Below are 288,358 nucleotides of genomic sequence, written 5' to 3'. Positions count from 1 at the left end.
ACCAGGCCACATAGGAACTGGCCCTGCTCCCACTGCCCCCATTCCCTGCCCTCCCTCCTTTTTCCACTCAGCTCCAGCGACATGGGCCTCCTCAACTTTCTTCTCCCTTGCCTGTCTGTCCAGGGCCACCTGGCAGGGGACTGTTCCCAGTTTCTTTTGGCGGGGAATGAAAATGTTCAAAAATTGATTGTGGTGATGGTCGTACAACTCTGTGAATATACGAAGAGCCACTGGTGAAATGGAGGCTATACGAATTACATCCCATAAAGCCATTTAAAGAGAAGCACCAGAGGAGGCATAAGGTGGGAACAGGGATGCCTGGGTGCTTGCAGAAGAGACAGGGTGGTCTTGAGAGGTATCTGAATTGGGATGTAGGCTGGTGGGGGGAGTCACCACAGCGGCACATCAGCTGGGGGGCCTCAGTTAGCTGCCCGCCACTTGGAAAGCCAGCAGGATCTCTGAAAAGACCCCAGTGTGGTGACTTTGTCAACTTTACAGAACACACCTACTGCAAATAACAAGAATGGACTCACATGTTGTGAGAAAATGTTCACAACACATATATCAGACCAGGACATATATTCAGAAATACTACAACACAATAAGACCAACAACCCAATTTAAAAATGAGCGAAAGGAGACCTACAAATGGCGCATAAGCCAATGAGATATTCGACATCTTTAGTCATGAGGGAAATTTCAATTAAGACCATAGTGACACCACTACATACCCATTTGAAAATTTATGAGACTGATAACAGCAAGTGGTGGTGAGGATGTGGAGCAACTGGAACTCTTATGCACGGCTGGGGGTGATGTTAAATGTTCCGGGCACTTTGGAAAATGGCTTGACAGTTTCTAATAAAGTTAAACGTATCCTCATCCAACCCAGCCATTCCACGCCTAGGTATTTACCCAAGAGAAAGGATGGCACATGTCACACAATGATTAGTACCCGAATGTTCACAGCAGCTTCATGTGTGATGGCCAAACACTGGCAACAGCCCAAAGGTGCACCCACAGCCGAAAGGATAAACACATCGCAATGTATTATATCTGCACAATGGAATTACTGCACAGCAACAAAAAGGAACGAACCACTAAGATGTGCAATATAGATGAACCTCAAAATCACTGTGCTGGGTGGCAGGAGCCAGACACCAAAGAATACAGGCTGTGTGATTCTACTTACATCAAACGATAGAAAATGTTCTGTGCCTTGACTGGGAAGGCAGTTACACAATAGTACTGATTTGTCAAAATGCATCCAATAAGTACCCTTAAAATGGATGCATCACTTGGGGGGAGGGATAAATTAGGAATTTGGGATTAACAGATACACACTACTATATATAAAATAGATACACAAGAAGGACCTACCGTATAGCACAGGGAACTACACTCAATATCTTGTAAGAATCTATAATGGAAAAGAATCTGAAAAAGAATATATATATATATGGGGCTTCCCTGGTGGCGCAGTGGTTAAGAATCCGCCTGCCAATGCAGGGGACACAGGTCGAGCCCTGGTCTGGGAAGATCCCACATGCCACGAAGCAACTAAGCCTGTGTGGCACAACTTCTGAACCTGTGGTCTAGAGCCCACGAGGCACAACTACTGAAGCCAGTGAGCCACAACTACTGAAGCCCGCGTGCCTAGAGCCTGTGCTCCGCAACAAGAGAAGTCGCCACAATGAGAAGCCCGCGCGCAGCAACGAAGACCCAATGCGGCCAAAAATAAATAAATAAATGAATGAATGAATGAATAAATAAATAAAAGAATATACATATGTATAACTGAATCACTTTGCTGTACACCTGAAACATGGTAAATCAACTACACTTCAATTTGAAAAATTAAATTAAAAACATTTTTAAATGGATGTATCACATTAAATATAAATTATATCTTAATGAAGTTCATTACAAAACAAAAACAAAAACAGACTCCAACTCCAGACTGCCTGGTTCAAACTGTGGCTCCACAAGTTACCAGCTGTGAATTGGGGCAAGTACCTTCACTTCCCTGCCTCAGGACCTTTGCACTTGCTGTTCTCTGTCAGGAACACCCTTCCTGCAGATAGCTACGGGGCTTCCAGCTTACCTTCTTCAGGTCTTTGCTCAAATGTCACATTTTCAGTGAGGGCAGGTTAAAATGACCACTCGCACCACCAGCCCTCTCCACCCACTTTCCCTTTTGCTCCACTGCATTCAGTACCTTCTGATGAGTCCTATCATGGGTCTCCCCCACCAGCCAGCCAGTCCCCAGACAGTGGGGATTTTTGTCCTGTTCATGCTATATCCCCCCTCCTAGAATAGTGCCTGGCACACAATAGGCACTTAGTAAATAACTGCTGAATAAGTGAGCTAAGGGATACATGTTACTCCCATTGGGGGATGTGAACTGCAAAATGCTCAATAAGTATCTAGTCAAGGAAAGAAGGAGAAAGCACAAGGGAAGATGGAAAGAAATGGGCTTCACCACTAACCTCAAGGATCTGAAGCTCAGAGAGGCAAAGGCACTGGCCCCAAGTCACACAGCAAGGAAGGGGTGGAGCTTGGGTCCCCACTGGGCAGGCTGACACCACCAACTACCTACACTGCACACTGCACGCTGCCCCAGAGAAGGGCATGAGCCCAGACCACCATGAAGCCCAGATTTCCTCCCCTGAATGACAGGCAGCAAGAACGATTGGCGGTCTCTGTACACAAAGACTACTCAGTCAAGACAGAGAAAGCAGGGGCAGAGAAAACAGGCAGGGAAGAGGGAAGGAGAGTGTTTCAGGGAAAATTAAAGACAAGCCAGTGAAAACCAGTGGTCCCATCCGCCAAGTGGAAACAGAGATGAGAATTTAGATGCACACCCCCACCCCATTTAAAGATGTTCAACATCATTAGCCATTAGAGAAATGCAAGTCAAAACCATAATGGGGGGTTCCCTGGTGGCGCACTGGTTAAGAATCCACCTGCCAATGCAGGGGACACGGGCTCGAGCCCTGGTCCAGGAAGATCCCACATACCGCGGAGCTGCCGAGCCCGTGCGCCACAACTACTGAGTTTGCACTCTAGAGCCCACGTGCCACAACTACTGAAGCCCACGTACCTAGAGCCCGTGCTCCGCAATAAGAGAAGCCACCGCAGTGAGAAGACTGCGCACCGCGACGAAGAGTAGCCCCCGCTCACCGCAACTAGAGAAAGCCCATGCGCAGCGACAAAGACCCAATGCAGCCAAAAATAAACAAAAAAATTTATAAAAAACAAAACATAATGGGATACCACCTCACACCCAGTAGGATGGTTATGTTAGAAAAGAGAAATTGGAATCCTCATGCATTACTGGTGGGAAAGTAAACTGGTGCAGCCGCTGGGGGAAAAAGTCTGGCAGTACCTCAATAACTGAACACAGAGCTATCATTTAACCCAGGAATTCCACTCCTAGGTATAGACCCAAGAGAATTAACATACATCCACACAAAGACTTGTGCACAAATGCCCATACCAGCATATTCACAAGACACAAAAAAGTGGCAACAACCCAAATGTCTATCAATGGATAAATAAAACCTGGTATATTCACATAATTGAACATTAATCAGCCAGAAAAAAGAATGAAGCACCGATCCATGCTACGACATGGACGAACCTTGAAAACATTATACTCAGTGAAAGATGCCAAGGACAAAAGACCACACACATACTGGATGATTCCATTCATGTGAAATGTCCAGACAGGCAAATCTATGGAAACAGAAAGTAGATTAATGGTGATCACGGGCTTGTAGTGGGGAAGGAGGGCTGGGGGAAATGAGGAGATTTCTCATGGAAATGGGATTTCTTTTGAGGGTGATGAAAATATTCTAGAATCAGATAACGGTGACGGTTGTACAACCTTGTAAATATACTAAAAACCACTGAACTGTATACTTTCAAACAGTGAATTTTATGGTATGTGAATTACATCTCCATAAAAAAAAGTAATTAAAAAAAGCACATCCCTTGATGATACCAAATGACCGTAATTTTTACTAGGTTTGACAATGTCATTGTGGCTATGTAAGAAAATGCTTAGTTTTGCTTTTTAAATACACACTTGAGTTTGTAGAATTAAAATGACAGGAGATCTGGGATTTGCTTTAAAATATTGATACTTCAACAGCAACAAAAAAGATATCGATACAAGCAAGTGTGGCCAGATCTCGATCTATGGAACCTGGGGATAAGTAAGGAGGGTTCATTATGCAGTTCTCTCTAATTTTGTATACAGTTGGAATTTTTCATTAATAAATTTTATTTTCTTCTGCACACCCTTTGCCCCAGCAATTCCACCTCTGGGCTTTTAACTTACACGGTACTCACATTGCTTGCATTCATGCAAATCAACAGTGGTACACACGGTACCTCACTGTAGTCTTGTTTGTGATAGCCTAGAACTAACCTAAGTGTCCAGCAGATGGGGACTGCTTCAGCAAGCTAGGGCCCTCCAATGGAATAAACACCATGCAGCTGAGAAAGACACAGAACTTGACAAGTTAGAACCTCCAGGATATATCATTAAAAGCTAAAGGCAAAGGGCAGAACAGTGTTAGAATAACTTGTCATTAGTGCCTTAAAAAATGGGGGGAGGTGGGGCATGAAGAGAGACGGAGGGAGGGAAGGAGGGGGAAGGAGAGAGAGAGAGAGAGAGGGAGAGATGCTTACACATGCACAGAATGTCTGTTTGAAAAGAGGCCCCCAAACAATAACCATTTACCTCTGGGAAGAGGATATGGGTACAGATAGCTGGGAGGTGGGAGAGGGAGGGAGACTTTTGACTAGAAATCTCTGATATTATTCGAGTTTTCTACTTGGGTGCGTTGTTCCTATTTAAAAAAAAGAAAAAAAAATTTTTTTAAGCCCCAAAGAAAAGCTGTTTCCTACATGTGGCCCTGTCCCCACACATCTCCCCTGGGGCTGGATTAGAAGGATCAGGTTGTCCCCTCTGTTCCCTCCCAGGGGTGGGAGGCCAGGCAGGGCTGAGGCTTCCCTGCTGGGAGAGCAGAACCGCCCTGTGGGACTGCCCAGGGCTCCCTGGAAAAGATTTCCAGACTCCTAAGCCCTGGGCTGAGGCTGGGGGAGGAGGAGATACAATACAAGAAGAACAGGAAGACTAGGAAGAGAAAGGAAAAGAGGAAGGGGAGGCGGGGAGGGAGAGAGGGAAAGGGAAGCCTGTGTACCTGTAAGCACACAAAGGAAGAACAGGCCTGGGCAGGGGGTGGCTGGAAATGCCATCTTCCACCTCAACTGAAGAAACAGCCACCAAGTAGCTTTATTCATAGTTGACAAAAAGTGGAAACAACCCAAATGTCCACCAATTGACAAGCGGATAAACCAGATGCGGTACATTTGTACAACAGAATATTATTCAGCCATAAAAAGGAATGAAGCACTGATCCATGCTACAACATGGATGAACCTTGGAAACAATACATGAAATGAAAGCAGCCAGAAACAAAAGACCACATCTTGCACGATTCCATTTGTACGAATGTTCAGAAAAGGCAAATCCCCAAAGACAAAGTAAATTAATCGTTGCCAGGGATTAGGGGAAAATGCACAGGGTTTCCTTTTGAGTGAAATTGTTCTAGAACTAGATTGTGAGGATGGTTGCACAACTCTGTAAATGTACTAAAACCCACTGAATTGTACGCTTAAAGGGGAGAAATTAATGGCATGCAAATATCTCAATGTTTAAAAAGAAAAAAAAGAAAGGAATGAAGCTCTGACACATGCTACAACATGGATGAACCTTGAAAACACACTGCATGAAAGCCAGACCCAAAAGGCCGCATAGTGTAGGGTTCTATTTATAGAAAATGTCCACAACAGGCAAATTCATGGGACAGAAAGCAGGTTAGGGGTTGCCAGGGGCTGGATGGAAGGGGGAATGGGAAGCAACTGTTAAGGAGACGGGGTTTCCATTTTGGGGGATGAAAATGTTCTGGAACTAGATTGTGGGGATGGCTGCACAACTCTGTGAATGTACCAGGAAACCACTGAACTGTATGCTTTAAATGGGGGAATTTTATGGTATGTGAATTATATCTCAATAAAGCTGCTCAAAATTTTAAGCAAGCAAAGATGGAAGGAAGGGAGGAAGGGAGGGAGGGAGAGAGGGAGGGAGGGAGGGAGGAAGGAACTGGTCACATGGCCCATCCCCACCCCCACCCCCACCCCCACCTGGACCATGACTCCCAACCTGCACTTACCAGGCTGCACATCCTCCCAGAACCTGGACCATGACTCCCAACCTGCACTTACCAGGCTGCACATCCTCCCAGAACATGTTCCCTCAGCACGGCCCCCGCCCCTCAAACGCGTGGGGCAGCGCCGGGACCCCCGCTTCCAGCCCTGGATGAATTTCCTGGGTGCCCTCCATGACCCAGGTGGGACACCCCCAGCACGTCCCTGGGTCACTTCCCTCTGTACCCACTACTGGCCCTGGGATGGGGGCGCCACGTGTGAGAGGTGAGTGTGAAGCTTTAGCCTCTCATTCCATCCACCACATCCCGCCCCCCAACCCCACCAAAGCCAAAAATGGGCAAGAAAACACAGAAACCACAGAGGCATGTGAAATGTGCTGGGTTTGTAGAATTTTCTAAGCGTGTAAAGTGCTGATTTCGGAGGCAGAAATACCTTTATACTTCAAAACACAAAACCAAGCAAACATAGAAACCTTTAGACTTCAACAAAAAGTGAAAACACACACACACATAGCAAATCAGGCCAGAGGGACCTGAGGGAACCCCCCCTCTGCCCCGCCACGCTCTACGGTGCCTTGGGAGATTAAGTTGGTTAGGAGGTGAGATTTAGCACTGTTATTTCAGCAGGGGGGACAGAAAAACCCACACAGTTCCTAAGCGATTCTTTTTTTTTTTTTTCCTAAGCGATTCTTTTATGAAATAATAATCTATAGCCATATGTTCTCACATCAAGCAACCAAGCTATTGATTCCACAGAATTCCTGGGAACAGCTTTCGCAGCTCGGTTCTCTCCCTCCCACCCGACCCCCACCCAGACCCTCTCTTACAACACCCGGTGGACAATTCACCTTCCCAAAATGCTGGTGAGCGGAAGCTGCTTTCCCACTGGGCAGGGAGAAAAAAACCACAAAACCAAAACATTTGCATTCATTCACTCAACAAATATTCAGTGAACACCCACTATGCCCCAGGCCCTGGGAGACCCCTCATAGAGCTAAATTCTCCTGGAAGAAGCAAACCATAAATTGGTAAACAAAGTCATCTACGACGTGATATTGGCTAGTGGCAAGTGGCCAGAAGGAGCTCAAAAAGCAGGATAAGGGAATGATGGGGAAGGGGAGGCTTTACTTTTAAAACAGGGTGGTCAATACATGTGACACTGAAGCAGAGACTGAAATGAAGGGAGCCGTGCAAATAGATGCGGGAAAAGCATCCCAGGCTGAGGGAACAGTGAGTGCAAAGGCCCTAAGGCAGGAATGTGCCTGACAGGCACCAAGAACAACTAGATCACTGTGAGGTGGGGGGAGGGCGCTGGGAAGGACATCAGAGAAGTAGCTGGGAGGGGGGGGGCAGTAAGCACGGGAAGCCAGTAGATTTTGTCCTAAGTGTTCTAACCTTCCAGAGTTGCCCCAATGCCTCCAACGCGTTTCTGGAACTGGGCTTGGGACACATGGGGAACTGAGGTGGTACTCTCTCAGGAGCGTAGAAGTTGCCCATAGGGTTCCTCACATTTCTACTTTCATTTTCAGTGCTTTTCAAATTGTGAGTTGGAAAATTTGAGCAGTGATGAAATCAGTATAGTGAGTCTCAACCATCACTGAAACAAATGAAGGAAAAAGAACAGAGTAAAATTGAAAAAACAGATTGAATGACTCAAAGGTGGTTTAGCTAAGTATTCCACAAAACTTTGTTTCAGGTGTGTGTGTGTGTGTATCTCTCCTGGATCATGGTGTGAAATATATATGTCTTATCAGAGACTGCAGGTCCAAAGGTCAGGAAAACAGCTAATCCAGATGCCTCCTCCCATAGATCTGAGACCTTCCCACTCATTCCACTGGCCACCCAGGGCATCTACAAATACACACCCACTATGGTGAAGACTGCTGTATGTTTCTCCCAACCATTTTCTTTCCCTGGACTACATTTCCCAGCATCCCCTGTAGCTGGGTGTGGTCACATGACTGAATTCTGGCCAACAGAATGTACTTGGAAGTGACATTCACATTCCTACTTTCCAGGCCTGGCACAAAAGACATCCCTCCACACTTCTTCATCTAAAGTGGACTCCACAGACTTAGGGAGGGCAAAGACACTCTAGGGAAGGAGTCTGGTTCTCTCAATGAGTTCACATGAGGCTGCCCCACCAGAAACACCCTCACTGGTCTATAACACGTGTGAGAAAAATGCTTTGAAGCCATTTAGTACACTGAAGCCACTCAGAAGAAAGGGCTTATTTGTTACAGCAGCTAGCATGATCTGTGCTAACTTACACACCCCCCCAAACGAAGGTTGGTTAACTCAGCAGCCTGCTGAACGAAGAATCTTTTGCTGAAGTTCCAGAGAGGAGAGGAGAGGAAACTGAGTCTCTGGACGCCTCACAGTACAACAGGTGTGCCCAACTCAGAAAAGCCTAGTGAAGCATCAGGGTCACGTCCAAGGCCAGAGATTTAGCATGCACAAAATACGTTCTAAGCCACGCCAAGTTCATATTTTGAAAAGAAACATAAGCTCCATGGGAATTCCCTGGCGGTCCAGTGGTTAGGACTCAGCGCTTTCACTGCCTGGGGGGGCCCAGGTTCAATCCCTGGTCGGGGAACTAAAATCCCGCAAGCTGTGTGGCGTGGTCCAGAAAAAAAAAGAAAAGAAAAGAAACATAAGCTCAATGAGGAAGGATCCAAGTTGCATCTCGAGCCCAAGACCACACCAATAACAAAGCCCTCATTTAGAAATCGCCATTACCATACACGGGGTACCGGGCTTCCATGACAACCACGCACGGTGGGTACCTCTATCCCTACCTTACCGATGAGGAAAGCTGAAGCCTACAGCTAACCTGACGACAGGAACTGCGGTTCACCACAGGCCACCACAGTGCTTAATTCTACATGACCCTGGAAGTGGGGGCCTGGAATAGATCAATGAGGGTGAGGACGCTGCCTGCCTCATCTACCACAGTGCCCGGCACATGGCAGGAATGCAGGAAATATGTACGTTCATGTCGCATTCATGAACGAACAGCTGCTCTTCTCCCCTTTTACAGATGAGGCAATGAGGCCCAGAGAAGACAAGTCACTGACTCAAGGTTACCCAGCAAATGAGGGAGCCACATTTCAGGCAAAGCTCAGACCTCCACCACTCCCAAAGCATACACTGTGTCTCTTCTGCCAGCCTGTTCCCTAGTGTCCCTCACACTCACCCAGGGCCTGATCACACCAGCTTTTAAGCCTCGGGGCCCTTTTTCTGCTCTTCCCAACTTCCTCTCCTCTCCCCGATTAACACACTTTCTTTTGGCTCATTCACATCCTCCCGGGTTCCTCATTCACGAAATATCCAGCCATTCAGCAATTAAGGCTTGGGATATGTGCTGCGTGCCAGGCTCTGTTCTAGACGCTGGAGGGATGGCTGTGAACAAAACAAAGATACCTGTTCACGTGGAGCTTACATTTTTGAGGAGAGTAAGGAGGGAAACAAAGAAAGAACAATATAACAGATTATACTAAGTATTTACAAATATTTAATTTACATGTATTTAGCTTTTATTTATTGAATAAATATTTAATAGATATTAGAATATATGTCATGTATAGAATTATTTATCATATTTAAAATACAAATGTTATAAAAGATTTGGACATGTAAAATCAATATAAATGTAAAATAAATATTATGTCAGAAGTTGCTAAGTGCTGTGGAGGAAAAGCAACGAAAAAGAAGGACAAGGTATTTGTAATTTTAACTAGAGTAATAAAGGCAGGCTTGATTGAGGAGGGGAGGGAGGGAATCATGGAGCAGAGGAATAGCAAGTGCAAAGGCCCTGAGGTGGATACGTGTCTGAGTCAAGGAAGGAGGCCAGTGAGGCTGAAGCGGAGTGAGTAAGGGGGAGAGTAGTTAGTGGGAGATGAGGTTAGATAGATAGATAGAAAGCCAGGGGTCAGATCATGAACTAAAAATAATATCAGTTAAAAGGCAGAAACGACCCACGTGCCCATCACCTGAGGGGTGTAGAAACAAAATGCGGTACAGCCACACACTGGATGTATTATTCAGTCTTGGAAAGGAATGAAATTCTGATACATGCTACATTAGCAATGAACCTTGGCAACATTATGCTAATTGAAATAACTCAGACTCAAAAGGACAAATATGGTATGATTCCATTTACATGAGACCATACGGGACCTCCCTGGAGGTCCAGTGGCTAAGACTCTGTGCTTCCACTGCAGGGGGTACGGGTTCCATCCCTGGCCGGGAAGCTAAGATCCCACATGCCGCAGGGTGCAGCCAAAAGATTAAAAAAATTTAAAAAATTTTTAAATGAGGTGCATAGAATAGGCAAATTCATGGAAACAGAAAGTAGATGAGAGGTTACGAGGGGCTGATGGGCGGGGAGAACAGGGAGTTATTGTTTCATGGGTACTGAGTTTCTGTTTGGAATGACGAAAAAGTTCTGGAAATGGATACAGATGATGGCTGCACAACACCATAAACGTACTTAGTGCCACTGAACTGGACACTTAAAAATGGTGAAAATGGTCAATGTTATGGTATGCACATTTTCCCACAATTAAAAAGCAATAACAGGACTTCCCTAGTGGCGCAGTGGTTAAGAATCCGCCTGCCAATGCAGGGGACATGGGTTTGAGCCCTGGTCCAGCAAGATCCCACATGCCGCGGAGCAACTAAGCCCATGTGCCACAACTACTGAGCCTGTGCTCTAGAGCCCGTAAGCCACAACTACTGAGCCCGTGTGCCGCAACTACTGAAGCCCGTGCGCCTAGAGCCCGTGCTCCACAACAGAAGCCACCGCAATGAGAAGCCTGTGCACCGCAACAAAGAGTGGCCCCCGCTCGCTGCAACTAGTGAAAGCCCACACGCAGCAACAAAGACCCAACACAGCCAAAAATAAATGAATAAAATAAAAAAAAATAATAAAATAGCCTAGCAGTTAAATATCTATTAAAAAAAAAAAGCAACAGCTAACATGTTGCATTAGACGTATCAGGCACTGTCCTCAAAGCTTTACGTATGTTCATTCCTTCACCCCTCCGACAACCCAATAGGGGAGGTGCCTTCTAAACCAGTGCTGCCCCCCAGAAAGGCAATGCAAGCCACATATGTCATTCGAAATTTTCTAGTGGAAAGAAGAGGTGAATTTAACGTATGTTAATTTCAAGAATACATTTTATGTAATATGATATATACAAACACGATCATTTCAACGTGTCATCAACATAAAAATAGTATTAATGGGGAACTGACTTTTTCCCCCTTCCTTCGAAGTCTTTGAAATCCAGTGTGTTTGTTTTTTTTTTTTAACACTTACACTCACCCAGTGGTTAGTGCATTGGTGAGCGGAGTTCTTGGGCGAGCACGGGAGGGCTCTGAGCAGAGAAGGGCCCTGAGCTGACTCAGGTTACAACAGGGTCTGGTTGGCTGAGTGAGGGAAACAGCCGGTGGGGGGCAGGGGATGGAGGGAGCCCCAGGAGGAGGAGACTGAGATGGTCCAGGCAGGAGGTGATGGTGGCTGGACCGGGGTGGGTGCAGCCGGGGTGGGGAGACAGGCCAGACGGTGGAGATCTTCCACAAGCAGAGCTCACAGGCTACACTGCTGGACTGACGGGGTGCAGAAGACAGAAGGATAAGGGGCATCCACACAGCAGTGTGACTAAAAAGGGCTTAAGATGGTAAGTTTTATGTCATGCGTTGTTTATCACAATAAGAAAAATTAAAATCGGGAGTTCCCTGGCGGTCCAGTGCTTAGGACTTGGCGTTTTCACTGCTGCAGCCTGGGTCTGATCCCAGGTTGGGGAACTAAGATCCCGCAAGCTGAGCAGCACCCATAAATAAATAAATAAATAAATAAAATTTAAAAAGAGAGAGGAAAAAAAAGAGTCAAGGATGATGCCAAAGTACCTGACCCAGGCCACTGGGAGGATGAACCGAGATGGTGACAAACTGGAGGGGGCAGGCTTTACTTTTGTTTGTTTGCTTGGGGGGTGGGGGTGAGGGGTCCGATGTGTTAAGTTTGAGGTGCCTCTGAGACAACCCAGTGGAGGGCTCGGCAGAGCGGGACGGGCTGGAGACAAAAGTGAATAAAATCTGCCCTTAATTCCACTCCTGCCCATTTCCAGGGCCTGGCTTCTCTCTTGGTTCCCTTGACACAGTGTCCAGCTGCGCAGGAGCATCCTGTCACAGGGCAGGCCCCAGTCTGGCCCATCATCACGTTCCCCCTTCCTCCCTCATCACCAGTCACAGCGCAACACAGCCTCCAGGCTCCCAGCTTTCAGGGAACAGGCTTCCAGAAGCCTCCCTGCCCACTCCTACCACCCACCCGGCTTCCTCGCCTTTGGAGCCCATGAAGGCCCGATGCGGCTGCTCGTTCTGCATCGTCTAGCAAGGAGCGCGGAATCTGAATAGTAAACACCATCCAACGTCGCCAAACAGTACAGGCAACACGCACCCTGGGGGGTGGGCAAGCGCGAGGCAGAATATATATTCTAAGGGGTCCAAGAGCCTTTATTCGAAACCTTTGAGGGGAGATGCTTTCCGAAAAGCAGATTCTTTTCCAGACTTTGCCAGGTGCTGGGATGCGCACCTGTCTATGGCGGAACACCCACAACCAGCTCTGAGACGCCACCCAGTAATCAAACACTAATATTTCTGCAGCCAAATGTATGAATATTCACATGGAGAGCAAAGACAGACTACGAATAGCTTGGCTTTGGGTCAGGTCCTGCTGCCTGTTGAGTCACAGCGGGCGAGCTGCCCTTATCATCACTGATGGAGGTGGTGTCACTGTGATAGCACGCCTTGCTCGCTGGTTGATCTAAGAAGGGAAGAGTCTTTGTGCTAAGCCCAAGGCTCCCCCAAGGCCTGGAAGCAGGGAGCCCCTGAGCTCAGGTCAGACACACCTGGCTTCAAATCCCTGCTCTGCGATTTCCTGACCCTGAGCAACTGACCTCACTTCTCCAGGGGTCTCAGTCCTGGGGGGGCAGGTCTGGAAGGATCTGGCTGGTGCCTATAAGCCTTAAATCAACAACAATGACAACAGCAGCAGCAGCAATAATAATAATAGTGGCTAACCTTCATGGAACCCTACTCTGGTCCAGGAGGCCCCTGCGCTCCATGTGGTGACCGTCTCATTGCCTGACCCTCATCACTCTCCTGAGAAGCAGCTTCTACTGTTATGTATCCTCTTTTAACAGAGGCCTGGCGCAGCTGGCCTGAAGAAGGAGACAGCTGGGGCTCCAAGTCCAAGTCTATCTGCCACAGGGCCTAAACATGTCCAAAGCATGGATCATGCCTGTCCCTAGGTCAGGCCGCCCGGTCCCTGATACTGATCCCCTCCCAGGGGGGATAAGTTAGCCAAACAACAACCGTGTGCTGTCTGCTTCCTGCTGAATGAACCCTCCCAGACAAGCCCCAAGGGGGAGGTGCTATTATTTTACTCCTTAGCTGTACCTCGATATGTCCCACGTGGATGGGGGGCCCACACACGCAGTCTCCAGGCCAATACACTCCACTTCTTGGTCCAGCCAGAGCTCACACCAGGGCTGTGCCAGGCCTCCTTCTGCCACCTAGAATAGCCTCTGGCCTCTCCTTTTTTGGTTCCTCCGAAAGCTTCACCTTCCTTTGAGCTCAGAGGCCACTCCAGAGACTGCCCTGCGTTTCCAGGACCAAGAGTTATTTAAGTAGCAGGACTTGGGCTGATTCTCACCAGCATCTCTAGGGCCTGGCACCAAGCAGTCACTCGGTAAATTCTGGCTGCTCTTTGCAAGGGATGAGAACAGTGAGGCCTTTCTCGAATGCCATTTGCCAGGGCCTCCTCAAACCTCAGCACACGCTTCCCTTTGCCTTAGCAAGTCCTCTTCCAGGAATCTGGCCAGTAGAAACGCTCCTGCACAAGCAACTGCAGATGTGGATACAAAACTGCCAGGTCGGGTCACTCCCCTGCTCAAAAGCCTGCCATGGCTCCCATCTCACTCAGGAGCAGAGCCCAGGTCCTGGTCAAAGACGCAGAATGGAAACTCTAGAGTAATAAAGAGGTAGCATGAATCAGCTCCTAATGGAGATAAGATGGAAGGCCAAATTACTCAATTAATCTAAAGGAGGCAGGAAACGAGAGAATAAGGAACAAAGAACACCAGAGATAAACCAAAAATGAACAGTAAGACAGAAGATTTCAATGCAGCCACATCAGTAATGAGGGCAAATACGAACGGTCTAACCCTGCACCGTCCACTCAGAGAGGCCTCGTGTGATTGCCCAGCCCTGGGAACGGAGCTAGTCCAATAAGATGTTCTGAGTGGAAAATACACACTGGATTTCAAAAACTCAGTGCGGGGTGGAAGGCGGAAAACACTGTACAACACGTGTTGTTGCGACGATGTGGAGAAATCGGAACCCTTGTGCATTACTCGTGGCAATGTGAAATGGTGCAGCCACCGTGGACAACAGTGATCCCTCAAAAAGTTAAAAAGAGGGCTTCCCTGGTGGCGCAGTGGTTGAGAGCCGCCTGCCAATGCAGGACACACGGGTTTGTGTCCCGGTCCGGGAAGATCCCACATGCCGCGGGGCGGCTGGGCCCGTGAGCCATGGCCGCTGGGCCTGCGCGTCCGGAGCCTGTGCTCCGCAACCGGAGAGGCCACAACAGTGAGAGGCCCGTGTACCGCAAAACAAACAAACAAAAAAAGTTAAAAAGAGAATTACCAGATGACCAAGAGACTCCATTCCTAGGTGTATATCCAAAAGCACTGAAGGCAGACTCAGATTCTTGTACGCCAATGTTTATAGCAGCGCTATTCACAATATCCAAGAGGTGGAAATAACCCAAGTGTCTGTCTATTATTGGATGGATAAACACAGTGTGGTCTATTCAGACAATGGAATAGTATTCGGCCTTAAAAAGGAAGGAAATTCTGATAGATGCTACAAATGTGATGACTATCCTTGAAGACATTACGGTAAGTGAAATAAGCCAGACACAGAAGGATAAATACTGTATGATTCCACTTATATGAGGAAGAAGTGGTCAAATTCATAGAGAAAGAAAGTAGAATGGAGGTTACCAGTAGGTGGTGGGAGAGGGGGATGGGGAATTATTGTTTAAGGGGCACAGAGTTTCTGTATGGAAGGATGAACAAGTTCTGGAAATGGAGAGTGGTGACGGTTACACAACATTGCAAATATACATAATGCCACTGAATTGTGCACTTAAGAATGGTGAAAATGGGAAATTTTAGGTCACGTGCATTTTACCACAATAAAAAAGACTGTAAAATATCTCATTAGTGACTTCTAGACTGATTACGTGTTGAAATAATAGTATTCTGTATATAACAGGTTGCATAAAATATATTCACATTAATTTTCCCTATTTCTTTCTCCTGTGGCTACTAGAAAATTTTAAGTAATGTATAAGTGGCTAGGATTTTCTTACTGGACAGCACTGGTCTCGACATTCCAATCATCAAAAGGACATAGACTATTTGCCGTCTGCAAGAGACACACTTTAAATGTAAGCACACTTTAAATATAAAGACATATATAGGCTCACAGTAAAAGTTGGAACCAAAAAAAAAAAAATCCATAGAGCAGAGGTTAAATAAATTATGGACTACTACTCCTCCTTTAGTTTGCTAAAAGAACGGGTTCTGGGGGGAGGGGTGGGGGACGGACGAATTGGGAGTTTGGGATTAGCAGATGCAAACTATTATATACAGAATGGATAAACAACAAGGTCCTGGGACTTCCCCAGAGGTCCAGTGGTTAAGACTCTGTGCTTCCAATGCAGGGGATGTGGGTTTGATCCCGGGTTGGGGAACTAAGATCCCACGTGCGGCACAGTGCAGCCACACACACAAAAAAACTTAAAAAACAAATGAACAAACAAACAACAACAACAACAACAAAAAACAAGCTCTTGGGGACTTAACCTAGTGGTCCAGTGGTTAAGAATCTGCTGTCCAGTGCAGAGGACGTGGGTTCGATCCCTGGTCAGGGAGCTAGGATCCCACATGCCTTGGGGCAACTAAGCCCGCACACCACACCTAAGCCCGCGTGTGCCGCAACTACTGAGCCCACGTGCTCTGGAGCCCGCGTGCCACAACTGGAGAGAGAGGCCCATGCACCACAGTGAAGAGCTCATGTGCCACAACTAAGACCCGACAAAGCCAAAAATTAATTAATTAATTAATTAATTATTTAATTATTTAAAAAAAACAAGGTCCTACTGTATAGCACAAGGAACTGTATTCAATATTCTGTAATAAACCACAATGGAAAAGACTATGAAAAAGAATGTAAATATATATGTATAACTGAATCACTTTGCTGTACAGCAGAAATTAACACAACATTGTAAATCAACTATACTTCAATTAAAAAAAAAGAGTGGAGCTCTAGATTGCTGCCATGGAAATAATTCTAAGACACTTGTTCAAGTTAAAAAGCAAGCTGTAGAATAATTCATATGGTACGTGTGAGCAAGAGGAAAAAAATGTATGCACAGAATAGAGGGGTAGAAAGAATGCACCCAAACTCCTCACATAGGGCTCCTCTAGAGAGGGCAGGACAGGGGACAGTGAAAAGACTTTCATAGTGTTATATATGACTTTTTTCCGTGTTGAATTAATTCATACAGATCTGCCCTCAAACTGGCAAACCCCAAAGAGTTAAGGAATCTGATCTTAGCCTCGGCATCCAGTGCAGGGCCCTTGAAGCAACTCGGAAATCGTCCGGAAACCACTCTACCCCTTGCTACTCAAAGGAGCGGCCTCAGTGTCCCCTGGGAGCCTGCTAGAAATGCAGAGTCTCACGCCTGCCACAGACCCGCTGAATCAGACCCCGCATTTGAACAGGCTCCCCAAGGGATTCGTGTGCACGTTCAAGTTTGAGAAACTGTTGATCTGCAACACAGCCCAATCTGTCTGCACAGACTTAGTAGGTACAGACTAAAGGCTGGTCAGTGATAATAATAGCAGCCAGCACTTACAACGGGCTTATTAAGTGCCAGGTGGTACCTTATCTCAATGAAACGCCACAGACATCCCACCATGTCCCAGATCATCTCGATCTACTACCCCATACCTGCAATTCCAACCTCCAAAAATCTCTAAAAACCATCCCTTTGTTTTCCCCTTTACTCACTGTGGGGCAAAAGCTAACCTGCAATGACTATCTTTATGTATCCTTCTTAGTGTAGAACAGCCACAGATATATTAGCAGCAGGAATAGTATTTGCTGCAGAAATCTTTAGCCTATTTGGGGAAGGGGAGCTGCCCTGCCTGGCTGAGGGCTGTTCCACCTCACTGCAGCCTGCGCTGTGGTCTGAAATATTCTGAATGTTGACACACCTCGGAAGCTGCTTACTGCCATAAATTTGCAGCACATCTGTTGACATGTGACGTCATCTATGAAACCTCCGAGAGGAAGGCATCAGGCCCACCCCCCTCGCTGATGGGGAAACTGAGGCTGCGAGAGGTGGTGGGCCCCTGCTCCAAGTCCCACAGCTGCCTCCAGGCCAGATCTGCCTCCGGGGTCCTGACCCCTTCCTTGCAGATCTCCCTGTCAGTCACCCACCGGGGTTCCCTCACAAACTCACAAACACATCCGAGGAAGCTGGGGGCGCCACAGTTATGTTAATGAAGACACCACGGAGGGTAAAAAGGGAAAGAGGAGGGTGGGACGGCACCCTGCTGAGCTGGGGCCTCCACTGGCTAAGCTGAGACCCAAGCTGGATCCCAGGGCAAAAAGCAGAGTGGAGCGGGGCGGGGCAAAGGCAACTTCCTGACTGTGGGCTTTCAGTCCTGGTCCCTGTAACAAGCAAACAGTGAGGCTTTATGGCTAAAAGCCTGGGCTTTGGGGCCAGACTGCGACCCCCAGGGTGGGGTGGGGGATCCCCAGTATACCCTTTAGCAGATGTGTGACTCTGGGCAAGTCACTTAACCGCCCAGTGCCTCAGTTTCCTCATCTGTAAAATGGGGATGCTCACTGCACCTACCTCCTAAGGTCCTAACGTGAGTAACGGAGTCAGGACTTGTGAGGGCCCTAGACTGGTACCAATGGCCGTGTGGGCTGTTATTATTATTGTTGCTACGGTCATGAGCTGTGGAAAGCTCCTAACTGAATCCACAACACCCCTGAAATCCTCCGCCAAAGGTTGCGATGTAGAGTCAAGCATGCGTTTCTCTGGGGGAAAGGTCGGAGGCCGCCGAGCAGGTTCCCCAAAGGACCTCAGCCCTCCTTCCCCCACACTAAGGACCACCTCGTGCTCTTAAGACCTTGTCCTGGAAAAGATAAAAGGCGGCTGCCTCTCCCAGCTGGGGCAGGACGGCCAAAGCTCTCGCCCTCCCAACAGCTGGCAATACCACCGGCCTCCCCCTCTCCCGCCCCCCACCTCCTGCCACCCCCTCCGGTCTCCAAGCAGCTTTGCACTGGCCTCCTGAACTCCTTCCCAACTGCACAAACATCTTTCTTCTGCCTTCACACCCCTCTCTTCCTCATCTCCTGACCTGTAAGGAAGCTTCACTCTTGAGCCCAACCCACCCCCCCCCTCCTCCCTCTTCTTCTAGAATCTTCCTTTGCTCCTTTCCTTTTCTCTAAGCCTGCTCAGATCCTAAAACTCTCTAAGCCTGGTCCCTCACTCATGCAGTGAATACTGAGTCTGGACGCATTCCCAAGTCAGGTCCGGGGGATGAATCCTCACACAGAAGCAAACCGCATGACATGGAGAAAGTTGGACAGGGTCGTCAAGGAAGGCTTCCCAGAGGAGGCGGTATTTAAGCAGAGGCCTGCAGGACAGGACGAGGAGCCCAGAGACAGGAAGGAATGGGAGAAGGTCATGGCAAGTAGAGGCAAGGGCAAAGGTGGGGAGGCAGGAACAAGCTGGGTGTGGGAAGAAAGCAAGGTGAAAGGGCAGGAGATGAGGTCAGGGAGATAAGCCCAGGCCAGACTAATGGGGCTCTGTGGGGGGAGGTGAGATTAGACTTTCACCTGAGGGCACTAGGGAGCCATAAAGGGTAGCAGGATTTTTTTTTCCAATCTCTGGCTGCCAAGAGCTCCATCTGCCTGCCTTCCGTCCGTCCATCCGTCCATCCATCCATCCATCCATCCATCCACGAAGCCATCCTTCTCTCATGACTCCTCACCATATTCTAATCTGGCTTCCGCCCCTACATACCCATCAAACCCAGGAAACCTTTGCTTCCACAACAGCCTCATCCAACCCAGGAAGCCTGTCCTCAGGTCCATGGAAGTTAAACCTTTCTAAAAACTCTCCCACTTTGTTCCTGAGAAGCTGATCCTGCCTTATCCTGCTCCTCCTCCTTTTCTGTTTTGGCCAAAGAAGCTCCCACCCCTCCCTACACGTGGGTGGCTGCCAAAGTTGACTCTCCACCCTCTCCTGTCCTCTCCCTGGGGAATCATCCCCATCCCTGGGACTTCAGTGATCACTCCATGTCACCGTCTCTCACGCATGATGTCTCCAGTTCATTCATTCATTCCGTCTGCACCTCACCACCAGCCGAGAGGGTGCTGGAGCTTTACTCTCTGGGGTTTGTGTTCCCCAAACTATAGACACCACTACAGCATCTCAAGAAAGGGCACCTGCATCCACTCAGTTGCTCAGGCCAGTGACTTTGGATCATCCTGGACTCCCTCCTTCCCTTACCTCCCATCAACAAAACCAAAGCACCCCAGATCTCAGCCCCAGTGTCCTGGGTCCTCTTTCCCTGTGAAGCTTCAACTGGCCTTTGTGCAAAGCATCCCAGGTTTCTCTCTGCTAGAAATGGCATGGAGCCCAAAGCCTGCCCCAGAAGCCCTCTCCTCCAGGAAGCCTGCCCTGATGCACCAACATACCCCACAAGCAATGCCTCCTCCTGGCCTTCACCAGCCCAGCTGACACTCCTGAGACACTGAGCTCACCTTGCAGGGAGGATGGGTGTGTTTTGGGTTTACCCCCCTCCCCTGTCCCGAGTGCAGAGCTCTGAGGCCCGGCACAAGGGAGGCCTGCTATGTGGGTCTGAATTAACCAGTACAATGCGCCTGGATTCACATCCCTGCTCTGCCAGCAGCTAGCTGTGTAACCTTGGACAAGGCACTTCACCTCTCACTGTAACTGGGAAAGGAAGGCAACCCGGGGGTCTGGCCCTTGGGAAAATTCTAAGCAAACCATGAAAACTGCACCGCACAGAGTCCCACAGCCAGGAGAAGCAACAGACAAGATGCACAAGTAGCAACACAGGAGGCCTGAGAGTGGGTGTTGGGCGAAAAAGACTCAGAAAGAAAAATACAGCAGGATCCTCTGTAGAAAGCAAAAATCCACCACACAAAGCAAACAATTTGCCAGGGCACAGAACAATTTGCCAGGGCACTGGGCCAGGGAAGGAAATGAGAATACAAGGGAATCTTATACAGATATATATATATAGATATAGATATAGATATATACATTTGCACTTGCATATATGTGTATATAATATATACATTTACTACATGCCTATTATACTGCTAAGTTTAAATTTACCACTAAATTATTACATAAAGTATAATAATATGTAACATATATTAATGTATGTGTGTGGGTATATATTTTTTACTGTTCATTTGCTTAAAGCAGACTTCTGTTAGGAACTCCCTTAAATATATCTCCCTATTCTGCTACAGAGTCTGGCCAGGGGCTCTTCAGGCCCAGAAGTTGGCTCAGTGTCCCCTGTGACCAATGCACACACGACTCCCTGCCCCTTAAAGGTCGCAAAGAAAAAATAGGACTGTGGAAGGGGGACGGGCTCGGGGACGGGCAAGGGCTGGGCAGATGTCAGGGAATTCTGCTGGTCCAGCTAAGGAGACAGAAATCTGACAAAGGAAAACAGCTCCTCACGGAACAGCTTTGAGACTTTAGGTGGCAAAGCACAGGCAGCCCGGAAGGGCCACAGAAACCAGAGGCAAAGACGGAGCAGAAGTTTCCCGGACATTTTTATCAACTTCGAGACCTGAGTCTTTGCCCATTTTAGCATCTCTGTAAAAGGAGGCGTAACTTACAGCAAATGGCTTGTGTGAACACAGCATGTGTGGCTTCCAGTCCTGGCTGAACTGAGGAGGGCAGCACCTGAGCGCCCCCCTCCAGCCTCAGTCTCCCTGATGAGCAGTGGGCAGTCCTGACCTGTCCCATGGGCCCTGATTCACTCCGTCTCTGAAGACACTTAGGGAGCGAGTACTGGGCAGTGGGGAGGTGGCTAGGGCAGGATGGGCAATGTCCATGGACCAAGTGTCAAGTGCAGTTGGGAGACCCATGGCTGCCTGTCCTGGGTGAGGGGCCTGCCGGTGGAGCTTTGCCACTGCAGGCAGAGCCCTGCAGCTTTGAGGGCTGGGCTTCCTGAGCCAGGAAACCACTCAGGGGTCGGGCTTGATAAAAGTGGTGGGGGGATGGGCCCGGGGGGGCGGGCAATGAAGGCAGCTGAGCCTGGCTGGGGGCCTCCCGGGCCCTACCCACCAGGACTCCCAGGAGATGCGTGGCACCCCGAGATTGGCATTTTTGGTGCTTTGGAAGCAGGTGGGTCACACTTTTTAAGAAACAGAATAGCGACCGCAAGCACAGGCTCTCTGCTCCCTTTCTCCATGCCTGTGACATGTCCATCCTTCAGTCAGTCAGTGAGTCAGGCAACAAACATTACAGGATTCCTACTGCACACCAGGAGCTGAGAACACGGGGCACATCATTTCCCTCCTTCTGTAGTTTATAGAATCTAGTGAGAAAGCCAGGCCTGAAGAAAAGCTCACGGGACACCTACATCCCAATGGGGCTACGAGGGGTGGAGCAGTAAAATGGGAGAGCGTCCCTAGGCCGGAGGCTGAGGCTGGGAAGGGCACCCAGGGGAGGGACAAATGGGATGATGAGACTTCAAGGGGGGGAGGGGGGGCAGATTTCTTTCTCCTGAGAGAAAGGAGGTAAAGCCTTCCCAAGGACTCCTGCTCAGTGATAAAAAGGCTAAATCTCAAAACAGTGATGCTGAGCTGAGGTGCTCAACCCAAAGGACCACACACGTCTGCGAGATTCAAGAAGAGGCAAGGCAGATCCACAACAGGATAAACGAGCAGCGGGCCAGTGACCCGCTGCTCTGGGAGGGGGTGTTGATGGTGAAGGGGCACAAAGGAACTTTTTGGCTGCGATGCGAACGCTCTGGATCTCGATGGGGTGTGGATTACACACGCTGCTATGGTTTGGCAAGACTCATGGAGAAGCACCCTTAATCTGTGTAGTTCATTGTATGCCAATTACACTCAATGAGAGGTTGGGGGAGAAATACATACACACATACACACACACACACAAAACTTTCTGTGAAAGGGGATGCATGGGGGCTTCCCTGGTGGCGCAGTGGTTGAGAGTCTGCCTGCCGATGCAGGGGATGCGGGTTCGTGCCTTGGTCCGGGAGGATCCCATGTGCCACGGAGCGGCTGGGCCTGTGAGCCATGGCCGCTGAGCCTGTGCGTCCGGAGCCTGTGCTCCACAACGGGAGAGGCCGCAGCAGTGAGAGGCCCATGTACCGCCAAAAAAAAAACAAAAAAAACGGGGGATGCATGTCCACAAAAACGGGAGGGCACTGGGCATGTTCTGGGGAGAGAAGTGAGGCCACCGTGGCCAGAGCCTGCTAGGCCGAGGGGAGCCTGGCCTGAGAGGGTAAAGAGCTGAGAATTCTTCCGGGGGCCCCCGTCACCTAGCCTGGAGGGCTTGGTGTTCGAAGATGGGTGAGGTGCCTTGAAGGACAGGAGGGAGGTTACAATCTAGCCAACTGCCACAATCATCCCGTGAGCATCTGCGAGCAACAGCCTGCCCAGTACCACATAGTGGACGAGAGGCAGGGCGGCATCCATCCTCTGGAAAGGGGGCTCCAGGCACCTTCGATCTGCAGGTGTCCTGGAGGAATGGACCGCCCTTCACCTCCAAGCTGCGGAGGCCACCGGGGCTCCCTCCACGGCCCCAGGGGTCATTAACGAGGGTCCCACAGCCATAGAGATGGTCCTCCCTCACTCTGCACCCAAGGCTGCCAGGATGGGACATAGGGGACACAGGAGGCTGGGGGGGGGGGTGGTTACCTAGAAGCCAACAGCCCCCTCCAGCCCCTCGAAGGACAAGAAACACTTTGAAGGAGAATTATAGAGGATGGAGTGAGCAAAAGTGGGGGATTAAGGCAGCCAGGCCTGGTCAGGGGCTCCAGGGATATAACCCTTCCTCTGACCCTCTTACCCCTGGAAGGAGCGTTTGGTTACAGCCTCCACGGAAATGATAACTAACTACAGTGACAATGGTGACTGCTACCTTCTGCAGAGCGCTTACTCTGAGCCAGGCACTTGCAAAACACTTTTCCACTCAGGACCTGATTTAACTGATGCAAAAGCTCTTGAAAGAAGCATCGATTTATTATTCCTGTACTTCTGGTTCTCTAATCTGGAATTAGAGAAAGGAAGTAACTTGCCCCCAAGTCACAAGGTTAGAAGGGGCAGAAAGAGGACTCGAACCCGGGCGGCTGACCCAGTAACCCCTCACTGCCGGGGTCATCTGTCCATCCCCCTGCCACTGGCCCACCTTCTCTGACTGTGATTTCTGCACAGAATATCAGAACCCACATCCAGGCATAAATCCCCAAGCCCGTGTGATCAGAAACAGCCACCAAGGTGCAAAGCCTGGGCTGGCCAAGACAGGATGGGAACACAGATCAAGGACAACCTGACCAAAGTTTACTGCCTGCAGCCTCGATTTCCCCAATCTATGAAATGGGCCTAATGTCTCTTCCAGCACAGAACAGGATAGAACCCGGAGGTGATGAAACAGATTCTGGATACCAAAAATAATAACACCATTAGTAATGATAATGATACAATTGAACTGATATGCTATCTGGAATTTGCTTAAATGTACTCCAGCAGAAAAGGGAAAAGAAAGTGCAGGGTGGCGCGGGGGGTGGGGTGGGGGGGCGGGAGGAGGGATCAGCGGAAAATTGGTGAAGCTGGCGATGGGTACACAGGGGTTGATTATTTTATTCTCTCAACTCTTGGTAGGTACTTTAAAATTTCCATGATAAAAAATTAAAATAATAACAAGCAAAGTGAATTTTCACCGCACTCCTGCAAGCCGGGGCCTGTCTTAAAAGCTTTCTACATCTTCACTCATTTAAGCTTCACAAAGACCCCATGAGTTCTGTTACAGATGAGGAAACTGAGGCCCAAAGGGTATTTGATTGCCTTGGAACCTTCCCTCTGATTAAAATGCCAACATTGACTGCCCGGGGTTTTAGGGGAAGGAGGCAAGGACGCAGGTATCTAATTCCACAGGAGATTTCTCTCCATCATCATCATCATCATCATCACCACCATCATGACCATCATCACCACCAACACCATCACCACCACCACCACCACCACCACCACCACCACCATCACAGCCACTGACATTTTCTGAGCACTTGTGATATGTCAGGCACTGTGTTAAGCACTGAACATCCGTGAGCACACAGGTAGGTCTCCCATCACAGCCGTTCTTCCAGATGAGGAAAGCGAGACCCAGAGCAGGACAGCCCTGTCTGTCCCCAGGGCCATGCCGCCGCAGCAGCCTGCCCTGTGCCCTCCGCTGCTGTGCGGTTTAGAATGCCAACAATGTTCCCTATGTGCCTTTCAGGAAGACAATGGAGAGCTTTCAGAGTGGCGAAGTCAGCGTGGGGCCCACAGGAGAACAGTAACCATAGTGAAAATAACAGCAACATCAGATGCTCCTTCCTGAACAGCTACTGCACGCCCGGCTGGGGAGGGCAGTGCCTCCTTCGGCCCTCACAGCCCACCTGCCAGGGAGCCATCATGGGCCCATTTTACAGACAAGGAAATCGAGACCCAGAAAAGGATCGCTTGCCCAAGGTCACGCTGCAGGTAAGTGCAAAAGCCAGCATTCCCTCCCCTGCCTGCCAGTAAGGGGGCTCACAGCCCAGAACTAAGGGGCTCCTCACCCCAGGAGACAGAACTGCCATAGAATGACAGATGACACCTCCACCGAATGACTCAGCTAGGCTACCCATGCACCTTGATGGGTATTATTTAATCCTCACGACAACCTTTCCAAAAGTAGGTACTGAGGTGAACCCATTTAACAGAGGGGACAACTGAGGCCCAGAGCCAGCAAGCCCCCTGCCTGCATCCATTCAGCCAGCAAGCGCCAGAGCCGGGATTCGAATCAACAGCGCCCCCACCCTTGACCTCTACACCAAGTGGCAAGCACAGGGTGCAGGCCACAGGCAGGAAGGAAGGGGCAAGGAGGTCACAAGAGGCAAAGACAATGGATGGATGGGTGGGATGACTTGAACAGGAGGGGAAACGATTTCCTTCAAGATACAGCTCCACAGGTGCCTCCCAAGAGTGACCGAATGACAAACCGCAGGCTCTTGACCCAGCAATCCCGCCTCCAGGAGTTCACCCCGCTGGCATACCCACTTCCCAGTAAGACAAATGGATGCATGCCCTCTGGCTCTGCACGCTGAAACTTTAGGAAACACCTCCATATCCGTGTTGAGTCAAGGAGGATTTGCCCACACTGAGGAATACAATGCAGCTGAGAAAAAGCCAAAGAAACACCTCCATGTATTGTGCACATCTCCCAGGGAGATGAAGTGAAAAAAGCAACGTGCACAACGACGGGAAGAGGGGGCTACCATCTGTGCAAAATAAATATTTTTTAAGACATACACAGGTATATAAATGTGTGTGCACAGAACATCAGGATTGAGGCGGTGCTCTGGGGAGGCGAGTTGGGGGACCAGGGATGCCCCGGAGGGTAAAGGGGGAGACTTACTATGTTTGAGGTTTTGAATTTGTCCCATGTGGATGTATCACTTAGAAAAAAAGAGAAAGAGAGAAAGAAGCTGCTTCCCCCTTGGAGCCTTTGCAAACCACCCAGACAGAAGGCATCAAAGTCCCCCAGCAGCCTTGAAGACAACACTTCTCTCGAGCCTTCTCCCGGATCGGGTCCCAGTATCATAACTGGGCCCCAGGTCCGTGGCACACAGTAGGCCCTCAGGAAGTTTCATCGGGAACAATTACAGACAGACAGGCCCTCTCTCCAGCTTCTCCTGCCAACAGATCCCCCGCCACCATGAATACCTGCAAACTCAGGACACAAAACTGTCGCCAAAGGAGAAATGTCTTAGAAAACCTTCTCTTTTCCCGTTGGGGGATCTTGCATGCCACTGAGACACAAAGGCTTCAGTCAATAGGGATAAAACTCTATTGGTGGTACCCCAGGCAGGGGAGAAGTCTAGGGAAGGAAGGAGGAGGGAATCCTTGGGGACCAGTCAACCAAACATTTCCCATGTGTCTCTAGTGTGACACAGCCTACGCTGGGGAGCCAACTGAGACAGGCCCTCTGCCCTCAGAGAGCGGGGACAAACTTGGATATGACCTGGTGAAAAAGGGGGGCAAGTCATTCTGATTGGTGGGAGAGCATTTTACATCATGGACGTAAAACAGGCAACTTGCTGTTTCCACTAAGAGTCAGGGAGCCTGGTGGGGGAAAGACCCCGAAGAGACAGAGGTGAGAGAACCATGCTCCCCCCGCCACCTCTCCCCTGCAGGGCGGGAGAGGGAGAAAGGCAGCCCCTCACTGCTTTCCAGGCCCAGGCCAGCTAGAAAGGAATGCCATGTTTTCCTGTTTCCAATTAACTTCCCCCCACCAGCAGCCCTCCGCATTCTTGAGACCAGGAATCAAGACAGCCACGGGGGAGAGCTGGGAGAGCGGGCAGGAACTCTGATGGTGGCTGGGCCTGGGGCTCAAAGGTGACCCCCCAGGACCCCGGGGTACCCACACCACACCCAAGGACCCTCCTGCCAGGCCCCCTGGGCTTGGTGCTGACCCCTGGACCCTTTCACAGCCTCTCAGAGGGGAGAGGGGGAAGACCCCACATCCCCAGGGAAGGTTGGGGAAGGCCCCTGAGGCCTCTGGGAAGGAAGCGGGCAAAAAAGGGGGGCGGGGCATAGGCCTGTCACTCTTGGGCCTCACATTTCCCCCCTTTTCCACTGCCACCCTGCCCCCCAAAATCAGTTCCAACTTTCAGGAAGCACTCACCCTAGAGAGACCTACAGCCCCTCCCCTCCTGCCCCCACCCCACAGGAATTATGATTACTTATGATGTCTGTCACCTCAGGAAGGTATTTGCAGGGTGTCCCTCAAAGTGTTAGCTTCTCTCCAATCACACCCCCGTCCCTGAAGTCTGGGCTGGAGTCCCCTCTCAGCCATGGAACAGGTTTCCGCTGGACTCAGTTTCCTCATCTGTAAAATGACAAGATCGCCCGTATTGCCCCCCTCACTGGGTAAGCTGGGCCCTCCCCAGCCCTTCCTCCTCCTCTCCCCACTCCCCGCCACCAAATGTGTATTTGGCACCAGTAAGTGCTGAAGGGGCGGGGTCCCAGAGAGCTGGAGACAGAGGGTCACCAAAGCGGAACTCCTTACTTACTGCCTGCCCTCACCCACCACCACAGGGAACTCCTCCAAGGTAGATGCCTTTTGCCATTCACCCTAAAATACCCAGCACCCAACTTTCCTCCCCACCCTACAGGCCTGCCATATCCCCGTATGCTGAAGGAGAAATAAAAATAACACGCTTGGATAAAACTTTCAGTCACCGCAAGGTCAGTTAAGGAAGCTCTACTGATCCCCACCTGCAGATGAGGAAACTGAGGACTGGTGAGTTGAATCTAGTGCCTGAGGTTACAGAGTGGGACAGGGAGTCTGCCACCCAGGCCGAGGGGAGAACGGACAGGGGAGTTCTCTGCCAGCTACATCACGGCGCCACGGAGGGTCACAGGGCAGAGTGACGACGAAGGTCCCTGGCAGCTCAGATTCCCGCCCAGCGGGGCTGAGTCCCAGCTCAGATGGAAGAGGAAGAGGATGACAGAGGGGCCACCGACCAAGTGCCCCCCAAACCCCAGCCAGCGAGGCCTGGGGCCCCCCTTCTCCTGACTCCACACCTCCAATCCTCAGCTCCTGCAGGCAAACGCTCTGCTCCAGCCACAGGTGAAAGCATCCTGCCCTCAGCCCAGCTTCCAGATGCTCCTTACTCCTTCCCCAAACGATCACTCGGGGGGCTGGGGGGTGGGGGGGATTCGGCGGCTCCTTCCTGGTATTATCTACATTTGAGACTCAACTGAAGTCAAAGGGACAAATTGCCAAAGAGGGGTACAGGAGAACCTAAGAGTTTTGAGCTGAGTTGGAAAAACTTGAGACGGTTACAGATTGGGGCTGTGTGGCCCCGGGCAAGTCACTTAGCTTCTCTGAGCCTCCATTAGCTTGTCTGCAAAATGGGAATCACATAACTGACCCAACTTCCTCCTCGGGTGGCGGCCAGTGGGTAGCGCACCTAACAGTAGCCAATCCCTAATGCTCTCTGGGTAGGAGATGTTATTTCCACCTTCCAGGAGTGGGGGAGCTCTGGGGGAGGGGGGGTGTAGCTAAGCACACCCCTTAAGTCTCACTGGACGCTGGCACATGGGAAGGGGGTGACTCCTCAGCTGTCCTCCTCCCCTCTTCTCCCACCACCCTAGCAGGTCGGCGTTGACTGAGGCCCCCATCCCCACCCCAGGCGAGGGGAGAGGTGTGAGAGCACTTCTCAGAAATCTCAGGCCGTGAAGTCTGGGGGTGTTTCTAAAAACTGTTTCCCTGACAAGCGCCCTGGGAAAGGAGGTGTGAGGGAAAAGCAAACCCTCAATACATCCCCAGATCTAGACTACCGGAGGGCTGTGTGACAAAAGGGGCTGCCTGTCCGGGCAGAAGGCCGAGCACGGGCAGGAGCCCCGGTCCGGGTACACCAGAGGGCTGGGACCTGTCACCCCGGCCTCCGGGGACAGCTGACACAGCGGCCTCTGACTCCACCTCCCGGGAAGTTCAGCTGCTCAGGACCACAAAGCAAAACAAAGGCGTGCGGAGAGGAAGGAGCCGCCGTGCCTCCCAATCACCGCTGCCTCCCGAGCCCGCCCGCGGCTGCTCGCCCCGCTCGCCGCTGGCCTCGGACCAAGGCCTGGGCAGACCGCGGTCCCTGGTCTCCCCGCGGCCGCCCGTGACAGGAGCCGGAGAAGCAGCCGAGGGGCAGCGAGGGATGGGAAAACCAGATGGCTCCATCCCTCCGCCCTCCTGCTCCATCCCTCCCTCCGGGTGCCCGCGGCCCGGCCGCCCTCCGCAGGGACCCGGGGAGGCCTCAGGCCCGGCTCGTCCGGGCTCACCACAGGGAAACGGCTGCCTTTGGCTAAAGCTCACCACCCGAGCGCGGTGCCCGGGCTGGGCCTGGTGCCTCCCATTGCTAGGCCGAGGGGGTGGAGATGGGGGGCCGCCCCAAATCTCGCAGGTGACAGGGGTAAGGCTCACCTCCCTCCTCCCCCCACCCCCCGTAGCGGCCCCCTCCGGCAACAACCAGCTAGCGGGGGCGGGGGTCAACTCCTTTCATTGCTGGGGGGTGGGGGACCAAGTCAACTCCTTTCATTGTTTCGGGGCGGTGGGGAGGTGGAGACCCAGTGGCTTCCTTCCGCATCCATCCCTCCCCAGCAGGCCGGAGGCCCCGTTTCTCTCCGGCACCCCCGGAGGGATCTGAGAAGGGAGCGCAGGGGACGGGCGAGAGGGGGAGAGGAAGGCTCGCCAGCTCCGGCCGGGAAACCACCATCCGCTGCCCCATTGCCCTCTTCTTCCCCAAAAGGCAGGGAGCAGGGCGAGGGGAGGGGAGGGGAGGGGAGGGGGGGCCCCCCGCCCGGGGGAGGGGGTCTCCCCACCCCTCCCCCCATGGGACGTTAGGTCTCGTTTTTCCGCCGCTCCATTGTATCCCCGGCAGCCGGCGGGAGGGCCGGGGAGGCACCGGGCGCCGGGTTTGGGCAGGGGAGCCCGGGGTGGGGGGGGGGTCCCCGCAGAATCGGGGCGGCGGTGATGGAGAGACGCGGGGGGTGAGGGGGGGCTGCCGGGGGTGGTGGGCGCCGAACAGAAAAAGAGGCAGCGGGCGATGCGCCCCGGTTGGGGGGCTAAGTGTGTGAGTGTCGGGGGAGTGGGTTCGGCCCCGGCTCCGGCTCCTCGCCGCCAACCCCCACTCCCCCCTCGCTTTTGCGCCCTGTCACAGCCCCGACTCGCAGATAGAGAGAGTTAAGAGATTTAAAGAGAAATTGCTACATTGTGAGAAACTCACCCTGATGTTTGAGCAGCTGTCGACGCGGGCTCTCCGAGACGGCCCCGCACGGGCTGCAAAGGGAGGACCCAGAAGGGGCCGAACGGCTGGGCCGGTCAGCGCACTGCCTGATCGCATGGCCGCGGCCCGGCAGCCTCCGCCAGGCCCCTGCCGCCGCCCCGCGCCGCGAACCGGGCGCCCCGGACAGGCGCCCGCTCCGGGCGGGACCCCTCGGGTTTGCAAAAATATATATATATATATTTTTTAATTACGTGCAAAAGAAAAAAAAAAAACTTGCAGGTTTTGTGTTCCGCCTCCGCCTCCGCCTCCGCCTCCGCCTCCGCCTCCGCCTCCGCCTCCTCCGCCTCCTCCGCCTCCGCCTCCGCCTTCTCCTCCTCCCTCCGCCCTCGCCGAGGGACGGGCTTGGGGGAGGCCCCGCCCCGCGACTCAGCAAACCAGCTTCGGCTCTGGGCTTCGAGCTGCGGGTCCGCGAACGAATGGGAGGCTACGAACGCCCCGGGAGGGTGACCTCCGCACCGGCACCGCCCCCTCCCCTGCCCTAGTCCCGGGGGTTCAGGGGCGTGCCTTCCCACGCTACTGTGGAGTCTGCCGACTGCATCGAGCGATGCTCCGGATTAGGGGGAAAGGCTAAAGGGATTCGCCCTCCCGTATCCCGGGCGCCCAGCCCGTCTGGGGAGCGGGCGCGGTGCGCCCTGGGCGCGCCCCGACGCGGGGGATGGTCGCCGGGCGGGAGGACGCGACCAGGGGGAGCGCCAAAGGTTCGAAAAGGTAGCGAGAGTCGCGGCTGGAGGAGAGGGGAGGCCCCGCAGGTGGAATCGCGAAGGAGCCGGGAGTCGGAGCCAAAAGGGTGGAAGGCGCGGGGGCGAGGGGTGCTTTGGGGCTACTGGCCGGGACTCCGAACGCGGCTCGCTCACTCACCTCAATCGGTCTTTTGAGCTGCTACGCCCCGGGGAGGGCGCCGGGGACGTGGGTCCGACCTTAGAGCCTCCTCGAGGCCTCTCGGGCCGCGCAGCTGGGACTCCCAGAAGCCCCGGGACGCCTCGGTGGTGTTGGGTCTGTTTCCGCCCCGCGGGGCCGTGTACGTCTTGCGGGCGTGACACTTCGATTAGCGCGTTCGTTCAGGGAACGCTTGCTGAGCGCCTGCTGTGTGCCCTGCGTCTTGCTCGGGGCCCATCGAGCACCCAGACAGCTCGGAGCTACCCTGCTGGGGCGCACAGGCCAAGGGGACTTATATTCTGGTCTCTTCTTACCTTCTGTTTCCCCGGTGCCCTGGAAAAGCCATGTGTATACCGAAGCAGCTCAGTAAATGTGTGTTGAATAAATGAGTGATTGAGATCTATGTGTTTTAAGCTTTAGAATTGATCCTGGCATCTTGGTGGCACTACGCATGTTATTTAAGAGACCACGGAGGTTAAGCGTGCTGACTCAAACCAGTGAGCCTGTGCTTCACATCCTGCCACTTTCTTTGCTGTGTGATCTTGGACAAATTACTTCACCTCTCCATGCCTCCATTTCCAAGAGGAAATAATTAATAGGCCTCATTTCATAAGGTCATTAGGAGAAAATGTTCTCATGGAGAGCAGCATCTGACAGGAAGTGCCAGATAAGTGCTGTTATTATTGACTATTATAGAAAAAGGAAACTTGATCAATTCCAGAAGTGAACACGTGTTGCCCCAAACATAAGACAGTGGTCAGTCTATAACTCATATAGTTATAGTAGTCATCCATGGCCCACTGAGGTATGTGACCCTTCCAGGAACAGCAACATACAAGGACATTATTTTTGTGCAGCTTGCCCTTCCATTTGCTAAGATTGAGCCACTGGGCTACACCTTGGGTATTCATTTACCTGGATGCCATTTTTCCAGTCTTCACCAAGAAGAGACCTCCAGGAACTCCCATCTAGAGACCTTTAGTTATTCCCACCTTGCAGTGTAGAAAACTAAATTGGCTCAGAGAGGGGAAGCGTTTTGCCCAAGGTCACACAACTGGGAAGTGGGACCTGATCTGAGCTGGGTGGCACTGATGTCTGTTATAGCTGCCAACCCTGGGGGACTCGGAACTAGGGAACTGACTGGGGTTCAAAGGTAGCAGACCTGAGGCATTGCGGGGGGGTGACTGTCCAAGTTTATTCATTCATACAGGAAGTATTGTTTATGGGTATCTAGTGTGTGCCAGGAATATAGCAGTGACCAAGAACACCCTGGTTCCTGCCCCATCGCTACCCCCCACCCCCATTCCGCAGCTCACAGTCGATTAGGGGACACAGACAATGAGCAAGTAAGCAAATCAGTTTCCCCTGCCCTCTATAGCAGGTTCCAGGCTTCTTAGGTGCATTATGGTATCTACCCCCCCAACCCCCCCAACACACACCCCAGAACAGTGCTTGGCACTTAATAAGGGCTCAAGAAAGATCTGCTGAGCAATGAGATAACACCCACCTTTCCACAGGCATACCTGACCTCTTAGGAGATGGTCTTGAGGCCAGGCGGCCTGGAATGGGCATGGGTGTGAAAGAAGCCCCCAATCTAGCCATGGCTGGCAAAGGCCTGGGAGGTCAAATGTCCAAGGCCAGAGGAGGGGTCTATATGGGCCCAAATGGGAAGAGACCTGCTATTCTTTAGGGGGTGACACACCCCTGCCCTTTGAAAATCAGATGTAAGTTGTAAGTTCCAGGTTCAGAATCGGGTTGGCAGTGAGACCCAGATAGGTTCAGCAACTTGCCCCAGGGATACCCAGCCAGGGGAGGGACTAATCCCAGATGTTCTGTTACGAGTCACCACATGAACCTGGGGCAAGTCACTTCTCCAGCTCCTCCATTTTCTCATCTGTAAAATGGGACCGTATAGTCAGACACCAAAATTCATCGCCCCCCAACATTTTATTCTGAACATTTTCAAATACGGAAAAGTGGAAGAAATAGGATAAATACCCACCACCTAGATTCAACCATCAGCATCCTACTCTACTAGCTTAATCACACATCTGTGCATCTATCCATCCATCAAATCCATCTCAGTTTTTGATGCATTGCAGCCATCTGTTTATCTCCCCCGAACACATCATTAAGCTGGTAATCCTAACTAACTCTTCGCTTTGATAAACACTCTGACAACTGTTAATACCAACCCCTGGGCCAGCCGCTGACTCTCATTTAAACCTCAATTCTAACTTTTTTGTGTGGAGAAACCGGTACGGGGAGGGTAAGAAACCGGATCAATGTCACACAGCCGGGGAGTCAAACCCAGCTCTGTTTGTCCCGAGTCCAGACGTTATGAAGGCCATGGAAAGGATGAAATGGGACGAGGCACACAGAAGCTCTTATGGGACAGGGACAGAGCAGCATCCAGATGTGAGAAATTAGGACGGGAGAAGATGCACCCACCTTTTCTCATCTACCAAATACGCTACACCTCTGTGCTCAGCTGGGCTCTGGACACAGGGTCCTTGCCTGCCAATATGGAACTTAATCCCATATAGGTCATGATATTTTCTCTCTCCTAACATAGGTCTGGGCAGGAGACAGACACCTCACAAATATTTGCTGAATGAGCTTGGATTTCTGGACCCCTCATCTCAACGTTTAATGGAGTGTTTTACTTATAACCGTGCAGCTGAAAAGGAACAGCAGGAAACCCATTTGCTGTGGAAAGTCCAGGACACTGGAGAATTAACCTGCCCTCTCCCAGGGGCTGTGATGCCTTGTTCCACTTTTAGCCCACCAACTCCAAGTCCCCCTGGTCCTCCCAACCCTCCAGCCCAGAAACCTCCCCTCTCCCACCCCCAGTACCGGCGCATTTTCTAACCCCTCCAATTTCTAGTCCTTCCCCACCCAACCCTCAGCTCTCCCAACCAGATCCTAATACCCTTTATCTCTGACTCCTACACCTCCTACCCGTCCAACAGCCCAGTTCCTACCCTGAGGGAGCCTGACCAGAGCCTGGCCTGATTCCCGGTTCTCTACAGAGGCGTGGTTTTCCTTTTGCTCCCTCCCTCCCTCCCTCCCTCCCTCCCTTTCTTTCTTAACAAGTTGTTTGTGCCTCTGAAAGTCAAAAGAACGGCCATCGCGGCTCCTCCCTCGCACCCGCAACTGCAAAGTCTAAAACTTGGCCAACCCAAGTTCTGTTTCTTGATCTGGCAAGATGTTTCCACGGGTGTTTTTCGTTTTCAGTTGAGCAGCACGCTTAGGATCCGTGCACTTTTCTGGAGGCATGTAACACTTCAATAACAAGAAGGAACAAAGCAAGAAAAAGCCTGGCCCAAAACACCCCTGCTGGTCCCTCCACTTCTCGTTCAATCCGACTTCAGGGGAAAGTTTTCATCAAAGACCTCTCCAGGATCCGAATTCTAGCCGCCAGGAGGGGAAAAAATAGCAGGACTAGGAGAGCACTGCCTCCGGAGCGACCTGCGCCCTCTGACCGCGCCCTTTAAATATGGCTCGTACGGCGGGACAGTGCTACTCCAGCACGCAGCTACGCTGGCTCGCCTGGAGCGCCAAGACCGCGAGCGGCGGCAAATCAGGCAGCTACAAGCCCACCCCGACCTTGGGTCCTCAGAGCGGCAAGTGCAGGGGGGCGGGGCCTAGACTCCCGTTGGCCCACGCAGGGGGCGGGGCCACATCTCCGTCCCGCCCCCATCCCCCGCCTAGCTAAATAGGCTTCGCGCCGGCCCGGGGAATTATTCATCGTGGGGCGGGCCTGGGTTTGTTTACACGCTGCCATTGGCTGGATTTGAATCGGCCCGACTGCGGGCCGGCTGCGGGGCGGGGCGCCAGAGGGCCCCGGTCTGCGCCTGACAGCTTCAGCTAGGCAACCCACATAAGACGCGCCGCCCAAGCACTGGAACCCTGGAGATGGGGATACTCTAAGTGGAGGCTGGCAGTGGGGGCGGGCAGGTTGAGGCTTCCGCAGGTTTCTTGATAAATGCTAACCAAGGGGGTAGGGAACATTGTTTCTGTTTGCATAAAAAAGTGGTAAGGATAAACAAGCCCGAAAACAACCTAGCTGTCCATGGATAGGGGACTCATTAAATAAGCTGTGGTCTGGCCCACAGGGGGACATGAACTAACCGTAAAATGAGGAAGTAATACATGAACCGACGCGGAATAAGCTATGAATTCAGTTAAGGGGGAAAGGCAATGAAGGAAGAAGAGTGTATAATAATTTAAGGGGGAGGTGAGAAAATCTAAGCTGCTGCTTGTTAAATGCACAGAATATCTTCGAAAGCAGAAACAAACTGGTAACTGCAGCGTCTGTGGGGAGGGAGACCGGGGTGCGTGGAGGGTGGATCTATTTGGACCTTTGTAAAGTTAGAAACTTGTAAACAAATACTAAGTTCTGAGAACTCTCCCTTTTCATCCACGTACCTCGAAGCAACGGCCCCTAGGAAAATTCTTGACTTGGCTATAGAGGCCATGGACCCCCGACCTGCGCCCCCTACAACCCACAGTGGTATTTGGGGAATTGAGCTGCTTCACGTACTCAGGACCAACAGAAATCCAGATTCAATGAAGAGTGGCTTTATTTATTAGTAATCACTGCAGGATTTAACATCCCAACGGAGAGGGAGGGGCCGCTTCCTGAGAGATGCTAAGTGGGGGATGAGGAGGAGAAACCAGCCAGGCCCTCTTAGGAGAGAGAAGAGAAAGTCAAAACTAGGAGAGGCCCCTTTAAGAAGGGAAGCCTGCCTCCTCCGGACAACGACGCTGGCGGAATTGACCTGCAGAAGGGAGAGTTGTCCGGGTTTTGACTTTTACTATTCCTCTCTGTTCCGGGAGATCTGGAGCAGAGAATGAGAACGACTTCCTGCAGCTGAGATTTGACCTGTTACGGATCTTACTTGTTAAGACTTCCTGTGTGTAAGTTCGCTACAGGGTTTGTGAAACATTGTTTTTAGATGGCTGGGAAAGTCACCCAGGCCTGGAGTGAAAACTTGACCGGCTACGAGATGTTCTAAGTTAACGCCTACCAGAGCGGGAGCTGCCGACCCAGGTACATAGATAAACTCGGTGAATGCCCAGAAAGATCCTAGCAGCTTCTACCAGCCTCCTGTTTTACGCCTGTGGAAACTGAGGCACAGAGAGTTATAGAATTGCCCACATCAGGCGTCACAGGGATTCGGACCCAGGCAGCCCTTCTCCAAAGTTCATACTTTTTTTTTTTTTTTTTTTGCGGTACGCGGGCCTCTCACTGTTGTGGCCTCTCCCGCCGCGGAGCACAGGCTCCGGACGTGCAGGCTCAGCTGCCATGGCTCACGGGCCTAACCGCTCCGAGGCATGTGGGATCTTCCGAGACCGGGGCACGAACCCGTGTCCCCTGCATCGGGCAGGCAGACTCTCAACCACTGCGCCACCAGGGAAGCCCCAAAGTTCATACTTTTAACCACCATATGACACTTGCCCCTAAAAACTTTTTTGTCTTTTGATGCATTGTTTTAAAAGCTATAAGAAGCTTAATGCAGATTTTTTTGAATCTTTGAATTTTATTTATTTTTTTATACAGCAGGTTCTTATTAGTTATCTATTTTATATATAGTAGTGTGTATATGTTAATCCCAGACTACTAATTTATCCCTACCCCCCTCCCCTTTCTCCTTTGGTAACCATAAATTTGTTTTCTATGTCCGTGAATCTCTTTCTGTTTTGTAAATAAGTTCATTTGTATTTCTTTTTTTCTTTTTAGATTCCACATATAAGCGATATCATATGATATTTGTCTTTGTCTGACTTACTTCACTTAGTATGATAATCTCCTGGTCCATCCATGTTGCTGCAAAAGGCATTATTTCATTCTTTTTTATGGCTGAGTAATATTCTTGTGGGTTTTTTTTTTTTTTTTTTTTTTTTTTTTTTTTTTTCTTTTTGCGGTATGCGGGCCTCTCACTGTTGTGGCCTCTCCCGTTGCGGAGCACAGGCTCCGGACGCGCAGGCTCAGCGGCCATGGCTCACGGGCCCAGCCGCTCCGCGGCATATGGGATCCTCCCAGACCGGGGCACGAACCCGCATCCCCTGCATCGGCAGGCGGACTCTCAACCACTGCGCCACCAGGGAGGCCCGGTTTTTTTTTAATAAAAGAATTTCTGATGGTGTTTCCTAAAATTCTGTATCAGGGCAAGCTTTTAAATTTTATTTTATTTTTTCACCCTCCAGCTTTTTAATTTTTTTAAGTACCTTTCACGAGGAAATGTTCTGCCCTCAGCCCTCCTACTCCTCTCACCATTAAATAATTCCCTGATCGTTACTAGGTAATCATCAGGCACACTTCTAAGCTCATTGAATTGTTACAACAACCAAGAAGTCGAAATAGTTAGCGGTCTCATTTCACAGATGAAAAAACCGAGGCACAGAGAAGTTAAATAACTGGCCCAAGGTCCCACATCTCTCTCCAGAAAAAGAAGAGGAAGACCAAGAATGGGTAGGTCATGGTGGGAGAGAGAGGAAGGCCTCCAGAGTTGCTGAGAGACAGGAAAAAATGGGAATTAAGATAAGCCAGTGGATAAACAACAAGGTCCTACTGTATAGCCAAAGGAACTATATCCAATATTGTGTAATAAGCCATAACGGAAACAAGTATGAAAAAGAGTATATATATATATATATATATATATATATATATATATATATATATATATATATATGAATCACTTTATCACTTTGCTGTACAGCAGAAATTAATACAACATTGTAAATCAACTATTCTTTTTTTTTTTTTTTTTTTTTTTCTTTTTGGCGGTATGCGGGCCTCTCACTGTTGTGGCCTCTCCCGTTGCGGAGCACAGGCTCCGGATGCGCAGGCCCAGCGGCCATGGCTCACGGGCCCAGCCGCTCCGCGGCATATGGGATCCTCCCAGACCGGGGCACGAACCCGTATCCCCTGCATCGGCAGGCGGACTCCCAACCACTGTGCCACCAGGGAGGCCCCAACTATTCTTCAATAAAATAAATTAAAAAAAAAAAATTTTTTTAAAGGGAAGCCAGTGGACTGGTGAATATGGGGAAAATGGCTTTAGCAAGGTGGTAGGAGCTGAGGTCAGTTTGCAAAAGGTAGTGAGAAAATGACCAAGAAGCACATAAAAAGATGTTCAAGGTTATTAGTTATTCGGGAAATGCAAGTCAAAACCATGAGAGGCCACTTCGCCCTTGCTAGAATGGCCATAATCCAAAAAAGGGACAATACCAAGTGTTAGGAAAGATGTGGGGAAACCAGAATCCTCACACACTGCTGGTGGGTAAAGGGGCCACCAATATGGACAACAGTTTGCTGTTTCCTCCATAAGTTGCACCTGGAATTACTACATGGCCACACCTATGTGTATACCCAGAATAGTTGAAAACAGGTGTTCAAACAATAACTTGTACATGAATGTTCCCAGCAGCATTATTCACAATAGCCAGAAGGTGGAAACAACCCAGATGTCCACCAGCAGATGAATGAATCAACAAAATGTGGTCTATCCACACAATGGAATATTATTCAGCCACAAAAAGGAACGGATCCATGCTATGACATGGAACCTCGAAAACATGATGCTAAGTGTAAGAAACTAGATCCAAAAGGCCACATATTGGGTGAGTCCATTATATGAACTGTCCAGAAGAGGCAAATCCATAGAGACAGAAAGCAGAGGTGGCCAGGGCCTGGGGGGAGGGGGGAGTGGCTAGTAACTGCTAGATGGGCATAGGGTTTCCTTTGGGGGTGATGGGAAATTTCGAGAATTAGATAGTGGTGATGGTGGTACAACACTGTGAATGTGCTTAATGCCACTGAATTGTACATTTTAAATGGTGACAACAGTCAATTTCAGGACACAAAAATTGTTTTTAAATTTTAAATGGTGAGAAAGCAGTGGTGTTAAGCACACGATTTTAAAAATAATACACGTGGCAGTGTATACGAGGAGAGGATCCAAATACAGCTAGGGAGGGGCTGGTGGAGGAAAATAATGGAGGGAGATCTGGGGACATGGCAGTGGAGAGGGGTCCAGTCAATGCACCTGCTCTGGAGTGGTTCCTGAGAGCCTAGGGCAGAACTTGTGGAGATCTCACAAGTCTCTGGAGGATACAGACCCACCCCCAGGGTAGACAGGGCTGTGATGGGGGAAGGTGGGGGATTGTGGAAGCCCAGAGCAGGCACCTGACCCAGCCTGCAGTTCAGGAAGGCTTCCTGGAGGAGGAGAAGGGTAAAGAGGAGTCTGATAGGAAAGGTCAGACGGGGAGGAATGTGGATTTTCCGGGTGAAAAGTAGAAAGGGGGCCTGGAATTTGTAAAGCACAGATCAACCTTGACACTCCCCTGATTGAAACCCTCCTAAGGCTCCCTAGTGCCCTTGGGGGTAGTCCACAGTCCGGAACAGCTTGGCCTCAGTTTATTCAGCACACCCTGTCTGAGCACCTGCTCCATGCCCCGCCCTGCGCGGGCAGTGCTAGGGAAACAGCGGGGAAGAGCCAGGCCCAGCCCTGCCTTCATAGGACTCACACCCCAGTGCGGGAGACAGACATAAAACAAATCATTTCGCGGTGTGACAGATATTAGCCTGACGGCTGCTATGGGAGGTCAGGTGGAGTTAACTCAGCCCACCGGGGTTTCCCCACTTCTATTATTCCTAAAGGTCTATTTCACAACTTTTGCCGAGTACTGCCTCTATTGTCTGTACCTTGAAAATGTGTTCTCTCATAAACAACAAGGTCCTCCTGTATAGCACAGGGAACTATATTCAGTATCCTGTGATAAACCATAATGGAAAAGAATATGAAAAAATATATATGTATCACCAAATCACTTTGCTGTACAGTAGAAATCAACACAACATTGTAAATCAACTATACTTCAATAAAATAAAATAAAATTTGTTCCTTCAACCAACTTTTTTTCTTCCTTTGATGGGTTCCCCTGGGGCTACCTTAGGCTGATCCCAGGGAACAATAGTCATGAAGTCACAGGTGTGAAGGGCCAGTTCCTTTTTTCCCCAACGTGCTTTAAAATAAATGCATAACAATTAAAATGTCACCTGGAGGGCTTCCCTGGTGGCACAGTGGTTGAGAGTCTGCCTGCTGATGCAGGGGACATGGGTTCGTGCCCCAGTCTGGGAAGATCCCACATGCCACGGAGCGGCTGGGCCCATGAGCCATGGCCGCTGAGCCTGCACGTCCGGAGCCTGTGCTCCACAATGGGAGAGGCCACAACAGTGAGAGGCCCGTGTACAGCAAAAAAAAAAAAAAAAAAATCACTTGGAAATCATCCCAAATGCTACTTTGGGAACCCGGTGACTTAGACTCTGGGGATTAAGGGACAACATCGTGAAGGAAGTCAGTTGTAAGCTAAGACTTGCAAGATAAATAGAGTTAGTCAGACAAGGTTGGAGGGGAAGGGCAGGTGCAAAGCCCCAGAGGTGGCAGCGGCAGGGAAAGAAGGCAGGTTGGGCTGCTGGAGTCTTGAGAGCTTGGCTGAGAGAGGCTTAGGGACTGGGTGACCTTACACCGGGGATTTGGGGTTTGATCCCAAAAGCCATACACAGTCATTGAAGGGTTTGTTGTCACTGTCGTTATTACTTTTAACTGCTATGCAATTCACATATCATAAAACTTATTCATGTAAAGTGGACCATTCCATGGTTTATTGTGTATTCACAAGGCTGTGCAACCATCACCACTATCTAGTTCCAGAACATCTTCATCACCCCAAGAAGAAATCCTGTACCATTAGCAGTCCTTCCTATGTCCCCCTCCCCACCAACCCTAGGCAACCACGAATCTGCTTTCTATCTCTATGGATTTGTCTATTCCAGACGTTTCATATAAATGGAATCCTACAATATATGGCCTCTGTGTCTGGCTTCTTTCACGTAGCATGATGTTTTCTTTTTGGCCACCCCTCATGGCTTGTGGGATCTTAGTTCCCCAACCAGGGATTGATCCCAGGCCCTTGGCAGTGAAAGCGCAGAGTCCTAACTATTGGACTGCCAGGGAATTCCCAGCACAATGTTTTCAAAGTTCACCCATGCTGTAGCATGAATCAGAACTTCATTCCTTTTTATGGCTGAATAATATTCCCCTGTTGGGTCTCCCAAGGCAATAGAGCTAAAAGCAAAAATAAACAAATGGAACCTAATGAAACTTATGAGCTTTTGCACAGCAAAGGAAACCATAAGCAAAACAAAAAGACAACCTATGGATTGGGAGAAAATATTTGTAAATGATGCAATTGACAAGGGCTTAATTTCCAAAATATACAAATAGCTCATACAACTTGATAACAAAAAAACAAACAACCCAATCAAAAAATGGACAGAAGGCCTAAATAGACATTTCTCCAAAGAAGACATACATATGGCCAATAGGCACATGAAATGATGCTCAACATTGCTCATTATTAGTGAAATACAAATCAAAACTACAGTGAGGTAAGGGACCTTCCTGGCAGTCCAGTGGTTAAGACTCCACACTTCCAATGCAGGGGGCGTAGGTTCGACCCCTGGTTGGGGAACTAAGATCCCACATGCCACATGGTGCAGCCAAAAAAAAAAAAAAAAAAAAAACAACTACGATGAGGTATCACTTCACACTGGTCAGAATGGCTGACATTAAAAAGTCCACAAATAATAAGTGCTGGAGAGGGTGTGGAGAAAAGGGAATCCTTCTACACTCTTGGTGGAAATGTAAATTGGTACAAGCACTATGGAGAACAGTATGGCAGTTCCATAAAAAACTAAAAATAGAGCTACCATATGATCCAGCAATCCCCCTCCTGGGCATATATCCAGAGAAAACTGTTCATTGCAGTGCTGTTTACAATAGCCAGGACATGGAAGCAACCTAAATGTCCATTGACAGAGGAATGAATAAAGAAGATGTGGTACATATATACAATGGAATATTACTCAGCCATAAAAAAGAATGAAATAATGCCATTTGCAGCAATGTGGATAGACCTAGAGATTGTCATACTGAGTGAAGTAAGTCAGACAGAGAAGGACAAATATCGTATGATATTGCTTATACGTGGAATCTAAAAAAATGGTACAAATGAACTTATTCACAAAACACAAATAGGGTCGCAGATGTAGAAAACAATCTTATGGTTACAAGGGGGGAGGTATAAAACGGGAGATTGGGATTGATATATACACACTACTATATATAAAATAGATAACTAATAAAGGCCTACTGTATAGCACAGGGAACTCTACTCAATACTCTGTAATGACCTATATGGGAAAAGAATCTTAAAAAGAGTGGCATATGTATATGTATAACTGGTTCACTTTGCTGTACAGCAGAAAGTAACATAACATTGTAAATCAACTATACAGCAATAAAAAATTTTTAAACATAAAATAGATAAACAACAAGGTCCTACTGTATAGCACAGGGAACTATATTCAATATCTTGTAATAACCTATGATGGAAAAGGTTATATATATATATATATATATATAACTGAATCACTTTGCTGTGCACCTGGAACTGACACAACATTGTAAATCAACTATACTTCAATAAAACAATATTTCTACTGTTGGGATACACCACATTTGGTTTATCCAGTCATCAGTTGATAGACATTTGGGTTGTTTCTGCTTTTTGGTTGCTGTGAATAATGCTGCTTTGAACCTTCGGGTACAAGTGTCTGTGTGGACATAGATTTTCCTTTCTCATGGGTACCTACTGAGGAGCAGAATGAAGAGTGTGTTTTTGCTGATTTGTTTTTCACCTGAAATAAGATCAAACTACAGAACTCTTTGACAGTTTACTCTTCTCAAACAAGAAGAGTAAAAAGAACCCCATCCTCCTAGGTTCATCAGTCAATAATACTTAACCACATGTGTTTTATCTCACTCTTTTCAGAACATTTGAGAGGCAGCGGCAGACATCCTGTCCCTTGATCCCTATAAATACTTCAGCACGGAGCTACAGAACAAAGACATTCTCTTCAAAAACCCCAGGACAGTTATCAAAATCAGGAACTGTAACACTGATACAGTAATACTGTTGTTTAATCCACAAATTCAAATCTCTCGCTTCCCTTCAGTAATGTCCTTTATAGCCATGTTTTCGCCAGTATAGGGTCCAATCTTGGATCATGCATTGGACTGAGTCATGTTGCTGAAAAATCTTAGGAAGGGGGAGACTTGATTAGCTTGACCCCTTCTTTGCCTCCCTTTGGCGGACTGGGGAGCAGAGACTGGGGGGTCAGAGGGGAAGCGGGGAGACAAGGGAGAAGCCGGTGCTCACAGTCAGAAAGAGAAACTTAGGAATCAGATGGATCTCAGTTCAACTCGTGGCCCAGTTATTCAGTAACCGTGACCTTGGGCAACCGTGACCTTGAGGCTCTCTGCGCCTCAGCTGTCTCATCGGGAAAATGGAACTGACCCCTAGGCTCACTGGGAGGACCAGTGACATACTGAGCACAGACCTAGTACATCGGATGGAATTACTCCCCCCACCCCCATCCTATCATCGCCATTTAGCCCTGTCAATTTCCAGGACCAGAAGAGTCCCAAGTGCTTCAGATCTTCAGATGAGGTTGCTTTTCGGATCCTTACAGCAAACCACCTTATGAGCAGATACTATTATCATCACTAATCTGTAGAAGCGAGGTGTCTTATAGAAGAGGTATTTTAGTCTGTTCAGGCTGCTGGAACACAATACCATAGACTGGGTGGCTTGTAAACAACAGAAATTTATTTCTTACTGTTCTAGAGGCTGGGAAGTCCAAGATCAAGGTGCTTCCTGGTTCACAGACAGCCATCTTCTTGCACGTCCTCGCGTGGCAGAAAGGGTGAGGGAGCTCTCTGGGGTCTCTTTTCTAAGGGAACTAATCTCATACATGAGAATGCCACCCTCATGACCTAATCACCTCCTAAAGGCCCCATCTACAAATACCATCACATTGGGGATTAGGTTTCAACATATAGAGTTTGAGGGCTGGGGGGGAAATAAACATTCAGTCTCCAGCAGGAGGAAACTGAAGCACAGAGAGGCAAAGTCAGGTCCCTGAGGTCACCCAGCAGATCAACAGCAGAACCAGGATTAAAAACCAGACACCGGGCTTCCCTGGTGGCGCAGTGGTTGCGAGTCCGCCTGCCGATGCAGGGGACACGGGTTCGTGCCCGGGTCTGGGAAGATCCCACGTGCCGCAGAGCGGCTGGGCCCTTGAGCCATGGCCGCTGAGCCTGCGCATCCGGAGCCTGTGCTCCGCAACGGAAGAGGCCGCAACAGTGATGTTAGTCTAGGGCAAGAGATAATGGTGGGGCCTGGACCGGGATGGAAACGTGGGGATGGAAACAAGAGGACTGACCCACAGGGAGGTAGAAGGGTGACTAACTTGGGGTTGTGGGGGGGGGGAATCTGAGAAAGTGGGAGGAGTCCAGTTTGAACCCCTCCCTCATGAGCATTCAAGAACAAACACCTCCCACAGGAGATGGAAGAAATAAACAAAAGGCAGGGAAGTTGGAATCGGCCTTATCCTGAAGTAGGAGGGGGATTCATCAGCCTCCAGTGATGGGTGGAGGTGGGGTTGGGGGCTTGGAGAGTAAGGAATGGGATAGAGCTGCCCCAAAAGAGACCTAAGGGACTCACAGAAAGAAGTGAAGGTTAAAGTCAGATAACGGGACTGTGGGGCAGATGAGGCAACTGTGGACAATGGGAATCAGACTTTCATTGGCTCATGGGAGAAGCAGAAATAAGAAGGACCACTCTTCCCTGCCTTGAGACTGCCCTTCTCCACCCCTCCCTTTATCCGGGCGCTTTGCGGTGTGCTTTCGCAGCTCCTCCCATCAAGACATGGAGTCTCTTGGGACTCCCCTTGTGGTCCAGTGGGCAGGACTTCGCGCTCCCAATGCAGGGAGCCCAGGTCCGATCCCTGATGGGGGAACTAGATCCCAAATGCATGCCGCAACTAAAGATCCCGCATGCTGCAGCGAAGATCCTGCATGCCGCAATTAAGACCCAGCAGGGCCAAAATAAATAAATAAATATTTTTTAAAAATTAAAAAAAAGAGAGATGGAGTCTTTTCCCATCCCCTAAACTGAAATTTACAACTTGCTTTAGCCGGTAGAATACAGCAGGAGTGCACAAATTCCAAGGCTAAGCCTTAAGAGGCTCAGAGTATTTCTCTTCTCTCTCTTCTTCTCCACCTTTGCCATGAGAACATGCCTGGGCTAGCTTGCTGGAGGGATGTGGGGGAGAGGTAAAGAAGAACTGAGTCATCCCAGCTGAAGTAATTCGAAACCAGCCAGCCTCTAGTTAACCTGCCAGAGGATGATGGCAGGTTCACGAGTGAAACCGGCCAAGGTCAGCCAAGCCTGGCCCAGATTAGCAGAACTGTCTAGACGACCCAAATACACGTGAGAGAAAAAGAAAAAGTTGTTGTGTTAAGCTACTAAATTTCAAGATGGTTTCTTACACAGCTGTAGCTAACTGATACAAAGGAAAGGCTAAGCACTAAGATGAACGTGTGGGCATCCCCAACACCCAGTATTTTAGTATTTATTGAATGACAAAAGAAATCCAAAATTATCTCTCACCTTTCCCTCAACAACTTCCTCTTGAAACTCTTATTCTGATATTCAGCTTGTAGCTTGCTGCTAATAATACAAAATATGTCCCTTCCAGGGATGCTGAATTAACATTTCAAGAGAGAATGGCACGGCCAAAGAATAACAGCTTTGAAACTTGGACCATGTTTTGGTGAGAGCTATTATTATCATTGAAATCAAGGAACAATGGTCTTGATTTCAGAGCAGTTGATGATCTTGCTGAATCTCAGGAAATAAGGTGAGAGGTACTAGTGGAAGGGAGAGAAGCACACTTCCTCCTCAGCCACCCACGTCACCTGCTCAAAGATGGCTTTGGCCAAATTGCCTTTGTTACACCCTTTCCTCTTTTCTGGACCCCACACAGGGAAACTTCAACGACTTTGGTAAGGAAGGGACAGTATCTGTGAATCTGGAGTTTTCTGTTAGGAAAATGAATATCCTGGGTGGCCTCAGACATAGGACACACTTGAATTTTTTTCTTCATGGAAGGAGCTGCACTTTGGAATCTTGGAGCCTTGTGCCCTAAAGGACCTGGCATGGCAGAGCAGGGACCCATCTGCCAGGCTGGCCCAGTGCTACTCGTGCTCAGAAAACGCATTCTGTGAAGGCTGGACGTTTCCCATCATTGAAAAAAAACCCAGCAAATGAGACAAAAGTCCCTCTTTAAAGGATTTGAAGTAGAGGGAGCTGAAATGACCTGGAACACATTTCCCAAACTCTCCACCCCCCATCCTCTCCACACCCTGCAGCGTTAACTCATTCAATAAATTTTTACTGCAGTTTCTTCTGTTATTTGCTTTGTTTTGTTTAAGGAGAATATCTTTATTATTATAGTCTCAAAGGATTTCTTTTTTTTATTGAAGTATAGTTGATTTACAATGTTGTGTTAATTTCTGCTGTACAGCAAAGTGATTCAGTCATATATACATTCTTTTGCACATTCTTTTGTGATAGACTCTCATGGTTTATCACAGGGTATTGACTATAGCTCCCTGTGCTCTACAGTAGGGCCTTGTTGTTTATCCATCCCCTCTATAATAGTTTGTAGATGCTAATTCCAAACTCCCAATCCTTCCGTCCCCCACTCCCCCTCCCCTTTGGTGACCACAAGTCTGTTCTCTATGTCTGTGCATCTGTTTCTGTTTTGTTGATAGGTTCATTTGTGTCATATTTTAGATTCCACACATAAGTGATATCTTATGGTATTTGCCTTTCTCTGTCTGACTTCATTTGGTATGATCACTTTTAGGTCCATCCATGTTGCTGCAAATGGCATTATTTCATTCTTTTTATGGCTGAGTAGTATTCCATCGTGTATATGTATTGATACCACCTCTTCTTTATCCATTCATCTGTCGATGGACATTTAGGTTGCTTCCATGTCTTGGCTATTATAAATAGCGCTGCTATGAACATTGGGGTGCATGTATCTTGTCGATTATGGTTTTCTCCAAATATATGCCCAGGAAAGAGATTGCAGGAACATATGGCAATTCTATTTTTAGTTTTCCGAGGAACCTCCATACTGTTTTCCATAGTGGCACTGCAGCTTCTTTCTTTCTTTCTTTCTTTTTGAATTTATTTATTTTATTTATATTTTTTTGGTTGCATTGGGTCTTTGTTGCTGTGCGCGGGCTTTGTCTAGTTGCAGCGAGCAGGGGCTACTCCTCGTTGTGGTGAACAGGCTTCTCCCTGAGGTGGCTTCTCTTGTTGCAGAGCACGGGCTCTAAGCACGAGGTCTTCAGTAGTTGTGGCTCATGGGCTCTAGAGCGCAGGCCCCGCAGTTGTGGCGCACGGGCTTAGTTGCCCTGTGGTATGTGGGATCTTCCCAGACCAGGGCTCGAACCCGTGTCCTCTGCATTGGCAGGCAGATTCTTAACCACTGCGCCACCAGGGAAGCCCTGCAGCTTCATTCTGAAGCTAGAGAGTATGATATCGAAGAGTGCAGGCTCTGGAATGAGGCTTCCAGGTTCATATCCCAGCTCTGCCACCTACTGGCTCTGTGCCTTGAGCAAGTCAGTCTCCTCTCTGTGCCTCAGTTTCCTCATCTGCACAATGGGCATAGCAGCAACCCTCCTTGCTCAAAGAGGGAGTGGATGTGAAGTGCTAGAACACTACCTGGTGCTTTTATATTATTGTTACTGGAAGGTCCTCTTAGGTACTGGAGACACAGTGACCAAGACCTGCATGGCCCCCATCCTCATGGAATGAGCAAAAGAGATGCGTACTTAGTCATTAGTTACACAGTGAGGGATTGATTTCATTGCAATTAAACCGAGAGTCATCATCTTTGTCCATCTCCATTCTGACTACTTGACTTCAGGCTGCTATCATCTTGGACGTGGTCAACTGCTGGGAAACGTTGTTCCAGGCGAAAGGCAGAATGACATGCCAACATCCCTGGGGAAAGGTTGGTGGGGTGCAGGATGCTCACACGGTCTCAAAGCATCACGTCTCAGATTGCTGTTCGCCAAGGAGAAGAGATTCCTTTACTACGGAGGGAGCTAACGGTCACCACCTAAACACATTTAGACAAGACAGTAGCAGCTAAGTCTGTCCGCAGTACTGTGACCCTTCTTCCCGCCAAGAGGTGGAGGGTCCCCATCTGCCTTTTAGAAAGGATTGCAGCAGCTGGCATGGGGCCAGATTGTACAGGAAGCGGGGAGGAGGAGGAGAGTTAGAAGGAGGAGAAGTAGAAGCAGCAGCAGAAGAGGAAATGGGGAAGGAAGGAAAGAAGGGAAAGAAGAAAGGAAATAACCTCAGTCCTTGAGAAACAGGATGGAACCCAAGGGTTGCGGGACTGGTAACCAACGGGAAAATGAGGGGGCTTGGGCTCTCGGGCTAGGCAATGAGGGGGTTCCCTACTGTGGGGTTCAGTTTGTACAGAGAAGCACGGGACATGGCCATCAGCTGGATGGCAGGGGTGGGTGGGTGGGAGGCCTGGAAGGAAACAGTCTTATTGTGATGGAGTGAAAGCAAGCACCCCAGAGACACAGAGAGAGTGCCCTGTGCCCCCTTGAGGTCTGTGATTTCTGTGATTCAGGTAAAACATGCCAGGCTGGCTGGGTGGTTTCCTTTCGCTGTGTTCAGCTGGCTTGGGGGGCAGATGGCAGAGTTTGGCAACGTGCCTACTGCAGATTGTGAGGGGCATGGGCTTTGAGGATGCTTGAAGGAAGTGACTCAAGGGATGAATGTGAGGAAAGGAAAGCAGGGTGGAGAGCAGAAACCGGTGGCCAGGGCGGACCCCTCATTCCTTCTGGAGAGCATCTTCTTCCTTCGCTTCACCAGGGCTTAATTTTTCATGGTTTTCCTTCCACTTCTCTGGTTCTTCTTTTTCAGTGTCCTCACTGATTGACTTCTCCTCAAATGCCTGCACTTTTCCAAGTGCAAATCCGGGCACCCCACCCTCATCCCCGCCCCGACCCCTTGACTCTCCTTTTCTGCCTAGGCTTCCTAAGCATTCTCACGCCTTCCAAAGTTTCGGTGACCAGATAACCTTCCTGATCCCAGTATCAGAAGCACTGTCATGACCTGTTGAAAAAAGCAGGTGGTCTGCATGCAGGTCAGGCAGTGGTGGGAGGCGGAGAGGACCCCAGGGGCAGCTTTATCCACCAACATGCCAGGGAGAGCATGGTGAGGATTTGACTTCTGAGACAGGCAGGTTTTCCTGCAGCCACAGCAGTGATTCCCAAACCAGGATGCACGCTGGGACCACCTGGGGAAGCTTTCAAACCAAACAATGCCCTTGTCATGGGCTTGTCAATTCATTCACAATCTCCAGGCATGAGATGTGCATTTCCCATCACACCATTCCGTTTAGGGCTGGTTGTGTAAAATCTGGTCACTCCAAGGGGAGAAACCATTGGAAGATGCTGTTTGCCACCCCTAACAAATTTTTTTTTTTGCAATTATGTATGATCAACCTTAGGACAGCTCTAATTGTCACGTGGAATATTATTCATCTTAATATTATTAAGGTGAGATATCTGGACGATGATTGGGAAATCTGAACATGGATTAACATTAGATAAAAGTCACTGAATGAGGGGCTTCCCTGGTGGCGCAGTAGTTGAGAGTCCACCTGCCGATGCAGGGGACACGGGTTCGTGCCCCGGTCCGGGAAGATCCCACATGCCGCGGAGCAGCTGGGCCCGTGAGCCATGGCTGTTGAGCCTGCGCATCCGGAGCCTGTGCTCCGCAACGGGAGAGGCCACAACAGTGAGAGGCCCGCGTACCGAAAACAAATAAAAATAAAAAATCACTGAATGAATCTTAATGTTGTGTGGATTTCTCCTCTGGCCAAGCCTAACCCAGACCATATATGGAAGGGAATTCTGAGAAATGTGGTTCCAGCTTAGCTAAGTTGTCACAGTATGAAGTCCCTCAGGCCCAGAGGGACATTTTTGTAAATGCCCATCAGACTGTGTCTCTCTTCGCATATAGCTCTTCAGTGGATTCTGTTGATTTCACATGCTATCCAAACTCCTTCCCAGGGCCCACCAGGCTCTGGTTGGCCCTCAGCCACTTCTTTAACCACATCAGTATCCTCAACTTGCTTGCCATAGCCACACGGGTCCTCTTTGAGCTCCTCAGACCTCTACATGGTATAATGACCTTTGTACTTGAAGTTCCCTTTGCCTGGAATTCTTGCTCCAGACCTCTGCTTGTCAGCCTGATTCTTAACCTTCAGGTCTCCATTCAAATGCCACCTCCCCTGAAAAGTCTTCGTGGATCATGCGTCTAAGGCAGTTCTTTTCAAAATTCAAGGTACACATGAATCCCATGGGAATGTTGCTAAAATGCAACAATTCCTGCCTTAGGAGGTCTGGGATAGGGCCTGAGCTTCTGCATTTCTAACAAGCTGTTGATGCTGCTGGTCTGGGTACCGTGCTTTGAACAGCCAGGTTCTAAAGCACCCAGACCCTCTCTATCACACTGTCGTGTTCATTTCTTTCATAGCTCTCATCTCATTTTGGAGTTAACTTGTTATCTCTTTCCTTGTTTATTGCTTGTCTTCTGCACAAGAACATAAATTCCATGAGACCAGGGAGATTTTCTGATTGTTTACTGCGGTATTCTGGCACAGAGCAGGTGTTCAATATTTGTTAAATGTTTGACTGCAGGAGACTCAAAGATAAAAAGAGATGGTGTCCATCTAGAAGACACTGAAGGGCAAATGCACTTATAAGATGATGGAGGTGTGGCAGAGTACAGCAAAGACTTGCCTAGTGTTATTTTTAATGATGGCCAATCCTAACCTTGATAATTGTTCTTTATTATTTTATGTGTCTCTTTTTACTTCTCCAACCTTATCTGACAACAATTGTGAAGTTGGAAAGGGTGTGTCTTAGTCCATTCAGGCTGCTATAGCAAATATGCTACAAACTGGTGGCTTATAAACAATAAACATGTATTTCTCATAGTTCTAGAGGCTGGAAAGTCCAAGATCATGGTGCCGGCAGATTCAATGTCTGGTGATATTGCTTCCTCATAGACAGCTGGGTTTTTTTTTTTTTGCTATAACATCGCATGGCGGAAGGGGTGAGGGAGCTCTCTAGGGTCTCTTTTAAAAGGGTACTAATCCCATTCATGAGGGCTCCACCCCCATGATCTAATCGTGTCCAAACATGGATGAGCCTAGAGATTATCATACTAAGTGAAGTAAGCCAGACAGAGAAAGACAAATATACGATACTGCTTATATGTGGAGTCAATAAAAAGATACAAATGAACTTACATACAAAACAGAAAGAGACCCACAGACATAGAAAACAAACTTATGGTTACCAAAGGGGAAAGGAGAGGGATAAATCAGGAGTTTGGGATTAACATGTACACACTACTATATATAAAATAGATAATGAACAAGGACCTACTGTATAGCACAGGGAGCTATACTCAATATTTTGTAATAACCTACGAGGGAAAAGAATCTGAAGAAGATTATATATATATATCTATATATATATCTATATATATATCTGAATCATTTTGTTGTACACCTGAAACTAACACAACATTGTAAATCAACTATACTTCAATAAAAAAATTTTAATAAAAAATAAATTAAAAGGGCACTAATCCCATTCATGAGGGCTCTACCCCCATGATCTAATCATATCTCAAAGGCCCACCTCCTAATACCATCACATTGGGAGTTAGGTTTCAGCATATGAATTTAGGGGGGGACAAAAACATTAAGACCTAACAAGGTGGGACAATTTCTTGGGTCTTTGTCTATAATCTCCTTTGGTGCTTAGCTTACTGGAGATATAGTAGAGACTTAGGAAATACTTGGTTGAATCATTTATTCAGTAAAATGGCTGAATGTCAAACTTAAAAATAATTTAATAGCATGGCGGTTGTTGTTTACTGTCAAGGCAAACACCACCCAATTCTCCTTTAGTGCAATATGGCTGGCAGCTCCCCTCCCCTGCTCCCATCTGTTCAATTCATGTGAATACCCAGATACTCCCATACACAAACCTGGGGGAGAGGAAAAAGCACAGGTCCAGGAGTCAAGATAGCTGCATCGGGCCCTGTTTCTGCCACTGACTTGCTGTGTAACTTTAGGCAAGTCCCTTGCCCTCTCTGGGCCTCAGTCTCCTGATCTGCGTATATTGAAAGGGTTGAACCAGATGACATCTCTGGTCCTTTCCAGTTCTACAACCTATTTCGCTTTCCTAAATTGAGGTGAGTTTTCTCTGGGGGTTTGGGGGGAATTCTGAGGCTCCACCGGAGATAATGGGACATGTCTTCAGGGTGGGAGGCCCTGACTCAAGGAGCTGACCCCCCTCAGAGTCACACTGCCCCCACCCATGGGAACCAGCATTACCAGAAGAGTGCCCTGCCCTGTGGCCACCAAGTGGCACACTCACTAAGCACCAGAAGGAAGAAGGCTGCTCCAGGAGGCATCCAGGATTCAGGCACAAACACACCTCACTCCCCATCTCCTGTAGCAACTTCCACACAGCCATACTGGCCCAGCCTTCAAGGTGAGGCCTCAGTACCTTTGCTCCTGCCTTCTTCCCTGCCAGGACTGCCACCCTCCCTCCTGGCTCTTTAATCATTCACATATGTTCAGCATATGTTAGGATTCAGTGAGGGCTTTCTTCCAAGTATTCCCATTTTCTCTTTGTGACCTCCAACACAGTGGGTCGCTGTCCTCAATCTGTGGGGCAGAAACTGAGGTTCGACTGAGGCCATATAGCTTGTGGGTTAGGCTGGGTTCAAATCCAGGTCTTTGGATCCTGACTCCTCCATTGATTCGATGAGTGTCTCTGTGCCTCAGTTTACTCATCTGGAAAACGGGGATAAGAATACTATCTGCCTCATAGGGTGCTTGTAAGGATTCAAGTGAGTTAATATACGTAAAGGGCTGCAAACAGTGCCTGGCACATGGCAGGGATGCTGCTGCTTCTGATAAATATTTGATTCAGAGCTCATGCTCCTTCCACCATGGCGTGTGGTCTCTGGCAAGAGGTTAGCATCCCCAGCTTCTAAGCCTGAGCTCACGTCCTACCTCGAAACTCACCCATCAGAGCATCTCCCATGCACCAGGCCCTGCGTTTGGTACCTTCACACACATGTTGCATGAATTCCTTTCATTGTAGAATTAAAATTGTAAAACATCATCTGCAGAAAATGTAATTTTATAATTTAAAATTTAATTTTAATTCACTGTTTACTTTTATTTACTACATTTTAATCAAAATTTAGTAAAAAAGTATAATCTAATCACTAACATTTAAGTTTAATGTGACTACCGAATTTTAGTTTAACTTTCATCAATAATTTAATTTTTTTTCTTTTTTGCCTGCGTTGAGTCTTCGTCGCTGCACGCGGACTTTTCTCTAGCGGTAGCGAGCAGGGGCTACTCTTGGTTGCGGCGCGCAGGCTTCTCATTGCGGCGGCTTCTCTTGTTGCAGAGCACAGTCTCTAGGTGTGTGGGCTTCAGTAGTTGTGGCACGTGGGCTCAGTAGTTGTGGCTCGCGGGCTCTAGAGCTCAGGCTCAGTAGTTGTGGCACACGGGCTTAGTTGCTCCGCGGCATGTGGCATCCTCCCAGACCAGGGCTCAAACCCGTGTCCCCTGCATTGTATTTCAGTCTTTAAGATTCCACTAGTTTTTCCACTAATGTCCTTTTTCTGTTCCAGAATCATCCAATCCAAGTTGGTTTTTTTGTTTGTTTTTATTACAAACCTTGCTGCTTATGACTATTCTTGTGCACATCTCCTAGTGCATATGAGCAAGTTTCTCTACCGTCAATCCCTGGATTGCTGGGGCATGGGACACATCACATCTTTTATTTTATTCAATATCTTCAATTTGTACTCCACTGTGATTGTACCAAGTTTACCCATGACCAGTACTGTGAGTTCCCCTTGCTCTGCGTGATAGAAAAAATGTAAAAATTTGCCAAACTGGTGGGTGTGACCTAATATCTGTGGTTTTAATTTGCATTAAAATCTTGCTACAATTAGGCCCTTTTTCCTATGTTTCCGCTTGTATGAAGTGCCTCTTCATATCTTTTATTTGTTCATGGGGCTGTCGCATTAACTTGTAGTCTTCTAAAATAATTTCTGAATGCTACTTTGTGTTATGTGTTGCAAGGATCTTGTCTCTGTCCATAAAGTGATCAATGTTTGTCAAAGGACAGGAAAATGTCAGTTTCCTTCAGGAGCTTAAGTCCTGTTCTTTAAACTCTCATCTACCCATTGGCCAGGGTCCTCATTTCTTCCACCAAGAGATCACACTGCTGAAACTCAGTATTTTTTAGTGTTTGCTATATAAATGAAGAATCCCTCCTAAAACGAAGGCAGGTTTTTAATCCCTGTCTTTGCATAACCTACAAGGCCCTACATAATATGCCCCTAGTTTACGCTTTCCTTTGCTCACATCGTTCTAACCACACTGGTCACTGCTGTTCAAATGGATCCCACCTCTTCCTGCCTCAGGGCCTTTGCACTTGCTCCTTCCCCAGATATTTTTATAGCTCCCTTCCTCATGGCTTTCCAGTCTCTGCTCAGTGTAACTTTGCCAGAGAGGCTTTTATTGACCTATATAAAATAGAATCCTCGGACAGTCTCTACCTTCTTTCCTTACATTTTTCAAAAAGGATAAGCACATTGCATTCTAAATGTATTTGCCTGTCCCCCACTAAAGGTATGCTTGCTCTTCAGTACCAAAGCCGTTAGCCGCATTGGGCTATGGAGCCTTTGAAATGTGCCTGGTCTGAACTGACATGCCCTGTAAATGTAAAATATACACCAGATTGTAAAGTCTTCCCCAAAGTAAATTATCTCATCAAAAATTTTTGTATTGATTACCTGTTGAAATAACATTTAGGGTTAAATTGTATTATTAAAGTTAATTTCACTTTTTTTTAACCTTTAAAAAATATGCCTACCAGGAAATGTAAAACTTTGTGACTGGCACTTGGGGCTTGTATTCTATTTCTACCAGACAGCGTTGCTCTAGAACATAAACCAGAGCAGGGATGTTTGACTCGTATACTGCGGTATTTCAGAACAAAACGGAAACTCCATAAACAATATTTGTTGAATGAAGGAATCCAAAAGTGGAATGCCAGTCCTTTTCCTCTCCTCTCTGCTCTACCTACCCCAGGGATCAATTTTTTAAAACATCAAAGCTTTATTGGGATAGAAGTTCCATGGAAGTCACCCATTTGAAGTGTAAAATACAAGGATTTTTAGTAAAGTCACCACGTTGTGCGGCCATTGCTACAACCCACTTTCAGAATATGTCCATCACCCCAATCAGATCCCCTCGAGTTTGTTTACTAGTCGATACCCATTCCCGCCCCCAGGCAACCACAAATCTGCTGTCTCCATAGGTTTTCAGTGCGCAATTTCTAAGGAATGAATTCCCCTTCTAAGTCGTTCCACGGTTCAGACTTCTTGGCCGATCAGCACGCCCCCACCTTCCACCCCGGGCCATTGCTCTTCCCGGTTTCCTTCTGTCCGGCAGCACAGCTCAGGACATAGCCGGACCCACAGGTGGTTCAGGGAGGGTTTGCTTAAAGAAAGGCGGAGCAGATGGCGTCCCGCTTTGTGCTTCTGCAGCCCCACATCTTCCCAACCCACTGCCAGGAAGGCCTCGGTGGCCCCTCGGGAGCACGGGGGACTGCCTCGCTAGGCCCCACGACAATGCGAGGGCGGCCCCTACTCTCAACCCCCTCCCCTGCATCGCGGGAGGCTGCAGCTCAGAGCGGCCCGCGGGGAGCCGCAGCTCCCCATGCTGCGTCCGAACGACGCTCTCAAGGAACAATGGCCCGAGCTGCCCGACTCTCCGCCTCGGTGTGTGGGTCGTGGGGGGCCGGCCCCTCCCCCCGCAGCTCCTTTCCCGCTGCCCCTTCACACTCTCCCGCCTTCAACCGCCCTCCTTCCAAAATGGCGACCAACCGCCTCCTTTCCCGCCCGCCACTGGTCACCTGACCACGCCAAGACCCGCCCCCCGCGGGGCCCCGCCCCTCGGCGGCGGCCTAATAGCCTCAGAGCATGCGCGGCCGGGCGCCACGCGCCGGAAGCTCGGGCGCTGCGAGGCGGCCAGAGGCCACGCACGCGCGCCTGCGCTGCGGGTGAGCGGGCAGCCCCAGGAGCGGGCCCGGCTGCGCGTGCGCGCCCGGCCGGCCGCCCGGCGGGCGGCGAAAGGGAGGCGGCGGCTGCCGGCAGGCCCGCAAGGCACGAGGCCCGGCGCGCGAGACCCCAGGGTCAGGTAAAACCCGGTTGCTGCTGCCCGTGCCCCCCTCCCCTTCCTCCCTACCCCGTCCTTTCCCGCCCCTTCCTCATTCTTCAACCCCTCCCCCCTTTTAAAATCGAATTCGTTTCTATTTCTTCTTCAGGGGGGCCCAATCTCCCTTTCGAGGGGCGCAGCAGGCGCGGCGGGTGCCCCTCGCACCGCGTCACGCACCTTCTGCATCCCCGCAGCCCCTTCCCCCTTGGAGAAGACTCTCCTTAGAGGCCCGGGCCGACTTTTCTTTCCTATCCCGCCCCGCCCCCGAGGCCCCAACTGCCCCCTCACAGCTCCCCAGCTCGCGCCGCGGGCCCTACCCGACCTCCGCACTTTCTGCATGTCGGCCTTGCATTCGCCCTCTGCTTTCTAGGCCCCTGGTGCTAAAATCTCCTTTCCTTCTGAAGAGACCCCCTCCCTTTAGGGGACGCAGATTTGTTTCCTTTTAGGATCTTGCAGCAAAACCAAAAAGCCCTCCCAGACTCCTTGATTACGCCCCTCCCGCTCCTTTTAGGAGCTTCCTCTAGCAAAGAAATTATTTTTTCTTTCCCAGATTTCTCCTGCATTGAGGATCACTTTCCAGCAAAAATTCTTTCTTCCCACCAAGAGTCCCCCTGTTTGGAAGATCGTTCCACTGATAACCAACCAGCTCAGTCCTTCCATTTTCTCTCTCGTCTAATATTTATTTTTCCAGCCGCCTTCCCCAACTCTCCATCGAAAACCCCTTTTCCTCACCAGTTCCACCCCTATTAGGCTTCTCCCAGCAAAGCTCTCCAGGTTCCTTCCCAAGGGAGGAAAAATACGGAAAGAAAGAAGATAACTCCTCTAACAACAAAATCCCTTTTCCTACCTAGGTCTCCCCAGTTCAGTACTGCTTTCTTCTTTCTTCCCAAAATTGCCAATCTCCCCCAGTTTTACACCTGTGCCCTTGCTTTGGCGACCCAAGTTCTGATTGCCCCTGCCTTTCCACCACCTGCTTTCAGGGCAAAAGAAGTTGGATGAGTGTCCCGAATTGATTATCCAGCATTCCAGGAGGAAATATCTAATGGTCTGTCACCTGAACCCCCTTCACTGTGCGACCTAAACTGGGCCCTCCTGTTCCCTCGAGGTTCTTTCATTCACTCGCACTTCTCCTGGTGAGTTTCCTCCCTTTGCATTTGTCTGAGGACATCCACTTTGTCAGATGGATTCCTTTCTTTCGCAGAAGGGTTTCTCATCAATGCAAGGGTCTCTGTACCAATGGTGAAACCATTAGAAGTTGCTGCTTTGGGAGGTCAGATGAGGGAAAGGGTTATTTATCGTACACGTTGACTGCTCTGTAGGAATGCAGACATTTATTAGATTGGTGTATGTTTTATCATTTATTGCAAAGAAACCCTTTTTTTCCCTCTAGCTCAGCAACTTAGATACTTGCAGGGGATGGGCAGGTAAAGGCCCAGACTGGCAAACCTAAGATTGTGTTCCCCATCTAAGCGATGCCAGCCAGTGGAAATGGCCAAGTGGAAATGTCGGGGCAGTGTTGCCAGAACTTTTACTTTCTTTTTTTTTTTTTTTCCAGAAGAAACCAGAACACTATCTTTATGTGAAGCTTTTTGATCTTTAAATGTTGACAACCAATTTAATAAGTATTTAAAGACCTTTATTTAAATATTTAATATATTTATTAAAATTATTAAATTTTAAATTATTAAAGTATTTAAATATAAGTATTTAAAGACCTTATTAAAGACCACACCAAGGTGTGGGAGCTTGCAAAACACGTTACTGGCCACCAGTTTGGAATTTTGGGTTTAGGTTAGACACATATACACACCTATTTGGGCCCATGCGTCCGTGCTGGACTTTTTCTCTTCTCAGACTTTTTTATCTTAGGACCCCTTTACACTTAAAAATTAATGAAGACCTCAGGGTATTTTTGTGCATGTGAACTGTATCTGCTGATACTTGCTGTATTAAAAGTTTAAACATAAATTTTTAAAAATTAATTCATTTAAAAATAGCAATAGTAAACCCATTATATATTAACATAATTGACATTTAATTAAAAAACTATATTTCAGAAGATAAAAAATTTAGCAAGAATAGTGGCATGGTTTTGGGGGGTGCTGCGTTCGGTCTTTGTTGCTGTGCGCAGGCTTTTCTCTAGTTATGGTGAGCGGGGGCTGCTCTTCATTGCAGTGAACAGGCTTCTCATTGCAGTGGCTTCTCTTGTTGCAGAGCACGGGCTCTAGGCACATGGGCTTCAGTAGTTGTGGTTCACGGGTTTAGTTGCTCTGCGGCATGTGAGATCTTCCCGTACCAGGGCTCGAACCTGTGTCCCCTGCATTGTTAGGCGGATTCTTAACCAGTGTGCCACCAGGGAAGTCCCGTTTTACATTTTTAGAGTGATCTGGAGTCTTATATCTGCTTCTGCATTCAGCCTTTTGAGATAAGTCCTGTAGCCCCTGGAAAGTTTCACTGAATGGGAAGGGCAGATAACATCTAAATATTGTTATGAAAATAATTTTGACCTCAGAGACTCTGTGAAAGACTCTCGAGGACCCCGGGGGTCCTCTCATTGTCCTCACTACGAAAATGTCTATTCTAGATTTTAACGATTGTCTGCATTTTCTGGTAGGAAGAGCTTGTGGAGTGAGAAACTTTGATGTCTCTTTTCCTCGTTTAGTTAATTCTATGTAAGAAGTCTCTCTGGCAAGTGCAATCATAGCCTTCTGATTCCTCTATGTCGTTCTGTTTTCCAGCATAAGCTTTATATCTGCTTTTTAAATGAGCGATCAAAGGAAATGAGTGAAACTTACGGTTAAAATTATATATTGGTTCCATGGCTAGAGGAGGAGTTTTCCTTGGTTGTTCAACTGAAGAATGTAAGTGCAGAGTATAGGGCAGGAATCCCAGCGTCAAGCGTGGAATCACAGCACAGTGAGTGGTTAAGGGTGAGGGCTTTGAAGTCAGACTTCCCAGGGTTGAATGCTAAGCTTGATTTGGGACAAGTTACTTAACTTGTGTGGACTTTATTCACCTCATCCATAAAATAGGGTCAATAATACAGTTTATGCCTCAAAGGGATGTTGTGGGAATTAAATGAAGTGATATATAAGTGATTGCAGTGATGCTTGAAACATGATAACGCTTTGGTAAATGTGTGCTGCTATTCTTAGTATTATGATGGTGGTTATTATGGGGGCCAGGCCGGAAGGTAAGTGGGGACTGTGGGACCTGGAGGCCATTGCCCCATCCAGAGATGGCCGTTGTCCCTCACTCTATCCTATTATTTATTACCTATCCGGGAATATCAAATCTAATCATTTTCAAGAGAAGCCAGAAAGTCATATCTCTAGGTGTAATCTCCCCATTAAAAAAAATGTTGGTGGCTGATCCAATTTTTATTTATTTTTTATTTTTGGGGTATTCAGGCAATCTGATCCAATTTTTTTTTCTTTTCTTTTTTTTTTTTTGATCCAATTTTTAAAAACACTGTGTAGGTTAAACAAAAGAAGCCTGTAGTTTACAACAATGTTTGGAGTGGGAAAATAAGGAAAGAATTGGCATCGGCGGGGTAAAAGCTGCAAGTCTCTCCTACCTCCCAGCTCCCAACAACCTGATGTTACTGAGACATGATCACTGTCTCCCTGGTAACACTGATGCACAGAGAGGAAGAGAAGGTGGCTCTTGGTGGGGAGGGGGAGGTGGCAAAGCTGACACACCAGCAGGTTAGGGCTGCTCAAAGAGGAAGAGAGGTGGCCCAATGGAATCCTGTCACTCATAAGGAAAGGGATGCTGAGAGCCTTCTTTGATCAGAGTTCTGTGACCAGCAAGATGCTATAAGAAGTATAGACACATAAGGTAGAGTCAAAGTCATCCTAGAGCTTATAGTCCGGGGGAAAATAGAAGAACCTGAAAGATAATTAAATTTTGAAGCCATTCAGGATGAGTGTTACATGGATTTTCAGACAAGTGCTTATCAGAGTTCAGAGGAGGGGGAAATAATCTCAGACTTAGTTATGTTGGGAGTATTCTCTGCAGTAGAGGGGGCGTTTCGGTCTTATTTGGAAGCGTTTCATTTGGTAAAGCCGAGTGAAGAGAAGGTGGTCAAGGGCAACGGCACAAATCAGTGTCATAAATTCAGATGTCTCGAGGGGCTGGGCAGGGCATATAGATGAGCGGTATGGCCAGGTGTGAGAGGTTAGGGAGTGGTGAGGACTGTGGCAAACTGGAGAGTGCATGCTGTGTCTAAAGGCAGCTGTGGCTTCTCAGCTCCAGCCAGTTGTTGCTTTGTGGACTCAGTGTTGACAGAGCATCAGATATTTTTCCCCAGGTTTTTAACTAGAATTTGGATAACCTTATTTTCAATGCAGTGTCCCAGGTGGTAGCCACAAGCCATTTGTAGCTAACTTAATTAAAATTAAATAAAATAAAGAACTTAGTTTGTCAGTTGCACTAGCTGCATTTCTAGCTGCTCATTAACTGCATGTGCTGAGTGGCTGTCATTGGACAATGCAGATTTAGAACATTTCCAGCAGCTCAGAAAGTTCTTTTGGACAGTGATACTCTGTCCAAAGAAACTCTGACAGATTTTTCAACTTGGTAACTAATTGAAAAATATTGAAATTTACTGCAGGCTGAGTAAAACATTTTTATAGAACAGGTAGATATTGAAATTGTTCTCTCCCTTCCCTCCAAACAAGGCCTCAGTAAATATTATTTACCTAATTGTGGATTTATGGCTGCGGTCTAGAATCTATGGTGGGTTACTTTCCCACGAGGTTGTAGCATTTCACAGGAGAATCTCTTTCTCCTCCTACCCCACCAGTCGTGGAATGATAGGCCTTTTTATTATTTTTATTTTTATTTATTTTATTTTATTATTTTGCAGTACGCAGGCCTCTCACCGCTGTGGCCTCTTCCGTTGCGGAGCACAGGCTCGGGACGCACAGGCTCAGCGGCCATGGCTCATGTGCCCAGCCGCTCCGTGGCATGTGGGATCCTCCCGGACTGGGGCACGAACCCGTGTCCCCTGCCTCGGCAGGCGGACTGTCAACCACTGTGCCACCAGGGAAGCCTCGATAGGCCTTCTTCAAAAGAAAAAAAAAATAAAATTGCTTTGGATCCTCAGTGTTGACTTAAACTGTTTTTAAAACTATTAAACAAGGCCTAAATGATGCTAAAATGAGGCACAAGTTCCTAAAGCTTACAGCTCTCGTGCCACCATAAAGCCAAAGTCAATTTGCCAATCAAATAGAAACAAAGCAACCAAACTAATGTAACTCAAATTACAAACATTAATTTAATGAGAGGGCTGCTATTTTGCTGGAATTTAACGGCTTCCTTGAAACAAATACTTTGCAGACTGCCACACCGGGCCCTTTTGGGTTTAACAGGCCCTGTGGTATCTCAGATCTCCCATCCCTTTTTCAGTTTGAACTGCAGCAAAACCTCCACTTGTACCATGATGTCCACTGGCTTTAGTTGAGCCCAAAAGCATTATCATGAGCTCAATCCACCTCTATCCTCTTCTCATTAGCCTGCAGCAATTAAAGTAGTCCTAGTCAGCGTTAGTGGCATTAGTGCAATCACAAACAAACCCCGGGCATTGAAACCAAATGGTAGTATTACTGGGTTATAAAGTGGTAATCCAATAATCCAGATATACAGATTTTCTTGTTTAGATTGTTCTCAAAACGAAAGCACAAAATTACAAAATTCTTGTAAAGAGTAGTTGGACGCTTGGGAATGTCTCCAGGGGACCAGAAACCCTGCCCTACAGGGACTAGCGGGGAGCTCTGTGCATAGAAGGTGCTAAAACTTGTTGAATTGAATTTATCTGTTGACAGAACAAGAGCAAGTTCAGTACTGGTTGAGCGGGGGGTGGGGGGGTTGCTTTACTATCTGGAAAAGGATGTAAATGTCAAAGCCCAGCCTTTGGACTTCTGGCGTGCCTGCCTGAGGTTGTAAGCGGACCAGTTTGTTCTATGGACTGTAGGAGTATGTTGGAAGGAAGGCGATTTCGGCATTGGGGAAATCCCGAGACATAATCCTGTGTTCCACCCCGCCCCCACTGGCACCTTTTGTGTTTTCTAGTATAATTGGTGCAGTGCAGTCTACAGATTAATTTATAGGGAATCAGTATTGTGCAGTGGGTAAGAACACAAGCTCTAAAGTCAAGATATCTGGGTTTGGGCTTCCCTGGTGGCGCAGTGGTTGAGCGTCCGCCTGCCGATGCAGGGGACACGGGTTCGTGCCCCTGTCCGGGAAGATCCCACATGCCGTGGAGTGTCTGGGCCCGTGAGCCGTGGCCGCTGAGCCTGTGCGTCCCGAGCCTGTGCTCCGCAACGGGAGAGGCCACAACAGTGAGAGGCCCGCGTACCGCCAAAATATATATATACAAAAAAAAATAATAATCTGGGTTTAAGATCTGGTTCAACTACCTGTTAGTTGTGTGACTGTGGACAAATGATTTACCCTCTCAGAGTCCCTTTTCTTCTCTGCAAAGTGGGAGTAATGATAGAACCGACCTCGGGGTCGTTGTGAGGGGTGAGTGAATTAAGGCCCGAAGAGCACTTGGTGTGCTACCTGACAAGGAGAAAACGCTTACAGTTTTACTTTATAAGATGTTGCTTTATGTTCCTTTTAAGTAATGCTTTATGTTTTTTATTATGTGCTTGTTTTTATAGTCGGGAGGTGAAGGAGATGGGTTCTTTTCCCCTTGGAGTGCTGGGAACACTTTAGAGCAGCACTGTAGAAGAAACTTTGGAATTGGCAGAGAGAAATTCACTTTGCCTTAAAATATAAACTTCTGTCATCCACATTCCCTTGTCTGCAATTTAGAATTCCCAGAAGCTCTGAAAATGCTGAGGTGGCTCAGACCTCTTTGTGGCCACACCTGAGCTCACATATTGCTCGTTCCTGTCTTTATTTATTCTGTTTACTCTGAGCTGTCAGGGTTTCAATGCAGAAAGAATGATTTGGTCACCAGGTGCTGCCCTGGACCCACTGGCGGTTACTTACAGTGTGGCGTATGCATTGATTTACCTTTCTGAATCCCTCAGATTGTGAATTCTGAAACTCACTTGGGTCCCGGAGTTCTGGTACAGGATTTCAGACCTGCACTGAACTTTAATTTGAGCCCCCTCAGTAGGCTACTTAACACAGACACACAGGTGGACACATAATGTGACACTCAGACGTTACACTTGCAGCTAGTCTATTCCATTGCAACATGAAAGGTTTAAAAACAGTCGAAACCTATGGCCTAGGAAACTAGCCCAAACTCCAGTTATTCTAGGATCCACTCGATTTATCAGTGAGTCGTCAAGCGTTTATTAAATGTCTCGCTATGGACAGAATTACGCGTGATAGCCCAGAATGGAAACAACCCGAATACTCATCAGCAGATGAATGGATGAAGAAAATGTGTTCTATCCACACAGTGGAATAGTGTTCATCCATAAAAGGGAATAAAGTGATGATATGTGCCCCAAGGGGGGGATCAAACTCGAAAATGCTATGCTTAGTGAAAGCAGCCAGACAGAAAAGGCTGCATATTGTTTGATGCCATTTATGTGAAATGGATGGCCCTCTCCATACTTTGCATACGTCATAACTTTTTGTTGAAAAACTGGACGTTTTGAATATTATAATATGGTACCTCTGGGAATCAGATTCTCCCCCGCACCTCCACCCCAGGCTTTGCTGTTGTCCAGTGTGGGTTCTAATTGTTTGTTCGTTTAGTGACTTCTCTAGGCTATTTTTAGAAAGACTGTATTTTTTGTCACGCGTGGTCAGTGAAGTCTCTCTTCTGAGATTTGACAGAGATTTCCTTAAGTGTCCAAAGAGACATTTGACAGAGATTTCCTTAAACGTTCAAAGCAAAACAAACAAACCCCACATCAGACAACTCACAGTCTCTGCAGTTGACTTCTGGGTGAGTGTTGGGACAGGCCTTCAACATTCAGCAGGCAGCTTACAGCTTACATCGGGTCTTCATTGCTGTGCGCAGGCTTTCTCTAGTTGCGGCGAGCGGGGGCTACTCTTCATTGCGGTGCACAGGCTTCTCATTGCGGTGGCTTCTCTTGTTGCGGAGCGTGGGCTCCAGGCACGCGGGCTTCAGTAGTTGTGGCACGTGGGCTCAGTAGTTGTGGCGCACGGGCTTAGTTGCTCCGCGACATGTGAGATCTTCCCGGACCAGGGATCGAACCCGTGTCCCCTGCAGCGGCAGGCGGACTCCTAACCACTGCGCCACCAGGGAAGTCCAATAGCTCTTTGCTTTTTATTGCTGGATAATATCCCATTATATGATGTACCACAGTTCGTTTATCCATTCTTCTGTTGAGAGACATCTTGGTTGCTTCCAGTTTTTGGCAGTTATGAATAAAGCTGCTATAAACATTTGTATGGACATAAGTTTTCAGCTTATTGGGGTGGATACCTAGAAGTGCGATGGCTGGATGGTATGGTAAGGCCCTGTTTATGTTTAGCTTTGTAAGAAACTGCCAGTGTGGAGCCCTTTCAGAGCCCTTGTTCCCCAAAGCATCTCACTCTCCAGCTTTTCTCCCTGGCTTTCAGTGCTGTCTGTTGTCAGCCTCAGTTAATATCCTTTGCCCCAGGCTGCAGTGACTGGTTGACTGCCTTGAATGTTTTTGACAAATGCCTTCTCCATGGCCACTCTCTGCTCTGAGCAAATTCTGAGTTAGACACAACTCAGAAGGCAACTCCCAAAGGCAACACCTTTTCATTAGACCTTCAGAAGCTATTTGACAGGTCAGGACAGACAGCCTCAGTTCTTTGAGAACAAGGTTCTGTCTGCTCCCTCCCACACCAGGAACCCACAAGAGAAGGGGGGTGCTGTCTTCAGAATCACTGCTGAGTTGGAGAGTGGGGGAGCGGGAGTGGTTCATTCACCTTTCTCTTGATAAGTGTTTGCTTGGTTGCTGTAAACCTTACTATTTTCCACAGTTCAGACAAGGTAGATTGTTTTCACTGTTTCTATGCTGGCATGGGTGGGAAGTTTTTAAATTAGTAATTCAAGCTTTTTACCCTTATAGGTCTTTTCAGATAGTCTGTTTCCTCGAGTCAGTTTTGGTAATTTATATCTTTCTAGAAATCTGTCCGTTTTTCTCTGAGTTGCCTAATTTGTTGGCATGCAGTTGTTTATAGTATTCCTTTACAATCCTTTTAATTTTGTAAGATCATGAGTGATGTCCCTTCTTTAATTTCTGATTTTAATATTTTGACTCTTTTCTCTCTTTTTCTTTTTAGGATCAATTCTACTAGTTTACATGTTACATAGTTTATTCCTTTTGTCTGGCGGTTACGGTTAGATTCTTTGAGTGTGAATACTTAAAGTATGAAGTTAATCTTCATCTTTCTTTTTGTTTTTACTAAATGATTCAAAACCTGTGGTAGTGTTTGAGCCAAAGTCTACAAGGTACAGTCTTATGCCTTGTCTGGAGAAGTCTGTGTAGACTCTTGAATACTGGTTTTCCTGTGCATTGAGTTCTGCGCTGACTCCTGCCTTTCCTCAGTCTGCAGGTGGTGGTAGTCCTTGTCTTCTAGCCTCGTTTCTGTCGAGAAGTTGTAAATGATCTGCCTGGTCTTTCTGGTAGTCTTTAGGGTTTTCTCTTGGTCTTTAGGGTTCTGCAGTTCTGCTTGTGTGTCGAGGAGTGAATTCAATTTTTTTTTGTCCTGCTCTGGCCTTGCAGTGCTTGTTCATGATTAACCATATACCTTCAAGAATCATATCTTTAAGTCTGGAGCCCTGTGTTTCCGCAGTTCTGGAAATCCCTCCGCCATCCTGAGGTACCATGTCTTCTCCATCCTCTCCTCTTCCCTTTCAGGACCCCGTTTAGGCATATGTTGGGCTTTTGCATTTGCTTCTTCATTTGTATTTTCCATTTGTTTCTCTCTCTGCACTGAATTCTGGGGGAGAATTATCTTCAGATTGCTCTGCCCGTTCGTTATTTGTCTCTTCAGCACTGTTTATCTGCTGTTTAACCCTCCCAGTGAGTTTTAAATTTAAAAGTCTTTCATTTCTAGAAGTTTCATTTGTTTCTTTTAAAAAAGTCCTTGCCCCTTGTGTCTTCTTCTTTTCTCTGCTAGGTTTTGTTGTCTCTCGTCCTGTTTTTAACTAGTTCTTGTGATGCTTTTCAAGGCTTGTGTGCGGTGTTTTTCTTTCATTTATTTAGTTTTCCTGTGGATGGCTTGGCTCTTCCAGGGTCCCAGGTCTCCCTTGCCTGTGAACTCAAGTCCCTGTTTCCTTTTCCATGTGTTTGTTACAACCTCAGGTCCCAGCCTCCAGGGTAGTGCCCTTTAAGAGAAATATAATATGAGCCATGTATATAATTTAAAATTTGCAAATAGCCACATTAAAAAATAAAGAGGTAGATGAAATTAATTTCAACAAGATATTACATTTAAGCCAGTAGATCTGAAATATTATCATTCAACATGTAATCAATATGAAAATGAATTATTTGGGGTACTGAGTCTTCCAAATCCAGTGTATTTGACACTCACAGCAGGTCTCAATTCGGGGCCACATTTCAAGTGTGTCATCACCACATGTGACTGGTGGCCACCATATTGGATGACAGTTCCAGGCCCTGTATTGGAGTCTGACTTTCCCCTTGGGCCAACTTGTGCTCGCACCTGTGGCTTTGAGTTTCCTCATTGTTGCTGGCACTTGGGGTCTTACCTGTCTCTTGAGCTTGACTCTGTATTAAAAATGGTCTTTTCTCATATCTCTATGTGTTTATAGTTGGAGAAAGAGGTCAGTTTAGTCCACCATGTTGCCAAAATCCTTTCATTTATTCCTTACAACAATCTTTTTTTTTCTTCTTCTTTTTTTAAAAAAATTTTTATAGGGGTATAGTTGATTTACAATGTTGTGTTAGTTTCAGGTGTACAGCAAAGTGAATCAGTTATACATATACATATATCAACTCTTTTTTGAGATTCGTTTCCCATATAGGCCATTACAGAGTATTGAGTAGAGTTACCTGTACTATACAGTAGGTTCTTATTAGTTATCTGTTTTATATATAGTAGTGTGTATGTGAATCCCAATCTCACAATTTATCCCTTCCCCCCACCATCCCCTGGTAAACATAAATTTGTTTTCTACATCCATGACTCTACTTCCGTTTTATAAATAAGTTCATTTGTATCCCCCTTTTTTTAGATTCCACATATAAGTGATATCATATGATATTTGTCTTTCTGTGTCTGACTTACTTCACTCAGTATGACAATCTCTAGGTCCATCCATGTTGCTGCAAATGGCATTAGTTTGTTCTCTTTTATTGCTGAGCAATATTGCATTGTATATATGTACCACATCTTCTTTATCCATTCCTCTGTTGATGGACATTTCGGTTGCTTTTTCCTTACAACACTCTTATGATGGAGGTACTCTTACGCTCAGTTTACAGATGAGGAAACTAGGGCTCATGGACCTTAAGTGACTTGCCCAAGGTCATGTGGCTGTTAAGTGGCCGAGAACAAACCCCCATACAGGTCTGTTTGAATTCCAAGTCCACGCTCTATCCACCACGTGTGTTGCCATCTCATAATTGTGATTCCTCCTCGTTCATTCTCAGGAAATAAACACCACCAAGAGCTCTCTCCTCCCTGACTCCTTACACAGCCTTGCTTGTCTAGAGAGTAGCTGTTGGCTGAGACCTGGTAGTGGAGAGCCATGGACCAGTGCAGCCTGGGGGACAAGGGCACCCTTCCATCCGAGATGCACCTCCCTTCGTTTCCCGAGAGCCAGGCGCTCAAATGCGGCGACACCCTCAACCGGGGTCTGGGGCCTGGCTCACGAGACCTGCTGTACGACGGCCTGAGCCACTTGGACCTGGACCCCAGGCTCCTGATGCCTGACGCGCCCAGCGAGATGCTGGAGGACAACTTGGATGCCCTGTCCGTGTATTCAGGGAAGGACAGTGACTCCATGAAGCCGCTGGTGGAGTATGCAGATCCGGAATCTCAGACTGCCTTACAATAATACCCACTCTGCTTTCCCCCCAGAGTGCCAGCAGGAAGAAGCAAAAGAAGAAATGAAAGTAAAAGCACTTTGCAGGCTGGGAAGCACTGGACAGATGGTAGTGATTTTTACCAATACTGTTAGAATACCTTCCCACAGCCCATTGATGCAGTTCTAAGTCTTTCTCTTCCGCAGCGGAGGAGCAAAGGGAGAACTAGTGGAACAGTCAGAGACGTTGGTTACATCACCTTTTGGTTTACCTTCAGACTTCCGCCATAGGATAAATTTGATTTTTGTTTTTAACCCACTTCGTGGGTTCTTGGGTAAGTTGCTTAGAGCTCCTTCGTATTTATAATCACACCACACGCATGGAAGGCCACATCCGGAACAGCCCTGCAGAACAAATGTCAATGTTAATTGGGATCAGCAGCTCAAGAACTGTCCTGCATACTCGCTAGAATGAAAGACTGCCGAGGCCCGCACTCCACACAATGTAGACAAGCCGTTAGCCTTGTCCCCGTGTTGGAACCATGGCTAAATGTGAAATCCTAGAAACCAAGGCCATCCTTGGTATTGCAGGTGCTGGGCCAGGCCTGGTTACAGTAATTAAGGTTCTCAACCTGAACCACAGAAATTACCTAAAAATGCTGCTAGGGTGAGTACGTGTGCGTTTTGCTGGGCAGAGAAACTGTGATATTTCACCAGATTTTCATATGGGTCTGTGCCCCCCAGTGAATGTTACAAAGCATTAATCTAGTTCAATTTTTCCTCATTTGTTTTAAACTTGAGGATTTTTTTTTTTGGTTACCTTATTAAAAAAAATCCACTGAACGTTAAATTTTAACTCTTTACACTTCTCTAACTTAAATTCAGATTCATACAAATGGATATGCTTATATATTTTAATTAGAAAGTGATATATATTTATATAGAAAAGTTAGAAAATAAAGAAAAGTAATAACAATTAAAATCCCCACCATGGCTCCCACACGTGGATTTTTTAAAAACGTAGGTGAGGCCACTAGGGTACACATGGTTTTGCAGAGATGTATTAAGTGTCTAATTCATTTGAAGTTTCTAAAACTTAGTGAGTCTGCTTTCTTACATGAAGGTAGACTATTCGGTGGTCATTGTAATGGTTATTCCATTGTATTGTCGGACCATATTCTTGCCTGATAGACTGTTAGAGTGGATCTGTGAATAACTTTTCCATTGACTTTTCTCTTGGATGAGTTCTTCGCACATATTCCTCCCTGTAGGCTTGCTGGTCGGAGAACACACACAGTTTTAGAGCTTGTGCACATGCTTTCTGGGAAGAGCAAGTGGCTTCCTGGGCCAGTGACTCTGTGCCTGTTTTTCAGTGTCCCTGCCAATTGTTTTGAAACCACATTTTGTTCTCTAGTTTAACAGTTGCTTTAATAAGCATTTAATTAATTAATTTATTTTTAGAGAAAAACTTCTGTTTGTTTATTTAGGCTGCGTTGGGTCTTCGTTGCTGCACGCGGGCTTTCTCTCTTTGTGGCGAGCGGGGGCTACTCTTCTTTGCGGTGTACGGGCTCTTCATCGCGGTGGCTTCTCGTTGCAGAGCACGGGCTCTAGGTGCACGGGCTTCAGTAATTGTGGCAGGTGGGCTCAGTAGTTGTGGCTTGCGGGCTGTAGAGTGCAGGCTCAGTAGTTGTGGCGCACGGGCTTAGTTGCTCCGCGGCATGTGGGATCTTCCCGGACCAGGGCTCGAACCCGTGTCCCCTGCATTGGCAGGCGGATTCTTAACCACTGTGCCACCGGGGAGGTCCTAATGAGCATTTGATGTGATTTGATTTGATTTTTATTTATTTATTTTAAATACTCATCTTTTTTAAAAAAAATTATTATTATTTATTTATTTGGTTGCACCAGGTGTTAGTTGTGGCAGGCGGGCTCCCCAGTTGTGGTATGCGAACTCTTAGTTGCCACATGCATATGGGATCTAGTTCCCTGACCAGGGATCGAACGCGGGCCCCCTGCATTGGGAGCGCGGAGTCTTATCCACTGTGCCACCAGGGAAGTCCTCTAATGAACATTTTAAAAGTTATCAAGGCAAGGACTTTCCCACATGGGAGTCCTATTTTCCCTCATTTAAACTGTTAGAATCATTCGACCACTCAACACAGCAGCTTTTCGTATGAAGAAGATGTAGACCAGACAGGTTAAGTGACAAATGGCCAGAGACAGAGTTGGGATGAGAGTCGAGGTTCCTTTCTGCTGTGTCTCTCAAGCTACATATCAGCCACAGAGAATTAGCATTTGGGGTCCTTTAGTGCAGTATGCACGCCCTGACCTGTTGGATTCTTGGGTCCAGCCTCTGCTGCATCCTAGATGAAGGGCAGTTTTTAAACTTGCTATCACGTGAGGCAGTCTAATCCATCTTAAGGGGTAGAAAAATCTTCCATGATTCATCCATCCAACAGTTACTGTGTGCCTACGAGTACAGGAATGGGAATCCCAGGAGCTAGGAACACAGCAGCAAGCCTGCAGAGTTCTTAGGTCTTGTATCCACTGTCCTTACGTCTCTAGTGATTTAAAATCAGCTTCCCTATACTTTTTTTACACATCTTTTTAATATAAATTTATTTATTTATTTTTGGCTGCATTGGGTCTTCGTTGCTGCATGTGGGCTTTCCCTAGTTGCAGCAAGCGGGGGCTACTTTTCGTTGCGGTTCACGGGCTTCTCATTGAGGTGTCTTCTCTTGTTGCGGAGCACGGGCTCTGGGCGCGTGGGCTTCAGTAGTTGTGGCTCGTGGGCTCTAGAGCGCAGGCTCAGTAGTTGTGGCGCACGGGCTTTGCTGCTCCGCAGCATGTGGGATCTTCCTGGACCAGGGCTCGACCCCATGTCCCTTGCATGGCAGGCGGATTCTTAATCACTGCGCCACCAGGGAAGTCCCTCTCTTTACCTTTTATTCATCAAATGTAGCTCTGCCCCTTGTAGCAAGACAGAAGCAGTGTGCTCCCTCCTCCACATCCTGGCCCTTCAGCTACTTGAAGACATCTCCCTCTCCCACATGGACATTCCCAGCCTCTTCACCTGTTCCTCTGATGAGGTGATTCGTGGAAATGCCTTTTATCATTTACCCAAGAAGTACATAAACATGGAAAATTCAGATATACAGGAAAAGGAAAATTAAGTTGATCCATGATGCTACCAATCAATCCCATTCTGTTTGTTTGTATTCAAATTTATTTGTCCCTTCTAAAGACTAGATCATTCGGTTTTTCAGCAATCCTCTTGTTAGTGGCACAGCACTTAGTGGTATGGCATGAACATCCGTTCACGTCATCGGATATTTTCCTACAGTTGTATCTTAAATGCCTGCGCCATAGACCATTGAGACCAGAATGCAGTCACCCACCTGCCCTCGTGTCAGTTATTAGGTGGTTTCTCACATTTCACCAGGAAAAACAATGCTGCAGTTAACTCGCTTGCAGTTCACTGCAAGATCTCCGTTAATTTGTACAGATCTGCCTTAATTTCCTTAATTAAAAAACCCAGAGTGGAATTGGCTGGGAGAAAGGACTTAAACTTTTCTAAGATTTTGCATTGTGCATTTCTGGATTGCACTTGCAAGTGTGCTGTTGATGTTACTGTCATGAAGCCCTGCCTGTCCAGTCACTGTGTCCTGGAAACACTCAGACTGTTGCTGTCCCCTCCCTTACCCCCCAAGTGTGGCTTAAAGATTGGGTGCTGCCCTGGAGGGGTGGCCTGACCAGGGTCCCTTCTCCCCCTCACCTGGTGCTAAGCCTGGTCTTCTCTGCGAGTGCGGCTGCTGAAGTTGGGGTTCTCGGTCAACTCCCTGAGTTGGACTCAGCTGCTGAAGTTGGTCCGAGGGTGGTAGAGTGCTTGCGCCCGGGCTCCGATGTCCCCGGATGTCATAACCTATGCTTTCTCCCTCTGTCTAGACCTGGGGCTACGCGTGCTCAAGGTGCCCAAAGAGGCTAACGAAGGAGGCAGGGCCACGTCTGGGAGCACAAGGAAAGGAAAGCGGCAGCACAGGTCCCCTCAGAACCCACTCCTGGACTGCAGCCTCTGCGGGAAGGTGTTCAGCAGCGCCAGTTCTCTCAGCAAGCACTACCTGACGCACAGCCAGGAGAGGAGACACGTGTGCAAAATCTTCAGCAAGGCCTTTAAGCATCAGGACCACCTGTATGTAGGAGTCTGGTCGGGATGTCTGTTCAGGGGGCTGCTGGGGGCTGGGCGTGTTCCCGGTTCTTTTGCATCCCCTCCCGTCCACCTGCAACGCCCCCCACCGTCGGGTGTCCCAGGTGTGTGCAACCTGTTCTCCTTCCACGGCCAGTGTTTGTGGGGGGCAGGGCCTACACTGCCCTGGACAGCCCGCCCTCCCCAGCCTCCAGATTCACTCCAGTGAGGAGAATGCCGCTGCGATTTGCAGACAGGACCCTTGTGCTTTAAAAAAACACTCCAGAGGCTATTTTGTCATGGAGGGAGTTGGGCTAACTCTGTAGAGAAATTTTCAGAGTCCCTGGTAGGTGTCTGAGCAGAACAGATATGCACTCCATGAGGAATATACGTTGGGATAACACCAGGGCGTAAGGGGTTCTGCGATGCCTGTTTCTATAACATGGCAATGGAGTGTTCACTCTTTTTTTTTCCTTTTTAAATTACCCCTTTTATTAACTGTTTTTGTTTAAACTTGACTTTAAAAAGCAAGGTCAGTGTAAGAGGAGCAGAATTCCATTTGTTCTTCATGTCTTAGAAATGATAAGCTTTTCTTGCTGCCGAGGGAGGAGAGACAGACTTTCAAACTGAGAGACTGGTACGTGGGAGAGGACGATCCCTTGCATGTTTACAGCGCGCCCAGCCTTTACTGACGCTTTGATGGATTCCGCTTTCATTGTATCCTCTCCCCTCTCGCCATTAAGGATGGGAAATGATTTACTCCTGTCACAAGCTGGTAATTGTTAGCGGTAGAAAGTGGGTCTCCGGATGCCCTCACTGCTGCTTCCGTCAGATGGAGGCCAAGGGTCCACGTTTGGGAAAGGGTTTCATTATTTACTGGGTCCCATTGATTAGAACCATCCGGAGTAGGATTGTCGGGAACCCAGAGGGTGATTTACCCATTTGTTTATATTTATAATATGTTAATGCAGGTATAAGTATGATGTAAATATAATACATACTTGCATTCTTTTATATTTGCAGAAATTATAGGCAGATTTGCCTTTTTCTTTTTCTTTTTTTTTTTCTTTTGCTGTGGGGCTCCCAGGTCACTGTCTAGAGGACTCCTGTGGGAAGGCAAAGACTCCTTTGTTCAAGGAAGGATCATCCTCAAGTTAGCATGTCCTCAAGTGCGTTCCCAGAACTCTGGTTGTCTGGTTCTCGGGGATGCTAAACGGGTCTATTTAAAAAAAGGGTTTTGTGGGCAAATAAGTTTGAGAGACATGGAAAGTTCAACAGATATCTCTTTATCTGCTCTGTGGCTTTTCAGTTTGCTCCTAGGAACCTCCAAGAAGTAAAGAGTGTTTTTCCCAAACTTATTTGCCAGCTGAGCCCAAGTCCTCAGGGAGCAACTCTGGAGACTGGTGTTCCTTAGGAACCCACTTTGGGGAACTCTGACTTGACTCCCACTGATTTTTTAAATCTCAGATTAGGGGTTTGCTTAGGGGTGAGGGCAAGAGCTCCCCCTTCCAGAGGGCTTTGGCCGTAGCAGGGGTCTTTCCTCATAGGGTCTGAGCACAGTTTCTGAGTTGCGATGCTGCTGCCCCCTGGGGACACGCCTGGGTTCCTGCAGTGGGTGACCCACGCCGAGACACCCACTAACTTTCTCCTCACGTGATTCCAGGACCGGGCACATGCTCACCCACCAGAAGTCCAAGCCTTTTGTGTGCATCGAGCAGGGCTGCAGCCAGAGCTACTGCGACTACCGCTCCGTGCGCCGGCACTATGAGGTCCAGCACGGCCTGTGCATCCTCAAGTAGGCCCCCCCGGAGGAGGAGCCCTGCGGGAACTCACCCCACGCGCACGAGTTTGCCAACCAGCCCGCACCCGCGAGCCTGTGGTCCCTGGTGCCCCCGGAAGCCCCATCCCCCAGCTCCCTCTTGCCCAACCAAGACCTCCTGCGCTGTATCATGAACAGCATCGTCTGCCAGAAGATCCCTTCTCCCAGGCCAGCCCCGGGAGGGCCTTCAGACAGCGGCGAAGGGAGGATCACGGCCTGTTCCTCCCTGCCCTCGTCAGGGTCCTCCTTCTGGGGCCCAGCCGGCACCCCGGCGGCCCCAGGAGCCCTGGGCACTGAGGTTCCCGAGGAGCCCTGGCCCCCATGGAAGGAGCCTGCCACGGACGTGTTCACGGCTGTCCACTCGCATGCAGCGGAGAACAGCGGCCCCTACCCAGCCGAGCCGGAGCTGCCGCTGCTCCAGCCCCCATCATCCCTGGAGGGCTGGCCCGAGGGCGCTCCCCTGCCCGCCTGCCTGCCTCTGTTCCGTGGCCAGACTGTCCCCGCCAGTTCCCAGCCATCAGACCACAGTTTCCAGTGGCTCCGAAACCTGTCGGGCTGCCCTAAGAGCTAAGGAAACAGTATGTTTGTCGTCCACAAGCCCTCTGCAGTGCCGTCCCAGGGGGGCTCCGGGCCTGCCCCGGGCTCAGCAGCGACTCCCCTGCGGGGGAGCCCTCACCCAGCCGGGGCACCGGTGTGGAGGACACGCCGCCTTTCCCTCCCACGCTCCTGAAGGCACCGGGGGAAGCCTCGGGTGACCCCAGATATGCCAGCACCAGCCGGGAAGAGGACTCCTGGGCTTCCAAGAAGAGCAAGTTCGACTGCGACTCCTTCTCGTGGCAGAACCCTGGTGAGCCTGGACCCCAGAACGGCCCAGAGTCCAGCGGCCTCCCGTCGGATGCCCCGCCGCTCTTCCGGCAGCTGTTCCCGAGGTCTCAGGAGTCTCTGGTGAGCCACGAGCAGATGCAGGGGTTCCAGATGATGACCAAGTCCCAGCGGATCTTCTCCCACACCCCGGTGGCTGCCGCCTCCTCCCAGCTTCCCACACCCGACGGCAAGCAAGTTGCCCTGAAGTCACTGCAGGGGCCGTGGCCACAGCAGCCCCCACCTATGGCGCCCACTGTTGACTCTCTGCATGCTGGCCCCATGAACCCTGAGCCAGAGGGATCCCTAGCCCGCAGGAGAAAATCCACACCCTCTTTCCCCACAGAGGCCTCCCCCAGCAGCGTGAGGCAGGACACAAAGGGAAGACCAAAAGTGGCTGCTGCTCCACCTGCCCTCACAGCGTCGTCCCTGGACCCTCCTGGGAAGCCAGACATCTCCTCTCTGGCCAAGCAGTTGAGATCCTCGAAAGGGACCTTGGGCCTGGGGGACATCTCCCCCGGGAGCCTGCGTCAGACCCCGTTAGGAGGGGAGGAGCCATCCAGAGCCCACCTCCCAGGGAAGCAGGCCCAGGCTGAGAATGGCACGGCTTCCGGGGCCACAAAAGGTGGAGAGGGCCCGGCCTGCTCCTGGGGCGGAGGCTACAGGCTCTTCTCTGGCAACTCCAGGGCCCAGCGCTTTCCAGGCTTCCGGAAGGAGAAAGTGAAAATGGATATGTGCTGTGCGGCTTCTCCAAGCCAGGTAGCCATGGCCTCCTTCTCGTCGTTGGCCGGGCCTCCAGCGGATCCCCCCTGGGACTCCAAGTCCAGGCTGATGATACTCAACAGGATCCAGGTACCAGGGTCCTCTCACGGGACCTGACCATGCGGGAGGCAGAGTCTCGTCCTTACCTGTGTCCGTGTTTCTGACTTGTCCAGGCACTGTATTTAACCTCAGCAAATCCTCAGATGCAGTTTGTTTACAGAGGGGGGAATGAAGGTCCAGAGAAGTGATGGTTCCTCCCATCACCCTCCGCCCTGCAACACACACACACAAAACAGAACAGGGCTTTAGAGTTGTCAGAGACACTTTGCATCATGTTTCTTCACTAAACTTTTGCTATTTGCTTTCTTTCTGCCTTTCGCTTCCTTTTGGATTTGCCTCCTTCACTTCTTCAGAGCATGTAAAGGCAGAGCTCCTTTGCCCTTGATATTTGTACGTGAAATGCTGTGTCTATTCTGGTTGTGAATCACAGGTCCACAAGTCCGACTTGGCCCCTACTGCAGGCCTGGCACTGGTCCGCCCTTTTGGAGCAGCTTGGGTCCTCCCACATCGTGCCCATGAGGTCCTGGGTGCAGAGAGCTTGGCCACGTCTCTTCGTGATGTTCCGAGGTCCAGCATCCTTCCTGTCACACCACAGCTACCTCCTCCTCTTTTTTTTTCTCACAGCTTTAATATTCATGTGCCATCTAATTCACCATCTTGAAGTGCACCATCCAGTAGTTTTTAGTTTGTTTACGAGGTCGTGCACGCATCGCCACTCTTTGCCAAAACACTTTCATCACCGCAAAAAGACACCCCACACCGTTGGTTGTCACCCGCAATCTCTCCATCCCTCCCAGCCCCTGGCAACCATGCATCTCCCTTCTGTCTCCATGGATTTGCCTATTCTGGACACTTCATGTGATTGGAATCCTAACGCTGCGTGGCCTTTTGTGTCTTTTGCTTCTTTCACTTAACCTGATGTTCTCAGAGTTCCTCTGTGCTGTAGCACGGGTCAGAACTTCACTCCTTTTTATCGCTGGTAACTTGTCCATTGTATGGATACACCATATTTTATTTATCCATTCATCAGCTGATAGATATTTGGGTTGTTTACCCTTCTTGGCCATTGTGATAACGGTGCTATGAACATTTGCGTACAGATTATTGTTTAGACATATGTTTTCATTTCTCTTGGGAAATACCTTGGAGGGGAATTGCTGGGCTCTAGGGTAATTTTATTGGAGTAAGTGCCAGACTTTTCCAAAATGCTGTGCTGTTTTATATCCCTACCCAGAGTGTATGAGGCCTCCAGTTTCTCTGCATCCTCACCAACACTTGTTATTGTCCAGTTGGTTCACCTTAGTGGGTGGGAAGTGATAATCTCATTATAGTTTAATTTGCATTTCCCCGATGGCTAATAATCCTGAGCATCTTTTAATGGCCACTTGTATATCCTCTTTGGGTAAGTGTCTATTCAGACCCTTTGCCCATTTTTAAATTGGGCTGTGATTTTACTTTTGAGCTGTGAGAGTTCATTATGTATCACAGATACATAAATCTACATAGTCCCTTATCAGATACATGATTTGCAACTTTTTTCTCTTCTGTCTTTTCACTTCTTGATGATGTCCTTTGAAGCACAGAAGTTGTAAGTTTTGATGAAGTCCAATACATCTGTCTTTTGTTTGGTTATGGAGTCATCCATGAAACCACTGCTTACTCCAGGGTCACCAAGAATTATACCTGTGTTTTCTTCCAAGACTTAGAGTTTTCACTCTTGCATCTCATTTCTGATATGTTGGCTCAGATGTATTTTCGTCTTCAGGGTGGAAATATCTACCGGCTCCCCCACCCGATGAAGGAGGAGAACATGGCGGGTGGCTGGTAAGTTCAGAAGCCCCTCGGGAGTCCTGTGGTGGCTTTGATGTGCTGGCCCTGGGTGAGCGAGCTCTGGATGCTTCACTCCTGAAGCGGCGAGCACCAGGCCACGGAGAATCGGGGGCATCATGTCCATTTCTTTAGGGTTCGTCCAAAGCTGTCTGTCAGAGGAACAGTGTTTGGGGACGGAGTCCCATTCTCCCTTTCTTCCCCACAGTAACCAGCACAATGGTGGTCCCACAGACTGGGCAGAGCCAAGGAGCACTTACGTCTGCAAGAATTGCAGCCAGATGTTTTATACAGAGAGAGGGCTGAGCAGCCACATGTGTTTTCACAGCGACCAGTGGCCGTCACCTCGAGGGAAGCAGGAGCCGCAGGTGAAGGGGCTCGAAGCTGCCATTCATCTAAGGATGGAGCCGTCCTCCTGCGGGGAGCCTGGCTGGGGGCCGGGAGTCCGGGCTGTGCTGCTCTGGAGGGGCCCCTTGCTCCCTACGTACTGTGTCTCTTAAAGGGCTGGCTCTGCTCTGTGTGTAGGTGTGTGGCATGGAGTTTTGCAAGCCACCAAGACAGGTGCTGAGGCCAGAGGGGGACAGGCAGAGTTCCCGGGGAGCAAGGTGGGTGCACTTCCTTCCAGCTGCTTTCCAGCTTCCAGTGGGAGCTGTGAGAAAAGCGCCCAAATCCTGACTCCAGAAGAGCTTGATTTGCATGTTCCTTCATCCCTTCAACCTCCAGTGAACTTCCTTTGTGTCTGGCCCTGTGCTGGGCAGGGCTGGGGACACTGCAGCGACCACAACAGGCCTGCCCCCGTCTCCTGGGGCTCCCAGCCCAGCGGAGTAGATAGACCCATCCCCGGACACTGAGGACCCAGAACGGGCCGGGCTGGGAGAGTGAGCTGTGGGAGCCCCGAGGGCACGAGAGACCCTGCCTGAGGAAGGGGGCGTTGCAGCTGAGAGCTGGAGGATGAGGAGGGGTAAGATGGGCAGAGAGGAGGGGAGATTGCGTGGAGGTAAGAGAGAGTGTAGCAAGGTCAAGCCGTCATCTCTTCAGCCTGTGCCGGAAGACCCCACCTGGAGAAGTCCATGCTGGACTCGGGTACGGGGTGCACGGAGCCCACTGTTTGTCTCCCAGGAGCTGCTGTCATTTTGAGGGCAACAGGTTTTCCTTTTGTCATGCTGTTGCATCTGTCTGGCCCCCACACTTTAAGTGCCAGTCACTTTAACAACGGACATGAGTTTCCAAAATGGTCTGAGTGAGGGCCCTCCTTGGGGGGTGTGGGTGCCTGAGAAGGCCCCAGCGTCACATGTCGCCCGGCTTAGGGTCTGGAGTCTGGCTCAGGCGTGGTGGCCCTGCCCGGCTTCCTGCGCTGAGGACTCTGGGCACGGCCATGCTGGGTGTGCATCTGGCTGGTCAGTACCCTTTCCCACTCTCAGGCCATCTTGAGGTCTGAGGTTTGGGGCCGGTGGCCTCAGGTGACCCCCGTGGTTCTGAAGTCTCTTCTTCTCCAGGGTCAGGAGAAGGACGGGGAAGAGAGAGACAGCAAGGAGAGCAGCCAACACAGGAAGCGGAAGAAGCTCCTCCGGCCCAAGGGCACTGCTCATCCCTCCTCCGCCCTCCATGTCTGGGGAGCCGGGCCCGGGAGGATGCCGCCAGAGCTGCCTGCGCTCGCCCATGTTCCTGATGGACCACCTCCTGAAGGGACTGTCCCGGTGACCTCCCTACACACCGCCCCCGATGCTCAGCCCCATCCGGGAGGGCTCTGGGCTGTATTTCAACACTCTCTGTTCCACATCTGCCCGGGCCCGTCCCGACAGGCTCATCAGCGCCATGCTTGGTGAGTGAGCTTGATCAGCCCATGATGGGCCTGCGGGGGGCCAGACCCCCGCCCCCTGTAGAATTTGGTCCAGCCACTCTCTCTGGCCTACGCCTGGGTCTGCTCTGGGGGTCCCGTTGCTGTTCAGAACAATCCCAGGACCATCTGGGACCAGCAGCCTTCTAGGTGCTTATAACTTTGTAGCCAGAAAGAAAATAGACGCCATTTAGCCTAACCACCCTTCTGCCTGCCCTTTCGAGTAATTGTTTAAACAGCTTTATTGAGGTATAATTCACATGCCATATGAATCACCCATTTAAAGTGTACAGTGATTCTTTTAGTGTCTTCTTAGGATTGTACACCCATCCCACAATCTAATTCTAGAGCATTTTCATCACCCCAGAAGATTATATCCACGAGCGGTGACACACAGGCCCTGTAGCCCCCAAGTCCTCAGCCCTGGGCAACCACCAGTCTACCAACCTACTTTTTCTATGGGTCTCCCTATTCTGGACTTTTCATGTAATTGGAATCATAAATTACGGGACATTCTGTGTCTAGTTTGTTCACTTAGAATAATGTTGTCAAGGTTCATGTTGTAGTATGCATCAGTGCTTCACTTCTTTTTATGGATGAATGATATTGAATTCTCTGGATAGACAACATTTTATTTATCCACTCATTAGTTGACGAGCATTTGGGTTGTTTGTGTCCTTTGGCTATTGCAAACAGTGCCGTTAAGAACATTTATGTGTAAGTTTTTGTTGGACATAAGTCCTCATTTCTCTTGGGTATATAACTCAGAGTGGAATTGCTGGGTCAAAGGGTAACTATGTCTAACCATTTAAGGAACTGCCAGACTGCTTTCCAAAATGGCTGGGTCACATTAAATTTCCACCAGCATTGTATGAAAGTTCCAGTTTCTCCACATCCTTGCTAACACTTCTTAGCTGTCTTTTTTATTACACCCATCCTAGTGGGTGTAAAGTGGTAGCTCATTGTGAGGTGTTTGTTTGTTTGTTTTGCGGTACGTGGGCCTCTCACCGTTTGTGGCCTCACCCGTTGTGGAGCACAGGCTCCGGATACTCAGGCTCAGCAGCCATGGCTCACGGGCCCAGCCGCTCCGCGGCACGCGGGATCCTCCCGGACCAGGGCACGAACCTGCGGCCCCTGCATCGGCAGGCGGACTCTCAACCACTGCGCCACCAGGGAAGCCCCCTCATTGTGGTTTTGATTTACATTTCCCTGATGGCTAATGATGTTGAGCATCTTTGCATGTGCTTATTATCCATTTGTATATCTTCTCGGGAGAAATGTCTATTCGGATCCTTTGCCCATTTTTTCAATTGAATTCTTATCCTTTTATTATTGAGTTGTCTCAGTTCCTTATATAGTCTGCATGCAAGCCCCTTATCAGATATATGATTTGCAAATTCTCTCCCGTTTTGTGGGTTGTCTTTTCATTTTATTTGTGATATGGTTTGCAGTACACAAGTTTTTAATTGTGATGAAGTCCAACTTATTCTTAGGCCTGCGATCAATCTTTAGTTAACTTTTATATACTGTATGAGGTAGGAGTCCAAATTCACTCTTTTGCATGTATGTATCAGTTCTTCTAGCACTAGAAAATACTCTTCTTTTCTCATTGAATTGTCCTCGTACCATGTTTTGTTTTGTTTTGTTTTGCTGTACGTGGGCCTCTCACCGTTGTGGCCTCTCCCGTTGCGGAGCACAGGCTCCGGACGCGCAGGCTCAGTGGCCATGGCTCACGGGCCCAGCCGCTCCGCGGCATGTGGGATCTTCCCAGACCGGGGCACGAACCCATGTCCCCTGCATCGGCAGGCAGACTCTCAACCACTGCGCCACCAGGGAAGCCCTGTCTTGCTACCTTTGTGGAAAGTCAGTTGACCATAAATGATTTGAGATGTTTCTTCTTTTTTAATACAGACATTTTACAGCTATAGATTTCCTTCTGAACATTGCTTTAGCTACATTTTGTAAGTTTTAGTATGTTGTGTTTTTATATTCATTCAGCTAAAGTATTTTCTAATTTATCATTCCACTTCTTGTTTAATACACTGACTATTAAAGAGTGTGTTGCTTAATTTTCACAGATTTGTGAATTTTCCAAATTGCTGCCTTTTATTGATTTGTAATCTAATTCTCTTGTGGTCAGAGTACATACTTTGTTTCTTTTTCAATTTAATTTATTTAATTAATTTATTTATTTTTTTGGCTGTGCTGTGCGGTTTGCAGGATCTTAGTTCCCCCACCAGGGGTCGAACCCATGCCCCCTGCAGCGGAAGCGTGGAGTCCTAATGACTGGACCGCCAGGGAATTCCCTTAAATTTATTTTAAAATTTAAAATTTATTGAGGCATGTTATATGGGCTAGAATCCGGTCTGTCTTGAAGAATGTTCCATGTGAATTTGAGAAGAATGTATTCTACTGATGTTTGGTGGAATGCTGTATTTTGTCTGTTTTGTCTAGTTAGTTTCAATTTCCTTGTTGATCTTCTGCCTAGTTGCCCTATCCACTGTTGAAAGTATTGAAATCTCCAACTATTCTTTTTTAATGGTTTATTTCATCCTTCAGTTCTGTCGTTTGTTGCTTCGTGTATTTTGGGGGTCTGTTTTTAGGTGTGTATATGTCTGTAATTGTCACATCTTCCTCACGGCTTGACCTTTGACCATTAGGATGTGATTGTGACATCATTTGTCATTATTACAATAATTTTATCATTATCTCTAGTAATATTTTTGGTTTTAAAGTCTAATGTGCCTGACATTAGTATAGCCATTCCATTCTCTTTTTTGGTTGTTGTTTGCGTGGTATATATATATTTTTCTCTTCTTTTACTTTCAGCCTATTTGTGTCTTTGAAAATAAAGCATGTTACCTCTAGACACCATTAGTTGGATCATGTGTTTTTTATCCAGTCTTACAAACTCTGCCTTTTGCTTGGTTTGTTTAATCCCTTCTTGTTTAATGTTAGATTGATATGGTTGGATTTACATCTGCCATTTTGCTTTTTATTTTCTATACTTTACACGTCTTTTTCTCCCTCTGTTCCTCCTTTCCTGCTTTCTTTTGTATTAAGTGAGTACTTTCTAGTGTGGCATTTTAATTCTGTTAATTTTTCACTTTTTCTTAGTCATTTCTTAGTGGTTGCTCTAGGACTTAAAATATATGTCTTATCAGAATCTGTTAGGATGTGTAATAACTCATTAACAGTGAAATATAGAAACACTGCTCCTATCTAGCTCTCTTCCTTCTAACTCTTTTGCGATTACATGTGAGAGACCCAGTAATACCTTACTGGTCATGTTTCTTGCTTTATATACTTTTATTTCGTGTAAAAACACTGAGAGAATAAAGGAAAGCAAGCATGATTTATAGAGGTTGTTATATTAACCTTCTTCTTTACCATTTCTGATCTCTTCATTTATTCTTGTGGATTTGAGTTACTGTCTGAGGTGATACTCCTTTACTCCAATGCAGCTGTGCTCCTTGTGCAGTTACTGTCACACATATTATATTTCTGTATGTTACAGGCCCACAATACATATTGTTTTATGCAGTTATATTTAAGGCCATTAAGAAACGAAAAGAAATATGTAATCATAGTGATTTTTATAGTTACCCATATTTACTAGCGCTTCGCTTCTTTTTTTTTTTTTTTGGTTTGGATTCAACTCACCATCTGATGTCATTTGGTTTCAATCTGAAGGACTTTCTTCAGTATCTATTTTTATTAGGGATATATAATTCACATACCATACAATTCATCCCTTTCAAGTATAGAATTCAATGGTTTTTAGTATATTCACAGAGCTGTGCAACCATCACTACCATCAGTTTTCAGAAATTTTCATCATCCCCAAAAGAAGCCCTGTACTTATTAGCAGTCCCTCCTTTCCATCCTCCCCATCGGCAGCCATGGGTAACGACTAATCTACTTTGTCTCTATCGCTTTGGCTATTCTGCATATTTCATATGGGTGGAATCATACAGTATGTGGTCCTTTAGGAACGCCTTCTTTTAGTTAGCATGATGTTTTTGGGTTTCATCCACGTTGCACTATGTATCAGTACTTTGTTCCTTTTTGCGGGCTGAATAATATTTCACCTTCAATATTTCTTGTAAGACAGGTCTGCCAGCAACAGTTATCCTCAGTTTTTATTTATCTGGGAGTGTCTTTATTTTACCTTCATTTTTGCAAGATAATTTGCTGAATATAAGATACTTGGTTAACACTCTTTTACTTTCAGTAATTTGAATATATTATGCCATTGCCTTGTAACCTACATCGTTTCTCTGAAGAAGTTAGCTGTTAATTTTACTGTAGTGCCCTTGTGTGTAACAAATTGTTTTTCCCTTTTTGCTTTCAAGATCTTATCTTTATTTTTGCTCTCCACATTTTGCCTATGTTATGTCTGGATGTAGAGCTCTTTGTGTTTAATCTTTCTTGGAGTTTGTAGAGTTTGCTGGATATACATATTGTTTTTCATCAGCGTTGGGAAATTTTCAGCCATTAATACTTTAAATATTCTGTCCCTTTCTCCCCTCTTTCTGGTACTCCCACTACATATATATTGTTGCATTTAATGACATCTCACATTTCTCTGAGGCTCTCTTCAGTTTCCTGCATTTTTTTTCTCTCTCTTCTTCAGATTTCATAGTCTCCATTGTTCTATCTTCAGGTTTGCTGATCATTTCTTCTGCGAGCTCAGATCTACTGTTGAGCCTTATTTTGGTTATTGTACTTTTTTAACCCCTGAATTATTTCCATTTGGTTCTTCTTCTTCTTCTTTTTTTTTTTTTTTTTTTGTTTTGGCTGCATCGCACAGCATGCAGGATCTTAGTTCCTCGACTAGGTATCAAACCCGTGCCCCCTGCAGTGGAAGCGTGGAATCTTAACCACTGGACCGCCAGTGAAGTCCACATTTGTTTCTTTTTAAAAAATAATTTCCATCTCTTGATGGCATTTTCTCTTTGATGAGAAATTTTTATTTTATCTTACTTTAATTCTTTAAGCATGGGAGCCAGGGGAAGAAGAAGTCCCCATCTCCTTGGCTGCACCTACCTGGGTAGAGCTTCCATTACAAAGAGCTGGGGGCTAGGTGGGTAAGGGAGTGGGCCATGGCTCCAGTGCCACAGACTCTCACTGTTCTTCCCACGATTTAGTAGATTTTCTTGAATGAGTATTTCTTAAAATGCTGTATGCCTTTAGGACAACTTGCAGAGACTTTAGCTTACTGTTCTTCTTTTTTTAATGATTTTTGTCAGTAAATTTGTTGTTTTGCCCAGTTCCTTACTCTACTTTTTCAGAAGTCTTATCCCCCTTCCATGCAATCTTTTTATTTTATTTTATTGTGATGTGAACAGTTAATCTGTGATCTGCCCTTTTAACAAATATTGAAGTGTGCAATACAGTATTGTTGACTATAGGTACAATGTTCTACAGCAGATTTCTAGAGCTTGATTAATTGAAACTTTATGCCCATTGATTAGTAACCTCCCATTTCCCACTGCCCCAACCCCTGGTAACCCCTATTCCACTCTTTGATTCTATCAATATGAAGTCAACTACTTTAGATATGTTATATAAGTGGAGTCATGCAGTATTTCTCTTTCTGTGACTGGCTTATGTCACTTAGTATAATGTCCTCAATGGTCATCCATGTTGTTGCATATTGCAGAATTTCCTTTTAAGGCTAAATGGTATTTCATTGTATGTTTATGGCACATTTCCTTTATGTGCTCATCTGTCAGTGGACATTTAGGTTGTTTCCACATCTTGGCTATTATGAATGGTGCTGGAGTGAACATGGGAGTTCAGATATCTTTTTGAGGTCTTGACTGCAGTTCTTTTGGATGAGTACCCAGAAGTGGGTTTGCTGCATGATATGGTAGTTCTACTTTTAATTTTTGAGGAAACTCCATACCCTGCAATCTTTTTTTTTTGTCATTTTCAATTTTACATTGGATTAGAGTTGATTTACAATGTGTTAGTTTCAGGTATACAGCAAAGTGATTTCGTTATACATATTCACATATCTATTCTTTTTGAGATTCTTTTCCCATAGAGGTTATTACAGAGCATTGAGTATAGTTCCCTGTGCTATACAGTAGGTCCTTGTTGATTATCTATTTTATATACAGTAGTGTGTGTATACCATGCAATCTTGAAGAGCCTGCTTTTAGCTGCTCTGGAAAGTCAGGCAAAACGGGCCTCATGGGTCAGTTGTAGCCAGTCTTCTTGAAGCTCTTCTTTGGGTGTTTTCCAGATCACATGGACGGCTCTTTTGGCATCAGTGTGGTGAAGGACAACAGCAAGATCAGCACTGAACCGTGAGTTGGAACAGACTTAGAACCTGAGGGTCCTTGCAATGTGGGGATGCTTTTACCCTCCTTGCATTCCAGTGTCGGTTTTTCCCAAGGGAGCCTTCATCACGGGAAAGTCAGGTCTAGATCCAGAGCCTCCCTAGGAGAGAAGTGGTGGATTTTTCCAGGCGTTTCCCCAATATTCCTTCTGTCCAGACATACCATAGTTGGATCTCTGGGGACAGAATGCCCAGCACCCTGGGGTTCTAGATAGAATTGATGATGGCACAATGAGATACTCTTTTGTAGCTTGGATGTTACCTTGGATACAGAAGAATGCCAGGTATCAGCACATACCTCCCCTGTCCTAGACCCCAAACGCCTGAAGCCAGAAATCTGGCGATAAAGCAAATTGCAGGAAGGAAGGAAGTATCCCTCAAGAGGTCTCTGGAATACCTGCGCGTGTCTGCTGGGCTGATGAGCACTCCCTGTGTCTGAGAGATGGCCAAAAGGTGGGTTCCACAGCCCTGGTGAGCAGGGCTCACCGCACATCTCTCTTGTATTTCCCATCTTGGTCACACACATATGTCTCTATGTCCGTGTGTGTGGCCTCATTTCAGACACATCAACATAGGAAGCCAGTTTCAGGCTGAGATCCCAGAGCTCCAGGACAGATCACTGGCTGGAAGTGACGAGCATGTAGCAACTCTGGTCTGGAAGCCATGGGGAGATGTGATGACCAACCCGAAAACACAGGATAGAGGTGGCTGAGACTTTGGGGCCAGGTTCCCGAGGGCCCTCCTCCATCCCCAAGGGTTTTCTCCTCCCAGTTCTCACCTTGACCAAGAAGCAGTGATCCCCAGGCGGGGGTGGGGTGGGCAGAGCTGGCCTTCAGCGCAGGACTGCTTTGCTGTGCTGCAGTCCCTTGGCCCACCTCTCCTCTCACCCAGTAGCTGGGCAGGCCATCCAGAGCGGGTGCCAGGAGCAGGGTTTCTGCCCATCCTCCTTGTCCCTCCCTTCCCTCAGCCTGCTTTTAGCAGAGAGATGAGGGAGATGGTGACAGGAGCCCCCCGCCCCATCTGTGCTGTTGGGGAGGTTTCCTCTCTGGCACTTGCTGACCCTCTGTGTCTCCTCTCCTTCCCGCTGCCGGGCTGCCTGCTGGAAACAGTGACGGAGCTCTTCGACGTGGCCTGCTCCAGCGTGATGCCGGGCGGGGGCACCAACCTGGAGCTCGCTCTGCACTGCCTGCATGAAGCCCAGGGCAACATCCAGGTGCGGTGCAGGCGAGGGGGGGCTCAGAGGAGCTGTGGGAAGCTCCCTGCTCTCTTAGGGCCAGGGGCTCTAGGTGCAAGACACGTGCCTTCTACTTGGGGCTTTGCAGCTCACGAGAACCAAAGGCTGGCCACCCACCCTTCTCCCTGGTCGCTTTGGGACTGGTGGTGTCCTTTTGAACGTAGGGGAAATGCACACATATGGGCCCAATCAGTTATTTATCTGGGGTGACAGCAGAGCACCAGGGTTCCTCCAGCGTTACCTCATGTCAGCGCGGCACTGGGGAGGCGGTGCCTAGCAGGACCAACTCAGGGCCTGCATTAATCTGGTTTATTTACTGAACATTAACTTTTGGATTAAAAATGGTGTATGAAAACCTCTGATGCAACAGAAATGCCTCTGGCTCCTCCAAGGACCCTCCTCACAATCCTGAAGTTTAGAAAATGAAGAAGTCCAACTGTGTGTAGTGGGAGAGGAAGTCACGTCACCCGAGTTGGAGACCCAAGAGTCAGGGCTACACGGTGCTTTTTCTCAAGCTGAGAGGGAGTGGCTGGCACGTGGTGGGTGCTCAGCAGAGTAATCAGCACACGTTTACTGGGTCCTCCCGATACCTGGTGATGTCATGGTATCAGGCTGGGGCCAGCTCAGGGGCCCATTCTTGGTTTAATGCTCTGCTGCCACCATCTTGAAATTCTTAATAGTTTCTGAGCACAGGGCCCCGTGTTTCCATTTTGCGCTGGGTCCTGCAAACTGCATAGCGAGTCCTGACCGGGGTTACGCTGTTGAGCAAGACAAATGCCCTCTCTTTGCAGGGCTTACATTTTAGGAGAGTGAGCACATGAAATACATTTTTTAAAAGTGATAGATAATGGTTAGTGCTATGAGGACCATAACATGGGTTAGGGCGGGGGCAGTGCCACTCCAAATGCTGCTCCCTGAAGAAATAAGGAGCTTGTGCCAGAATAAGTCCACACACTGTTTGGTCATCAAGTAAATCTTGCTATGAAAAAGGTAACGTCAGCTGCACTCCACAGTCCGCTTAGTGCTGTAGGCAATGTGTCCCAAGTGGTTCACAGCTGGTGGCCGGTCCACAGACCGACCACACTTTGAGTCGCCCTGGGGTAGGGGTGGCTTTAGGGAGGGCTGCACATATTTTCTGAATGAATGAAAGAATGAAGGCGGGCCTCTACCTCACCTTCCCTCCCTCAGAGAGTTGCCCACCACCCCTGTCGTTCCAGGTTGCCCTGGAGACCCTCTTACTGAGAGGACCCCAGAAGCCACGGACTCACCCTCTCGCCAACTATCACTACACAGGTAACGAGCGTGGCTGCCCGCGTGGTTTGGGCCTGGCTGAGGCCCCTGCGAGCCAGTCAGTTTCCATGGCAAGCTCTGCACGTGCCTCCCGGAGTTCTCTTGGGGCCTACACCTGCCCTCCCAGAAGGGCCCGTCCTCTCTGGGGGACTCAGTGGGTGCTGTTCTCTAGTTGGATCCAACCTTCCCCTTTCCACTGGTTCCCTCGTGGGCTCTTCCTGGCCAGAAGGGGGGTGCCAGGTTGGGGTGGGCTCAGGTTTCCCAGTTGAGCACTCCAGCGTTGGAGTCAGGCAACCAGGGGCCCACGGCTGCCCTTGGCAAGTCTCTTAACCAGAGGAAGCCTCAAGTTGCTGCACCTGTCAAGCGGGGATGGTAATAGCCCCTACCTGCTAAGGTTTTTGTGAGGATTGTGTGAGATAAAGCAAGTAAGGGGCTTAGCAGAAATCTTGGCATATAAGTGGCGCTCGGTGGCCTGAAAAAGGAGGGGAGTCTGCACTTCAGCCGTGGCTGTGGTCCCAGAAGGAGAAACAGCCTTCCTCCTCTTGGCTGTTTCTCCAATAGGTTCGGACATCTGGACCTCCATGGAGAAGAGGCTCTTTAAGAAGGCGTTCTGTGCCTACAAGAAGGACTTCTACTTGATACACAAGATGGTAAGGCGAACATGGCAGGCTGGTGTAGACAAGGCTCCTTCACAGGGCCGAGGCGCTAGAACTGCAGGGCTTGTCAGGGGCGATACTCTGCTCATGCTGTGAACAGTTGACAACTACAATGCCATTGCTTGGAACAACCTGAAATGGTACAGAAATGAATCCTGTGTTCAGAGTTTGGCCTCCAGGCCCCTCCCCACAATCCTACTTCTGATTGATAACCTGACAGGTATTTACTGCCCATACGGATTTTACACACCTATATGCACTTTCTCAAAAAAGGATGACATCATATACTTAATATCCTGCTGATTAGTTTGCTCTTTTTTTAACTTGATGTACGCAAAATTGCACGTAATCAAAGTGTAAGATTTAATGTTTTTGACATATTTATACACTTGTAAGACCACCACCATGATCAAGATAATGAGAATATCTGTCACCCCCAAAAGTTCCCTCCTGCCCCTTTGCAACCCTTCCTTCCTACCACCCGGGTCCCTAGTCAACTCTTGTCTACTTTCTGTCACTCTAAATGAGTTTGTATTTTCTAGAGGTTTATATAAATGGAATAATCATACAGCATGTGATCTGCTTTGTCTGGCTTCTTACACTCAACCTAATGATTTTGAGATTCATCTATGTTGTCGTGTGTACCCATAGTTCATCCCTTTACTGTTGAGGAGTATACCACTGTGTGGACGGACCACCGTTCATTTAATCATCCACCTGTTGGTGGTTTCCAGTTACTGATGACTACAGATAAAGCTGCTCTGCACATTTACATACAAGTCTTTGTACGGACATGTACTGGTTTTTTTTTTTTTTTTTTTTTTTGCGGACACGGGGTTGGGATTATAAATACCTAGGAGGGGAATGAGGGTAACTTACAGTAGATGTATGTTTAACTTTTTAAGAAACTGCCAAACTGTTTTCCAAAGTGGCTCTACCACTTCCCATTCCCACCAGCAGGTTATGAAAGGTCCAGTTGCTCCACACCCTCGTCGACACTTGGTATGCTAAGTCTCTTTAATTTTAGCCATTCTAATGAGTGTACAGTAGCCTCTGACTCCATTTTCCTAATGACTAATGATGCTGAGCATCTTTGTGTTTTTTTGCTATATGTGCACCTTCTCTGGTGAGCTGTCTGTTCATATCTTTGGCCTCTGTTTTTATTGGAGTGTCTGTGTTTTTATTGAGCTGTAGGAGTTCTTATTTTGTTCTGAACACCAGTCCTTTATCCAGATATATGCTTTGGAAATATTTTCTTCCATTATGCCATTTGTCAGTCTTCTAACAGTGTCTTTTGAAGAAAAGTTTTAAATTTTGCTTAAGCATAACTTACTAGTTTCTCTTTTATAGACTGTGCTTTTCGTGTTGTATCTAAGACATCTTTGCCTAACCCAAAGTCACAAAGATTTTCCCCTGTGTTTTCTTCTGGAGGTTTTATAGTTTTAGGTTTTATTTCTAGATTTATGATCCATTGTAAGTTTATTTTTGTATGGGGTGCGAGGTGAGTTCATTTTTGCATATGGATATTTATTCCAATACCTTTTGTTGGAAAGACCATACTTGCTCCACTCAGTTGCTTTTGTACCTTTGTTAAATATCAGTTGGCCATATATATATGCATCTACTTCTGGACCCTGTATTCTGTTCCATTGATCTGTTTGTCTTTTATTAAGCTATTCCCATACTGTCTTTATTACTGTAGCTTTATTCTAAGTCTTGAAATTAGAAAATGTTAGTCCTTCAACTTTGTTATTCTTTTTCAAAGTTATTTTTTGTATTCTAGATCCTTTTTAATTCCCTATGAATTTTAGAAATAACTTGTCAATTTCAAAATAAAAATTCCTGCTAGGAACTTGATTGGTACTGTTTTTGACTCTCTACGTCAACTGGGGAGAGTTGTTACCTTAACAATATTGAGTCTTCTGACTCGTGAACAGGGTATATCTCTCGATTTCAATCTTTAATTTTTCAGCACTGTTTTGAAGTTTTTAGTGTACAGTTGTTGCATACTTTTTGTCAGATTTATTCCTAAGCGCTTGGTTTTTTTCTGTTTTGTTTTTGGTTTTTTTTTTTTTGCGGTATGCGGGCCTCTCACCATTGTGGCCTCTCCCGCCGCGGAGCACAGGCTCCGGACGCGCAGGCCCAGCGGCCATGGCTCACGGGCCCCACCGCTCCATGGCACGTGGGATCCCTCCAGGACCATTGCACGAACTCGTGTCCCTTGTATCGGCAGGCGGACTCTCAACCACTGCGCCACCAGGGAAGCCCAGTACTTGTGTTTTTTATGATGTTATAGAGTTGTTTTTTATTTCAGTTTCCAATGGTTTGTTGCTAGTATGTATAGAGATAAAATTGATTTTTATATTGATCTTGTGTTCTGAAATGTTGCCAAACTAACTTACTAGTTTTGGTAACGTTTTTGTGGATTCCACTGAATCTTCTACATAGACAGTCATATCATCTGTAAATAAAGACACTTTTATTTCTTCCTTTCCAACCTGGATGCCTTTACTTTTTTTCTTGCCTTTTTGCACTCTAGAACCACCAGTACAGTATTGAGTAGAAGTGGTGAGAGTGGAAATCCTTGTGTTGTTCATGATATTTGAGGGGAAACCACTCCACCGTTAGCTGTAGGGATATTGTAGGTATCATTGATCAGGTTGAAGAGAAGTTCCTTCTATTCCTATTGTGCTGAGAGTTTCCATCAGGAATGGACATTGGATTGTATCAAATGCTTTTTCTGCACCTATCAAGATGCTCATATGATTTCTCTTTTTTAAGTTTAATACGATGAATTACATTGATTTTCGATTGTTAAACCAACCTCACGTTTCTGGGATGAGCTCCACTTAGTCATGGTATATTGTCCTTTATATATATATATATATATATATATATATAGTTGGGTTCTGTTCGTTAAAGTTTTGTTTAAAATTTTTCATCTATGTTCATGAGGGACATTGGTCTGTAGCCTTCTTTCCTTGTAATATCTTTGTCTGGCTTTGGTATCAGAGAAATGTTGAACTTACGGACTGAGTTGGGAAGTATTCCTTCCTCTTCAGTTTTTTGGAGGGCTCTGCCTAGCTGTCGCATAAGGCTATGAGGTATCCACCACGTAAGGACACTCTGCTTTAATTAGTCCCAGTCGGTAGACATGTGGCTCCACGTGATGTCACAGTGAGCGTCCTCGTGTGTACCTTTGTGTGCGTTTTCCTGGAGAGAAGCCTTCCTGGGCCAGCCTTGTTGCTCAGAGCGTGCAGAGCTTAGATGGTGTTGACTCTGGTGGCTTCTCTCTGAACTCCTTCATCCCCAGGAGGACTTTGTGATTCTCTGTCCCCCGTAGCAGAGGAGCATACCAAGCCGTAGGGGAGAGACGTTTCAGGAGGGCTTTCAAAAAGTGACGGCTGGCCCCATGGGGAGGGGATTTAGGGCGTCAAGGCCATCCTCACTGCTGCTCCTGAGGCACTGTCCTTAGCCGGCTTCTGTCTTCCTCCACTAGGTCCAGACAAAAACAGTAGCCCAGTGTGTCGAGTACTACTACACGCAGAAAATAATGATCAATTTTGACTGCGGCCGAGCCCCAGTGCCAGAAAAGAGGGTCAAGAGAGAGCTGGATGAAGCAGACAGGATAGAAGCGAAGGTAAAGGGTCTCGGGGTAGGGCTTCAGGTGTTCAGCACGGATCTGGATGCCCGGTGCCCATCCAAGCTGGGTGGCGGTGTGGGGATGCACCCCGCGACGTCTGGACGCTCTGGACACCTGCTTCTCCCTTAGAAGGGCGGCTGGGCGGTCAGCACCCTTTCATCACCTCTGCCCCCTGTGCAGGTCACTCGTAGCCCTCGGAGGAAACCCAGCCACCTTCCAACCCCCGAATTACAGAGGACTACTGAGAGTTACAGGAGGGAGTCCATCCCCAACTCCAGCCCAAACACCAGCTCGAAGCGAACCCCTGAGCTGCCGGGGAGCAGCAAGGGCCAGGGCTTCTTTCCCTGCCAGAAGTGTGAGAGGTACCGCCCTTTCCCTGGATGCTCCCACACCGCCTGCCCTCAGCCCTCTGGGGTGCCCCCCTCAGGGCTACCCGCCTCCCCCTGCTCTGACCCCTGTGTCCTCTGGTGCCTCCTCAGGGTGTTTGGCAAGATCAAGGGTCGGAATGCCCACATGAAGTGGCACCGGCTTCAGGACCACGTGGATCCCACCGTCAGGGCAAGGTGGCCCGTGGAGCCCTTCCAAGTGTAGGAGGAGGAGGGCGAGCTAGGGGCTGGCATCGGCCCTCTGGGTGGGCAGCAAGTTGGGAGGGGCACCTCCAGCCCTGTTGCGTCTCCTTTGTTAGGTTGTTTTTGTACATTTTGAGTTGTATGTCTTATTAAATTGGGTTGTTAAGCAGCTGTCTTCTGGCTTCCCTTGCCTGTTGATCCAGCGAAGGCTTTTGAGCCCCTGCTGCTCCCAGAAGCCACAGTGACTGAGTCCCTGCCCTGGAGGAGCCTCATACATGAATGCAGCCAGCATTTATCAAGCACCTGCTGTAGCTGTGCCAGACAATGCCCAGTCCACGTGATGGGGACATAGTGATGGAGGGACAGGCCCCTCCGCTCACAGAGCTTACATTTTAGGAGCGGGAAGGTAGGAGTGATAAAGCAGCAAAAAGGTCAGTTTAGATATCTATAGTGCATATGCATTTGGCCGTAATAACAGAGGAGTCAGCGTAGGTTTAAGCTCTCAGGACACGTGGTGGTGCCAGTGGCTCCACAGTGAAGTCAAGGCCTGCCAGCAGTGGCCAGCGTCTGCAAGTCGGCTGCAGCAGCAGCAGCAGCAAGAATCCCCTCTTGTACGTGGAGCACCCAAACCTTCGGAGGGTGCAGGGCAGAGAGCAGCTCCCTCCCTTCCTTGTTCCCCTTTTTAAAAGTGAGGAAAGCTTGTAGTAGCGCCCAACAGAATGCCCCTCACATCTCCTCGGCCAGAACTGTAGCCCGTGCTCTTTCTAAACTGATCCGTGGCAGTGGAAAGGGAAGTGGCCACCGTTATCCCAGACCCTCAAGATTTCTCTCCAGGACAGAAGCATAAGTTGTGTTCCCCCCAGTTCCAGGAGTGGGGAGAACCAGTGTGCTCCCTCAAATTTGTTGTCACCCGATCCAAACTGGAATCCCATTTGCCAGGAAAAGAAGAGGAAGCAGAAATGGCCACTGGGGAGTCAGACCTTGTGTCCACCACAAAGAGACATGAGGAAAGTACAGCAGGGGGCCAAGTCCGAGGGAGTGACGGAGTGGCAGACGCTGGCAGGTGGATGGCGCGGGGGTGGGAAACCACACTGAGGAGGCTGCTGAGGCTGAGACCCACTTCCAGGCCCCGGTGAAGCAAAGCACAGACTCTGCCGTGGGAACCAGGGGAGGCTGTGCAAAGCTCTAGCTGCTGTGTGGGGGCCGTGGGCGGCAAGACGGGAATCCTGGAGAGTAGCTGGAAGGCTCTCAGCGGAGATGGTGGCCTGGGCTGGAGTAGCAGTGAAGAGGCCAGAAACGCAAGGATTAGGGATCACGTTAGAAGTAGATTCAGACGTGCTGATGGGTCACACGTCACAGGGAGAGCTGGTAAGGAAAAGGACAGATGGAGGTTGGCAGGGCAGGTTGGGGTTTGAGCAACTGCGTAGATGCTATTAACTGAGATGAGGAAGAGGGACACCTCAGAGGATTGATGGCTTAAAGGCGTGATTGTGTCTGTAACTGTGTGCTGCCTTCGGAGGGACTGGCTAGGGGAGCAGGGCAAACGGTGGTGTCAGGAGGCTTCACAGAAGGGCCAGGTTTCAGCTCAGTCCATCTGAAAAGACGGGGAGGGAGGAGGAGCAGAGGAGGAAGTTGAGTTGGAGGCGGTGCGGTCACTGTGGTTGGGGAAAGGACTCTGGCATCAGATGAACCAGAATTTACAGCCTGGCTCTTCTTCCTTCTTTGCCACCTTGAGCAAGTCATTTTCCCTGTTTGAGTCTCAGTTTTCTCATTCTGTAACTGGGATGGAAAATGCCTACCCCCATGTATCTGGTTTGTTTGTTTGTTTTGAATACCCTTTAACTTTTTGTTGTTGTTTTTTTGCTGTGTTGGGTCTTGGTTTCTGTGCGAGGGCTTTCTCTAGTTGCGGCGAGCGGGGGCCACTCTTCATCGCGGTGCGCGGGCCTCTCACCGTCACGGCCTCTCGTTGCGGAGCACAAGCTCCAGACACGCAGGGTCAGTAGTTGTGGCCCACGCGCCCAGTTGGTCCGTGGCATGTGGGATCTTCCAAGACCAGGGCTCGAACCCATGTCCCCTGCATTGGCAGGCAGATTCTCAACCACTGCGCCACCAGGGAAGCCTTGATGAGAAAAACGTAAATCGCATATTGGCAGGTGCCCCGTATGACCTGAGCACTCATGCTGTTGCTGTCACCGTGTGGGTCCCACCCTCCATAACAAGTCAAGCCTGATGACACTGGAAATGAAAGTCTCTGGCTTCATGGTCGGGTGGTATATTCGTTATCTATTGCTGTGTAAGAAATTAAGCTGAAACTTAACCGCTTTAAACTATTGGAAGCTTTTACAATAGTGCTGCTTAGAGGGGCAGGGAACCCAAACTGTTTGTGGTTATCCAAACTCACCCCCATCTTATCTGCTGTCAGAATACAGTGGCAAGCACAAGTGTGTGGTCCAGAAGAATTTCTGAATGTAAGAAGAGAGTTGGGCAAAGGTTTCTTATGAATGACCTCCCCCCAGCCAAACTCCACCCCCAGAAAACAGTGTTTTCTCAACCCCAAATTATCTGCATTGTAATCATCTAGGGGCCCTGTGAAAAATGCAAATTCCTGTACCCCACCACAGACTTTCCTAATCTGAATCATTGCAGGTAGGGCCCTGGAACTTAAATTTTTTAAAGAAACTTTCTTAGAAGACTAGTTTTTAGAAATGCATAAAAATTGGGAAGATGGTATAGAGAATTTCCATATACCCCACACTCAGTTTCCCCTATTCTTATCTTACATGAGTATGGTACGTTTGTTACCATTAATGAACCAATATTGCTATATTATTATTAACTAAAGTCCATGCTTCATTCAGATTTCATTAGTTTTTACCTCATGTCCCTCTTCTGTGCCAGGATCCTCCCAGGACGCCACATCACATTTAGTTGTCACATCTCCTTAGGCTCCTCATGGCTGTGACAGTTTCCCAGACTTTCCTTGTTTTTGATGACAGTCATGAGAAGCCGTGGTCAGGTATTTTGGAGAATGTGCCTCAGCTGGGGTTTGTCTTATGTTTCTTATGATCCGAGGGGGAGGAAGACCACAGAAGTGAAGTGCCACTGTCCTCACATGGTATTCAGGGTGCACGGTGTCAGTGTGACTTGTCACTGTTGACGTGAACCTCCACCACCTGGCTGACAATGTTTGTCATGTTTCTACGCTGTAAACTTAGTCCCCGCCCCCAATACTGTCATCTGTGGAAGGAAGTCACTGTGCACAGTTCATGCGTAAGGTGTGAAGAGTCATGCTTCAACTTCTTGAGGGCAGAATAGCCACACAAATTATTTGGAATCATGCACGGCCATTTACTTATTTGTTCAGTCATTCATTTATATCAGCATGGGCTCACGGAGAGTTTATAGACTGGGTTATTATCCAGTGCTACTTTGTTACTCAAGTTGTTCCAGCTTTGACTATTGGGAGCTCTTTCAGTTGGCTCCTGTGTCTCTTTGACATACCCCATGTGTGTGTGTGTGTCTATGAAGGAGAGAGACAACGAGATGGAGGCTGAGAGACTTCTGTTCTGGAACTACAAGATACTCTAAGGACATCCTGTATAATTTCCTGCCCAGTCTTCGAACCAGCCCTTTATCCAAGGAGCCCTGGTTACTTTTACTGGAGAACAGTGTTAAAAACTAAGATATGGGCACTAGGTGTGTTTGAACTTGAATTCTCAACACAGTCTCACCAGGTATTTCTTAATGAAACCAGAGTTAGAGAACCTAACTCCCGTCGCTCAAGTATCAGCATACCTCAGAGGTACTGCAGGTCCGGTTCCAGACCACCACCATAAGGCCAATCATAGGAGTTTTGTTTGTTTCTTTCCCAGTGCACATAAGTTATGTTTACACTATACTATAGTCTATTCAGTGTGGAGTAGCATTATGTGTTTAAAAAAAAAATAGTGGGGCTTCCCTGGTGGCGAGCTGGTTGAGACTCCGCCTGCCAATGCAGGTGCCATGGGTCCATGCCCCAGTCAGGGAGGATCCCACATGCCGCGGAGCAGCTGGGACCGTGAGCCATGGCTGCTGGACCTGCGCTTCCGGAGCTTGTGCTCCTCAGCAGGAGAGGCCACAACAGTGAGAGGCACCCGTACCACACACACACACACACAAAATTACATATCTTAATTTAAGAATGCTTAATTGCAGACTTCCCTGGTGGCGCAGCGATTAAGAATCCCCCTGCAATGCAGGGGACACTGGTTCAAGCCCTGGTCCAGGAAGCTCCCACATGCCGCCGAGCAACTAAGCTCATGCGCCCTAAGTATTGAGCCTGCGCTCTAGAGCCCGCAAGCCACAATTACTGAGCCCGCGTGCCACAACTACTGAAGCCCACGAGCCTAGAGCCCATGCTCCGCAATAAGAGAAGCCACTGCAATGAGAAGCCCATGCACCGCAACAAAGAGTAGCCCCCACTCGCCACAACTAGAGAAAGCTCGCGCAGCAATGAAGACCCAATGCAGCCAAAAATAAATAAAGAAATAAAAGAAATAAGAGAAAAAATCTTCAAGTATTTGGAAACTAAATAACACTCTTCTAAAATAACTCATGGGTCAAAGAATAAAACCGAAAATGAAATTATAAAAACAAAACTGCTACTCATTTACCCAAGGAGAACAGAAACATGGAAAATTCAGATATATAGGAAAAGGAAAATTAAGTTGATCCATGATGCTACCAATCAATCCCATTCTGTTTGTTTCTATTCAAATTTATTTTTCCCTTTTAAAGACTAGATCATTCCGTTTTTCAACAATCCTCTTGTTAGTGGCACAGCACTTAGTGGTACAGCATGAACATCCTTTCACGTCAATGGATATTTTCCTACAGTTGTATCTTAAATGCCTGCGCCATAGACCATTGAGACCAGAATGCAGTCACCCACCTGCCCTCGTGTCAGTTATTAGGTGGTTTCTCACATTTCACCAGGAAAAATAATGCTGCAGTTAACTCGCTTGCAGTTTACTGCAAGATCTCCGTTTATTTGTACAGATCTGCCTTAATTTCCTTAATTAAAAAACCCAGAGTGGAATTGGCTGGGAGAAAGAACTTAAGCATTTCTAAGATTTTGCATTGTGCATTTCTGGATTGCACTTGCAAGTGTGCTGTTGATGTTACCGTCATGAAGTCCTGCCTGTCCAGTCACTGTGTCCTGGAAGCTCTCAGACTGTTGCTGTCCCCTCACTTAACCTCCAAGTGTGGCTACAAGATTGGGTGCCACCCTGGAGGGGTGGCCTGACCAGGGTCCCTTCTCTCCCTCACCTGGTGCTAAGCCTGGTTTTCTGTGCGAGTGAAGCTGCTGAAGTTGGGGTTCTCAGCCAACTCCCTGAGTTGGACTCAGCTGCTGAAGTTGGTCCGAGGGTGGTAGAGTGCTTTTGCCCGGGCTCCAATGTCCCCAGATGTCATAAGATGTGCTTTCTCCCTCTGTGTAGACCTGAGACTAGGCGTGCTCAAGTTGCCCAAAGAGGCTAACAGAGGAGGCAGGGCCACGTCTGGGAAAGGAAAGCGGCAGCACAGTTCCCCTCAGAACCCACTCCTGGACTGCAGCCTCTGTGGGAAGGTGTTCAGCAGTGCCAGTTCTCTCAGCAAGCACTACCTGACGCACAGCCAGGAGAGGAGACAGGTGTACAAACTCTGCAGCAAGGCCTTTAAGCGTCAGGACCACCTGTATGTAAGAGTCTTGTCGGGACATCTGTTCAAGGGGCTGCTGGGGGCTGGGCATGTTCCTGATTCTTTTGCATTCCCTCCCATCCAACTGCACCACCTCCCACCATCGGGTGTCCCAGGTGTGTGCGACCTGTGCTCCTCCAACGGCCAGTGTTTGTGGGGGGCAGGGCCTACACTGCCCCGGACAGCCCGCCCTCCCCAGCCTCCAGATTCACTCCAGTGAGGAGAGCGCCACTGTGATTTGCAGACAGGACCCTTGTGCTTTAAAAACACACTCCAAAGGACATTTTGTCATGGAGGGAGTTGGGCTAACTCTGTAGAGAAAGTTTCAGAGTCCCTGGCAGGTGTCTGAGCAGAACAGATATGCACTCCATGAGGAATATATGTTGGGATAACACCAGGGCGTGAGGGGTTCTGAAATGCCTGTTTCTAGAACATGGCAATGGAGTGTTCACTCTGTTTTTTCCTTTTTTAATTCCCCCTTTTATTAACTCGATTTTTTTTAAAACTTGACTTTAAAAATCAAGCTCAGTGTAAGAGTAGCAGAATTCCGTTTGTTCTTCATGTCTTAGAAATGATAAGCTTTTCTTGCTGCCGAGGGAGGAGAGACAGACTTTCAAACTGAGAGACTCGTAAGTGGGAGAGGACGATCCCTTGCATGTTTACAGCTCGCCCAGCCTTTACTGAGGCTTCGATGAATCCCACTTTCATTGTATCCTCTCCCCTCTCACCATTAAGGATGGGAAATGATTTACTCCTGTCACAAGCTGGTAAGAGTTAGGGCTAGAAAGTGGGTCTCCAGATGCCCTCTCTGCTGCTTCCCTCAGATGGAGGCCAAGGGTCCACGTTTGGGAAAGGGTTTCATTATTTACTGGGTCCCATTGATTAGAACCATCCGGAGTAGGATTGTTGGGAACCCAGAGGGTGATTTACCCATTTGTTTATATTTATAATATATTAATGCAAGTATAAGTATGATGTAAATATAATACATACTTGTATTCTTTTATATTTGCAGAAATTCTAGGAAAATTTGGCTTTTTTTTTTTTTTTTTTTGCTGTGGGGCTCCCAGGTAGCTGTCTAGAGTACTTCTGTTGGAAGGCAAAGACTCCTTTGTTCAAGGAAGGATCATCTCCAAGATAGCATTTCCTCAAGTGCGTTCTCAGAACTCTGGTCCCCTGGTTCTCGGGGATTCTAAAAGGGTCTATTTTAAAAAATGGTTTTGTTGGCAAATAAGTTTGAGAGACATGGAAAGTTCAACAGATATCTCTTTATCTGCTCTATGGCTTTTCAGTTTGCTACTAGGAACCTCTAAGAAGTAAACAGTGTTTTTTCAAAACTTATTTGCCAGTTGAGCCCAAGTCATCAGGGAGCAACTCTGGAGATTGGTGTTCCTTAGGAACCCACTTTGGGGAACTCTGACTTGGCTCTCACTGATTTTTTTTAATCTCAGAAGGGGAAATCAAAAAATGCCTTGGGACAAATGACAGTGAAAGCACGTCAATCTAAAACCTATATGATTCAGCAAAAGCAGTTGTAAGAGGGAAGTTCATAGCAATACCAGCTTACTTCAAGAAACAAGAAAAATCTCAAAAAACCGAAACAATGAAACTTTACACCTAATGTAACTAGAGAAAGAAGAACAAAAAGACCCAAACTTATTAAAATAGAAGGAAAGAAATCATAAAGATCAGAGCAGAATTAAATGAAATAGAGATGAAGAAAACAACAGAAAAGATTGATGAAACTAACTGATGGTTCTTTGTGAAGAAAAACAAAATTGATAAACCTTTAACAAGACTCATCAAGAAAAAATGGGAGAGGACTGAAATCAATAAAATTTGAAATGAAAAAGGAGAAGTTACAACAGACACCACAGAAATAGAAAGGATAAGAGACTACTACAAGCAACTATACACCAATAAAATGGACAACCTAGAAGAAATGGGAAAATTCCTAGAAAGGTAAAACCTTCCAAGACTGAACGAGAAAGAAATAGAAAATATAAACAGACCAACCACAAGGAATGAAATTGAAACTGTGGTTAAAAAACTTCCAAAAAAGAAATGTCCAGGACCAGGTGCTTCACAGGTGAATTCTATCAAACATTTTGAGAAAATGTAACACCTACCTTTCAGAAACTCTTCCAAAAAAATTGCATTGGAAGGAGTACCCCCATGCTCATTCTATGAGGCAACCATCACCCTGATAGCAAACCAGACTAAGATATCACAAAAAAAGGAATTTACAGGCCAATATCACTGATGAACATAGACGCAAATATCCTCAACAAAATACTAACAAACTGAACCCAATAACACATTAAAATGTTCATACACTGTGATCAAGCAGTATTTATCCCAGGGAATCAAGGATTCTTCAATATATACAAATCAATCAATGTGACACACATCATTAACAAATTGGAGAATAAAAAACATATAATCTGGTCCCATCTGTTTGTTTTTATTATCCTTACTCTAGGAGTGTGTCAAAAAAGGTCTTGCTGTGATTTATGTGAAAGAGTGTTTTTCCTATGTTTTCCTATTAGAGTTTTATGGTGTCTGGCCTCATATTTAGGTCTTTAATCCGTTTTGAGTTTATTATTTTGTATGGTGTTAGGTAGTGTTCCAATTTCATTCTTTTACAAGAGTTGTCTAGTTTTTCCAGCACCAATTATTGAAGAGACTGTCTTTTTTTCCATTGTATATTCTTGCCTCCGTTTTCATGTTTTAGGTGACCATAGTTGTGTGGGTTTATCTCTGGGCTTTCTATCCTGTACGATTGATCTATAATTAAAAGGTTTTGCACAGCAAAGGAAACGATAAACAAGACGGAAAGACAACCCTCAGTTGGAAGAAAATATTTGCAAACGAAGCAATGGACAAAGGATTAATCTCTAAAATATACAAACAGCTCATGCAGCTCAATTAAAAAAAAAAACCCCACACAACAAAACAATCCTGTAAAAAAATGGGTGGAAGACCTAAATAGACATTTCTCCAAAGAAGACATACAGATGGCCAAGAGGCACATGAAAAGATGTGCAAGGTCACTAATTGTTAGAGAAATGCAAATCAAAACTACAATGATGTATCATCTCACACTGGTCAAAATGGCCATCAACAAAAAATTTACAAACAATAAATACTGGAGAGGGTGTGGAGAAAAGGGAACCCTCCAACACTGTTGGTGGGAATGTAAATTGATACAGCCACTATGGAGAAGAGTATGGGGGTTCCTTTAAAAAAATAAAAATAGAACTAACATATGACCCAGCAAACCCTCTACTGGGCATATACCATGAGAAAACCATAATTCAAAAAGACACATGTGCCCCAGTGTTCACTGCAGCACTATTTACAATAGCCAGGACATGGAAGCAACCTATATGTCCATTGACAGAAAAATGGATAAAGATGTGGTACATATATACAATGGAATATTACTCAGCCATAAAAAGGAATGAAACGGGGTCATTTGTAGAGATGTGAATGGACCTACAGTCTGTCATACAGGGTGAAGTAAGTCAGAAAGAGAAAAACAAATATCATATATTAAGGTATATATGTAGAATCTAGAAAAATGGTACAGATGATCTTATTTGCAGGGAAGGAACAGAGGTCAGTTGTAGAGGATGGACATGTGGACATGGGGGTTTTGGGGAAGGGAAGTGTGGGATGAATTGGGAAATTAGGATTGACATATATACACTACCATGTGTAAAATTGATAGCTAGTGGGAACATGCAGTATAGTACAGGGAGCTCAGCTTGGTGCTCTGTGATGACCTAGATGGGTGGGGAGTGGGAGGGAGGTCCAAGAGGGAGGATATATATGCATACATATAGCTATTTCACTTCGCTGTACTACAGAAACTAACACAAAAGTGTAAAGCAACTATACTCCAATAAATATACATATATATTATTGTAAAAAAATACAATCATCTCAATAGATGCAGAAAAAGCTTTTGACAAAATTCAACACTGAGAGAGGAGGGGAAGATGGTGGAAGAGTAAGACACGGAGATCACCTTCTTCCCCACAGATACATCAGAAATACATCTACACGTGGAACAACTCCTACAGAACACCTAACGAACGCTGGCAGAAGACCTCAGACCTCCCAAAAGGCAAGAAACTCCCCACGTACCTGGGTAGGGCAAAAGAAAAAAGAATAAACAGAGACAAAAGAAGAGGGACAGTACCTGCACTAGTGAGAGGGAGCTGTGAAGGAGGAAAGGTTTCCACACACTAGGAAGCCCCTTCGTGGGTGGAGACTGTGGGTGGCAGAGGGGGAAAGCTTTGGAGCCATGGAGGAGAGCACAGCAACAGGGGTGCAGAGGGCAAAGCGGAAAGATTCCCGCACAGAGGATCGGTGCCAGCCCGAGAGGCTTGTCTGCTCACCTGCTGGGGTGGGCGGGGCTGGGAGCTGAGGCCCAAGCTTCGGTCGGAGCACAGGGAGAGGACTGGGTTTGGCAGCGTGAATACAGCATGCAGGGGGTTACTATACCACAGCTACCCGGGAGGGAGTCCAGGGAAAAGTCTGGACCTGCCGAAGAGGCAAGAGACTTTTTCTTCCCTCTTTGTTTCCTGGTGCGCGAGGAGAGGGGATTAAGAACGCTGCTTAAAGGAGCTCCAGAGACAGGTGCGAGCCATGGCTAAAAGGACGGACAACAGAGACAGGCATAAGACGCTAAGGCTGCTGCTGCCGCCATCAAGAATCGTGTGTGCAAGCACAGGTCACTCTCCACACCTCCCTTCCGGGGAGCCTGTGCAGCCCGCCACTGCCAGGGTCCCGGGATCCAGGGACAACTTCCCCAGGAGAACGCACGGCATGCCTCAGGCTGGTGCAACGTCACGCCGGCCTCTGCAGCTGCAGGCTCGCCCCACACTCTGTATCACTCCCTGCCCCCGGCCTGAGTGAGCCAGAGCCCCTGAATCAGCAGCTCCTTTAACCCCGTCCTGTCTGAGTGAAGAACAGACACCCTCCTGAGACCTACACACACAGGCGGGGTCAAATCCAAAGCTGAGCTCCGGGAGCTGTGAGAACAAACAAGAGAAAGGGAAATCTCTCCCAGCACCTCAGAAGCAGCGGATGAAAGCTCCACAATCAACTTGATGTACCCTGCATCTGTGGAATACATGAATAGACAACAAATCATCCCAAATTGAGGAGGTGGACTTTGAGAGCAAGATTTATGATTTTTCCCCTTTTCCTCTATTTCTGAGTGTGTATGTGTATGCTTCTGTGTGAGATTTTGTCTGTATAGCTTTGCTTCCACCATTTGTCCTAGAGTCCTATCCATCCATTGTTTATTTTGTTTTTCCTTTGTTTTTAATTTTTTTTCTTAAAAATTATTTTTTATTTTAATAACTTTATTTTATTTTATCTTTATTTTATTTTATCTTCTTTCTTTCTTTCCCTCCCTCCTTTCTTTCTTTCTTTCTACTTCTATTAATTCTCTCTTTCCACTTTTTCTCCCTTTTATTCTGAGCTGTGTGGAGGAAAGGTTTTGGTGCTGCAGCCAGGAGCCAGTGCTGTGCCTCTGAGGTGGGAGAGCCAACTTCATGACACTGGCCCACAAGAGACCTCCCAGCTCCACATAATAACAAATGGGGAAAATCTCCCAGAGATCTCCATCTCAACACCAACACCCAGCTTCACTCAATAGCCAGCAAGCTACAGTGCTGGTCACCCTATGCCAAACAACTAGCAAGACAGGAACATAACCCCACCCATTAGCAGAGAGACTGCCTAAAATCATAATAAGTCCACAGACACCACCAAACACACCACCAGACCTGGACATGCCCACCAGAAAGACAAGATCCAGCCTCATCCACCAGAACACAGGCACTAGTTCCCTCCACCAGGAAGCTTACACAACCCACTGAAATAAATTTAGCCACTGGGGACAGACACCAAAAACAATGGGAACTACGAATCTGCAGCCTGCAAGAAGGAAACCCCAAACACAGTAAGATAAGCAAAATGAGAAGACAGAAAAACACACAGCAGATGAAGGAGCAAGACAAAAACCCACCAGACCTAAAAAATGAAGAGGAAATAGGCAGTCTACCTGAGAAAGAATTCAGAATAATGATAGTAAAGATGATCAAAAGTCTTGGAAATAGAATAGACAAATTGCAAGAAACATTTAAAAAGGACCTAGAAGAAATAAAGATGAAACAAGCAATAATGAACAACACAATAAATGAAATTAAAAACAGTCTAGATGGGATCAATAGCAGAATGACTGAGGCAGAAAAACGGACAAGGGACCTGGGAGACAAAATAGTGGAAATAACTACTGCAGAGCAGAATAAAGAAAAAAGAATGAAAAGAACTGAGGACAGTCTCAGAGACCTCTGGGAAAACATTAAACGCACCAACATTCGAATTATAGGTGTTCCAGAAGAAGAAGAGAAAAAGAAAGGGACTGAGAAAATATTTGAATAGATTATAGTTGAAAACTTCCCTAATATGGGAAAGGAAGTAGTTAATCAAGTCCAGGAAACACAGAGAGTTCCATACACGATAAATCCAAGGATAAATACACCAAAACACATATTAATCAAACTGTCAAAAATTAAATACAAAGAAAACATTAAAAGCAGCAAGTGAAAAACAACAAATAACACACAAGGGAATCCCCATTAGGTTAACAGCTGATTTTTCAGCAGAAACTCTGCAAGCCAGAAGTGACTGGCCAGACATAATTAAAGTGATGAAGGAGAAAAACCTGCAACCAAGACTACTCTACCCAGCAAGGATCTCATTCAGATTGGATGGAGAAATTAAAACGTTTACAGACAAGCAAAAGCTGAGAGAGTTCAGCACCACCAAACCAGCTTTACAACAAATGCTAAAGGAACTTCTCTAGGCAAGAAACACAACAGAAGGAAAAGACCTACAATAACGAACCCAAAACAATTAAGAAAATGGGAATAGGAACATACATATCGATAATTACCTTAAATGTGAATGGACTAAATGCTCCCACCAAAAGACACAGATTGGCTGAATGGATACAAAAACAAGACCCATATATATGCTGTCTACAAGAGACCCACTTCAGACCTAGAGACACATACAGATTGAAAGTAAGGGGATGGAAAAAGTTATTCCATGCAAATGTAAATGAAAAAAAGCTGGAGTAGCAATTCTCATATCAGACAGAATAAACTTTAAAATAAAGACTATGAGAAGAGACAAAGAAGGGCACTACATAATGATCAAGGGATCAATCCAAGAAGAAGATATAACAATTGTAAATATTTATGCACCTAACATAGGAGCACCTCAATACATAAGGCAAATAGTAACAGCCATAAAAGGGGAAATCAACAGTAATACATTCATATTAGGGGATTTTAACACCCCACTTTCACCAATGGACAGATCATCCAAAATGAAAATAAATAAGGAAACACAAGCTTTAAATGATACATTAATCAAGATGGACTTAATTGATATTTATAGGACATTCCATCCAAAAACAACAGAATACACATTTTTCTCAAGTGCTCATGGAACATTCTCCAGGATAGATCATACCTTGGGTCACAAATCAAGCCTTGGTAAATTTAAGAAATTTGAAATTGTATCAAGTATCTTTTCCGACCACAATGCCATGAGACTAGATATCAATTACAGGAAAAGATCTGTAAAAAAAACCAACACATGGAGGTTAAACAATACTCTACTTATTAACAAAGTGATCACTGAAGAAATCAAAGAGGAAATAAAAAAATACCTAAAAACAAATGACAATGGAGACACGACGACCCAAAACCTATGGGATACAGCAAAAGCAGTTCTAAGAGGAAAGTTTATAGCAATACAATCCTACTTTAAGAAACAGGAAACATCTCGAATAAACAACCTAACCTTGCACCTAAAGCAATTAGAGAAACAAGAACAAAAACACCCCAAAGTTAGCAGAAGGAAAGAAATCATAAAGATCAGATCAGAAATAAATGAAAAAGAAATGAAAGAAATGATAGCAAAGATCAATAAAACTAAAATCTGGTTCTTTGAGAAGGTAAACAAAATTGATAGACCATTAGCCAGACTCATCAAGAAAAAAAGGGACAAGACTCAAATCAACAGAATTTGAAATGAAAAAAGAGAAGTAACAAATGACACTGCAGAAATACAAAAGATCATGAGAGATTACTACAAGCAACTCTATGCCAATAAAACGGACAACCTGGAAGAAATGGACAAATCCTTAGAAATGCACAACATGCCAAGACTGAATCAGGAAGAAATAGAAAATACAAACAGGCCAATCACAAGCACTGAAATTGAAACTGTGATTAAAAATCTTCCAACAAACAAATGCCCAGGACCAGATGGCTTCACAGGTGAATTCTATCAAACATTTAGAGAAGACCTAACACCTACCCTTCTCAAACTCTTCCAAAATATAGCAGAGATTGGTACTCTCCCAAACTCATTCTACAAGGCCACCATCACCCTGATACCAAAACCAGACAAGGATGTCACAAAGAAAGAAAACTACAGGCCAATATCACTGATGAACATAGATGCAAAAATCCTCAACAAAATACTAGCAAACAGAATCCAACAGCACATTAAAAGGATCATACACCGTGATCAATGGGGTTTATTCCAGAAATGCAAGGATTCTTCAATATATGCAAATCAATCAATGTGATACACCGTGTTAACAAACAGAAGGAGAAAAACCATATGTCATGTCAATAGATGCAGAGAAATCTTTCGACAAAATTCAACACCCATTTATGACAAAAACCGTGCAGAAAGTAGGCATAGAGGGAATTTTCCTCAACATAATAAAGGCCATGTATGACAAACCCACAGCCAACATCGTTCTCAATGGTGAAAAACTGAAAGCATTTCCACTAAGATCAGGAACAAGACAAGGTTGCCCACTCTCACCACTCTTATTCAACGTAGTTTTGGAAGTTTTAGCCACAGCAAACAGAGAAGAAAAGGAAATAAAAGGAATCCAAATTGGAAAAGAAGTAACTCTGTCACTGTTTGCAGATGACATGATACTAAGCATGGAGAATCCTAAAGATGCTCCAGAAAACTACTAGAATTAATCAATGAATTTGTTAAAGTAGCAATATACACAATTAATGCACAGAACTCTCTGGTATTCCTATACACTAAAGATGAAAAATCTGAAAGTGAAATCAAGAAAACACATCCATTTACCATTGCAACAAAAAGAATAAAATATCTAGGTAGGAATAAACCTACCTAAGGAGACAAAAGACCTGTATGCAGAAAATTATAAGACACTGATGAAAGAAATTAAAGATGATACAAATAGATGGAGAGACATGCCATGTTCTTGAATTGGAAGAATCAACATTGTGAAAATGACTCTACTACCCAAAGCAATCTACAGATTCAATGCAATCCCTATCAAACTACCACTGGCATTTTTCACAGAACTAGAACAAAAAATTTCACAATTTGTATGAAAACAGAAAATACCCCGAATAGCCAAAGCAATCTTCAGAACAAAAAACGGAGGTGCAGGAATCAGGCTCCCTGACTTCAGAGTATACTACAAAGCTACAGTAATCAAGACAGTATGGTACTGGCTCAAAAACAGAAATATAGATCAAGAGAACAGGATAGAGAGCCCAGAGATAAACCCACACACATATGGTCACCTTTTCTTTGATAAAAGGCAGGAATGTACAGTGGAGAAAGGACAGCTTCTTCAATAAGTGGTGCTGGGAAAAATGGACAGGGACATGTAAAAGTATTAGATTAGGTCACTCCCTAACACCATACACAAAAATAAGCACAAACTGGATTAAAGACCTAAATGTAAGGCCAGAAACTATCAAACTCTTAGAGGAAAACATAGGCAGAACACTCTATGACTGAAATCGCAACAAGATCCTTTTTGACCCATCTTCTAGAGAAATGGAAATAAAAACAGAAATAAACAAATGGGACCTAATGAAACTTCAAAGCTTTTGCACAGCAAAGGATACCATAAACAAGACGAAAAGACAACCCTCAGAATGGGAGAAAATATTTGCAAATGAAGCAACTGACAAAGGATTAATCTCCAATATTTATAAGCAGCTCATGCAGCTCAATAACAAAAAAACAAACAACCCAATCCAAAAATGGGCAGAAGACCTAAATAGACATTTCTCCACAGAAGATATACAGACTGCCAACAAACACATGAAAGGATGCTCAACATCTTTACTCATTAGAGAAATGCAAATCAAAACTACAATGAGATATCATCTCACACCAGTCGGTATGGCCATCATCAAAAAATCTAGAAACAATAAATGCTTGAGTGGGTGTGGAGAAAAGGGAACACTCTTCACTGCTTTTGGGAATGTGAATTGGTACAGCCACTATGCAGGAAAGTATGGAGGTTCCTTAAAAATCTTCAAATAGAACTATCATATGACCCAGCAATCCCACTACTGGACATATACCCTGAGAAAACCATAATTCAAAAAGAGTCATGCACCAAAATGTCCATTGCAGCTCCATTTACAATAACCCAGAGATGGAAACAACCTAAGTGTCCATCATCGGATGAATGGGTAAAGAAGATGTGGGGCTTCCCTGGTGGCGCAGTGGTTGAGAGTCCGCCTGCCGATGCAGGGGACACGGGTTCGTGCCCCTATCCCGGAAGATCCCACATGCCGCGCAGCGGCTGGGCCCGCGAGCCATGGCCGCGGAGCCTGTGTGTCCGGAGCCTGTGCTCCGCAACGGGAGAGGCCACAGCAGTGAGAGGCCCGCGTACAGCAAAAAAAAAAAAAAAAAAAAAAAAAAAAGAAGAAGATGTGGCACATATATACAATGGAATATTACTCAGCCATAAAAATAAACGAAATTGAGCTATTTGTAATGAGGTGGATAGACCTAGAGTCTGTCATACAGAGTGAAGTAAGTCAGAAAGAGAAAGAGAAATACTGTATGCTAAAATATGTCATGAAGAACGTAGGGGTAAGACAGGAATAAAGACACAGACCTACTAGAGAATGGACTTGATGATATGGGGAGGGGGAAGGGTAAGCTGTTACAAAGTAAGAGGGAGGCATGGACATATATACACTACCAACCTTAAGGTAGATAGCTAGTGGGAAGCAGCTGCATAGCACAGGGAGATCAGCTCAGTTCTTTGTGACCACCTGGAGGTGTGGGATAGAGAGGGTGGGAGGGAGGGAGATGCAAGAGGGAAGAGATTTGGGAACATATGTATATGTATAAATGATTCACTTTGTTATAAAGCAGAAACTAACACACCATTGTAAAGCAATTATACTCCAATAAAGATGTAAAAAAAATTTTAACACCGATTTTTGATAATAACTCTCTGGAATGTGTGTTTAGAGGGAACCTACCTCAATATAATAAAGGCCATATATGACAAACCTACAGCTCACATCATACTGAATGGTGAAAAGTTGAAAGCAATTCCTCTAGGGTCAGGATCAAAATAAGGATGTCTACTCTCACCACTTTTATTCAAGATAGTTTTGGAAGTCCTAGCCATGGCAATCAGAAAAGAAAAAGAAACAAAAGGAATCCAAATTGGAAAAGAAGAAGTAAAACTGTCACTGCTTGCAGATGATATGATACTGTACTTAGAAAATCCTAAAGATGCCACCAGAAAATTACTAGAGCTAATCAGTGCATTTGGTAAAGTTGCAGGATACAAAATTAATACACAGTAATCTCTTGCATTCCTATACACTAACAATAAAAGATCAGAAAGAGAAATTAGGGAAATAATCCCATTTACCATTGTAACAAAAAAGAATAAAATACCTTAGAATAAACCTACCTAAGGAAGCAAAAGACCTGTACTCAGAAAACTGTAAGAAACTGATGAAAGAAATCAAAGATGACACAAACAGATAGAGAGATATACCATGTTCTTGGATGGGAAAAATCAACATTGTGAAAATGACTATAGTACCCAAAACAATCTACAGATGCAATGCAATCTCTATCAAATTACCAATGGCGGTTTTCACAGAATTAGAAAAAAAAATTTACAATTTGCGTGGAAACACAAAAGACCCTGAATAGCAAAAGCAATCTTTAGAAAGAGAAACAGAGCTGGAAGAGTCATTCTCCCTGACTTCAGACTCTACCAGAAGTTACAGTAATCGAGACAGTATGGTATTGGCACCAAAATAAAAAGAAAGAAATAAACATAGATCAGTGGAACAAGATAGAAAGTCCAGAGATAAAACCACACACCTATGGCCACCTAATCTATGACAAAGTAGGCAAGAATATACAATGGAAAAAAGACAGTCTCTTCAATAAGTGTTGCTTGGAAAACTGGACAGCTACATGTTAAAGAATGAAATTAGAACACTCCCTAACACCATACACAACAATAAACTCAAAGTGGACTAAAGACCTAAATGTAAGGCTGGATACTATAAAACTCTTACAGGAAAACATAGGCAGAACACTCTTTGAAGTAAATTGCAGCAAGATCTTTTTCTGATCCACCTCCTAGAGTAATGAAAATAAAAACAAAAATTTAAAAATGGGCCTAATTAAACTTAAAAGCTTTTTGCACAGCAAAGGAAACCATAAACAAAATGAAAAGCCAATCCACAGAATGGGAGAAAATATTTGCAAATGAAGAAACTGACAAGGTTTTAATCTTCGATATATACAAACAGCTCATGCAGTTCAATATGAAAAAAAACAAATAACCCAATCGACATATGGACAGAAGATCTAAATAGACATTTCTCCAAAGAAGACATAGAGATGGGCAAAAAGCACATGAAAAGATGCTCATCACCACTATATACTAGAGAAATGCAAATCAAAACTACAAGGAGGTATCACTTTACACCGGTTAAAATGGCCATCATCAAAAAATCTACAAACGATAGGACCTCCGTGGTGGCACAGTGCTTAAGAATCCACCTGACAATGCAAGGGACATGAGTTGAGGCCGTGGTCCAGGAAGGTCCCACATGGTATGGAGCAACTAAGCTCGTGTGCCACAACTACTGAGCCTGCATGCCATATCTACTGAAGCCCACATGCCACAACCACTGAAACCCATGCACCTAGAGCCCATGCTCGGCAACAAGAGAAGCCACCACAATGAGAAACCTGCACTCCAAAACAAAGAGTAGCCCCCAATTGCACAACTAGAGAAAGCCTGCACACAGCAATGAAGACCCAACGTAGTGCTAAATAAATAAATAAATTTATATTAAAAAAATCTTCAAACAATAAATGCTGGAGAGAGTGTGGAGAAAAGAGAACTCCTACACTGTTAGTGGGAATGTAAATTGGTACAGTCACTATGGAGAACAGTATGGAGGTTCCTTTAAAAACTCAAGATAGAGCTACCATATGATACAGCAATCCCACTCCTGGGCATATGTCCGGAGAAAACCATAATTTGAAAGGATGCATGCACCCCAGTGTTCATTACAGCACTATTTACAATAACCAGCACATGGAAGCAACCTAAATGTCCATCAACAGAGGAATGGGTAAAGAAGTGGTACATATATACAATGGAATATTACTCAGCCATAAAAAGGAATGAAATAATGCCATTTGCAGTGACATGGACGGACCTAGACATTGTCGTGCAGAGTGAAGTAAGTCAGAAAGCAAAAGACAATTATTGTATAATATTGCTTATATATGGAATCTAGAAAAATGGTACAGATGAACTTATTTGCAAAGCAGAAATAGAGTCACAGATGTAGAAAACAAACTTATGGTTACCAAGGAGGGAAGGGAGTGGCGGTGGAATGAATTGGGAGACTGGGTTGACATATATGCACTACCTTATATAAAATGGATAACTAATGAGAACCTACTGTATAGGACAGGGAACACTACTCAATTGTCTGTGGTGTCCTAAATGGGAAGGAAATCTAAAAAAGAGTGGATATATGCATATGCATGACTGATTCACTTTGCTTTAGAGCAGAAACTACCACAACATTGTAAAGCAATTATACTCCAATAAAAATTTTTTAAAAATCATACACTCTTTCCATGAATCCACACCTTGGTGGCTTTCCTTCTTCCCCTCTTTAGCCCCTCTGGCTCTAAATCACTCTCTTGAATTTCTTTGATAACCCTATAGATCCTTCCATTACCTGGCTTCCCCTCCTTATCCAAGTTCTGTCTCAAGCATCTGCTCTTTCTCTGCATACTTTTTTTCTCAGGTATCATCCATTCCTATGGCCTCAGTAAATACTTAGTGGCTCTCACATTCGTAGCCCGAGCCCTGATTTTCCTCTTAATTGTGCTTCGGGGTTACTTACCCAACTCTCCATCTCTCCAGCAGTCTCAGCACATCTCAAAAAGAACTCAGCAACTTACACAGAAAATGTGGCATTTCTATCAGTTACTGGGCTGCAGTTCTGCTACTGCCAAGCTTGGAAATTTGAAGTCATCTCTGGGTATCTTCCCATATCCTCTTTTATCTCATCAGTAGACATGGCAGAAATTGTCATTGTCACAGGAAACAGAGAGCTTAGAGAACTTTCTCAAGGTCAGAAAGATAATGAGCAGAAGAGCCAGCACCCCCAGGTTTGGCACTGATGGTGTTTCCCAACCTGTGCTGAGGAAGCCTTATTTAACCACAGTGAATCATCCCTAAAATAGAACGGCTGCCTGATAGGGTTAGGATACATGTCCAACTGCCCCAGCAGTGACAACCTCACTTCCCAAGCTAGAGGACTAGAGCCTAAAAATCTTACAAATGCAATGTATTTTCTTTTCTTGGGTTTATCTCAACTGTTATTCCCAAGAGTACCCCAACAAAAGTTGTGTAAATTGCCAGATCATATCAAACAGGTATGTTTCTCTGTTTAAACCTAATTCATAGAATTTGAGGCTTTCATGTTTGAAGGGAACCCAGAGGCCGCCTAATATAGACCTCTGCACAACACACAATGTCTTGTTATACAGTAGGGTAAATGGCCCTCAGACATCAGCTCCAATGGCTCAGTGATGGGAATTCAAGTACTTGAATGATTTTGTTTGTTAGAAACACTTTCTTATGTTAGGACAGCATGATTTCTGCAGAGCTTCCACCTACTCTTAATTATTCCTCTGCAGCTACATGGCAGCCTTTCCAAAACATGAAGACTGCCCTAGGTATGTCCCAGTGATGTCTCTTTTTTAAAAGAGGCACAGCATCCTTAGTTCTTCAAGTGGCATGATTTTCAGGCCCTTTTCCTCCTGGTCCTTCTCCATCCAGATTGTCAACCACCAACTTAATTGATGCTTTCCTAACTGACTATAACACTTCATCTGGTACCTGAATAGCAACAGGAAAAGTGGGGTTACTCCTTCCTTATTCTGGACTCTCCGTATTTATTGGTACAAAGGTCCCATTAACTACTTTAAAATCCTTAAGATCTTCATGAATTTGGACAGAATCCAAGGCTGCTAATGCAACCTTGTCAGCAAGGACAAAAACTGGTGGCAGCAGCATTCTTTCTTCCACAGGAAGTTTATAAAGGCTCTTTTGAGTGGTGCTTTCAGATAATTAAGCTTCTCTGATGTGACAGACACAAGTCCTAGCCTGTAGCAAGGACATATTTTGAGATTATCAGGACTATCATCAGATCTAGCTCACCATCCTAGATCAAAGAGAAAGACAAATACTGTATGCTAACACATATATATGGAATTTTAAAAAAATGTCATGAAGAACCTAGGGGTAAAACGGGAACAAAGACACAGACCTACTTGAGAATGGACTTGAGGATATGGGGAGGGGGAAGTGTAAGCTGTGACAAAACGAAAGAGAGGCATGGACATATATACACTACCAAACGTAAGGTAGATAGATAGTGGGAAGCAGCTGCAGAGCACAGGGATATCAGCTCGGTGCTTTGTGACCGCCTGGAGGGGTGGGATGGGGAGGGTGGGAGGGAGGGAGATGCATGAGGGAAGGGATGTGGGAACAGATGTATATGTATGACTGCTTCACTTTGTTATAAAGCAGAAACTAATAAAAAATAAATAAAAATAAAAAAATAAAAAATAAAAAAAAAGATACCCACAACCTCAATGTATGGTGTTACTAAGGAACTCTGTTCAGTCTCTGAATTTTAAATCTCTTTACTGACTGATTAAAAACAGAGAGATTGGTTTGCATATTTCAAGTTTATTTTGCTTACTGGCAACAAAAACCACCCCAGTTGGCCTCAGCAAAATGTCTAGAAATATGTTAGAGTATTTCATGAATATGAGAGAAAGGTAGTAAGGGATACACAGATATCTTCCTTTCACATTTTAAATTCTAGGGTATCCTAGTTCATGTTTCCTAAAAGCAAAGACTAAGATGATAATTCTTGTATAAGTGACTTACTGAGGGATATTCTCAAGAAAGATTGTTAGGAAATGAAAGAAGGAGAAGAAGCATAGCAATGATGTGTTTTTAGGAGAAGTCTATCTTTAACCTGGTTCTATGGGGTGCTCTAGAGTGTGAATGCACTAGAGATGTTTGCTAGATCCATTCCTGTGAGGCGTGTTAGGAGGGCAGCACCTAAACCCCCCTAGACATCACCAGGCAAGACAGCGCTTGTCAGCTGAGAATAATCCTCCTGAAAAAGGTGCAGGTGTGAGCCATTTCCATCCAACACCCACAGCAGATGGGAAAATGATGGCCAGATAAAAAGGTTCTGAGAAGGACACCAACAGTGTGGGTTGCAGGAAGAGATCTGTCCCTGAGCTAAGGCAAAAGGGCAGGATCTTCCAGCATAGCCATGGCCCCTGGGAGCCTTCCATTGTGCAACAGGGAGTCTGCATTCCTCCAACATCCAGTCAAAGGCATTAATGAATGTGTACTATGTCCCAGGCACTGCACCAAATTCTGGGGACACAGCAGTAACATGCCCTCATGCAGCTTGCATTGCAGAGAAGTAGAAATTATTGTACAGAGGCAACCACAGTAGGAACTTCAAGACATTGCAGTAGAGCATCATGGTTATGAACATGCATGGTCCCTGGAATCCTGGTTCCTTCTGGTTTCTTATGTATATGACCTCAGGTGGTGACTCAAATTTTTTAATGTCTGTTTCATCGTAGAGGGAAAAAGTGGCTTCATGGACTTCATAGATTGTGTATATAAGGATTAAGCCTGATAATGCATGTAAAGTACTTAGCCTAGGACCTGGCCCAGAGTAGTTTCTCAGTAATGTCAAATAATAATAATAATGTTATCATTATTGTCACAACACTGGTTAAGATTTACAAGAAAATAGCTAATCAATGACTTTCTTATTCATATTTTATTGTATATACATTAAATCATACCTTGTGGCTGGCATTGTGTGGGCCTAGGTTAAGGTGGGGTGGGGGTAGACAGCAGTGATGCTTTGAATCAGGACCAAAGTATCTGACTCCTCTCCTTACTCTAAAATCCTCTTTGAGTATGCCACCATCTAGCTCTCCTTTCCCTGATTTGGCCACCAGCAACTCGGAGACTCTCTAGCAGTTTTCCTTAAACATTAATTTCAGTTTCTAGGAAATGAAGCTGGAATAACAACTCTGATCCGGCACTTCTGGTATATATGTGGAGCCAGAGAGGGGTGCTAGGTGCTCCCAAGTAGGTCTGAAACTGCTCACAGACTGGAGTAGGCAGTTCCCTTCACATCTTCAAAAAGTAATGTGGCTCCTCACCCCACCAAGGAAGTCTCAAGCGCAGTGTTCCCAAGGCACTGCCCCCAGGCTAAGACCACTCCAGAACCAGTCACTCCACTAAGTTGTCCTTGGGTGTAGCACTGTGTGTTTCCAAGTAGGGGACATAAGCCAAAAGTCAAACAAAATAAGGAGACAGAGGAATATATTCCAAATGAAAGACAAAGAAAATCCAGGGGAAAAAAACCCTAATAAAACAGAGATCAGTAATTTACTTGATAAAGAGTTCAAAGAAACGGTCATAAGGTTGCTCACCAAACTCACGAAGAGAATGGAGGAACTTGGTGAGAATTTCAACAGACTTTAAAATATAATAAAAAATCAGTCAGAACCAAAGAATAAAATATCTTAAGTAAAAATTATTCTAGAGGAAATCAACAGCAGATTACATAATACAGAAGAGAAAACTGACCTGGAATAAGAACAGTGGAAATCGTTCCATCAGAACTACAAAAAGAAGAAAGATTTTTTTTCTAATGAGGAACGTTTAAGAGACCTCTGGGATAACATTAAGTGTACTATTTGCATCCATTAACAGCAATGACTTTTTTTTTTTTTTTTTTTTTTGCGGTACATGGGCCTCTCACTGTTGTGGCCTCTCCCGCTGCGGAGCACAGGTTCCGGATGCACAGGCCCAGTGGCCATGGCTCACGGGCCCAGCCGCTCCATGTCACGTGGGATCCTCCCAGACCGGGGCACGAACCCGCGTCCCCTGCATTGGCAGGTGGACTCCCAACAACTGCATCATCAGGGAAGCCCCAGCAATGACATTTTAATGAATGTCAGCATCAAGCAGTAATCCCCAGATTTTCTAGCAAAATGCAGTAGAAAGGTTAATTTACCAAACATCACATTTGTTTCAAAAACTCCTCATAAGAAGAGGAATCTAGATGATCTGTGTGTCTAGAATTTTTAAAATAATTGTCCATATTACTGTTTGCTTCTCTCATAAGATTTCATTGTAGCAGGATGCTTGGAGTCCATTTCCCCCCATCCAAAGGTGGAATATAGTCTATGATTTCTGAATTACAGTGCCTTTAGGAAAAGCTTCCGCAGAGAACACAACCCTCTGTTAAATGCCTCAAGGAGCCTGAGCCTGTAAAATAGACACTGACAAATGGCTACAGAAAAACATGAAACACAAATAAGAAATGAGTATTCCATCAAGCAGCAATACCATGGTCTGGGGATGAATGGCCTCATCCCATCTCGTAAATCCAACAGAAAGTTCATTACTTTGCATGAAAGATCTGTTTGTACAGGCTGATCATTCACATGACCACTTAAGTCCAATTCCAATTCACCACTAGTTTCAAACTGCTATTAAATGTGACAGACAGGTTTGTTTCCAGCTCCTGCTATATGGAACGGTCTGCTTTACAACTGAACAGACAACAAAGGAGATCAGGATTGAGGGACATCAGAGAAATGAAAATACTTTCTACAAGATGGCAGAGAAGGTGGACACAGAGTTTGCATCTCCTCACAACTAGGGCACATACCAGGAACTGCTGGGGGACCTCAGACACCTAAGGGTATGGGAGGAACCCCCGTGTGACTGGGTAGAAGGGGGGGTGAGAGAGGAAGGATAAGTGGAGGCAGGATGGAACCAGCACCCCTGAGGGGCAGCTGGGGGAGGAGGGAGGTTCCCATGCTTGGAGAGGCCCACTCACGGCAAGGGGATCAGCAGGGACAGAGAGATAGCTTCAGGGGAATCAGAGGATTGGAAGAGAATGTGGACAGTGTTTCCCCACCTACTCAGGCCCTGGGGAGTGTGTTGGGGTCCTGGAACTGAACCTCTATCTTCCGAGGCCCCATCTGTCTTTGCAGTCCTAAGGGCATGGCAGGGACGGAAGAGGGGAGGGAAAGAAGGGGTAAGATGGACCAGTGCCCCTAAGGGGTGGCAGGGGAAGGTAAGGGGCTCCCACGCTCTGGAGGGGCCCACTTATGGTGAGGGGATCAGCATAGAAGGTGAGAGACCTTTGTGCAATTGGGGGATCAGAGGGGAATGCAGCCAGCATTTCTCCTGCCCACACGGGCACCAGCAAGCCTTCTGGGGTCCTGGGCCTAAACCTTCACACTCCGAGGGCCCCTATGGTCACACTGAGCCTAAGCCCCATGCCCACCACACACCCAGGACCTTTACCTGACGAGCTGGTCCTGAACTAGGCCCCACCCTCCACAGCCAGACCTTTTCTGGCCCCTTGTGGTTTTTTTGTTGTTGTGGTTCTGTTTTGCCTTCTGTTGTTTTTCATTAATAGTTTTGTTTTTTTTAATATATAATATTTTTTTATTTTTCTAATTTTATTTTATTTTTTATTATTTGTTACTGTTCGGCTTTTTTTTTTTTTTCAGTGCCACTTGGTTTGCAGAATCTTGGTTCCCAAGTTGGGAGTCAGGTCTGAGCTCCTATAGTGAGAGTGCTGAGTCCAAACTACTGGACTAACAGAGAATCTCAGACCCCAGGGAATATTAATCAGAGTGAGGTCTCACAGAGGTTCTCATCTCAGCACCAAGACCTGGTTCTACATACCTGCCTGCAAACTCCACTGCTGGACACCTCAGGTCAAATAATCAGTAAGACGGGAACACAGCTGCACACAATAAAAAAAAAATGAGATGACAAAAAAAATATTACAGATGAAGGAATAAGATAAAAACCTACAAGACCAAATAAATCAAGAGGAAATAGGCAACCTACCTGAAAAAGAATTCAGAGTAATTATAGTAAAGATGATCCAGAATCTCAGAAATGGAATGTAGGCATGGATCGAGAAAATACAAGAAATGTTTAACAAGAACCTAAAAGAACTACAGAACAAAGAGTGATGAACAAAAACATAAGTGAAATGAAAAAATACACAAGAAGGAATCAATAGCAGAATAACTGAAGCAGAAGAATGAATAAGTGAACTGGAAGATAGAATGGTGAAAATAACTGCCAAGAAGCAGAATAAAGAAAAAAGAATGAAAAGTATTGAAGACAGCCTCAGAGACCTGTGGAACAATATTAAACACACCAACATTCGAATTGGAGGGGTCCCAGAAGAAGAAGAGAAAGAGAAGGGCTTGAGAAAAGATTATAGTAGGAAAGTTCCCTAACATGGGAAAGGAAATAGCCACTGAAATACAGAAAATGAAGAGAGTCACATAGAGGATAAACTCAAGGAGAAACACAATAAGACACGTATTAATCAAACTAATAAAAATTAAATACAAAGAAAAAATATTAAAAGAAACAAGGAAACAAATAACATACAAGGGAATCCCCATAACATTATTAGCTGATTTTTCAGCAGAAAATTTGCAGGCCAGAAGGGAATACAGGACATATTTAAAGTGATGAAAGGGAAAAACCTACAGCTAAGATTACTCTACCCAACAAGAATCTCATTCAGATTCGATGGAGAAACAAAAGCTTTACAGACAAGCAAAAGCTAAGAGAATTCAGCACCATCAAACCAGATCTACAACAAATGCTAAAGGAACTTCTCTAAGTGGGAAACACAAGAGAAGAAAAGGACCTACAAAACTAAACCCAAAACAATTAAGAAAATGGTCATAGGAACATACATATCGATAATTACCTTAAACGTGAATGGACTAAATGCTCCAACCAAAATACACAGGCTTGCTTAATGGATACAAAAACAAGACCCATATATGCTGTCTACAAGGGACCCACTTCAGACCTAAGGACACATACAGACTGAAAGTTGGGGGACGGAAAAAGATATTCCATGCAAATGGAAATCAAATGAAAGCTAGAGTAGCAATACTAATATCAGATAAAATAGACTTTAAAATGAAGAATGTTACAAGAGACAAGGAAGGACACTACATAATGATCAAGGGATCAATCCAGAAAGAAGATATAACAATTATAAATATTTATGCACCCAACATAGGAGCACCTCAATACATAAGACAACTGCTAACAGCTATAAAAGGGGCAATCGACAGTAAAACAATAATAGTGGGGGACTTTAACTCCTCACTTATACCAATGGACAGATCATCCAAACAGAAAATTAATAAGGAAACACAAGCTTTAAATGACATAATAGACCAGATAGATTTAATTGATATTTATAGGACGTTCCATCCAAAACCAGCAGATTACACTTTCTTCTGAAGTGTGCATGGAACATTCTCCAGGATAGATCACAACTTGGGTCACAAATCAAGTCTTGGCAAATTTAAGAAAATTGAAATCATATCAAGCATTTTTTCCAACGACAGTGTTATGAGATTAGAAATCAATTACAGGGAAAAAACGTATAAAACACAAACACAGGCGAAACAGTACGTTATTAAATAACCAAAAGATCACTGAAGAAACCAAAGATGAAATAAAAAAATACCTAGAGACAACTTACAATGCAAACACGATGATACAAAACCTATGGGATGCAGCAAAAGCAGTTCTAAGAGGGAAGTTTATAGCAATACAAGCCTGCCTCAAGAAACAAGAAAAATCTAAAATAAACTATCTAACATTATACCTGAAGGAACTAGAGAAAGAAGAACAAACAAAACCCAAAGTTGGTAGAAGGAAAGAAATCATAAAGATTAGAACTGAAATAAATGAAATAGAAATGAAGAAAACAATAGCAAAAATCAAAAAAGTAAAAGTTGATTCTTTGAGAACATAAACAAAATTGAAAACCCTTTAGCCAGAATCATCAAGGAAAAAGGTGAAGACTCAAATCAATAAAATTAGAAATGAAAAAGGACAAATTACAACTGACACCACAGAAATATAAAGGATCATAAGAGACTACTACAAGCAACTATATGACAATAAAATGGACAACCTGGAAGAAATGGACAAACTCTTGGAAAGATAAAACTTTCCAAGACTGAACCAGGAAGAATTAGAAAATAGAAACAGACAAATAACAAGTAATGAAATTGAAACTGTAATTTAAAATCTTCCAACAAAAAAGTCTAGGACCAGATACCTTCACAAGTGAATTCTATCAAACATTTACAGGAGAACTAACACCCATCCTTCTCAAATTCTTCCAAAAAATTGCAGAAGGAGGAAAACTCCCATACTCATTCTACAAAGCCACCATCACCCTTATACCCAACCAGACAAAGAGATCACAAAAAAAGGAAGTTACAGACCAATATCACTGAGGAAGATAGATGCAAAAATCCTCAACAAAATACTAGCAAACAGAATCCAACAACACATTAAAAGGATCATACATCATGATAAAGTAGGATTTATCCCAGGGAAGCAAGGATTCTTCAATGTATGCAAATAAATCAATGTGATACACTATATTAAAAAATTAAAGAATAAAAAACATATGATCATCTCAGTAGATGTAGAAAACGTTTTTGACAAAATTCAACACACATTTATGATAAAAACTCTCCAGATTGGGCTCAGAGGGAACCTAGCTCAGCATAATAAAGGTCATATAAGATTAACCCACAGCAAACTCATTCTCAATGGGGAAAACCTAAAAGCGTATCCTCTAGGATCAGGAACAAGACAAGGATGTCCAGTCTCACCGCTGTTATTCAGCATAGTTTTAGAATTCCTAGTCATGGCAATCAGAGAAGAAAAAGAAATAAAAAATCCAAATTGGAAAAGAAGAAGTAAAACTGTCATGGTTTGCAGATGACATGATACTATACATAGAAAATCTTAAAGATGTCACCAGATAAATACTAGATCTCATCAGTGAATTTGGTAAAGTGGCACAATGCACAGTTAATGCACAGAAATCTCTTGCATTCCTATACATTAACAATGAAAGATCAGAAAGAGAAATTCAGGAAACAATCCCCTTTACCATCACAACAAAAAGAATAAAATACCTAAGAAGACGAAATACCTGTTCTCAGAAAACTGTAAAACACTGATGAAGGACATCAAAGGTGACACAAACAGAGATATACCATGGAGAGATATACCATGTTCTTGGATTGGGAGAATCAATTTTGTCAAAAGGACTATATTACTGAAAGCAATCTATAGATTCAATGCAATCCCTATCAAATTACCAATGATATTTTTTCACAGAATTTGAACAAAAGATTTTACAATTTGTATGGAAGCACAAAATACCTGAAAAACTAAAGCATTCTTGAGAAAGAAAAACTGATCTGGAGTCAGTCTTCCTGACTTCATACTATACTACAAAGCTACAGTAATCAAGACAGTATGGCATTTGTACAAAAACAAAAATATAGATCAATGATACAGGATAGAAAGCACAGAGATAAACCCACACAACTATAGTCACCTAATCTATGACAAAGGAGGCAAGAAAATACAATGTAGAAAAGACAGTCTCTTTAATAACTGGTGCTGAGAAAACTGGACAGGTACATGTAAAAGAATGAAATTAGAACACTACTTAACACCATTAAGAAAAATAAACACAAATTGGATTAAAGACCTAAATGTAAGACTGGACACTATAAAACTGGTAGAGGAAAACATAGGAAAAACACTCTTTGACATAAATCACAGCAAGTTCTTTTTTGACCCACCTCCTAGAATAATGAAAATAAAAACAAAAATAAACAAATGGGACCTAATTAAGCTTAAAAGATTTTGCACAACAAAGGAAACCATAAACAAGATGAAAAGACAACCTTCAGAATGGGAGGAAGTATTTGCACATGAAGCAATGGACAGAGGATTAATCTCCAAAATATATAAACAGCTCATGCAGCTCAATAATAAAAAAAAGGAAAAAACCCAATCAAAAAATGGGCAGAAGACGTAAATAGACATTTCCCCAAAGAGGACATACAGATGGCCAAAAGGCACATGAAAATGTGCTCAACATCACTAATTATTAGAGAAACACAAATCAAAACTCCAGTGAGGTATCACCTCACACCAGTCAGAATGGCCATCATCAAAAAATCTACAAACAATAAATGCTGGAGAGGGTGTGGTGAAAAGGGAACACTCTTGTACTGTTGGTGGGATTGTAAATTGATACAGCCACTATGAAGAACAGTATGGACGTTCCTTAAAGAACAAAAAATAGAACTACCATATGACCCAGCAATCCCACTACTAGGCATATACCCTGAGAAAACCATAATTCAAAAAGACTCATGTACCACATTGTTCATTGCAGCATTATTTACAATAGCCAGGACATGCAAGCAACCTAAGTGTCCATTGACAAATGAATGGATAAAGAAGATTTGGTACATATGTACAATGGAATATTATTCAGCCATAAAAGGAAACGAAAATGAGTTATTTGTAGTGAGGTGGATGGACCTACAGTCTGTCATACAGAGTGAAGTAAATCAGAAAGAGAAAAACAAATACTGTATGCTAACACATATATATGAAATCTAAAAAATGGATCTGATGAACCTAGTGGAGGACAGGAATAAAGATGCAGACGTAGAAAATGGACTTGAGGACACAGGGAAGGGGAAGCGTAAGCTGGGACGAAGTGAGAGAGTAACATCGACATAAGAAAAATAAACCAAGGGAAGTAAGTCAGAAATAGAAAAAAATTCAAATATTAACACATGTATGTGGAATGTAGAAAAATGTTACAGATGAACTTAGTTCCAGGGCAGGAATAGAGACATAGATGTAGATAATGGATGTGTGGACACATGGGGGGAAGGAGAGCATGGGATCAATTGGGAAATTACGATCGACATATATACACTACCATAGTAAAATAAATAGCTAGTGGGAACCTGCGGTATAGCACAAGGAGCTCAGCACGGTGCTCTCTGATGACCTAGATGGGTGGGAAGGGTGGGGTAGGAGGGAGGTTCAAGAGGGAAGGTATATATGTATACATATAGTGCATTCACTTCGTTGTACAGCAGAATCTAACACAACATTGTAAGGCAATTATGCTCTAAGAAAAAATAATAAAGAACATGCTTTCTAACTTCCAAATGACCAAGCTAAACTTTTGCCCCTCTGTCAGTTTACTCCTCAATTAAACCTGTGAAAGCAGAAACGCTAGCTCACAGCCACACCTAACCATGCTGGATTTGTGCATTTCACACCAGTTTCATAGCCAGCCCTAGAGGTTCCAGAAATCCCTATTCAACATCCTCCCATGCAGGTCTGGGCAGGGATTTCATTTCAGAAATTCTTAATAAATTACTAGAAATATACTTTCAATTCTAGAAATAGCAAGGGAATCCTTCATCAGGTCCTTTACACCATCATTCTTTCTTTCCACCTGGAAATTTTAATCTTTTATAGAAAAAGTCAATCTGCCTAGAATTCCCACCACACATTTATTCTGACTGACACTAAGCACATTACCAAGGATACCTAGCTTTGTCTGAAATCCCCATCTGTTTTCAAGCAGTGACAATCTCTACATCTTTAAGAGACTTGAAGTTAAAATATGAATTATAGCTTCCCGCTTAGGTGCACAAAAGAACTAATATATAACATATTCAAAACTGATGCTCTTCAAACTCTCTTCTCTTGAAACAGTATAAGTGATCCTAGGCATCCCTCCAGTGTTAGGGCAGGTGTAATGGGGTAGAGATAGCTGGCATTGTACAATGTCAATATAAATTTAAACCACCTGTTATTTCTTATTTACTATTATCATTGATTCCACAAAGTTTTGCTCATACCATGAAGTTAAATTCTTTCTAATATGACAAGTCCCTAAGGATTTACATACAGTTTTTCATGATATAACAAATTACTATTCTTGCTAGGGTTCTGGAAACAACCCCCAGTGGAAAATGGTACAAAAAAAAAAATGAAGATACTATCAGAGTGATCCCTGGCTGCTGAGATGGAAATGCACATGAGTTTTTTTTTTTTTTTTTTTTTTGCGCTATGCGGGCCTCTCACTGTTGTGGCCTCTCCCACTGCGGAGCACAGTCTCCAGAGGCACAGGCTCAGCGGCCATGGCTCACGGGCCCAGCCGCTCCGTGGCATGTGGGATCTTCCCAGACCAGGGCACGAACCCGTGTCCCCTGCATTGGCAGGTTGACTATCAACCACTGCACCACTGGGGAAGTCCCACATGAGTTATTTTTATTTAAGTCAGAATGAAAAAGTTAAGTTGCACCCACATCTCAGACTATAAGATAAAAACAAATCTAAGTTCCCTTCTATGCTGTCAGCGCTGAAAGATTAAATCTTGGGGGGGAAAGGGGAGCAAATAGAAATGTGAATGTGTTTGTACTATGTGCTCTGTACACATTTCTGTGATCAATGCATGGACTGAGTTATTTCTCAATAAGTCTGCACCCCTTTCCTGGTCACTATATTGGACCTCAATTTTTACTTTAATATTAATATTCATATGTTGACAAACATACAGATGCTCTTCTACAGACTTAGGATCTGGGAGAGTTGGCTGAAACCATCTTTCTTTTCTTCCAGATGTTCCCAGGCCCTTTGGACTTAGGTATTGCCGTGCCAGATGCAAGAAATAAATGTTTTCAGGAGTTAATAACAGGATTTAAAGGAGAAACACATGTTTTCCATCATCACCATCACCCAGCCCTACTCGCACTCTTGCTCTTCTTTCAAGAACCAGTTCACAGTTCACTCTCTCCAGCAGGCTCTCCCAGATTGCCCCAGACAAGGTTAGCTTCTCTGCCACTATTATTGCTGAGCTTGGCCATGGGCCTTCTCCTGGTTGGCCGTAAACAGGGCTGTTTCTGGAGGGAAAAGTCCAGGTCTGATTCAGCCTTGTTTCTTCCCATGTCACCCTAGTCCAATAGGGCAAAGTCAGCTCTTAGTTGTTTTATTTTGGTCTTTTTTTTTAAATAGTAAATTAATTAATTAAATCTTTATTGAAGTATAGTTGATGTACAATATTATATAAGTTGCAGGTGCACAATATAGTGATTCACAATTTTTAAGTTTATACTCCATTTATAATTATTATAAAATATTTTCTATATTCCCTGTGTGGTACAATATGTCTTTGTACTTTATTTTATATATAATACTTTGTACCTCCTAATCTCCTACCCTTATATTTTCCCTCCCCCCTTCTCTCTCCCCACTGCTAACCACTAGTTTGTGCTCTATATCTGTGAGTTGGCTTCTTTTTTATATATTCACTAGTTTGTTTTATTTTTTAGATTCCACATATAAGTGATGTCATACAGTATTTGTCTTCCTCTGTCTGACTTATTTCACTTGACATAATACTCTCCAAATCCATCCATGTTGTTACAAATGGCAAAATTCCATTGTTTATAGCTGAGTAGTATTCCATTGTGCATCTCACATCTTCTTCATCCATGCATCCGTTGATGGACACTTAGGTTGCTTCCATATCTTGGCAACTGTAAATAATGCTGCTATGTACACTGAGGTACATGTATCTTTTCAAATTATTGTTTTTGGTTTTTTTGAACATATACCCACCGAGGAGTGGAATTGCACAACTATATGTCAATAAAATGGACAAACTAGAAGAAATGGACAAATTCTTAGAAATGGACAATCTCCCAAGTCTGAACCAGGAAAAAATAGAAATTAACAGACCAATTACCATAATGAAATTGAATCAGTAATTTAAAAAGTAACAAACAAATGTCCAGGACCAGATAGTTTCACAAATTCTACCAAACATTTAGAGAAGAGTTAACACCTACCCTTCTCAAACTATTCCAAAAAATTGCAGAGGAAGGAACATTCACAAACCCATTCTATGAAGACACCACCACCCTGATACCAAAACTAGACAAAGATACCAAAAAACAAAAAGCAAAAAGAAAGAAAGAGAGAAAATTACAGGCCAATATCACTGATGAACATAGATACAAAAATTCTCAACAAAGTACTAGAAAACTGACTCCAAAAATACATTAAAAGAATCATACACCATGATCAAGTGAGATTTATCCCAGGGATGCAAAGATTTTTCAATATCTGCAAATCAATCAGTGTGATACACCACATTAACAAATTGAAGAATAAAAACGATAGGACCATCTCAATAGATGCAGAAAAAGCTTTTGACAAAATTCAATATCCATTTATGATAAAAAAAAAAACCTCTCCAGAATGGACTTGAGGATATGGGGAGGGGGAAGGGTAAGCTGTGACAAAGTGAAAGAGCGGCATGGACATATATACACTACCAAACGTAAGGTAGATAGCTAGTGGGAAGCAGCCACATAGCACAGGGAGATCAGCTCGGTGCTTTGTGACCGCCTGGAGGGGTGGGATAGGGAGGGTGGGAGGGAGACACAAAAGGGAGGGGATATGGAAACATATGTATATGTATAACTGATTAAATTTGTTATAAAGCAAAAAATTTAAAAATAAATAAATAAATAAATAAAACTTTAATAAAAAAAAAATAAAAATAAAAAAAATAAAGTATAAAAAATAAAAACCTCTCCAGAAAATGAACATATTGGGAACATACCTCAACATAATAAAGGCCATATATGAAAAACCCACATAATACTCAATGGTGAAAAGCTGAAAACATTTCCTCTAAGATCAAGAACAAGACAAGGATGCCCACTCTCATCACTTTTACTCAACATAGTATTGGAAGTACTAGCCACAGCATCAGACAAGGAAAAGAAATAACAGGAATCCAAGTTGGAAAGGAAGAAGTAAAACTGTCACTGTTTGTAAGTGGCATGACACTATACATAGAAAATCTTAAAGATGCCACCAGAAAACTACCAGAGTTCATCAATGGATTCAGTAAAGTTGCAGGATACAAAATTAATAGTTTTTGTTTTAATATTCATTGTGCTATAGACTAAAGGTTTGTGTTCCCCCAAATTCATAAGTTGGAATCCTAACTCCCAGTGTGATGGTATTAGGAAGTGGTGATCTTTGGGAAATGATTAGGCCATGAAGGTGGACTCCTCATAAATGGGATTAGTGCCCTTGTGAAAGAGGCCCCAGAGGGGTCACTTACCCTTTCCACCATGTGAGGGTATAGCAAGAGGATGACCACTATGAAACAGGAATTGAGTTCTCACTAGTCAATAAATTGGCCAGGCTCTAGAACTGTAAAAGATAAATATATATTATTTAAAAGACACACAGTTTGTCATATTCTGTTATAGCAACCTAAACAGACTAAAACAAGTTGGAATCATATGCTATTGCCAATATTCTGTCACCTTTTACTTACAGAAATGACAATTTTATATCATTTGTTCTAATAGATGAAACAAAACCGGCAACACTGTCATCCATTTCTTTGAATGCTGACATTCTCCCTCACCCAGAGTCGAATTTCTTTTAGGATCCATGGAATTTTATACATATTCTGAGATTACACACACTCTTATTTATTTGCTTGAATAATAAGTTGCCAGTAACCAAAGATTGTCAGGTTGCCAACCAGAATGCTGTAAACACACTGCAGTGGCAAAAGTCTATATCAGGCTCCCATGTCAGTTGTACCTGCTCAATAAATTATTTTGCTTGTTAATAGCAAAGGGTCAAACCCCCCACTCTGTTGCTGTTGCAAAAAACAAAAACAAAAAACACAATTTCCTTAATAAACTTTTTTACTTTCTTCTCACTTCCTATCTTCCTTCCATTCTTGGGGCCAAAATGAATTTTTTTTAAAAAAGCCCTTCTGATTGAAGGCAATTTTCTTCATTATGAAAACAATTTAAGTTTTCTTCAATATTTTTATTATGTAAAAATAATAGGTTGTTGTGGCTTTTAATGTTGCCATTGCTAATCTGTGACCTTAAACATAACACTTACAACACTTTCAAATACAGCATCTCATTTGATTGCCAAATAACTAAGAGTTGACTCTCTTCATTTTATAATTAAGGCAACTGAGGAATTGAGAGTTTAAGTGACTTTCTGAAAGCCACACCAGCCCTTAAATGTGAAAACAAACCTTCTGTTTCCAAGGTCAGTGCCATCTTAGCTGGGTTGCATTGCTGTTTTGGGGAGAAGAGAGAACACACTAGAAATAGGCTTTTCATGAGCATGGACCTATATTCACAAACTCAAATGCTCACAGGGGATCAGCAGGTACAGATTTGAGAAAGTGATACGGAGCAGAGAGCACTGAGGTGAATTGGGAAGCACATGAGCACAGGTGCTCCTTAACTTCTACAACTTCTCTCACGAGGCCATATAGGATCAATCACACCAGGTCTTCTAAATTTCAATAGAAATTTAGAAAGAAGCCAGGAATCTAGGTTTTTTAAATGTAAACCTATGAGGTTTAAGTGCTGGCAATACCTTTTTTGTTTTTTATTTATTTATTTATTTATTTATTTATTTATTTATTTATTTATGCAGTATGTGGGCCTCTCACTGTTGTGGCCTCCCTCGTTGTGGAGCACAGGCTCTGGATGCACAGGCCCAGTGGCCATGGCTCACGGGCTTAGCCACTTCACAGCATGTGGGATCTTCCCAGACTGGGACATGAACCCATGTCCCCTGCATCAGCAGGCGGACTCCCAACCACTGTGCCACCAGGGAAGCCCGACAATACCTTTTTTAAACACATGCACATTGTGGGCTAGTAGTGTCCTAGCTAAATATAGCACTATTGTGTATCAGATGCTGCCCACAGTGTGCCACCTCTGTCTGTAGCACAAATGACAAGTGTGCAGTGAGTAACCACACCTCCAACCATAGAAGACATGAGCAATCAATCTCTTCATTTGCTTACTGAGCTCAGATGCAACTTAATATGTTTCACACTTCTGACCTATTGGAGGTGGCCTACCTGGCCTGTGAAACAAATGATATGTGAAGAACCAAAGAAAAAATATTGGCCATTCTTGAGGGTCACGAGATATACACCTGATCACTTACATGCCTAAGCACAAAGAAGACACTTGACAAGTATGATGAAAAAGAAAAAGGAGTCAAGATGGCAGAGGAATAGGAGGACGTGGAGTTCGTCTCTCCCCACAAATGCATCAAGAATACATCCACAAATGGAACAATTCTCACAGAGCACCAGCTGAACACTAACAGAGGACCTTGGACACCTAAAAGGACAAGGAAGGTCCCTGTGTAACCAGGTAGGATGAAAGAAAGAAGAAGGGAAAAGGAAGAAGAGAAGAAACGGGATGGAACCTGTGCCCCTGGTGGGGAGCTGAAGGAGAAGAGAAGTTCCTACATCTGGGAAGCCCCCTCACCAGCAGATAGATCAGTCAGGACAGAAGGGGACCTTTGGGGGCTATCAGAGGAGAACACAGCAACTGGTCTGTGGCAGGCAGGGCAGAGTGAGACCACAAAGATGGTCTGTGCTACAGCCCTGCAGGCCCCAGACTGAGACATGTGTCTGCCAGTGTGAACAAGAGCTGGGTGCTTGAACATGGTGTTTAGAGAGCAAACGAGTGGAGAGGACTGCTGTGGGCTGTGAGGAGAAAGCCTGAGGGGATGGGAGTGAGAAAATTTGCAAGCAGTAATGCTCCTAGAGGAAGCCCAGACTGCCATAGAAGTAAAGCACAACTGTTGAATCATGCAGAATGGGTGGAGCCACTATGGCAGCCTCTCTCCCCACATGATGACCCCTGCCTCCCTGGGCACTAGGAAGGGCTCTCACTGGGACTGGCTCTCTCACACCCATGGCTGCCAGCTTCCCTGCATGACACATCCCCGCTGGGGCTCACACGATCCCAGCTGATGCTGCTTCCGCACTGGGGTGGACTCGTGTGCTCCTGGCAACCTCAGGATCATACTTCTGTGGATGGTGCACATGTAGAGGTGGGGCTGAAACTACAGTTGAGACCCAGGGGCCTTGCAACTAAGGAAGAAAAGCTAAAATCTTTCCTCATTGCTGTGCAAACTGAGAATTCACATTCCTGTGACCAGCTTCGTAAACTCAGTGCCTACAGAACATCTGAACAGGCAACGAGTGCTCCAGCAGTCAAGACAGGTCTAGTTTTAGCAGTTGTAGACTGTGTGGGCACATACATGTGGGGGTTGAGCCAAGCCAGAGTCCCAGCTGCCCCAGTAGTGACCACAGCAGGTCCAGATCCATGATTACTGCAATGCTAGGACCTGACTTCAGTGCATGTATGCTGATAGCCTGGTGAAAACAATGTCTGAGACACACCAGGGCCAATTGCCAGCATGCCCACAGTTAAGGTGGGACTTAGAACACTGCCAACAACAGTGTAACCTGAGAGCTCACACAATGGGTGAAAGGTGACACAACAGGACACACCCACAGGTGAACAGCTCCAGACGAGGAATAGTCAGTGGCTTCCCTCCAAGTGGGAGTGCTTCAATCCCATCTACCTTGCACTGCAGATCAGACACACAGCTAAGAAACAGATCTGGGGCCTTCTACTCCAACAACTAGGGAGCAGACCCCAAATCTGACAGGGCAGTGACAACCAAAGAGTAAAGGGGAGGCCCTGCTCAATATCCAGTGCAGGCTCTGATCACTACACAATCAGTCACACCTGCTATCATGGGGATAATGACCAGCATACACTGAGGAAAGAGGTGGTGACATTTATACTAAAAACAGGCCTTGTACCAAAAAATATTAAACTACTCAGGCTACACAGGGACTTTCCCACATAAAAATAGCACTCCAAGACAGTCTGAGGGTCTGGCATCAGGAGGAAGAACCCCAAGAACATTTAGCCTTGAAGACCAGCAGGGCTTGAGTGCAGGAGCTCCACAGGGGTGGGGGAAACAGGGACTACATTCTTGCAGGGCACACACAAGTTCTCACATGAACTGGGACCCAGCACAAAGCAGTATCTCCATAGGAACCTGGGCTACACATACCTAGGGGTCATGGAGGATCTCCTAGGGAGGCAAAAGTCGACTATAGCTCACTGTGGGGACAAAAACACTGGCAGCAGAAGCCCCAGGGAATATTGATCTGTGTGAGCTCTCCTAGAGGTTCACATTTCAGCACCAAGACCCAGTCCCACACAACAACCTGCAGGCTCCAGTGTTGGAAAGCCTCAGGCCACACAACCAACAAGATAGGAACACAGCTCCACCAATCAGCAGACAGGCTGCCTAAAGTCATAATGAGCTCACACCCACCTCAAAACAAACCTCTTGACAAGGCCTTGTCCACTAGAGGGACAAGACCCAGCTCCACCCACCAGAGGACAGGAACAAGCCCCTCCCATCAGGAAGCCTGTACAAGCCCCTGGACCAACCTCACTAACCAGGGACAGACACCAGAAACAAAAAGACCTATGATCCTACAGCCTGAGGAAAGGAGACCACAAACACAGAAAGTTAGACAAAATGAGATGACAGAGAAATACGTTGCAAATGAAGAACCAAGATAAAAACCCACAAGAACAACTAAATGAAGAGGAGATAGACAAACTATCTGAAAAAGAATTCATAGTAATCATAGTAAAGATTATCCAAAATCTTGCAAAAGATTGGAGGCATAGCTCGAGAAGATACAAGAAATGTTTAACAAGGAGCTAGAAGATTGAAAGAACAAACAGAGATGAACAGTACAATAACTGGAATGAAAAATACACTAGAAGGAATCAATAGCAGAATAACTGAGGCAGAAGAACGAGTAAGTGAGTGGGAAATCAGAATGATGGAAATCACTGCCACAGAATAGAATAAAGAAAAAATAATGAAAACAAATGAGGACAGCCTCAGAGACTTCTGGGGCAATGCTAAAAGCAGTAACATTTGACTTATAAGGGTCCCAGAAGAAGAGAAAGAGAAACGGTCTGAGAAAATATTTGAAGAGCTTATAGTCAAAAACTTCCCTAACATGGGAGAGAAAATAGTCTCCCAGGTCCAAAAAGTGCAGAAGTTCCCATGCAAGATTAAACCTAAGGAGGAAGACTCTGAGACAAATATTAATCAAACTGACAAAAATTAAAGACAAAGAAAAAACATTAAAAGCAACAAGAGAAAAGCAACAAATAACATACAAGGGAATCCCCATAAGGTTATCAGCTGATTTTTCAGCAGAAACTCTGCAGGCCAGAAGGGAATGGCACAACATATTTCAAGTAATAAAAGGGAAAAACCTATAACCAAAAATATTCTATCCAGTAAGGCTCTCACTCAGATTTGACAGAGAAATCAAAAGCTTTACAGACAAGCAAAAGCTAAGAGAATTCAACACCGCCAAATCAGCTTTACAACAAATGCTAAAGGAACTTCTCTAGGTGGAAAAGGGACCAGCAACTTAAAACAACCTTGTACATATATAGACTGCTATATCAAAACCTCATGGGAAGAGCAAACCCCAAAACTACAGTAGGTACACACACAAAAAAGAAAAAGCAACCCAAACACAGCACCAAAGATTGTTATCAAACCACAAGAGAAGAGAACAAAAGAGGCAGGGAAGAAAAAAAAAATCTTAAAAAACAAACTTGAAACAATTAAGAAAATGGTAATAGGGACATACATATTGATAATTACCTTAAATGTGAATGGATTAAATGCTCCAACCAAGGACATAAACTGGCTGAGTGGACACAAAAACAAGGCCTCTGGATAAGCGGTCTACAAGAGACCAACTTCAGACCTAGGGACACATACAGACTAAAAGTGAGGGGATGGAGAAAAATATTCCATGCAAATGAAAATCAGAAGAAAGCTGGAGTAGCAATACTCACATCAGACAAAATAAACTTTAAAAAAAGGCAAAGAAGGACACTAAATAGTGATCAAGGGATCAACCCAAGAAGAAGATACAACAATTGTAAATATATACACACCCAATATAGGAGCACCTCAATATATAAGGCAAATGCTAACAATTATAAAAGGGGAAATCAACAGTAACACAATAATAGTGGGGAACTTTAACACCCCAGTTACACCAGTGGACAGATCATCCAGACAGAAAATCAATAAGGAAACACAAGCTTTAAATGACACATTAGACCAAATAGACTAAATTGATACTTATAGGGCATTCCATCTGAAAGCAGCAGAATGCACATTCTTCTCAAGTACACATGGAACATCCTCCAGGATAGACCACATGTTGGGACAAAAATTCAAGCCTCAGTAAATTTAAGAAAATTGAAAACTTATCAAGCATCTTTTCCAACCACAATGCTATGAGATTTGAAATCAATTACAGGGAAAAAAAACGTATAATACACAAACACATGGAGGCTAAGCAATGTGTTACTAAACAACCAATAGATCACTGAAGAAATCAGAGTGGAAATCAAAAAATACTTGAGACAAATGACAATGAAACCACGATGATCCAAAATCTATGCAATGCAACAAAAGCAGTTCTAAGAGGGAAGTTTATAGCAATACAATCTTACCTCAGGAAACAAGAAAAATCTCAAATAAACAAGCTAACTGTACACCTAAAGCAACTAGAGAAAGAAGAAGAAATAAAAATTAAAATTAGTAGAAGGAAAGAAATTATAAATATCAGAGCAGAAATAAAGGAAATAGAGATGAAGAAAACAATAGGAAAGATCAATGAAACTAAAAGCTGGTTCTTTGAGAAGATAAACAAAATTGATAATCCTATAGCCAGACTCATCAAGAAAAAAGCGAGAAGGCTCAAATCAATAAAATTTGAAATGAAAAAGAAGAAATTACAATGGACATCACAGAAATACAAAGGATCATAAGAGACTACTACAAGCAACTATATGCCAATAAAATGGACAATCTAGAAGAAATTGACAAATTCCTAGAAAGCTAAAGCCTTCCAAGACTCAATGAGGAAGAAATAGAAAATATAAACAGACCAATCACAAATACTGAAATTGAAACTGTGTTAAAAAAAACTCCCAACAAACAAAAGTCCAGGAACAAATGGCTTCACAAGTGAACTCTATCAAATATTTAGAGAAGAGCTAACACCTATACTTCTCAAACTCTTCCCAAAAAATTGCAGAGGAAGGAAAACTCCCAAACACATTGTATGAGGTCACCATCACCCTGATACCAAAACCGGAAAAAGACACCACGAAAAAAGGAAATTAGAGGCCAATATCACTGATGAACATAGACGCAAAAATTCTCAACAAAATACTAGCAATCCGAATCCAACAATACCTTAAAAGGATCATACACCATTACCAAGTGGGATTTATCCTAGGGATGCAAGGATTTTTCAGTACCTGCCAATCAATCATGGTGATACACCACATTAACAAATTGAAGAATAAAAACTATACGATCATCTCAATAAATGCATAAAAATCTGACAATATTCACATCCATTTATGATAAAAACTCTCCAGAAAATGGGCTTGGAGGGAACCTACCTCAACATAATAAAGGTTATATACAACAAATCCCACAGCAAACATCATTCTCAATGGTGAAAAGCTGAAAGCATTTCCTCTAAGATCAGGAACAAGATAAGGATTCCAATCTCCCCACTTTTATTCAACATAGTTTTGGGAGTCCTAAACATGGCTATCAAAGATAAAGAAATAAAAGAATCCAAATTGGAAAAAACAGAAGTAAAATTGTCACTGTTTGCAGATGACATGATACTATATATAGAAAATCCTAAAGATGCCACCAGAAAACTACTAGAGCTCATCAATGAATTTGGTAAAGTGGCACAATGCACAATTAATGCACAGAAATCTCCTGCATTCCTATACACTAACAACAAAAAGTCAGAAAGAGAAATTAAGGAAACAATCCCATTTACTGTCACATCAAAAAGGATAAAATACCTAGGAATAAACCTACCTAAGAAGGCAAAAGACCTGTACTCAAAAATCTATTAGATACTGATTGAAGAAATCAAAGATGACACAAATGGATGGAGAGATATACTATGTGCGTGGATTGGAAGAATCAATATTGTCAGAATGACTATACTACCCAAAGTAATCTACAGATTCAGTACAATCCCTATCAAATTACCAACAGACTTTTTCACAGAGCTAGAACAAAAAATTTTACAACTTGTATGGATACACAAAAGACTCCAAATAGCCAAAGCAATCTTGAGAAAGAAAAACGGTGCTGGAGGAGACAGGCTACATGACTTCAGACTATATTGCAAAACTGAAGCAATCAACACAGTATGGTACTGACACAGAAACAGAAATATACATCAATGGAACAGGATAGAAGTACCAGAGATAACTCATGCACCTATGGTCACCTAATCTATGAAAATGGAGGCAAGAATATACATTGGAGAAAAGACAGTCTCTTCAACAAGTGGTGCTGAGAAAAACGGGAGAGGTACATGTAAAAGAATAAAACTAGAACATTCTCTAACACAGGGGTCCCCACCCAGTGGGCCACGGAACAGTACCAGTCTGTGGCCTGTTAGAAACTAGGCCACAGAGCAGGAGGTGAGTGGTGGGTGAGCAAGCAAAGCTTCATCTGAATTTACATCCACACCCTGTCACTCGCATTACTGTCTGAGCTCCACCTCCTGTCAGATCAACAGCGGCATTAGATTCTCATAGGATCACGAACCCTACTGTGAACTCCACATGGGAGGGATCTAGGTTGCGCATTCCTTATGAGAATCTAATGCCTGATGATCTGAGGTGGAGCTGAGGCAGTGATGCTATCACTGGGGAGCAGCTGCAAATACAGATTATCATTAGCAAAGAGGTTTGACTGCACAGAGATAATAATAAATCAATTGCTTGCAGACTCATCAAAACCCTAACAGTGAGTGGCAAGTGAAAAAAAGCTCAGGGCTCGCACTGATTCTGCATAATTATTTCATTATATATTACAATGTAATAGTAATAGAAATAAAGTGCACAATAAATGTAATGCACTTGTTCTTCCCAAAACCATCCTCCGACCCTGGTCCATGGAAGAATTGTCTTCCAAGAAACCTGTCCCTGGTGCCAAAATTGTTGGGGACAACTACTCTAATACCATACACAAAAGTAAACTCAAAATGGATTAAAGACCTAAATGTAAGACTGGATACTATAAAACTCTTAGAGGAAAACATAGGCAGAACACTCTCTGACATAAATCACAGCAAGATCTTTTTTGATCCTTCACCTAGAGTAATGGAAATAAAAACAAAAATAAACAAATGGGACCTAATTAAACATAAAAGATTTTGCACAGCAAAGGAAACCATAATGAAAATGAAAAGACAACCCTCAGAAAGGAAGAAAGTATTTGCAGATGAAGCAACCAACAATGGATTAATCTCCAAAATATACAAAGAGCTCATGTAGCTCAATATAAAAAAAAAACCCAATCAAAAAATAGGCAGAAGATCTAAATAGACATTATTCCAAAGAAGACATACAGATGACCAAGAGGCACATGAAAAGCTGCTCAACATCACTAATTATTAGAAAAATACAAATCAAAAATACAATGAGTTATCACCTCACATTGGTCAGAATGGCCATCATCAAAAAATCTACAGCAGTAAATGCTGGAGAGGGTGTGGAGAAAAGGGAACCCTCCTACACTGTTGGTGGCAATGTAAATTGGTACAGCCACTATAGGAAACAGTATGGAGATTTCTTAAAAAACTGAAAATAGAACTGCCATATGGCTCAGCAATCCCACTCCTGGGCATATATCTGGATAAAACCATAATTCGAAAAGTTACATGGATCCCAATGTTCACCGCAGCACTATTATAGCCAGGACATGGAAGCAACCTAAATGTCCAACAACAGCAGAACGGATAATGTGGTACATATATACAATGGAATATTACTCAGCCATAAAAAAGAACAAAATAATGCCATTTGCAGCAACATGGTTGGAACTATAGATTGTCATACTGAGTGAAGTAAGTCAGACGGAGGATGACAAATATCATATGATATCGTTTATATGTGGAATCTAAATAAATGGTAAAAATGAACTTATTTACAAAACAAAAATAGAGTCACAGATGTAGAAAACAAACTATGGTTACCAAAGTGGGTGGGGGGGGAGGGATAAACTGGGAGATTGGGATTAACATATATACACTACTATATATAAAATAGATACCTAATAAGAACCTACTGTATAGCATAGGGAACTCTAGTCAATAGTCTGTAATGAGCTATATGGGGAAAGAATCTAAAAAAGAGTGGATATATGTGTCGGTATAACTGATTCACTTTGCTGTACAGCAGAAACTAATGCAACATTGTAAATCAACTATATTTTAATAAAAATTAACTTTAGAATAAAGAAAAAGAAAAAAGAGCAAGGCAGGTAGCAGTAGAAAAAGAAAAAAAGGGAAATCTCTGAGTGAAAACAGAGCGGCTGCAGGGTTTTTTTCTAAATTTTTCTGAATTTATTTATTTTATTTACATTTATGTTTGGTTGTGTTGGGTCTGCACGGGGTCTACTCTTTGTTGCAGTGTGCGGGTTTCTCATTGTGGTGGCTTCTCTTGTTGCCAAGCACGGGCTCTAGGTGCACAGGCTTCAGTAGTTGTGGCACATGGGTTTAGTAGTTGTGGCACGCGGGCTCTAGAGCACAGACTCCGTAGTCGTGGTGCACGGGCTTAGTCTCTCCGCAATATGTGGGATCTTCCCAGACCAGGGCTAGAACCCATGTCCCCTGCATTGGCAGGTGAATTCTTAACCACTGCACCACCAGAGAAGCCCATGGCTGCAGTTCTGATTTAATCCTTTTGATCATTAATATACATCTGAGGCCAGGCTCTCCACTTTCAGAATGCACCTTTAAATCACAGATACTTATTTTAACTAGTTGCAACTCATTTAATTGCCTTTAGGAAAACATAGTGAAAAGTGGGACATGTTTCAGTTCGGGATTACAGCTACATTTTCTTTTTATTATTTGTTTTCTCTCTACAAAACCTAGAGTCCCAGAACCTATGAAATGATCTCTCCCAGATCCAGCAGCCAAATCGGTGCTTCAGAAAATAAGGTAATGTTGTGATTCTAAAGGCTCACACACCTACCGTGACATAATTAGACACAGCAGACATACCTTGGAACTCTAGTGACCACTTAGGTCACACTCTCATTAAGCATTTGTTTAGAGGCTATAGAAAACTGGCCTTGGTGTGAGTTTTACAAAAGAGGAGGTTCCAATGAATTCCAAATTATAGCCTTATTTCAATCCCAGCAGCTTTCTTAAGGCTCAGAAACCTTCAAGAAAGCTTAAGAACAGTAACACTTAATGTAGATATTTTTACTTTTTATTCATTCATTTATTATTCTATTAAAGCAGAGCTTGAAAACTCATGCCTACAGAAATGTAATGTAAACAGGCAAAATGTGCTGAGTTATTCTTTCAACAGTGACACAGTTTGTTCAAGTAAAGACTATTCCTATATGTTTAATATGCTAATAAAGAAATGGTCTCACTCCCATTTTCTTGAAACATATGATTCTCAAATTCTTTCCTTTACTTCTGATAGAAACAAGGGTGCTCAGTTTGAGTTTCCTGAAAGGCAAAACCTGAGACAAATGTTTGAGAACAAGTGGTTTCTTTGGGAGGTGATCCTAGGACTCTCTGGTCAGGGGGTGAACATGTAGGACAAGAAGGGAAGGAAGCCAATAAAGGGTGTGCTATTAAGAACTGTGGGCAACTGTGGGCTCAACCTGCTGGGGACTCTGGGAGATGAAATGGAACATGTCTCAGAGATTTCCACCTGAGAGCCAAGGAGGCTGGGCTTCTTACCCCCCAGCTTCTTGTTATTGGTTGTGTGTTATTGGTTGCCACTTCTAGGAGTGTTAACTTTCTAGCACTCTGGCCTGCCCTGCTGCAGCCATGACTGTTACTAAGCAGCCTTGGGCACAGGAGGTGAATGAAGAGGGGAAATATTTAAGGCACAAAAAGCAATGGCTATAGGTTCAATAAATAAAACCAAAAGGATATGTATGATGATAAATGACCACCTGATACTCAGTCTTATATCAGGGATCCCAAAGGAAGTGGTGAGGACTGGAACAGAGTGCCCAGTCAAGAATGGCAGCCAGGGGTCTTCTCCAGCTGATAGTTGCTATGCAGGCTAGGTCTAGGTTTTCCAGATCTTCTCTTTTTTAAGAACGTTGGGAATCTGGCTCCTGATGCAGCATCTCCTGATTTTTAAATGTTGGAAACTGATGAAGAAAAAGTAGACTTTGGGCTTATAGAGATGTTATACAGATGTACAACACTACAAGCTTATACATCTCAGGGCTGAATTTTCCCATACATGGCCAGTTTTCACCCTCCAATTTACAGTTTTGTTTTAGTACTCATTCTGTGCTCAGAATTTTTCTGGGTGATGATATAGGGAGTGAAGAGGTGCCCTAGATCCAGCCCTGCTTTCAGGGAGCTTATGGATGGACTAGGGGGTGATGAAGACAATTGCAGAATGATCTGGAATTTAGCAAATACATTCATGCAACAGATATAAACCAAAAGCTGTTAAGCTTGAAAATGCATAAGATTTAAAGAGAGAGAAACACCACTAAGCTCTTCGTTACTAAATTTAAAGACAGCCAAACAATATAAATTGACATTAAATGCTACTGTTCAACAAATATGGGTGCTTACTATGTGTAGTACATAGTACCATTTAATTCAAAAACCATGTTAAAGGTCAGAACATTAGGCAGAAGAAAAAATGTTTAGCTCACATTAAAATTATGATGAAGGTGAAGCTTACCTTATTTTTTTTGTATTTTTTATTTTATTTTTTTAACATCTTTACTGGAGTATAATTGCTTTACAATGGTGTGTTAGTTTCTGCTTTATAACAAAGTGAATCAGTTATACATACACATATGTGCTCATATCTCTTCCCTCTTGCATCTGCCTCCCTCCCACACTCCCTATCCCACCCCTCTAAGTGGTCACAAAGCAGAGAGCTGATCTCCCTGTGCTATGTGGCTGCTTCCGACTACCTATCTATTTTACGTTTGGTAGTGTATATATGTCCATGCCACTCTCTCACTTTGTCCCAGCTTATCCTTCCCCCTCCCTGTATCTTCAAGTCCATTCTCTAGTAGGTCTGCATCTTTATTCCCGTCTTGGCCCTAGCTTCTTCTGACGATTTTTTTTCTTTTTCTCTTTCTTCTTCTTTTTATTTTTTTTTCGATTCCATATATATGTGTTAGCATATGGTATTTGTTTTTCTCTTTCTGACTTACTTCACTCTGTATGACAGTCTCTAGGTCCATCCACCTCACTACAAATAACTCACTTTCGTTCCTTTTTATGGCTGAGTAATATTCATTGTATATATGTGCCACATCTTCTTTATCCATTCATCTGCTGATGGACACTTAGGTTGTATCCATGTCCTGGCCATTGTAAATAGAGCTTCAATGAACATTTTGGTACATGACTCTTTTTGAATTATGGTTTTCTCAGGGTATGTGCCCAGTACTGGGATTGCTGGGTCATATGGTAGTTCTATTTGTAGTTTTTTAAGGAACCTCCATACTGTTCTCCATAGTGGCTGTATTAATTTACATTCTCACCAACAGTGCAAGAGGGTTCCCTTTTCTCCACACCTTCTCCAGCATTTATTGTTTGTAGATTTTTTGATGATGGCCATTCTGACCGGTATGAGATGGTATCTCATTGTACTTTTGATTTGCATTTCTCTAATGATTAATGATGTTGAGCATTCTTTCATATGTTTGTTGGAAATCTGTATATCTTCTTTGGAGAAATGTCTATTTAGGTCTGCTACCCATTTTTGGATTGGGTTTTTTGTTTTTGTTTTTTTTTTTTTGATATTGAACTGCATGAGTTGCTTGTATTTTTGGAGATTAATCCTTTGTCAGTTGCATCATTTGCAAATATTTTCTCCCATTCTGAGGGTTGCCTCTTCATCTTGTTCAAGGTTGCCTTAACAGGATACAAAATTAATGCACAGAAATCTCTTTCATTCCTATACACTAATGATGAAATATCTGAAACTGAAATTAAGAAAACACTCCCATTTACCACTGCAAGAAAAAGAATAAAATATCTAGGAATAAACCTACCTAAGGAGACAAAAGAACTGTATGCAGAAAATTATAAGACACTGATGAAAGAAATTAAAGATGATACAAATAGATGGAGAGATATACCATGTTCTTGGACTGGAAGAATCAACATTGTGAAAATGACTCTACTACCCAAAGCAATCTACAGATTCAATGCAATCCCTATCAAACTACCACTGGCATTTTTCACAGAACTAGAACAAAAAAAATCACAATTTGTATGGAAACACAAAAGAACACAAATAGCCAAAGCAATCTTGAGAACAAAAACGGAGCTGGAGGAATCAGGATCCCTGACTTCAGACTATACTACAAAGCTACAGTAATCAAGACAATATGGTACTGGCACAAAAACAGAAATATAGATAAATGGAACAGGATAAAAAGCCCAGAGATAAACCCACACGCATATGGTCACCTCATCTTTGATAAAGGAGGCAAGAATATACAGTGGGGAAAAGACAGCCTCTCAATTAGTGGTGCTGGGAAAACTGGACACCTACATGTAAAAGAATGAAATTAGAACACTCTCTAACACCATACACAAAAATAAGGGGGATCAGCTTGGCGCTTTTTGACCACTTTAGAGGGGTGGAATAGGGAGGGTGGGAGGGAGACACAAGAGGGTGGAGGTATGGGTATATATGTATACATATAGCTGATTCACTTTGTTATACAGCAGCAACAAACACAACAATGTAAAGCAATTATACTCCAATAAAGATGTTAAAAATACAACACTCTACTGTAATGATTTATTCCATTTTCACAGGTGCAGTAATAATTGCACCGAAGATAATGGGGTCCATGTAAGATAGCAGGAAGAACTGTCCTGTTTCTAAGTGTTTATTAATGAACAGTACTGCATAGTCCATTAAGGCCCAGGAAAGAACCATGGCAGCCAGTGATTGGTGGGCTGGTCACGGGATCTCATTTTTGTTACTGGTCAGTAAAAGCAGGAAGAAAAGCCTCCTCAAATGGGAGGGAAAGAAATTACAAATTTGATAAAAATAAATCACCTTTGAGCTTTCAAGCCTTTTCAGTTGAGACTTTGGTTAGTGTGGGTGACAGCGCTTTCTGCCTGCTACTTGGCATGCAGTTATTGGGAGCCATTTGTAACACTCCCATTTTGTCTGTGAAAAGTCATTTTAATTGAAAAATCATTTACCCATAAAATTATTATCATCAATACACATTCCACCAAAGGCCATTTATGACCATAAAACAATTTGTAAGTAGATTCATTTTACCCACTAAATCACTTTACATTATGTTATGAAGAGAATGATTAAAGCAAGTTAGCATTTTGTTGGCAAAGTAATTCCATTACTATGCATTTCATCCACACAGATACTTATACTACTGAGTCCACTTGTCTTGTTGACAGAACATCTATATGTATTGGACAGAATGCATTTTATTTAGTTGATGAGATTAATTTTATTCACCAAATGCTTTTAAACTTAAGCTAAATTTTTTTTGTCACAGGAATAGATTTGATTATGGGACAAAATTAATCTTGGCTACATGATCTGTATTCATAAAATTTCTCCAAACAACCTACAGAAGTATGCAAACAAAGTAAGTAAACAGTAAGTAAACAAAAACAGGGAGAAAATAATGGACAAGATCAAAACAAAAGCCTTGGGGCTTCCCTGGTGGCGCAGTGGTTGAGTCCGCCTGCCGATGCAGGGGATACGGGTTCGTGCCCCGGGCCGGGAGGATCCCATATGCCGCGGAGCGGCTGGGCCTGTGAGCCATGGCCGCTGAGCCGGCACATCCGGAGCCTGTGCTCCGCAGCGGGAGAGGCCACGGCAGTGAGAGGCCCGCGTACCGCAAAAAAAAAAAAAAAAAAAAAAAAAAGCCTTAAAAAATGTTCCTATTGAGTCAGTTTCTTAACTCTTCTATGTATCCGGGTGGTAGAGGGAGGATAAAATCCAAACATATCTTGAAAATATGGGGGTGGAAATGATGGTGGAAGAAGATGGGCTCTTCCACTCTGAATAATTGTTCTGGGAAAAGGGTGAGCACACAGAGTTCTTAAAAAGATCCACACCAGCTGCTCGAGCAGCTTGTCAGCTAGTGTCTTTACATCACTGAGTTCCTTCAGTGCCAAAGCACTCTGCCATAAGAGGTGACCAAATGGGTTTCCTAAAACCAACATGAAGACCAGAAAATGACCTGTGGGCATCTAGGGCTTCAAGCCCACCTGTTTGCCCCTGGAAGTTCTAAGCTTTGAAGTGCAGAATCTTTCCTACCCAAGGCCAGCCTCTTTGTCCAGGACCTCAGCAACCACCAGGGGGCAAGAAATCACGTTCTGGTGCCTCTGACACTCCCGCAGCACAGTGCTGAGCATGCAGTCATTCCAGAATGACTCTGGATTCATTCACCCATTATTCAACTTATATTTTCTGAGCACCTTACTCTGTTTCATATGAGATTCAGGCGTGCACAAAACTCTATCCTGAGGGGTCTGACCATCTTCTGGAGGCATCAGACAAGTGTGAGGAGAAGACACGGTGTGGGGAGAGAATCCCTGGAAGTGAGGGAAAGTTCTATATCTGATTGTGGTGATGCTTATAGTAATCTTTATTGTTAAAGAAAAAACATTTATTCTTTACACTTGTTTAAATGATAAGACAGACTTTATTCAGGGAGACTATCATGATAGAAATTGGGACTACTAAAATGACTTTTTGCTGTAGGGAAAAGAGATTGAGCTCAACTCTGAATATAACAAGGAAAAGTAGGAGTTTATAGCCAAGGAGCAGGGTTGGGGAGAGGCAGAGCATTGGTGGATGGAAAATCACTAAAAGGACACGTCAAGTATAGAGGGAGGGAGATTCTTGCTGAAGGCTGCTCAGTGTGATCAGACATCCCCCAGTGGGTGTTGAGAGGTGAGGAATTTGGTCAGATATCAAGGGTTATCAGGTAGGGAGGGTGGGGGATTCTGGTTAAACTGACTTAGCAGGATTCTTGCTAACATCGGGCTCTTGAGAACATGTCCAAGGATAGGGCCTAGTTGAAAAGACCTCAGAGGAGCATGACTAGAATTTGGTCAAGGAGAGAGTCTTTATCACTATACATGTGATAAAATGTCATATAACTATACACAGAAACATACACACAAATGAGTGCATGTAAGAACTGGTGAAGCCAAGTAAGATCTGTAGTCCAGTAGTTAACTACATCATGCTAATGTCAATGTCCTGGTTTTGAGAATGTACTATAGTTATATAAAATATTACCACTGGGGGAAGCTGGATGATAGATATGTCTCTCTGTACCATTTTTGCAACTTTTATGAATCTATAACTATTTCCAGATAAAACCACAGAAAAAATATTGTGTCAGAAGCACTGTGATGAAGAAATAGAGTGCTGTAGAAGTACAGAGAAATGCTTGATTCTTGGGGGCTACAGTGAAGACTCCCTGAAGGAAATCATACCTTCCCAAAGGCAATAGATTTAAGTGCCAAGAGGGTCAGGCAGGAGTTGAAAATAGTGAAGCCTGGGTTGCCAGAGCTAGGAATGGAAACAACTGAATATATACCCAGTCTCGAGGCATTCAGAATGAAATTATTTTAAAAGGCTGGCAAAGCTCTGGATAAGCTGAGACTTAAAGGACACTTAGGACAAAGGGGTGTCAGGAGATAGGAAAAAGAGTCCTTAAGGCCTGAGGAATTCTGGAAGGACAAGGGGAAGTACCTACATTGCAGTCATATGACCATAGGGCACCTTCTGTGAACAGAGTGTAGGGGGAGCTGGGCTACAGTGGTGATGTCATCACAGCAGGGTCTTTGTTGCCCTTCTTGGTTCACTGCCTCCACTGGACTCCCAGCACTCATGTCTCCATGCTTCTCCCCCACAAAACACATACATCTTATTCTCCCAGGACTCTGCCTGGTGTTGCCAGTTTTCATTCAGGAGAACAGCCCCCATGCCCTCACCTAACCTGTATATCTTAAGGGTGGAATACTGGACCCCCCAGCAAGCTGGCAGGATGTGTAGTTGAGAGGCTTTTGTCCATCAGCTCCCCACTCTAATTGATCTATCCAAATCACATATATCTTCTCAGACAATTGACACTCCATGAAATGCCTACCCAACCTCACCATGCCAGGAGCTTTTCTTTCTTTTCTCTTTCTTTCTTTCTTTCTTTCTTTCTTTCTTTCTTTCTTTCTTTCTTTCTTTCTTTCTTTCTTTCTTTTCTTTCTTTCTTTCTTTTTCTCACAGAGTAATCTAGCTTTTCTGCCTTATTATAAAAAACATCCATGTGTAGACAAGAGCTGAATAAGACAGCAACTCATTTATACATTGTAAAAGCATCATAGTCGAATGCTCATGGGGTCCACTGGGAAAGGTCTGGGGGGTCTACAGCACCAGATAATTTAAAAATTGACAGTTGATTGTACTGGGTGTGCAGCTTGATGTACCTTGGCATGGAACACATACAGCAGCCCCATGGAGGCTGATACTATACTCATGCTCATTTTACAGATGAGGAAGTGAATGCACAGCAGGCTAGATAGCTTGCCCAAGGGCACATACCCAGGATCCAAACCAGGATCTGTTTGATTCCATTCCACCAAAGAATCAGCTCCTCAGTTGTCATCCAGGAGCAAGTATTGGCCATTTCCCCACTCTCCATCCCGGAACTAAGGGAGCCTGAAGTAGACAGAGTTTAGGTCCCTGCAATTCATCCAGACACATCTTCCTGACCTTTATGATACACCTGGAAGGCAAATGCACTCACTTGGTCAAGGAAATCCCTTGTACCAAGGGCAAAATCCCTCAGTACCCCCTTGGTCTTTCTGGAGACATGTGGAAGCTTTTCAACAGTCACATTAATGCAATCTTGGGTGATATTTCTCTCACTTAAGAAAACAAATGGGGAAAAGGGCTTTTGCTTACAGTATATTAAGTTACTTCAAATTACTAGAAGCCATTTTGCCAATGGGTTTTCTGGCAAATTTGAATATGGATAAGGACATTTTACTCATCTGCCTGACACTTTCCTAACATACTCTCCAAATGGAATGCCAGCAAGCAGAGCAGCATATATTTTCATCTACAGTGTGGGTTTTTTATGAAATGTAAACACCACATTATTACTGATCCCCGGAAAAATAGGTCATAATGAGTCTTGAAGAATTTATAAAGTTGAAAATTAGGTTTTAGAGGAAACTATGCTCCCTCTGTCCCATCTCCATCATTGAAAAATTAAATGAGAAATTCCAAAATCCAAACTCATGAACAAGAGGCATTCTGTGAGTCTAATTAGATGTATTGCAGTCTTGATTTTCATGGAAATAAAAGCAGTCATCATAGAAAGAATTACACAGTTACATGTGAAAATAGTTTTGTATAAGTAGTGACTAGGTCTTCATGACACCAAACCATCTGGTCAATTCATTCAGAGGTCTAGTTCAACACTCACACATTGGACGGATAAGACAATGAAGGTGAAAGTTTTCTACAAATCACTGCTGCCAGGAGGTTTAGAGACATCAACCCTAGTTACTCATCAGCATCATCGGAAGTGTATGTTAAAAACAAAATGCCTTGGCACCATCCCCCAAAATTCTGGTTTAGTAACCTTAGTGTAAGATCGAGGAATCTGCATTTTTATGAAGCACTTAATCCATTCACATGCAGATGGCCCTGATGGTGTACCACTGATCTATACACTGCTTTTTGCTCAAATATTAACTTATTTGGGGACACAAGACCACAGATGCCCTGCCTCTGTCCTAACCCAACCTGCCAATTTCCACCCATTTTGAATTTCTACACTTGAGTCTATGATCATTGAAGAATATTGAAGAATATTATTTTTGTGCTTAGTATTTAAAATATCTTTCCTATGTCTTCTCATCTTTAAAACAAAAAGATACAAATAGTGCCTATCTTATAAGATGTTAATAAGAATTAATAAGATAATGCAATAAAGAGCTTGCACAGGACTTGGGACACAATGTATGTTTATTAAATGTTGCCTATTATATTGTTCTTGTTTCTGAGCCATCATATAAGAGGAGGCATTCACTGTATCCACTGCAAAGGAGCATTCATCCAGGAGAGATAAATTGCTTAACTTTGTGTAAGACTCAGGAATTTTCGTAATTTCTGCCATATGGAGTTCTGCTGAAAACCAGAGTGCACCTTTGCTTATCTTTCAGACTTGACATGCGACTTTAGTCCACAAATTCCAAATCCCTAACTTCCTGGTCACTCACAAAGGGCCCACCAAATATTCAAGCATATTTCCAATATCCACTTTATTCATAATAGCCAAAAATTGGAAAAAAATGCCTATCAGCAGGGGAATGGATAAATTTAGTATATTCATCTAATGGCATATGACATAGAAAATAAGAAAGGATAAACTACTGACATATAGTAACATGGATAATTCTCATGGACTTTAAGTTAAACACAATAAGCCAGACACAAAAGAGTATGTACTGTATGATTCCTTTTATGTAAATTTCAAAAACTGGCAAAACTAATCCATGGAGATACAGTTCAGGACATGATTATCTCTATGGCTTATTAGTTGGGAAGAGACAAAAAGGGAAGCCTCTGTGGTGCTAGAAAGGTTTTATGTCTTTTTCTGGTGATGCCTACAAAGATAAAAATTAATTCAGCTGTATATTTAAGATCAGTGCAGTTTGTAAACTTTACCACATGTATTATACTTTAATTAAAAAATTTAAAGCATAAGATGCCTTTTAGTGCTGGTTTTAAGTGAGATTTTACACCCTTTTAAACTTATCTGTGTGTGAGCCTCAGCTTCCCTTTGAAGCAGAAGTGGTCCAAAGTTGATGATAAGAACAAGCAAAATGAGAAGATTTTCTTGTCTCATCTTCTCCCTCAATTTCTTATTCACTCTCCCCTCAGTGTTTCTAGCCTTGTTTTCAAAGCAGCAAACAATTATTTCATGTTCATTAATTGGATCATTCCACTGCCTGATTTATCTGACAAAGCAGTCTTTTTCCTGAATACCTAAATCGAATTTATTCCTTTTCGATGTTGGCCAATTACTCCTTCTCCTAGCACCCTGTCCAGCAAACACAATGAATCGTACTTGGCTCAAAGTTGGATGCAGTTTCCTTCCAGAAGCTAATTAGGGAATTGCATTTGTTTAGTCTTCTGACAACCAAAATCGACCGTAGACCCTCTGATGACTTATTAAATAGCTGAAGGGTTGGGCTTGAAAATTTTGCCTCAGGAAAAATTTCCAGCTGAAGTTAAGGAAAGTAGTAAAAGTCTCCTTTTATCTACCACAGAGTTGTATCCCTGTTGACTTCATTCAAACCTTGACTCATCTCAGAGGCTTTCCGGAAGAAGTAGTCTGAGCTGGAGTCTCAAAATCTGTCTGCTTCCTGGGGAAAGTAGACCCACCTGACCAGCTGCCTCTATCATGGCAGGTATGGCCCCTGCAGTTCATTCATTTACTCACTCATTCATTCACTTAAGAAACATTTATTGAGAACCTATTACACTCTGTGTAAACAGCAAACAAAACAGAGTCTCTGGCCTTGCAGAGCATATATTTTAACTGGAGAGATATAAAATAAATGACATAATTTCATAAACTGATAAATTATGTGAATAAATAAAATTGGGAAGTAGAATTAAGAATGCCCAGGGGAATAGAACCACTTTCTACAGAATGGTCAGGGAAGGCCTCTTTGAGAAAACAACGTTTGAGCAGAGACTTGAATGAGGAGAAGCAGTCATCTACTCACGTGCTGAGGAAATCATCGCCAGCAAAGAAAAAATCAGTTTCAAGGACCCGAAGGTAAAAACACTTTATTGTGAGTTCCAAGAACAGAGAGAAAGGGAACCCAAAAAGCAATCCCTGATCTTATCCCACTGCCGGGACTACCTGACAGGACCTTCTTTTTTGGTATTCAGCAGTGGCCCTGGACAAGACCATGGCATCATCTCCTCCAGAAAAAATGACAACTAAAATATCAGCATCCACTTATGATTCCTTTTCCAAAGTCCTGTTGGTGAAACTCCTGCCCTCCCTGTCCCAATTCAGGCTCATCTGAGACCTCTACCCTCTGAAGACCAACAGCAAGGCTTCAGTTAGGCTGGACTGTTTCTGCAGATACCCCACAAAGAGAGCTGTCCTCTGGAAGGAAGTGCTGAAAAAATCTCTAAGGCTGAGTCAACACAGCAGGGAAAAATCAATAAGCCAAGATCAATGGTATCCTAAGCCATGAGTTAGGATACCATTTACAATTCTTGTTTCAAGATTAATTGTAGGCTCGCTTTTAAGTAACATGCCCTTTCTAATGAGAAGCATCACTGCCCAGAAGATGATAACATGCTGGGGTTTCACATCTGGCATTCCACATGATTAAGATTTCACAGTTCAAATAACGGTTTTATATTTTATTCCTTAAACTGAAGCTGTTGATTAACTTAAGCAGGACTCACCCAGAGCTGTGGACATGAATAGATACTCAGCAGGGATTTGGTGACATCACACATTCAGTTTCTAATGTTTCTCCCCAGTTTCCATGTCTCATACTAACTGGCTAAATCCATTTTGAGTGTTCACAGCCATTAGATTCCCTAAGCATACCAGAAAATACCAAAGCTTCACAGATGCTCAACAAGCTTCTTACGTTTCTTGAGCTATGAATGATGCAATAATAGGATCACAAAAGAAGTAGAAAGGCCAGTCCTAGTGCTTAAAGAAGCATTAAGGCCCATAAGGGAAAGAAGCTCTGGAAATCAAGAGAGGCAGTATAGAGCAGTGGTTAAGAGCACAGATCTTGAGGTCCAAATCCTAGTCTGTCCCTGAAAAGCTGTATGACCTTATTCAGGTGATATCACATCTCTAAATCTGTTTCCTCATCTGTAAACAAAGAGCAATTTCAGTACCTATCCATGATGGTTCTTTTGCATTTCCCCTCCAGATTGATTCTTCACCCTTCTCTGCCCAGCTCTCTGGCCCAGAAAGGTGATCTTCCACTCATGCTGAAGTTTCTACTTGTGTTTGGCTGAAGCAAGGCAGCTGCAGGAGGATGGAGAGTGAGAGAAAAGAGAGGTCAGTGTATTTGTGCCTCTCCCCATCCCCTGAAGGAGTAATGTGGGCGAGTTTCTTCATCTCTGACGATAACTTCTGTTATGCCGCTCCCCTCCAGTAGGTACAGATTCACTGAACTCTGGTATCATCCCTCCTTCTCCTTGCATCTTCAGGCCAAGAGTATGCTTTAAGTTAGGTTCTCCAGGAAGCAGACTCTGAAATGGAGATTCATGTGCAAGTAGCTTATTAGTAAGACTCAGGGTCAACCTCTGTGGGGAAGGGAAGGAATCAGGATTGGGCAGAGAGAGTTTGCAGTCTTAAAGATTTCTGCTGACTCTATAGACACCTCTGAAGCTGGGACAGACCTTCAGAGTTGTCCCAAGGGGACCAGGCTCCTGTCCCTCTCATGTAGATCAGACATTGGATGCAGGTGGTTTTCTTCAGCCAAGGCAGTTCCCAGAGCGGTGGCTGCTAATGGCTGGCAGCTGGCAGCACTACCACCAGCTGCCTGGAATGAGGTCTCCTGGCCTGATGAGGGACCTGGGCAGAGTGTTCTGCATCCACTACAGAATGATGACAGCTTTCCTCCACTGGCAATGCCTTGGACATCCCCACTTAACTTCTTATTCCCACTCACATCTTTGTACATAGCCACTTACTGAAATTCCCTTTGAACTGCTATTGTTTTTGTTGGAACTCTGATGAATACAACCCCTCATCAGTTCGTTGTGAGAGTTACACGCGGTGCCTAGTGTACAGTCAGGATTCCATAAGCACTAATTATTATCCAGAAATGAGTCCTAAACATTTTCTGGCAGTGAGCATTTCTCTACCCCAGGACTTCCATGAGTTAGTGGCCAGGTAGACAAGAAGCCCCTCAAGGGATCCCAATGGTGGGGTAACTTGAAGTTGAGGATGTTTCCCTAAAGGAGCTGATTTTGAGCAGGCTTTTAAGTGTCCAAAACGAAGTGTTAGCTTAAGCTTATGCTACCAAAACAATGGATGCACTTCATTCATTCAAAGATGAAATTTGGAAGACATGGCCCCTGCTCTCACAGAGTTTAAAATCCAGGGGCAGAGACAAAATATATAAGGAATCAAGCAAAAGTGTAATTGCAAATTGTGGTACAGGCAATGAAGGAAATGTACTGTTTACAGAGAGAGAGAATAATAGGGACAAGGGAACTAAATAGACAGGTGGACAGGGCAGTCTGTAAGGAATCAACATTTAAGCTGAGATAACTAAATGAATATGTTAGTCTCAGGGGCATGTTAGTTGGGGCAATCTACTCATAGTGCTCAGGAGGTGCAGAGAACCTGAGGTGACAGAGGGGCAGAGAGGACATGGGGGAGGGAATGGTCATGGAGGGTGTGTGACATGAGGTAAGATCACAGAAGGAGGAAGGGACCAGGTTGCAGGGCCTTGTAAGCCATGATAGAGAAGTGAGTTTTTCCTCCAAGTACAATGGGAAGTCACTGGAAGGTTTTAAGCAGGGAAGAGATATCACCTAATTTATGTTTATAAGAAATTGTGGGGACTATTATGTGGAAAAGGGACTGGGAATGGGCAGAGCAGATGATTTTGTATCAAAAGATCAGTGGCATTGGATTTGGAGGGAAGAGGACACATTCAAGTTATATTTGGACTTGATAATTATCGGGGAACATGGGGAGATAGAGAGGGAGAAAACAAGGACCATTCCCCGACTTAAACGATGAAGTGGCTGGTAGTGACATGTACTGGTTGGGAAACATGGAGGAAACGGGTCTGGGAGAGAAGTCAAAGGCTTCACTTTGCACATGAGTCTCAGATGTCTCCAGGCAGAGATGGCAAGCAGGTGGATCAGAAGAGGCATCCAGCCTGGGAACGTGGGCATCAGTGGTGACCAGAAGGTATTGAAAACAGGAATGAATTAGATAAACTGGTAAAATAGTGGAAAAGAAGATAGCAATTCCCCTAACCCAGGGAAATTCAACATTTAGAGGTTTAATTCAATATTTATTGAATATTGTTTGTGTGCAAATCTTAAATGTTGTTGCATGAATTATTATATCATGCCTATTTCATGAATATTTCTACTTAAATTGTTTAACATTTTTCCTGGCTACAAATATACCTGTTTGCTTCTATATCTGAAATGTCTGGACCACTTCTGGCATGCATGCCATATCCATACCTTTCATAGGTGACTATGAGTTGTTTTATGCCCTTGCAGGAAGTAGCAAACAACCATCTTCAGTGTGATGTTGAATGCCATAAGGAACAAGACCAAGGGGATTTCCAGACCAAGAGACACTGTTTCTAGAGATACCCCATTGGCAAGAAGCCTCAGTGGTCATCTCTGGCTAAATTCCACCCTCCAGCCCCATATGGGTGTATGGCTCAGCTTGATAAGCTTTGGAGTTCTGTGCAAGTCAGAGCCTGTGGCCCTTTCCTCCATTAGTGTTCCCCTTGCCAACAGACCCCAGCTTGTCTCAGATGTTCACACCATCTGGTTTCCGAAGAGATCCTGTAAGGAGAGCCATCTGTTTCTTGTTACAGTGTCATTAGAACAATTATGGCAAAGGTAAACATGAACATGCATAAATCAAGTCTCTTTCGCATGGCTTTCCCACGGAGGGTATGTACTGTCTTCTTGATAATTTTTCACTGACACCCTCTATCTCCAAGCTCCTAACTCCAGGCCAGTCTGGAAATCAACCAAGCAACTCCCAAAATTCAATCAAAGACAATGTAAAAGCAGGTCCTAAAAGTAAGGGAAAAATACTTGGGGTGTAAAAGGTTTATGCATTACCCCTCCTAGGAGCATTTGCAGCCTATAAGAGATCTTGCTAGGAGGCAATAAATGCGAAGACATTAATTGCAGATGGAAGACTCTCAACCATCAACGTGTAAGAAATTTGAGATCTAGAACACCATCTAATGCCAATTAATCAGAACATTCAGGGACCAACGACTTTCAAATAAAGATAGCCTCACATGCAAAAAACTCCTCTCCAAGAGCTGGGTCTGAGACATACAGACAAGCAACATCCCCGTCCATCTTAAAGAAATCAGCTTTTCAGAATACAGAAGCAGAAAAGGTAGGAAAAATAGCTTGTCTTTCTTTATTACATACTTGAGATTTACAAGACTTTTCTGATCACCCAGGAGGCCTCAGTGTATTAATTCTAGATTGGAGTGGAATGATATGCAGAGCTTTCCACAAACATTTCACTAGTGCAACAGCCCTCCCTCCCACCTCAATCTAGGCTGAGACCAAACACTAAAATATCCCAGGACCTAAGAGCAACCTGCTTGCCAATGGATGAATATTTCATACAAGTGTTTTCCTTTTTAAGAGATGGGTAGTCAAATCAGGCCTGAATTATCCAGATTTCACACATTTTAGCATAAAATTAATGTTTGAAGAATTACGCAGTAGATAAACACACCAAACAGCTATGCCTCCCCAGTTGCATGTTTACATTTTACACCCTGCTCCTTTCATTATCTCAAGGAGTTGCCTGTAGCATGACTTTCCCATTAATGGAGAGGAACCTACCAAATGATTTCATTTTTATGTCTGCAGAGCTCCTGATAAACTGACAGAGGCATCGAAGCTCTCCAAACACATTTTATTTTCATTAAAAAGCTAATCTAAAACCAATCAACCAAGACATATATAGAATGGCTGCACAGAATAAAAATGTGTGGTTCCTCTAGAATATATGTTAAAACAAATCCACAGTAATTATTGAAGTAGACAATACCTGCCAAAGAGGATCTGACTTTAATGCAGTTGACACTGTAGTGTGTTTGCAGTAATGATGGACAGACTGTAAGCTTGGACCTGTCTCACTTATATTGCAACATTAGCAACATAGGTGTTTGTGTATAAATTGAATTACTCTTTGCAAATAGCCCAAATATGAAAAGGATTCAAAACGCTGGAAGAATGAATCAAATCTCTCATTGCCCAACATAAATTGGTCACTTTTGTGGTCACTGCTGTGCCTGAATGAACCCAGCAGCATGTCAGAACCAGGCTAAATCTATGAAGGAAATTAGTGACGAGAAATGGCAATGAGAAATGAGATATCAAACTGGGTGTTGGTGGTATTAATTGATAACTGATTATAGAGAAAGAAAATATTAGTTCCCTTCATATCAGGAGAAGGGCTATGTGTGAACCCCCACGGTTAGTGACAAGCTTTCAATGATAGCTTTATTGTTGGCCATAATTTGCAAATGGAAGTGGTGAGTAGATCTCGAGCTCTGACATGGTAGAAGCAAGCACAGTGGGTGTGGCATGACCCCATTTCCCACCAGCACTTGGCCACCGTGTTCCGCTCTTCCCAGCTGTGCTCAGAATGGAACCCAGAATTCCTGGAAATGCTTCTGCATCAGCGCCTGGTATGTGGGCTTTTACTCTATTTCCAGAAGGGCTTAGCTAGGAGTGGAAAAGCCTCTACCTAGTCAACCCAACCCATCCCCTTCATGACTGTGTTAACCACACAGGCATGTTTATGGAGCACTTATCCTCTCCGGGAGCAAGTCCTCCCAGCATCAAATCACTGCAAGAGAAAGGACAAAGGAAAGCCATTTTTCCCTCTGAATATAGAGCCATTGTCACTCTGACAGACCCACACATCATTTCATTTGAGACCCAGCCGATTCCTTTGCTCTCCCTGGTTGCCATCATATAAAATAAAATAAAGGAAACCTCAGTGGAACAATTAACTGTCTGAATATATGAAATGCTTCAGGGGAAAGTAAGACCTTATAAACAAGTCTTCCCTTCACAGGTCACACTCTCCTCCTCGATTTCAGTGAATAAATGGAAATGTATTTTCCACCTCATAATTGGAAGGAATATTTTATGTTCTGAAATGAAGCTAATGCATGCTATAAATAAAATCTGACTGTGCTTATCTCCCTATTTTTGGTAGCCTGTGTGCCTCCCAGGAGCCTAGGAAAATTCCTGGCTGAACTAAAAACATCTGGCTCTGAGGATGGTATGGATGGCACACCTGCTCTGTGGGCATAATGTGCCTCCTGAATCGTTTTAGATGCCTTGGTCTGGAACATGTGGGCTCTCAAGCCCAAGATCTATCTTGTAAAAAATATTAAAGATAGGGACTTCCCTGGTAGCACAGTGGTTGGGAGTCCACCTGCCATTGCAGGGGACATGGGTTCGAGCCCTGGCCCTGGAAGGTCCTGCATGCCGTGGAGCAACTAAGCCCGTGCACCACAACTAATAAGCCTGAACTCCAGAGCCTGTGTGCCACAACTACTGAACCTCTGTGCCACAACTGCTGAAGCCCACGCACCTAGAGCCTGTGTTCCACAAAGAAGAGAAACCCCTGCTCTCCACAACTAGAGAAAGCCAGCATGCAGCAACGAAGAACTAACGCCGCCAAAAATAAAATTAATTAATTAATTTTTAAAAATTAAAGATATTTTTCATATCAAAAATCCAGATTTCTATCTTCTTTTAAAAAAAGCATTTGTCAACACTGGGCCCACATTCCTTCTCGACTACAAAAAATGCTGGCTCAAGCTGACCTTGAGCCCTCCAGATGAAGAGTCCTGGGCATTCCCAACTGTCTTCCAGTGTCAGTTGTCCAATGCCAATTGCCATTTTTCATTACACTTATGCTATTGTGAGGATAAAAGGAAAAATGACATGTTTTTTGGTCCCCACCTCTCTGTTAAAACCGGTGAATAGGAAGGTAGTCTGAGGAAGTTGCCTGAGTCAATAAGATTGGAAAAGAGTTTATTCCTAAAATGTGAAATTCACCTACTAGTATCCTGCTTCATCACTTATGTCACCTTTTTGGGGAAGTGCACATTTCTATTGGAGGAGACCTCACAAAGTGTGCTCTGACTCAGAACAGAAGGCACAGTCACCAACACACAACCTCTTGTGCATTGTCAGAGGCAGAAAGAAAGTACCAGGCAAGGTTGGGAGAGAAAGAAATGATTTCTAGTTCAGTCTTTCACCAAATTTAATACCCTTACCCTAAGCCAAGCTTCATCTTTCACTCAGCTTAGATGTCTTATAGTTTATATACAAGTACACTATGTGGTTCATCACTACTACAATTACACTGGTTAGTTGTTAGCTTCAACCAATCTTCCAAAGTTTGAATGGGTTGTTCCAGGTGTGAGGTGAAGAGACTGCAGTAGAGGGACAGAGAAATGCACTGGAAAATGGAGATACCAAAAATCCTTCTCTTCTGTACACTATGGTCTCAGGGGATCTAAAACAAAACAAATACAAGTGTGACTCCAGAGGGAGAATTCCTGGACTTGTTTTCCTAATTGGATAAAGCCTTCCAAATGAAAAGGCCTCTTGATACTGCTCCTTGCTCTTTGTCTCCTAGTCACTTTTCATTGCTTCTTCTCTTCCTCCCTCTACCATGGGGCACACAAATCCAACTGATTGCTTACACCTTTTGTAAATATTTTGTCAAAAGCTAGAAGGCTGACATGTTGCCAGAGGAACTTAGATCATGAATCTCAAAGTAATTTAAATTACTTTTGCTGCTGGTAAAAATTAAACCCACATTTCTGGCACTGTCAGAAACAAAGCCTTCCTCTCAAAGCATGTGTTCTAAGCTTTATTGGAACTTATGTATGTAAGATTCATTGAATTTTTCCAGATGATGTGGAAATGGAGACTGGAGAGACTGGTGACCCATGGATGCTCCAAGGGGATGAGACTTGTAACTAATTGTTATAAGTTGCCCAACTTTCCACTTCTCATAGCAATTTCAGGACCACAAAACCATTATCTAGAGATGGTTGGCCAGGCATGAAAATCAACAAGCCCACCCTGAAAATGAAAGTTAAAAAATGTATTAGAAGTAATTAATAAGGTATAACATACACCCATGCTGGTGTGTTATCTCTCAAAGAAATATGCTTAAAGGACATTTGCCTTTCCTCCAAGGCTTCCCAGACAGATCATGGAGCTTGACAGATCATAACACTAGGACAACAGACAGGACCATCTGGCTCAACATTTACTAATAGCATCAAGGAAATGTATCAACTAGCTTTTGTTATATAGTAAATTAGCCCAAACCTTACTGGCTTAGATCAACAAATATTTATCATTTCTCATGATTCTGTGGCTGGCTGGGCTGTTCTTCTGGTCCAGATTAGGTTCGCTGACCTCTGCTGGACTCTATCATCTGTGGATGGTCTAGGATGGCTTCACTCAGGATGGAGACCAGTTCCACCCCATGTGGCCTCTCATCCTCCAGCAAGCAAGCTCAGGTTCATTCACATGGTGGCCTCAGGGGTCTAACAACAGCAAGAGATGGAGCTGCAATGCACAACTGTTTCTCAAATCTCTGCTTGTGTCACTTTTTGCTAATGTGCCATTGGCCAAAGCAAGTTACATGGTGAATAAGGTGCATAATGCGTGGCCAGTTTTGCAATTTACCATATGGAATTATTAGATTACCTGCTTAGGACTTGAAGGGAGTCAGACAATTGAAACATGAAATATTAAAAAATATTCAGGGCTTCCCTAGTGGCGCAGTGGTTGAGAGTCCGCCTGCCAATGCAGGGGACACGGGTTCGTGCCCCAGTCCAGGAAGATCCGACATGCCACGGAGCGGCTAGGCCCGTGAGCCATGGCCACTGAGCCTGCGCATCCAGAGCCTGGTGCTCAGCAACGGGAGAGGCCACAGCAGTGAGAGGCCTGCTTACCGCAGGAAAAAAAAAAAAAAATATATATATATATATATATATATATATATATTCAAAGCAGAGGTAGAAAGAATTGTCAGAGTCTAAGGCTAGGTTTCCCCAAAAACGGACTGAGACAAAGATTTGGGTGCCAGAAGTATATTTAGGAGGAAATCTCAGATAACAGGGAAGCAGGGAAATGAAGAAGGTAAAGGGAGAAAGTGTGTTAGTGAGCAGGTTGTCACTGTGAGCAACTGGGTGTCCCATCCCATTGGGTACCTGTGGGAGATGATGTAGACAGCATGACTTAAAATTCTCCAGCCCAATGGGCAAGAGTGCTGGAATATTGATACTCCCTCCTACCCACTGTTAATTAAGGGATGCTCCAGGGGGCAAAATTTCCTAGAGCTTCTGGCCAGTCTGCATGTGACCCAAGCAGGTTAGTGGCCAAGAAAGCCCTCAGGCAAAGAGTAGGAAGTCCTGGGTAGAGTCAGCATGCAAGGATACATGTAAGACATCGACAGCCTCTGCTATGGTGAAATGACCTGGATGAGGCAGGTGGGTTCACATCCCAGCTTCAGTACTTATGGTGTGCCTTGGGTAAGTTACTTCATCTCTCCATGCCTCAGTTTCCTCATAATAGTACCTACCTAGACTTAGGTAGTACCTAGACTTGTTAAGAGAGTTAAAGAGATTCTTCTATATAAAGTGTTTAGAACAATTCTTGGCCATGTTAAGTGTTAATGCTGTTGTCACATAAATTTGTGTGTGTGTGTGTGTGTGTGTGTCAGAATCCAGCAGAGCTTTCCTGCCTAGAACAGACTGTGGTTCCAAGAAAGGATTTCAGTAACACAGAGGGAAAGAAATCCAAAAACACTCTTGCTCTCTGAGCTGAAATAATTAAACTCTTAAATACAGAAACTAAGACCATTTTTATTAATAAGTTTTTAGCAGTAATAAGAAACAAGTTGCAGAGCATATGTAAATAAGTAGGAGAGAAAGCCTGATGCCAGGGGAGAAACTTAAATTAAATTTCAGTAGGAATCATCATCTCAGCACTTATATCCTGGAGCCAGGCAAGCTCACCAGATGTAGTACAGGGGAGAGGGCTGCCAGGGCAGGGCAGCCACCTGTGCCCCATCTCCATCCCAGGGTAGTTAGCCTAGCTTTTCCCTCCTTTCCTTGATCCCCACAGGAACGTATCCACTGAGAGCTGGATACATTATCCTCCACACAGTTCAGTGTTTGCCCCATTGAACAGCCAAAGACTCAGAGGCCCTCTTAACACTGTTTGCATTAACTTGGGTTTATGAGAATTTGTTTGGGGTGAGAAGTCTGCAAAGAAGCCTAAGCCAGCCTCAGAACTGAAAACACTAAATAGACTATGAGAGGAGCCCTTCCTTCACAGCACATTTCCAGAGGTCTGCTGCCTGAAGCCTTTCCTGCTTTCACCCCACTTTCTCTTCACCCAGCCATACTCCATGCAGTCAGAATCCCTGAGCAAATAGGACAACACATATGAAAATTGCAAAACATAATTAAAACTCACATAATATATTAATTCAATGTGTTCACTGTTAGAGCTAGAAGGACCGAACTTGTCCAACAATTTGAAGGGGAAAATGTAGGCCCATCCCCTAATAATAAATTCTATGTTTCAAGCAAGGCCCAAAAATCTTATCAGCAGCTTGGTGGGACCAGCAGTAAGCTCATCTTTTCATGCCTGTAGTTGACACCAGTTGTTCTGGCTGCCCATCATTCTTTCACCCTTCTTTTGATGAAGTGAACCTCTGGGTAATCATACCTCCCTCATTCTCACTCCATGTCAGTTGGGAAATATTTACCCAACCCCCCAGCCCCAGAGGATGACAATAATGGGCTTATTGTCATATCCCTTCTCCTTGCCTCAGTGATTGATTCTTGGATGGGCATTAGACCTAAATCAGGTCAGTGAAGGTCAAGCCTAAAATTTCTCTTCAGCTACCTCTTTTCTGCTGTAAATACAAAGAAAGTTGTAGCTCTTGAATTAGTGACAGTCATCTTGAAGCCATGAGGAAAGAACCATCAAGAGAATGGAGCCAACATCAATGAAGTTGAGCCAAGAAATAAACAAAGAAAGTAAATCCTGGGCATACTGTCTGAGGCTGGATCAAACTATCCCTGAAGTGAGACTAACTCTGTATTTTTCAATTACACAAGCCAATGAATTCTCAGTATTGCTTAAACCAGCCTGGTTTTTAATAGGTACCAAAATATATACCTGAAATAGAAGACTCCTTCTGGATTAAGTCCTCTATGTCACTGCCCATCTTTTCTCCCTCTCCTTGTATAACTGCTGAGATAGAACTGCAGGGAACAACAGTTCAGCCATCCCCAAACAGTGTGTAAGATTCCATGAGCATGGTGCTAACCGTAAAGTCCCCTTCCTTATAAAATGGAGAGAGTAGAATCTACCTTACTGAGTTGTTGGGAAGATTAAAGAAGATATTGTGCATAAATTGCTCTGCACATTGCATAACACATATTATGTATGCAGCACTTTTTTATTTCATTATCCAAAGGCACTGTTCTACTGCATCCCCATCATGCAACAAAGGCTCTGACTTCAATCACACTACGTTACAAGTGAAAAATGAGAATTAAGATTGAGCCACAAATAAGCAATCTACAGGGACGGACAAATGAGGAAAGGCCCTTGAGCACAAGATTACCTTTTCCGTGAGTGTCAATCCTGGCTCCTTGAAGCTAAGACGTTAAAGGCTGGCATTGCCATCGAACAGCTGGGTTTTTTTGTTTTTTGGGGTTTTTTTTGCGGGGTGGGGAAAGAGGACTTTGAAAGACTTGGCAAATTTCCAGAACTTTCGTTTTACTGACTTCTATTCCTCTCTCCCAATGTCCCTGAAAATGCCTTCTCCTACACTTCCCTTGTTGCAGAAGTACCTAGGCAGTTATCACCACCATTCAGATGGCCTTAGCCAGACAGAAAGAGTAACGCCTTTCTTGAGTGCCAGGAGCTAAAGGAGTTTGTGCACTCCAGGGTCGTGGTGCTAACCTCTCTCTGCCTGTCCTTTTCAAGTTGCTCCCCCTTCTCTTCAGGAGATACCAGAGTCCACAGAGGTTGCCTCACACCTCCTGCCCATCCCAATGTTCTTCTTTCCTCTAGAGGCCTCTTCTGGCCCCAGGACATACAATAACTGCCCCTGCATTGATCACTAAACACTTCACTATATACCACTCGACACGGTGAGTTTATAGTAGTGTCTAACTTACCTCCTGGGGAAAGAGACCATGTCCTCTATGCGTTTGTATTTTAGGAGCTTAAAGAGTAAAATTTACATGTGTTTTAACATCATAAAGTCACCATTTTCTGAGTCTCAGCAAATCCTCTATCATCATCATCACGATAATTTACCATCATCAAAACCACATCCACTTGGGTTTCCCAGAAAAACTGCTTTCCGACCAGCTCTAAGTGCGAACATCTCTTTCAAATTCCATTTGCTTTGACCCGCTATGCAAATATCATAGATTAACCTAACTACTTTACTTAACTACTTGACCAAATAAAACTTTTACACTTTCACAAGGGATGTTCAGTTGTATCCATTCATTTAAACCTAATCTGAGCCCTTAGAAAATAGAATTGCTTTCAGTAAGAAGATCTGTTTTGTACTAACTGTGGGCATGTGCTCCCGAAGTATGAAGAGAAAGGAGTAGGAGAGATAAAGTCAGGGAAGAAATGGAGGAGGGAGAGGAAGAGGAAAAGGAGAAAGATATGAAGGAAGTTTTTTCTTGAACACTACTATTTAATGGAAAGTTAATGAAAGTGCATCATTTTTGAGACTGTATATTTCATCAAACACACTTTCAAATAGCCAATTATAATGATAAAATGGTGTTTGATGTCATAGAGAAAAATACTCGATTTAATTTTTTTAAAGAAATTGTCTTTCTCCATCTGACTTATTTCAAATGAAAAGCAAAAAAAAAAATAAATTTTTAAACTTCATCTCGGTTTGTCTCAACTTGAAAAAAAAAATGCACATACATTGTCTATCTCTAAAAATAATATAAATAAAAACATTTATTCAGTATTAAAAAATTGTCAAGCAAAAGGGCAGTAATGCAGATAAAAGATAATATTCTGGGATGTCATAATCCAATGACTCCAATCTTAGAAATTGTAGGACCATAAGCATTTGGGGGCATATTTTTTATTGAGGTATAACTGACAAATAAAATTGTATATGTTTAAAATGTACAATGTGATGATTTGATATATATTGTGAAATGAGTACCAAAATCAAGTTAATCAACAAACACATCTATCACCACAAATAATTATCATTTTTTGGTGAAAAAAACTTAAGATCTACTCTCTTAGCAATTTCAATATACAATACAGTATTATTAACTATAGTCACCATGCTGTACATTAGATCATCAACATTTATTCATCTTGTAACTAAAACTTTGTATCCTTTGACAAACATCTCCCCATTTTCCCCACCCCCTAGTCCCTGGCAACCACCATTCTAATCTGTTTCCATGAGCTCAGTTGTTTTTTTTCATTCCACATAGAACAGATATAATGCTTGTCTTTCTCTTTCTAGCTTATTTTGCTTAGCATAATGCCTCCCAGGTTTAACCATGTTGTTGTAAATGGCAGGATTGCCTTCTTCTTATGCATTAATAATATATATATCCACTCCTCTTTATCCATTCATCCATCAATGGACATCTGGATTGTTTCCATATCTTGGCTATTGTGAATAATGCTGCAATGAACATGAGAGTGCAGATAGCTCTTCAAGACATTGATTTCACATCCTTCAGATATATTACCAGAAGTGGGATTGCTGGATCATATGATAGTTTTATTTTTAAACTTTTGAGGAACTTCAATATCATTTTCCATGATGGCTATAACAATTCACATTTCCACTGAGAGTGCACAGGGTTCGTTTTTCTATACATCCTCACCTACACTTGTTGTCTCTTGTCTTTCTGATAATAATGATCATAACACGTTTGTGGTTTTGATTTACATTTCTATGATGATTAGTGATGCTGAGCACCTTTTCATGTAGCTGTTGAACATTTGTATATCTTCTTTGGAAAAATGTCTATTCAGTTCCTTTGACTATTTTTAAATTGGATTATTTATTTTTGGCTCCTGAATTGTATGAGTTCCTTATATATATTGGATATTACCCTTTCTTTGACATATGATTTGTACATATATTATCCCATTCTGTAGGCTGCCTTTTCACTTATTATTTCCTTTACTGTACAGAGGTATTTTAGTTTGATGTAATTCCACTTATTTACTTTTGCTTTTGGTGTCATATACAAAAAATCATTGCCAAGACCAATATCAAATAGCTTTTTGCCTAATTTACTCTGGAGTTTTATGATTTCAGGTCTTAAAATAATTCTATTTTGAGTTAATTTTTGTGAGTAGTGTAAGATGGGGTCCAGTTTCATTTTTTGCATGTGGATATCCATTCTGAAAATACCTTTTATTGAAGAGATTATCTTTCACCATCATATGTTCTTGGCATCGTTGTAAAATATTAGTTAACTATGTAGATGTGCATTTATTTCTGGGATGTCTATTCTGTTTCACTGGTCTATGTGTCTGTTTGTTTTTGTTTTTGATTTTTGCCAATACAGAATGTTATGATTACTATAGCTTTATAATGTAATTTGAAATTAGGATGTCTATGCAGCATTATTTAAAATAGCCAAGACATAGAAACAACCAAAGTACCTAAGTGTTCATCAAAAGACAAATTAATTTTTAAAATATGATATATAGCTACCCACCACCAGTCCCTCCCATCAGGAAACTTACACAAGCCTCTTAGATAGCCTCATCCACCAGAGGGCAGACACCAGAAGCAAGAAGAACTACAATCCTGAAGCCTGTGGGAAAAAAACACATTCACAGAAAGATAAACAAGATGAAAAGGCAGAGACGTATGTACCAGATGAAGGAACAAGATAAAACCCTAGAAAAACAATTAAATGAAGTGGAGATAGGCAACCTTCCAGAAAAAGAATTCAGAATAATGAAAGTGAAGATGATCCAGGACCTCAGAAACAGAATGGAGGCAAAGATCAAGAAGATGCAAGAAATGTTTAACAAAGACCTAGAAGAATTAAAGAACAAACAAACAGGGCTTCCCTGGTGGTGCAGTGGTTGAGAGTCCACCTGCCAATGCAGGGGACATGGGTTCATGTCCCGGTCTGAGAAGATACCACATGCCACAGAGTGGCTAGGCCTGTGAGCCATGGCCACTGAGCCTGTGTGTCCAGAGCCTGTGCTCTGCAATGGGAGAGGCTACAAGAGTGAGAGGCCCGTGTACTGCAAAAAAAAAAAAAAAAAAAGAACAAACAAACAGAGATGAACAATACAATAACTGAAATGAAAACTACACTAGAAGGAAAAAATAGCAGAATAACTGAGGTAGAAGAATGGATAAGTGACCTGGAAGATAGAATGGTGGAATTCACTGCTGCAGAACAGAATAAAGAAAAAAGAATGAAAAGAAATGAAGACAGCCTAAGAGACTTCTGGGACAACATTAAACGCAACAATATTTGCAGTATAGGTGTCCCAGAAGGAGAAGAGAGAGAGAAAGGACCTGAGAAAATATTTGAAGAGATTATAGATGAAAACTTCCATAACAAAGGTAAGGAAATAGCCACCCAAGTCCAGGATGTGCAGTGAGTCCCATACAGGATAAACCCAAGGACAAAAACACCGAGACACATAGTAATCAAATTGGCAAGAATTAAAGAAAAAAAATTATTGAAAGCAGCAAGGGGAAAAGGACAAATAACACACAAGGGAACTCGCATAAGGTTAGCAGCTGAGATTAGAAATCAATTACAGCGAAAAAACGTAAAAAACAAAAACACATAGAGGCTAAACAATACGTTACTAAATAACCAAGAGATCACTGAAGAAACCAAAGAGGAAATCGAAAAATACCTAGAGACAAATGACAATGAAAACACGACGATTCAAAACCTACGGGATGCAGCAAAATCAGTTCCAAGAGGGAAGTTTATAGCTATACAAGCCTACCTCAAGCAACAAGAAAAAATCTCAAATAAACAATGTAAAGTTACACCTAAAGGAACTAGAGAAAGAAGAACAAACAAAACCCAAGGTTAGCAGACGGAAAGAAATCATAAAGATCAGAGCAGAAATAAATGAAATAGAAACAAAGAAAACAATAGCAAAGATCAATAAAACTAAAAGCTGGTTCTTTGAGAAGATAAACAAAATTGATAAACCATTAGCCAGACTCATCAAGAAAAAGAGGGAGAGGACTCAAATCAATAAAATTAGAAATGAAAAAGGAACAGTTACAACAGACACCACAGAAATACAAAGCATCCTAAGAGACTACTACAAGCAACTTTATGCCAATAAAATGGACAACCTAGAAGAAATGGACAAATTTTTAGAAAGGTGTAAACTTCCAAGACTGAACCAGGAAGAAATAGAAAATATGAACAGACCAATCACGATTAATGAAATCGAAACTGTGATCTAAAATCTTCTAACAAACAAAACTCCAGGACCCGATGGCTTCACAGGTGAGTTCTATCAAACATTTAGAGAAGAGCTAACACCTATCCTTCTCAAACTCTTTCAAAAAATTGTGGAGGGAGGAACACTCCCAAACTCATTCTATCTGGCCACCATCTCCCTGATACAAAAACCAGAAAAAGATGCTACAAAAAAAGAAAATTTAGACCAATATCACTGAAGAACATAGATGCAAAAATCCTCAACAAAATATAGCAAACAGAATCCAACAGCACATTAAAAGGATCATACACCATGATCAAGTGGGATTTTTACCAGGGATGCAAGGATTCTTCAATATACGAAAACCAATCAATGTGATACACCATATTTAAAAAAATGAAGAATAAAAACCATATGAGCATCTCAATAGATGCAGAGAAAGCTTTTGACAAAATTCAACACCCAGTTATGATAAAATCTCTCCAGAAAGTGGGCATAGAGGGAACCAGCCTCAACATAATAAAGGCCATATATGACAAACCCACAGCAAACATCATTCTCAATGGTGAAAAACTGAAAGCTTTTCCTCTAAGATCAGGAACAGCACAAGGCTATCTACTGTCACTTCTATTATTCAACATAGTTTTGGAAGTCCTAGACACAGCAATCAGAGAAGAAAAAGAAAAAAAAGGAATACAAATTGGAAAAGAAGTAAAACTGTCAGTGTTTGCAGATGACATGATACTATACATAGAGAATCCTAAAGATTCTACCAGAAAACTACTAGACCTAATCAATGAATTTGGTAATGCAGCAGGGTACAAAATTCATGGCCAGAAATCTCTTGCATTCCTATACACTAATGATGAAAAATCTGAAAGAGAAATTAAGGAAACACTCCCGTTTACCATTGTAACAAAAAGAATAGAATACCTAGGAATAAATCCACCTAGGGAGACAAAAGACCTGTATACAGAAAACTATAAGACACTGATGAAAGAAATTAAAGATGATACCAACAGATGGAAAGATATACCATGTTATTGGATTGGAATAATTAATATTGTGAAAATGACTATACTCTCCAAAGCAATCTACAGCTTCAATGCAATCCCTATCAGATTACCAATGGCCTTTTTTACAGAGCTAGAAGAAAAAATCTTAAAATTTGAATGGAGACACCAAAAGACCCCGAATAGCCACAGCAGTCTTGAGGGAAAAAAACGGAGCTGGAGGAATCAGACTCCCTGTCTTCAGACTATAATACAAAGCTACAGTAATCAAGACAATATGGTACTGGCACACAAACAGAAACATAGATGAATGGAAAAAGATAGACAGCCCAGAGATAAACATATGCACCTATGGTCAACTAATCTATGACAGAGGAGGCAAGGATATACAATGGAGAGAAGACAGTCTCTTCAATAAGTGGTGCTGGGAAAACTGGACAGCTACATGTAAAAGAATGAAATTAGAACACTCCCTAACATCATACACAAAAATAACCTCAAAATGGATTAGAGACCTAAATGTAAGACCAGACACTATAAAACTCTTAGAGGAAAACATAAGAAGAACACTCTTTGACATAAACCACAGCAAGATCTTTTCTGATCCACCTCCTAGAGTAATGGAAATAAAACCAAAAATAAACAAATGAGACCTAATGAAACTTAAAAGCTTTTGCACAGCAAAGGAGACCATAAACAAGACAAAATGACAACCCAAGAATGGGAGAAAATGTTTGCAAATGAATCAATGGACAACGGATTAATCTCCAAAATATATAAAGAGCTCATTCAGCTCAGTATTAAAAAAACAAACAACCCAATCCAAAAATGGGCAGAAGACCTAAATTGACATTTCTCCAAAGAAGACATACAGATATCCAAGAAGCACATGAAAAGCTGCTCAACATCACTAATTATTATAGAAATGCAAATCAAAACTACAATGAGGTACCACCTCACACCAGGTAGAATAAGCATCATCAGAAAATCTATAAACAACAAGTGCTGGAGAGGGTGTGGAGAAAAGGGAACCCTCTTGCACCGTCGGTGGGAATGTAAATTGATACAGCCACTATGGAGAACAGTATGGAGATTCCTTAAAAAACTAAAAATAGAAATATCATATGATGCAGCAATCCTACTACTGGGCATATACCCAGAGAAAACCATAATTCAAAAAGACACATGCACCCCAATGTTCACTGCAGCACTATTTACAATAGCCAGGTCATCGAAGCAACCCAAATGCCCATCGACAGATGAATGGATAAAGAAGATGTGGTACTTGTATACAATGGAATATTACTCAGCCATATAAAGGAACGAAATTGAGTCAGTTGTTGAGACATGGATGGATGTAGAGACTGTCATACAGAGTGAAGTAAGTCAGAAAGAGAAAAACAAATATTGTATATTAACACATATATGTGGAACCTAGAAAAAATGGTACAGATGATTCGGTTTGCAGGGCAGAAATTGAGACACAAACGTAGAGAACATACATATGGACACCAAGAGGGGAAAGGCAGGGGTGGTGGTGGTGGTGGTGTGATGAATTGGGCAATGGGGATTGACATGTATACACTGATGTGTATAAAATTGATGACTAAAAAGAACCTGCTGTATAAAAAAATAAATTAAAAAAATTTTTAATGATATATAGACACAGAGAGAGAGAGACAGAGACAGAGAGAGACAGAGAGAGACAGAGATACACAGTGGAATACTTTCAGTCATAAAAAAGAAGAAATCCTGCCAATTATGACAACATTGCTAGATCTTGAAGGCATTATGCTAAGTGAAATATGTCAGAGAAAGCCAAATACTGTATGATCTCACTTACATGTGAAATCTAAAAAAAAAAAGAGAAAGAAAAATATCAGGACATGTAATACCTCTAGCTTTGTTCTTTTTTCTCATGGTTCCTTTGGCTATTCAGGGTGTGTTGTGGTTTCATACACACAGGTTTAGGATTTATTTTTCTATTTATATGAAAAATGCCATTGGAATTTTGATAGGAATTATACTGAATCTATAGACACTTTTGGGTAGTATGGACATTTTAACAATGTGAATTCTTCCAATCAATGAACACAGGAGATATTTCCACTTATTTGTGATTTCGCCAATTTCTTTCACCAATGCCTTTAATTTTCAGTTGTACAGGTCTTTCACCTTCTTGGTTCAGTAAGTATTCCTAAGTATTATGTTGTTCTTGATGCTGTTGTAAATAGGAATGTTTTCTTAATTTCTCTTTCTGATAGTTCATTTTTAGTTATAGATATGTCACTGACTTGTGTGTTGATTTGGTCCTGCAATTTTACTGAATTCATTTATTAGTTCTAACACGGGTTTTTGTTTTATTGTTTTTTTTGTGTGTTTTTTTGGTGCAGTCTTTAGAGTTTCTATATGTAAGATCATGTTATATGCTAACAGATATGATTTTACTTTTTCCTTCCCAATTTGGATGAGTTTTATTTCTTTTACTTGCCTAACTGCTCTGGCTAAAACTTTCACTGCTGAGTTGAATAGAAGTGGTGCAAGTGGACATCTTTGTTCCTAATCTTAGAAGAAAAGTTTCAGCTTTTAACCATTGAGAATGATACTAGCTGTGGACTTTTCATATATGGTCTTTAGTATGTTGAGGTACCTTCCCATTTGATGGAGGTCTATGACCATTTTAATATGCTACTGAATTCAGCTGGATAATATTTAATTGAGGATTTTTGCCTATATTCATCAAGGATATTGACCTGTAACTTTCTTTGTTTGTAATGTCCTTGTCTGGCTTTGGTAGCAGGGTAATGTTGGCCTTGCAAAATTAGTTTGGAAGTATACCCTCCTTTCAATTTTTTGGAAGAGTTTGAAAAAGTTTGTCATTAATTCTTCTCCAAATGTTTGGTAGAATTCACCTGTGAAGCCATGTGGTCCTGGACTTTTCTTTGTTGGGAGAGTTTTGATTACTGATTCAATCTACTTTCTATAACTTCATGATTCAGTCTAAGCAGGTTTTATTTTTCTAGGAATTTATGCATTTCTTCTAGGTTGTCCAGTTTGTTAGTCTCTTATGATCCTTGTATTTCTGCTATATTAGTTGTAATGCCTCCTCTTTCCTTTCTGATTTTAAGTATTCTCTCTTTCTTTCATAGTTAATACAATTCTGCATACAATACCAACATGTGGGTTTTATCCTCACACCACCAAGCAACTCTCCAACATCAGCTGTGTGTCCTACAATTTAACTCAATTCTGACACCTTCTACTGAAAGATAATGTTAGATTCCACAGGATAAGGGCTCAGTCCTACAGGACTGCCCCCTTCCCACTTCAGATTCCAATTACAAATTCAGGTTTTTATCTGTGCTTCTGACTCGCTGGCTATAGATTGGAAGTTCCAATGACCCGCTCCTTGTGTTCAATTAATTTGCTAGAGCAGATCACAGAACACAGAAAAATGCTTTACTTACTAGGTTACTGGTCTATTACAAAGGATATTAAAGGATATTAATCCACAGCCAGATGATAGAGATACAAAGGGCAGGATTCTGAAAAAAGGAGCTTCTGTCACTGTGAAATTTGGGGCCAAGCATGGCAAAACGTGCATAGATGTATTACAATTATATCTTCTTGATTACTTGATTCCTTTATCATATATAATGACTATGTTTCTTATTACAGTTTTTGACTTAACGTCTATTTTAGCTGATACAAATATAAATACACCTGTTCTCCTTTGGTTTCCATTTACATGGGATAGCTTATCCATTTTTTCCCTTTCAGGTTATGTGTGTTATTAAAGCTAAAGTGAGATTTCTTAGGCATTATGTAGGTGGGTCTTGTTTTTATCCGTTCAGCCACTATATATCTTTTAATTGGTTAATTTAGTCCATTTATATTTAAATTAATTATTGATAGGTAAGAACTTATTTTTGCCACCTTGTTAATTGTTTTCTGGCTGTTTTGTAGTTTCTTTGTTCGTTTCTTCCTCTCTTGCTGTCTTCCTTTTGTGATTTAATGATCTTCCATAGTGGTATGCTTTGATTCCTTTATCTTTTGTGTGTCTACTATAGGTTTTTGCTTTGTGGCTACCATGAAGCTTAAATAAAACATCTTATAGTTATAATAGTGTATAAGCTATAGTCTTAAGGCTACTAAGAACTTAATGCATACAAAATCTCTACCCTTTTATTTTTCATCAACCCTCATTTCATGTTCTTGATGTCACAATTTACACCTTTTTATATTGTATATTATATTATTTTAGCCATAACATATTATTGTAGCCATAGTATTTTTTAAATACTTTAGTCTTTTAACATTTACACTAAAGTTAAGTGATTTATATACTACCATTACAATATTATGAATTTATATACTTACTTTTACCAGTGAGTTTTATATTTTCATATGTTTTCATGTTACTAAGTAGTGTCCTTTTACTTTGGCTTAAATAACTCCCTTTAGTATTTCTTACTAAGCAGGTCCCATTGTGATAAACACCCTCAGCTTTTGTTTGTCTGAAAGTCTTTATTTCTCCTTCATTTCTGAAGGACAGCGTTGCTGGGTAAAGTACTTTTGGTTGGCAGTTTTTTCTTTCTTTCAGCACTTTGAATATGTCATCCCACTCTCCTGGCCTGCAAGATTTCTGTTCTGAAATCTGCTATTGCCTTATGGGGGTTCTCTTATAATAATATTAGAGTTTTTTCTTGCTGCTTTCAAAATCACTCTTTTTAAAATTTTGACATTTTTATTACAATGTGTCTCAGGAAGTCTTCTTTTTTGTTGAATCTGTATGGGGACCTATGAGCTTTATGTACTTGGATATCCACATTTCTCCTCAGACTTGGAAAGTTTTCAGTCACCAGTTCTTTAATAAACTTTCATCCCCTTTCTCTAGTTCTTCTCCTTCAAACAAAGTGCAAGTATTGTTTTGCTTAGTGGTGTCCCATAATTTGCGTAAGCTTTCTTCACTATTTTCATTCTTTTTTCTTTTTCCTCCTTTTTTCTCCTCCTTCTTTGCGTTCACAGATTCTTTTTTCTACTCAATCAAGTCTGCTATTGATGCTCTCTATTGCATTTTTCATTTCATCTGTTGTATTTTTCATCTCCAGAATTTCTTTTCGGTTCTTCTATAATTTCCATCGCTCTGTTGAAATTTTCATTTTGTTCATGTATTGATTTCCTGATTTTGTTGTCATTCTGTGTTCTCTTGTAGCTCACTGAGCTTCCTTAAAATAGTTATTTAGATTTTTTTTTTGTCTGGCAATGCATAGATATCCAAATCTTTGCAATCAGTCATTGGAAGATTATTGTGTTCCTTTGGTAGTGTCATTTTTCCTTGATCTTTTGTGTTTCTTGTCTTGTGTGTGATGTCTGCACATTTCATAGAGCAGTCACCTCTTCCACACTTTATGGACTGGTTTTGGTGGGGAAGCCTGGGAGTGGGTGTGAAGGTGCCAGTTGAGTAGAGTGTGGCAACTCCAGGGAAGGCCTAGTGGTATAGTATCCATACAACTCTGTCAGCTGAGGTTAGCATTGGAAAAATTTGCAGGCATCCTCAATGACCAAGGCTACAGATGTCTGCAGTAGCAGCAAAGGCTTGGGGTCTTCAGAGGCAAAAGCTGCTAGGGACCACTTGATCTCTTTTTCTCCCATGGGGGATGCTGTAGCTGAGGGTATACCTCTTGGCACCAGGTCCAGATTGTGGACACACTTGAAGTGTTGATAGTACTTGTGTCTGATGCATAGGTACATATGAAGTGGCCGTGGAGCTGGGGACTCTAGCACAAGCACTCATGGAGAAATTGTGGCTCCAAAGTCCAGGTCACCAGCTAGCCCACAGAGTCAATTATGTGTGAGGCATACAATGGTGTTCCAAAAAGCTATGAAGCTAGTATCTGGAGCACAGGAATATGCAGAGCAATAGTGACTCTAAGGTCTGTGGTGCCAGTTAGCCTGCAGCAGTATTGGCTCTGGTGCCTGAGATACAGATGCACATGGAGCAACTGTGGGGCCAGAGTCTGGAGTGCATGCAGTCTGGATGCATGCAGAAGAGTCACAGAGCCAGGGTCTGGAGCTCAGGTGCACATCAAGCCGTCTCAGAGCTGGGATCTTAAGTGAGGGTGCACAAGGAACAGCCATTAAGGTCCACACCAATGAACACTACAGGCTCCTCTGCTGTGAAAACTGCATGTGTCCAAGGCTGTCGTAAGGCCTGTTGAGGTCCTCAGCAGAAAAGACTGACAGGGGTCCTCTGCAGAGTAAGCCACTGGCACCTGCCATGTGGTTAATGATGAAAGGCCCCAACCCTTCATCTTTGTCCCTAGCTGTCTTTAGATATCTCTTCTAAGATGATGTCCCTAGCAATTTTTTCTGAGTGGTTATTCTCCATTTTCTGCTCCACTGTGTTGCTGTAGATTCTTTTATTATCTTAAAATTTTTTAATTTATTATTATTATATATTTTTTTCAATGTAGGCTCTCATTTGGACTCTTTTGCCTTCCCAGGGATATTTTCATTTATGGATATCTGTCTAATTTTTTTTGTTGCTGTTGTTAGGAGACAAAGGCTGGTATCTCTTACTCTGCCACATTGCTGATTCAACCTCTCTGGGGACAGGACAGATTTTTTTTTTTAAAGATCTGAACTTAGTGGAAATGACAAAGAGAGCAAAATGCCACCTTTTGGAGGTTATGAGGGTACCTTCCATAAGATATATTCCAAGAACTAGAACTTAGACCCACAAGGCCAACCCAATGGTCTACACTAATCTTGACCTTAGGGTCTTCTGGACAAAAGAAACAACTCAGAGAAATATCTAATTTATGTGAAGAGGCCTTACTATTTTCAGGGACAAGCTCACCAATCCTTGAAATCAAATGGCCAAGGGAATCCCGATTTATAAGCTGGGATTTGTAGAGACAATCCAAGACCCTTGTAAACCCTGTTCCATCTCACAAGCCTGGTAGTTTACCACAAAAGATCGACTGTCAAAACTATTTGTGGCTGGTGCACGAGGAGAGGGGATTAAGAGTGCTGCTTCTAGGAGCTCCAGAGATGGGGGCGAGCCGTGGCTAAGAGCGCGGACCCCAGAGATGGGCATGAGACGTTAAGGTTGTTGCTGCCACCACCAAGAAGCCTGTGTGTGGGCACAGGTCACTATACACACCTACCTTCCGGGGAGCCTGTGCAGCCCACCACTGCCAGGGTCCCCGGATCCAGGGACAACATCCCTGGGAGAACGCACGGCACGCCTCAGGCTGGTGCAAAGTTATGCCGGCCTCTGCTGCCACAGGCTCACCCTGCATAGTGCCCCTCCCTCCCCCCGGCCTGAGTAAGCCAGAGCCCCCGAAACAGCGGCTCTATAAACCCCATCCTGTCTGAGCGAAGAATAGACACTCTCCAGTGACCTACATACACAGGCGGGGCCAAATCCAAAGCTGAGCCACGGGAGCTGTGTGAACAAAGAAGAGAAAGGGAAATATCTTCCAGAAGCCTCGGGAGCAGCGGAATAAATCTCTACAATCAACTTGATGTACCCTGCATCTGTGGAATACCTGAATAGACAATGAAGCATCCCAAATTGAGGAGGTGGACTTTGAGAGGAAGATTTATTATTTTTCCCCTTTTCCTCTTTTTATGAGTGTGTATGTGTATGCTTCTGTGTGAGATTTTGTCTGTATAGCTTTGCTTTCACCATTTGTCCTAGGGTTCTATCCGTCTGTTTTTTTTTTCTTAAAAAATTTTTTTTCTTAATAATAATTTTTTATTTTAATAACTTTATCTTACTTTATTTTATTTTCTTTTATTTTCTTTCTTTCTTTCTTTCTTTCTTTCTTTCAACTTTTTCTCCCTTTATTCTGAGCCATGTGGATGAAAGGCTCTAGGTGCTGCAGGCATGAGTCAGTGCTGTGCTTCTGAGGTGGGAGAGCCAACTTCAGGACACGGGTCCACAAGACACCTCCCAGCTCCACATAATATCAAACGGCAAAAATTTCCCAGAGATTTCCATCTCAACACCAACACCCAGCTTTACTCAATGACCAGCAAGCTACAGTGCTGGAAACCCTATGCCAAACAACTAGCAAGACAGGAACACAAACCTACCCATTAGCAGAGAGGCTTCCTAAAATCATAACAAGTCCACAGACACCCCAAAACACACCGCAAGACGTACATCTGCCCAACAGAAAGACAAGATTCAGCCTCATCCACCAGAACACAAGCACTGGTCCCCTCCACCAAGAAACCTACACAACCCACTGAACCAACTTTAGCAAGTGGGGACAGACACCAAAAGCAACAGGAACTACAAACCTGAAGCCTGCAAAAAGGAGACCCCAAACACAGTAAGATAAGCGAAATGAGAAGACAGAAAAACACACGGGAGATGAAGGAGCAAGACAAAAACCCACCAGACCTAACAAATGAAGAGGAAATAGGCGGTCTACATGAAAAAGAATTCGGAATAATGATAATAAAGATGATTCAAAATCTTGGAAATAGAATAGAGAAAATGCAAGAAACATTTAACAAGGGCTTAGAAGAAGTAAAGATGAAACAAGCAACAATGAACAACAAAGTAAATGAAATTAAAAACACTCTAGAAGGGATCCATAGTAGAATCACTGAGGCAGAAGAACGGATAAGTGACCTGGAAGATAAAATAGTGGAAATAACTACTGCAGAGCAGAATAAAGAAAAAAGAATGAAAAGAACTGAGGACAGTCTCAGAGACCTCTGCGACAACATTAAATGCACCAACATTCGAATTATAGAAGTTCCAGAAGAAGAAGAGAAAAAGAAAGGGACTGAGAAAATATTTGAAGAGATTATAGTTGAAAACTTCCCTAATATGGGAAAGGAAATAGTTAATCAAATCGAAGAAGCACAGAGTGTCCCATACAGGATAAATCCAAGGAGAAACATGTCAAGACACATATTAATCAAACTGTCGAAAATTAAATACAAAGAAAACATATTAAAAGCAGAAAGGGAAAAACAACAAATAACCCACAAGAGAATGCCCATTAGATTAACAGCTGATTTTTCAGCAGAAACTCTGCAAGCCAGAAGTGACTGGCCAGACATATTTAAAGTGATGAAGGAGAAAAACCTACAACCAAGATCACTCTACCCAGCAAGGATCTCATTCAGATTGGATGGAGAAATTAAAATGTTTACAGACAAGCAAAAGCTGAGAGAGTTCAGCACCACCAAACCAGCTTTACAACAAATGCTAAAGGATCTTCTCTAGGCAAGAAACACAAGAGAAGGAAAAGACCTATAATAACAAACCCAAAATAATTAAGAAAATGAGAATAGGGACATACATATCGATAATTACCGTAAATGTAAATGAATTAAAAGCTCCCACCAAAAGATACAGATTGGCTGAATGGATACAAAAACAAGACCTATATATATGCTGCCTACAAGAGACCCACTTCAGACCTAGAGACACATACAGACTGAAAGTGAGGGGATGGAAAAAGATATTACATGCAAATGGAAATCAAAAGAAAGATGGAGTAGCAATTCTCATATCACACAAAATAGACTTTAAAATAAAGACTATTAGAAGAGATGAAGAAGGACACTACATAATGATCAAGGGATTGATCCAAGAAGAAGATATAACAATTGTAAATATTTATGCACCCAACATGGAGCACTTCAATACATAAGCAAATACTAACAGCGATAAAAGGGGAAATCGACAGTAACACATTCATAGTAGGGGACTTTAACACCCCACTTTCACCAATGGATAGATCATCCAAAATGAAAATAAAAAAAGGAAACACAAGCTGTAAACGATACATTAAACAAGATGGACATAATTGATGTTTATAGGACATTCCATGCAAAAATGACAGAATACACATTTTTCTCAACTACGCATGGAACATTCTCCAGGATAGATCATATCTTGGGTCACAAATCAAGCCTTGGTAAATTTAAGAAAACTGAAACTGTATCAAGTATCTTTTCTGACCACAACGCTATGAGAATAGATATCAATTACAGGAAAAGATCTGTAAAAAGTACAAACACATGGAGGCTAAACAATGCACTACTTAATAATGAAGTGATCACTGAAGAAATCAAATAGGGAATAAAAAAATACCTAGAAACAAATGAAAATGGAGATACGATGAACCAAAACCTATGGGATGCAGCAAAAGCAGTTCTAAGAGGGAAATTTATGGCAATAAAATCCTACCTCAAGAAATAGGAAACATCTCGAATAAACAACCAAACCGGGCACCTAAAGCAATTAGAGAAAGAACAACAACAGCAAAAAAAAAAAAAAAAAAAAAAAAAAGTCAATGTTAGCAGAAGGAAAGAAATCATAAAAATCAGATCAGAAATAAATGAAAAAGAAATGAAGAAAACGATAGTAAAGATCAATAAAACTAAAAGCTGGTTCTTTGAGAAGATAAACAAAATTGATAAACCATTAGCCAGACTCATCAAGAAAAAAAGGCAGAAGACTCAAATCAATAGAATTAGAAATGAAAAAGGAGAAGTAACAACTGACACTGCAGAAATACAAAAGATCATGAGAGATTACTACAAGCAACTCTATGCCAATAAAATGGACAACCTGGAAAAAATGGACAACTTCTTAGAAATGCACAACCTGCCAAGACTGAATCAGGAAGAAATAGAAAATATGAACAAACCAATCATAAGCACTGAAATTGAAACTGTGATTAAAAATCTTCCAACAAACAAAAGCCTAGGACCAGGTGGCTTCACAGGCAAATTCTATCAAACATTTAGAGAAGAGCTAACACCCATCCTTCTCAAACTCTTCCAAAATATAGCAGAGGGAGGAACACTCCCAAACTCATTCTACGAGGCCACCATCACCTTGATACCAAAACCAGACAAGGATGTCACAAAGAAAGAAAACTACAGGCCTATATCACTGGTGAACATAGATGCAAAAATTCTCAACAAAATACTAGCAAACAGAATCCAACAGCACATTAAAAGGATCATACACCATGATCAAGTGGGGTTTATTCCAGGAATGCAAGGATTCTTCAATATACGCAAATCAATCAATGTGATACACCATATTAAAAAATTGAAGGAGAAAAACCATATGATCATCTCAATAGATGCAGAGAAAGCTTTTGACAAAATTCAACACCTATTTATGATAAAAACCCTGCAGAAAGTAGGCATAGAGGGAACTTTCCTCAACATAATAAAGGCCATATATGACAAACACACGGCCAACATCGTCCTCAATGGTGAAAAATTGAAACCATTTCCACTAAGATCAGGAACAAGACAAGGCTGCCCACTCTCAGCACTCTTATTCAAGAAAGTTTTGGAAGTTTCAGCCACAGCAATCAGAGAAGAAAAGGAAATAAAATGAATCCAAATTGGAAAAGAAGAAGTGAAGCTGTCACTGTTTGCAGATGACATGATACTATACATAGAGAATCCTAAAGATGCTACCAGAAAACTACTAGAGCTAATCAATGAATTTTGTTAAGTAGCATGATATAAAATTAATGCACAGAAATCTCTGGCATTCCTGTACACTAATGATGAAAAATCTGAAAGTGAAATCAAGAAAACACTCCCATTTACCATTGCCACAAAAAGAATAAAATATCTAGGAATAAACCTACCTAAGGAAACAAAAGACCTGTATGCAGAAAAGTATAAGATGCTGATGAAAGAAATTAAAGATGATACAAACAGATGGAGAGATATACCATGTTCCTGGATTGGAAGAATCAATATTGAGAAAATGACTCTACTACCCAAAGCAATCTACAGATTCAATGCAATCCCTATCAAATTACCACTGGCATTTTTCACAGAACTAGAACAAAAAATTTCACAATTTGTTTAGAAAAACAAAAGACCCCGAATAGCCAAAGCAATCTTGGGAACGAAAAACGGAGCTGGAGGAATCAGGCTCCCTGACTTCAGACTATACTACAAAGCTACAGTAATCAAGACAGTGTGGTACTGGCACAAAAACAGAAAGATAGATCAATGGAACAGGATAGAAAGCCCGAGAAAAACCCACACACATATGGTCAACTTATCTTTGATAAAGGAGCCAGGAATGTACAGTGGAGAAAGGACAGTCTCTTCAATAAGTGGTGCTGGGAAAACTGGACAGGGACATGTAAAAGTATGAGATTAGATCACTTCCTAACACCATACACAAAAATAAGCTCAGAATGGATTAAAGACCTAAATGTAAGGCCAGAAACTATCAAACTCTTAGAGGAAAACATAGGCAGAACACTCCATGACATAAATCACAGCAAGATCCTTTTGGACCCAACTCCTAAAGAAATGGAAATAGAAACAGTAATAAACAAATGAGACCTAATGAAACTTCAAAGCTTTTGCACAGCAAAGGAAACCATAAAGAAGACCAAAAGACAACCCTCAGAATGGGAGAAAATATTTGCAAATGAAGTAACTGACAAAGGATTAATCTCCAAAATTTATAAGCAGCCCATGCAGCTCAATAGCAAAAAAACAAACAAGCCAATCCAAAAATGGACAGAAGACCTCAATAGACATTTCTCCAAAGAAGATATACAGACTGCCAACAAACAGATGAAAGAATGCTCAACATCATTAATCATTAGAGAAATGCAAATCAAAACTACAATGAGATATCATCTCACACCAGTCAGAATGGCCATCATCAAGAAATCTAGAAACCATAAATGCTGGAGAGGGTGTGGAGAAAAGGGAACACTCTTGCACTGCTGGTGGGAATGTGAATTGGTTCAGCCACTATGGAGAACAGTATGGAGGTTCCTTAAAAAACTACAAATAGAACTACCATATGACCCAGTAATCCCACTACCAGGCATATCCCTGAGAAAACCATAATTCAAAAAGAGACATGTACCAAAATGTTCATTGCAGCTCTATTCACAATAGTCCGGGGATGGAAACAACCTAAGTGTCCATCATCTGATGAATGGATAAAGAAGATGTGGCACATATATACAGTGGAATATTGCTCAGCCATAAAAAGAAACGAAATTGAGTTATTTGTAGTAAGGTGGATGGACCTAGAGTCTGTCATACAGAGTGAAGTAAGTCAGAAAGAGAAAAACAAATACCTTATGCTACACATATATATGGAATCTAAGAAAAAAATTGTCATGAAGAACCTAGGTGTAAGGCAGGAATAAAGACACAGACCTACTAGAGAATGGACTTGAGGATATGGGGAGTTGGAAAGGCAAGCTGTGACAAAGTGAGAGAGTGGCATGGACATATATACACTACCAAATGTAAAACAGATAGGTAGTGGGAAACAGCCGCATAGCACAGGCAGATCAACTCGGTGGTTTGTGACCACCTCGAGGGGTGGGATAGGGAGAGTGGGAGGGAGGGAGACTCAAGAGGGAAGAGATATGGGAACATGTGTTTATGTATAACTGATTCACTTTGTTATAAAGCGGAAACTAACACACCATTTTAAAGCAATTATACTCCAATAAAGATGTAAAAAAAATATTTGTGTTAGGACAGGTCGGTGGAAGCCATATAATTAGTTTTTTCATGTTTGTTTCTTATGAAAGAGTTTTGGTTGTTGTTGTGTTGTTGTTTTAAGCAACTCAGAATGAGAAATTTTCAGACTCAAGTTTTCAGCTCTTAACTAAGCAAGTCACTAAATGGAAATTGCACACACCTGTGACTAGTCAAACACTGGCTATTTTGTATAACACAGAGCCAGAGACAGGAGGTAGCTGCAAAAACCAGCACTTGTAGCAAGTTGTAGGGATTTGCTCAGGCCCCCAGAATTGTGAATAGCATTGATAGGACCTCAGTGTAGGTCTCCAACACCTAGCCTGAGAGAAAATGGTAAGCAGGCACTGTGGCACCATGAAAAGTGCCAGATTCCAAACAGGAGGGCTGGTCAAAATCTAGCACATGGCAGCAAACTTGACCAGAAACACAATCTCCTCTTTAGAAGGGGCAGGAGCTGCCTGCTGTTACAAAGAGCATTTTCCATTCAACAAACAGTTACTGAACTGCATTTATTCATTTGTGGAGATATGTGAGTGAGGTACAGCCTATGATGAGCTTACAGAGAGCAGGACTCAAGCCAACTTTATGGACAATGACAGTTCACAGCATGCTGAGATGTATGCTCCAGGAAAAAGACAAAATGCTATGATTCCTCTGGAAAGGAAAATATGGCAGCATTCCAGAGGGAAAATAAGGAATAATGACACAAAACCTGTCCAAAGTATTACAGTTATGATAATTTCTACAGAGTGGTATTGGTGCCAAAAGCAACAAAAGGGATCAATGGAATAGTGTTAGCAGCCCAAAAACAGATCCATGTGGAAATTTAGCTTGTAATAAAGATGACCTTCCCAATTGGTAGTGTAAAGAAATACATGCAACAACTTCCCATCCACTCAGGAAAAGTTAAGTTTAGATCATATGCCTAGCACCATAAACAAAACTGAATCCTAGAAGGTTTAATGAGCTAAATGAACAAAATCATATAAGTAATGAAAGAAACCATTTTTTTAATGTTTTGTAATTTTGGAATGAGGAAAAGCATGACATGAAACCCAGAAAGTACAATGGAATAAGACTGAGTGACTTGATGACCATTTACATTTTTAAGTTTGTATATAGCAAATATACTAATAAAAGTCAGCCTTTATTTTTATTATTAAATTCTTAAAACAAGCCTATTAGGTAGGATAACCCTGTTCTTACTGATAAAGAGATTGAGGTTTAGAGAGATTTAACTCAGCCAGGACCATCCCACAGGCAGCTAAGGGCCCAGGCCCTGATCATTCACCAACCATCACCCCCACCTCGCTCCTTAGTGACTGGTAGCATTTTTCTCAAAATAACTCTCTGAAATCAGGGTTGAGTAGCAGGAATAATACCTTGTGTTTCACTCTGTCTTTTCAAAGTGTTTTCTCTGTTATTATCTCACTCTATTCCCAGTATAGCCCATTGCAGTGGGAATACAGGGCAGCTACAATCATCTCTATTTCACAGACAAGGAAATTGAGGTCTGACAGTCAGTGGCCTGCCCAGGTCAGGAGTTTGTGGGGCAGTGATGTGGCTGGACTCCAAAGCCCTTTGTTCCTGGTAGAAAGCTTTCTTCATTCCATCCTGTGGTCTCTCTGGAACGCTTTCCAATGTTTTAGTGTCTTCAGTAGTGAATAGCAAAACACCTACTATTCCCAGACATTTAAATGTAAATGCACACATCTGACAAGAGAATAAGAATCAAACCCTCCCTCAAAGATCCAAATAGCAGGCTTCTTTCTGCCACCTTCTAGCTTCACACTTGAGTTCCATGGGTAATGTTGCTGATGAGCGAAACTTCAATTAACTGTCAAAAGTAACATATTTCGGCAGCATTTCTGGGAGCAGTGGGAATGGAGAGGGGCCGTGGGCTGTGCGTGGGAGCAGGAAGAAGCTGCACTCTGCTCACTATTCACCTCCTGTCTAAGCACATTTAATTCCTCTGTATTCACCCTTTCCTGTGATGCTTGAATAGATTCTAAAAACTGATATAACAAGTGGGTTAAGTGTGTATATATTCCCTGTAAGGGTACAAGAAGTTCCACTTAATTTATAATCATTTTTACTTCATTGAAAGATTCAGACAGTATCACCAGGTACTAATAATGTAAGTGTTCTATGGTATAGATTCACTTTATTGGAGATAATGGAGAGAGACTACAGAGGGCCCTTTCCACTGGAGTGACAGTCAGGCAGGGTGTCATGAGATGGCATCATATATATAATGGGCCATGATCTTGACATAATTATGCTTTATGGATTTTAAAGGGATCTCCTCTCCTGGAGCCCACCATTAGCAGCTTTCTCAAGGTGCTTGGCTGTGTCTGAGCAGAATGGTTCACAACAAGTTTGGTAAAACACAGAGGATGAGCCAGCCAAAGCTCTCTGGCCAGAGAGCTAGAAGGAATGACAGAGAGGCCACAACCTCAGGCTCCATGTCATACACCTCCACCACTAATGTCTGTCAAGTTTTATCACTCCACTGAGATTATTCAACTTGCAAAATAGAGAAAAATAAAAGCACCTATGCTTTGATGTTTTGTGACCATTGTATAAGGAAGTAGGTGCATAAGAAGCCTTCAGCTAATGTTAAGCATTACCATTATCATTATTTGTTCTCCATATATTAGACCACAAATCTCAGCATACTTGCCTGGTTAAGAAAAAAGCAGTAAATTCACATATGTGCTTTATTTTTCATCAATGGTTAAAAAAAAAAAAACCTAACCTGCTTCACCTTGTAAGATTTTACAAAAAGGGTATATACTTCTAAACATATGTACAATAGATTTTTTTTACACAATCAGAGGAATCAACAAAATATCCACAAATGTTGCATGCTAATTGCTCATCAACTAGCTCCACACAATTTTTCATGGTTTTGCTTCACTGTCTCCACCTTCTCTTTGTGTAAAAGCACCACACTCAGGGCCAGTTGTTCCCCTGGCTCTTCTGCAGGTTTACATGTGGGCTGGATATCTTCCATTGGCTCCTCCAGATCTGCTCACCATCCTTTTTGCCCAGCTCTCTGGTGAAAGACTGCAGGTTCCCATACCCTCTGCTTCCCAGCCAAGAAGCACAGCAAAAGAGGAGAGCAAGGTCAAGTTATGCATCTTGTGGCCCCCTCACTCAGGCTCCATAGAGGTACCACTCATCTCAAGGAGAGCTTCCCTACAGGCCCTCTCCTTCCAGGGTCCTGTCAATTGCTCCCTCCCTTTCTCCCTTAGGATCTGGGGGTGATAAGAGCTCCCTATGAAGCTGGTATCAGATTTCCCTACACCTCATCCACACTTTTGTAAATAGTCTCTTCTTGAATTAGCTTAATTATCTGTTTACTAACTGATATATTTTGCTTTGTCATGTGTCATGTGTCCTTTTGATATAAGACTTCCATTATATTAGTCAGCATTCTTGCGGTTGAAAATGATAAAAATCCAATTCAAACTAGTCTAAGTAAAAATATAATAACAAAAAGCAATGCAATCTTTGGGTATGAATCCAGGGGCTCAGACAAAGTCATAGGGACTCTGTTTCTCCATTTCTTATTTCTACTCTCCTCAGTAATGGATTCTCCCTAAGCAGTTTCATCCACATGGTAGCAAAGACAACTACCAATAATTGTGGACTTACACCATCCTCACAGAACTAATTTTAGTAAAAAAGATAGTTCTTCTTTACCAGAAGTTCCAGCAGAAGTCCTGGGAGGACTCTAATTGGTTTGTCTTGGGTCACTTGACAAGGGATGGTACCCTGATTGTCCAGGTGTGAGTCAAATGCCTTGTAACCAGGAGATGGAGTGAGCCCCACCTGGACCACAAGGACTGAGAATAATGGGGAAAGAGGTAGTTCTCTAAAGAGATGCTAGTCTGAGAAAATATACGTATAACCATAAAGTTATAAACTCTTTTTTGATAACTCTGACTTTACGAAGTGACCCCAAAAGTCCTCAGAAATGTTGCATACACTCTCACTTCATCCCAGCTTACCCTTCCCCCTCCCTGTGTCAGAGTAGCATTGACATATATACACTACCAAATGTAAAATAGATAGCTAGTGGGAAGCAGCTGCATAGCACAGGGAGATCAGCTCAGTGCTTTGTGACCGCCTAGAGGGGTGGGATAGGGAGGGTGGGAGGGAGGGAGACATAAGAGGGAGGGGATATGGGGATGTTTGTATACATATAGCTGATTGACTTTGTTATACAGCAGAAACTAACACAACATTGTAAAGCAATTATACTCCAAAAAGATGTTAAAAAATGTAAAAAAAAAAAAAGAATGTTACATACAAACCCCACATGGAGCTAGTCTCCTTTTCATACTCTTCTCTTAGGCAAGAGCTACCTTTTTCTCTTGTACAGAAAAGAGCACCACAAAAGAACTATACTTCAGGCAGGCACAGAGAGACTAAGGGATTTACATTCTTCATATCACACAGCAAGACACCTGGTGAATTTAGATACACAGATGGATTCAGCCTACCTGCTCCGGGATGGTATTCTTTCAGGACCAAAGCTAATTCCTATGGCTCATACTGTACCCAGGAGATTTCCTGGGGCCAATGCTCAGGAATAAAGTATGAAGGAAGGAGAAACAATTGCTACAGTAGGTCTTCTGAGGAAAAGGAGCACTTTAGGAGACAAGAGTTGAGTTCAGTGGCTCAAGTATGAAAGTCAAAGGATGTAGGGCATAAAATTTAATGAGCACCAAAAGACAATATTACGTACCAGGGACCTTGTGCACAATGGTCTAGATTCATGAGATCATACTGTGTGCCAGCCATTGTGCAGGTTCTGAGGTACAACAAAGAGGAAGGCAGCTAGCATCCCTGCACTCACTGAGCTCATGGGCAGAGAATCAAACAGGCCAGGACAATGAATTGTGATAAGCACCTTGATAGAGGGCATACAGCTGGGGTGGGAACACACACAAGGATATCTAACTTAAGCTGAAGGCATCAGTGAAGACTTCTCAAGAGAATGATGTCAAGGCCTAAAGGGGGAGGAAGAGTGTAGCAGCAGGCCAAGGGGCCTGGAAGAAGAAAGAGCAGGGAGCAAAGGGAAAATTAGGAGTCCAGCATTCCTTCATTCTTCAATAAATGTTTATCAAGGGCCACTCTGAGCTAAGCATCAAGAGTGCAGTAGTGAACAAGCCAGATGCCTTCAGAGAGTTCATGGAAAATAATGAGGAATCCAAAAACAGAGCAGTTAAGTACAGACTGTGGTGAATCCCGTGATGAGAGAGAGAATATGGAGATGAGGGCTGAAAGGATTGCATAGTAAGACAGTGGTCAGGAAACATTTTTGGCAAAGCCTAGAGGATAAAGGTCAGCAGTCCTCTCAGAGCTGGGGAAGAGCACATCAAAAAGAGGAAATGGTATAAGGGCAGAGAGGACTTGGTCCATTTGAAGAAGAGAGAATAGACCAATTTGAAGAAGAGACAGGAAGCCAACATGTGTGGAGTGTAGAGAGCAAAGGAGAGAGTGGTTGGAGGTGAGGTGGGTAGGCTAATCTCATGAGGGGCCAGGAGGCCAAGGTTTCATTCCACGTGCATGGGGAGCCTTTGGGAAGCTTTAAATGGGGAGTTATATGCTAGACAGATTGCTCTAGCTGCTTGGTGGAGAAAGGATTGTAGGAAGATCCATTAGGATGTTACCTTAGTGGTCCAGGAGAGAAATGACAGTGGCATGAACACAGTTGGTGGTTGTAGAGAAAAAGAGAAGTGGTGTGATTGCAAATATATCCATAGGTAGAACCAGCAATACCAGCAGTACTGGGTGAGGGAAAAGTAAAAGTAAAAAATAACTTGTAGGTGGAGCACAATTGGATTGAGCTGGAGTCCAGCCTATGTGACAAGTGTTGAGGGATGAGGCAGGCAGATATACAGAGTCAGATCAGAAAGCTCCTTAGACATCCTATTAAGGAGTACACTTTATCATGAGAGTGGTGGGGAGCTCCCTGAAAAGTTTGGAGATTATTTTGTTGTTTTAGACACATCACTCTGGAGATTCTATTAGAAAGGGGAAGGAAGATGATGAGGGGAAAATTGGGATGAGGGGGTGCTGATGGGCTAATGCAGGCAGGGGTAGTGATGCCCTTTGAAATTTAAGTGGGTGTGTTGTTGTTGCCTCTTTTAGTGATATAGAGAGTATGAAGTGCACTTAGCACCTGGGAACCTGCCTGGTGGTTCATGCGGGTCCCCATTTGGGGACTAAGAATAGAGATAGATCCTTGCAATGTCTCCACTCCCATCCCCACAATCTGTGGACTGCAGAATTCCATCCTCCTAGCAAGCCACACAGGACTCCACTTTCCTACCTAGTCTGACTGTAGGAAACTCTCCCAGGAAATACCAAGAAAAAGATCTTGCAAGGCAAGCTACTCCAGAAAGGGGGTACTACTAATTTATGGTAATTTCAAGTTTCAAATTCTTTTGTATTTTCTTTAACAATTGAATTTTTCTTTTAAAAAATCAACATTAATTAAGCACTGTACTCCTACTCCCAGCAGTCTAATTATCACAACCATGCAATCTACTAAAAGTGTTGGATTCAAATGTTTGATTTTAACACCTGGCTTTCTAGGACACAGTTTTCTAAGTTCCCTACATTTGCTAACTGAAGGGGGGAAATGACCATTTTCTGGCTTAAATATTGCTAGAAAATAATCAGCCAGGTCCACCCCTCTCACCACACCCCTCTAACATTCCCACAGAATCCAACCTCCATCCACTTTGAGGGGTTTGCAGAGTTTATTCTGAAGCTCCACAGTCCTGACAACACCACAAAATCCCAGTTCCAGCTACCATGTGCTTTTATGTCCTGCCTAATGTATGAGTTAAGGGCACTTGCAAATTTGAGTCTTGGCCTTGCTACTTATCTCACTGGGATTTAATTACCTCCAAGAGTTTGTATATTCCTCCTACAATGTTGGTGGAATGTAAATTGGTACAGCACTATGGAAAACAGTATGGAGGTTCCTCAAACTAAAAATAGAGCCACCATATGATCCAGCAATCCAAATCCTGGGCATATATTCAGAAAAGACAAAATGCAAAAAGATACATGCATCCCAATGTTCATGGCAGCACTATTTACAGCAGCCAAGACATAGAAACAATCCAAGTGCTCAAAAACAGATGATTGGTTTAAGAAGACGTGGGGTGTGTGTGTGTGTGTGTGTATGTATATATATATATAGATAGATAGATAGATATACATACATACATACATATATATATTTATTTATTATATATATATATAGAGAGAGAGAGAGAGAATGTTACTAAACCATAAAAAAGAATGAAATATTGCCATTTGCAACAGCATGAATGGACCAAGAGAATATCATGCTAAGTGAAATAAGTCAGACAAAGACAGACAGATATAAGTCAGACAGACAGAATAAGTCGGACAAAGGCAGACAGACAGATACGATATCACATGTGGAATCTAAAAACTAATACAAATGAATCTATATACAAAACAGAAACAGAGGGACTTCCCTGGTGGTGCAGTGGTTAAGAATCCGCCTGCCAATGCAGGGACACAGGTTCTAGCTAGCCCTGGTCCGGGAGGATCCCACAGGCTGTGGAGCAACTGAGCCTGTGTGCCACAACTACTGAGCCTTTGCTCTAGAGCCCAGGAGCCACAACTACTGAACCTGCGTGCTGCAATTACTGAAGCCCACATGCCTAGGGCCCGTGCTCTGCAACAAGAGAAGCCACTGCAGTGAGAAGCCTGCACACTGCAACAAAGAGTAGCCCCCACTCACCACAACTAGAGAAAAGCGTGTGTGCAGCAACAAAAACCCAACACAGCCAAAAACAAATAAATAAATATTTTTAAAAATAAATAAAATTTAAAACAAACAAACAAACAGAAACAGACTCACAGACATAGAAAACAAACTAACAGTTACCAAAGGGAAAGAAAGACAGGTGGGGACAAATTAGGAGTATGGGATTAACAGATACACACCACTATATATAAAATAGATAAACAACAAGAATTTACTTTACAGCACAGGGAACTATACTCAGTGTCTTATAAAAGTCTGTAATGGAAAAGAATCTGAATATATATATGTGTGTGTATATATATATATATATATATATATATATATATATAACTGAATCACTTTGCTGTACACCTAAAACTAACACACTCTTGTAAATCAACTATACTTCAATTAAATAAATAAATAGAGTTGATATATTATGCGAGTTAACCTATTTACACATTTAGAACAGTCTTAGAAATTGGTAAGAGCTATAGAAGTGTTTGCTATTATCATTATTATTATTAGTCCTATTTTTACAACTCTGCTAAGGCTTCCTCACGGGAGGTATGATTGGTCACTTGCTCCATGATGTGAATTTAAGACACCAGTTTGCTCTCTCATGGGAATCTGCAATAAAGCCCTAGTCTTAATGGTGAAACAAAAAGACATCTCAGGCTGAAGGGAGGTGGAGAGAAGGTCCCACAGGAGTGAGTTTTTCTGCCTAAGGGAAGCTTCCTGGGTGAGCTCTGTGTGCCTGGCCCCCATACAGAGGGAGCCTGGCCTGCATTCGCTTGCCCATCTCCAGTCAGAGGAGCCAGCCCCTGATGAGGCACCTGAGGAGACTACTGCACTGGAGCTGAGGCTCTCAGCGGAGGAATGAGTGTGAGAAATGCTCCATTCCCATTGATTTTTCAATCAGAAGATCCAGAGAGGAGCTACTTAATTTCAGCATTTTGTGAATTTTGTGTCATTTGGAAGGGAAAATAACTACACACACACACACACACACACACACACACACACACACACACAAACATTCAGCTCAACTCTGAGCAAAGGTACCCAGAGCAGGAGGAATATTCATGGGCTATGAACATGTGAACAGGCAGGAGAAACCTCTTATTAATCCAGACGCCCAGAGTGAAGCAGGAATGTCACCAGCCAGAACACCAGCAGAGATTCCTGGCCCTTCTGGAGTCTGCAGAGCCTTGAGCAGGGGCAGGGCAGGAGGCTCCATCTCTCAGCTCGAGGCCAGGCCAGCAAGGCACCAAGGCAGCTACAAAGCCCTAGATCAGAGCAGGAAAATGTACAGCAACAGACTTGGGGGCTTTTATGTTAATGAACCTAAGCCATGATGGATCACTGTTTAGAAAAATAATTTGGGTTTTCTTTCTTTTTCTTTTTTATTCAATCAGTGATTTAATTATGAGGAAAGTGAATAGTATCAAAGCTGTGTGAGGTACCAATGGTTCCTGAGGCCTGAAAGGGTGAATACAACTACACATTGTAATGAAACCTAGTGGAGCATCTTCTAGCCGCTGGTTCAAAGCACTCAGCTATGCTTTTGGAGAGGCATAAACAATGCAAAAACCTATAATTGCTGTGTCAGTCACGAAATCCATGCAGAATACCAAGTACCGAGCTGCCGGCTTCCTGGCATTGGAAGGGGGCACACAGCTACACTGTGCTCTGCTGGAAGGACCCCAGGGACTGGATGGCTGTTTGTCCCCAGCACCCGCAGGACACCTGCCCAGTCCCTGGCCTCCATCACCCCCCAGACATGCTGGCAATCACAACCCACCTACCCCATTTCTCACAACTCACAGAGCTGGCAGAGATGGGGCTTAGGTTGCACCTTGCTTTCTCAGCTGCACCTAGGGGCCTCTAACCAATGGCTTCATGGACATCATCCTCCCTAGAGCAGGATTGAATAAAAATAAAATGAGTACCACGTGTGCCATTTTAAATGTTCTAGTAACCAGTAACCACGTTAAAAAAACAGTAAAAAGAAACAGGTGAAATTAATTGTAATGGTATATTTTATTTGACCTAATATATCCAAAATATTATAATTTCAACATGTAATTAATATAAAAAAAGTAGTAATGAAACATTTGACCTTTTTGTACTAAGTATTTGAAATCAGGCATATGTACTTGAGTACATCTTGATCAGACTAGCCACATTTCTAGTGCTCAATAACCACATGTAGCTAATGGCACAGCCCAGCTCAGGGAACAAAATAGACCACTGCTTCCCTGAGTCACCTTGCACCCCAGGCCCCGTGGGCCCTGTGAGCCTGGAACCCGCATGCACCCCAACGTAGAGGAGAACCCATCCTGGATCGGGTGGTCCGAATCATCTGTGTGCCTGGCATAACCCCTTGGCCTCCCCCATCTGCCCAGCAGTACTGAAACCTCTCCAAGCTGGAGGAAATGGCCCAGAGGGCCCAAGCCGGCTCTTGCAACTTGCTGAGGTTGGAGAAAAGACTTCTCTGTGTACAATGGCAGCAACTAAGAACCCACAGGAGACCAGGGGTTCAACAAAGATGTGGGATTCTGGAGGCTGGGAGAAAGGAATGTCAGGGACTTTTCTTCCAGGGCCTCTGGAGATAGAGGCAGGGAGGCATGGGACTCTCAGATAGCTTGTGTGTCCAGCTGTCCACAGGAGGTCTGCCCAAAACACCTCGGGGCCTGGCATGTTATTCACATTAGAAGTGGAGCCTTGATAGCCCCTCCCACAAGGCACAGGAGGAGATAGAGCTACTCTCTGCCCCGACCCCTCCTGCCAGGCATCAGAGGAGCTTTTCTTGAAATGCTATTCAGCCTGCCCTCTGCTCCCCTGCAGACCCCCACCCAACAAAGAGGCCCCACTGGGCCGTTTCATTTCCAGTGGTGTAAGTCACTGTGGTTGGTGTTCTAGGTGAGAGGAGAGAGGGGCCCAGCCTCTCCACTCTCAGGGAAGAGCTGAAAACGCCACACATTCTTGTCTTTCCCTGGTGGATCAGCTTAAAGAAGAGTCCCTTCCTGCCCTCAGGAACCCCCACCAACTCTGCCCCCTTTAACTCTAAGGACCCTGAGATCACCTTCCCTCCTCTCTCTACCACACAAACGTCCTGTTTCTCTACCCAACTTTCCCTCCTTTCTTCCCATCTCCTAGGGAAAAATGTCCCTTTTCTGGTCCAGAGTAAACCCTACCCTTTGCGGCCCCGGTCCCACCCTCTCACTTCACCAGGCCTCCCTCACCTCAGTCTCCACTTTCTTGCACCTTCAGTCTCTGCTTCTCCCCATCTTACCACGTCTGCAGCCCACAAAGAAGCCTCCTCCCTCAGGCACCTCCAGCAACTCCTCCTACATTGCATATTCCTCCCCTGGTCACACCTGCTTCCTCCACTCTCCTTCCTCCCTGTTCCTTTGCAACCTGACTTCCCCGCCATTTCTCCTGACACCACTCTCTGAGGTCACCAGGGCCCTGAGCACACCATTTCTAATGCTCACCCACCTCTCAGAACCATCTGCACGTGGGTCCACGCTCTTCCCCTCACCTCCATCTTTGGACAGCTTGCAGGCCCCTAGGTCTTCTCCAGGTGGCCTCTGTAATGGGATCTAGACTCTGTCCTGGTAAGCTTACCACTTGCTGAGGTTGTGGGCTTCTTTATTTCAGGGAACCTGACACCTATCCGTTCAGTTACTCATCCAGCATATATTTTTTGAACACCCACCATGTGACAAGCTTGGGTCAGGCTCCAGAAACACAGCAGTGAACAAAACAGCAAGGTCTCTGCCGTCCTGGAGCTTACATTCTAGTAAGGTTATGTTAAATAGGCAAAAATTAAATTTTAAAAATAAAAATAATTGTAGATAGTGGCAAGCATTATGGAGATTAAAATGGGGTGATATAATGAAAGAGAGAGGTTTATGGGGGGAAGGCACTTTAGAGTGGTTGGTCAGGGAATGCTCTCTTGAGGGGGGGGGGACATTTAATCTGAGGCCTGAATGAAATAAGGCTGCAGCTGGGGGCATAGACATCAGTGTTGTCCACACCACTGTCCTTCCTGACTGGTCAGCCCAGCTGTACTGGTTGTTAAGTATTTTTAGTATGTATCTCTCTTTTCTGGCTCAGGCAAATAAGACAAAAGGTCAGAGCATGAGTTATAAAGACCCTGAGAGGAGAGGGAACAGAGAGAGAACTGGCATCACGGAAGCATGGGGAGCATGGAGGCCCAGGACGTGGTCAGGACATGACTCTGTATGTCGAGTCCATCTCAGTAAGGTATCTGGATTTTAGTCTCAGCGTGTGGGGCAGTTTTAAGCAGAACGGTGACATGCTCTAATTTGTACTTTAGAAGAGTACTCCAGCTGCTTCGCGAAGCATGGATTTTAGATGAGAGTGAAATCAGAGAGCTGGGTTAGGAGGCTGTCTTCATTCTCATGTCCTAGTAGTAGACTTTGACGAAGTGAAAGTAGATGATTTGGGAGGTGATATCAGAAAACTGGTAGGAGAGGGGAGAAGTGAGATAGGGAAGGAGAGGCAGCCAATCCAGGGTGTGTTCTCAAGCAGGTCATCACTGTGGACAACTGGATCCTGATGCCACTGGGAACTTTGGAAGGCAGTGTAGACATGCATCTCAGATTATCCCACCAAGGTTTGAGAGAGCTAGAGTATTGTGATAACAGTGGTTAATTCCCAGCACTTCTGGCCTGATGTGTCTGTAAGCAGAGTGGGCTCTGCAAAGAGACGCCAGGGCATATGGGTGGGACACTGAGCGCATCTGCCACAAAGGCTTTCTGTCATGCAGAGGAGCAGGCACGCTGGCTGGGCAGCGAGCAGTAGAAGTACTGACTAATAGAGAAGTGAGGCATGAAGTTCTGACACAGACTACAGCATGGATGAGCCTTGAAAACATTCCGCTAAGTGAAATGAGCTAGACACAAAAGAAGAAATATTGTATAATTCCACTTATATGAAGTAAATACTTAGAACAGGCAAGTTAGTAGAGACAGAAAGTAGATTAGAGATTACCAGGGAGAATAGGGAGTTATTGATTACAGAGCTTCTGTTTGGGGTGATGAAAAAGTTTGGGAAAAAAAGTACATAGTGGCACAACGTTGTGAATGTAATTAATGCCACTGAACTGTACACTTAAAATGGTTAAAATGGCAAATTTTATGGTATATATTTTACCACAATTTAAAAAAATTAATAATAACAAAAATAATTTAATTGTATACTCTGAGTGAATTGTGTAGTATATAAATTATATATCAGCAAAGCTTTTTATAAAGGAGAGAAAAGTGAAGAAAATCTGAATATGAGTTAAGCCTGTAGTCCTGGCTGATGGTGGGGATGCTGTGGGTGAGGGAGAGATATCAAGGATGACTGCTGGGCACTGAAAAAATGCTTTATTAGCTGCTGGGGTGTAACAAATCGCTTAAACCAAACTGATTGGAAGCTGCCCAGTAACAGTGGTTGAATGGCTTCTTCAGGCTTGGAGGATCACAGGAAATGCACCACGGGAAGGGCTGGAGAGTTTGGCAGTTGCATGCATAGCCAGCTCTAAAATTTAATGTCTTCGGTTTCTCTTCCCCAGGTACACCCTTACTGCAAAGTTTAATAGTAGCTCTTAGGTCAACTGTGATGTGCTACATTCCAGGGAACTGGGTACCCTCAGGTCTCAGCCTTTCCTTCTCAATCAACTTTTCACCAGTTCACAAAGGACTGGTGTTCATAAACAATCAGGTGCTGCAGCTGGAAGCTAGTGAGGAGGATACAGTCTGCTGAACAACACACATGTCACCATTTCCCTTCCACGTCTGTGGATTGGGGGACAGGCCAGGGTTTCATTCTTAACTGACTTTCAGAAAGTCTGCTTTAGCTTATTGTAGTTGGTTAAATCAATAAGCCTACATTTTATATGATCTTCTTTTAACCAGCTGAGCTTGTAAAGCTGTATGTGAGCCAAGCTAAAATGTCACCATTTGCATGTTCTTGAATCACATCTCACTGAACCAATAAAATTTTCTCTGTTGACTTAATTCCCAGGCAAAGATTTCTAATCTGTTTTAAGGAATGATGCCTTGATTCAATCATAGGTTGAGGCCATGGCAATATGACAGAGTGACAAATGGTGAAACTGTGTAATGGGCCAGATGGTTAACTGGCCCTTAGTATGCGTGCAGAAATCCCACAGGGCATCACACCTCTTCACGTACAGAGACAGTCTGATTTTTATAGTCACTCTTATAGAGCCATTAAATGTCACCCCTGAAGAAGACCTTGAAAACATTTAGTTCATTTCTCTAATGGAGCATTTCTCTTATGTGGAATTTTCAACCTAGAGAGACTTGGTGTCTTGCTCAAGGTCACACAGCCAGTAGGTGTGATTAGGCGAGACTCCAGGTCTCCTGATTCTCCATCCACTGTCCTTTCCTTTGCATCACACTGCTTTTCACTGCCAACAAAGATTTACCAGTTAAGCCTAGGGTTATAAAATCATAACGAACTTTGGCAGGATGAGTAAAATGTGACAACCAGAAATAATGGCCCACGTGTATGGAGTAGGTACTCTGTGCCAGATGTGTATTGTCTCACTCTGCTACTCTGCTTGCTAAGCCCACATGTGTAGGATGTGTGGGGGTGTACATTTTGACCCTGCATGTCTTCATGTATCCCTGATGCAGAAGGGCAGATGAGAAGGAAACACACAGCAAGGAGTAAAGGGAGGAAGTCTGATCAGGATGGGAAGCCAAGAATAGTAAAGGAGAAACTGGCTGGCAAATGTGGGTAGGAAGATGGCCTGAGTCTGTGGTCCATGAGCTGCTTCCACCCCAGCTACACCTCAGGACTAGTAATCATCTCCACAGAGCTGCACTTAAATATGTCCATGAACAAATACCAGCTGAACAACTCCATGCAGAAAGCTGACAATATACAAATGTCCAACTTCTCCAAGTAGGCTTTTCATGTCAGTCATTTAAAAGCCCATCCAATCCTGGCACCTCCTTCATTATGAAACTGTTGCATGTACATACACCACAAGGCTCACCTCCCACCATCTCACCCTCCATCCACTCTGTCCGATAGGTGGGTGTGAGAGAAGCCTGCATATTTCTTTATCACCCACAGTGAGAATTTCTCATTCATCCACAAAATGAAGCTGCTTAGTGCCAGCATTGAGGTAAGGGCTGCTAGAAGATTTGACTTGAGTGTCAGGAGAGAGTTTAGGGATGTCCTGGCACCCATGTTGAGGGACCCAGTGGGCAACAATCTTAAACTTGTTGAGTCTCCAGGCACAGAGCAGAGAACATAGGGAAGGACAGGAGCCCAACATTCTCCCTGATCTTCCCCATCAACATCAGCCCTATCCACTCTTCAAGGCTCAGCTCATGCCTTGAAGATGATAATATTTATCATTTTATGAACCCTCATGTTGTGGTGTTTATCTTCAGGGTAGTTCATTCCAGCCTGGGCATGGAGACCGTTGGAGACAAAGGCTTCAAAGTGCATCAAACAGCTATGAGTGTTGCTGATGTCCACGGAGGAGAGGTGGGCTGGGAAGGCTTCACAAAGGATGGCTTCCAGATGCCGTGACACTGAATGGAGATGCCTCTTTGGCTTCTCCATATTGTTGGGCTTTGAAGTTGATGCAAAAAGAAAAATGATGGATGGTCAAAATTAATCTTGAAACTCTCTTAGAAAGATGTTGTGCAGGAGATCACCACACACTCCCAGTCAGGCTTCCCTCCAGCACCAGGAAAGATCTGCTTCCTCAGTTGGCTTGTGTCCTATTAACCATGTCTCATGGAAAATTGTCATTAGTTACCAGAGTCACAATCAGTGATGTGAGATGCTCATATCTACAGGCACCTGAGACCAACCTGAGCTGGGAAACAGTTAGTAGGTCCATAGCTCTTTCCCTCGCTTCATCTGGGCAAATACTCCCTGGGAGTCACTGGCACAAGTGTCAATATTATTTGAAATGCTCTCTCTCACTCTCACTGTGCCTTTTGCTCTCTCTCAATTAAACTTTTAAACTTTAAAAACCTAAACGTTTGGGGCTGGACTTCTCTGCCTAGCCCCGTACATGATCCTCTGGTCATATTTATGGGAAACCTGCTTTGTCTCTGGAATGTTTGTTGACTGAAAAACTTTTGGGATCGAGGGGACAGAGTCTTCTCTCATCCCATGTCCCAAACAGTGGACACACAGGTCAAGACACAGAGCAGGAGCCCAGCTCCCGGCCCAGGAGCTCTCTGAGGTCCTTCTGCAGCCCGCTCTGGAGATCTGTGCTTCCCTCACAGCCCAGCTCTGCAGCTGCCTCCCAGGAACACTGCCCAGAAGGTAGGCACATGTGTGGGAGGCTGACTGCTGGACGCTGCTTCCTGCAACGTGAGCTACAGCTGGTGAAGTGACTACAGACACTCAAGACTCATCTGGCCAGGCCGCTCCCTGGCTCAGTCAGATTTCCCAAAGAAAGGGTCTAAGGAATGAGGCAGGGCTTGGATCATCATCATGCCGCCAGGCTCTGCTGTCAGGGGAGTTCCAGGGGAAAGTGGGATGAAGAAGCTGCGAGGATTTAAGGGCACATTCTCTGAACAGATTTCCTAACTTGTTGGGTTTTTTTTTTTTTTCTTTTTTTGCGGTACGCGGGCCTCTCACTGTTGTGGCCTCTCCCCTTGCGGAGCACAGGCTCCGGACGCACAGCCTCAGCGGCCATGGTTCATGGGCCCAGCCGCTCCGCGGCACGTGGGATCTTCCCGGACCGGGGCACGAACCCGTGTCCCCTGCATCGGCAGGCGGACTCCCAACTACTGCGCCACCAGGGAGGCCCTCCTAACTTGTTTTTAAACAGGTTGGAATAGTTCACTTTTAGTCGCAGTTCAGCTTCCTTCATCCCTCACATTAGAGCTGAACTAAAATGAAAAGAGCAAAATCATTGAACTGGTCAGGGCCTCAGGTTTTCTCTTCTGTAAACTGGGAACAATAACAATATCTCATAGTATGTTTCTGAGAATGAAAAAACTAAGTTAAATGTGTGGCAAGCTGTAAAGTTCACAAATGCTGGTGGGCAAAATCTTACCCTCCAGGAGAGACACAAAAGAGCGGGCAGGAGCCATGCCTCAGAAGGCTGTTGGTGCAGAGCTTAAGAAAACAGTCCTGGGCATCAGATAGAGCCGACTCCACCTGCCCAGGAGGAGCCTGGAACATCTGCTCTTGCTTGTGCAGCACCCACCCCCCGCTCCTGGTAACTTTCCTTAGAGACAGCCCCTCTTCTGCTCTCAGTCCATGTACTGGGGGGTGGCAGGGTGTTATACGATGCCCTGCACTCTAGTCCTAGGATTTTTCAGTTATGTAAGCCAACAAATGGCTTTTCTGGTTAGGCCAGTTGGAGATGGGTTCAAGTTACTGGTAATCAGGAGTCCTCTCTAACACAGCACATTTTCAAATGTCGTGGCACGCAGGGTGGTGCCAAATCAGCCAAGGCCTTGGGCGTCGAGGACTAATTAGCTGTGATGTGCTAAGCATAGAGAGCTCCATGAACTTGTCCCACCAGATGTTTTTGAATCCTTCTCAGGCTGACTGGTGGGCTCAGACACAGGGCCACCCATGCTGACATAAGCACTCACCTCCCCTTGCTTCTGTCCTGCTCTCAGACAGCCCAAGGGAAGCAATAAAAGTCCAAGGAAAATGTGAACACAGCATGTTCTTAGGTGATTCACACTGGGTCTCCAGAGTTGAGATGTCTCTGACCAAGGAAACCAATGTTCTGAGGTTCTTGTCTTATGAGAAAAAAGGTAGCAATTTCAGCAGCTGCAAATATTCCGCTAACAATGCCAAAGAGTCGCATATGAAAATTTTGAGAACCGTAAGCATTTCTGATTGTGATATGTTCTGCCATTGCTGCAAGTTGGAGAGATAGTTTCAGAGCTTAGAATGACCCATAACAGATTGTCTCATTACCTCCTGGGAACCTGGTCCTTTCCAGGTAGAAACCTATTCCATTTCAACTCTGGCAGTCAGATCTCCTGGGCCATCGGTGCCAATCACAGTAGTTCTGGGTTTTAATATAACAGGCACCACCCTTGGATTTTTCTCCCTTACCTCTGCTACATTTCATTTCCAGCCTGCTACAAACAAAAGAGGGACCTTTATTAAGTCATGTTTTATAACCATTCGGGTGATTGGAGGGGAAAAATCAGCGTTGTCATCTCACTGTGTTTTCATAAACTGCTGCCATTTCTTTCTACCCAGAAGAACTGAATCCTTCAAGCTGAGGAGTCTTAAAGGCCACATAATCACGTTTCAGTGATTTATGTATTTGCCAAAATCACTCCCCGTCAGTCCAGTCTAAACGTATGGCAGGGAGAGAACCTGAGCATTTGCACCAAACTGTTCAGACTCTGACGTTTTCTTCCCAAACATATTTCTCATGCATTACTCCTCTTGTCAGGGAGGCAGGTTTGAGAGCTGAAGATAATCCAGAATCCCACACAAAACAACAGAGGCTCACTCCAGGCTTGCTTGATGGCTCAGTCACCAAAACCGACACTCAAAGATTTCGTTCCATGCCAGGGAAAGAGGACCCACAGTGCCAAGGAATACAGACTTCGCCAAAACTGACATCAACTAGAGTGTCTTGAGTGCACCCTCTTTCTGTGACCCTTTCCTAGATTTCTAGGATCCCTTTCCATCCTAGCAGACTAGAATCTTCTCTCCATTCTGTCAGCACAATCACAAGTGGTGAGATCCTACTCCAACTCCTCCTTTCTCACACAGACCCCTGACCAGCAGAGAAGAACATCTACTCTCCCAGGCACTTCCTCTACCCAGCCCACAAAATAACACACTCAAAACATAGGCAGAACACTCTATGACATAAATCACAGCAAGATCCTTTCTGACCCACCTCCTAGAGGAATGGAAATAAAAACAAAAATAAACAAATGAGACCTAATGAAACTTAAAATATTTTGCACAGCAAAGGAAAACATAAACAAGAGGAAAAGACAACGCTCAGAATGGGAGAATATATTTGTAAATGAATCAACTGACAGAGGATTAATCTCCAAAATTTACAAGCAGCTCAGGCAGCTCAATATCAAAAGAACAAACAACCCAATCCAAAAATGGGCAGAAGACCTAAATAGACATTTCTCCAAAGAAGATACACAGATTGATAGTAAACACATGAAAGGATGCTCAACATCACTAATCATTAGAGAAATGCAAATCAAAACTACAATGAGGTATCACCTCACACCGGTTAGAATGGGCATCGTCAGAAAATCTACAAATAACAAATGCTGGAGAGGGTGTGGAGAAAAGGGAACACTCTTGCACTGTTGGTAGGAATGTAAATTGATAGAGCCACTATGGAGAACAGTATGGAGGTTCCTAAAAAAACAAAAAATAGAACTACCATACAACCCAGCAATCCCACTACTGGGCATGTATCCTGAGAAAACCATAATTCAAAAAAAAGTCATGTACCACAATGTTCATTGCAGCTCTATTTACAATAGCCAGCACATGGAAGCAACCTAAGTGACCATCGACAGATGAATGGATAAAGAAAATGTGGCACATATATACAACAGAATATTTCTCAGCCATAAAAAGAAACGAAAATGAGTCATTTGTAGTGAGGTGGATGGACCTAGAGTCTGTCATACAGAGTGAAGTAAGTCAGAAAGAGAAAAACAAATACCGTATGGTAACACATATATATGGAAACTAAAATATATATATATGGTTCTGAAAAACCTAGGGGCAGGACAGGAATAAAAACACAGACATAGAGAATAAACTTGAGGACATGGGGAGGGGAAAGGGTAAGCTGGGACGAAGTGAGAGAGTGGCATGGACTTATATAAACTATCAAATGTAAACTAGATAGCTAGTGGGAAGCAGCCACATAGCACAGGGAGATCAGCTCGGTGCTTTGTGACCACGTAGAGGGGTGGGATAGGGAGGGGGGGAGGGAGGGAGACGCAAGAGGGAAGAGATATGGGAACATACGTATATGTATAACTGATTCACTTTGTTATACAGCAGAAACTAACACACCATTGTAAAGCACTTATACTCCAATAGAGATGTTAAAAATAAATAAAATTAAAAAAATAAAATAAAATAAATAAAAGGTCGCCAGAGAAGGAAGAACAGAAGTGAGCCTGTTCGAGTTGCTATCAACTCAAGAGCTTAAGTCAACCTCTAAAGAAGCCAGACTCGGGGGAATGCAAGCCCTCCATTCTTCTTCTTATTTCACATTAGTAGAGGATCAACCAACTTATGCCTGCCTGGACCTCACTGCTTAGTCTCCGTGGAAATGATAATGCTTCCTTTGAATGACTCTATTGTTTTCCACCTCAAATCCTAGCTACATTTTGGAGACTGTGTGTTTCACGATCGCAGCTGAGGCTTTGCTCCAACTTCAGTCCTGAGTTCCAGCCTCAGCTCCACTTCTTACTACCTGTGAGACCTTAGGCACATCTCTGAACTTGCCTGAGCTGTGGTATCTGCATCTGTAAAAACTCTCTCTCCTAAAAGTGATGGCATATGTCCATCTAACAGATGAGTGGATATCCATAGCTTTTGCCTACCCAGTCTCAATTTTCCCTCTCCTGGTAGCAGTACCTCAGTTTTCTTTTAGAAAAACCATGCCTCCCTACTCTCAGTTATTGGGAAATGGTGAGGACAGGGTGTGACCCCACCACTAATTTCTGATTTAGGCATAAGACCTAGGCCTAGCCAATCAGGTTTTCCACCCATCTGGTCACGTGCTTGGTGCAGATGTGGAAGCATAACCCAAATGGGTCTAAAGAGAATCGGCCCCAAGATTTTTGTTCTCCGTTGTGTCCTGACATAAGGCTCGGTCACAGTAGGTGCTCTTTCAATGAGATGTAGTCCAGGACGTTCCTGCTGCTGAGCTCACCATTCTGAAATGGACTTTGAATGTTTCTACTTCATCCTGATACTATTAAAATGGGCATGCAAATACAGCCCCGGGTCATGGGGAGCAACCTAGACCACAGAAGATGTTGAGCCCTCTAGAGACTTTGTTGGTGCCCCGTCCAGTTCCCCACAGTAACCGGGCTTCCTACTGTGCTGACAGCTTCCTACTGTGAGCACTTGAGAATGTTCACCCAAGAGCTGACTAAGTCATCTCTGGGCCCTACGCAAGGCAGACAGGAAGTGTTGAGGAGCTGCTGCCCCCAGCACAACCATCAGCCAAGGACAGACAAGACTGAAGGATAAATACCCCCGATTTCTCAGAGAGGAATGGAATAAAGAGCTGCGTATCCCTCAGGAGGCATCACTCTGAGGTATGTGTTCTACACTTTTTCCAAAGCCCTCAACAGCCTTGAGCCCCAGCTATCCACAGCAGTCCCCTGCTATTTAGCACACGCTGTATTGTTTCTTCCCTCCTCTATCTCTTTTCTCCCTTCTCAACTGCGCTTTCTGGAATCACCTCCCATATAAGCTACTTGCACTAAAATCCTTGTTTCAGGGTATATGACTGGGAGAACCCAGTCTAAAATAAGTGCCTTCAGATTCATCCTGCATTGAAACACACAGTAGAATACTAGGTTGGCAGAGTATAAGGGAGTAATCCTTCTGATATGTCATCTTGGTAAACTTGTTTCACAAACTGACTCCAGGACCCAAACATGAAATTCTGTCAAGCTCTTTTACCAACATGTCTTGTACTTTAAAGTCATAGAATCTTACTGGATAAGCTGGAAACTTATCTAACCCATTGAAACTCTTTTTCTCTTGCAGTGATTTTTTTTCAAATGAAACATTATTAACAGGAGGAAATGTTTATTGAGCTCTTTTCTCTTCACTATCTTTGTGCAGAGAACTTTCCACATACTTTGTCAGCTTTCTCAATAATATGATGATGTTGTTCCCATTATTTTACACCAAAAGGAGTTGAAACCTTACATAGGCAGCCCCCACTACCACCATATGAAGTGGATAGAATTTGTGACCAAAGACAGAATCCACATGATGGGTGACTTTTGTGGACAGGAACATGCTACTGGAAGACTGTAAGAATATGGAACCCACCTCCCCCAGGAATGTAGACACAGCAGGACAGAACCTTTCTTTGAAACTTTAGAAAATACCCCTTCATGGGTCATCTGCCAGTCCTCCCTCTCCTCCCTTCAGCCTCACTTTCTCACCAACATTCCCCAAAGCCCATTTCCAAAGCTCAGCACATGTGTACACATTAGACCCACATCCAAAGGCTTGGCTGTGCCATTCAACAGGCCCAGGATGTCATACTTACTCTGCATGTGTAATTAGGGGCATATCCTTGGCTCCCAAGGAAAAAGGATACAAGCAATATTTTGCTAACAGTTAAAGGAATGTCTTTTGCCCTAATATCCCTCGATTTCTCAGTAATCTTAAATCCTGCCTCCCATGCCTGCTCCTACCAACAGTGTGGTAATGGATACAGCCAATCTCAGGTCTCCCTGTTGCTTAAATTCCACCCAATAGCTGACTTTCACTGCCCGTTGTCACTTATAAGCATGGTCATTGTCCAGTGCTTATACTGATCAATATGTGACAAGAAGCTATTTTAAATGACAGATCTCCAGTTCTGCAGAGATTATAAATTGTGCCTAAGTAAATTGAGAGAGTCTTCAGGTCAGGGACTAGACATCAGTGTGGTGTGTTGCCATCAACACCCCCAGCTGCACTTGGGATCTGCATACAGAACCAATGAGGACTGTGCAGCAATTGTGAGAAAATGCAGCTTGACATAAGATGTTGGTCATCTGCCACAGCCACCACAATGTGGACCCCTTTTTGCTGATGTGAATAATGGACCAGTGGTTAAAAGGGATTTTTGCTGAGAAATAATGTTTCTCCTCCTGGACAGTGGCTGGGAGTTTTACTTTTGCTTTTGGAAATCTCATAAAGGAAACATAAACCTGTCTTCAGTCATTCAGCTAATATTTATTGAACTCTGTGAAGCACAGTTATATGTGCTATGAAGTCATGGATTCATGGATGATGATCCTGCTCTCATGCAGTTTGAATGCTAACTGGGGAAGATGGACAATAAGCAAATAAAAAGATTATTTCACATTGCCATAAGTGCTCTAAAGAAAATTAAACAGGATAATGAAAAACAGGGTGCAATGGGATGGGGGGAGGGGTGTGAAATATGAACTAGCCAGGAAGGTTCTCTCTGAAGAGGCAACTCTGGAGGTGAGACCAAAATGATTGGAGCTAGCTATGAAGACCATTGTCTGCCCTCCAACATCACGTTCAACTCTATATGTTCATTAGTCACGCACGCTGATTCCCCTCACACAAGCACATCTCCTTGAGGGCAAAGATTGTTCCAGACTGTCTCTCTATCACAACCCAAATAAGACAGAGCAGAGGGTTGGGTGATGTTTTGCACTGAAAGAACAAATAATGGTGGGCTGAATGTGTGTCCACATGAATGAATACATGAATTAAAATGTCCTGATGCTTAGCAGCTCTACAGATAGGAAACAGAATAATTCAAAACCTTTTCTATAGCTATAAATAAGCTTTAAGTCCCTATGGATATTTGTACTTTAAGTAATCAGAAAACAGATGTAAGAAAAAAGTGAAAGACCCAGTCACGTTAAAACAATTAACAGAGCAATCCCAAGACAAAATCCAACAGAGGCCAGGCTCTCCCTTTCAACTCAGTCAGACGGGCTTATAGAATGCACACAGAAACTGCAATATGCCTCCTACAGGAAACCTGATAGGAGCCCTCATCCTGAGCCCCACCACCCTCAGCACTCACTGAACACAAAAGGTACATATTTGAGCACATACATCTATATCTCATCACCCTATCGAAGACTGCAGTTATTTTTAAACACAAGAACAAAGCTCCCTCCCCCAGGGAGGCCCAGCACACCCTCTGTGGGCAGTCGATGATGCCTGCCCTCCATACGGCATCTGGAGTTTGTTAAATGCTACATGGAGTCAGGTGTGCAGAGAACTTAAAACCATTTTCTGATATTCACCATCTTTCTGAGACTTTCCAATCCTTCCCCCTCAGTTGTGAGGCTCTGCTTCTAATGTCACTGTCCCTCTTCTTATATGTCTTATAATGACATGGCTTGCAGCCAGCTCCACTGAGAAAGGGCACCTTCACTCCTGACCTGACCTCTGTGTGCTGTCTGCTTAGGACATGGAAGCAGGTATGTGCTCCAGGCCCTGGTGGTAGAGAGAGGCCATGGATGTCCAACTAGCACAGTGCCAACCAGGGTCAAGGCAGGAGTCACCCTGTTCTTGGGAAAAAGTCAGTCATTTTCCCAAATCACACTCTCCATCCATAGCTGGAATTATTGAGGCTTGGTGAGTTTGCAGAATTTGTTTTATTTATTTGACACACTCTCATACTGTGTGGCAAATACAGCTCTTAGCAATTTATAAATATTAACTAATTTAATTCTCATAACAATCCTACAAGGTAGGTACTATTGTTATCTTCATTTTACAAAAGGGGAACTGAGGCCCAGCTAGGTTAAGTCACCCACCCATGGTCATTCAGCTAGTAAGTGGAAGACCCTGGATTTGAACCCAGTCTGTCTGTGTTCTTAACTCCATATGATTCTGACTATATAAATAAAGGGCAAAACTCCTGGGTGTAGGACCTAAGACCCAGAAGTTGACTGTCCCTCCTACTCTCCATTCCCCTCCAAAAGCCCTGTTAGTCTAGGACATTTTGATGCTCAGGAGAACAATAAAGAGCTCTATGACACTAATTAGTCCAGAGGTCACTGTAGCACTGTCTGGCTTTGGAGGCAGGTTGCTTTCCCTTGGGCCTCTCTGAATCTGTCTCCTTGTTTGTACAGGTAACTTACAAATCCTGTGTGGGATAACTAGGATATATTCCACAGAGATGTTAATGGGATTTCACCAAGAGAACACTGTGTAAAGTGCTTAAGGCGAGGCCTGGGATCTAGTTAAGTGCTCCAATAGCTGCTGTTGCTGTTTGTCTGTATCCTTCTAAACAAGGGTTCTTAATCTGGTAGTCTTCGTAATTTACCATGCATAAAAATAAGCAGGAGAGTTTGGTAAATGCACATTCCTGAGTTCTACTCCTGAAATAGTTATTTGGTAGGTTTCAGAGGGGCCCAGGAATCCAAACAGGATCCTGATACAGTATTCTCAGATTCTGAGGCATCCATGACCTCAAAGAATGTTACAACAATTTGCATTTAAGTTCTCTGAGACTATCAGAAGTATCCATTGCTGAAGTAGTCAATGGCCTTTGGCCTCCTTAAAAGAAGTACAAATGGTAAGGGAAATCAGTGGCAGTGGGAGTTAGTGGAATGGTCTCTAACAGCTGTTCACTTTGCTCTTTCTATAAGGACAGACACTTCCCAGGCAGTCCCTGGGCTGACTGCAATAGTGATTAATGCTGAATGCCTCCTAGGAGAAAGCCATGTTCCTAAATGCTTTTTATACATTTCCCATTGAGTTCTCCCAACTACTGTCTATTATTATCTCATTTTATAGATGAGAGAAATGAGGCTTTAGGGGTTCTCCAAGGTCATCCAATCAGATTAAGTTTTAACTCTTGCTCCATCACCTACTGTTCAATTCCGAAGCCTAATGCTCTCAATTAGTATGCCACCAGGTGTTAAAATTGGTGCATGAGGAGGGACCCAACATTTCCAGCCATGCCATATATCTGCACCATATGATCCTCCCAGAAATAACTTGAATATGGGCTCTTGACTCAGTTATTGTCCCAAAGACAAACCCCAGTATAACTCAGTGTTTAAAGAATTGAAGGAAGATGACATATAATAGAAGGTGTGTATAGAGTCTATTAATGTGTTTAGTTCTTAACAAATATAAAAAAGTAGATAGTCAATGAGTGCTGTCCTTCAGAAATGTCACCTTGAGAACTTGTTCCAAAGGTGTGGCCTTTGTACATGATATTTTAGGACCTCTTCTCTTGACAGATTCCAGGCCACCTTTTAGCCTCATAAAGAAACCAATATATTATTCCATAGTTAATTCTTCTGTTAAATCAAACACAATATTATTCAGTTTAGATAACCTTATTTTTGATTGTTTCTCAATATTAAATCCTCTCTCAAAAGGTGCACATTTATCTTCAAGGATCAAAGGCCCCAAAATGACCAATAGGCAGTGATGTACTTCACAAGTTTGATGCTAAATCTGTTAGAATGTTTTGGGCTACAAATAAGAGAGAACCCAAATCATGTAGCTTAAACAATAAGGGAACTGCTGTCTTATGCCACGAGCAGAATGGGGCAGGGCACTTTCTAAGTTGCATAATTCAAATGAATAATAGTATTATCAAGGATCCGTGTGCTCTCCACCTTAATATTCTGCCATTCTCATTTTATTGGGGTTGACTTCAGCTGGCTCCCTTCATCATGCCAAGATGGCTGTATCTGCTTCAGGCATCACAATGCTCACACTCCAATGCTCAAGGATGTCACACTCCAATGCTCAAGGACCTATTTCTTTCATATGTCTGTTCTTAAGAGCCAAGAAGCCTTTTCTAGATGCCTGCCAGCCACCATCATTCTTTCAGGTCCCACTGTCCATATGTATAACCCCTGCCCTTCTTAAGCCTGACACTAGCAAAGGGAATGGAATTAGCACGATTGCCCTAGTCTAGTGAAGTTCATTCAGTGGAAACAGCAAAAGGGTTCTTTCCCCAAGTAAATGATGTCATGGAGAAAAATAAGCTCCTAAACAAACCTGAAAATGAAGATGCGGAAGTTATAAGGGTATTGATAGACCACCTGTAGTGTCTGCTATAAGAGCCAATGATAGATTATGCAATACTTCAGAACTTATAAACCTTTAAAGAAGACATCCTTGGGTATTTAAGTTCTGGGGAGTTTCTTTTAAAATCAAAATTACTTTATGGTTACACACAGAAAATTTCCAGTAGTCATCAAAATGAAAGAACATGGTTCAGTAAGGATTATAAGGTTGTAAAAATAGAAACTGTGGCCAATTTAAACAGAAACAAGAAAAGATCTATTGAGACAACATGATGAAGCTCACAGAACTGAGGCTGAAAATCCATGATGAGAAAAGGACAAGCACCATGGCAATGTGCAGTCTCTGCAGGGAGAATCCGATTGGCTGAGCTTGTACGCAGAGCCCACTCACCGGCCAGGGAAGGTCAGTGTTTCTTGACCAAGAGCCCCACCAAGACTTAAGGAAAAAAAAAAAAACTGCCCTTATGGACTGAGATGTGATTCCTCAAAATGAAAGCATGATATTGTTGCAGAAGAAGGGAATTTAGAGGCCAGGAGGCCCCATATAACAAATATGGATAGTACAAACACCAAGGATCCTTGTCTGAGAGGGCAGATCCTGCAGATGCTGACAGCAGATCTATCCTTGGAGCTAGAGATGTTAAGACTGACCAGACCTCTTTTTAGCCCCAGAGACTCACCATCAGTTCTCTGGAAATCCTGCTTAGTAGATGCTGTTGGCCCCGCAGGGTACCCCTTTATCAGGCCCGTGAGCTCTCCTTTGGAGAACTATCCTATCCAACAGGATTCACCTCATTTGAAAATGCTGGAGCAGTCACACCCTGTCCCTGGGTGCATTATTCTGCATTCTGTGAAAGGTCTCTTTTAAACATTTGCTCCCAAAGAAGAGGAAAATAGAGTCTATCGTTTTCTCTAAGAATCAATGAGGTAAATAAAATATTTAAAATCCTGTAGAGATGTTTCCACATTCCAAATAACATGAAAGAGGCTAAAAGCTAACATTTTGGCCCATTTGCCCAGCACTGAATGGAGTAATCAAATAACTATCACGTCAGGAGGCAACCCAGAAGGCTGTCACACAAAACTAATCTGGTAACCATAGCAACCTGCATACATTTCACCACAACTTTGACTAAATGGTTATTTAAATAAGATTTTTTAAAATTATGGGATTCACCTTAACTCTAAGAAGCAAACAAGACATCTTAACTTAGAAAATAGGCCTTCAAGGGCTTCCTTGGTGGCGCAGTGGTTGAGAGTCCGCCTGCCGATGCAGGGGACACGGGTTTGTGCCCCGGTCTGGGAGGATCCCACATGCTGCGGAGCAGCTGGGCCCGTGAACCATGGTCGCTGAGCCTGCGCGTCCGGAGCCTGTGCTCCTCAACGGGAGAGGCCACAACAGTGAGAGGTCTGCGTACCGCAAAAAAAAAAAAAAAAACCACAAGAAGTTGGTTTTTATGAACTGGACCTCCAAGGACAGATATTTTTTGGAAGTAAAAGTAGGACAATGGAATTACCTGTTACCTGACCCATAACATCTCAAAAGTACAAAGCATTTTAGCACATGCTGAGAGAGCTTTGCTTGCTAAGCACCCCAGGAAACCAATAGAGTCCTCTAACTCCACTTTCCCTCTCCTCAGGGTAAAAATTCAACTATTTTGGCATCTAAAAAGAACATCCTGAATTATCCACCTGGAGCATTCAAGTTATTAATTTTCCAGAGGAAAAATAATTCCCAGTGCTCTTGCTACAATGATAAAGAAGTCTGTTGTTTCAGCTGGAATGGATTCCACAAAAGTTTGATGTTTCTGCCTTGGCTAATGGAATGAGAGGGCAGTGGTTCTGTCTGCCAGTTAAGTAAGGCACCACTGCTACCATCACTTACTTTGAATCAGAGCCAGGCATTGGAGATCCCCTAAGGCTGCTTGCCGAGGTCCGGAATAAATGATTTCCCCTCTTTATTTGCTATGCCAAGGAGAGAGAATGCAGCACATTCTTTTAACATTTGTCACTGAAGCACAGGCCCCTCCAGGAATAATATGTGGTGGTAGCAAGGACCTATTGTTTCCAATTAATCAGGGCCAGGATTACTCACACAAGAAATGAAAGGGAAATTTTAATATTTGGAAATCAAGTAAAAGCAGTAGCCAAGTCTAATTAAAATACACTTTCGGCTTTTAATTTACATAGCAGGCTCCATTTTATCAGTCACCTTAATTCTTACTGCATTTCTTTTGCCCCCAGGAACTACCCTAGGCAAAAGTGCCCAGGAGTTTATCCTTGCACTAGGTGATTTCTTCCCAATGCCCTCATGTGAAGCCTGAAGGCAAGACTGGTCAAAAACAATGAGAATATGTGGTGAGTCCGCCTGGCTGGTGGCCATGTTCTCTTTCTTCTTGGGTTTAAGCGTGGCCTTGAATTCTTTATCCATGCCCTAGATTACACCCTGGTGTCCTATGTGTCAAGCACTGTTCTTTATTCCCAAATGTAGCACCTAGAACTCTGTTATTGGCTTCAAGATGCAAACCTGGTAGCTTCAGCCAGGGCACAGCTCTGTGAATAGTCAGTGGATTGAAGCAGACTTTTACCCTGAATGCAGTATTTGTCTCACCTTCGTTCTGGTCAGGGCTGGAACAGCCCAGCTTGGACCCTCGGGATTGCAGCCAAGAGGATCCAACTGAGAGGCAAACTAATACACAGGATGTAGTCCTGAGCAAACTAAGCATAGGCAGGATTTGTTGTGGCTAATTAGTTTTAGTACTTCATAAAATAAAATCCTAGGCCCCTGGTTTTCAGGGAAATAATTATAATTGCAAATGAAGTGACATCACTGAAAGAGAAGGTCTTCAATGCAAAAGTAACTACAGATCCCACAGCATCACCACTGTAGTTCGAGCCCTGCCCGGGCCCAGCTCTTGGCACTTGGAAGCCCTGTTATCTCCCCAGGATGCCAAACACACATGGTGGATGACACATTACACACATCCACAAGCCTTTGTCCCTCTGTGAGTTCACAAAAGATGTCTCAGAAGGTCAAATCTTTTATATGGCCCCGGACCGGGTAACCTGGTATATCCTGGTTGACCCACCAGGCCTCAAAACACAACAAGCATCCATAAATGTGTGCAGATTGGAGCCTTGGGAAGGTATAGAAATTTCAGTCACATATAGACAAGGCTACAGGCAGGGTCATATCCGCTGTGACCTACTGAATGTTCCTGAACTTTAAGGATGGTAACGGGTAAAAGAAGACAGACAAGAAGGAAAGAATAAGCTCCCCTTTTGTTGCTGAGTAAATTAGACATTTAAAAAATACTCTGACTGGGGCTTCCTCGGTGGCGCAGTGGTTGAGAGTCCCCTGCCGATGCAGGGGACACGGGTTTGTGCCCCGGTCTGGGAAGATCCCACGTGCCACGGAGCGGCTGGGCCCATGAGGCATGGCCGCTGAGCCTGTGCGTCCGGAGCCTGTGCTCCGCAAGGGGAGAGGCCACAACAGTGAGAGGCCCGCGTACCGCAAAAAAAGGAAAAAAAAACAAAACAAAACTCTAACTATAAATACTTGGAGTGAATGAAGTTAAATAACTAACTTAAGATGAGTTTTTATTTTTCAAATGATGCTTTTTTTTAACATCTTTATTGGAGTATAATTTCTTTACAATGGTGTGTTAGTTTCTGCTTTATAACAAAGTGAAACAGTTATACATATACACATGTTCCCATATCTCTTCCCTCCTGCATCTCCCTCCCTCCCACCCCTCTAGTCGGTCACAAACCACCTAGCTGATCTCCCTGTGCTACGCGGCTGTCTCCCACTAGCTATCCACTTTATGCTTGGTAGTGTATATATGTCCATGCCACTCTCTCACCTTGTCACAGCCTACCCCACCCCCTCCCCATATCCTCAAGTCCATGCTCTAGTAGGTCTGTGTCTTTATTCCCATTTTACCCCTAGGTTCTTCATGACCTTTTTTTTTTTTTCTTTAGATTCCATATATATGTGTTAGCATACGGTATCTGATTTTCTCTTTCTGACTTACTTCGCTCTGTATGACAGACTCTAGGTCCATCCACCTCACCACAAATAACTCAATTTCGTTTCTTTATATGGCTGAGTAATATTCCATTGTATATATGTGCCACATCTTCTTTATCCATTCATCTGTTGATGGACACTCAGGTTGCTTCCATGTCCTGGCTATTGTAAATAGAGCTGCAATGAACATTTTGGTACATGACCCTTTTTGAATTATGGTTTTCTCAGGGTATATGCCCAGTAGTGGGATTGCTGGGTCGTATGGTAGTTTTATTTGTAGTTTTTTAAGAAACCTCCAGACTGTTCTCCATAGTGACTATATCAATTTACTTTCCCACCAACAGTGCAAGAGTGTTCCCTTTTCTCCACACCCTCTCCAGCATTTACTGTTTCTAGATTTTTTGATGATGGCCATTCTGACCGGTGTGATCTTTTAGACTAACCATGAGTACAAAGAAAGCAACAGCTATGGACATCTATTTATGTCTATATCCCCATGTGTAACTATATCTATATGACTATAGATGGATATATACCCATTTCCATCTCTATATATCTGTGTGAACCCTCTTCTCAATTAAAATTACTATTACTGCCACCAGGCACATCTCCTTTAACAATGCCTGTGTTTGCGAATGTACAGGCATGGTCATGTGCTCTGTAGGGAGCACATCCCCATGCTGGGTTATCATTTAAAATGTGCCTTTGTCATCTGTTTCTCTGAGTCTTAAGAGTAGCTCCTTTGCTCTGTATTCTGACGCAGCCCCAACCTAGTTTCACTTCTTGTTTTAAACAGTAACATCAAACCCTTGGACAATTCCTTTGCTGTCACAAAGACCCATAAGTTGTAGACTGTATGTAGATTTAACAACCCAGCAAACATGTTAACCCATCTTGACCAGATCAGAGCATAACTGGTTTGGTAGAGAAAGTCAGTCAGGGAGAAAAAGCTGTATTGACCACAGCCCTTGGTTAGAGAAAAACCCGTATCATTCATTTGAATGTACAAAAGGAGGAAATAGGGACACTGACATTCAGTATCCCCACATATGGGAAAAGGCCCTTGACTTTGACCTCTGTCTTCCCCAGACAGGGAGCAACTCCCTTGCTGTCCCCACTTTTGTAATTAGAAGTGCCTCTCCCAGCACAAGGTTGCTTAGGCTGCCTGAGCCCATTACCTAAGGCCTTAGATCTGACTTTCTCCCAAAGCAAAGATTCGTGAACCTTCCCTGTGCCCCAAACCCACTGGCCACCTAGCACCATGTCCCCAGTGGCTGCTATTTTGTAGCATTGTAGAAACCATTGTCTCCTTGGCCTGTCTGCTCCAGCCAAATAGACAGCAACCAAGGCCGGGGACAAGGGGTTGTGACCTTCTCAGGATGTGCCTTCATGGTACACAGCCTTTGGGGTTGAGCTCTGGGAATCATAGCACCTCAAATCCTGCCTGCACCAAGGAGCAATAGAGAGACAGGACAGATGAGATTTACTCTTGACAAGTGTCTCAGAGACTTCGCTTTAGAGAATATGTCTTCGAGGGGAAAATGGAAAAGCCTAGACTTGGAGATTCAAGTTTAAAATTTGACTATGTTGAAGAATGTTGGGAAAGCTCATGATCTCTGTTTCCTCATAACGCTGAGTGTGACTACAGTCGTTACCCTGGAGCAGCCAATTTTATCCTCTTAACCTTTCAGTGTCTGGACCCAGTTCTCCTCAGGGATTTCAGAGTGCTGTGGTCAAACTAACGAGGTGGTGTTTGTTGCGGCGGCCAAAGATCTCAGTCCTTGTCTCTGTCTGTGTTTTCATAGATCTCAGTCCTTTTCTGCCCTGCCCCTGCTGTGCAGCTCAGCTGCAGTCTCTCCCTAGCCTGGGAATGTCTTGCTCAGCAAGCTCCCATCCATCCCTGTCAAGTGGAGGTGGCAGACTTGTCCTCTGGTATTGAGCTTTATACCAAAACCATTTCTTTCTTCACACTCTCTGGATAAAACAATTTGAATTAATTTCAATAGCTTGTACTTCCTGGGCTCTGCCGACTACCTGTAAATCAGAATGCAGTGAGGAGAGGAGAGACAGCTTTCCTGAAATCAAGATAAATTTCATCTATGGTTTCACCTTTGTTTACACATTTAATAATGCACTCCCTATACCTGATTGCACAGGCCACACTGCAGCTTCCATCACCTATAACTCTGCCATTGCCCATTCGATTTACAAACAAATTCCACATCTTGACTTTGCAAAGTGGCCTGTGTACTGCTCCATGTGCTGGACCTTAGAGAAGCCTCCTCCCAAAGACTGGCTTTTCCCAGGTGACACCCACCCTTCCTGCTTTGCCATTTCCCTCTTCCTCAAAGCATGCTTCATCTCTCATACATGAGAGGTGTTCATGACATGAAGTCCCTTTCCAGGGTACCTCTGAACCCCATCTAGAAAGCTCTTTGGTGCCTCTGTCAACTCAGCACATTCACCTCTATGGGTTTGGGCCCTATTCCAGAACGTGTAGAGAAGTATCAAGTAATGACATTGGAGAGGTGGAACCATACTTATGAGGTCTGGGAAGTACTGCAGACAATTACGTACACACAAACATACACAAGCACACACACAAGCAACCACATAAAGTCACACACACACACACACATACAGAGGAACAACACACACAACCTCCACTGACTCTTTGAGAAATTGTGCTTTTGTGATAGGATGACATTCTTCTTCTGGGTCTCTCTATAAGAGATATTTGTCTACTCTTAGGAATCGATCTGGTACTGTTTTTCTGCCAAGTTGGTAAGAAAATATAATTCCTCCCCATGCATGTTTGTATTGTTTTACTCATAGGCCTTCTAAGCCACCTCTTTTCCAGTCATTGCTAATTTGGCAGCTCTTCTATTATTTCATTAATTTACATTAAAAAAATAATAAGACAATGGTTTTTTATCCTTTTTAAAAATAAATTTATTATTTATTTTTGGCTGCGTTGGTCTTCGTTGCTGAGCATGGGCTTTCTCTAGTTGTGGTGAGCAGGGAGTTACTCTTCGTTGCAGTGCACAGGCTTCTTATTGCAGTGGCTTCTCTTGTTGCAGAGCATAGGCTCTAGGTGTGCGGGCTTCAGTAGTTGTGGCTCATGGACTCTAGAGCACAGGCTCAGTAGTTGTGGCACACGGGCTTAGTTGCTCCGCGGCATGTGGGATCTTCCCAGACCAGGGCTTGAACCTGTGTCCTCTGCATTGGCAGGCGGATTCTTAACCACTGCGCCACCAGGGAAGTCCCTAAGACAATGTTTAATACTTGAAAATAGAAAAATGAGTAGGTGACTTTTCTCTCTGGGCTGTATGCTTTAAAGTGCTAGCCCACATCATCCAGGAAAGAAGAGCTGAGAACCTTTCGGTTCAAAGTTCTTTGGACCCTCTCCTCCCTCATGACAACAGACAGCTCCAACCACAGAGATAACGGGCCCAGAGTCCTCTCAATCCCTCTATACATATGCAGGGCCTTGCTCTGTAACGCAGCTCATGAGACTGACAAATTGCCCTGTTCCCTCAGTCAACCAAGCCTGCCCAGTGTCAGGGTGGGTGTATGCGGGGCATGGGGCAGGTGTACAAATGAGGCAAAGAAAGCTGGGCAATGAGGAAGCACTTCCTAACATGTGCCTTCTACAAGTTTATTCATTCAGTCAACAAATACTGATTGAGTACCGACCATGTGCAGGACTGGTCTGAGCCCTGGGAACAAAAGAATAAGACAGTGAGGTGCCTTGTCCTAGGGGGTTTGTATTCAAGTGGAGGTGGGGACAGAGAGCAAGGAGCAGACAATAAATAAGCAAGTAAATAAGGCATTTTCCGATGACCACAAAGTCTAGAAAGATAATTAGAAGGCAGTGGGGGTAGTCATGGGGAAAGAGACTTCTTTTATTGGATACTCAAGGAGGGCCTCTCTGTATTGAGATCTGAATGAAGAGAAGGGATCCAGGTATGTGAAGCAAGAAAGTTCCAGGAGGAAAGAAGAGCAAGGATAAAAACCCTGAGTCAGGAATATATGCCAAATGGTTTTGCCCAAACCCGTTCAGCCCAAATGCCACCTCATTCAGGGGGTCTGTGAGGGATATGGCAGGCTCCTTCCTTTGAGGTCTGTGAGGCACTGGGCCTCCCTGTCGCCTCCCTCACCACTTCTTGATGGCAGCCACTATAACTGACACCAGCTATTCAATAGAGATTTACTGAGCGAATGGATCAATGACAGCATTGGCCTGGAGTGACATGTTTGATACTTAATTGGGGATTATGATAATTTTAAATATGGAGCACCCTCCCACTTACAGTTTAATTTAAGGTTATATTTCACCCTTATTAATAGACTGTGAGGTAAAAATCAATTTTGTTTTGGAAATTCCTCTGCACCTTTAGGGGATAATGAGATACTGGTGGTTGTGTCTTGTAACCAAAGTCAGTGTTACATTAGTCTCACTGACCTAAACTGACAGGATGTCTGGTATGTGTAGACATGACTCCAACACTTCTGAATAGGTTTCACAGCAACTTCAAAAAGAAAAGAGTAGGTGATCACCAGTGGAAATGGCACAGTATAGATCTCTGAAAATTCACTCCTCCATAAAAGCAATTAAAAAACTAACAAAAAATGTCAGAATTAACTTTTTCAGAACTTTGAAAATTAACCAAAGGCTTAGAGCACCCCAGGGAGTGTTTATGCAATAGAAACAGCTGAGTCTCAGTAAGAACACGGAGCAGGGTAGCATTTTTTTTTTTTTTTTTTTTGCAGTACGCGGGCCTCTCCCCTTGCGGAGCACAGGCTCCGGACGTGCAGGCTCAGCGGCCATGGCTCACGGGCCCAGCCGCTGCATGGCATGTGGGACCTTCCCGGACCAGGGCACGAACCCATGTCCCCTGCATCGGCAGGCGGACTCCCAACCACTGCGCCACCAGGGAAGCCCAGGGTAGCATTTTAATTTACCTTAGTCCCATCCTCCTCTCCAGCTCAGTGGTAGCCTTGAAATAGCAGTCTGCATTCCTGATACTGAAGGGAGCAGAACAGACCTCATACCCAAAGAATTGCCATTCTTTGACCTGTCTGCTGGTTCCCTGGAAGATCCAATTGGAAAGGCCTGTCTTTATCAGTGGCCCAGTGTGAAAGCCTTGTGAGAGGGAAAGCATTTCGCTAAAACATTTACGGGCAACTGTTTTAAGAGTTCCACTGACTGTGGTTATGGAAAACAGTTGAGGCAAAAAATAGGCTAACCAAAAATCTTAAAAGGAAAAGTTGAGGGCTTTGAAAAGCTCAACCATACTCTTGGGAATCTAGAAGACCCTGCGAATCTGCCTCAGAAGGCTGTGCTCAGGCCCAGGAGACCCAAGAAGGCCCATGCCCTCTTCTCTGGCTGAGCTTGACACTCTGCACAAGTGGGAAGAAAAGGTCAAGGCAGACTTGTGAGCTGTCTGGATGAGCACTGAAGGTGTGCCCAAAACACAGCACCTGCCAAAGACTAGGAGACTTTTTGGTTCCAGGCATTTAAAGAAATCTCTGTCTATAATTAGCTGACCACTAAACTGAGTAGAGACTTAAGTGGCCACACACAACAGAAAATACACACTGTATAGAATTAGTTCAGGAAAAAACACTAAACAAACAACAGCTACAGCAAGCCAAGGCAATAATAAATCCTAAAGTGAGGGGAGAACCTGATTTCTAGTGTTGCCACATTACATTCTATTATTTAACAAAAAAATTGTTAGATATGCAAAGAGACAAGGAAGTATGGCCCATGCACAAGAAAAAAAATCAATCAATAGAGACTGTTCCTCAGAAACTCAACATTGGACTTCTTAGACAAAGACTTTAAATCGTGTGAACTCAGGTTCAGCTACTCGCCACTCAAAAGCCAATAATCGAGGGGTGAGTGTCAGTAGAAAGGAAAGATGTTTTATTCAGAAAAGCCAGCAATCTGGGGAGAAGGAGGATTCACATCCAGAGACCAATTCCAAAGATTCTGCTCAGCCATGACAATTTTTTAAGGGAAAAAGGGGAAACAATCTCAGTTAATCATTAAGGTAGGAGGTCATATTCTTCATCATTTTTCTATTGTGTGCAGACCTGCTGAATTCTCCTGATCTGCCTTTGGAGGCTATCTTGCCCACATGGTCCACCTGCAAATTTGCTGAGGGGGGAAGATGGGAGTAGAGAGTCAGTCATTCTTTAACTACTTAATTCTTCGTTCTTACTCCTTTTAATTCAGGAAAGGAATCAACTGGTTAGGCAAGGCATTGTGTACATTCAGAAGAGTAGAAGTCAGGGGTTAGGTCAAATGTTACCTACTGATCTCATTTTTATAACTAAGGTTTAAGGGGAGCAGAAATAGACAAACAGGAAAGGGGCAAATGAGCTGCTTACAAATCTCCACTTGTCAGACATCATCCCATTCCTACGGGATTAGGGGTGAAGGTCTGTCTTCTGTAAATTCTTCATGCTGACCTAAGATGCTATATTTTCAGAGTGGAATATGTCAACATTGGCCTATAGCATCTCTTTGCTGACAATTTTAGTTGCCTGCTTACATATACAGGCAAACCAAGCTACAATTATTCTAATGTCCACAAATATATAGATTATTATGAGCTATAGTGTAATCCCATTCTTTCATCAGACACTGAGTCTGTGACTCTATTGTCCTAATCATTAGCTGCTTGGGCCTGCTCTTTTGTGACTCAGGGAGGCCTGGGAGACTTCATCTTTTCTACAAACAAGAGGCAGGGGATGTGGAGGGGACTTTGTACTTGGGGGATATTTGGGGGGGATGCTGCAGGATCCTGGTCATTTCCATCAGCAATTTTAAATATAATTTAAAAACCTAAAGGAAATCATGTCAAAGAACTAAAGTAAAGTATAAGAATGATATCTCATCAAATAGAGAATATCAATAAAGACAAATAATGAAAAAGAACAAGTAGAAATTATGGAGTTGAAAAGTAAAATAACTGAAAGGGAAAATTCACTAGAGGGGCTCAACAGCAAATTCGGACAGGCAGAGAAAGAATCAGCACACTTGAACATAAATCAACTGAGATAACCCAGTCTGAGAAACAGAAAAGAAAAATGAAGAAAAAGGAACAGAACCTCAGAGATCCGTGGGACACTATCGGGTATAGGTTTGTTTTGGAGTGATGCAAATGTTCTGCATTTAGACAATAGTGATGGTTGCACACCTGTGTGAAAATGCTTAATTGTACACTTCAAAATGATGAATTTTATGGTATCTAAGTTATATCTCAATAAAAATTAAATTAATTTTTAGAAAGAAAGGAGCAAATAGTTTGACTTTACAACACCTGCAAATGCTGAAACATCATGGCAGATGTGTCCTTTCCTCCTCTAACCAGAGGGTTTCTGGTTTGTAAACTTGTACAACTGATTCCTAGCTCCTTATGTTTTTTGGTGTTTTTTCTTTCTTTTCTGCCTTCTTGAGAAATATGTGGGAAAATACAAAAGGAAATGTATCAGGAATAATGACAATTATACTTTGTATTAACTTAGCACTTTGCAGTTACATGGTTCCTTCACCTTTATTGATTAGCTTAATTCTCCTTGTGAGAAAGATGCATTGTCCTTTGTTTAAGGCAAGGAGCAGAAGCTCAGAGAGGTGGCTTGACTGGCCCAGGATCACACAGCTGGTAAATTATTTAGCAGGGACCTCTCCAGGCCCACTGACTTCACAGGTTAATGGGGTCTTGTCACATCCCATTTTGATAAGGCAGAGTAAGGAGATTAAGTTACTTTTCAAAGCACAGCAGATTGTGCCAGGAACGCTGGTTCTAGACCTGTATGGACCCAAGAGCCATGCCCAAACTGGAGGAAAGATTGGTGGTACCTGTGGGATGCAGTCTGTACCACAAAAGACAGACTGGGCTCCAGAAAAAGCGGAGTCAAACTTGAAAGTGAGACTCACCTTGGCCTACAGGTTTGCACTAGCAGTCATGTACATCTCCTTCAATCACCAGTGCTCTCTGCAGAATCCAAGTCTTTCCATGACAACAGGGGCATAATGTTAAACAGGATATTAAAATGACTTGATGATTATCTAACCCAGGAAGTAGAAGGAATCCCCCGTGTCTCATAACAGCCAGCTCCCAAGGTTTATTGAGAGAAAGGTGGGTGTCTCATTAATTATGTGGCTATCATGCCTGCATTTCCAAAAGAGAGATTTCCAGTCCCTCCTACTTCTCAAAACCAACGTGAGCACCGGACAGTACCTTAGGGTTGAGGTGTGTCACTTGGCAACTTCATTTAGACAGAAAGTTTGAGAGTTCCTGGGGTTCCAGAATCACAAAGCATCTGGGGTCCCCTACAGAAATGGCAACTCTCTTCTAGGTTTGGAGTGAAAGTAATCCTTCCCATTGGAAAAGAATTTTCACAGTAGCAAAGCGCTGCTTAACATAGCAAGAAATGGTATCCTCTCAGTCTTAGAAAGGCACAATTTCATTCCTGCTCTCTCCAACACAAATCCAAACAGGGGCCTGGCAAAATTACATGGTGCAACAGTGCCACCAAGTGGCCAAGAGATTAAAATAGCCAAAGCTTGAAGAAATCATTTCCAAGAGTGAACTTGGGGTGAAAGAGTTTAGATGAGAATCATTCATACCATTCCAATTGTCTTCTGTCCAAGTAGACATATCTAAATTCCACATTTTTAACTCTTCCTTTCTCAGATCACTCTTTCCGTAAGTTTTCCTCAAGAAGCTATGTGCAATATCACGTCAGGGTCTTTCCACTTGCTTATCCTTTACTTGGAATGCTCTTTCCTCAGAACTTTGAATAATGAATCATTCTTGTCATTCAGATACTGGCTGAAAATCCACCTCCTCTGCAACCTTTCCTCCATTCACTCCATCTAAAGTAGCCATCCCACCCCACAAGTCACTTTCTTATAAGACACAAATTTAATTTTTATTCATAGCCCTTCTTACGCTCTAAAATTGCTTTACTTATTCACTTATTTACTGGTTGCTTATTTGCCTTCTTCACACACACACCCCAGAATGAAATTTCATGAAAGCAGGGTCTTGTCTATCTTCTACACCATCCCCCAATCCAGAACAGTGCTGGACCAGAGGGGCCCCCAGTGCAACACATGCTGCTGGAAAGGACAGATGGATGGATGGATGGATGGATGGATGGATGGATGGAAGGATGGACAGATGGACAGATGAATGAATGGATGGGAGGATGAAAGGAAATACAGACAAGGGAAGAAAAAGGCCAGTGTTTTACACTGAAGGACCAAGTAGTACTGTCTCCATTAGCAATTCCATGACTCTGTTTTTCAAGATTCAGTGACTTTGAATGAAAGGACAGTTTGTATTTTCCATTCTTATTTAGAGAACACCTGCAATCAGTTAATTTAGCTTTAAAAAACACTCACTTCTTCTACCAAGATGAAGAGTTACCCTAGGTATTGTACACAGGCTGTGCTTTCCTTTAAACTCCTTCTATGCTCATAAAGCTGCTATTGACACAAGAAGTCTTTAAATGATTCTTTCCTGTGTAAATTGAGAGCACTTGTGCTAAAATATAGAGGATCTCTGGCAACAGAAAAAAAATGCACATTTGCCTACTGAATATGGCAATTTTGTAGAATAGAAGGCCTCCCTCACAATCTTTTGCTGATGTTTTATGTCTGTGGGTTGAACTCGCAGATGTGGGCTCATCAAAGTACCCTGTCAACAATGGGCATCCATTTAAATACAATCATAAACTACAGGCAAAGCTAGTGTTTTGTGGGGATGTTTTCTCTCCAGGAGAAGTAAAATTAAGCTACTGTTGATGTTAAATTATCTCCTCATTCACATATAAATAGTTTTGGTAGGTCACGGTGGAGGTGACATTGCTAAGGAACTCTGCAGTGACTCCTCAAATTGTCACACCACTATCTTAAAAGGCAGGCAGGTAGTCTACAGCAACTGTGTGGAAACACTCAAGAGTCTACTTAGATCTTCAGCTGATTCAGATAATTAAATGGGAAAATTTGCCCTCTGATGCAGATAAAGATGATGGAATTTTTTGGCAGTGAATTGTGTGGCACATTTGGGTGAAAGCTCCCTCCCAAAGTGGCTAGTAACTAAGAGGAAACTCATTTAGGCTTGGTACCATGCAGAGTTTTCAGGAAAGGTTTGGGAAAATTGATGCAAATTTGCAAAGATGGCATTTATAGCCCTAGGGCTGGAGAAGTATGCCCTCTTATCCAACTACAGCCAATCTGGCTTCACTGCGCACACTCATAAATTTCTCTTTAGCTTACATCCAAAACCATAGCATCTGTCTATTCTCCACTGCCCCCCATGTAAATATGAACTCTGAATACACTTTCCCTTCATGTCATAGTTCAGCTACTCTTAGTATTCATGTGTTCACTCTTTCACTCAACAAATATTTGCTAAGTGCCCACCTATCACTGTGCCAGAGGAGGGAGGCGATACTGAAATGATACCCTGCCCTCAGGGTCTGGAGAAGTTACAGCACAAGGAGGAGCGTGACTGAAAAAGAAAATTTAAAGCATAGCAGTTAAGAGCTCTAGCAATTAATTACTACATGTGTTTGGCAAGTTACTTAACTTCTCTAAGCCTCAGTTTCCTCATCTATAAAATGAGGGTGATAGCAGAACCTACCACTTAGGGATGCTGTAATCCACATAAATGCTTAAGGACATGTCCCCACTAGAGCAGCATCTAATAAACTGGGAACTTCAAGGTTCAGTGTGGAGAGGAGTGTTTCCAGGCACCCATGGTCACACGGCTGATGAGTAAGGTCAGAAATGCTACGTGGATGCCTGGCATTTTGAGTGAGACATTTCCTGGCTCCAGAAATGTTTCCTCAATTTTTAGATGAGGAAGGTAGGTTAGAGTTGATCCCATCCAGCTCTTACTTTCTGTTGTTTGATCAGACTCATGAAGACATGAGTGAGATTTGGACTTGCAAGCATAGAGGGAAGGAATATTCCTAGGGAAGACTAGAAGAGAGTATTCTTTAATTAGAAAAATCACCCTTGTTGACCACTATCCATAGAATATTTAGTTCAGCAATAGCTTCCTGTGTGCCCATGGTGTGTCTAGGAGGGATGTTCAAAACACTTAACAATCAGGTATTGAAACTGAGAAGGACCATGTGGGGCTCCTGGGCACAAAAGTCTTTCTGTGTCCCCCATTTCTTAATTACAGGAAATAGGCTTCATTCAGCCCCCATGATCTTCCCTGGGCTCCAAGGGGCAGGTTCAAATAGTTGCTAATCAGGGAAGGGAGGGGGTGCAGAGACAAGGGAGAAACAGTCAAGAAACAATAATGCAGCCTTGAGGCAGGGTCCTACTTCCTCCTCAAGGGATACACATAACAATATCTTTGAGTTGTTTTGCAGATACTGAAACACCCACCAGGTGGGAGAAGTTAATGGTGTGCTGCCCACAAGCATGAAGACCCCAGACCAGTTGGAACAAGAAGGCTGATATTGCTGACTCCCACTTACCTCACCACAAATCCATCAGAAGAATGATTGAACGAGCTGATCACACCCTCTTTGAACTGTTACTATAAAACTCCTCACTACTCCCTCCAAGGTGAGACACACAGTTTTGAGAGCATTAGTCCACTGTGGCTCCCTTTGCCTGGCAAAGCAATAAAGCTGTTCTTTTCTACTTCATCCAAAACTCCATCTCCGAGATTTAATTCAGTGTTGGGGTACAAAGTCTGGTTTCAGTATGAGCTGCCACTATCTACAGGAATGGATTCTGGTCATGGGCTGGAGCATTAGCTAATAGTGGATTTGGGAGAGGTTCTTGGGGAGGAACAGGTGTAGCCTAGACAAGAAGGGGAGGAGGCACTTTGGTAGCTCAAGGAAACAGCCTATTATGAATCAGTATGGAGAAATTTCAATACCCACCCTCCTATGTGTCAGAGTTGAATAAGACACATCCTCTGTCCTCAAGGGTCTCTCAAGAAAGTAATGCTCCCATGACTGGTAAGTTCAGCAGTGAGAATTATGACAAGGTCCAGTGGAGCCAGCCATCCCACAAGAGGCAGGGATCAGCTCTCTCCAAGATGTCAAGGAATTGGGATCAGGCACACCAGCTGAGGTGCAGTGGTTCCTCTCCAGGCCCACCAGCTATGGTCTGAGGACAAGTGATGAAAATTTTCCTCTGTGTGGCACCAAGTGCCAGACTGAGGGTCAGAGGCCTAGCTATCACAAACACAAGTGCAGGATGGCAAATAGAAGGAAGGCTGAGAATGTGTTGGGAGGTTTAGGACATGGGAGGTCCTCCCATGTCAGGACTACCCTGTCTTAGTCTTTTCAGGCTGTTACTACAAAATATCATAAACTGGGTGACTGATAAACAGCAGAAATTTATTTTTCACAGTTGTGGAAGCTGGAAGTCCAAGATGAGGGTACTAGCACATTCAGCTTCAGACGAGGTCCTGCTTCCTGGCTGCAGACTACAGACCAGACAGCAGACATCTCATCACATCTTCACATAGATACAGAGAACTCTTGTCTCTTCTTATGAGGACACTAATCCCATTCATAAGGGCTCCACCCTCACTTCTAATACCATCATATTGGGGTTAGGATTTCAACATAGGAATTTTTTCAATAACGTATCCTTACCCCTCCTAATAACAATAATCAGAAGAGACACTAACCTCAAACAACCAATACATACCAGCTGAAAATGGGCCCTCATATCTAACGTTGATTAATATTTACTATGGGCCTGATGCTGTGTCAATGCATTATCCAAATCAAATCTCAGCTGATTTCAGAACAACTCTATGAGGATGGTACTTTATTATTCTCATGTTAAAGAAGAAAAAATGAGTCTCTGGGGTATTATGTATCTTGCCCAGGTTCAAAAAGCAAGTGAGTAGTTGAGCCAGGTTTGAAATAAGGCCCTGCTGAATTGAGCCTAATTCTTAACCACAATGCTGAACTGCCTTCATAAACTCGAAAAGTAAAAAAGTAACACTGCCATTAACTGATAACATGCCTACCCATATGCAGGCTGACAAATCCTTGGTCCTTCAGGCACCATGATCACTTGATCACTTAGAAACTTTTCTAGACCTTAAAGTCAGGCAAATGGAAACACTGCTTCTGCCCATGGAAGAAGCCATTAGTCTTCCCAATAAGTAATATTACTAGGATAATGTTTTGACGTATTAAGTAAGGGTTTCCCCACAGAACTTCATTATGTCTGTTTCCTTTCCCCATTTCCAACCAGCAGGTCATTTCCTGTTATCTTCCTGAGGGAAGGATGGACAGATGAATGAGAAAGAGCAAGGCTGTTGAAGCAGGTGCTGTTGGTGTTGCATCCATGTCCCTTCAGGGCCTTATCATTCCCCTGTTCCCCACCCCATGTCCACCTGCCATATATGCATTTTGTTACCTGAGAGCTTTCCACTGGAGAAGCTCCAAAGGGCTGGGGAAATAGCTTCTTATCCAGTAACTAACAGAGTTGGTAGATAAATGCCCCAGCTGCCTCCCCCTCAAGTGGGATAACTCTAGACTGGTGTTCTACTGGCTCCAGCATTCCCAAGCAGGAGTAAACCCCAGTTGATCACAGTGCTTCCTGTTTGATAACACATTTTGTTGGCTTCCCCATCACACTTCCACACTTCTCTATGGTGCTTCCTCAAATGACCTCTCAAATAAATTACTTGCACTTAAATCCTTGTCTCAGAGTCTGCTCTAGGAGCAAGCCAGCCCAAGGCTAGAGTCAATTCTTCTTTTATGAATGTTAAAGTTTAGGTCCCAAGGAAGTCACAGCATAGAATAATAGCAATCAGAAAAAGGCAATGTTTTACCCCAAGAACTTAGAAAGGATCCCTTGATTTTGTTTGTTTGTTTTTAATTGGAGTAGAATTGCTTTATGATACTGTGTTAGTTTCTGCTGTACAATGAAGTGAATCAGCTATATGTATGCCTATATTGCCTCCCTCTTGGAACTCCCTCCCAACCCCCATCCCACTCATTTAGATCGTCACAGAGAACCGAGCTGAGCTCCCTGTGTTATACAGCAGTTTCCCACTATCTATTTTACACATGGTAATTTATTTATGTCAAACTTAATCTCACAGTTCATCCCACCCTCCCCTTCCATCCCCATGCCCATATGTCCATTCTCTATGTCTTTGTCTCTATATCTGCCCTACAGATAGGTTCATCTGTACCATTTTTCTAGATTCCACAGATATGCATTAATATACAATATTTGTTTTTCTAATTCTGGCTTCCTTCAGTCTGTATGACAGACTGTAGTTCCATCCACATCTCTACAAATGACCCAATTTCGTTCCTTATTATGGCTGAGTAATATTCCACTGTACTTATGTACCAAATCTTCTTTATCCATCCATCTATCATTGGACATTTAGGTTGTTTCCATATCCTGGCTATTGCAAATAGTGCTGCAGTGAACGTGTGTCCTTTGAATTATGGTTTTCTCAGGGTATATGCCCAGTAGTGGGATTGCTGGGTCGTATGGTAGTTCTATTTTTAGTTTTTTAAGGAACTTCCATACTGTTCTCCGTAGTGGCTGTATCAATTAACATTCCCAACAACAGTGCAAGAGTGTTCCCTTTTCTCCACACCCTCTCCAGCATTTATTGTTTGTAGATTTTTTGATGATGGCCATTCTAACTTGTGTGAGGTGATACCTCATTGGAGTTTTGATTTGCATTTCTCTAATAATTAGAGATGCTGAGCATGTTTTCATGTGCCTCTTGGCCATCTGAATGTCTTCTTTGGTGAAATGTCTATTTAGGTCTTCCTCCCATTGTTAAATTGGGTTCTTTGTTTTTTTGAATTAATCTATATTTCTGTTTTTGGGCCTATACCATACTGTCTTGATTACTGTAGCTTTGTAGTATAGTCTGAACTCAGGGAGCCTGATTCCTCCAGCTCCGTTTTTCTCTCTCAAGATTGCTTTTGCTATTCTGGGTCTTTTGTGTTTCCATACAAGTTGTAAAATTTTTTGTTCTAATTCTCTGAAGAATGCCATTGGTAGTTTGATAGGGATTGCATTGAATCTGTAGATTGCTTTGGGAAGTATATTCATTTTCACAATATTAATTCCTCCAATCCAAGAACATAGTATATTTCTCCATCTGTTTATGTCATCTTTGATTTCTTTCATTGGTGTTTTATAGTTTTCTGAGTACAAGACTTTTGCCTCCTTAGGTAGGTTTATTCCTAGGTATTTTATGCTTTTTATTGCAATAGTAAATGGGATTGTTTCCATAATTTCTCTTTCTGATTTTCATTGTTAGTGTATAGGAATGCCAGAGATTTCTGTGCATTAATTTTGTGTCTTGAAACCTTACCAAATTCATTGATTAGTTCTAGCAGTTTTCTGGTGGCATCTTTAGGATTTTCTATGTATAGTATGTCATCTGCAAACAGTGACAGTTTTACTTCTTCTTTTCCAATTTGTATTCCTTTTGTTTCTTTTTCTTCTCTGATTGCTGTTGCTAGAACTTCCAAAAGTATGTTGAATAAGAGTGGTGAGAGTGTATCCTTGTCTTGTTCCTGATCTTACTGGAAATGCTTTCAGTTTTTTACCATTGAGAATGATGTTTGCTGTGGGTTTGTCATATATGGCCTTTATTATGTTGAGGTAAGTTCCCTCTATGCCCATTTTCTGGAGAGTTTTAATCACAAATTGGTGTTGATAAATCGCTGTTGTCAAAAGCTTTTTCTGCATTTATTGAGATATTTATATGGTTTTTATTCCTTAATTTGTTAATATAATATATCACATTGATTGATTTGCATATATTGAAGAATCCTTGCATTCCTGGGATAAATCTCACTTGATCATGGTGTATGATCCTTTAATGTGTTGTTGGATTTTGTTTGCTAGTATTTTGTTGAAGATTTTTACATCTATATTCATCAGTGATATTGGTCTGTAATTTTCTTTTCTTGTGATATCTTTGTCTGGTTTTAGTATCAGGGTTATCGTGGCCTCGGAGAATGAATTTGGGAGTGTTCCACCCTCTGAAATTTTTTGGAAGAGTTTGAGAAGGATAGCTGTTAGCTCTTTTCTAAATGTTTGATAGAATTCACCTGTGAAATCATCTGTTCCTGTGCTTTTGTATGTTGGAAGATTTTTCTTTTTTTTCAGTACGCGGGCCTCTCACTGTTGTGGCCTCTCCCGTTGCGGAGCACGGGCTCCGGACATGCAGGCTCAGCAGCCATGGCTCACGGGCCCAGCCGCTCCGTGGCATGTGGGATCTTCCCGGACCGGGGCACGAACCTGTGTCCCCTGCATCGTCAGGCGGACTCTCAACCACTGCACCACCAGGGAAGCCCTGTTGGAAGATTTTTAATTAGAGTTTCAGTTTCATTGCTTGTGATAGGTGTGCTTACATTTTCTATTTCTTCCTGGTTCAGTCTTGGAAAATTGTACCTTTCCAAGAATTTGTCCATTTCTTCGTGGTTGTCCATTTTACTAGCATTTAGTTGTTTGTAGTACTCTCTTATAATCCTTTGTATTTCTGCAGTGTCATTTATGATTTCTGCTTTTTCATTTCTAATTTTACTGATCTGTGTCCTTTCCCTTTTTTTCTCAGTGAGTCTGGCTAGAGGTTTATGAATTTTGTTTATCTTCTCAAAGAACCAACTTTTACTTTTATGATCTTTGCTATTATTTTCTTCATTTCTATTTCATTCATTTCTGCTCTGATCTTTATGATTTCTTTCTTTCTACTGACTTTGGGTTTTCTTAGTTCTTCTTTCTCTAGTTCCTTTAGGTGTAGCTTAGATTATTTGAGATGTTTCTTGTTTCTTGAGGTGAGGTTGAATTGCTATAAACTTCACACTTAGAACTGCTTTTGCTGCATCCCATAGGTTTTGGGTCATCGAGGTTTTGTTGTCATTTACTTCTATGCTTTTTAAAAATTTCTTCTTTAATTTCTTCAGTGATCTCTTGGTTATTTAATAGATAACTGTTTAGCCTCCTTGTATTTGTGGTTTTTACAGGTTTTTTTGTTCTGTTTTGTTTTTTGTTTTTTGTTTTTCCTGAATTGATTTCCAATCTCATAGCCTTGTGGTCAGAAAAGATGCTTGATACAATTTCAATTTTCTTAAATTTTAAGAGACTTGATTTGTGACCCAAGATGTGATCTATCCTGGAGAATGTTCTGTGTACACTTGAGAAGAAATTGTATTCTGCCACTTTCAGGAGGAATGTCCTATAGATATCAATGAAATCTATCTGGTTTATTTTGTCATTTAAGGTTTGTGTTTCCTTATTTATTTTCTGTTTGGATGATCTGTCCATTAGTGTAAGTGTGGTGTTAAAGTCCCCTACTATTATTGTGTTACTGTTGATTTCCCCTTTTATGGTTGATAGCATTTGCCTTAAGTATTGAGGTGCTCCTATGTTGGGTGCATAAATATTTATAACTGTTATATCTTCTTTCTGGATTGATCCCTTGATCATTATGTAGTGTCCTTCCTTATCTCTTGTAACAGTCTTTATTTTAAAGTCTATTTTATCTGATACAAGTATTGCTACTCCAGCTTTCTTTTGATTTCCATTTCTATGGAATATCTTTTTCCATCCCTTCACTTTTAGTCTGTATGTGTCCCTAGGTCTCAAGTGGGTCTCGTTTTTGTATCAGCAGTCTGTGTCTTTTGGTTGGAGTATTTAATCCATTTACATTCAAGGTTATTATCGATATGTATGTTCCTATTACCATTTTCTTAATTGTTTTGGGTTTGTATTTCTTCTCTTGTGTTTTCCGCCTAGAGCATTTGTTGCAAAGCTGGTTTGGTGGTGCTGAATTCTCTTAGTTTTTGTTTGTCTGTAAAGCTTTTGATTTCTCCATTGAATCTGAATGAGGTCCTTGCTGTGTAAAGTAATTTTGGTTGTAGGTTTTTCTCTTTCATCATGTTAAGTATATCCTGCCCTTCCCTTCTGGTCTGCAGAGTTTCTGCTGAAAAATCATCTCTTAATGTTATGGGGATTCCTTTGTATGTTATTTTTTGCTTTTCCCTTGCTGCTTTTAATATTTTATCTTTGAATTTAATTTTTGTTAGCTTGATTAATATGTGTCTTGCTGTGTTTCTCCTACGGTTTATCCTGTATGGGGCTGTCTGTACTTCCTGGTCTTGGGTGGCTATTTCCTTTCCCATGTTAGGCAAGTTTGCCACTATAATCTCTTCAAATATTTTCTCAGACCCTTTCTTTTTCTCTTCTTCTGGGACCCCTATAATTCAAATATTGGTGTGTTTATTGTTGTCCCGGGGGTCTCTGAGATTGTCTTCCATTCTTTTCACTCTTTTTTTCTTTATTCTGCTCCTCAGCAGTTATTTCCACCATTCTGTCTTCCAGCTCACTTATTAGTTCTTCTGCCTCAGTTATTCTGTTATTGCTTCCTTCTAGTGTATTTTTCATTTCACTTATTGTGTTGTTCATCTCTGTTTGTTTGTTCTTTAGTTCTTCTAGATCTTTTTAAACATTTCTTGTATTTTCTCAATCCGTGCTCTCTTCTATTTCTGAGATTCTGGATCATCTTTACTATCATTACTGTAAATTCTTTTTCAGGTAGGTTGCCTATTTCCTCTTCATTTATTTGGTCTTGTAGTTTTCACCTTGCTCCTTCATCTGTGACATATTTTCCCCTCATTTTGTTTTTTTTTTTTTTTTGATGGGTGGGATTGCATTCCTGTCTTACTGGTTGACTGACCTGAGGCTTTCAACACTGGAGTTTGTAGGCTGTTGGGTAGAGCTGGGTCTTTATGCAGAGATGAGGACCTCTGGGAGACCTCACTCCAATGAATATTCCTTGGGGTCTGAGGTTCTCTGTTAGTCCAATAGTTTGGCCTCAGAGCTCCCACTGCAGGAGCTCGGGCCTGACCCCGAGCTCATGAAAAATGATCCCACAAGCCGTGTAGGATAGGAAAAAAAAAAATAAAGAAGAAGAAGAAGAAAGAAAAAAGGAGCAGAACAATAACAAACAGTAAAAAAATAAAATAAGATTAGAAAACTAACAGATATGTTAGAAAGAATAGAAAAATAAAAATATAGATGGAACAACAAGCAGAAGGTAAACAGAACCACAATAGTAAAAAAAAAAGGAGTAAAAAAACCCAAAAAAGCCAGAAAATGCCTTGGCTGTGGTGGGTGGGGCTTAGGCAGATGTGGGGTTTAGATGGTGGGCAGGGCCTATGCTTAGGACCCACAGGGACAGAAAAGGCCCTGGGGTGGTTGTGGGTGGGGCTTAGGTTCAACACAGCAGGAGGGACCCCAGAGTGTCTCTGGCCTGGAGGGCAGAGGACCAGGTCCAGGACCCCAGCAGGCTCACTGGCCTGAGTGAGCAGTGGAAATGCTAGGCACATTTCCCTGATCCTCCAATCCCAGAAGGGCTCTCCCCATTGGCCTCTCTTCTTTCCCCCTCCTATGTCTCCAGGACCCATGTGGCCAGAGGGAGCCCCTGAAGGGGCTGGAACCAGAAGCCCAACAGGTTTCACAGAGCCAAGTGGGTGGGGGAAATGTCCATGGCACTTCCCCTGTCCCTCCAATCCTGGAGGGCCCCTCCCCGTCTGCCTCTCCTCTTTCCTCCACCTCCCTCCTACACTGCCAGGACCAACGTGGCCTGGAGGGGACCTCAGAGGGCAGGAGATACAGCTTGGGAGATCAGCAGTCTTCCCAGGGCCGAGTGGGTGGGGAAAACACCTTCTGCACCTCCTCTTATCCTCCAGTCCTGGAAGGCCCATCCTGCCCACATCTCCTCTTCTCCCCCTGCCTCCCTCCTATGCTCCTAGGACCATCATGGCCCAGAGGGGGCCTCAGAGGCCAGAGGACCTGGCCTGGGAGCACTGCAAGCTTCCTGGGGCCTGGTTGGGCAGGGGAAACTCCTGATCCTCCGAGCCCCCAAGGGTCCCTCCAGGCATGGGACCCCCTCCCCACTCCCAGCCACCCCTCACGGGTGCCAGTCCTGTCTGGCCTCCACTTCTCCTCCACCCTCACTTTCCCTCCACATCCTACCTGGTCATTTGGGGGTTCCTCCCATCTCCTTGGGCATCAAGAGCCCCCACCAGCATCCAGAAGGCACCCTAGTTGTGAGGAGATGCAAACTCTGTGTCTTCAAATATCCGTTGATTTTGAAGAAAGAAAATGCCAGGAGCACCTGGACCTTGGTATAGCTGAGAAAGTGATGTTCAGCATCTATCTCTATGGGGTGGAGGGTAAGAAGCACTTTGAATTTGTGGAGTGGAGGTCCCTCAAGACAGGTCAGTACTAGTGGCTGTCACTTGGGAACTGGTGAGAAAGTTACTCTTCTCCCTCTTTCCTTCTTACTCTCCACTGAAGAATTGAAGGAAGGAGGGTGCCTGTCTCACACCCTCTTGGCCGCACTCCTGGTTTCACTGTGGCTGCAAATGTGGCTTTGACTAACTTCAGGCTGATAGCATCTTGGCCCAAGTGCACACTGTATTTCTTTAATTTTCTGTGTTAGGGTTTCTCCAACACTGTCAGCAGGTGGGGGAGCGGGCAGGTGAGGGCCAGCCCAGCTACATGAACATGAAGCATCCTAGAAGTGCAAGAATGTTACCCCTACCCTCAAGACAGCCTCAATCAATGTAGAGAACAATAGAAAAATGGTCAGGCCTCAGATGCAAATCTCTGAGAGGCCTTCCTCATATTCCTCAAAGAGTTCTGGTGTGACTGAGCTCCATTGTTCACAGTGTGACCAACTCAGTAACACAACATGTTACGATCCTCCCCCGTCTTGCTCATTCCCTGGGGTCAGCTCCCAAATAAACCACCTGCACACAAGTCCTTATCTCAGGTCTGCTTCCTGGGAACCCAGGTGAAGACATATGCTCAGAAGAGGCCAAGAGGACAAGCGCCTCACAGGCCAAGTGGACAATGAACACAGCAAGGACCTGATCCCTCAACACTATAGAAGCCCCCTCAGAACTAGACTCAACCCCTTGAAAGTGCAAAAGCCCCGATTGACTGGAATTTCCATCACCTGCAAGAATGGGGACTCATAAACGAAATTAAGTTTAGTTGTAAAAAAAAATAGACAAAGTTGCATTTATTGCACGCATGAAAAAAATGACTATCAACCCAAAGATGAAACAAGAGAAAAGGATGGAAGAGACTTTGGTGAAGCAGGCAAGTCAAAGGACACTGCTGCTTTCACAATGTGAAAAGTTGACCAGGTTTTCCATTTCTCTTTACCTTCTCATGTCCAGAGCCCACATGAACTAGACTCCAGAATTCTCCATTTCCATATGTAGGGCTTCTGGTGCCTGGGTTTTCCACCTGGCTCTATCACTAAGTGAAACAAGATCTGTAAAAGACTGGGGGTTCTGGTAGCCCAAGGGGCTCTGTCAGTACTGGAGTGGCATGACTTTCCTGCCTTTCCATTTGAAAAATACTGTAGAGATACAGGAGGAAATGATGACTGACAAATGGCTTCTAGTATTCACAGCCAAATCTCTAGGTAATTAAGCCAAACATGGGGGGGGGGTGTTCTCTATTAACAGAGAGGACATTTTGTGTTTCCTAACTCGTGTTGCATTCGTCCTTAATCTTGGAGACAAGGGACAGGTTGTGGCAGATGCTGAGGGCTGCCTTCCAACTGTCATTTCACATTTATTTCTTTTTCATAGAATCCTAAACTTGTTTAGGTGTTGAGCAACAACTCAGTTTAAGAAAGGAGTAAAGCAACTTTATAGCTCCAGAGGGTGAACTTTGATTAGTACCAGCCAGTCATAACTATTTCATTCACCTTTCCAGGGATTGACCTGGAAGATGAACTAGGTCACATGTGTACCCCTAAACAAATAAATGATGGAGAAGCATGAGACCCAGCTCTTTTCAATAAGATGTGAGAGGGCTATGTTGCTTCTAAGGATAATTTTCTTTTCTGATACAAAGAACTATGTTTTAATATCCCTCTTTTGTAGCTGAAAATTATTTTGCCTAGTGTCCATGATGGGGGAAACCTATGGAATAAGCTAATGTACTCTGGATGGCATAACAAAAAGATGAAATAAGTCTGTATCCTTGAAGTCATTGTTGAGTCACTGAATTAACTCTGTAAGTGCCCTATTTTTTTACTCACTTAAGATTAAAAGTCCTGTATTGTTTAGAGTATTTTTAATTGGCATTTCATTTTCACCTGTGATCAAATAAATTTGGAAAATGTGGTTTAAGTAAAATGGAATAAGTTATGACTACTGGTGTTTCAGAACCTAAGTATTAAACATAACTGTGTACCATAAGTTTTCAAGAAGGGAATGTATCATAAAAATCCAGTAATCTTGCATGATTAGCCTGGGATTGTACTGGATTGCTGGATTTTCCAGGCCAGTGGAAGTTACTGTACAGATTCTCCAAGACTTCTTAATTTCACAGTTATAATTTTTTTTATTAGTTTCTGCTTTATAACAAAGTGAATCAGCTACACGTATACATCTGTTCCCATATCCCTTCCCTCCTGCGTCTCCTCCCTCCCACCCTCCCTATCCCACCCATCCAGACGGTCACAAAGCACCGAGCTGATCTCCCTGTGCTATTTGGCTGCTTCCCACTAGTTATCTACCTTACGTTTGGTACTGTATATATGCCCATGCCTCTCTCTTGCTTTGTCACAGCTTACCCTTCCCCCTCCCTGTATCCTCAGGTTCATTCTCAAGTAGGTCTGTGTCTTTATTCCTGTTTTACACCTAGGTTCTTCATGACATTTTTTTCCTTAAATTCCATATATATCTGTTAGCATATGGTATATGCCTTTCTCTTTCTGACTTACTTCACTCTGTATGACAGACTCTAGGTCTATCCACCTCATTACAAATAGCTCAATTTCGTTTATTTTTATGGCTGAGTAATATTCCATTGTATATATGTGCCACATCTTTATCCATTCATCCGATGATGGACACTTATGTTGTTTCCATCTCCAGGCTATTGTAAATAGGGCTGCTATGAACATTTTGGTACATGACTCTTTTTGAATTATGGTTTTCTCAGGGTATATGCCCAGTAGTGGGATTGCTGGGTCATATGGTAGTTGTATTTGTAGTTTTTTAAGGAACCTCCATACTGTTCTCCATAGTGGCTGTACCAATTCACATTCCCACCAGCAGTGCAAGAGTGTTCCCTTTTCTCCACACCCTCTCCAGCATTTATTGTTTCTAGATTCTTTGATGATGACCATTCTGACTGGTGTGAGAAGATATCTCATTGTAGTTTTGATTTGCATTTCTCTAGTGAGTAAAGATGTTGAGCAGTCTTTCATGTGTTTGTTGGCAGTCTGTATACCTTCTTTGGAGAAATGTCTATTTAGGTCTTCTGCCCATTTTTGGATTGGGTTGTTTGTTATTGAGCTGCATGAGCTGCTTATAAATTTTGGAGATTAATCCTTTGTCAGTTGCTTCATTTGCAAATATTTTCTCCCATTCTGAGGGTTGTCTTTTGGTCTTATTTATGGTTTCCTTTGCTGTGCAAAAGCTTTGAAGTTTCATTAGGTCCCATTTGTTTATTTTTGTTTTTATTTCCATTTCTCTAGGACGTTGTTCAAAAAGGATCTTGCAGTGATTTATGTCATAGAGTGTTCTGCCTATGTTTTCCTCTAAGAGTTTGATAGTTTCTGGCCTTACATTTAGGTCTTTAATCCATTTTGAGCTTATTTTTGTGCATGGTGTTAGGGAGTGGTCTAATCTCATACTTTTACATGTACCTGTCCAGTTTTCCCAGTACCACTTATTTAAGAGGCTGTCCTTTCTCCACTGTACATTCCTGCCTCCCTTATCAAAGATAAGGTGACCATATGTGCGTGGGTTTATCTCTGGGCTTTCTATACTGTTCCATTGATCTATATTTCTGTTTTTGTGCCAGTACCTTACTGTCTTCATTACTGTAGCTTTGTAGTATAGTCTGAAGTCAGGGAGCCTGATTCCTCCAGCTTCGTTTTTCGTTCTCAGTATTGCTTTGGCTATTCGGGGTCTTTTTTTTTCCAAACAAGTTTTAAAATTTTTTGTTCTAGTTCTGTGAAAACTGCCAGTGGTAGTTTGATAGGGATTGCATTGAATCTGTAGATTGCTTTTTGTAGTAGAGTCATTTTCACAATATTGATTCTTCCAATCCAGGAACATGGTATATCTCTCCATCTCTTTGTATCATCTTTAATTTCTTTCATCAGTGTCTTATAATTTTCTGCATACAGGTCTTTTGTCTCCTTAGGTAGGTTAATTCCTAGATATTTTACTCTTTTTGTTGCAATGGTAAATGGGAGTGTTTTCTTGATTTCACTTTCAGATTTTTCATCATTAGTGTACAGGAAGGCCAGAGATTTCTGTGCATTAATTTTGTATCCTGCTACTTTACGTAATTCATTGATTAGCTCTAGTAGTTTTCTGGTAGCATCTTTAGGATTCTCTATGTATAGTATCATGTCATCTGCAAACAGTGACAGCTTTATTTCTTCTTTTCTGATTTGGAGTCCTTTTATTTCCTTTTCTTCTCTGATTGCTGTGGCTAAAACTTCCAAAACTATGTTGAATAAGATTGGTGAGAGTGGGCAACCTTGTCTTGTTCCTGATCTTAGTGGAAATGGTTTCAGTTTTTCACCATTGACGATGATGTTGGCTGTGGGTTTGTCATATATGGCCTTTATTATGTTGAGGAAATTTCCCTCTATGCCTACTTTCTGCAGGGTTTTTATCATAAATAGGTGTTGAATTTTACCAAAGCTTTCTCTGCATCTATTGAGATGATCATATGGTTTTTCTCCTTCAGTTTGTTAATATGGTGTATCACGTTTTTTAATTTGTGTATATTGAAGAATCCTTGAATTTCTGGAATAAAAACCACTTGATCATGGTGTATGATTCTTTTAATGTGTTGTTGGATTCTGTTTGCTAGTATTTTGTTGAGGATTTTTGCATCTATGTTCATCAGTGAAAATGGCCTGTAGTTTTCTTTGTGACATCCTTGTCTGGTTTTGGTATCAGGGTGATGGTGGCCTCGTAGAATGAGTTTGGGAGTGTTCCTCCCTCTGCTATATTTTGGAAGAGTTTGAGAAGGATAGGTGTTAGCTCTTGTCTAAATGTTTGATAGAATTCGCCTATGAAGCCGTCTGGTCCTGAGTTTTTGTTTGCTGGAAGATTTTTAATCACAGTTTCAATTTCAGTGCTTGTGATTGGTTTGTTCATATTTTCTATTTCTTCCTGATTCAGTCTTGGCAGGTTGTGCATTTCTAAGAATTTGTCCATTTCTTCCAAGTTGTCCATTTTATTGGCATAGAGTTGCTTGTAGTAATCTCTCATGATCTTTAGTATTTCTGCAGTGTCAGTTGTTACTTCTCCTTTTTCATTTCTAATTCTATTGATTTGAGTCTTTTCCCTTTTTTCTTGATGAGTCTGGCTAATGGTTTATCAATTTTGTTTATCTTCTCAAAGAACCAGCTTTTAGTTTTATTGATATTTGCTATCATTTCCTTCATTCCATTTTCATTTATTTCTGATCTGATCTTTATTATTTCTTTCCTTCTGCTAACTTTGGGGTTTTTTATTCTTCTTTCTCTAATTGCTTTAGGTGCAGGTCAGCTTGTTTATTCGAGATGTCTCCTGTTTCTTAAGGTGGGTTTTTATTGCTATAAACTTCCCCGTTAGAACTGCTTTTGCTGCATCCCATAGGTTTTTGGTCGTCGTGTTTCAATTGTCATTTGTTTCTAGGTATTTTTTTATTTCCTCTTTGATTTCTTCAGTGATCACTTCGTTATTAAGTAGTGTATTGTTTAGCCTCCGTGTGTTTGCATTTTCCTGTAATTGATATCTAGTCTCATAGCATTGTGGTCGGAAAATATATTTGATATGATTTCAATTTTCTTAAATTTACCAAGGCTTGATTTGTGACCCAAGATATGATCTATCCTGGAGAATGTTCCATGAGCACTTGAGAAAAATGTGTATTCTGTTGTTTTTGGATGGAATGTCCTATAAATATTAATTAAGTCCATCTTGTTTAATGTATCATTTAAAGCTTGTGTTTCCTTATTTATTTTCATTTTGGAAGATCTGTCCATTGGTGAAAGTGGGGTGTTGAAGTCCCCTACTATGAGTGTGTTACTCTCGATTTCCCCTCTTATGGCTGTTAGTATTTTCCTTATGTATTGAGGTGCTCCTATGTTGCGTGCATAAATATTTAAAATTGTTATATCTTCTTCTTTGATTGATCCCTTGATCATTTTGTAGTGTCCTTCTTTGTCTCTTTTAATAGTCTTTATTTTAAAGTCTATTTTGTCTGATATGAGAATTGCTACTCCAGCTTCCTTTTGGTTTCCATTTGCATGGAATATCTTTTTCCATCCCCTTACTTTCAGTCTGTATGTGTCCCTAGGTCTGAAGTGGGTCTCTTGTAGACAGCATATATATGGGTCTTCTTTTTTTATCCATTCCGCCAATCTGTGTTTTTTGGTGGGAGCATTTAGTCCATTTACATTTAAGGTAATTATCGATATGTATGTTCCTATTCCCTTTTTCTTAATTGTTTTGGGTTTGTTATTGTAGGTATTTTCCTTCTGTTGTGTTTCTTGCCTAGAGAAGTTCCTTTAGCACGTGTTGTAAGGCTGGTTTGTTGGTTCTGAACTCTCTCAGCTTTTGCTTGTCTGTAAAGGTTTTAATTTCTCCATCAAATCTGAATGAGATCCTTGCTGGGTAGAGTAATCTTAATTGCAGGTTTTGCTCCTTCATCACTTTAAATATGTCCTGCCACTCCCTTCTGGCTTGTAGAGTTTCTGCTGAAAGTTCAGCTGTTAATGTGATGGGGATTCCCTTGTGTGTTATTTGTTGTTTTTCCCTTGCTGCTTTTAATATGATTTCTTTGTGTTTAATTTTTGACAGTTTGATTAATATGTGTCTTGGCGTATTTCTCCTTGGATTTATTCTGTATGGGACTCTCTGTGCCTGTTGAACTTGATTAACTATTTCCTTTCTCATATTAGGGAATTTTTTGAACTATAATCTCTTCAAATATTTTCTCAGTCCCTTTCTTTTTCTCTTCTTCTTCTGGATCACCTATAATTCGAATGTTGGTGCATTTAATGTTTTCCCAGAGGTCTCTGAGACTGTCCTCAGTTCTTTTCATTCTTTTTTCTTTATTCTGCTCTGAAGCAGTTATTTCCACTATTTTATCTTCCACCTCACTTATCCGTTCTTCTGCCTCAGTTATTCTGCTATTGATCCCATCTAGAGTATTTTTCATTTCATTTATTGTGTTTTTAATCGATGCTTGATTCATCTTTAGTTCTTCTAGGTCCTTGTTAACTGTTTCTTGCATTTTGTCTATTCTATTTCCAAGATTTTGGATCTTGGAAATAGAGTCTTGGATCATCTTTACTATCATTATTCTGAATTCTTTTTCTGGTAGACTGCCTATTACCTCTTCATTTGTTAGGTCTGGTGGGTTTTCATCTTGCTCCTTCACCTGCTGTGTGTTTTTCTGTCTTCTCATTTTGCTTATCTTACTGTGTTTGGGGTCTCCTTTTTGCAGGCTGCAGATTCGTAGTTCCCATTGTTTTTGGTGTCTGTCCCCAGTGGCTAAGGTTGTTTCAGTAGGTTGTGTAGGCTTCCTGCTGGGGGGGGGACTAGTGCCTGTGTTCTGGTGGTTGAGGCTCGATCTTGTCTTTCTGGTGGACAGGTCCACGTGTTTTGGGGTGCCTATGGCCTTATTATGTTTTTAGGCAGCCCCTCTGCTAATGGGTGGGGTTGTGTTCCTATCTTGCTAGTTGCTTGGCATAGGGTGTCCAGCACTGTAGCTTGCTGGTCGTTGAGTGAAGCTGGGTGCTGGTGTTGAGATGGAGATCTCTGGGAGATTTTCATCGCTTGATATTATGTGGAGCTGGGAGGTCTCTTGTGGACCCGTGTCCTGAAGTTGGCTCTCCCACTTCAGAGGCACAGCACTGACTCCTGGCTGCAGCACCAAGAGCCTTTCATGTACCCGGCTCAGAATAAAAGTGAGAAATTAGTAGAAGAAAGAAAGGGAGAAAGAAAGAAAGGAAGGATGAAAGGAAGGAAGGAAGGAAGAAAGAAAGAAAGAAAGAAAGGAGGGGCGGAGGGAGGGACGGAGGAAGGGAAGGTAGGAAAAAAAGAAAGAGAGAAGATAAAGTAAAATAGAATAAAGTATAAAATATAGTAGCATTATTAAAATAAAAAAGTAATTATTGAAAAAAAAACGGACGGATAGAACCCTGGGACATATGGTGGAAGCAAAGCTATACAGAGAAAATCTCACACAGTAGCATACACATACACATTCACAAAAAGAGAACAGGTGGGGATAATTGAAAATCTTGCTCTCAAAGTCCACCTCCTCAATTTTGGATAATTCATTGTAAAAAGAGGAAAAGGGGAAAAAGTCTGTAATCTTGCTCTCAAAGTCCACCTCCTTAATTTGGGATAATTTGTTGTAAAAAGAGGAAAAGGGGGAAAAATCTTAAATCTTGTCCTCAAAGTCCACCTCCTCAATTTGGGATGATTCACTGTCCATTCATGCACTCCACAGACACAGGGCACATCAAGCGGACCGTGGAGCTTTAACCCGCTGCCTCTGAGGCTGCGCAGAGAGATTTCCCTGTCTCTGCTCTCACAGCTCCCAGGTCTCAGCCTTGGACCTGGCCCCGCCTCTGCGCATAGGTCGCCGGAGGGCGTCCGTTCTTCGCTCAGACAGGACGGGTTTAAAGGAGCCGCTGATTCGGGGGCTCTGGCTCACTCAGGCCGAGGGGAGGGAGGGGCACGCAGTGCCGGGTGAGCCTGCGGCGGCAGAGGCCAGCATGACGTTGCACCAGCCCGAGGCGCTCCGTGCGCCCTCCCAGGGAAGCCATCCCCGGGTGCCGGGACCCCGGCAGTGGCGGGCTGCACAGGCTCCCCGGAAGTGGGGGGTGGACAGTGACCTGCGCTCGCACACAGGCCTTGTGGCGGAAGCAGCAGCAGCAGCAGCCCCAGCGTCCCACGCCCGTCTCCGGGGTCCGCTCCTTTAGCCATGGTTCACGCCCGTCTCTGGAGCTTCTTTAAGCAACGCTCCTAATGCCCTCTCCTCTTGCACCAGGAAACAAAGAGGGAAGAAAAAGTCTCTTGCTTCTTTGGCAGCTCCAGACTTTTTCCCCGGACTCCCTCCGGGGCAAAAGCAGTTTTAAAACGGAAATTTATAGCAATACGATCCTACCTCAAGAAACAAAAGACATCTCAAATAAACAACCTAACCTTACACCTAAAGCAACTAGGGAAAGAAGAACAAAAAAACCCCAAAGTTAGCAGAAGGAAAGAAATCATAAAGATCAGATCAGAAATAAATGAAAAAGAAATGAAGGAAACAATAGCCAATAAAACTAAAAGCTGGTTCTTTGAGAAGATAAAAAACATTGATAAACCATTAGCTAGGCTCATCAAGAAAAAAAAAGAAGACTCAAATCAACAGAATTACAAATGAAAAAGGAGAAGTAATAACTGACACTGCAGAAATACAAAGGATCATGAGAGATTACCACAAGCAACTATACAACAAGGACTGACATTGAAACTGTGATTAAAAATCTTCCAACAAACAAAAGCCCAGGACCAGATGGCTTCACAGGCAAATACTATCAAACATTTAGAGAAGAGATAACACTTATCCTTCCTAAACTCTTCCAAAATATAGCAAAGGGAGAAACACTCCCAAACTCATTCTATGAGGCCACCATCACCCTGACACCAAAACCAGACAAAGCTGTCACTAAGAAAGAAAACTACAGGCCAATATCACTGATGAACATAGACGCAAAAATCCTCTACAAAATTCTAGCAAACAGAATCCAACAGCACATTAAAAGGATCATACACCATGATCAATGGGGTTTCTCCCAGAAATGCAAGGATTCTTCAGTATATGCAAATCAATCAATGTTACACACCATATTAACAAACTGAAGGATATAAACAATACGATTATCTCAATAGATGCAGGAAAAGCTTTCAACAAAATTCAACACCAATTTATCATAACAACTCTCCAGAATGTAGGCATACAGGGAACTTACCTCAACATAATAAAGGCTATGTATGACAAACCCATAGCCAACATCGTTCTCAATGGTGAAAAACTGAAACCATTTTCACTAAGATCAGGAAAAAGACATGGTTGCCCACTCTCACCACTATTATTCAACATAGATTTGGAAGTTTTAGTCACAGCACTCAGAGAAGAAACAGAAAGAAATAAAAGGAATCCAAATTGGAAGAGAAGAAGTAAAGCTGCCACTGTTTGCAGATGACATGATACTATACATAGAGAATCCTAAAGATGCTACCAAAAAACTACTAGAGCTAGTCAATGAATTTGGTAAAGTATCAGGATACAAAATTAATGTACAGAAATCTCTTTCATTCTTATATACTAATGACAAAAAATCTGAAGGAGAAATCAAGGAAACACTCCCATTTACCACTGCAACAAAATGAATAAAATGCCTAGGAATAAACCTAGCTAAGGAGACAAAAGACTTGTATGTAGAAAACTATAAGACACTGATGAAAGAAATTAGAGATGATACAAATAGATGGAGACATATACCATGTTCTTGGATTGGAAGAATCAACATTGTGAAAATGACTATATTACCCAAAGCAATCTACAGGCTCAATGCAATCCTTATCAAATTACCAATGGCATTTTCCACAGAACTAGAACAAAAAATTTTACAGTTTGTAGGAAACACAAAAGACCCCGAATAGCCAAAGCAATCTTGAGAGAGAAAAATGGAGCTGGTGGAATCAGGCTCCCTGACTCCAGACTATACTACAAAGCTACAGTAATCAAGACAATACGGTACTGGCACAAAAACAGAAATAGAGATCAATGGAACAGTATAGAAAGCCCATAGATAAACCCACGCACATATGGTCACCTTATCTTTGATAAAGGAGGCAAGAATGTACAATGGAGAAAAGACAGCCTCTTTAATAAGTGGTGCTGGGAAAACTGGACAGCTACATGTAAAAGAATGAAATTAGAACACTCCCTAAACGATAAACAAAAATAAACTAAAAATGGATTAAAGACCTAAATTTAAGGCCAGACACTACAAAAGTCTAAGAGCAAAACATAGGCAGAATGCTCTATGACATAAATCACAGCAAGGTCTATTTTGACCCACCTCCTAGAGAAATGGAAATAAAAACAAAAATAAACAAACGGGACCTAATGAAACTTAAAAGCTTTGCACAGCAAAGGAAAACATAAACAAGTCGAAAAGACAACACTCAGAATAGGAGAAAATATTTGCCAACAAAGCCACTGACAATGTATCAATCTCCAAAACTTACAAGCAACTCATGCAGCTCAATATCAAAAAAACAAATAAACCAATCCAAAAATGGGCAGAAGACCTAAATAGACATTTCTCCAAAGAAGATATTCAGATTGCCAACAAACACATGAAAGGATGCTCAATGTCACTAATCATTAGAGAAATACAAATCAAAACTACAGTGAGGTGTCACCTCACACCAGTCAGAATGGCCATCATCAAAATATCTACAAACAATAAATGCTGGAAAAGGTGTGGAGAAGAGGGAACCCTCTTGCACTGTTGGTGGAAATGTCAATTGATACAGCCACTATGGAGTTTCCTTAAATAAGTAAAAATTGAACCACCAGATGACCCAGCAATCCCACTACTGAGCATATACTCTGAGAAACCATAATTCAAAAAGATGCATGTATCACAATGTTCATTGCAGCACTATGTACAGTTGCTAGGACAAGGAATCAACCTAGGTGTCCATCGACAGATGAATGGATAAAGAAGATGTGACACATATATACAATGGAATATTACTCAGCCATAAAAATAAATAAAATTGAGTTATTTGTAGTGAGGTGGATGGACTTAGAGTCTGTCATACAGAGTGAAGTAAGTTAGAAAGAGAAAAAAAATACCATATGCTAAAACAAATATATGGAATCAAAAAAACAAACCAAAACAAAACAAACAAAAAAAAACAATGGTTCTGAGGAACATAGGGGCAGGAGAGGAATAAAGATGCAGACGTAGAGAATAGACTTGAGGACAAGGGGAGAGGGAAGGGTAAGCTGGGACGAGGTGAGAGAGTGGCATGGACATATATACACTACCAAATGTAAAATAGATAGCTAGTGGGAAGCAGCCACATAGTACAGGAAGATCAACTCGGTGCTGTGTGACCACCTAGAGGGGTGGGATAGGGCGTGTGGGAGGGAGATGCAAGAGAGAAGGGATATGGGGATATATGTACACATATAGCTTATTCACTTTGTTATACAGCAGAAACTAACAGAACTTTGTAAAGCAATTATACTCTAATGAAGATATTTAAAAAAAAGAAAGAAAGTCTCTGCCCAGCAGGCCCTCTCTTCCACCGTGGAGGCTCCTGCTTCTTAGAACAAGCACTTGGTCCCTGACCTGCTGATCCCGCACTTGAACCTACTATGATTCTCTCTGAGATCAGCTTGTGTTCGCTGTCTTCTCACCTCTATAGCCCAGTCCCAAAGTGTAATATTCAGCACCTCAACACCCCTGAAATGTGGGCATAGAGAGCCCAAACGCATGAGAATTCTGCTTAGAGTGATCAAGAGGATATTGGAATTCAGCACTTACCTAGAAGTCAGAATTCTGGGATTCAAATTCCAGGCTTACTCCACAATAGCTGTGTGACTTTAGAGGGTGGGTTATGGAAACTTTTTTTATGTCTTTTTTTTATGTATAGTTGATTTATAATATTGTGTTAGTTTCAGTTGTACAGCAAAGTGATTCAGTTATATATATACATATATCCACTCTTTGTTGTATTCTTTTCTATCATAGGTTATTAGAAGATATTGAATATGGAAACATTTTAAACTGTGACCCTACCAAAAAATGGCATCATTGGTGACCCTCAATACCACATTTATGCCAACATAACCAATTCTTCTTTAAGTAAAAGTATATTTAAGACTCCATCATTTTAAGAGTAATAATAAAGGGTTTCAGTTCAAGATGGTGATGTAGGAAGATCTTGAGTTCACCTTCTCCCACAGACACAAAGGAATCTACAGCTATATATGGAGTAATTTCCTCTGGAAAAAAACTAAAACTGGCAGAACGACCCCTTCACGTCAGGCAAGCAAGAGGGAAATGACATCTAAGCCAGGTAGGAGAGGCTGAGACACAATCTCACCATAAACCCCAACCCCAGTGTAGTGACTAACAATCAGAAAGAAACACAGCTTGGAGCTTCTCCTGGATTAATGAAGGGCTCCTACCCCACATTGGGTACCCCAACTTTTAAGACTGGCACCTGAGAGACAAGCCCCCCACAATACCTGGCTTTGAAGACAAACACAGCTCATGCCCACAGGACCACGGAGTCATGGTGTTTCATGAACAACTCTTAAAAGGCCCCTGCATACACCCAGGGAACAGGACAGAAGCAGCCCTTTTAAAAGCTCCCAGACTTTATGTGAAATAAACTCATTTCCTAATTTTAAAGCATTGGTCTGAGGGACTGGGATGCTCTTGGGGGTAGAGGCTAGTAGGTGCCACTCCCCTGCTCTTCCTAAGCCTTGCCAAAGCTGGGAGCCCCATATTTTTTTTCCTTCCTTTTCCTTCTTATTCTTGTTTGTTATATATTTCCCTTTTGCCTTTCTTTTTTCATTCCTTTTTCTTCTTTTTTTCCTCTTTCTTCAGCAGGTGCCATCTTTGCTCTCTCCCTCTGCCTCCCTCAAGCCAGTGGTCTCTATCTTCCCACCCCCCTCTGCCATGCTCCAGAGCTCCAGTATCTCCAAGAGGGGAGCTTCTACACACATCTGGAGCCTCGGTTTTTATGTCTGATGATCTGGTTTTTGTGGCTGCCACCCAGAGGATGACCTTGATCACCTGGCTCTGGAGGCTGGGGCCCTTGTATTCCCAGTTCCCATGGGGCTGTAATAATCAGAGATTCAGTTCTTGGCAGACTGCCACCCAGGACGCTGCACAGACAGAGACTGAAACATACCCCCTTTTTTCTGAGAAAGAGGCCTATTTTCTTGTCTAGGAGTTTTGGCCTAAGAGGCAGACTCCTGGTTTAGCACATACATATGGGCCTACAAAGCTGCTTTCAAGGAACAGGGGTTGGTGGATATAATCTTTGCACTCTCCCTCTGCCTCATTCCAGCTCACCACTATTTTCCAAAAAGGAGCTTATAGCCTTCTCTGGTGCCCTAATCTTGGCAGCTGCTGCCAGGAGACACCTCTATATCACCTGGTTCTGGCGGCCAGTGGGGTTTACACTCACAGGTCCCATAGGTCTGGAACATATGGAGAAAATGTTCTTAAACAGCTACCACCCCCAAGGCATAGCAAGAAACAACAGACCCAGGAGCTCAGTCTTTCTGTGAAAGAGACATATAGTTTATGTCCAGCTGCAGCCTGAGGGGTAGACTTCAAACTAAACACACATTTAAGGGCTCTCCCTTTCCTGAGACCTCAGAGGGTGGGCATGACCTTCCTGCTCTCCCTCTGCTGCACTCCAGAGCACTAACATCTCTTGCAGGGGAGCTCTTATACATGTCTTGTGCCCTGGTTTTTACATCTGGTGCCCTGGATTTTATGGCTGCCATCCAGGGGATACCCCTTGGGTGCCCGTCTCTGGTGGACAGGGGAACTTGCATTCCTGAATCCCACAGCACTGTAACAATCAGAGAGACAATTCTTGTCAGGCTATCACCTCCAGGGCACTATGCCGACAGCAGATTGGAACACACCACCAACCTTTCTCTGAAAGAGGCCTACTTGCTGTTCCTGGAGATCGGGCCCTAGGGGCAGGCTTCAGGTTTGCACACATCTGGAGGCTACAGAGGTGCCGTCAGGGAACATAGTCCATGCCATCTTTGCACTTTTCCTCTGCCTTGCTACAGCTCACTAGTATCTCCCAGAAGGGAGCTTATACACTTGTCTTGAGCCCAATTTTTGTGACTGCTGTCCAGGGTACACCTCAGGATTGCCTGGCTCTGGTGGTCATCAGGGCTTATGGTTGTGATCCCACAAGATTGCATATATTTGTATTCTTTAAGCACTGCTGCCTGAGGGTTTGGCTTCCAATAAGGCTGAATCTAGGTGCTAACTGAGATCTTCCCTTTGGAATACTGACTGGCGCTGGCACACGCTCAACTGCCGGGAGCTATTAAGAATAAAATAGTCTACTTGGATAGCCACAAAGGCTTGAGAGACAACCAAGAACTAGGACAGGGTTGAATGATAAGCTTAATCTCCTACACAGGCCAACCCTTCAAGACTGGGAGAGGTGGCTGTTTCATCTAATGCATAAAACCAACACACAGAGTAAAGAAAATGAAAAAACAAAGGAATATATTCCAAATGAAAGAATAAGATAAAACCTCAGGAAAAAAAAATTTCATGAAATGTAGTAAGTAATTTACTCTTTATTAGAGTTTAAAGTAACTGTCATAAAGATGCTAACTGAACTCAGGAGAAGAATGGATGAACATAGTGAGAACTTTAGCATAGAGATAGAAAATATAAGAAAGTTCCAAACAGAAGTTACAGAGCTGAAGAATACAATAACTGAACTGAAAAATACACGAGAGGGGTTCAAGAGCAGACTAGATAAAACAGAAGAAAAAGGATCATTGAACTCAAAGACAGAGTAGAGGAATTCACTCAATCAGAGCAGAAAAAAAATGAAACAGCTTAAGGGACTAAGAGAACACAACCAGTAGACTAACATTTGCATAATAGAAGAGAGAAAGAAAGGGGCAGAAAACTTATTTGAAGAGACAATAGCTGAAAACTTTCCTAATCTAGTAAAAGAAACAGACATTCAGATCCAGGAAGCACAGAGAGTTCCAAAAAAAAGATGAACCCAAAGATATTCACACCAACACACATTATAATTAAAATGTCAAAAGTTAAAGACAAGGAGAAAATCTTAAAAACAGCAAGAGAAAAACAACTTGTTATGTGCAAGTGAACCCCCATAAGACTATCAGCAGATTTTTCAGCAGACACTTTGAAGGCCAGAAGAGAGTGGGACAATATATTCAAAGTGTTGAAAGAAAAAATTACCAACAAGAATATTTTATTCAGCAAAATTATCATTCAGAATTGAAGGAGAGATAAAGAGTTTTCCAGACAAGCAAAAGCTAAAGGAGTTCATCACCACTAACTGGCCTCACAAGAAAGGTTAAAGGGACTTGTTTAAACTGAAAAGAAAGAGCAAAAAATATATAAAAACATAAATCTCACTAGTAAATGTAAACATATAGTAAAGGTAATGGATTAATCACTCATAAAGCTAGTATGATAGTTAAAAGACAAAAATAGTAAAAATAACTATAACTAGTTAGTTAAGAGATACATGAGATAAAAAGATAAAAGATGTAAAATGTGACATCGAACACATAAAGTGTGGTGGGAGGAATTAAATGTACAGTACTAGAATGAATTCAGACTTGTTATTATCAACATAAAATAGACTATTATGACTATAAGTAAGTTGTTATATGTAATCCTTATAGTAACCACAAAGCAAAAACCTATAGTAGATACTCAAAAGACAATAAGAGAGGAATCTATGCATACCAATAAAGAAAGTCATTAAAACACAAAGGAAGAGAGCAAGAAAAGAAGAAAGGAACAGAGAAGAACTACAAAATAGCCAGAAAACAACGAACAAAATGGCAATAAGTATATACCTATCAATAATTACTTTAAATGAAAATGGACTAAATTCTCCAGTCAAAAGACATAGAGTAACTGAGTGGATGAAAAACAAGACCCAACTATATGCTGCCTCGAAGAGACTCACTTCAGACATAAGGACACACATAGACTATAAGGGAGGGGATGGAAAAAGATACTACATGGTATCTACTGAGGTAGCTACACTTATATCAGACAAAATACACTTTAAAACAAAGACTGTAATCAGAGACAAAGAAGGTTATTACATAATGATAAAGGGATTGATACAAAAAGAGGATATAACATTTTTAAATACTTATGCACTTAACATAGGAACGCCAAAATATATAAAGCAAATATTAACAGAACCAAAGGGAGAAACAGACAGCAATACAACAATAGTAGGGGACTTTAGTACCCCATTTACATCAATAGATAGATAATCCAGACAAAACATCAATAAGAAAACTCCAGCCTCAAATGCCACATTAGAAGAGATGGGCTTAACTGATATATACATAACATTCCATCCAAAAGTAACAATACACATTCTTCTCAAGTACACATGGAACATTCTCCAGGATGGATCATACGTTAGGTCACAAAATATTAAGTCTCATCAAATTTAAGAAGACTGAAATCATATCAAGCATCTTTTCTAACAACTATAGTATGAAACTAGACATCATTTGCAAAAAGAAAACTGGAGGGCTTCCCTGGTGGCACAGTGGTTGAGAGTCCACCTGCCGATGCAGGGGACATGGGTTCGTGCCCTGGTCCAGGAAGATCCCACATGCCACGGAGCAGCTAGGCCCGTGAGCCATGGCCACTGAGCCTGCGCATTCAGAGCCTGTGCTCCGCAACGGGAGAGGCCACAACAGTGAGAGGCCAGCATACCGCAAAAAAAAAAAAAAGAAAAAAAAAAGAAAACTGGAAAATTCAGAAATATGTGGAGATTAAACAACAAGCTAATGAACAATCAATGGGTCAAAAGTGAAATCAAAACTACCTTTAGACAAATGAAGATAGAAATACAACATACCAAAACTTGTGGGAGGCAGCTAAAGCAGTTCTAAGAGGGAAGTTCATAGTGACAAATGCCCACCTCGAGAAACAAGAAAAGTCTCAAATAAACAATCTAATTTTACATGTCAAGGAACCATAAAAGAAGAAAGAAATGAAGCTCAAAGTTAGTAGAAGAAAAATTAATAAATGAAACAGAGATTTAAAAGACAATAGAAAAGATCAATGAAACCAAGGGCTAGACCTTTGCAAAGATTTTTTAATGGCTAGATTCACACAAAAAAAGAGAGGACTCAAATAAATGAAATCAGAAATGAAAGAGGAGACATTACAACTGACACCACAGAAATACGAAGGATCATAAGAGACTACTATATACAGACAACAACAAATTGAGCAACCTAGAAGAAATTAATAAATTCCTAGAAACATACAACCTTCCAAGACTGAATCATGAAGAAATAGAAAATCTGAACAGACTGATTACTAGTAAGGAGATTGAAACTGTAATTAAAACCTCCACAGTCCAGGACCAGACAGCTTCACTGGTGAATTCTAACAAACATTCAAAAAAGATTTAACACCAATCCTTCTCAAACTCTTCCAAAAAAGTAAAAGAGAATAGAACACTTCCTAACTCATTTCATGAGGACAACATTACCCTGATACCAAAAGCAGACAAGGACACCACAAGGTAAAAAAATTACAGGCCAATATAACTCAGAAACATAGACACAAAAATCCTCAAACAAAATATTAGCAAACCAAATTCAGGAATACATTAAAAGGATCATACACCACGATCAAGTGGGATTTATTCCAGGATGCAAGAATGATTCAACATCCACAAATCAATCAGTGTGATACACCACATTAACAAAATGAAGGATAAAAATAATATTATCATCTCAATTGATTCAGAAAAAGCATTTGACAAAATTCAACAACAATTTATGATAAAAACTCTCAACAAACTAGGTATAGAGGGAACATACCTCAACATAACAAAGGCCATATATGACAAATCCACAGCCAACATCACACTCGATGGTGAAAAGCTGAAAGCTGAACAAGATGAGGATGCCCTCTCTCAGCACTTTTATTCAACATAGTATTGTAAGTCCTAACCAGAGCATTTAGGCAAGAAAAGAAATAAAAGTCACCCAAATTGGAAAGGAAGAAGTAAAAGCGTCACTATTTTCAGGTGACATGATATTTTATATATACAAAATCCTAAAGACTTTCCCCCAAAAAACTGTTAGAACTAACACATGAATTCATTAAAGTTGCAAGATACAAAATCAATATACAAAAACCTGCTGTTTTTCTATGCATTACTAACAAGCTATCAGAAAGAGGAATTTTTATATAATCCATTTATAATTGCATCAAAAAGAATAAAATACCTAGGAATAAATGTAACCAAGGAGGTGAAAGACCTATACTCTGAAAACGGTAAAACGCTGATGAAAGAAAAGAAGTCACAAATAAACTGAAGGATATTCCATGCACATGGATTGGAAAAATTAATATTGTTAAAATTTCTAGGGACTTCCCTGGTGGAGCAGTGGTTAAGAATCCACTTGCCAATGCAGGGGACATGGGTTTGAGCCCTGCTCCAGGAAGTTCCCACATGCTGCAGAGCAACTAAGCCCATGTGCCACAACTACTGAGCCTGCACTCTAGAGCCCATAAGCCACAACTACTGAGTCCGTGCCACAACTACTGAAGCTCACGCACCTAGAGCCTGTGTTCCGCAACAAAGAGAAGCCACTGCAATGAGAAGCCTGTGCACTGCAACAAAAGCGTAACCCCCACTCGCCACAACTAGAGAAAGCCCGCGCACAGCAACGAAGCCCCAACGGAGCCAAAAATAATAAATAAATAAATTTATTTTAAAAACATTTCTATACTACCCAAAGCAATCTACAGATTCAGTGCAACCCCTGTCAAAACTCTAAAGACATTTTTCACAGAAATATAACAAAGAGTCTAAAATGTGTATGAAACCATAAAAGATCTCAAATAGTCAAAGCAATCTTGAGAAAGAAGGACAAAGCTGAAGACATCACCTCCCTGATTTCAAACTATATTACAAAACTATAGAAATCAAAAGAATATGATATTGGCATCAGCTTTAGTGATGATTATTTTTATTTCATACCAAAAGCAAAAATTCAAGTGGGATTATATTACACTAAAATGCTTCTACACAGCAAAGGAAACCATTAATAAAACAACAAAGACAACCAAATGAATGGAAGAGAATATATACAAATCATGTATCTGGTAAGTTATTATACAAAATATATAAAGAACTCACACAACTCAAAAGCAAACAAAAATATGATTAAAGCATGGGCATAGAATAGACATTTTTCCAAGAATACATACAGAAGACCAAAAGGTACATGAAAAAATACTCAGCATCACTAATCATCATGGAAATGCAAATCAAAACCTCAAACTTTAGAATGACTATTATCATACAGACAAGAAATAACAAGTGTTGGTGAGGATGTAGAGAAAAGGGAAACTTTGTGCACTGTTGGTGGGAATGTGAATTGATGCAGTCAGTATGGAAAGATGTATGAAGTTTTCTCAAAAATATAAAATAGAACTACCATATGATTCAGAAATTCCATTTCTGGGTACAGTATTTATCTGAAGAAAATGACAACATTAACTCAAAAAGATATATGCATCCCATTTTCGCTGCAGTATTATTTACAATAGCCAAGATTTGGAAGAAACCTAAGTGTCCACTGATGGATGAATGAATAAAGAAAATGTGACACACACACACAATGCAATATTACTCAGCCATAAAAAGAAATGAAATTGAGTTATTTGTAATGAGGTGGATGGACCTAGAGATTGTTTGTGTCATCTTTGATTTCTTTCATCAGCATCTTATAGTTTCTGGAGTACAGATCTTTTGCCTCCTTAGGTAGGTTTATACCCAGGTACTTTATTCTTTTTGATGTTATGGTAAAATGGATTGTTTCCTTAATTTCTCTGTCTGATCTTTCATTGTTTGCATATAGAAATGCAACAGATCCAAAAATATGAACAGTACACAAGTACTGAAATTGAAACTGTGATTTTAAAACTTCCAACAAACAAAAGCCCAGGACAAGATGGTGTCACAGGTGAATTCTATCAAACATTTAGAGAAGAGTTAACACCTATGCAAGGATTTTTCAATACCCACAAATCAATCAGTGTGATATATCATATTAAAAAACTGAAGAATAAAAACCATGTGATCACCTAGCAGAAAAAGCTTTTGACAAAATTCAACACCCGGTTATGATAAAAACTCTCCAGAAGGTGGGCATAGAGGGAACATACCTCAACATAATAAAGACCATATATGACAAACCCACAGCTAACATCATTCTCAATGGTGAAAAGCTGAAAGCATTTCCTCTAAGATCAGGAACAAGACAAGGATGTCCACTCCCACCACTTTTATTCAACATAGTTTTGGAAGTACTAGCTATGGCAATCGGAGAAGAAAAAGAAATAAAAGGAATCCAAATTGGAAAAGAAGAAATAAAACAGTTACTCTTTTCAGATGACATGATACTATATATAGAAAATCCCAAAGATGCTAACAGAAAACTACTAGAGCTCAACAATGAATTCGATAAAGTTGCAGGATACAAAATTAATTCCCAGAAATCTGTTGCATTTCTATACACTAGTTTGTCTTGATATAATTGTAATCACAATACATATGACATTGTGATTTCCTCATTTAGCCATGTTGTTATATCATCCACCACCAAAAACTAAGAAAAGGCAAAATATGTAACTCGTCATTTCTCCTCTTTAACATCCTATGCCCAACTTTTCTCCATAGGCAAACAGAGAGTAAAATGGCCTTGGAGTTGATGTCATATAAGATGAAGATATGAAGAAAGACCTGGGTGACCCAACAAACATCAAATGCTATCTAATAAGACATTCTGAAATTACAGAAATGTTCTATGTCTGTAATGATCAATACGGTAGCCATTAGCCATGTTGGCTCTAACACTTGAAATGTGGTTAATTCAATGGGGAACTGAACTTTTAATTTTATTTACTTTTAATTAATTTAAATAACCACATGTGGCTAAGTGGCTACTGTATTGTACAGCACAGAAATCCTTAGGCTGAGCAGAGAGCTGGCTGGATTTCACTAATAAATCCTAACATGGACAGGTTCCCATTCAGCCAAGGCCCTTGAGGCCCAGGATTCATTTCTAACCAATCATACTGGTCCTTTGTCAATTTTTTGGCTGCCTAGAGTTTATTCTCCTTCCCCAAAGCATCCCAATTTCCTTTGGTGAACTACTCCTTCACACAGTCTCTATGAGGCAGTAAACCCAGGATCTTGTCTCCCACTAGAGAGAGTAAAAGGGCACACCTAGGGAATGGGCATGTGGTCCAATCCCACCTAATCAGATGGTTCCTCCCAGGACTTGGAATATTTAGAATCCAGAAGAATGTAGGTTGTCCATTACAGTGGCAGCAGCTCATCAGATGTTGCTGGCCACATGGCAAGGACTATGATTTCCACCTCTTGGACAGCTCAAACACCCCCAAGTCCTACTCATTACCAAACCTGGTTCTTCAATCCCCATCATACTTCCCATAAATTCCTTTTGCATAAATTAGTCAGACACTGTTGTTTGCAAAGCAGGAGTCCTACCAGGTCATAAAGACGACCTAGCAGTGGGTCTGAGAGTCTTCTCTGTGTATCCTGAACCCAGGATGTGTTCCAACTACTCCCTCATTTCCATTCTCCCCTTGGTATTGCCCAGTCACCCAGAAAATAATATCACGGTTACTTATCTTTGCAGCCTGAAGTATATCAAAGGCAAACAGTGCCACAGAATTTGCTCCATTTCTGTGAAGCAGGGCTGTTAACTTCTAAACTTAGCATGCCTAATGTCTGTCTAGGGGCCTGCTGTTCATAGATGAATGTGTTGACACAGAACCACAAAGAAACCCACCTTGACCTCCAAAAGCTTCTCATCTGGACCCCACCCCCAGAACTGGCCCATAAATCTCTTATCTAAGTAAAGAAACTCTATATTGGGGGTTGGGGGTGTTTTTGTATCCACTCAAATACTGAAAGAATCAGCCAGGACCGAACTTCTAGCCTCAGAGCATCCCTTCAAAGACTAGAGTGATAATAGAGGCAGAGCATTCCCACCGCTCCACTTAATTCATTTCATTTGTGTGACATACGCAGCAATGCGAGCAGCTTTGCTTTTGATATTCTGACACTTTGAAAACAAGTGCTGATTGCCAACAGTGCAGCCATGAAACGGCACTATGGGGAACACTTTTTAACATATTTACCTAATTAGCCCATTATAAAGTGTAATGTAACTTCTTGCCTTATCCTGTCATTAGTTTTATGAGAATCTTTAAGAAATGACAGAATCAGAAGGGAAAAGGAAGAGGCATATGGCGCCCAACTCCATATGCTTCCCAAATAGCCCACAGCGTCCTTGGATTTCACAAGGTGCACGAGAGGTGTCCCAGAGCTCAGCACAAGGGCTTGGCTGCTTTAACAGAACTGTGGGGAGAGGCTCCCCAAGCAATTTACATGCTCACAAAGATGATGTATAAACTCTAATCACTGCATATTCCCTTCTAAAATAGCCTTGGAGAAATAAACACTGATGTAACAGTAGGGAAAATTAGGTTTCAGTCTCAGGTGTGTGTTTGAATAGCACAATGACCCACTTCACTTAACCATATAACCACTTGAGCTTCAGATGAAGCTTCAGTTGTACAATGGGAATAACAACACTCATCAAGTCTACTCATGGGCCTACAGCATCTGACAAGTCCATGAGATAATGGATGTTAAAGTGTTTATTATAGGCATCACTAATATGTATTGAGTGTTTACTACATGCAAGACATGCTGGGGATGATTTCTCAGTTGCATAATTAAAATGATCAAAAACTTTCATTCATTCTGTTTCAAATTTTAGAGACAACTTCCTAATCTTCAGAGAGGTCTTCCCTGATTCCCCCAAAATGGACATCTGCTACTTTCTCATAACATCTGTTCTTTCTCTTCCAAGCCCTTGAAACACAAAAAGTCATAACTTTTTAAAAAATTTTGACTTGTTTAATTCCTGTCTCCCCCATAAGACTATAAATTCCTTGAAGGCAGACACCATGCCTGTTTTACTTACCCAAGTCCTTAACATAAAGCCTGCCACATAAATAGTACTCAATAAATACTGGAATGCTGACTGCCTGTCCTTTGGGTGAGACTACTTTCAGGGGGCCAGTCCCACAGCAGATGGAACATCTATGTTTCAGAAGAGAATTGCGAAGCTGGAGAATGCCTAAACTACTGCAAAATGAACTACTTTCATTCCAGATGACAGAGCCATGAAGAGAATTCACTCGATTAACTGAAGACTACACTAGTGGGAGAATAAAATTCTTGCTTTTGGATTATGTTAATTACTACTAACACATCCCATTATTATATATCACAATATATAACGTCAGTCACCCTAGAATTAACATGAGGTATGGACAGCCTAGGATTGTCCTTTCTTCATTCACTCCACATAGATTAATCAGGTTCCTAGTATGTGGCAGGCACTGTGTTGGTCCTTGAATAATATTTATAGGAAGAATGACTAAAACTTATTCTTAGAGTTTTGGACAATAATCAGAGCACCAACATTACATATCTCATACAATTCACTCCCCACCCCATTCTCACTCTCAGGTACCTGAGATGAGATGTAATAAGTTTAACATCATTCTGCAGCAGGCTTACAGCCAAGATGAAGGAAAGTCTGCTCTGGCACAGGAGCTAGCGGGCTTGGGTTTGATCCTGCCTCCAACACTGGCTCTCTGAGTGAGTTACCTGCTCAAGTCAGTTCTCCTCTCCTGGCCTCAAATTCCTCAGCCAACAATGTAGAACTGGGACTAGATTTCTCTAAGGCTCTTCCAGCTTTAGCATCTATAGCCCTCTTTCTGTCCCCTACACTCAACATTGCCAGTTTTCTTCAAGGCACCTGCCATACAGGCAAGCCTGATTTCCCACAAACAGTCAAGATGAGGTACAGTATCAGCACCCCCCACCGGGCTGTTAACAACTGGTTACCCAAGGGGAGAAGGATGATTAGCATAATAATTATTATTATTCTTATAGAAAGATAAAAGATTTTGCCAAGCTGAAAAATTCACATGGTATAATGTTAAATAAGAATATAGAATATAAAATTATATCAATTCCATACTACAAAACAGTAAAAATTATGAATAGGTGTATCAGCAAGGTGTGCCATAGTTAAAAGCAGTCAGGCTGATTTAAACAGAAAAAAAATTTAATAAGAATATTGGGAAATTGACAGAAATGTTCGGGGGTTTGGAGAACTAAAACTGGAGGCAGCCTAAATGCTGCCCAAATCACACCACAGCATGGCTCTCCCTGCCCACTGACTCAGACTCCAGACACTGGACATCGTCACCATCACTGCTGCTATCACTGCCCCTGGGAACCCATCTTGCTAAAACTGCCAAAGCTTCCACAGAGAGGCTGTCCCCAGATCCACCTGGTGTGTGGGTGGGAGTACCTGACCAACAGAGCCAAAGACCCCCGGCTGTGCCCCTTCTGCAAGGCAGAAGCTGGTGTGTTCAGTTTCCACAGTGGTGTGCAGGCCCTGTTTCATAAGGTGGGGGTAGCCCAGACAGTAGGAGGGACCTCTGATGGCAGATGAGAATAACCAGTATGAACTGCACAGACATATGGGGAAGGACTAGTGGGCACGGGCTCAAATGGCTACTTTCCTTGATTAGTTGATGGAAGTAGGGGAAAATTTTGTTTTATATTCCTGTTGCCATTTTAATATTGTTTTTGAAAAACCACTTTAAAAAATGGCTTTGAATTAGAGAAAAAATCAGAAGAAAGTAACTAAAAAAATGAACTATGCCCCTGAAGCTCAGCGCCTGGCCCATGGCGGGTGCCCTCAGAAATGCAGGCTGATTGCCTAGTGCAGGCATCATACTCAGAGGGCCAGAGAAGCTCAGAAACTTCGCCTGTTCAAAATCTTGTTAGAGCCTGGTAACAGAGTTGTGGAAACTGCAACAGAGGGTCAGAAAGGACAGGGAAGTGGGAAAACATGGCAAATACTTGTTCCCATGCTCTCAAATACCAGAAAGCTCACTGAAATGGGTCACTTTCTCTATCTCATCATGAAAGCAGTAGCAAACTAGCCTGAGAGGTATGTGGCAGTTTGCTCTGCATGTTTTGAGTGGCCTCTCCTGGAGTGGGCAGCCATCTCCTGGAACACAGACACCAGCTCCATTGCGCTGGGCCAGCATTCTTGGGACTCAGGGCATTAACTCCATTAACTCTCTCTCCCAGCTTCGCATTGCCAAACAGAGTTTCCGGTCAACCTCGTTTGAGTCCCAGCAAGCTAATGATGATTTTACCTCAGTGGCCTCCAAAGACAGCATTGCTGCTTCTCCCCATTTAGAACTGGTCATTAAAATCATTTGAAAAAGTGCTTTGTTGAGCATGCACATGGTGGGAAAACCTGAGACTTACCCCTAAACTCAGCTAGAATATATATTTGAGGAAATGTTTATTCTTTGAAACAAGGGATTAATGTGAGCATCTACCTGTGTCAGACACTTTTACAGACACGTAAGAGTCAGCTGTGACCAAGACACACAAGAAACTCCAGGAGGCGGTGGCTTTGTCTAACTGACTCTGAGATCAATGCAGAGAGGATGCCAACAGGCAGAGCTGAAGAAGAAAGTGGAGGTGGGCACTTTTACCCACCCTTTCCCTTGCCAGCAGCATAGAAAGGAGAGGCTGGGTAGAATTGTGAGGACAGGATGAATTTGCCTCAGGTCCCCTGACCACCTGAGCTGCTTTTCTAAAGAAACTGAGGCCTCCTTCTGTATTCGAGGCCACTATATCCTCCTATCCCTGTTCTACTGCAACCAGTATCAGCTCAGACTAGGGCAGCACACGGATTCCAGAGAAACAGCTGCCAAAAGTCCCCCACTCAGTTTCGGAGAACAGCTCAGAAGAGCACAGGTGATATTCCACAGGGCCTTGCGGGCTTCTAGGCCAGTCATCCATCTCCCTAACACCTCCAGGGACCTCCAGGGCTGAATAAAACCCATGTTTCATTAACATAAAGATTATTTATAGCTCCCTAATGCATTCTATAAGCCAGGAGAGACTCAGACTAAATCACGGAAAATCTGAGAACAGAGCCTACAGCTCAGCTGGCCAGTCTTGAGTAAGCAGGCCATGTGGGGAGGGTTTGAAGGTTCCTGGTGCCAGCCAAGGTTTCACCACTCTTAACCAGGACTACTGAAATTCTACTGCTGCATTTCCTTTGTGTCTGATGTCCTAAGCCTTCCCTACTGAGCTACAGTATCACTGGAGGGGCTACAACATAGAAACATTGTGAGTATAACCTTACAGCCTGGAGATACGGGAAGAGGATGGGCTTGGAAGCCTGAGATCGGGGTTCCATTCCTGATGCTCTCACCAGCTAACTGTGTGGCCTGGCCCTCTTTGGACCTTCATTTCCTCATCTATAAATGAAGGAAGGGGTCACTGTAATGGGCTGAAAAATTAAATACCTTCAGGGCCAGGCAAGTGATGTAAATGGCAAAGCTGACCTTTGAAGCTGGCTAAATAGAGAGTTGACCCCACCTAAAGGCACCTGAATTCTGCTTTCAGTTTGTACAGGCAAACAAAATGCTTCCATGGCTGACATTCAGCTGGCAGCCACCAGTTCATAACCCCTGGACTAGAAATGTTCCACTTGTAACAATGCTTTTGATGGGAACCTTCCTCAAAACCCAGTACTTTCTACACTGATTTGATCTTGGCTGCCATAGACAGGGGTCTCCCACCACATTACAGAGAGCCCCACATGGGAGGAGGGGGCATTTACATGGCCAGCTAAGTATCCTAGAGTTTATGAAACCTGGCTTTTAGGCAACTAAACTCTAAACAAGTCCCAAGATTGCCAAAGCAATGTTCCCATCTTATATCACTCAAAGAGAAGCTGGGGACCCAATCAGGGAACTCAAAGAAGGAGCTTGGGGCAAAGAGTAAGAATGAACACAATTGGGATGCATCCCCTCCTCTCCAAGCCCTTATTCTGAAAGGCCTCTCCCCTCAGTAATACTAGAAAATGTCTTAGGTCGAATTATGACTCCAGTTCTTCCAGCCATGGGTTTACTCTAAGATCAGCCTGACCTTTTTTTATTTTTATTTATTTATTTTTTTTTTACGGTACACAGGCCTCTCACTGTTGTGGCCTCTCCCATTGCGGAGCACAGGCTCCGGACCCGCAGGCTCAGCAGCCATGTTTCATGGGCCCAGCCACTCCACAGCATGTGGGATCCTCCCGGACCAGGGCATGAACCCGTGTCCCCTGCATCGGCAGGTGGACTCTCAACCACTGTGCCACCAGGGAAGCCCCAGCCTGACCCTTTTCATAAGTTCTTCTGTCACCAGAATAAAAGATTCTGTGTTTGGTCTGGGGCAGACTACGTAGGCAGAAGGACTGAGAAAGGCTTACGAGCTCTCCACTCACCTTGTGGGGGCTCCTGCAGAGACAGAAATGGTGGGCAACTCTCTCCTCCCAACCTCCCACTATGGATTACTAAGTGGAATCACTCCTGGTTATCAGGAAGGCCTGGTGAAACACAGGTGTGCACCCACACACATGCACGCACACACATGCACACCCACAAACACATGGACACAGGCACAACCAAGGAGAAAGATAAGAGGCAGGGAATTTTCTGGTCACCCCATGGGTTAACAGGAGACACTCTGAAACAGGAAAGGAGGAGCTGTGTCCTGTAACACAGTGAGAAAGGAGAAAGGTGCTGGGTCTCCTAAAAGAAAGACAAGGTGTTGTGAGAGCTACAGAGGGGGAATTAAAGTGTCCTTCTAGGAGTGTAGGAGACTGAGACCTCACAAGTGTATCACAAAAGACCTGAGAGCTTTTCAGGGCTTTGGCCTGAGTTTCCTGGACATGCTGGTCCAGTCTCCGGCCTCTCCAGCCTCTCCCTTCTTAAGCCTCACTGAGCGAGGAATGGAAGTCTGCTAATAGGATCCCTTCACCTATTTCCCTTGTTCCTGTGCTCTCAGGCCAGGGGTGATCAGCACCTCTGCAGCCCACCCCACAGGTACATCACACCTGTGACTTAACCCCCAGGCAGGTCTGCAGCTTTCCATGTAGAAAATGTCACCTCCTCTCCACTCAAACACAGGGCACCAGGCTGCTAAGCAGCAACTGCATCAGAGCATAGAGGAACTCCACCCTGGGGCACATTTGATGATTTTTTCACCACCCAGCATGCATTTATCTTTCTTCCTGGAGGAATAAATTTCCTAGGACCGGCTGTCTCTCCATCACACTCCACTCATGCAATCCAAAAGGGCTCCACCCCAAGCTCTAAGGAGGCGCCTGGCCATCTGCATGTTGCATCCTGCACAGCTCGAGGGCCTGGCTCAGGGAGAGGAGTGTCAGTGGACACCATCAGGGATCTAGGGAATGGTGCGGTAGCAATCGGGGCGAGAGATGTTCTTCCTTTTCTCTTCTGGGGCTCAGAGCAAAATGGCAGTACTGAGACTAGAACCTATGGCTTCTGGTCACCAGGAATCTGTCCACCTCATCCTGGAAACCAGGAATATGCCTGGAATCCCAGAACCGGACATCCAGGGGACAAAGACCAAGCCTTGGGAAGCCCAGGTTCTAGAGTGAATTTGGTAACTTATCTCTCAGCTTTCAGATCTGAGAGGAGACTGAGAATGCTGAGAATAATACTCATTCACACCACACACACACACACACACACCACATATACACACACACACATCACATGTATATACATACACACAGGTACAAAAACACATACACACACATATATATGTATACACGTACACACACATACAAACACCCCTACCATGGTTCCAATACTGGGAAACTGAAATTTCTTTTTTTTTTTTTTTTTTGCGGTGCGTGCGGGCTCTTACTGTTGTGGCCTCTCCCGTTGCGGAGCACAGGCTCCGGACGCGCAGGCCCAGCGGCCACTGCTCACGGGCCCAGCCGCTCCGCGGCACATGGGATCCTCCCAGACTGGGGCACGAACCCGTGTCCCCTGCATCGGCAGGCGGACTCCCAACCACTGTGCCACCAGGGAAGCCCTGAAATTTCATGTTTTATTTACAAATATAAGCTTCCTCAAAAAAAAGAAAGAAAGAAACACAAATACTTTATCGGTAAGAATTTAAAGTAGCACATTGCGGCTTCTAGCATCAGAAGCAGGAACAATTAATCTGGTGGGGAGAGACAGGAAATGCAATGTAAAAGAACTGATTAATAGCACCTTTAAAAATTAGACATTTCACTTCCTGGAAGGAAAAAGGACACTTGAAATCTGACCTCATCCTGGCGTTAAAGGGGCAGGAAAGCATTTTTGTCTCAAGTGAACTTAGTTGCTTGTGGTGGTGGTTGTCCCCCTCACCACCATTACGATCAGCTCTCACGGTGCTTCTTGGTGACACAGATCGCCAGGGTAGGTGTGGAGTGCTGCCATTAGTATACACAATCTCAGTCCTCTGCTGTTCCATGACACCTCATTTTCTTTCACATGGAGAGACTAGCGAAGCTGAGGTTGTTTTGCTGGTGCCTGTGATAATAAATATATTGGAGAGAGAGAAGAACTGGGGGAGGGGCCAATGAGGGCTCCACTGCTCTGAAATGTGTTTGTAGATTTATCTGAAAGCCTGGGTTCTGGAAGAATCATGAGATGATTAGTGTCATGGCTTGAACTGTGTCCCCTCAAAAAGGTATGTTGAAATCTCAAGTCTCAGTACCTCAGAACATGATCTCATGTGGAAATAAGGTCATTGCAGATACAATTAGTGAAGGTGAGGTCATACTGGAATAGGGTGGACCCCTAGTCCAATATGATTCGTGTCCTTACAAGAAGATGGCCATGTGAAAGCACAGACACAGGGAGAACGCCAGGTGAGGATGAAGGCAGAGATCAGAGTTATGCAGCTGTGAGCCAAGGAACACCAATGATGCCAGTAAACCTCCAGAATCTAGGAAGAGGCCATGAAAGATTCTCCTACAGATCTCAAAGGGAGAATGGCCCTGCTAACACCTCGATTTTGTACTAATAGCCTCCAGATAGTGAGACAATAAATTTCTGAAGTTTGAAGCCATTCAGTCTGTGGTACATTGTTATGAAGCCCTTTGTAAAAAAGGCTATCTTTTCACCTCTGACAAACTCCTCAATACACCACCCAGGCTCTACCTACATACTCACACCCTGCCCATGACAGCACAGAATGACTGGCCACAGGGACATGAGTAATGGTGCAAGTGAGTGAGATAAGCTCAAGCTGACCCTCCTGCCTCCCCGAGGTGGTCTCCCAGGAAGACACTGTGGTGGGCCTGACAAGGGCCCCACCTCTAGTCCAGCTGGGTGGTCTCCACAGTGGTGGGCGGGGGGGCGGGAGGGCAGGCTCTAAATCACTCAAAGCTGCTATAGCCAGTGAGCTCTGTAAGGCTGGCAGAGCCTGCAGGGAACAGAAACTGGAGGGCTGCATATGGCTTTGAGCCAGAATTGGACACCCCAGTGCTTCACCATGTGCCCAACTTGCAAATGAAGAGATCAAGGATACCACCTAATCACCAGAAGGATTGGGGGTCCTGGGGCAGCAAAGCCCCAGCAGGAGATTCCTGCAATGGATGTGAGGGGAAGACTGGACCAGAGGCTCTAGGGGCTCATCCTTCTCTAAGACTCCCCAGTTCTCCTGCCAAGTGACAGCATTCTGTGCCTTAGAGTTCCTACAAAAGCACAGAAATACCGGTATCTTCTGAGGTGAAGGCAATTTTAAGTCACATCCCCAAACCCCTGGGAGGTCAGAATTCAATTCCATGTGGTTTATCAATCTATCACCTGTTATCACTGTCTGTCCCACAGTCTGGGCTGCTCCAAGAGGTAAACTGGCAGTAGGAGCCTTGATTCCAGCACTGGTTTATACACTCACACTCAAGAACAAACACAAATCCCAATACTCATGCTTTCCACCATATGTGGACCCTTGTCCACATACTCACACCTAGACACACACAACACCACAAACAGTCATACACAGGCTGACACTCACACTCTTCAACATGCAGAGCCACATACCTTCACATAGACACACACACAGGCACAACCACACACGCCTGGCACAAATTCACAGAGGAACGCACACTCACCCAGAGACATGAACACATGCACATCTATGGCTCTTCTCTCCAAGACACAGAGATAGACACTCTGCCTCTCTCTCAAACACACACACACACACACTTACTCAGTAAATCTTTACAACAGAGCTGGGACCTTTTCTTATTCAAGATTCTCAGCCTCCAAACAAAACCAATTAATACTACTTAATAAATAGTTACAAATAAATCTTAATGTAGACTTTTACTTGGTGTTGATTTTTTGAGAGAAGGAAAAATAGAATTCATTCTCCTCTGCCACGCCGTCCTCCCCAGGGCCAGGCAGGAGCCTTCCCATCCTCTGAATCCTGTGGCACTTAATGCGGAACTTACAAACTGGAAGCAGAAATCCAGGCCTGATCACAACAAATACCAAAGACAGAGATGGAGAGGGAAGCTGAAAGGTAAAGAGGAGAGGGGAGTGAGACCAAGACAGGGAATAAATGGGGATAAGAAAGCAGAGGAAGGGTGGAAGAGGGTAGGTCAAGGCACCCAGGAAATGGCAGAAAGACTGTGAGGCAGGGACAGGAAGCCTGGGAGAGTCCCAACACACTGTCACCCACAGGGGGAAACTGGCCCACGTGTACTCACTCACAGGCCACACATCAAGTCCAAAATGCAGAGAAAGAGAGACCTAAAGAGGCTGCCACAACAGCAGGTGGAGAGAAAGGAAAAGACAAATAACTTCCCTCCCAGACCCCAGATTGTTTTCCTGTGGTCATATTGCTCCCTTGTGGACTTTTCTGACAAAGTCATAAAGCCAGTTGCCTTTTCACTGCCAGAGGCATTAGTGCAAAACTTTACCCTATGATACACATGAAAATCACCAATAACTCTTTTCTTTAGTAAAAGCATGTTTAAAGGAATTAAAACAGGTTAAAGTTTCAAAACATGGATGGTATAATGAGGTGAAGAATATTGGGATGGACCACTGGTAGAATCAATATCTTATTTTGGGGGGGAGAAGAGGAAAGAGAACATAAAGCAAATACTCCACAAAAGACCCAGAATTGCCAAAGCAATCCTGAGGAAGAAGAATAAAGCTGGAGGCACAACCCTCCCAGACTTCAGAGCATACAGCAAAGCTACAGTAATCAAAACAGTGTGGTCCTGGCACAAAAGCAGACATACAGATCAAGGAACAGAATAGAGAGCCCAGAAATAAACCCACCCACCCAGGTCAATTAGTCTTCAACCAAGGGGGCAAGAATACAGTGGAGAACAGACAGTCTCTTTAGCAAGTTGTGTTGGGAAAGCTGGGCAGCCATATGTAAATCAATGAAGTTAGAACACTCCCTCACCCCATGCACAAAAATAAATTCAAAATGTCTTAAAGACTTAAATATAAGACAAGACACCATAAAACTCCTAGGAGAGAACATAGGTAAAAGATCCTGTAACATAAATTGTAGCAATATTTTCTCATATCAGTCTCCCAAGGCAAAAGATATAAAAGCAAAAATAAACAAATGAGACCTAACAAAACTTACAAGCTTTTGCACATCAAGGGAACTCATAAACAAAATAAAAAGACAGCCTACAGAATGGGAGAAATAATTTGCAAATGATGAGACTGACAAGGGCTTAATTTCTAAAATACACAAACAGCTCATATAACTCAATATCAAAAAAAACAAACAACTCAATCAAAAAATGGGCAGAAGACCTAAACAGACATTTCTCCAAAGAAGACATACAGCTGGCCAAGAGGCACATGAAAGGATGCTCAACATCGCTACTTATTAGAGAAATGCAAATCAAAACTACAGTGAGGTATCACCTCACACTGGTCAAAATGGCCATCATTAAAAAGTAGTAAGTGCTGGAGAGTGTGGAGAAAAGGGAACCCTCCTACACTGCTGGTGGTAATGTAAATTGCTGCAGCCACTATGGAGAAGTATGGAGGTTCCTTAGAAAACTAAAGATAGAGTTACCATATGATCCAGCAATCCCACTCCTGGGGATATATACAGAAAAAATAAAAGCTCTAATTCTAAAATATGTTCCTTAAGATGTTATGGAACAACTCAAATAAATTTTGATCAAACCAATACACAAATCCCAATGTTCATAGCAGCACTTTTTTTTCTTTTTTCATGCTTTTTTTTTAACTTTTTATTTTATATTGAAGTAGAGTTGATTAACGATGTTGTGTTAGTTTCAGGTGTACAACAAAGTGATTCAGTTATACATTTACATGTATCAATTCTTTTTCAAATTCGTTTCCCAATTAGGTTATTACAGAATATTGAGCAGAGTTCCCTGTGCTATACAGTAGGTCCTTGTTGGTTATCCATTTTAAATATAGCAGTGTGTACATGCCAATCCCAAACTCCCTAACTATACCTCCCTCCCACCCTTCCCCCTGGTAACCATAAGTTCATTCTCTAAGTCTGTGAGTTTGATTCTGTTTTATAAATAAGCTCATTTGTATCATTTTTTTAGATTCCACATATAAGCGATAGCATATGGTATTTGTCTTTCTCTGTCTGATTTACTTCACCCAGTAGCAATCTCTAGGTCCATCCTTGTTGCTGAAAATGGCAATTATTTCATTCTCTTTATTGGCTGAGTAATATCCCATTGTATATATGTACCACATCTTCTTTACCCATTCTTCTGTTGATGGACATTTAGGTTGATTCCATGTACTGACTACTGTAAACAGTGCTGCAATGAACACTGGGGTGCATGTATCCTTTGGAACCATGTTTTTCTCCAGGTATATGCCCAGGAGTGAGATTGCAGGATCATATGGTAGCTCTATTTTTCAGTTTCATAAGGAACCTCCATATTGTTCTCCGTAGTGGCTGCACCAATTTACATTCCCACCAACAGTTTAGGAGGGTTCCCTTCTCTATACCCTCTCCCGAATTTATTGTTTGTGGATTTTTTGATGATAGCCATTCTGACTGTGTGAGGTGATATCTCATTGTAGTTTTGATTTGCATTTCTCTAATAATTAGTGATGTTGAGTATCTTTTCAGGTGCCTCTTGGCCATCTGTATGTCTTCTTCGGAGAAATGTCTATTTTGGTCTTCTGCCAAATTTTTGATTGGACTCTGTTTTGATGATATGAAGTCGCATGAGCTGTTTGGACACTAATCCCTTGTTGGTCACATCATTTGCAAATATTTTCTCCCATTCTGAGGGTTGTCTTTCCATTTTCTTTATGCATTCCTTTGCTGTGCAAAAGCTTTTGAGTTTAATTAGGTCCCATTTGTTTATTTTTGTTTTTATTTCCATTACTCTAGGAGATGGATCAAAAAAGATATTACTGCGATTTATGTCAGAGAGGTTTCTGCCTATGCTTTCCTCTAAGATGTTTATATAATGTCACTTCTCACATTTAGGTCTTTAATCCATTTTGAGTTTATTTTTGTGTATGGTGTTCAAGAATGTTCCAATTTCATTTTTTTTTTTTTTGCAGTACGCGGGCCTCTCACTGCTGTAGCCTCTCCCGTTGCGTAGCACAGGCTCCGGATGCGCAGGCTCAGCGGCCATGGCTCACGGGCCCAGCCGCTCCGTGGCATGTGGGATCCTCCCGGACCAGGGCATGAACCCGTGTCCCCCGCATCGGCAGGCGGACTCTCAATCACTGTGCCACCAGGGAAGCCCCCAATTTCATTTTTTATATATAGCTGTCCAGTTTTCTCAGCACCACTTATTTAAGAAACTGTCTTTTCACCAATGTATAGTTTTGTCTCCTTTGTTGTCGATTAATTGACCATAGGTGTGTGGGTTTATTTCTGGGCTTTCTGTCCTGCCCATTGAGCTATATTTCTATTTTTGTGCCAATACCATACTCTTTTGATGCCTATAGCTTTGTATTATAGTCTGAAGTCAAGGAGCCTGATTCTTCCAGCTCCATTCTTCTTTCTCAAGATTACTTTGGCTAATTGGGGGTCTTTTGTGTCTCCACACAAATTTTAAGATTTTTTGTTCTAGTTCTGTGAAAAATGCCATTGGTAATTTGATAGGGATTGCACTGACTCAAGATTGCCTTGAGTAGTATAGTCATTTTGACAATATTGATTCTTCCAATCCAAGAACATGGTGTATCTTTCTACCTGTTTGTGTCATCTTTGATTTCTTTCATCAGCACCTTAGAGTTTTCAGAGTACAGGTCTTTTGTCTCCTTAGGTAGGTTTATTCCCAGGTATTGTATTCTTTTTGATGCAGTGGTAAATGGTATTGTTTCCTTCATTTCTCTTTCTGACCTTTCATTTTTAGTGTACAGAAATGCAACAGATTTCTGTGCCTTAATTTTGTAAACTGCAACTTTATCAAATTCATTGGTGAGCTCTAGTAGTTTTCTGGTAGCATCTTTAGGATTTTCTTTGCATAGTATCATGTCATCTGCAGGAAGTGACAGTTTAACTTCTCTTCCCATTTGGATTCCTTTTATTTATTTTTCTTCTCTGATTGCTGTAACTAGGACTTCCAAAACTATGTTGAATAAAAGTGGCAAGAGTGGACATCCTTGTCTTGTCCCTGATCTTAGAGGAAATGCTTTTAGCTTCTCACCATTGAGTATAATGTTAGCTGTAGGTTTGTTGTATATGACCTTTATTATGTTGAGGTGTGTTCCCTCTATGGCCACTTTCTGGAGAGTTTTTATCATAAATGGGTATTGAATTTTGTGAAAAGCTTTTTCTGCATGTATTGAGATGATCAGGTAATTTTTATTCTTCAGTTTGTTAATGTGGTGTATCACACTGATTGATTTGCAGATATTGAAAAATCCTTGTATCCCTGGGATAAATCTCACTTGCTCATGGTGTATGATCCTTTTAATATATTGTTGGATTCAGATTCCTAGTATTTTGTTGAAGATTTTTGCATCTATGTTCAACAGTGATACTGGCCTGTAATTTTCTTTTTTTGTGGTGGTGTCTTTGGTTTTGGTATCAGGGTGATGGTGGCCTCATAGAATGAGTTTGGGAGTGTTCCTTCCTCTGCAATGTTTTGGAACAGTTTCAGAAGAATAAGTGTTAGCTCCTCTCTAAATATTTGATAGCATTCACCTGTGAAGCCATCTGGTCCTGGACTTTTGTTTGTTGGGAGTTTTTTAATTACACTTTCAATTTCAGTACTTGTGATTGGTCTGTTCATATTTTCTATTTCTCCTTGGTTCAGTCTTCGGAGATTGTACCTTTCTAAGAATTTGTCCATTTCTTCCAGGTAGTCCGTTTTATTGGCATACAGCTGCTTGTAGTAATCTCTTATGTTCCTTTGTATTTCTGTGGTGTCCATTGTAACTTCTCCTTTTTCATTTCTAATTTTATTGATTTAAGTTCTCTCCCTTTTTTTCTGATGAGTCTGGCTAAAGGTTTATCAATTTTGTTTATCTTCTCAAAGAACCAACTTTTAGTTTCATTGATCTTTGTTATTGTTTTCTTTGTCTCTGTTTCATTTATTTCTTCCCTGATCTTCATGATCTCTTTCCTTCTACTAACTTTAGGTTTTGTTTGTTCTTCTTTCTCTAGCTACTTTAGGTGTAAGGTTAGGTTTTTTATTTGAGACTTTTCTTGTTTCCTGAGGTAAGCTTGTATTGCTATAAACTTCCCACTTAGAATTGCTTTTGCTGTGTCTCATAGGTTTTGAGTTGTCATGTTTTTGTTGTCATTTTTCTCTAGGTATTTTTTTTATTTCCTCTTTGATTTCTTCAATGATCCATTGGTTGCTTAGTAGCATATTGTTTAGGCTCCACGTGTTTGCGTTTTTTACAGTTTTTTTTCTTGTAGTTGATTTCTAATCTCATGGTGTTGTGGTTAGAAAAAATGCTTGATATGCTTGATATAGTTTAATTAAAAATTGAAATTATATCGAGCATGTGGTCAGTCTTTGAGAATGTCCTATGTGCACATAAGAAGAATGTGTATTCTGCTGCTTTTGGATGGAAATGCTCTATAAATATGAATTAAGTCCATCTGGTCTAACGTGTCATTTATGGCCTGTGTTTCCTTATTGATTTTCTGTCTGGGTGATCTGTTCCTTGATGAAACTGGGTGTTAAAGTCCCCTGCTATTAGTGTGTTACTGTCAGTTTCTCCCTTTATGGCTGCTAGTATTTGCCTTATATATTGAGGTGCTCCTATGTTGCGTACATATATATTTATAATTTTTATATCTTCTTGGATTGATCACTTGATCATTATGTAGTGTCCTTCTTTGTCTCTCATCACAGTCTTTATTTTAAAGTCTATTTTATCTGATGTGAGTATTGCTACTCCAGGTTTCTACTGATCTCTATTTGCATAGAATACCTTCTTCCATCCCCTCACTTTCAGTCTGTATGTGTCCCTAGGTCTGAATCTGTTCTCTTGTAACATATATATTGATCTTGTTTTTGTATCCATTCAGCCAGTCTATGTTTTTTGGTTGGAGCATTTAATCCATTTACATTTAAGGTAATTATCAACATGTAAGTCCTTATTGCCATTTTCTTAATTGTTTTGGGTTTGTTTCTGTAGGTCTTTTTTCTTCCCTTCCTCTCTTGTTCTCTTCTCCTGTGGTTTGATGACCATCTTTAGTTTTGTGTTTGGTTTATTTTTTCTTTTCTTCTTCTTCTTCTTCTTCTTCTTTGTGTGTGTGTGTGTTTGTGTGTGTGTGTGTGTGTGTGTATCTATTGTAGTTTTGGGGTTTGCTGTTCCTATGAGGTTTTGATAGAGCAGTCTATATATGTACAAGGCTGTTTTAAGTTGCTGGTCTCTTTCCTACCTAGAGAAGTTCCTTTAGCATTTGTTGCAAAGCTGGTCTGGTGGTGCTGAACTCTCTTAGCTTTTGCTTGTCTGTGAAGCTTTTGATTTCTCCATCAAATGTGAATGAGAGGGACTTCCCTGGTGGTCCAGTGGTTTAGACTTTGCCTTCCAGTGCAGGAGGTGTGGGTGTGATCCCTGGTCATGGAGCTAAGATCCCATGTGCCTTGCAGCCAAAAAACCAAAACATAAAAACAGAAGCAATACTGTGATAAATTCAATAAAGACTTTAAAAATGGTCCTCACCAAAAAAAAAAAAATCTAAAATCTGAATGAGAGCCTTCCTGGTAGATTATTCTTGGTGGTAGGTTCTTCCCTTTCATCACTGGAAATATAGCATGTCACTCTCTTCTGGCCTGCAGAGTTTCTGCTGAAAAATCAGCTGATAACCTTATGGGAGTTCCCTTGTATGTTATTTGTCATTTTTCCCTTGCTGCTTTTAATATTCTTTGTCTTTAATTTTTCTCAGTTTGATTACTATGTGTCTCAGCATGTTCCTCCTTGAGTTTGTCCTGCCTGGGGCTCTCTGTGCTTCCTGGAATTGGATGACTGTTTCTTTTCCCATGCTAGCGAAGTTTTCAGAAATTATCTCTTCAAATATTTTCTCAGGTTCTTTCTCTCTCTCTTCTCCTTCTGGGACCCCTATAATGCAAATGTTGGTGTTTTAGTGTTGTACCAGAGGTCTCTTAGACTGTCTTCATTTCTTTTCATTCTTTTTTCTGTATTCTGTTCCGTGGGAGTGATTTCCACCATTCTGTCTTCCAGGTCATGTATCCATTCTTCTGCCTCAGTTACTCTGCTACTGATTCCTTCTAGTGTATTTTTCATTTCAGTTATTGTATTGTTCATCTCTGTTCGTTTGTTCTTTAGTTCTTCTAGGTCTTTGTTAAGCATTTCTTGTATCTTCTTAATCCTTGTCTCTATTCATTTTACAAGATCTTGGATCATCTTTGCTACCATTATTCTGAATTCTTTTTGCAGAAGGTTGCCTATCTCCACCTCACTAAGTTGTTTTTCTGGGGTTTTAACTTGTTCCTTCTTCTGGGACATGTATCTTTGTTATTTCATTTTGTCTAATTTTCTGTGATTGTGTATTCTATTCCACAGGCTGCAGGACTGTAGTTCCTGCTTCTGCTATCTGCCATCTGGTGGATGAGGCTATCTAAGAGGCTTGTGCAAGCTTCCTAATGGGAGAGACTTGTGGTAGGTGGAGGTGGGTCTTGTCCCTCTGGTGGGCAGGGCCACACTTAGTAAAACTTTAATCCATTTGTCCGTTGATGGTTGGTTTTTTGACCTGAGGTGACCCAGCACTGGAGCCTACAGGTTTGGGGGGGCTAATGGTGGCCTCCAGGAGGGCTCACTCCAATGGGTACTTCCCAGAACTGCTGCTGTGTCTTTGTCCCTGCAGTGAGCCCCAGCTGCCCCCCACCTCCACAGAGACCCTTCAGTACTAGCAGGTAGGTCTGGCCCAGTCTCTTATGGGGTCACTTCTTTATTCCTGTGGGTCCTGGTGCACACAAAACTTTGTGTGTGGCCTCCAAGAGTAGAGTATCTGTTTCCCCCAGGCCTGTGGAAGTCCTGCAATCAAGCTCCAATAACAGTCAAAGCTACATTCTCTGGGGATTCCTCCTCCCATTGTTGGACCACCAGGTTGGGAAGCCTGACGTGGGGCTCAGAACTTTCACTTGAAATGCCAGTAAATAGTCCTTGAATAATTCAAGTTTCCAAACAAGTCATATATTCTTGACACGGTGTCTGAAAAACACTTTTTACATAAAAAGAAAAGGGCCCTTGAGCACGTATTTCTACCATAGGTTTCAGCCACAGTGCAAGATCTATTTAAGAGATAGGCAGCCACAGGGAGAATTTAAGTGCTATCAATTTTGCAACAGGAATGATGAATGGAATCGGAAGTCATCTATCTAGCTTCTCCTTATTTACCACCCATGTATTCAACCCAAAGAAACAAAAAACAATTTATTTTACAAATCATTTAACTATCTTTAAGCAAAGAGGAGACTTGTCCTGCCCAAATCCTGTGGGCCTCCCTGATGAGAAGTTTGAGCCCCAGAGTTTCCTGCTCCCAAGGTCTTTACTAAACTCAAGCATCAAATATTTACAGGACTGAGGACGAGGGCAAGTGAGTCACTTGACAGAGAACAAAAACCCACAGAATTCTGAATGGAAATAAACAACACACCCATGGGAGTATCAGTGGAGGAGGAAGTGGTTTGGGTAAGATGTGCTGGGGACAAGGGCTTGGCCATCGGGATTGCCTGGCTACATGATCCCTCAGAGCCTCAGCTTCCACACAAAATGAGGGAAATGGGCTGTATTGCCAAGGACCACTATCATTTAAAACTGCATAATTTGTAAGGGAAACAACCTACATAGTCAATGACAGAAAAATGGTTAACTAAACACAGACGCTTAGACTCAAAGGTATAGTGAATAGCAACTTAAGTGCAGCCGCTGTGGAAAACAGTATGGAGGCTTCTCAAAAACTAAAAACAAAACCATATGGCCCAGCAATTCCACTCCTGGGTATTTATCTGAAGAAAATGAAAACATTAATTCAAAAAGATACATACACCCCAATGTTCGTAGCAGCTCTATTTACATGATATGGAAGCAACCTAAGGGTCTATCAACAGATGAATGGATAAAGAAGATGTGGTATATATACACAATGGAATAGTATTGAGCCATATAAAAGAATGAAGTTTTGCCATTTGCAACAATATGGATGGATTTGGAGGGTATTATGCTTAGTGAAATAAGTCAGACAGAGATAGACAAATACCATATGATATCACTTATATGTGGAATCTAAAAAATAAAACGAATGACTATAACAACAAAGAAGCAGACTCACAGATATAGAGAACAAACTAGTGGTTACCAGTGGGGAGAGGAAAGGGGAGAGGGGCATGACTGGGGTAGGGGATTAAGAGCTACAAACTACCATGTATAAAATAAGCTACAAGGGTATATTGTACAACACAGAGAACATAGCAATATTTTATAATAAACATAAATGGATTATAACCTTTAAAAATTGTGAATCACTATGTTGTACACCTGAAACATATAATACTGTGCATCAACTATATCTCAATTAAAAAAAAAGAACAGAAAAGATGTGATGAAATTATGCTGTGATAAAAATAAAATCCAATGTTCCTGACTCCTCGTCCAGTGTTCTATGTGGATTTTTGCCTTAACAGAAACTGTAGGTCACTGGCTGATGTGGGCAGATGTCCTTGGTATCACAGTCTCCTACAGTTGGGTCCCTTCCACCTGCCCTTTGGACATCATTATAGAACCCATAAGGTTTCCAGGCATCCTGTCTATACAGGACATGTTCCATATCTAACGATTTTCGTCCTGCATACTGTATTGACTTTGTCAAGATGCCCTGAATGTCTGCATTCAGCTTTATTATTTCAACAAATTACAAAAATTCATCAGAGAGAGAGAAATTTTTCAAATTTAACTGGGCATCCTATATTTTTGTTTGCTACATCTGGCAGTTATTGCATTCTAAGCACTCTGTTCATCTTCACAACAGGACTGCAAGAGACTTGCAACTATTCTCATTTACCAGTGAGAAACCTGGGGATAGATAGAATGAAGAACTTGCCCAAGACTGTGCAACAGAGAGTCCTGAGGTCAGCTTCAGAGCCATACAGCCGAGGGGCAGAGCCCTAACCAGGAGGCCACACTGACTCCTACATGGTGGTACTTAATCCAGGGGCAATGAATAAATGAGTGGAAATTTTGAAACTGGAGAAAAAGCAGGAACCAATTCTCTTAGCATTGACTTAGTGCCTCTGCAGGCCCTGGAGCATGCAGAGCAGTTCCTAGTGCTGGAAGAGCTGAGCTGGCTGAGGGAAGTGATGGGAATGGAACCAGGTGTGAAGCCCACTGGAGATAGGGGCAGATGCAGGAAAACAGGTAAGAAGAAGTAAACCCACAAGTCTCTGAGCCATAGGTGGGCACTGGGGGCGGGAGGAAAAGAGAAACCTTAGACTGCAGGGCTGGAAGTGACGCTGGTGGTAGAAGCCCTCCCGGGCAGGGCCTACCTTTCCACAAGGCACAGCACGCACAGGGCCTAAGGCCAGTGGGCTTTTTTGCGCTTATAAGAATATCTTAATTTTCTTTTAAAATCAGAGGGAAAAAGTGAATGCAATAATAATAAATATATAATAATGATCCAGCCTAGATTATATTTATCTTTATCTGAATTCAGTCATAAAGTATAATTTGGAATATTTTTTATGGAGAAAGGGGCCCATGAAGGTCAAGTGTCTCAGACCCACAAAAATCATTATGTGGCTCTGCCCCAGGGTGGGGAGCATGTACACTCTCTCACACACAGCTGGTGCCTGGGCGAGACCTCCTCACCTGGCATCTGGAGGGTGGGGTAATCACTGTTTTTCTGCATGTAGTAAGGAGCACTCTGTGCTCATTTGTGCTTCCCCAGGGCTCCCCAGTTCGGCCTCCAGTTCCCCTCCAAGCAGGAAGCAGTTTGCTCAACCTCTTTGGTGTGGTGCTGCCTTGGGAAGTAGCCAGAGGGTCAGGGGTAGGGGGAGAAAGAGGAGCAGAAGGAGGAGGGAAGACAATGCATAGGCTGTCAGAGGGGCGCAGTTCATGCTGGGGTGCAGGAATGCCGCAGGTTGGATGTGTCATCCCAGTTGGCAGGGACCAGCTGAGGGGAGCAACCTACCCCCTACCATGGCCCCCACCCCTTCCCCAGCTGCCTGGGGTGACTGATGGGCTGGAATGAAAGGAAAGTCAGCTCAGGAAGAATAAACACACACTCACATGTACACACACACACCACGCATACATATGGACTCACACACACAACATACACACGCATGCATAGACACATGTGCACACAGACACACATTTACATATACTACACATACACACAGACTGACATATACTCACACGCACACATATAAATACACGCAGGGGAAAGGATTGAAAACAATTATACATAGAAATAGGTGAAAACTTGAACTGTCCTCCTTGAGAAGTGGCAATTTTTATAGGATTCTTTAGACTAAAAGTCAAAGAAATTAATACTGAAATATCAGAGTACAAAAGCATCACAGAGTTCATCTGGTCTGACTTCATCATTTTACAGACAAGTAAATGAGACTGGGAAATGAGAAGGCGTTAGTCCAAGGTCTCCCACTGTCAGCTGAAGGTACAATTTTTAGTGGTGAAACTGCTGGCACTGATTATCAGGTAAGAGAAGTTTTTTCAAAGACAATGAACACAGTATATATATATATATATATATATATATATATATATATACCTCACTCAAAGCATGTGAGGGTCCCTTCCCTGCCCCTCACAGACCCCAGTTCACTGTTACTTATAAAGTATATACCCAAACTACAAGGACGGAATCTTCCCAAGAATGCAAGGGAACATCAAAAAGGAGGTAAGTACCTTTCACCCAAGGCTCTGAATAAAAGATAACAATTCTATTTCAAATTCATAGACTCCTAGAGGGGAGGCAATTGCAGCATTCAGAAAAGACATACAACATGTCTGTGATCTCTCAACCTGCTTACGTGTGGGTGGACAGGATGTCCCCTTCCTGATATAATTTGAGGGACACCAAGAGTATCCCCATGTTCCCCAAGGGTGCCTGAGCTCCCACCATCAGAGTTATTGAATTTGGATTACTTTTCCTTCCTGGCAACTACCCTTTGCAGAGATCTTCCTTTAAAATGTAAAAATTTCTGAGGAGAACCCCCTGCAGTGCTGGGCAACCCCTTCCCGAGGGAGTACAAATACATACTGGGGACCAGGGTGGGGAAAGGGGCAAACTCCTAACCCTGCATCCTAGGAATGACTGAAGAAGTTCAGCAGGTTTACCCTGTAGAAGACAAGCCTCAGAGTAGAAGAGAATCTAAAGCAGCATTTCTTAAACAAAAATATGCCCCACCACCACCACCCAGGCAAGGAGGGGTCACGTACCCAGAGAAGAGCTCCAGGTCTAGAAGAACAGCCTGTGATAAATGGATCAGATTTCTGACTGTTACAAGAGGCAGATTTCAGTTCAGAGTAAGAACTTAACAGCTGATGGGTAGAACTGGCCAGAAAAGAAGCACTGTATTGGAGAAGGCCAAAGGAATTTGCCTACATGCTGGAATTAGAATAAAAAATATTCATTACAGGATTGGTCAAGATTTCATAAGGTGGTGATATGGGCTTGGGAATGGTCCCTATGTAGATACTAGAAATGGAGTCTTCCAAGTTTCCAAGAATGTTTGAGAGTCCATTCAAGGTGAATGTACTCGATTAAGGTGAGGTGTGGGAGAGGTGGAGGCAGGAAGTCTACATTCTTTCCACCTCAAGAACACAGCTGAAGTTCAACCCAGGGGAGCAAAGGATCAATAATCAAGTATAACTGGCCTCTCCCATGGCAGCCCCGTTGTAAGCTAATGATATGGTAGTGAAGAATGCCAGACACAGATGAAGTCAGCAGTAATTAGGGTAATACAGTCCTGAGAGCCCCATCTGTTAGCAGGGTTTAGGGTGGGGTCTGGGAGATCAGAAAGAACAAAGATCGCCTGGGAAGGGTTTGGGAGTGAGTGAGAGGGATACAGGAGTCCCTTTGTCAAGTGCAAGTGTTCGTGAATCCACATTCCCTTATCTGTCAATGAAACCTGGAATCAGGATAGGGGAATTGACAACATCAAGTTCTGTGCAGAGTAGATTTTCATAGAAAGTTAAGCCAGATCATCATTTGATGAGCATACTGACCAGAGAATACAACCATCATAACTAACAATTACTGAGCACTTATTTTGTGGCAAGCATTATTCTAAAGACTTTTCATCAACCCTATAAGGTTGAAACTTTCATGATCTCCATCCTAGATGTGAGGTTGTCCTAGGGCTCCCAGCTAGTAAGTGTGGAGTCAGGATGCAAACCCAGAGTGTCTGATCCAGAGCCCAGACCAGAGAGGTCTACCACTTACCTGAGCATCTGTGGGGCCTGCATGGTGCTCAACATTTCACAAGGCTAAGCACTTTTTTTTTTTTTTTGGCTGTGTTGGGTCTTTGTTGCTACGTGCGGGCTTTCTGTAGTTGCAGCGCGCGGGGGGCTACTCTTCGTCGGCGCTACTTTTTGTTGCAGTGCGCAGGCTTCTCTTGTTGTGGAACACGGGCTCTAGGCGCATGGGTTTCAGTAGTTGTGGCTTGCGGGCTCTAGAGCACAGCTCAGTAGTTGTGGCGCACGGGCTTAGTTGCTCTGCGGCATGTGGGATCTTCCCAGACCAGAGATCGAACCCGTGCTCCCTGCATTGGCAGGTGGATTCTTAACCACTGCGCCACCAGGGAAGTCCCAAGGCTAAGCATTTTGACAGTGTTTGTCTGAGCCAGAGTTGAGATTCTGACAGGCCAGGAAGAATAGACAGGCCCTGTGAAGGCCTGCTATGAACTCTGGGCTAAACAACTGGCCGCCCTCCCAGGATGCTCCCAGGCATGTTTTCTGATACACTAGGACCCAGGAGGCCTGTGGGAGTGACCTGAACCAAGTCATCACTGGAGTTCATAAACATGTAGACATAACAGAGAGACCAGGGCTCCCTAAATAGGTCGGCTCAAGAGTAAACAGTGGAGCCCCTCAGGGAAGAAGGCAGCTATTCCCAAGGCTTGACAGAGCAGTGGGGTCGGTAATGGTAAAGGCTATGCCCGGCCACTCTCTAACTCCATCCTCATCACCTAACTCAGATACTTTGGGATAAAGAGGGCTGTCATACAAAGATTTGTCAATCACAGTCCACTACAGAGTTAAGGGGACCATCTCCCCAAAAGGCAGACATGAGAATCAAGATGGCTGGAGGAGACCATCAGAGGAGCAGGCAGTAGCCCATAGGCATGGGTCAGAGTGCTTTGGGAGCAGGTTGGCATTTGCAGACAGCCACTCACCCTGGGCAGCAGAGTCATGAGGACAAGGGTGAGGCTGTGAGAGGGGGATTTCACGACAGCCATGATTAGATGTGTGGACACTGGCCCCTCCCAGGATTCCTGTTGGGTATCTTGTTGGGCTGCCAGCTGGTGAAGAAATGGGTGGTGGAGAGAGTCAGGCTCTTGTAGTAAATTGTTTACATTTGCATTCATCATCAGTGAAGCCTGAGACCACCAGTTCCACTCTCCTGGTCTACTTTAATCTTCCCAAACTCTATGAGCAGGTAGAATTTATAGTCTCAAGTTATAAATGAGGAAACTGAGGCACAAAATGGTAGGTTATGTCTCAAGATCACACAGCCACTAAATGGCAAGACCAGAAATCAAACACGGGCTGGTTTCACTCTAAACACCATGTTCTTCCTGACGAGTTGAGCTAGATGACCACTTAGGGAACTACTGCCTGGAGTGTATACATCCTAGAAAGTCATTAAGACCATAGTATAATGATAACAATAACAATAATAGAAAATACATACGTTTCACAAGTACATGAAGTATATACATATGTTCCTGTTATACAGATGAAAGTGAATACAGTAAACATTATTAATATTCGCTAATATCGGATTCTCCTCTACTTCCTAGTCCTTGAAGAATTACAATCCCCAACTCCTTGAATTTAGGCACTGCCACATGGCTGGTTGTGATGAGTGAAAGAAGAGCAGAAGTGATTTATGTCACATCCAGATCAAAGCATTTAACTACACGTGCTTGGCTTGCCAACCCCCCTCTTCCCCTACTATACACTGTGGCAAATCCTGGAGCTTTGTGCTGAGATGGCAGTAGTTTTGGTCCCTGGGTCCCTGATTGACAGCTTTATGGAACATTACCACATCCCCACCGCAGACCTACACTGGACTTACCCACACTTGAAAAATAAACCTATGTTCTTTTAAATGGAGATTGCAGCATTATTTATTATCTAGTCTACCCCCAACTGATACACTGAGACCCAGAAGGTTAAGTAACTTGCTGAAACCCACCCACCTATTAAGAGATGAAGCTGGCATTGGAACTCTCAGAATAAACAGTCTCATCAGGTCTTGCCTCCTGACCCAGCAGTATGAGTTTGATAGGGGCAGCAGATGTGGAAGTAAAGGGAAAGACTTCCCAAGGGAGAGGATCAGGTGAGTACACCAGCTCCAGACCAGCTGGGGACAAAGAGTGACAGTGAGAAATGAAGCAGTGTGGGCTGTGCACCAGGAGAAAGGGTTGATGCAGTGGCAATGTCCCTACCCAGGCTAGTTCAGTGGGAGAGTGACGCAAACCCAGGCTTGCCTAGACCATGAGTTAGGTAAACAGAGGTAGGGAGGCGACCTTTAGCAATGCAGTGGGAACCACTTGCCAAAGCTGGAGCACTGACTCCCAGACATCTTTGTGGCAGCATGGCCCAACAAGGAGCCTGGGACACAGTGTCCTCCCAAGACAGGGCACACAGGGCTGCTTCTAAAGATAACACATCACATGGTTTGCTTGGAGGGTGGGGCAGAGACTGGAGACAAAGGAAAAGCAGCTTTTTCCAGGAGATTGGATGGCACATGCCTTGCTTCCTGTTGCCCCTTGTCCCATTAGCCACGTGCTTTCTAAAGGTCCTTGCTCTCGGGCCACACTGTGGGCTAGAGCCAGGCTTCTGGGCAGAGGGAGGCTTTGGGAGAACATGAGGGAGAATGGCCAGGCAGACACTGGAAGGAGAAGAGCCCCACACTGGGTTCCTCATTTTCATAGGAAGCCATTTCTGATGCGCCCTTCTAGTGGGAGAACATAAATCTTGACATCACTGTCCCTGTGCTCATCATAACCATCTCATGTCTATAAGGCCTTTGCCATTTACGAAGCTGTGTGAAGATTCTCTTATTGACATCTCCCAATAACTCAGTGATATCAGCCAGCTGGACAATGGCATGACGCCACTTTATAGATGAGGAAACAAATTCAGATGCAGGACTGGTCCACAGCTGGTTAATAACAGTCACATCCGCACTCTGTGTTTGGGTCCTGTCCCTGCCCTTCAGCCCAGCAGTCACTATTTTCTTGATCCTCAGAGCTGCTGGGCAGGGGGGACATGCAAGGAAAATTTCAGGCTGGGCCTAGGCCTGTAACAACTGCTGCTGGCTCCCGTCAGTCGACCCTTTCTTTCCTGAGTCAGACATGAGGCTTAGAGTGCAAGGGGGCAGAAGCACTTCTAGGTCACTCCATGGAGGAGGCCACCCAGTCACTCAGCACAGACAGGGAAGGCAGCCCCACAGTGCCGTCCCCGCGAGCCTCAGGGGTCATAAGTCCACATGATGGGGGGTTCAGAAATACAATGGAGAATTGGCAGGAAGCTTCTGCAAGCACACAACTGGCTAGGCTGGGGGTCTCTGTAAACAAAGCCTGAGACAGGAAACAATCCCGTCCTATGATCCTTTATGAGGCACGGTCAAAGTCTGCAGAGCACCCTGTGTAAGCACGAAGGTGGCAGTGCCTTAGCTCTTCACACCCACCTACTGCCCATCACAGCACCTTGTGAGTTTCCTGTCATACTCTCCACAGTCAGCAAGACCCCAATGCCCTGGGCTTTTAAAAGGTACCTCTGGTACACTGGAATGAGCAGCTCATTTGTAAACATGGGAGCAGTTGGCCCAGAGGTAACACCCACCATCCAAATACACAAACTGAGGCAAAGGGCCCTTCAGAGCAGGAAAGAGAGCTTCTCATCCTGTCACCTCCAAATAGTCTTCTTGGATTTTCCAGGCAAAGGGAGACCCTCTTGAGCTTTCCCCCAGAAACACTTATTTTCTGGCCCAGACATTTGTCATGCTGGATGCCCCTTACCTCCCTGTTTGGCTTTATAAAGTAATGGCTGTTTCCAGTTTTATATAGTGGGTGGGGTCGGGAACTATGGCCTGCTCACCTACAGGCACAAAATAAATACCCAATAAACAAATAAACAGACAACCATTGAAAGGAAGACACTGGAACTCACCAAAAAAGATACCCCCCATCCAAAGACAACGGAGAAGCCACAATGAGACAGTAGGAGGGGCACAATCACAATAAAATCAAATCCCATAACCGCTGAGTGGGTGACTCACAAACTGGAGAACACTTATACCACAGAAGTCCACACACTGGAGTGAAGGTTCTGAGCCCCACGTCAGGCTTCCCAACCTGGGGATCCAGCAACGGGAGGAGGAATTCCTAGAGAATCAGACTTTGAAGGCTAGCAGGACCACTCTTGGAGGGCACACACAAAGTAGTGTGCACATCAGGACCCAGGAGAAGGAGCAGTGACCCCGTAGGAGACTGAATCAGACCTACTTGCTAGTGTTGGAGGATCTCCTGCAGAGGTGGGGAGTGACTGTGTCTCACCATGAGGACGAGGAGAGTGGCAGTGGAAGTTCTGGGAAGTACTCCTTGTGTGCGCCCTCCCAGAGTCCGCCATTAGCCCCACCAAACAGCCTTGTAGGCTCCAGTGTTGGGTTGCCTCAAGCCAAACAACCAAAAGGAAGGGAACCCAGCCCCACCCATCAGCAGACAAGCAGATTAAAGTTTTACTGAGCTCTGCCCACCAGAGCAACAGACACTTCTACCCCTCAGTCCCTCCCATCAGGAAACTTGCACAAGCCTCTTACATAGCCTCATCCACCAGAGGGCAGACAGCAGAAGCAAGAAGAACTACAATCCTGCAGCCTGTGGTAAAAAACCACATGCCCAGAAAGATAGACAAGATGAAAAGGCAGAGGGATATGGACCAGGTGAAGGAACAAGATAAAACCCCAGAAAAACAACTAAATGAAGTGGAGATAGGCAATCTTCCAGAAAAAGAATTCAGAATAATGATAGTGAAGATGATCGAGGACCTCACAAACAGAATGGAGGCAAAGATCAAGAAGATGCAAGAAATGTTTGACAAAGACCTAGAAGAATTAAAGAACAAACAAACAGAGATGAACAATACAATAACTGAAATGAAAAATACACTAGAAGGAATCAATAGCAGAATAACCGAGGCAGAAGAATGGGTAAGTGACCTGGAAGACTCAATGGTGGAATTCACTGCTGCAGAACAGAATAAAGAAAAAAGAATGAAAAGAAATGAAGACAGCATAAGAGACCTCTGGGACAACACTAAATGCACCAACATTTGCATTATAGGGGTCCCAGAAGGAGAAGAGACAGGACCCAAGAAAATATTTGAAGGGATTATAGTTGAAAACTTCCCTAACATGGGAAAGGAAATAACCACCCAAGTCCAGGAAGCTCAGCGAGTCCCATACAAGGTAAACCCAAGGAGAAACACGCTGAGACACGTACTAATCAAATTGGCAAAAATTAAAGACAAAGAAAAATTATTGAAAGCAGCAAGGGAAAAAGGACAAATAACATAGAAGGGAACTCCCATAAGGTTAACAGCTGATTTCTCAGCAGAAACTCTACAAGCCAGAAGGGAGTGGCATGATATACTTAAAGTGATGAAAGGGAAGAACCTGCAACCAAGATTACTCTACCCGGCAAAGAACTCATTCAGGTTCGATGGAGAAATCAAAAGCTTTACAGACAAGCAAAAGCTAAGAGAATTCAGCACCATCGAACCAGCTCTATAACAAATGCTGAAGGAACTTCTCTAAGTGGGAAACATAAGAGAAGAAAAGGACCTACAAAAACAAACCCGAAACAATTCAGAAAATAGTAATAGGAACATACATATCCATAATTACCTTAAACGTGAATGGATTAAATGCTCCAACCAAAAGACAGAGTTCGCTGAATGGATACAAAAACAAGACCCATATATATGCTGTCTGCAAGAGACCCATTTCAGACCTAGGGACACATACAGACTGAAAGTGAGGGGATGGAATAAGATATTCCATGCAAATGGAAATCAAAAGAAAGCTGGAGTAGCAATACTCATATCAGATAAAATAGACTTTAAAATAAAGAATGTTACAAGACACAAGGAAGGATACTATGTAATGATCAAGGGACCAATCCAAGAAGAAGATATAACAATTATAAATATATATGCAACCAACATAGGAGCACCTCAATACATAAGGCAACTGCTAACAGCTAAGAAAGAGGAAATCGACTGTAACACAGTAATAGTGGGGGACTTTAACTCCTCACTTACACCAATGGACAGATCATCCAAACAGAAAATTAATAAGGAAACACAAGCTTTAAAAGACACAATAGAACAGATAGATTTAATTGATATTTATAGGACGTTCCATCCAAAACCAGCAGATTACACTTTCTTCTCAAGTGCGCATGGAATATTCTCCAGGATAGATCACACCTTGGGTCACAAATCAAGCCTCAGTAAATTTAAGAAAATTGAAATCATATCAAGCATCTCTTCTGACCACAACTCTATGAGATTAGAAATCAATTACAGGGGGAAAAAAAGGACAAAAACACAAACACATGCATGCTAAACAATACATTACTAAATAACCAAGAGATCACTGAAGAAACCAAACAGGAAATCAAAAAATACCTAGAGACAAATGACAATGTAAACACGACGATCCAAAACCTATGGGATGCAGCAAAAGCAGTTCTCAGAGGGAAGTATATAGCAATACAATCCTACCTCAAGAAGCAACAAACATCTCAAATAAACAACCTAACCTTACACTTAAAGGACCTAGAGAATGAAGAACAAACAAAACCCAAAGTTAGTAGAATAAAGGAAATCCTAAAGATCAGAGCAGAAATAAATGAAATAGAAACAAAAGAAGACAATAGCAAAAATCAATAAAACTAAAAGCTGGTTCTTTGAGAAGATAAACAAAATTGATAAACCATTAGCCAGACTCATCAAGAAAAAGAGGGAGAGGACTCAAATCAATAAAATTAGAAATGAAAAAGGAGAAGTTACAACAGACACTGCAGAAATACAGAGCATCCTAAGAGACTACTACAAGTAACTCTATGCCAATAAAATGGACAACCTGGAAGAAATGGACAAATTCTTAGAAAGGTATAAGCTTCCAAGACTGAATCAGGAAGAAACAGAAAATATGAAAAGACCAATCACAAGAAAATGAAATTGAAACTGTGATTAAAAATCTTCCAACAGATCAGCTAGGTGGTTTGTGACCACCTAGAGGGGTGGGATAGGGAGGGTGGGAGGGAGGGAGACGCAAGAGGGAAGAGATATGGGAACATATGTATATGTATAACTGATTCACTTTGTTATAAAGCAGAAACTAACACACCATTGTAAAGCAATTTTACTCCAATAAAGATGTTAAAAAAAAATCTTCCAACAAACAAAACTCCAGGACCAGATGGCTTCACAGGTGAATTCTATCAAACATTTAGAGAAGAGCTAACACCCATCCTTCTCAAACTCTTCCAAAAATTTGCAGAGGAAGGAACACTCCCAAACTCATTCTATGAGGCCACCATCACCCTGATACCAAAACCAGACAAAGATACTACAAAAAAAAAAAATTACAGACCAGTATCACTAATGAATATAGATGCAAAAAACCTCAACAAAATACTAGCAAACAGAATCCAACAACACATTAAAAGGATCATATAACATGATCAAGTGGGATTTTTCCCAGGGATGCAAGGATTCTTCAGTACACGAAAATCAATCAACGTGATACACCACATTAACAAATTGAAGGAGAAAAACCATATGATCACCTCAATAGACACAGAAAAGGCTTTCTACAAAATTCCACACTCATTTATGATAAAAACTCTCCAGAAAGTGGGCATAGAGGGAAGCTACCTCAACATAATAAAGGCCATATACGACAAACCCACAGCAAACATCATTCTCAAGGGTGAAAAACTGAAAGCATTTCCTCTAAAATCAGGAACAAGATAAGGATGTCCTCTCTCACCACTATTATTCAACATAGTTTTGGAAGTCCTAGCCATGGCAATCAGAGAAGAAAAGGAAATAAAAGGAATACAAATTGGAAAAGAAGAAGTAAAGGTGTAACTGTTTGCAGATGACATGATACTATACATAGAGAATCCCAAAGATGCTACCAGAAAACTACTAGAGCTAATCAATGAATTTGGTAAAGTTGCAGGATACAAAATTAATGCACAGAAATCTCTGGCATTCCTATACACTAATGATGAAAAATCTGAGAGAGCAATTAAGGAAACACTCCCATTTACCATTGCAACATAAAGAATAAAATACCTAGGAATAAACCTACCTAGGGAGACAAAAGACCTGCATGCAGAAAACTATGACACTGATGAAAGAAATTAAAGATGATACCAACAGATGGAGAGATATACCATGTTCTTGGATTGGAAGAATCAATATTGTGAAAATGACTATACTACCAAAAGCAATCTACAGATTCAGTGCAATCCCTATCAAATTACCGATGACATTTTTTGCAGAACTAGAACAAAAAAATATTAAAATTTGTATGGAGACAAAAAAGACCCCGAATAGCCAAAGCAGTCTCGAGGGAAAAAAAACAGAGCTGGAGGAATCAGAGTCCCTGACTTCAGACTATACTACAAAGCTACAGTAATCAAGACAATATGGTACTGGCACAAAAACAGAAATATAGATCAATGGAACAGGATAGAAAGCCCAGAGATAAACCCATGAACCTATGGTCAACTAATCTATGACAAAGGAGGCAAGAATATACAATGCAGAAAAGACAGTCTCTTCAATAAGTGATGTTGGGAAAACTGGACAGCTACATTTAAAAGAATGAAATTAGAAAACTCCCTAATACTATACACAAAAATAAACTCAAAATGGATTAGAGACCTAAATGTAATTCTGGAGACTTTATAAAACTCTTAGAGGAAAACATAGGAAGAACAGTCTTTGACATAAATCACAGCAAGATCTTTTTTGATCCACCTCCTAGAGTAATGGAAATAAAAACAAAAATAAACAAATGGGACCTAATGAAGCTTAAAATATTTTGCACAGCAAAGGAAACCATAAAGAGGACAAAAAGACAACCCTCAGAATGGGAGAAAATATTTGCAAACAAATCAACGAACAAAGGATTAATCTCCAAAATATATAAACAGCTCATGCAGCTCAATATTAAAAAAACAAACAATGCAATCCAAAAATGGGCAGAAGATCTAAATAGATATTTCTCGAAAGAAGACACACAGATGGCCAAGAAGCACATGAAAAGCTGCTCAACATCACTAATTATTAGAGAAATGCAAATCAAAACTTCAATGAGGTATCACCTCACACCAGTTAGAATGGGCATCATCAGAAAATCTACAAAGAGCAAATGCTGGAGAGGGTGTGGAGAAAAGGGAACCCTCTTGCACTGTTGGTAGGAATGTAAATTGATACAGCCACTATGGAGAACAGTATGGAGGTTCCTTAAAAAATAAAAATAGAGCTACCATACGACCCAGCAATCCCACTACTGGGCATATACCCAGAGAAAACCATAATTCAAAAAGACACATGTACCCCAATGTTCATTGCAGCTCTATTTACAATAGCCAGGACATGGAAGCAACCTAAATGCCTATCAACAGATGAGTGGATAAAGAAGATGTGGTACATATATACATTGGAATATTACTCAGCCATAAAAAGGAACAAAATTGAGTCATATGTAGAGACGTGGATGGATCTAGAGACTGTCATACAGAGTGAAGTAAGTCAGAAAGAGAAAAACAAATATCGTATATTAATGCATATATGTGGAACCTAGAAAAATGGTACAGATGAACCAGTTTGCAAGGCAGAAATTGAGACACAGATGTACAGAGCCGACGTATGGACACCAAGGTGGGAAAACGGCAGGGGTGGTGGTGGTGTGATGAATTGGGTGATTGGGTTTGACATGTATACACTAATATGTATAAAATGGATAACTAATAAGAACCTGCTGTTTAAGAAAATAAAATTCAGAAACAAAACAAAACAAATAAACAGCCTTTGATAAATTGACCCAGTGTATTATGTACTGTTCCAACCTGTTTTCTGGAATTCTCTTCCTACATTTCCAGACTCCTTTAGGCACAGCCACATGTGACTAGAAAGCAAAGATTCCCTCTAA

General features: G+C 43.5%; 1 protein-coding gene and 1 pseudogene across 9 annotated transcripts in view; one reads left to right on the top strand and one right to left on the bottom strand.

Moving 5' to 3' along the window:
* The window catches only part of LOC308605469 (BRD4-interacting chromatin-remodeling complex-associated protein-like), a 147,188-nt gene extending 115,773 nt beyond the window's left edge, over positions 1–31,415 (bottom strand). For 3 of the 8 annotated variants that reach the window (XM_081215518.1, XM_081215513.1, XM_081215517.1), the window contains exons 1-2: positions 30,437–30,964; positions 27,417–27,546 (exon numbers count right to left, since the gene is read on the bottom strand). The gene's annotated coding sequence lies outside the window, so the exon portion shown is untranslated. Of the gene's footprint in view, positions 1–27,400; positions 27,547–30,436; positions 30,965–31,354 lie in introns of those variants that run through there. The other 5 variants (XM_081215515.1, XM_081215516.1, XM_081215512.1 and 2 more) reach the window with 4 other exon arrangements.
* Positions 31,416–67,199: 35,784 nt separating this feature from the next.
* Positions 67,200–190,547, top strand: LOC308605729 (zinc finger protein 541-like; annotated as a pseudogene). The gene is made up of 17 exons: positions 67,200–68,722; positions 72,637–72,880; positions 74,538–76,406; positions 78,142–78,200; positions 78,412–78,571; positions 78,729–78,812; positions 79,625–80,025; positions 86,294–86,357; positions 86,951–87,093; positions 87,499–87,602; positions 88,841–88,916; positions 89,475–89,563; positions 93,069–93,209; positions 93,393–93,574; positions 93,692–93,843; positions 99,259–99,497; positions 190,473–190,547. The product of its transcript is annotated as a zinc finger protein 541-like (transcript).
* The last annotated feature ends 97,811 nt before the right edge of the window (positions 190,548–288,358 follow it).

Source organism: Mesoplodon bidens (genome assembly GCF_964165515.1).
Source record: "Mesoplodon bidens genome assembly, chromosome: 18".
In the NCBI taxonomy this organism is placed as follows: Eukaryota; Metazoa; Chordata; class Mammalia; order Artiodactyla; family Ziphiidae; genus Mesoplodon; species Mesoplodon bidens.
This window is presented reverse-complemented; position numbering and strand designations above follow the sequence as displayed.